General features: G+C 38.3%; 2 protein-coding genes and 1 long non-coding RNA gene across 11 annotated transcripts; 2 read left to right on the top strand and 1 right to left on the bottom strand.

The window, feature by feature from the left end:
* The first annotated feature begins 13,095 nt into the window (after positions 1–13,095).
* si:dkey-178k16.1 (band 4.1-like protein 1) lies at positions 13,096–77,551 on the top strand. 8 transcript variants are annotated; one of them, XM_067446664.1, is made up of 23 exons: positions 13,096–13,386; positions 43,557–43,624; positions 44,224–44,388; positions 53,264–53,368; positions 54,435–54,477; positions 54,566–54,641; positions 57,970–58,188; positions 60,414–60,501; positions 61,050–61,202; positions 62,241–62,338; positions 64,074–64,249; positions 65,973–66,169; positions 66,653–66,691; positions 68,015–68,050; positions 68,664–68,816; positions 69,453–70,697; positions 72,515–72,904; positions 73,319–73,564; positions 73,760–73,819; positions 74,015–74,101; positions 74,183–74,263; positions 74,627–74,743; positions 75,510–77,551. In XM_067446664.1, the coding sequence occupies exons 2-23, from the start codon at positions 43,574–43,576 to the stop codon at positions 75,513–75,515; spliced, it is 3,831 nt and encodes a 1,276-aa protein (XP_067302765.1). In that variant the 5' UTR covers positions 13,096–13,386; positions 43,557–43,573; the 3' UTR covers positions 75,516–77,551. The 8 variants fall into 8 exon arrangements, with proteins under 8 accessions (XP_067302765.1, XP_067302764.1, XP_067302763.1 ...); XM_067446663.1 differs by having other exon boundaries at positions 61,050–61,214; positions 68,667–68,816; XM_067446662.1 differs by having other exon boundaries at positions 61,050–61,214.
* A 1,212-nt stretch (positions 77,552–78,763) lies between these two features.
* Positions 78,764–197,968, bottom strand: cntn3a.1 (contactin 3a, tandem duplicate 1). 2 transcript variants are annotated; one of them, XM_067446672.1, is made up of 23 exons: positions 197,461–197,968; positions 181,918–182,057; positions 158,197–158,329; positions 148,759–148,934; positions 134,755–134,850; positions 131,745–131,948; positions 131,552–131,654; positions 128,297–128,481; positions 126,561–126,700; positions 119,625–119,754; positions 114,020–114,167; positions 109,228–109,355; positions 105,350–105,525; positions 105,087–105,204; positions 101,946–102,104; positions 99,247–99,396; positions 91,816–91,886; positions 91,194–91,428; positions 86,807–86,922; positions 86,350–86,536; positions 80,423–80,535; positions 80,109–80,277; positions 78,764–79,772 (listed from the first exon to the last, which is right to left on the bottom strand). In XM_067446672.1, exons 2-23 carry the CDS (start codon positions 181,970–181,972, stop codon positions 79,684–79,686), a joined length of 3,081 nt encoding a protein of 1,026 aa, XP_067302773.1. In that variant the 5' UTR covers positions 181,973–182,057; positions 197,461–197,968; the 3' UTR covers positions 78,764–79,683. The 2 variants fall into 2 exon arrangements, with proteins under 2 accessions (XP_067302773.1, XP_067302772.1); XM_067446671.1 differs by having other exon boundaries at positions 114,020–114,170; positions 197,461–197,965.
* Positions 150,869–152,677, top strand: LOC137078886 (uncharacterized). The gene is made up of 2 exons (XR_010905364.1): positions 150,869–151,570; positions 151,688–152,677. It is a non-coding gene; the product is annotated as an uncharacterized lncRNA (long non-coding RNA).
* Positions 197,969–203,910: the final 5,942 nt, after the last annotated feature.

Raw genomic sequence — 203,910 nt, 5'->3', positions numbered from 1 at the left:
TAATGATTGTAATTACTCGAAAGATCGCCCTCACCCCCCGACAATGGTTTTCCCACATATTCTGTGCAAATGGGAGTAGTGTATTTCACATCAGTCCACTGTGTACAAAACACAAAGCCTGTGAATGAACCATTACACTGTCAGAAAAAAATAATGCTGCCATCCTCTGGTTGAAATATTAATAGCAATAGTTCCAGCTGTACCATTTATTATGTAGACATTAATTGTTTATCATTGCACTTCAGTGATTGTTTAGCATATATACATGTGAGGTACAAAAGCCTGAGAGCAAATGTGCTCTGTAGTGGGAGGGCATTTGTAATTACAGCACAAAAAATGAGTGTGCACGCTGAGAAAATTACAGTGTACAAATGACAGTCCTTATATACACAAGAGTGTGTACAGGCATGTATGAAGCAAATATATATATATATATATATGCTTGACATCTGTGTATATGTATTTACACAGATGTCAGTGTATTTGTATTTTGACATAAATTCATCTGGCATTTTATAGAAGCCATAGCCAAACGAGGCAAATGCCAATATGGCCAGGTTGCGTGACATTCCCTCACCCTCTCAAGTTATGAACAAAAGTATGCCAAGCAGTACAATGTGACTAACCAGAATAATCAAGGTTTTTTGTATATTTTTTTATTGCTACATGGCAAACAAGTTACCAGTAGGTTCAGTAGATTCTCAGAAAACAAATGAGACCCAGCATTCATGATATGCACGCTCTTAAGGCTGTGCAATTGGGCAATTAGTTGAATTAGTTGAAAGGGGTGTGTTCAAAAAAATAGCAGTGTGGCATTCAATCACTGAGGTCATCAATTTTGTGAAGAAACAGGTGTGAATCAGGTGGCCCCTATTTAAGGATGAAGCCAACACTTGTTGAACATGCATTTGAAAGCTGAGGAAAATGGGTCGTTCAAGACATTGTTCAGAAGAACAGCGTACTTTGATTAAAAAGTTGATTAGAGAGGGGAAAAGCTATAAAGAGGTGCAAAAAAATGATAGGCTGTTCAGCTAAAATGATCTCCAATGCCTTAAAATGGAAAGCAAAACCAGAGAGATGTGGAAGAAAACGGAAGACAACCATCAAAATGGATAGAAGAATAACCAGAATGGCAAAGGCTCAGCCAATGATCACCTCCAGGATGATCAAAGACAGTCTGGAGTTACCTGTAAGTACTGTGACAGTTAGAAGATGTCTGTGTGAAGCTAATCTATTTTCAAGAATCCCCCGCAAAGTCCCTCTGTTAAAAAAAAGGCATGTGCAGAAGAGGTTACAATTTGCCAAAGAACACATCAACTGGCCTAAAGAGAAATGGAGGAACATTTTGTGGACTGATGAGAGTAAAATTGTTCTTTTTGGGTCCAAGGGCCACAGGCAGTTTGTGAGACGACCCCCAAACTCTGAATTCAAGCCACAGTACACAGTGAAGACAGTGAAGCATGGACGTGCAAGCATCATGATATGGGCATGTTTCTCCTACTATGGTGTTGGGCCTATTTATCGCATACCAGGGATCATGGATCAGTTTGCATATGTTAAAATACTTGAAGAGGTCATATTGCCCTATGCTGAAGAGGACATGCCCTTGAAACGGTTGTTTCAACAAGACAATGACCCAAAACACACTAGTAAACGGGCAAAGTCTTGGTTCCAAACCAACAAAATTAATGTTATGGAGTGGCCAGCCCAATCTCCAGACCTTAATCCAATTGAGAACTTGTGGGGTGATATCAAAAATGCTGTTTCTGAAGCAAAACCAAGAAATGTGAATGAATTGTGGAATGTTGTTAAAGAATCATGGAGTGGAATAACAGCTGAGAGGTGCCACAAGTTGGTTGACTCCATGCCACACAGATGTCAAGCAGTTTTAAAAAACTGTGCTCATACAACTAAATATTAGTTTAGTGATTCACAGGATTGCTTCACAGGAATCCCAGAAAAAAAAAATGTTTGTACAAAATAGTTTTGAGTTTGTACAGTCAAAGGTAGACACTGCTATTTTTTTGAGCACACCCCTTTCAACTAATTGCCCAATTGCACAGCCTTAAGAGCGTGCATATCATGAATGCTGGGTCTTGTTTGTTTTCTGACAATCTACTGAACCTACTGGTAACTTGTTTGCCACGTAGCAATAAAAAATATACTAAAAACCTTGATTATTCTGGTTAGTCACATTGTACTGCTATTATTTTGAACAAGACTGTATATATATATATATATATATATATAAATGTCACGCCCTCACAATCATCCGTCACTGCCACGCCACCATCACCAGTCACCACTATATCAACCCGGCTCGCCTTCACTCTCATTGTCTGGTCTTGCACCGATCCAACCATTGACTACCTGTCCTTCCAAGAAGCCCTCATCTGTACCCATCTTCGTCTTCATCTTCATCGTCATCATCTTCACCACCATCATCGTCTTCAGTGTCACCCACCTTCTAAGTATCACCTGTGTTCGAAACCTCTGTTAATAAACCTTGCACTTGCACTTGCACTAATCCCACTGTGTCCTCGTCTGTGTCTGACACACACACACACACACACACACACACACACACACACACACACACACACACACACACACACACACACACACACACACATATATATATATATATATATATATATATATATATATATATATATATATATATATATGTATAGATTAGTATATATATATATATATATATATATATATATATATATATATATATATATATATATATATGTATAGATTAGTATATATATATATATATATATATATATATATATATATATATATATATATATGTTTAAGATTTTGTTATATTTATATATAATATATATCATTTACAAATATTTTTTAAATATATACATGTATGTATGCGTATTCAAATATTCATAATAAACAGTACACAAACACAGAATTTTTAAAGGTTTTGGAATGCTTTAGTAAACAGAAACCTAGAATTATTTTAATATATATATATTTTTTATTTTATTCTTTTATACTGTGTTGGTCCCCTTTAAGCAGCCAAAACAGTCCTGACCCATTGACTACTAGACCCCTGAAGGTGTGCCGTGGTGTCTGGCACCAAGATGTTAGCAGCAGATCCGTTAAGTCCTGTAAGTTGTGAGGTGGGGCCTCCATGGATCTGACTTGTTTGTTCAGCACATCCCACAGATGCTCAACTGGATTGACATTGGGAATTTGGCGGCCAAGTCAACACCTTAAATTCTTGTTGTGCTCCTCAAACCATTCCTGCGCAATTTTTGCTTTGTGGCAGGCAAATTATCCTGCTGAAAGAGTCCGGAGCCACCAAACAATACCGTTTCCATGAAAGGGTGTTCATGGTCTGCAACAATGCTTAGGTAGGTGGGACGTGTCAAAGTACATGTATGGCAGGACCCGAGGTTTCCCAGCAGAACATTGCCCAAAGCATCAAACTGCATCCAACTGCTGGTCTTCTTCCCATAGTGCCATGTGTTCCCCGGTGAAGTGACGCTCCATGGTCCAGTTCTGATGCACATGGGCCCACTATTGATGCTTTGGTGGTGGACAGGGGTCAGCATGGGAACCCTAACTGGTATATGGCTATGCAGCCCCAAACACAACAAACTGTGATGCACTGTGCATTCTCCTTTCTATCAGAACCAGCATTAACTTCTTGAGCAGTCTGAGCTACTTGTCTGTTTGATTGGACCACACAGGCCAGCCTTTGCTCCACACATGCATCAGTGAGTCTTGGCTGCCCATGACCCTGTCACCAATTCACCACTGTTCCTTCCTTGGACCACTGTTGACAGATTGGCAGACCGGGCACACCCCACAAGAGCTGCAGTTTTGGAGATGCTCTAACCCAGTCGTCTAGCATCACATTTTGGCCCTTGTCAAATCCTTACACTTGCCCATCCTGCTTTTAACAGACATTTTATGTTTGTTTTGCTTGCGTTAAAATAAATGTTTTATTAGGATTTGACGCACCTGGTCTCCTTCTTTGTGGCAGCCTGAGAGCCGGCTGTAACAGTTGGAAATGTATCTTAAATTAAGTTTAAATTAAGTTTTTAATACTCTAATCAACATGGGTATGGACACATATACATGATTTATTTTAAATGTACATTTTTATTAGTGAAACCATACTAAGGCTATTCAATAATAATTCATAATACAACATGAAGACTAGACATGTATCAAAGGTCATAGATGTTTATCAAAGAACTAGTTCATGTCTCTTATGCCTATAAGCTTAAAAATTCGGAATTAACAGTTCTCTCATTTTAAGAATATAAATAAAGGGAGTTTTTAAACTGGTAGTTTAATTCAGAACGGGGCACAGTTTGTATAAAAAATTGGTAATGTGAAAGCTGTCATGCGGACCTGTGAGCGCACCAGTACCACACAATACCTGGAGGAGGTCCATATTCCACCAGTAGGAATATAGTGTGTCTCCTTTAAGAGATGCGCGTTCCCTGTTGAACTGCCGGTATTTTTGTATGTGGGTCTATAGCCCCTTTCACACTGCCCGTCGGACCCAAAATATTCCCGGAACATTGCTGGGTCGCCTTCTGTGTGAAAGCAACCACGTCCCGGAATTACCGAATTGAACCCGGGTCGGGGACCTAGTAACATTGTGGGGTTCGATCCGGGACGAACGCTGTGTGAACAAAAGCCAAAACTAATGCCGCAATATGTACGCAGTTATCGTGTGACTCCAAGAGCTTGTTTTTTCAATAATACAACCCTGCAGTGCCAGAAGAGCTAGTCAGTGTTTTAAACGCAGAGAGTGTTCACATACAAAAGAAACTAAAATTAAACAAGCAGAAATGTGCGCAAACTGGACACAAGTCGAGACCACAGAGTTTCTTACTATCCGCGCTGAAGCTGAGATCGCTCGCCATTATACGTCACATCCCGATGTCACGTGTCAACTCGATCCGGTACCGTTGCGGGTTGTGTGTGAAAGCTCACATATTACGGTATTTCGCTGGCACAGTGTGAATGGGCCAAATCTAGCAAAACAAATGCCGGGTCACATTATCTGTGTATTTGCCTGAATCGCAGTGTGAAAGGGGCTTATGGTGTGTTTTTTTTTTTTTTTTTTTTTACAGTCTTTGTGTGTGCCAAACGATTCACATGAACATTGTGAGAAAGATGGACTTGGGAGCACTCTTGTTCAGAAAAGTAACATGCATATTAGTTTTAGCCGATTGTAATGGATTAGTTCTATTAAATACATGCACTATAAGTGGTGATGGTGAACATTAATGATTTACCTGAGCGACAGTGAGCTTGGAGTGCATCGTGCTCAGACTGCAGAGAATGTGCTCAGTGAAAAACACAATTTTCTCTCGCCCTGGAGGCAATAACTGCACTTTTGGTTTAAAATATTAATATTAATGTTAAAGGTGCCCTAGAATAAGTTGAAACAATATGTTAAATTCTCTGATATCTACATAGATGGTATGTGGTTTAATTAAGGGCAAAAATTGTCCAGATACATTTTACAGGTCCAATTACAACCCTATAAATTGTCCCTAGGATGTAATGCTCTGTTTTTTGCCTTATTTGGAATGGGCATGAATATTAATGTTGAGCTCTGCTCTGATTGGCTTATTTCAGCCAATCACAGCTCACAGCACAGCAGTCCTGACCATCCTGTCAGAACACAGACCAACTGAATGAAACTTTAAGCAGAACATCTCAAATGGAGATTGCTAAAATACAGCCTACTGGTTTATTGGTGTTTTCAGACCATCTGTGCGTGAAAAAGAGCGTTCGTGCTTGCGGTTGCCAGATTTCAGTCATTTAAATCCCCCAAACAGAGCTTTTCTGAGAAAAGAACATGCATACCTAAACATGTCCAATCTGGCAACCATATGCACACAAGCTCTCTCTCGCGCGTGGATGATTTGACAACACCAATAAACAAGTAAGCAGCATTTGATCAATCTTCATTTGAGATGTTCTGCTTATAGTGTCATTCAATCTACATTTTAGACTTTTTTTTAGTCAACGATACTGCATGTTTATATAACATTAGTCACAATGTAGGCTACGCAGTGACTGTGATGTACTCTGAACAATCATGCAAAAACATCATAGGCCTACTTCAGTCCTCAAAATTATAAATATATAACTTATATTTTTACAAAATGAATAGCCTTGTCATATGACTGTGGTTCAACGTTGTAATCAAAGTATCTACGGTTGTATTTTGTAATACAAAATAATATTACCCTTTGTCATTAGACACACTATTTATTTTTGTATGGTACTTGGAGTTTCCTGTTGTAACTGTACTATCATGCGTCATCTAGACAATGCTGTCTCTCTAAGAAACTTTCAATTTAATTAGAAATTGTTTAAACAGCTAGTCAATAACTGGATAAATCACTACTAACTGCTTGCAGGAATATAGTTGCCCCTTTTCTTCAGGTTAAGAAATGGGCTAAACAAACGGACAATTTTGAATTAAATTAATGAATTGTTGTGGTATCCGATTATAATAAACCTCAAACATGACTGTTGACATATGAAAAGTCCTCACGTCCCCTGGACAGCCTGGAACATGACGTCTCCACGAGCTGCTGTTTTCCTATCTTCAAGTGTTGTTTGTTTACCTGCACCTTTAACCCTTTTCTTTCTCTATTAATGTTTGCTGCTGCATCCTTTACGTCTATATGTCTTATCTCAATTTCTCCACTACGGGCTACGCCATGGATCAAACAGAAAATTTGCGCTGCATTAATAGTGTGTTAATACATTTATTGCCCTTAAAATTAATTTGCGTTAACGCGTTGATTTTGACAGCCCTAATATATACATATATACACTCACCTAAAGGATTATTAGGAACACCATACTAATACTGTGTTTGACCCCCTTTCTCCTTCAGAACTGCCTTAATTCTACGTGACATTGATTCAACAAGGTGCTGAAAGCATTCTTTAGAAATGTTGGCCCATATTGATAGGACAGCATCTTGCAGTTGATGGAGATTTGTGGGATGCACATCCAGGGCACGAAGCTCCCGTTCCACCACATCCCAAAGATGCTCTATTGGGTTGAGATCTGGTGACTGTGGGGCCATTTTAGTACAGTGAACTCATTGTCATGTTCAAGAAACCAATTTGAAATGATTCAAGCTTTGTGACATGGTGCATTATCCTGCTGGAAGTATAGCCATCAGAGGATGGGTACATGGTGGTCATAAAGGGATGGACATGGTCAGAAACAATGCTCAGGCAGGCCGTGGCATTTAAACGATGCCCAATTGGCACTAAGGGGCCTAAAGTGTGCCAAGAAAAAATCCCCCACACCATTACACCACCACCACCAGCCTGTACAGTGGCATAACAAGGCATGATGGGTCCATGTTCTCATTCGGTTTATGTCAAATTCTGACTCTACCATCTGAATGTCTCAACAGAAATCGAGACTCATCAGACCAGGCAACATTTTCCAGTCATGAAATGTGCAAATATGGTGAGCTCATGAAAATTGTAGCCTCTTTTTCCTATTTGTAGTGGAGATGAGTGGTACCCGGTGGGGTCTTCTGTTGTTGTAGCCCATCCACCTCTAGTTTTTGTGTGTTGCGGCTTCACAAATGCTTTGCTGCATACCTCAGTTGTAATGAGTGGTTATTTCAGTCAAAGTTGCTCTTCTATCAGATTGAATCAGACGGCCCATTCTCCTCTGACCTCTAGCATCAACAAGGCATTTTCGCCCACAGGACTGCCGCATACTGGATGTTTTTCCCTTTTCACACCATTCTTTGTAAACCCTAGAAATGGTTGTGTGTGAAAATCCCAGTAACTGAGCAGATCGTGAAATACTCTGGCTGGTCCATCTGGCACCAACAACCATTCCACTCTCAAAATTGCTTAAATCACCTTTCTTTCCCATTCTGACATTCAGTTTGGAGTTCAGGAGATTTTCTTGACCAGGACCACACCCTTAAATCCTTACGAAAGGAAAATATATTTACCAATATATAACTTGAAATATATTATAATATATTGTAAATACATGGAATAATATATTGATGGTATTATACAATATATTATATATTCCTGTAATATATTGCAAAATATACAAATGATTGCCGCTTTCATATATTGCAATATATTGGAGAATATAAATATTAAATCCCATATATGTGAATATATTGCCTAATGTATTACATGATATTTTCCAATACACTGCAATATATTTTTGTTTCGTTAGGGAATGCATTGAAGCAACTGCCATGTGATTGGTTGATTAGATTATTGCATTAATGAGAATTTGAACAGGTGTATATATATATATATATATATATATATATATATATATATATATATATATATATATATATATATATATATATATATATATATTAGGGGTTGCACCGACTAATCGACTAGTCGACCTTAATGCTCTGTCACGACGCTTTAAGCTTGACGTCGACTAGTCGCTAGCCTATAGAGGGCGCAACAGGATAAACAATTCCTGACAGTTAAAAATGACAAATAAATGCATACTCCGATGTTGTGAAGCTTCCCGTTATTTCTGCGTTCAAATCGGTTCAAATGCAGCGCTGCCTTCCCGGAATGCTGTGCTGAAGCGTTGAAGTCGCTTGATGTCACCCATAGGAATAAAGTGGAGCGCGGCACGTCATAAGTGTTCACGGACGACTGGATCTGCAGTTGAGAGTGGGCGTGCATTTCCTCTCTCGCTCTAGTCACGCGCGCGCACCCTACCGGGAGAAGAGCCCGTATGGCCCATACAAGGACCTTCCACTCTATTAACGTCAAGCCAAACCCATTCTCGGAAAAAACTCTCAGAAACTTGTGAGAAACCGGAAGAAGTATTTTTGACACAGAAATACTCCATCAAACGTCCAACATTAGTTTTTGAAACTTTGACTATGTTTAGGATGGGAATCCAAGTCTTTAACAGTGTAAAAAGTTCAGTGTGCATGAAATAGCATTTCACCCCCCCTTTAAAAAATTTAAAGTCGTTCAACCCCTAATATATATATTTGCTAAGGAAATATCTAAACTTTCCCCAGAATAATTGCTTCATACATGCCTGTACACACACTTGTGTATATAAGGACTGTCATTTGTACACTCCGCTGTAATTTTCTCAGCATGCACACTCATTTTCTGTGCTGTGATTACGAATGCCCTCCCACTACAGAGCACATTTCCTATCAGACTATTGTACCTTCCTGTTTAATTGAGCTGAATGTGCAACAATACTCCAGAAATTTGTGCAAATATTCGTATATCCTTTTAAAATGTATTTGTTTTCGGCAATACATTTAGAACTCATCATAACCACATTAATGTTTGTTAAAATAAATAAAAATAAGAATTCAGACAGCAGGCCTTTCACATAAATGTATTGCTTTCAGTTTCATCAGCAATGCATTTGATTGCCTTAATTAAGATGTGAAGGATTTCAAGAGGTAGAATGGCTTTCAGTACACCTGTTGGACACACATGTTTTTTGTTTTAATGTTTGCTTGGGGTTAGGATTCTTTCTACATTTGGACTTTTAGGAGGATATGGAGTCAATGTGTTTAAGCATGCTGAATTAAGTTTTAAATGGTCTTCTTTCTCATAATTGCTACTTATCATAATTGCTACTTATACTTATGCTGAATTGTGTATATTGAGTAATTAATTCTTAGGTTTATTGCAGTATTAGTTTAAGAATAACTACGAAAGATGTGCCTGTCTTCATAAGAATAACCAATGTAATTTTTCAGTTGGCCGAATTGAATTTCTGTGAATTAAATTGCATCAATGCATCAAAAATTTTCAATGGGAGCAATTTTTTTGACAGTGTTGCTGGCAATAAATGCAAGACCTTATTACATTTTATATATATAAAAAATGTAGGTAGGGAGACAGTTGAAAATGTTACTTACTTTCAATACAAATATTTAAAGGTGTCATGAACTGGCTTTAAAAAAAATGTATACTGTTGTCTGAGGTCAACTAATGATGTTCGTTTGGTTTTAACATTCAAAAACATCATAACTATAGGCTATTTTCTACACTGGTTTTGAGGCTCTCTCCAAAGCGCTGGGTTTTGGTGGGCGTGCCGCACTGGAGACTTAGGCTAGTACGGCTAGGATTGGATAAGATTTGCATATTTAATGAGCTTACGCTCCCCTGTCAGTTCAGGGAGAGGAGAGAATGAGGGAGAAATGGCAACCGGAATGATTATATTGATCACAGGGCTCATAAACGTTTTTATCAAACAAACACAATGTTTTATTTCTCATCGACCCACGATTGATTGGACTATTATTTTTATTTTACCTATAGCCCACAAGATCGGAGATATAAGCGTGAACCGTGCACACACATACACATTCAGATGTTAACTTGAGAGAGACTGAGAGAGAATAGCAGAACAAGAACGGAATATAATGAGATTGATTTGGGCTTTGCGAGCCCTGGCCCATGAGTCCAGGGTGCTAAAGGTATGCTCTGTTGCTGTAAAGTTAGCCCTGTTCTTATATTACCATGACCTTTTATATATCAAAAGCTCAAGGGAAAGTTGATTCCTCAATTCATCACCCCTCTAAAGGGGTTATTTAGATTTCAGAAACCCTTATTATTAGCGAGACTGGTGGCCGTTAAGTTAACTGCAGCCAGCCATTTATAGCTTGTGCAGTGAGTCTGCTCACACGCCACAGTAACGGGATTTTCCCAGAAAAACATCCCAAATCCTTCACAAATGTCGTAGAATAAAATGCGAAAGCTTGTCGAAAGCTCAGCTGTTCACCACAGACCTTATTTCAGCTATTTAACCAAAACCCTGTCAAAAACAAAACAAAAAAACAAACAAATCATAATTGTGGATTATTCCCTTAAAATTGTAATTGCGTTTATTTATTAGGATTATTACAATTTACATTTAATGATGCTTTAAATAGCTTTATACCTTGGTCTGAAGCAACTGCATGCTATATTTTTATATGAAAAAAGCTAAAAACATTCTTCCTGAAAAACTTGTATTGCTTTACTGTAAAACCTCATATGTCAGCTATATACATAGGTTTAATTTATCTTTTTAAAGAAAATAAAAATATCCATGGCATTACTAAAAAACAAAATAATACTATAATACTATAAAACTAAAACCAGAACAATGGGAAAAACCCTTAACCTGTAGAAAGAAAGGGGGGGAAATGCACATCTTAAGCATGCAGAATAACCTAAATGGACTTTTTTCTTGTAATTGGGCCTTTAAACGATTACATAATTGTGCAGCCCCAGCGAAAATGCTAACTCAATTTTGCGTTTTGGTCTACAATGTGATGTCATATACCTGCACCACTCTGTTGGGACATCGGCCACTTCACTTTTCTACAATGGAAGAGAGTGAACGTGTCGTCCATCTTTTTTCACGGTGTATAGCATATACTCTCCATTTAAATTGTGCATAGTTGCACATGCTGTCTGTAAGCATAGCCTACAAAACTTACACCCTTAATTATTTTATAACAATAATCATTTTTTTCTAAAATATGTTTAGTAATGAGATTTCCTATGAGACCCCTAAGTGTAGGATACAACGGTGCTAAAGGGGGACCTTTTACTCCACACATGGTGTAAATAAAGGCTCACCAAAAGGTGTACATTATTGATACAAAGTATATCGCTATATAATATATTTTTTTTAATAATGTCTTAGTTAGGCTAATACTTGTTAAAAAAAACACTTTAGCAAAGTTTGAACTATTTTCTGTTAATTTTGATAAATAAAATAATTATTTTTTTCTCAATAAGTCATTATTGTCATTAAAATGTGTTAATATGTTAATATATACAAAATATAGACATTTAACAATTTTAAAAAGTAAAGATTCAAGCATTGAATGAGATCATATAATAATTTAATATAGATTTACAGTAGCAACAATACATTATATTGTATTATATGATATGATTAATATCACATTTTTAAATCTGATGGTTTCATTATAAATATGATGATTATCTCTAAAATGGACACCCAACTTAATACTTACCATCTGAATCACTTTTTTGCATTTAATGATGTTCATCTTAATTTAAACACCTTTATCAGAAACGCTTTCCTTTAAGCAGGGTGAACAAGTGTCACAGCAGCCGCGGAGCGAACGCACAGAGTAACGCCATAACAGAGCTGTGCTACCTCATGACCGGAAAAGCGGAAATGGTGCCGGCGACTGTGCCCTGTCATTAAAAGTGCGCTGCTTGCAAGCTGTGTGTTGCGTAACAATCGCTTCAGCGGCCTTGCTTAGCTCCTCAACACTTAGTCCTGCTCTGCTTCATACTAACGTTGAACTTGATGAAGGTGAAGGTGAAGACCACATGTCCCAAGATTCTGAGCTCAAACTTGCCGTCATTCAACTAGCCTACGCCTTTGTTTTGAATAGGCGACGGAAGTTGACGGAAAAGTTACATAGTGTAGTTTTAATTGCCTAAACAATAATTATTAGGAAGACCATAGTCTCAAAATATATTCAATAATTTTTAAGAATTGCTGCTCTTGTGCATCCTTCAAATTCATGCATCCTTTCGTTACCCTTGTGGCTGAAAACACTAAATTAAACTGCTATAATAATGTAACAGCTATATATATATATATATATATATATATATATATATATATATATATATTTGCTAAGGAAATATCTAAACTTTCCCCAGAATATCTCATAAAAAATAGATAATGAAAATGAATCAACCTCACTCCTGATAAATAAAAAAAAAAATCTGTATTTTAACTCTTTAATTGCCAATTTCATAAATGATGTCATTGATTTTGGGGGAAAACCACACAAAATGACTGATTTTCAATATAAAATGTAATTGTGGACTTTTAGAAAATATCTTTATTGGAGCAAAAAAGTATTAAATTATATTCTGCTGTGTTATGCCCTCTCACAATATATAATTACATACATTTACTTGCTTGTTTCTTAAGAATTACAGGAATGCGGTAGTGAAGGCTATATGGAATCATAAAGCGAATCGATGCTCACAGCGCATCCGTGATGATGAAATCGGCGCGTGTTCAGCTCGGCGCTTCTCTCTCAGCTGTGAGGAAGGACTTGTATTCCAGCGCGCATACGCCCCCTACGCTCCTCTCCTCCTCCTCCTCCTCCTCCTCCTCCTCTTCTCCTCTCCTCTTCTCTTCTCTCTTCTCCTCTCATCCATCCACCCGAAACCCGCTCTCCCCCCTCTGTCAGCTGCTCCGCTCATTCATCCTCTCGGACAGTCTCCATCCTTTGACGGAGAATAGAAGCAGCAGGGCGGCGGCATTCGCAAGCCCTCAATGGTCGGCATTTGGACGGAAATCCGCGCGTCAAACCTGGAGAGACAGGTAGGGCTCTTTGTTGCGATGTCATCCGGTGTATGCTCACTATCAGTGGAGTGTGCACTATAAACAGGTTGAAACAGGCTCGGTCCATATGTCCTCTTGACGAGGCTTACATTTTTTATTACAATACGGCATTCAACATTGTATGCAGCAGGCCGATGGCTTAACAAGGGATTGCTACTGCTCTCGGTCATGTGGTCATTTTATCAACATAAAAAAATTAGAGAAGATAGTGAAAAGACGCTGAACAATACGTGTACATGAGCGGCGCGGGCATGTCAGCTAGTGCACCGGATAGTGCTGATACCCTTATGTATTGTGTGCATAAAGCTTAATAAATATTAGGCTTTTTCAGGTGCTGTGCTTCTTCCACGTTGGCCTGAGCCATTGAGTAGTTGGCCAACCCCCAAATGTTATTGTATCACGCGCAGAATAACATTTATCGCGGTCTGAATGCGGAAGGGCAGCTTCACTTTAATTTAAAATGTGGCTTATTGGTGACTCAGATGTAACTGAGGTGTCAAGGCTGTTTAATGAAAGGAGGGTGTGGCACCGGGGGCAGCCGCGCGCGCGTCGTGTGGCTCGAGAAGCCAATTAACTGAAAGCTGTTGAGACTTATGGAGAGCGCGCGAGTACATACGCTCCAGTGCTCACCGCGTTAGTTTGCCGAAGAAGCACGCTGGGAGGAAAATTAACATTTGCCAAAGTATTTCAGAAAATAACTGTACCTGTTATGCATTTGTTGGGCTATTGTGTTTTGTTAAATACACAGCAGTAACAGCTCGGTTCAAATCAAGCCAGACTGTTTTGCTTTGTTTTGTTTAAAGAGGCTCAGCTGAGTATACAAAGGTCTTCATCAGTTGGATGACAAAGTCTAGTTGGGTTTCAAGCTTGGGGATTTTGGAGCATTTAGAAATAGTGGTGGACATGTGACGGAAATGAGTAAACTCTTTATGCCACCCAGAGATGTCTAAATCAGATGTTAAAAAGACACACGGAGATGTTCTTAATTTAGCAAGTGAATATTTGTTAAATATGCTATTAGATTTTGTACACAATAATGAGATGTCTTGCAGATGTTCAGAGCTTTTGGAGATGTACTATGCTTACTGGGAAGTCACAGAAATGACTATAATCACTGCACATTCTCTCTAGGTTGTGGGAAAAGCAAACCTGCTTAGGAATTTCTCATTTGAATGTCTCAGCATTTGTAATGTATCACAACTATTCAATGTTTTCCTATACACACTATACATATTTTAGGTTTCAGACATTTATTATAGGGTAAACATACATATTAAGCTCAAGTAGGCTACCCATTAAGCGCACTTACTATCTTTGAGCTCAGATTTTTAAAAATAAATGCTTGTATCATCCTACTCGATGTCTTAACCAATTGATGGGTTTGTTGCTATACACCTCATGTAATTTCAAGCTAATCAGACCATTGCATGCTGAGATATGGATAGCCATGTGTTTTCACTGTCTGGTGGCCATTTTGAAAGCTGTCTGAAAACTTTCACAAGAGGAAGAGCGCCTTAAATGTGCTTTTTTTATGCTTTTAATTACAGTTAGTTCCAAAAGATAGCTCTTGCAACACATGCTACAGAACATTGTTAGCTTATAGCTGCATTCTTCTACCAGTTACTTTCATGCCTTTCAGGAAAAGTGGATGGATTTATCTGTTGTTGTTTACTGATATTGTGTTATCAATGTCCACTGCCTGTTTTAACTGACAGATCATCTAACATGATCATTATAAAGGTGTTTATAGAGAAAATATATTCGTTTACATCTATTTGGGGATACATAACAAGATACATCGGTCATGCAGATCTATTCTAAGACATCCCTGAAGCGTTGGCGTTGAAATAATAAGGCACTGCCTACATTCTAAAATAATGGCCAGGTAAAAAAACTCACACTGGGTGCTCAGCTAGAATATTTTAAACGTGTGAAAGGGTAAAAATGTTAATTGCACACCTCTCTTCAACAAGCCTCATGATTTGATGTCATTCTTGTGCAGAAACTGTGCTGGATGAGTAATGTGCCAAAGTATACTTTAGAGGTTTGTTTAGTTCCTTGTTTTTTTTTTTTTTTTATACAAAAAACAAAACCTAAGTATGAGCAATAATAAACAGCAGGCACTACTATTTAGCCAAAAAACAAATTATGTCAAGGCTGTAGCAATACAAAGTGGCAAAAATTCTGCAAGCTATTCCAGTACCGCGTTGTTTGGACTAATTGAACTCAGCGTGCTATTAATGACAAACTGCAACCATCCCATCCTACACACGCCTCCAACATGCTCTCAGCATTCCTATGTAATGTTAGTTTCCCCTGATGAAAATATGCTGACATGTATTGCACTGTGCTGCATTTGTTTCAAAACATTTGGTAGGAATGCAGCTAAGGCCACAATTACACCAAGCAAGAGCTTTCCCTATCCAATTTCTTCCCCCTCGTTCTAAAAAAATTGCGTAAACCTGCCGTCACGTACAAACGAAACAACTGAAACTGACTCAAAACTATGTAGTATACATGCCAGACCAGTATGTGGCACTGTAATTCTGTCACAGAGAAGACTTGCACACTTTATGCACTTGCGGTCTTGTGAAACGAGGCTGTAAGGTGTCCCATTTTGTCATTTTAGGTTTCAGAAGGGTGCTCGTGAGCGTCTCTTTGGGGTCGAGGCCACACTAGTGCGGGTTCCGCAGCAGACTTCTTCCCGACAGTCAAAGTGGCGTTATGTCATGAAAGTGCAAACTTGTAGGTAGACCACGAGGGTTTAGGGTGCCATTTGGGACAGGGCCTTTGACTAGGGTTGACACCATAGACTTTAAAAAAATATGGACGTAGTGTTCATGTAGCTGTTCCGATAAGCCGTTCTGAAGCTTAAAGTAGAGACGAGCTGGGTGTTGCCATCTTGCGAGCGAGTCATCCCATGTCACTCCCGGATAACAGAAAATGGGCAAAAAGGCGGGATGTGGGCGGAGCTTAGGTGACGCAATGCATATAGAGGGCGGATAAATGGCTATCCACCTGTCACTCAAAGTAACCACGCCCTTAATTATGCAGAACTTTAAGGCTTTATATAATGAAAACGGATGAGTTATACAAAAATTCACCCCCCTCACAGTTGTCATGAAGGTCAAAATTAGCCTTATAGACCAAAACCACAATTTGTACCAGGCTGTAAACATGTTTTTTTCTGCTGTAAAGTTGGGAATTTTAACATGGGGCTCAATGAGATTCTGCTCTCTTCTGGAGCCTGTCCCTAGTGGCCAGTCGAGGAATTGCAGTTTACATTACTTCCGTATTGGCTTCAAAAGAAACTGCGGGAGGTTGCCGCTTGGTTGACACGTGTGGTGATGACATCATCGTTTCACAAAATATACGGATTGGCTGTACACACGAAAATCAAAGTTGTTGTTTTCAGATTAATCCAGTCTGTGACCCAGTTAAAAAAAAAAGCGGTTTCAGGCTCCCAAACCGCCCGATCCATCTGGACCAAGTGGCCCCCTCCCCCAGTTTCTGTTGAAGCCAATACATAATATCTTAAACTGCAATTCCTTGACTGGCCACTAGAGACGTTCCCTTGGGCATCAAGCGCCGTGATCGCGAATAAAAACGTTCAAGAGTATAAATAACCAGCTATAATGCATGTAGGTGATTTTGAATTGATATTTCATGTCAATATACAATGGTTACATACTTAAAACTGATTGTAGTGTTTATATTTTTGTAAGACTGGCCAATCTATAGAGCAATGGCAAGGGAAACTAACTTTATTGCGCTCCGAGAGCCCCCTTGTGGTCGGGAGCAGTTCCGTTGTGTTGTGCCTTGTTTCCGTTGTGTTGTGGCGATTTTGTTGTGTTGGTGTTTAATTTAGTACGGCTGCACTACTGGGCCACCGTAGTACAATTCTCAAAAACTTGCACTTTGAAACCGTTTTCAAAAGCTTGCATTTTCAGGCCGCCAAAACGCAGCTGTAAATGAACAGCCAAAATGCATAAAACGTTTTTAGTTAAAAGCGATGTCGTGTAACTGGCCCCTTAGGCTAAGTCTGAAACGAAAGGTACAATAGCAACATAGATAGTCAATGGGCCTGTCTCAAATGCCACCCAAAGCCCTTGCGGTCCATTAGCCACCACATGTTGGCCACGTAATGCTGCACAAACTGTCAGGTATATCAGTCCGCCGTAGAGCCTGCATCTGCTTGGACCCGGCAAAAAGATGCTTCAGTGTGCTCGTGGAAACAGTTCAGAATCATAAAATGACAAATGGGACACACTATTGTCTCATAGACTTCACAGATGGTCCTTTGCAAGACCACAATTGCACATTTCGAACGGGCCTAAAGCACTTTTAAAAAAAAAGAAAATGTTGCATAACATAAATATGATCTAGAACAAATTCAATTGTTTCACTAAGTGAACTGCAATACTTAGAAATGTAATCATAGAATCATAAAAAATAACAAATACTTAAAATTGTGATATTTTAGATAATTTTTTAAAAAAAAAATCCGCCTATGAGCTTTTCATGTTTATTGTAAGTAATGAAAGTGTTTGTATGATTTTAGTTTAACTTTCATTTAACTATAATAACCCTGACTGTACATTGTGGCGATCCAGCTATGCTGCCCTAAAAAACAAATCGCCCCGACTGAGGCATCTAAATGGACAGGATGTTGCACTATGACACAAGTGCTCATCTTTAAGCCTCTTTTTGTGGCCTTTTTTCCTCCCTATATCCTGGCAAGATCCGTCCTCTCTGTTCTGCGTGCTCTTACGGCCTCCAGGGCTGACAAACTGAAGAAAATGTTTAACAGTGCCCCGATTGCCTTGTGTGCCCAAGAGAAGAGTGCCTGTGCCTTTGTGTAAGGTTTGGGAAGGTTTTGATGTTCACAGGAGGAGGGCAGCCTCCCACGGGAGCTTATTTGCCTGTATATGAGTCAGTGGTATGTATGAAGTTCTGCCCTGATCTTACAGTAGAATGTAAATTATTCAGAAGGCAGTTAAGCTTTGTGGTCTTGTGGGTGACAGCATGACTCTGCCTGATTGCCGTGAGTCAGCGCAATTTTCTCATGCCGCTTCATCAGACACCCTTTCACATTCATTGGGTTCACTGACATCTTTTAAATGGACACTATGTGGAAAATGAAGGGGTAGGTGTGGATGTCTTCCAGGAGGCACTGATACTTTTGAGCTAAAAGCAGTTTTACTTCTCTCAATATCGAATCTGGCTTTGCCTTCGTGTCTTGCTTAAAGACCTTTATATGTTTTCCATCATGATGATTTACCATGGAAATCTAAAGTCACAGACCTTTCAGATTAACATCACTGCTATTGTTGTATCACTACTCTCCTCTTCTCCAACTATAATAAGCGGTACACTGTCAGAAAAAAAGTTACAGTGCTGTCACTGGGGCGGTACCCTAAGGTACAAAACTGAAAAGGTACTACTATGTACCTTTAAGGTACTAATACACACTCTTAAAGTACTGATATGTATCTTTTAAGGTACTAATACACACTCTTAAAGTACTGATATGTACCTTTTAAGGTACTAATACACACTCTTAAAGTACTGATATGTACCTTTTAAGGTACTAATATGTAACATTTAGGGGTTAGTGAGGTACAAAGATGTACCTTTATACCTTTGTACCTCAGGGTACCACCCCAGTGACAGCACTGCACCTTTTTTTCTGAGAGTGTACTTTTTAAGGCAATCAATTGCTACTTTGCCCGTATAACCGCAAGTATTAAACTTTGGGGTGTAATTACACGTTTGTGCTACAAACATGATCTCTGAACTATTGCTTGATTAAGAGTGGTGTACAATTGCGACTTTAATTTTTGTAATTGTGACTGTATGCAATAGTGTGACTTTATATCTTAACTCTTTCCCTACCACTGACAAGTTTTTGCACCAATCCATTACTGTGCTTGAAATTGCCCCCTACACCGTCATTCACTATTCCCTACATTAGTCCATCTGAAGGAGTGAATGAAAACAAGTGAGTGGATTCGGACACTGAGTGCGCCGGAAGGGTTTCAGATTTTGTATTGTTTGTGCTTTCTGTTTAATAATCATTTGAAACGTATTAAACTGGCAGCTCCAGTTTTTGTGCGCAAAAAAACGAAAAAAGGACTTGTATAGCAAAGTTTCGAAACGTTATGAATCAACGTATTGATTCATGATTCGGATTATGTGCCAAACTGCTGAAATCATGTGACATTGGTGATCCGAATCATGAATTGCTAAACTGATTCATAACCGTTTGAATCTTTGTTTGGAAATCTGCCCATCACTATAGTCTGCCCAAGTCATTATTTAGTTGTTGCTGTTTTTGCGCACAAAAACTATTCTCATCGCTTCATAAAATTATTGTAGAATCACTCTTGACAGATCATTAGGTCTTTGTGCCTTTTATGGGTCTTGAGAGAGGAAATGACATTGGTGTCAAAGAAGTCCTTTCTGAGCCAACGGATTTCAACAAAAATATCTTCATTAGTGTTCCGAAGAGGAACGGCGGTCTTACGGGTGTCGAACGACATGAGAGTGAGTAATTATTGACAGAATTTTCATTTTTGGGTGAACTAAACCTTTAATAAAACACTTTAATAAAACATGTATTACGTTGAAAAAGCACAGTTTGGAAAATGGATGGATGATTCAGCTGAAGGCGCAATCTTCTGATGAGACGTGGGAGTTCATTCAGTGACTCTCACAGTGCATTATGGGTATTCTTAGCCGTTGAGCATACATCAGCTGTACACTCGTTATTGTGGTGCACAGTGGGACTAAATGAGTGCACTCAATATAACGTCCACTATGGTTTCAGGCACCACTACAAGTGGCTGTCCCCTCAAACAGTGCCCTATTTAAGGGTATACTATTACACGGTGGAAAAGGCGCTGCTATGGATCTTCTGAAATGGTACAGCATCCAAATACAAGTAAGGAAGAAGATCTACAAAGACCAGAAGAAGCTGAGAGAAGGCGTTTACACACAGATTAGAGAACATGATCATCACACATTTAACAGCATATAAATCAAAACTGCATAACGTAACAGAATGAAATGTCGAACCTATGAAGAGTTATAGGACTTTTGGTGTTGAATTGATCTACTTGATCTATTTGATTATCATTCTGAATCTGATCCAGCCGAAGGCTAGGTCTTAAATCACCCCCTACACCGTTAAATAAGGCACCAGATTATTTGTAGTTGTCGTAGGGTTTTGCTTTTTGACAAAATTGCGATTTCATCAGCTAATTGTTAAAAATGTAAGTAAAGTGTTAAAGTTTCTGCACTGTGAGCTTATTTGAACAAACAATGAACAGCTATTTTTTTTTTTTTTTGCTAACTAACAATAATAAACGCTTTAAAACATATTTTTATGTTGTAACAGCTAGTTTACATTTACAGAAGATCAGAAACTAAACGATTATTACCATGACTGAACTTCAGCTCTGTCCACAGGCTTCTTAAAGCTTTGCAATTGTACACACTGTAAAGACAGTAAAAATGATGTCCATTTTACCATATCAATCTGATCGCATGTCCGATGATGAAACATTGGAAGAACTATTTATTCGATCCGAATCTCCATTGAAAGGATGACTTGAGCAGGACATTTCTCAGTGATACACTACTCATTTTGAGGTACATATGACATGTTTCAACTGTAATTCCACACCATCAGCATTAACATGAGTGTGTCCATCAACAAACCCATGTGTATATTTCTAATTTATTGCAGTGCACATGCGGGAACTGGATCAATAACAGCACATATGTTAGCTGAGCACTAACGTTAATGACTGATGTAAGATTAAAGTTAGCAAAACATATCTAGCTCCATCCTTTATCTTTACTCAATGCATTAATAGACACCGTTTTAGCTAATAGTTGCTTAGCAGTCTTTCAATGAATATATATATATATATATATATATATAATTAAAGAGTACTGACCCATCTTTATGAGCAAGGGTCTTGTGAATCCTGCGTTGAACTGTGAGATTTGAGAAGCAGTCGTAGGTGGGCATAATGCAGATATCTTTTCTAGTGATGTAGGACTGTCACGCAGCGAGATTCGAAACACAAATGACTCATTTAGGCAGTTCAGAGTCAAATCTTTCTTTTAGGAGACAATATCTTTATTTTTCGTAGACTTTCGACTTTACAACTTTGCAGAACGTTTACATTCACAAACAGCTTTATTACACACTGCATGAAAGGGAATATTCAAAAAACCATAATGGGGCACTTTAAACATTTATCAGACGCTTTTATCCAAAGCGACTTACAAATGAGGAGAACAATAGAAGCAATCAAATCAGGAATAGGGCTACAATATGCAAGTGCTGTGAGAAGTCCCAGTTAGTGCGGTAAGCGCTAATGCATTTACTAATGTTAACAAATGGGAACTTATTGTAAAGTGTTACCATAATAATACATAAATATTACTACAACAACATTGCTTGATAGTGGGCTCTTTTGACTGCAGTCAGTAAGCGACCGCCTAACCACATGAACATGTTAGCATCCACGCATAAATGGCCTGACTGTGAGTTTTGCTCAGGCGAGTATTGTAAGCACCTCACATTTTGTTCAGAAAAAAATAGGAGCATTAGTAAATTTGAGCTAAAGCGTTTTAGTGTAATATTATCGCGGTTAAAGAATCAAACTGATCAAGACTTACGCGGCTTATTCAGAGAGAGATGGAAAATCTGTCTCTCAATGTGTCACTGTCAGCGTGGACAGGTGTTTTCTGAAAGCAAAAAAATTAATTTGCATACCCCTAATGAGTCTGTCTGACTATATGCTCATTACAAAGTCCATTTGATCTCACAGTCTAGCAATACATCTCAGCCATTGCTGAGACTGTTGAGTCGGTGAGGTAAGTGGGAAGGACGTATTGATAAGTGAATGAGGCTGGCCAAAAGAAAGACTCAATCATTTGAGTTGAATTGAGTTGGCTACTTTGACTGCCATTCTAAAAAATTAGTTTAATCAGTAAATGAGCATTTCGTTACTCCAGGCTTTCTGCCATTGCGCCTTGCTGTGCCTGACAAGGACTAATCTATGTACAATTCGGTCTAAGATGCAGACATCCTCAGATGCGGCTTATTTACCTCAAACCATCATACTTTCGAAATCATAGGCTTATATGTAGATTTCCAGCGTTAGCTATAGTAAGTACTTTGAAATTCATCCCTGTGTTACTATTTTAGGTTTCTTGGCATGATAAATTTACATCTTCTGTGGTAAAAAGCTGCAATGCTGCACAGTTGTTTAGGTCCTTATGTTCACATTGCTTATAAGATTCCCTTAATGAGCTCATTAAGTCACAAGCAATTCTAATATCTGAAGCTTGGTTTACTTTATTGCGAGAATTAAAAAAGAAGGAGACCCAACGGATTAACCTTTAATGTCAGTTGTCAGGAGGATACTTACTTGCTAAATTTGTATTTTTTTATTCAATGGCCACTTTCTCAGTTCGTGTTTGTGTCACCATGGCAACAGAACTTTAGAAGAAGCACCCTTCTTTGTAGAAAATCTCTTTACCTCAACGTTGTATAGCTTTTTGCTGTCAGTTCCCTGTCTTTAGAGATGGGTTCATAAAACAGGCCTCAATCAGTGTGTCAGACTGAGAGTCTGTCATTGTGTCAACGGGAAGGTTTTTAAAGGAGCTTTGTGACAGTGACAATTGTGGAGGGTTAGTAAACACATTTTGGTTGCTGTAACACGGTTTGACTACATCGGAATGATGAAAATGTGCAAGGAGTAATTGACTCAACAGCCCTCTTGTAAGTTAAATAAATCATCCTATAGCCCAGAAATACTCAATTTCAGAAGCAAAAACAGTCACATTTAACCCACAACACTTACAAGTGGCACAATAATATAATATAATATTGATATAATTCAGAAGTAGGTTACTGAGTACCAACTCATTGCTTTCAATTTGTGAAATGATCCCAATCGTGTTCACCCAAATATTAAAATTACCCCAAGATTTACTCTCTAAGCCATTCTAGGTGTATATGACATTCTTCTTTCAGACGAATACAATCTGATTTATGTCAAAACATATCCTGGCTCTTCCAAACTTTATAATGGCAGTGAATGACAATGACGTTGTATGTAGCATAAGCATTTTGAACTGCAAGGTTCATAAGTTCATAAGAATACGGAAATTGGTCTGCCGGAAGCTAGATATTTTACTGTATTTTTTTTACTGTAGATTTGTAATGTAAAGATTTTCTTACAAAACCCATCAAACCCATCGCTTCACTTTAGAAGGCCTTTATTAACCCCAATGGAGCCGTGTGGATTACATTCATAATGGATGGATGCACTTTTTTGGTCTTTAAATTTTGGGCTGCCATTCACTACCATTATTAAGCTTAGATTAGCCAGGACACTTTTAATATAAGTCTGTTTGTATTTTTCTCTGAACAAATAATGCCATATACACTTAAGATGGCTTGAGGGTGAGTACATTTTTATTTTTGGGTGAACTACCCCTGGAAGTCTGAAAAACACTACATGACTTTTGTCCCAATTTACAGTCTGGATAAGTCTCTGCTAGTTCACAAAAATCAGAGCTATTCTGCAGATTTTGGGCAGTCGAAGTTGACAGATTTAGCAGAAAGCCACGCAGTGTATCATTGGCACAGTCAGATTTTTGTTTTTAGCTTTAAACCATGATTCATCCAGTCAGAGGATATCAAAATCGTTTGATGTTTTGAGCCGATTTTAGAGCACATCCTTGCAAGTAGGTGCATGTTTCTGTGAGTTTGTTGCATTCGGGGAGCGGTCTGGAAAAGTGTGGGAACCTCAGTGAATGAATCACAGTTTTCTCTGGAACCATTTACAATGCCAGAAAGTGTATGCTAGTGTTCTAAAATCTGTTCAGTCTCAAGTCATATGTAGTGTATTCCTTTAGTCAGAATCTGCTCACTGCTGCTCAAAATGCTGGAGTTCATCAGAGGTGGACTTCTTTACTTGAGTAAAAGTAAAAGTAATACTGGTCAAATACTACTCTGTTACAAGAGAAAGTTGTAAAAACTGATTTTTAAAAAAGTAAGTAAGTAAAAGTATTTGTTTTCAAAGTACTTAAGTTTCAAAAGTAAATTTCCTTTTTTATGTCAACGACGCATTATTTTATTATTGTTAATGCACACTATGCCATTATGGTTTAAACCAGTCAGTGATGCTCCATCTGACATAATAGCATATGACTAACTTAAACTAATTGAAATACTTGTATACAAGTTACAAAGCCCTTTACAAAGCTACTGTCACTTTAAGGCCGAACGTAAAAATCATATACACTGATACACATCTGATATTCTCCCAACTGTTTACGTTCACTTAAGCCATGTGAATATTATAATGAACATTTACATAATGAACATAAATACATAATGAACATTTTGACATCTGTCTTCTTCCATTTTGCTATAAACTATAAATCAGTGTTCAAAAAATGCTGGGAAATCATAGCCTAGATATCTAGACGCACCCTAGCGGCAGAAAATCTAATCTGCCGCGAGTGTCATCTAGCAAATCTCAATACAATTCTGAGCTGTAAAAACCAACTCTGGTCAGGCCAATCACATCGTCTTTTAGAGTCGGTGGGCGGGGCTTAACATAATGATGGCAGAGTTGTGCTTGCGTGCTTCTAGTAAACACAGAAGCTGGAGAATGGCGGTTTTCCAAATCAGCTTTGACCGCGAACTCTGGAAGACTTGGAGCTTTTTTCTGAGAAAAGAACAAGGAACGGCACTGAAGTAATTCTTAAAAAGGGAAGATGAGTTTTGCCGACCGGATACGGCGAATGTTTAAACTATCAACTAGCTCCGCTTCACGTTGCTCTGGTTGGTGTAGCGCTATCCAATTGCGTGCAGAGGGAGTTTGAAAGACAACCGTTTATCCCGCCCCTCGGATTGAGCCCTGTCAATGGTGAGTTTCCAGACCAAACATCTTGATGTGGGTCTGGCTTGGCAGGCTAGGCAAATCATTGAACTTCACGTGACCCAACAAGAGTGATTCCTTATAGGCTTTCTGCAAAAACCCAAACATCTTTTAAAGAAGAAAAAAATCATCCACTGACTTTAAAAGCTGCTACAGAAACAACTTTTGACTTTGTAGAGAAATGTAGTGGAATAGAAAAGTATGATATTTGTCTTCCAAATGTACTGCACTTAAAGGCATACGTTTCCAGATAAAATAATACTCAAGTAAAGTACAGATACTCAAAAAGTGAACTTAAGTACGGTACTCGAGTAAATGGGACCCACTTTATATTAGGTGGCCTTAACTACTATGTACTAACATTGTAATTAATCATTTGATACAATGTACTTATTGTGTATATACATGTTTTTACATTGTACTTACATTTTCAAAAATACCTGCATGTAAATCATCTGTAATACATTTCTGTAGTTACATGTGTAATTACACAGTTGGCACTTCCCTTACACCTAACCCTACCCTTAAATTTACCCACATCACCACACCTGTCCCTAACTCTACCCGTATCCACCTCAATATCAGCAAAAGTGTTTTGCAATACAATTTCAACACAGTAAGTACATTGTACTTATTTTTGATGTAAGTACATAGTAGTTAAGGCCACCTAATATAAAGTGGCCGTAAATGTACTTAGTTCCTGTCCACCTATCTGCATGCTCATAAACCCTCTCATTGTGCCGTGTATACAGCTTCATGGATTAAAACAGGAATTTTATCAAGAACTAGAGCTTAGATCAGGTTAAAAATCAAGCCCGACCCTACCTCAGCCTGTGCAGGTTGTGTCCGAGCCCAGCCGGCCCGACACATTAAATGTAATTATGAGCCCAATCCCGATTTAAACCCGACCATTTTTACGTGGGCGTTCTGACGGGACGAGAATGAGCCAAGCGCAGCGCAGTGGACTCATGTTAAAACCAACATTAATAAACTGCAATAAGTTAATAACATTGCTGTTTTCTCCAGAGTGACTGTAGAGCTGAATCAAATTTTGTTGCAATATTTTCCTGTTTAACACTGTCAAGCTGCTTTGAAACAATTGTCATTGTAAAAGTGTTATATAAATAAAGTTGACTTGACTTGACTCGGCTCAATAATCCGCAGGCACGCGCTCATGAACCGCTCACCGGTAAAATGATGTTCGATCAAATCCAGCTCAGACATTTATCTGTAGCTTACTTTGTTGTATGCCATTAAACAGTGTTTTTTTTTCTTCATATTTATGTTTAAATATTATAATATTATTTATATATTTCATTATGTTTATGATAAGTGCAAAGATGCGAGTGGGTCAGAAATTATTTTGGTGGTTATGTTTAGTTTAATGTTAGTTTAAGTTTTGTTTTGTTGAAAGCATTTCTTTCATTTTGTTTAAATTGTATCTTAATTTTCTTGTATCTTAAGGTTTCTTCGGTCAATTGCCTGGATATAATAAATAAGAAGCAAATAGCAGACTATAATCGTGATGAGTGATGGGACTGATCGAGCGAGTGATCGCTTTCATTGCTCATGAACTGGAGCGCTCTCATGAATAAACTGAAACTCAGCAGGCTACTTGCCTCACAGAAATGAGAAATATGCGTATAGAACGCTTGAAATGTCCACTTTTTAAACTAAACAATTCGAAATGAAAATATTTAATTAAGCAAAGTGCCGTGTTCACGCGAGCAGCTCATGACTTGGAGCGTTTTTGTTCAGAATACTGCTTCATCACTTCACGAGCTGTGAGTTTAACGAACATTTTTACACTAATCCTGACTTGTGCAACTTGGTAGCCTACACGTTTGTTTCTTAGTTGTAATATTAGTTCTTACTTTGCTAAAAATATATATTATTTCTGATTATAGCATAGGTTTTGCCACTCAATTAGACTAATAAAGTAATGATTAAAAAAAAAACCCACTAGGGCTGCACGATATTGGAAAAAAATTACATTGCAATATTTTTTCCCCAACGATATATATTGCGATATTGAGAGCCATCAATCCAGGATAAAGTCATTAATTACCATTTCGTGATATTAAGAAATGCTGGAAAGTATGCGCAAACATGAAACTAAACCTCCAGTAGGTGGCAGCAGGTGACAGTCTTAATGAGTGAGTCACTGAGTTGTTCATTCAAACGATTCATTCAAACGATTCATTCAAATGCTGAATCGTTCACACTTGTTGCTATGAGTGAGACGTGTTACGGGTCTGCTGTGAACGATTTTCACTGCTGAAATAGAACAACAACACAAAATGTTGCATCTAAAATTTAAGTGACTAAGTGAATATGAAATCAGTCATATGAAATCAGTGTCATTTACAGTCGTGATGGTATTCAGGAAAACGCTCTAGTGTTGTGATTTCTCCTCGAGAGGCTGCACGAGCGTGAACAGCGCGACCTTATTATCATCAGTTCATTATATATTATTATCCACAATCAATCGCCACTTACACTAAATTAATGCACAATCATTCTTGCATTTTGGTGATTCGCTAGTTATTTTTTGTTTTAATCAGGCTCTTGTCCGTCAGTCAAGTAAAATTCTCTTTAACTTGTCCTTCAAAACACCCACATGTCCCGGACAAGCGTTTATGTCGAGCCCTGCTTTGTATTCGCCGTAAAGATCTTTGTGGTGCCGTTTTAAGTGATCAGACAAATTGGTGGGGTTTTCTTGTTTTGTGGCCACAAGACACTCCATGCAGTACCTCTTTTTGGTCAACATCATCCTTTATGTAGCCGAAATAGTCCCAAGAATATGATTTCTGGTACAAACCTTTTTTTTTCTTTCTCTTCGGATCCTCTTCGTCGTGCATTTTAGCAGTGAATGTTTGGCCGTGAGCGGTGAGCAGCGGCTCAGTGAACCAATCACTGTGCAGGCACGTGGAACATTCATGTCACTCCAGCAACAAACTCGTGTTTACTGTGTGCTACTGTTCTCTTAATACACCATGGGCTACTACCCTTCACATCGCATGTTCCGGCGATGTGACTATCGCACACGCACATCGCGATGTCGATGTTAAAACAGAATATCGTTCAGCCCTAACCCCCCCTAACGCTTGATCAAGTGCCCGGCCCGGTTCGGGTCAGGTTCGGGCTCGGGGTAGGGCAGATAATCTAAACTCTAGCAAGAACTAAACATCGCACTGAACTGGAGCGATTGACAGCTTCAGTGATTATAAAACGAGTGCTCATTGGTCGCTTTTCGTATGGAACCCGTTCATGATTTTAATGACTTTTTGTTTTCCATGCAAAAGGCGTTCACAGTGGTGTTCACTGTGCGAATTCGGACACTCGTGAGGTTGTGCAATATTGTACACTCTATGAGGCACTTAACTTGATAATCGCATAAAAAGCAGCTGGTACACGGCACGACTGTATCGCACGGCGAGCCGGTGGCAATCACACAGGCTTTTGCGCTAAACACAGAGACAGGAGCTTTCAATGTTGCTACTTTAGCTTCAGATAGAGAAAAAAAATTGTTTTTTGGTCCACTTTTGGGTGCAAATTGTAATACATATATGTTCATATTTAGCATGATGCAGGCAACAAAATGATTGCTGACAGTTATTTTGTGATACAGCTAAATTATATGACAAAATTCTTACCTTCTAATTATTTGTCTTTATCGGTTTGTGAGTGCCATAGAGAGACACATTTCATTACGAATTTATGGCGTGTCATTGAAAGAGAATCTATGCCTAATTCAATATGCAGTTATCTGCATGCCCTTGAACTGCTCAGTGAAGCGAGATGGCACGTTCTTAAAGGATGATGTCTGCATCTGTGGATTCTCACTTTTTCCCTGCGGAATTCTCCAATAGGAAATGTCCACGGTCCTTCTTCAGTTAATGTATTTATCAACGGTGTGGATAAAGGCAGAAGTTGTAACACAACAAAGGCTGTTTCACAGCATTTTTTTCAGGGATGGCCTTTCCCTAACTTGGTGCGATGCCCCTTTGGCTAGTGATGTTTGTTCGCGCTTTCACCGGACTGGGTTTTTATCGCAGGCGAGCAATAAAAGGCCTCTCTGGTTCGAGGTTTTACACTCTCACTGAGAACCCTACATGCTTGGCAGCCTTTCAATTTAACTCCTGTTGCTTCATAGGATGCCTTTGAAAAAAATCGGCCAACATCCCCCCAGTCAGTTTGAATGTGTTTTAGCTTTAAACCGTGGACAGAACCGTCTCATTCTTGGGACAAGGACGTTTCCGTGCTGCACGCCGCTCCATTGCATCAGCCAAATTTCGGTCAGGACAGATTGATGGATTGGAGGTAAACAGCATTAATATGAATGCTCCAATTAATTTGAGAGGGGCCGTGTATGATGTGCATGCTAACTAGGGGCCCTGAAGAAATCCTGCTTTCCTTTCTTTTTCCACTCTCCTCCCCTCTGCCTGCACGCCGCTCTCAGAGACTGATTGCACCGGTGACGTCATCACTTTCTTCTGTATGCCACCATTTGAGGACTCATGGGCTTGGGGCTACAAATATATCTGAGGTTGATATGTGTTTTTTTTTTTTTGCACATGAGCGCTTGTGTTATTCTATTAGTTTATTTGAAGGTTGTTCTATGCTTTATGATATTATGGCATTGCTATGAACAGATTTGTTCCAAGATGGTAAGTAGATTTTGCAAAACCGAGCTGTCAGATTTTTCATAAACCTCGCTCAGTTGATATAAGACTAGGCTGTTGTTTGGTTGTTTTTCTTTTTTACAGTGGAGCGCTTTTTTTGTGTTGAACAAGGAGGGTTTTGTGCCTTCTGAAAGAGCACCACAGCACCCCCAGAAAGAAGAGCCATCACTGTAGCTCTGCTCCAAAATTTAGTGAGCTACCTCTGTAGGCTACATTTTAAAGCATTATATAAATATGAATTCAAGGCTGACTTATATTTGTCCTTTGTGGTTTTAATGCAATATAATATGTAAGCTCAGTGAAAAAAATAAATCTGAGATGGAGGACGATTTAAGATAAATGTTGATTATAAACATAACTGAAACCCAATACTTAAAATTGTCAGGAATAATAAAAATACTATGAATATTTATTTATCCTTATTAACTCTTTCCCTACCCGCGTTTTTGATCATTTTCACAAAAATGTCATGGCCCCCATATTGTCTTGTATAACTATACCTGAACATGCAATAGAAAAAAGAACAGACCCTCTGCTTTAAAACAACAACAACAAAAAAAGCTTGATGCATTCTTTTTTTCATCAACGTGTGGGTAAGTTTCATAAAAAAGCAAAGAGCTGAGAAAATAGCATTTTTTTTTCACAGACTACATCCAGATCGTATTCAGAACGTTAATCAAAATGCAAATGGTGTATATTCTGTACGATTTAAAAGATGTGTCATAACGCCCCCCTACCTTATAACAGTGAAAACACAGAAAGCCAGAAAATTCCCTTAATGACTGGGAAGCGTTTTCTCATAAAATACGTAAATGTCTGTTAATGGCAGGGAAAGAGTTGAAATTGTTTAAAATGTTTTATGATTTTATTTTTTTGTGTGCAAAATAAATTATTATCTATAAATAAAAGTGGATGGGAACTATAGGGGCCGTTGCGGTCACCATTCACATTCTTTATAAGAGTAGCTTTGACATTCTGTAAGAAAGAAAGTCACACAAGTTTACAATGACATGTGGGTCCGTAAATAATGACTAATAATGAATAATAATTTTTGACTGAACTATCCATTTAACACATATTGTCATATTGTTACGGTACGCACATTTCTACACTGTAAAAAAAAATCAGGTCTCCAATTCAAAACTTTCTAGTGACTGATCACATCTACATTTTTCAGTTGGCCAAACAGAATTTCTGTGAATTAAATTGCATCAATTCACAGAAATTCATTTTGGCCAACTGAAAAATTTAGATGCGATCAGTCACTAGGAAATTTTCAAATGGGACATTACTATTTATTTATTTTTATAGTGTAAGGCCTCCAAATTATCAGCATGATCAAAACTTTGCTGAAAAACCAGATGCACAATCTATTTGATATATTATATTATCTAATCTATCTAGTTACCTTAATTAAATCGCTCACTGTTGAACATATCCGATTCCAAATCTTGAATCTTCTGGAATCACAAAACGAATGTAGTAAATGCATTTAATTGAGTATATCTCTTCTGTTAATACAAGCCTTGTTGTAATAAACATCATAAATACAAGAGAAACATATTTCACACTGTCTTGCTTGAGAAAATACGGAGAGACTTTCTCTCATTACTTCTTCCACATGCACATTTTGTCACTTCCATAAAATCGCTTTGTGCAAACTGTTGACATGTTTGTCTTGAGTTAGCGGTGCCTGTGCCCTGTGCCTTTCTTCTACTAGCATGCGTTATGCCATAAATGATGGATTTCTATAGCAGATTGCACTACAGATGAGTGATTGTGCTAGGAGCTACGGAGAACTGGTCGCCAAGTGTAGATCTATTTTCCAACAGCGAGGCTGCAGGGAGAGAATGAAGGGGAAGATCCTCGATGACAAATGGTGTAGTACAGCCGTCATTTTGCAGGAAATTATTCCCCATCATTTCACTGGCTTTGGGGGCATTTATCTAAGCAGGCCACACTCCAAAACAGCTGCCATAAAAGGGTTTAAACATTAGGTTTTTAGCGAATGTGCTGTACATGAATAGTGTCTTAAAAATAATAATTTTCCATTTTAGTTTTAATTATACTTTTAAAAGTCAGCATAGAGAGAGAGATCAACTGGGTGATTATGAAATGGCAAGTAACTGGATAAAAATAAAGCACAGTGAGCTGTGGTAGAATGTGGTACTCTAGATCATGACATATAAGGAGAGGACTCAGATTTGGACTTACAGAAAACCATAATTGGAGGAAAAAGATCATTATCCATTTAGCTTGGCATTTGCAATCATTTTGTGAACATTTTGACATTTTAAATGTTTTGGACTCAACATTTGGATTCCCTGCAAACACTAGAATTATTGCAAAAAATGACCTGCCCCAATTTCAACCTTATGATAAAATGCCATTCTATTGAAGAGATGTAGCTGTGTTTACTTAATCATCAATAAAACCATTTTTTTGAATTTTAATAAGAAAGTGAGTGGTGCTTGGTATAGTGAGTGGTTGCCAAGTGCATTGCTATATGGTTGCTAGGAAGTTTTAGTTAGAGGTTTCGGTTGCAAAGTTTGGGGTAATTGTTTTCCTTTTGTTAAATGTATTTTTAGGGCTGACAAAGCTACCATGTTCACTTGCGATATTAATAAAATATGTTTAAGAGACTATTAAACAAAACTACTCAAAATAGTTAATGTATTATGGACATCAGAGCTTGCGGTGATGTAGATTTGAGTATTATGCGCATAGCAGTAATACCCAAGGCCACACTTCCTGTGGAAGTGGAAACATACAGTGAGGAAAATAAGTACTTGAACACCCTGCTATTTTGCAAGTTCTTCCACTTAGAAATCATGGAGGGGTCTGAAATTGTCATCGTAGGTGCATGTCCATGGTGAGAGACATGTATTTGTGTGATACAGCTGCAAATAAGTAGTCGAACATCAATCTATCAGAATTCTGACCCTCAAAGGTCTGAAAAATTTTGACCCCCTTAGTCTGTCGTTAAAATGTCCACCTCCACTCCATTTATTATCCTAAATTAGATGCACCTGTTTGAGGTCGTTAGCTGCATAAAGACAGCTGTCCACCCCATACAATCAGTAAGAATCCAACTACTAACTATGGCCAAGACCAAAGAGCTGTCCAAAGACACTAGAGACAAAATTGTACACCTCCACAAGGCTAGAAAGGGCTACGGGGGAAATGGCCAAGCAGCTTGATGAAAAAAGGTCCACTGTTGGAGCAATCATTAGAAAATGGAAGAAGCTTAACATAACTGTCAATCTCCCTCGGACTGTGGCTCAATGCAAGATCTCACCTCATGGGGTCTCAATGATCCTAAAAAAGGTGAGAAAACAGCCCAGAACTAAACAGGAGGGGCTGGTCAATGACCTGAAAAGAGCTGGGACTACCGTTTCCAAGGTTGCTGTTGGTAATACACTGAAACGTCATTTGAAATCATGCATGCCACGGAAGGTTCCCCTGCTTAAACCAGCACATGTCCAGGCCCGTCTTAAGTTTGCCAATGACCATTTGGGTGATCCAGAGGAACAACCTCCTTCCCTCAGTTAGAGCACTGAAGATGGGTCGAGGCTGGCTCTTCCAACATGACAAGGACCCGAAGCTCACAACCAGGATAACCAAGGAGTGGCTCTGTAAGAAGCAAATCAAGGTTATATATAGGCTAAATATCAACAATGATTTTCTCAGGTGTTCAAATACTTATTTGCAGCTGTATCATACAAACAAATAGTAAAAAAAAAAATCATACATTGTGACTTCAGGATTTTTTTTTTTTTTAGATTATGTCTCTCACAGTGGACATGCACCTACGATGACCATTTCAGACCCCTCCATGATTTCTAAGTGGGAGAACTTGCAAAATAGCAGGGTGTTCAAATACTTATTTTGTTGGGCCCAACACTAAACCCTGAGGAACCCTGTTGAACAGGCATGTATCGTACACTAACAATGTAAAATATATTCTTACTTTTACTTTATAAAAATCATTAAACATTTCAGAGAAAAAAAAAACTATGAACTGAAGTATAATTTTACAATTATACTAAAAGGCCATTTACTTGCTAAAAAGTATATCAGATGACAGAAGGCATCTAGTAGATTGCTTTAAAAATGTATACAATGGTTTGATTATATTGATAATTTAGAGGACTTGTGTACACAATATGATACATTAGGGTTTATAGAGTTAAACAATATTCAACATTTCCCCCTCAAATCGGCACAGAAAATGCAACAAAAGTTACTATTCTACATATTCCTTTTTCTCTCTGATTGGTTTGTTATGCTTCAGCAGATGAAGGTTACTGCTCTGATCGCATCATGCTACTGAAAAAAGTGTTTGGCTTGTCACTGGTTACATCAGGTTCACTTCACCATATGTCCATATGGCCTGAGGCAGTGCCAGCTCACTACTGCGCTCCCAATGTGCATTATGGCAGAACTGGGAAATTTAGCAAATCAGAAGAGGCAGTTTCGTTCCATAATGTCTGATTATCTCATGAACATTGCAGATATTTTGCAGCGTTTGTTGGTGAACTAAATCTAAACAAACACACATTCACAAACATACACTCCAATTAACAGCTGTTATAGGAGACCAAGTCATCTTCTACAGCATCAGTGATCCATTTGGATTAACCATGATCAAACCTGATCTCTGACTTAATAATAAACAACAAAGGCATGGTTACATGTACAAACAACATTATAGTTGCTGATCAGTGTTAATTCTCAGTGCAACACATTAAGGCTGCTTGATCTCTGTTTGGGCATTTTAATTATCCATCATCATCTATGTCAAATGCATTTTTGATCATGGTGGGAGCTTTAGTTGAAGGAAACACTTCAGATAAAAGAGCAGACCTTTCCTCTGCTGCCTCACTATGAAAGCTACTACACAAAGGTCAATGTTTGCATCTAATCACTGCTGTTCATTAAGAGCTTAAGGGATTTAATTATTTAACTTTTAATTTCAGAATTGCTATTTTCACAAAACCACCTCTAATAAAGGGCTGGTTCACCCCAAACAGTGAAAAACATGACCCTAATGTCTTTCAATCCTGTATAACCTATATACTTCTGTGGATCATAAAAGGAGATGTTTAGAATTAGTGTTCAAGCTGCTCTTTTCCATGCTGTGAAAATGAAAATGTAGGGTGCCAAGTATCATAAAAGAAGTCTATATGACCCATGATATCCTGAAGGCGTGTGTGAGGAATAGACTGAAATGTAGGTACTTTTTATGCCTTTAAGTCTTCCCCTTCACTAAAACTCTCAAATCTTATTTGGATTCATGCGTAGATTAAAATATTAGCAAGTGAATACATGGTTTGTACAGATCGCAGTGGCCCGTTTGAAAATATAAAAGTCCTATTGAGTCTCTACTATCTCTACTATGTTTCAAAGTGATTCACTGAAGGTCAATGTAGTATTGGCTAAATAACTGAATGGAATCGAATGGTGCACATTTTACGTACAAATTAAAGGTGTCATGAACTGGCTTTTTAAAAAAAAATGTATACTGTGATCTGAGGTCAACTAATGATGTTCGTGTGGATTTAAAATTCAAAAACATCATAACTAATAAATAATAGGCTATTTTCTACACTGTTTTTGAGGCTCTCTCCAAAACGCTGGGTTTTGATGGGCGTGCCGCACTGGAGACTTGGAAGTAAACGCCCACGGCTAGGATTGGATAAAATTTGCATATTTAATGAGCTCAAGCTCCCTTCAGTCCCCTGTCAGTTCAGTTCACGAGGGAGAGGAGAGAGTGAGGGAGAAGCGGCAACCAGAATGATTTTCCTTATCACAGGGCTCGTAAACGTCTTTATCGAACAAACACGGTTGATTGGACTATTATTTTTATATTACACATAGCCCACAAGATCGGAGGATATAAGCGTGAACCACGCGCGCACACACATACATATACGGCGCACGTGCCGCCCTTCAGATGTCATCTTGAGAGAGACTGAGAGAGAATAGCAGAACAAGAACGGAATATAATGAGATTCATCGGCCTGCCGGGCTTTGCGAGCCCTGGCCCATACGTGTCTGAGTCCAGCGTGCTAAAGGTATGCTCTGTTAGACACGTACACAAGCAAAACGACCAATAACAATGCAATACTATCACATTAAAACACGTTTTACTCACATCGGTGTGTTGCACCATTCCTGTCGGATCCAAATCCAGCATCGACCAGAGATTTGTTTACAAACGATTCCGCACTAAACTGAAGTGAACATCCCCACGTCAGCTGGAACTTCATTAAAAAGTAAAATTCAACCACTCATTCCTAATATTAGGATCAGAAAGAAGCTTATGCAGCGACTGTGTTCTTCCACAACCAGGAATAGCGCAATGTCTTAATCTTCCTCGGCATATATATTGTTGTTGACCAGCTAGCACGAGCCGATCAGCTCCAAGAGGCGGTGGGCGAGGCTACTGGATTAGACGCGTGGTAGAGGCCGTGTTTCGTCGCGCACTGATGTCAGTAGAAGCACAGGACCGTTTGCTGAACCTGGGGTCTATAAAAGCTTTACTTTGACTAATAACCGTTCATAGAGAATTTTAGACTTTAGGCTTTTTAGGTCGGGTATAACCTGCGATCTCTGGCTCAGCTTTTTTGCGGGCTTCCATGGCAGCTTTGCTTTTTGACAACTGGCAACTTGTAGATTGATAATACTATTGGGTAATTTGGCAACGTTATCGCACGGACCAAAACATGCACACAATCCGACACGGAACGTACAATTTAAAGTAAAATCCCTGGCTGTAGCATTGATTGTCAGAGACACAAGTATGTGAAATCAGCATGTTTCCTAAATATCTTCCTAATATATTATGGTATTTTTATGATTAAGTGCAGTCAAAAAGCTTGCATAGAGCACCTTTAACAATGACATCTGCAAGCAAATAAAAAAATCCTTTAGGTGAAACATTCTGACAGAGGATAAGAAAAAATGAAAAGAAAGGAGAGAGGCAGAGGCAGAACCTTCCCATGTTGGATTCCTTATTATCTCCCCCAGCCAGCTGATTAGGTGTGTATTGACCAGAGCAGTCATTCATGTATAACGATCAGGGGGTGAAACAGATGACATTAGAGAAACGAATCTCATGCATGTTATTTCATTAAACAGGAGGCCCCATCTCTGACAATGCAATACATTTTATCTTGCCTTGTAATCCTTCACTCAATATTCTTCAATGAAAAGCCATTGTATTTCAACGTTGCATTTGCTTACCCATGTTTACAAGATTATGAGTGAAGGATTTGCCATAAACCTATGATGACTTGGGCCTGTTTTTATGGGTCTTTGTTGGTAGGTTTTTGTCTGCATTGTATTTAAGGTAGTCCATTCACTTATTAGGTCGCTGTACATTCTGATTACACATTCAACACATTTCTGCTAATGTAGTCTTTGTACAGATGGTTATGTATGTACAGTGCTGTGCAATTATTTTAATGAGATCTTCCACACTGGTCTATTTATGTGGCAATGCACTATTTTAGAAGAGGTCCTAAACGGCGCAATAAAAACAAAACAAACAATTTTTTTTGCTCCTCATCTCAGTCAGACAGAGAGTATTCTTGTCTAATGCTGCATTCCAGGCCAGGAAGGTTTTTGAGCCCGAAATTTACGACTTTAAACCACGACTCACAATTTTGCCTGAGCGGTAGATCTGAACATAGCATGGTGGATCGTATGGGGCTAATGCTCATTTACAATTTTTATCGCCAAAGATGCTTACTCCTTGTTTATTTGAGGAAAACGGAGGAGAAAAAATGGCGCATTGTTTCGCGGGCTATGTGACGTCAGAACTCGTAACTGGGAGTACATCGATCTAGTACGAGTTCACGGGTGGGAAGTCACAGGTTTGACTGCCGTTCCAGTGTACTTTCACAGGTTGAAGGTCGGAAAAACACGGGTTAAGGGTTGCCAAAATAGGCTACACCTGAAAGAGATGATAGTCTGAAGTCTGCCTACTCAAAATAGCTTTAGGCCTTAAGGTTAAAAGGATAGTTAACTCTAATTTGAAAAAGTTCTCATTAGTTACTCCCCTCACGTTGTCCCAAACGCGTACAACTTACTTTCTTCTGTACTTTGAATGTCGCAAATGTTTTTGTCCAAAGAATCAGTCAGGGCAAAATGGGACCTCATTGACTTTCATTGGTTTGGCAAAATCATGACAGAATTTACATTTTGGAGTGCACTATCATTTCAAGACTTGGATAACTCTCTTTTTAACCATTATCAATTATGTATTTTTCTTTTTTAGGGAAAGGAACATGTTCTCCTTGGGAAATGGCAGCCTTTTTTGTCGAACCTCACTGATCTCACCGGCTGAGTTTCGTACATTTGCCTTAGCAATCAAAAATATTCCCTAGCAATCACACTAAAATATATCCCTTTTATTCATCTCAGAATAATGGTAGTCCAATCAGTATAATATGCTTAACACCCCGTCATCAAAAAGGCTGCATATCACAAATGTATTACATTCTCTGAACTGAAGTATTTAAAGCTGTGCTTTTTACAGGGAGTCGATTTTTCCTGGAACTGTCCCAGGTGTTTAAACTTAAACGAGACCTATTACAGTCGAGATGTGTTTGCGTTTGTGTAGCATTTGAGCCGAGGTGGTTCTGTAGCTTACTAAATGTTAGGAACAAAGGACGGTGGGCCAGATGTTCTGCAATTCATCTTGTGCTCTTTCAAAGAGCTGCAGTTTCCTTAATATTTCTCTGTGGGAGTTTTAGAGCCCAAATGGATCCACACACACTGTCGTCTTCTGAAGTGCTTGGTTATTGGTCTTTTTAATCTCCCCTGTTTCTTGTTGTGCAAATTGCCATGTGTGTGGTTCAAAACTCGACAGCATTAAATCCCAATATAAGCATCTGGATGTAGAATGTTAATCTTGGCTTTTCAACACCCTGGTTCCTAATTCCACATTATCCGTCATCTGTTTACAAGGAAGATATAATTATACAGAGGAATTAAAGTCTCACTTATTAGGTAGCAGTAATTTGGTTGGCATTTTTAAAGAAGTGTTCTCTCTTTGTCTCTCTGAACTGCACCCCTGTCTCCCCTCCACCTGTCTTAGTATTTCTTCAGAAGCTTCCCATATGTTTAAAGAAGAATACATTATCTTTTTCTTATTAATGAATGCATAATCAGAATCAGAGTCATTTTATGAGATGGAACCCCAGGTGACTAGAACAAATCTTCTTGCCATCTTTTGGCATGTGCTTTTATATGTGCCTAAATTAAAGGTTTAGTTCACCCAAAAATGCAAATTCTGTCATTAATTACTCTCCCGCATGTCGTTCCAAACCTGTAAGACCTTCATTCATCTTCAGAACACAAATTGAGATATTTTTGATGAAATCCGAGAGCTTTCTGACCCCACATAGACAGCAACACAATGATCACTTTAAAGGCACAGGAAGGTTGTTGTAACAACATTGTTAAAACAGTCCTTGTGACTCCAGAGGTTCAACCTTAATGTTATGAAGCGACAAGAATAATTTTTGTGTGCGAAAAACCAACAAAAATAACAACTTTGGTCTATGGATTTACATGATTTGCACAATTTAGGGTTAAAATCTGTGGAATTAATTTAAACATTATAAAAAAAAAAAAAAAAAAAAAAAATATATATATATATATATATATATATATAGATATATATATATATTTTTTTTACTTTTGTGAAACTAAAAATAATATTTCAATAACATGCCAGTCTGCTGATCTATCTAAGATTTGAAAATGCTAATAGGCTAATGCTTATTAGTATTCATATGTTATTTTAGGCGCTTCAAATATGACAATTTTAGTGACTCCCATCATGGGAATTGTATGAATTTAAGACATAAGTCCTTATATAGAAAGTTTTTGGCATAAAGGGTTCTCCCTATGGGTTCTATATAGAAACCCACTTAACCATTAGTGTAGTGTGTCTCAATATTTCTGGAACGCAAATGAAATCAATGCGTTGTAACATTTAGACTATACAGCTGTAGTAATAAAGGCTCACATTTCATTACATTAGCGCTCTGTGAATTGTGTTATTTAATTATGTGGGTCTCCTCTTCATTTAGTTGCGTTCTGTATTATGTTATTTCATTTATTCCCAGTTGTTTTCTTCAGGCTGTTGTGCTATGGCCACGTTAAAGTGTTTTCTTTTTCTTTTTCTGAGCTCAAGCAGGGTTGACTTAAATCTCAGCAGAGATTGTTCTTTTAAGCCATTAGCTTATGAGCCTTCAGTGTGTGTCTAAGGTTCAAACTCTGTGTTGAGCCCTGGGGAAGTTTACACTCACATCAAATAGTGGTCAACATTTTTATATTTATTTTGTTATGTGCCATGATTTATTTTTTATAGTATAATTATTATAATTTTAGTCAAACCTTTTTATTCAATTTTTATTTAATTTTTTTTTTTTTTTTAAATATTGATTTGTGGCTGATGGAGGCACATAAATTACTTTCTAGACTATAAACTGACCTTCTTAGCCCAGTAAAAGGCCTCATCAATATATTGATCTGAAGACACATTAACTGAAAGAGAAGGAGCTTGGAGAGCAACTGTTACTATTCTGGTTGTTCAAACATTTCTGTAGCTTCCATTTCATTTGGCTCATCTCATTTTTAGTAGATGACGTGTTTTTAACACTGATTTTGAAAAGCTTTTTTCATCACACTAGTGTTAAGGGCCCATTTTAAAATGGCTTGACGAGTGCAGTTTTTTTATTTTGAATCAATGCATTTACTGTTGAAATAGGAAGTGTGGGTTCGGCATTAAATGATTTGACACTTTACTAGTTGGTAGCAAATGTTTTTTTGCATTTCTTTTTGGGTGGGGTGGGGGGTGTTTTCCAGTTCTAGAAAGCATTTGATTGGACACAATTCGTGTCGAGCTGTGCAGGATAAATCATCAATATTTTAGCCCCTTTTTTCAGAAGAGAAAGTCTGTAATTTTTTTAACTAACTATTACCTACGACCTTTGCCTCAGTAAACCCCAAAATTACTGCTTATTAGTTAGTAAGGTAGTTATTCAGTTTAGGTAGAATTGAGGGATGAAGAATATGTTCATGAAGAAAACAGCATTAATATGTGCCAACATAAAAGTAAAAAAACATAGTAATATGCATGCTAATAAGCAACTAGTTAATAGTGAGCATTGGACCCTGTTAGCAAATTTTTATTGGAGTATCGCAGTATTTATTATAAGTTGTTTACCCGTGCACATATTTTCTTTGTTTTAAAGTCATACGGCCTTGTGCGACCTTTACGGACACTTGTTTTTTAAATAATTTTGCCCGTGTTAATGGCAACTGCATAAATATTGGCACAGGTGTGTTTTTTATTGGCATTTTACTATCCCCCCCCCCATAAGAAAATAAAAATAAATCTATTTTGTACTAGGCCTACATACACCACCTTTTGGACAGAAATGTCCCCACTGAAACACATTAAAACTACAATTTTTATTCCCAGGGTCATTTAACTATAACATTACACAATCTATCTTAATGGACATCCATTCTGTTGGCAAGGCTTCAAAATGTAAATGTTTACTATTTTTTACCAGATGGTACCATTTTTTCAGGTTTGGCCTAAAAAGCAAACACTCACTTTATTCCTGTTTTCTGCTTACGCATATTATAGAGCCAGCTGGATAAATTATGCAGCTATAATTGTGTGGGTGTGGTGGTATGGATGTCAGAGAAATTGTGTGTGGATGTTCGTGTGTGTGAGAAAAATTACTGCAAATCACAAAACCCAACTGTGTGCACCAGTGGAGCTTTGCTGGCATAGGGGAACATTTCAAATTTAGAACGTTTAGTTGTTTAAATTTGGCTTTGTTTTAGAGTTCATAAAATATTATTCATTAATAATTTTCATAAACTTAAACCTCTAACTTCAACAATAATCTGCCATGGGTCTTCTTTAAAATGAGACCAAACTTAAGTCTGTGTTTCCGAGATTCAAGTTTTTTGACTTGGACATGTTTGTCCTCTATAGACCTATGTGTCACTTTTTTTGACGCACAAGGGTTAATCTAAAGATTTTTACTATTTATTTTTCGCCTTTACATTTCTTGATACGTTATGTTATTTTATTAGCCAACATATTAGTCTTACGTGGACAGTTAAAATCTGTTTCTTGATGTTTCCCGATCTTGATTTTCTCATCATTCCCATAATTTCTTGTCCTCTGTTCTATGAATAAAAGCATCACGAAAGCTCAAACCCTCAAGGTTGTAACAGTTCAGCTAAAATAATTAAAGCATTAAGTCCTCCATTAAGGCAAACTGCAGAGTTTCAGTTAAAACCAGTTAATTGTTAAAAGAGATAAGTCAGCAAGTTAAATGTATAGATTAGCCCTTTAATGGACTGGCTGTTTGTCTTCTGACTGAATCATGGGCAAATTTGGATGGAAAGTACTTAAAAGAGCGAGCGATGAAAATTAGCATGGCCATATGAGGAGGTTTGTTTGTTGTAACTGCAATGCTTTTATTGAGTGATATTTGGAGATTTTCTATGGGGGAGATGTTTGGGGCTTTTAGTAGCACAGCGTGGTGCAAGTGAATGAGATGGAAATGAAGGCGATTAGCATATTCACAGTGGTATCAAACTGTCAAGCTGCAACTCCTCAACACCATTAAACACTGAGAAGTTTATTTGCTAAAAAAAGATTGTACATTCAGTCAGGTAAAGTATTTGTAGGCGTTTTTGCCTTTTTAGATTCAGCTTCTACATCCATCTGTCTTATTTTACCAAGATTTCTATTCTAGAGAAATAAAAACAGCATAGCCATTAAATGAAACGCTTATATTTTAGACCTTTCATTGAATGCTTCATTTCAGCATGGTAAATCTGTTTACACAAACTGTGTTTAACGGCTTGTTAATTTATGAAAATGAGATCATCGCTAGCTAATTATGAAGACATAATGTTTGACACATAATGAAGATGCGTAATATTTGTTTTGGATGAATGTATGTCAATGAACACATTCCCTGCATGCGTTATAAGTCACCAGATGTCTTCTCTTACAGGCATTGATTCAGTGTAGCTTAAAGAGACTGTACTGGTCATTTGGCGAATTGCTATAAACATTCGCTCTGCAGCACAAATGAACATTTTGCTGCATGGCTCATTAGATAAACCAACCGATGCGTTTGTTCTTCTTCTATCGAATCATATTAAAGGGATAGTTCACCTAAAAATGAAAATTCTGACAGTTAATCTATATTTTCAAGTTGTTCCAAACCTATGCCTTTGTTCATCTTGTGGAATGCAATTGTGGAATACTCTTCAATATACTGAAAGTGATACAAGAGACATGAAAGTAGCACCAGTATGTTCATTATAGTATGTTCATTAGCATGTTAGGCCTATAAAGAAGTTAATATGAATTGAATATGTTGAATGGGAGGAAAGTTTGATGAGTTTGTCTTGTTTTTTTTTATTACTTTAGGACTGCAAGTGATTGCTATGTCAGAAAGAAGTTCAACCACAAAGAATACAGCAGACGGAGGCTATATGGTAAGCCTAAGATGTATAATTTATTAAAGCGTTAGTTCACCCAAAAATGAAAATTCTGTCATTAATTACTTACCCTCATGTTGTTCCAAACCCATAAGACTTTCATTCATCTTCATAACAGAAATTAAGATTTTTTTTTATTATTAAATATGAGAGCTTCGTTTCCCTCCCTAGACTGCTATGCAACTGACACTTTGAAGCTTTAGAAAGTTCATAAAGAGATCGTAAAACTAATTCTTATTGAGCTTCAGCACAAACCAGTGAGGTTCATTCTCGTGTCTCTATGGAGGGAGAGAGAGTTATAAAATGTTGTACCTTATGATATGTTCGACAATGTCATGCAATTTTCTATTATTTAAAATTAATTCATAAAACATCCTTTCATGCATTGCTTTTGAGCACTACACTGCAAAAAATTATATGTTCAATAAGTTATGACAACATATGTTTTTACATTGTTTTAACTCATCAAAATAAGTTAAGACATTTTAAACTTTTAACTTTTATAAGCTATACAAGATGTAACTCATTGTTTAAAGTCAGTTCAACAAGCAAAGCTGATTTTTTTTCTAAACTTTACTCTGATCACTTATATTCAGGATCACGATTCAAAGATGTCAGATGAGCACAGAGACACGGACGATTCGTCGGAGAAAACGCCAAGTAGGATGTCCAGATCCCCGCAGAAATCCTCCAAAAGGCCAAAGACAGTATCTGTGAAAGTCACACTGCTAGATGGATCTGCCTATGAGACCGGAGTGGAGGTACAGCAGTTGCTTGTGTTCGCTAAAACTAATTTGTGTTTTTTTATGAAGAAACATGGTGCCAGACCTCTAGGGCTTTCAGCTATTTCACATAATGTTGTGCGCTCTAGTGCTGTATTCCTTTGTCAAGTCAACCTCACCCCTGCAGGCTGCTTAACCAGCTTGATTAGTGGAGATTTTTCTAGTCGAGCTGAGGAGTGTAGCCCAGAAAACTACATCTTGATCTGCTCAAGTTAAGAGTATAGATTGTAAGGTTGAGAGCGATAACGCTTTAAAACGCATGCAGATGATAATATTTCATGATGATGAAGAACTGCAATGTCAAATGATCATGTCTGTGATAGAGATGATCATCAAAAACAAACCGATGTTTCGTGTTTCAGTTTTCATTGGAGTGTTCAGGAGCTGTCAAGGCTCCGCCCTCTGGGGCCTGGAGTAGCAACTCATTTGCATTTAAAGGAGACACACAGAAAGCAGCTCATTTTTCCCAACCCCAAAATTTGGCATTTTCAAAATGGTATATTAAACCTCTGGACCCGAAAAACTTACAATGACGCAACTCACTGCTGAAATATCATAGTACGTTGCATTGTTGAAGAACTCAACTAGCCAGTTGTTGCAAATCCGTCGTTCAACCACGTTGGTTAATGATGATGTTTTGCAGGTGCTTTTAAAAGGGGGGGTGTTTCATTCAATCTCATGTCAATCTTGAGTACCTATAGAGTAGTATAGCATCCTTCATATCTCCGAAAAGTCTTTAGTTTTATTATATTCATAAAAGAAAGATAGGCTGTACCGAGTCTTTCCGGAAAAAACAGAGTACCTGGAGGCGTATCGTGTGGGCGGAGCTAAATAATGATGAGCGTGCAGCTACAGCACGAGAACGTCTGAAAGCTGACATCCTCAAGCGTGGAGAAGAAAACGTTACTCTAATAAATGGCTATCAATCAGATTCAACTAATACATATATGATCCAGAATCAGATCCGGAGGCTGAAATAAATTGAACAGGAGAAACAGCAACAGCAGGACGTCCGTCTCTGTGGTATGTACTGTATTTAGTGGCCTGTCAATTGTGTGTGTTTACTCGCAGTTTATGAGGACATGATACAGTTTATGGACTATTGTATGCGACTAAACCTTAGCAGTAGCAAGCAAAGCGGTTTTGCACGTCAGATAGTGTATAAAAAAACAATGGAGTAACGTTAGCGCATTTGAATGAAGAAGCACACTTTGTGAGAACGTCCCCTAGCCTAGCTTTATGTTTGAGTGGTTTTGCAATAAACAAACTGACAAATTAGTCAGCTAAACAAATGTATTTAAACACAGACCATAGATCGCATGCTCCATTGATAAATTAACTAACGTTATACACGATCGTGTTGTTTACTGATGTTTACTTAGGCGACGATAGCCAACAACAGACATTTGAAGCAGTTTTACTCACCGGCTGCTTCCAAAGCACAACCGTGAACCTTTATCGCTGGGACCGCTCTATCAAAAACACACTTCTTGTTGATTTGGTGAAGTCCTGTGACAGCAGTGACCGTGGAGATCCACTATTGCGACACGACCAAAGCGTGATGTGACGCTTCTCGTCATTTTTGCGTTCAAATCGGTTCAAATGCAGCGCTGCCTTCCCGGAATGCTGTGCGAGCGCATTAAAGTCGCTTGACGTCACCCATACGAATAAAGTGGAGCGCGGCTCGACATAAGTGTTGCACGGACGAGTGAATCTGCACCTTAAGAACAGTGTTTATGGGCGTGCATTTCCTCTCTAGTCACGCGCGCGCGTGCACCCTACCGGGAGAAGAGCCCGTACGGCCCATACAAGGACCTTCCTCTCTATCGACGTCAAGCCGAGCCATACTCGAAAAAAACTCTCCGAAACTTGTGAGAAACCGGAAAGAGTAATTTGACACAGAAATACTCCATCAAACATTAGTTTTTGAAACTTTGTCTATGTTTAGGATGGTACTCCAAGTATTTAACAGTGTAAAAAGCTCAGTATGCATGAAACAGCATTTCACCTTCTCCTTAGAGCGTGTCCGCACATGTGCACTCTTCAAAAACGATGCTTTGAATCTCTTGACAAACTCAAAGACATAAATGACATTTGTATATTTTCAAAATAAAAGATATAGATTGTAATAAATGCCAGCTTGCTTATTTTGCTCAAGATAAGGATTTATTAACTCCATGTCATGCAAACTATAAACTATGCTTCTAACCACAGGTTGAGAGCTGTTGTTGCAACCACACAACTTTTTGATGCTGTTTTGCGGATGTTTGTTGGAACTATGGTTTCGGGAAACACAGACTGGTTGAACTTTGTTGATGACGACGGAACTTGCGACCATAGTTGGCTAACAGAGCTTTTGGAAAACGCACCCCTGGCTGTGTGCATTCACGTGTTTTGAGGAAGGCTTAGCTTTGGAGTGGCTCTGAAGGAAGGGTGGGATGGAATATTATGCTTTTAAAACTGGCTTGCTATTGCTAGCCACTCCGAAAGTTGCCTACTCTAGCTTTAAATTAGAGGTGCTATGATATGATATCACCTGTCAATTGAAAACTTGACAAGAAAAAAAAAAACGGGCAATTTGAATCGCTGCAATATTTTAATTTTCAATTTAATTAAAAATGTAATTATGAGTGAAACTTAAAATTCAGTTTAATTTGATATCTCCTTCAAAAAAGTTGCAAATATTGCATGTAGTTTATATACTATTTGAGCCATACTAACCACTAGCTTTGATAATGTGAATATGTATAGATATATTACAATAAAAAAAAATCCCAATGATGATCCCTGGGCTACAGATTTTAACGCTGAATTTCACAGCCCAGAACTACAGCTTCATGTTGCCTACTGCAGTGCTCCGGGGAGTTACAGCACATGAGATATAAATGCTAGTGTGGGCTGATGGGACGGGGGTGTTCATTGATAGGTAAAAAGCCCTCTCACACTTTAGCTCTCCAGGGACTGGCACATACTGCTCTGAGAGCAGTGCCATGTCTGCCTGCGTTTCCCAGGGGTCTGCTGGCTGATGGATTCCCGGGGTGTATTCAGATGTAGCTCTCTGGTAGTGTGTCCCATCCGTTCGCCATTACCGATGCTGCAACACCTACTGAGAGAGACAGACTGTCCAATCTAAAGGTCAAATGCTGCCTATACTTCCAGTCTTGTACGCTTCGCTGAGGAGGGAGGAGGATGGGAAATCTATAACTGTGATGTTAGCGCTCCCATGGAGTAAATAATACTCCAGCTTTTCTGAGGAGGGTATACCAGGCTTGTGCATTTGTCACCCTTGGCTAAAGTTCAGCCTGATTAAAAAAATGTGTCACCATTTACTCACCATCAGCTTTTTACAAACCTGTTTGACTTTCTTTCTTCAGTAGACCAAATGAATACAATGTCCAAATTCTCTTTTCCATATAAAAAAGGGTCAGCTTTGGCTGCTTTCACAAGTGGCTGCTTTCAAAAGCTCACAAGCGTGTTTGTTGGCTTGCTTTGTGAATCATTATGCCACTGTCCATTTGGTATCATTGAGATACTATTATAGTTTTATTAATATTTATATTTAATAATTGTTTTTGACTTATATCTTCCACTTTATTTTTCCACAATTAAACTTTTAATTAATTTAATTAAAATTTGTAAATACATTTTTATTTTTATTTCAATTTCAGTTTTAGTTATTTTTGTACATAAATTTAAATAAATTAGAAATGTTGCCCTGGCAAGTAGCTGAAAAAAAAAAATACAAGTTTTTTGGTATGGTTTTAGTTTTAATTATAATAATAATATGTTAATATAAGATAACCACTCATTGATTTGGATGGATCGGTTTACTTTAATAAACCATATCAACAGAAATTAAACAAAACATTTTAAAACCATTTTACATTTTTTAAATCAAATATCATGTTTCAATCAAGTAAAATGTTAGATAGTACGGAACCAAACCAACTAGTTGTTAATGACGTACGTCGAGAGATATTAAAGATGACAGACGGGAGATACACCTCTGATGCATGTTAAAATACATTTATGTATCTCTCGTCTGTATGTGTGGTGCAAAAATATTTCAGGAAAAGCGCTGTGAGCCTGACTCATGTTGCCAGATCTCGCAAGCCCATAAAAATTCAATACATGGAAATTAATATGCAGTAATACCGAAATATCCCGACTTGCACCAGCTCATTTGAATAACTCCATAAACTTTATGAGCCAAGATATTAGACATATTAAACAACAACAACAACCCCAAAAACACTTATAATAAGTGCACATGGCAACAATGCAAGAGTGCTCACTGTGAAGAAGCCTTTCCAAGCATCAGCAAAATATGACGCCTCCGTCGACTGCTTTAGGTAATTTTGTAATATTACTCTGTTAATAGTGGATACCAAACACCAAAAGCATCGCTATGGTTTCGGGAGTGAGTCGTTTTCCACACACACATGGAACAACCATTTAGTTGACCTACTTCCTTGTTTAAATGTGGTTGTCACTCCTGAAACTTTACAGTTTTTACGTTTGCGTACTATTTGTACTTAATTTTAAAACACAGTAATTGTGAATTGTTGCTTGAAAAAACCTAAAGCATGTTTAATTTAATTTAGAAATACTTGAAGGCTACATGTTATAGAGTACTGTATATGTGGTTAAAAAGATAGTTTACCCAAAAGTTATCATTCACCCACCCTCACGTCGTTCCAAACCTGTATGAACTGCAAAAAATGCTTTTCTTACTTAGTATTTTAGTCTTGTTTCCAGTCCAAACATCTAATAATTCTTAAAACTAGAAGAATTTACACAAGCAAAAGTTATTGTCTTGTCTTGTTTTCCCCCTAAAACAAGACGATAACTTGCTTGTCTACTAAATGCTTCTTAATGTAAGATTTTTTTGATATCTGGACTGGAAACAGGACAAAAATACTAATAAAAAAAAAAAAAAAAACATTTTTCTCCTCTGGAACATAAAATAAAATGTTAATATATTAATACATTTCTGTGACAGATGTGAAGTTTGTTTACTACAATCAACATTTTTTGTCCCAGTTTACTTCAATTGTATTGAAAAAGCAGCCTGATAATATAGCAAGACACAGCTGAAGGAATGAGTTAAGAAAATATGTGTGTACTGTCCCTTTAAATATCTGATGACTCCACTGAAACAATGGCTTATCCTTGATAGCTGATTACAGAGAGAAGCACAATCTCTAGAGTCTTATAAATCTAAAGTAATAAAGCATGTTTAATAAACATTTCATTTATTATTTCGGTCTCATCATCAATAAAAAAATATTTGCACTATACTGTAGATAAAAAACAATAGAGCAGTCAAAATCTGTGACACTGCAATACCACCTGAAATCACCAATGGCAACAAATACAGCACAGATGTAAGTCAGAACTCTGAGTCCATTTCTGCAACCAGGGATCAATTAAGATTGAGTCCTCCAAGTGCATTTATGTTGAAGTAAAAACTATGAAATTGCCTTTACATACTAAATTAATGTGCTGCTGTAATTGAGGGGCTCCCTGGCTAACTTAAGAAGCCTTTTTATGGTAGCACACCCACTCTCTTCTTTCTCTCTCCCTCTTAAAAAAACCTTGTGCTTCAGCCACGAGAGGCCAGGGAGGCGACTCACGCACACACATGCACAGACTCACACACACAAAACCTCACCACTTCTGTTGCCATGGAAACAGCTGCGCTGTATCTCTGTCGCCGCGGGAAACGGGCTCCCTGGGCGGCGAGTGCTCAGTGTTTCTTTAGAAAGGCAAAGCCAGAGCCGGTGTCTCAAGCGTGTTGAATATGCCACTCTTTTGTGCAGAATGACAGGGTGTGGTCAGAAAGGCACACAGATGCTCAGCTATGTCTGAAGAGAAATGTTAAGGTTTATTTAACTGTAAGCTTATATATATATTATTGCCTATGTATAAGTTAGATATCTAAGGGAGTGCATAAAAGTGTAATGCACACTTAGCTATGGATTATCTTGCTTATCATGGTCATTTTAAATTAAACGACAAGATAAATTAGTCCGGTAAAATTACACTTTTTTGCTAGTTTGAGCCCGACACAGTTATCATTTTCATGTCTAGCACCATGTTGTTTAAAGGTGCCATAGAATCCATTGATAAACTATTTTAAACTGTTCTCTGATATCTATATGAAAGGTATGTGACTAAAAGGAAGGGCAAAAATTGTCCAGATATGGTTTTACATGTCCAGTTACAACTGCTCCCTAGAATGAAATGGTCTGTTTTTGCCTTATTTGGAAGGGTCATGAATGAAGGCTTCAACATACTCCGCAAGAACAGAAAAAAGTTCTCGCTTCCAGGGCTGCGAGAACAAAATGACGTCAGTTTGTTCTCTCAGCCCTGGTTTGGGAGTTCTCACAGCTTGTTCTTGACACAGCTCCTGAGCAGAACTTTTTTCTTGCGGTGTCCGAGAACTATTGTGTGATTGGTCATACATTTAAAGTGGGCATGGTCAATGCGGAGAAACGCAGATGATCGGCACCTGCTTTTCTCGTGAAGTATGGAATGTACTGGCCAGAACGAACTTTGTTCTTGTTCTTGCCACCTCCAGAAAACGAAAAAATGTCTTCGTTCTTGCAGAGTATGTTCCAAGCTTAATAATTGTTAAAGATCCCGTTCTTCGCGATTCCATCTTTCAAACTTTAGTTAGTGTGTAATGTTGCTGTTGGAGCATAAATAATACCTGTAAAATTATAAAGCTCAAAGTTCAATGCCAAGCGAGATATTTTATTTAACAGAAGTTCCCTTTCAAAGCCTACAGTGAACGGCCGGTTTGGACTACAGCAGGAAGTGCAGGGATGTAATGACGTCACTAGAACCGTTCGTTGACTAACCCTCCGCCCACAAGAACACGCAAAATAGGGGGTGTGGTCTTGTTGCTCTCCCACGTGGAGAAGAACGCGCATTTAGCGCTTGCATCTCCCCATTAAGGTAAGAGGCGGGACCTTTCCGGGCAAAGAGTGCTAAGCTGCTGTACAATCATAACACGAGAAGCGCTGGCCCAATCAGAACTCGTTACGTGTTTCTGAAGGAGGGACTTCATAGAACAAGGAAATCATCAGCCGTTTTTAGGACAGAGAAAACAGCGCTGTACAGATAAGTAAAATGTGTGAAAAATACTGTGTTTTTTTACACGCGAAACATGAACTCATGTTATATTGCACACTGTAAACATAATCAAAGCTTCGAAAACACGCGAAGAACGGGACCTTTAATCTCTTTTCATTTCTCATTTCAGTAGCTCACAGCCTCACACGACTAACTTACTGTGCTAAACAAGCTAACAATTATTAATAGTACACAATTAATCTGTCCTTATAACACAGGACATATGCAATTACTGACTGTATTGTCAAACAGAGGTTGCGTAAGTACAGTTATTCAGCAAACACAATCGCAAATAGTCAAGTGATCCATGCTTGAATATATTACAGTTCATCACTTAGAAGTGAGTCGTAACAGTACACAGACTGACTGAATGACACTTTAGTTTAAGCAGAAAATATTAAAAGAGATTGCTGAAATGCAGCTTACTTGTTTATTGGTGTATTCTGATCATATGAGAGAGAGAGAGAGAGAGAGAGAGAGAGAGAGAGAGAGAGAGAGAGAGAGAGAGAGAGAGAGGAAGCTCACAGGCACATGGTTGCAAAGTTTAAGTAAGACACCAGATAAAATATGTGTTTTTTTTCAAAGAAAAGCTCTGCTTGGGGGATTTGAATTACTCAAATCTGGCAACCGCATCAATGAATGCTGAAACGCTCTTCTTCTTTTTCCTGACAAAACCAAAGTATACTTTTGGTCAGGTTTTTATTTTGTAAACTACATTAGTCTCGTCTTTAACACAGAACAGGTTGCATGGCATTATTAGCAGCTTCATTAGCCGCTTCGCTATCTGTGTACAAAATGTGCTGGGGTATATATATATATATATTTTAGGAGACCATGATGGACTGGGGCAAATGTACAATTTTGGCCAGGATGCCGGAGTTTTGGGGATTTTTATGTCAATGACCAGAGAGAGTCAGGACCTCGGTTTAACGTCTCATCTGAAGGACATTAACAGAGAGAAATAGCACCGGTATTTGGTAAAATATTCGGTAAAATGTTCTTCTGGAAGAGTGCAAAAGTTACATAGTCTACCTTTAATATAGAACAGCTATCAAACTGACCGGAACTACCTGTGCATTAAACAGTTTGAACGCACACCTTCCAGCCAATCAGAACTGATTATTCAGACAGACCATTGTATAAATAAGTATATTCAACATCACTGTCTGTATGTGTGCATTACACTGACATAAAGCAATATATTCTATATAGCAAATCTCAACTGCTTGATTGCTTGTAATTGTAAACTTTATTATCACCTACTCTGCTTAAATGCTCTGCAAATGCTCGAATCTGCTTAAATGCGGCTCATGAAGGCGTGAAGGTTTTAAGATTAAATATAATATTAAATATTAACATCATGATTTCCATAACAATGTGTTTTGTGAACAATGCTATACAAGTAAATGTACCTTGATTTGATTGACATTCATATTTGGTGACTTTCTGCCTCTTATTAAAAACATTGTGGTTAACCAGCGTTTCACTGGTTAATATGAGCATGGCTGGATAATATGATGTTGACTTTGTGTCCTCAAAATCTGAAAATCACCTTTAGATTACATGACAGAAACCCAGGTACTATCATTTACTCAAGGAAAGGTTAATGTGCCCCAGTAAAGAAGGGGGCATTTTCTACATTGACACACTAAATCAATCTTTATTTTCCCCCTTGTGCTCTTTTTTTTTGTCTCTTCTTCATCTCTGTGTACAGAAGCTCTGCAAAGGACAAGTGTTACTGGATGCAGTATGTGAACATCTCAACCTCTTGGAGAAGGACTACTTCGGCCTAACCTTCAGTGACACGGAGAGCCAAAAGGTCAGAGTTACATCCTCCCATTGTGCTAATATAAAGTTTGGTCATGAAATTCTAGAGGCTGTAGGCTGAAAGGCCCTTAACCCAATCTTATGTTTTCCCTCATTTGTAACTAGATATCAGGGTATGTTGACCAATATGCATGGTCATGTTTTTAACAAGAGCATCCATATATTTTCCTTCCATTCCCACTGCCATGACCTCCTTATTAAAATTTGTTGTGCACATAAATGAGTTGAGGTAATGTGGTTATTTTGTGGCTCTGAGAGTCCTTGTGACTGGGAATGTTAGGGGCAGGATTGACTGAAATGCTCAGTTTCATTTCTGAGGAACTCCCCGGTCTTAGTTTAGCCATAAGTACCCTACCTGCACCGCCACTTCTGTCCCAGTCTAGTTTCACTTAGCTCTTTTTCCCAGCTGAGACTCTTGTGCCTGCTGCTGTGATCAGCAGGGATTGTTCCCAGGCCAACAAATATGATCACACTGCAGTTTGAATGATTTCCGTTTGAAAACCACATGTATCAAGCATGGGAAGCAAGACCTGCGGAGAGTGCAAGATTTGTCAGAGACACTTCAGAAACAGATCCAGGAAGAGAAATTGGCCATTTTTCACATGTAATGGAGAAGATTTATGTTACAGTATGAAGACATTTGCCGGCCGGGTGGGCAGATAAAAATAACCAGGCTTTTCGTGAAAATATCTTTAGGTAGTTCCTGAGACAAATTCTCTGTCGGTTTTATATTTTACATGTATCAGTGGTCATTTATGAACGTTGGTACTGTGGGATGCGGATGAGGCAGTTCTTTTCATCTGCTCTGGACCGAGATGAGCTGGCATTAAATGTTTTCGTGTGTCACCAGGCTTTGGGTGACCTTACTGGAGTGCAGTGTGCCGGAGATGACATTTATCTACTCTTTTAGTGCTCCTGTGGCTGTAGAATATTAATGCACTGACCATTTTACAGAATATGTATGAGGTGATTGCTCCTGCCGTGGAGGAGGCCGTGCTGAAACTGCGGCATTTGCTTATCAGTGTGCTCTGCTTGATAGAAGATTTTTTCTCTTTCAGAACTGGCTAGATCCTTCAAAAGAAATCAAGAAACAAATCCGTGGTAAGTGTACGAAAAAAAACCGCATTGGCTTTGTAACCTTGGTTTGCTCAAATCTGATGAATGTGAGTTTGTGTCTGATTGTTTTTAGTGGGTCCCTGGCATTTCTCCTTTGCTGTCAAATTTTATCCTCCCGATCCGTCTCAGCTGATTGAAGACATCACACGGTGAGTGTAAACATGTTAAAGCTGAAATGTGTAATTTCAGTGGCACTAGCAACATCAAACATAAGTGCAGAATAAAGACTGTCTTTAAATATGTTTGCTGAACAATGCCACTGTCTGGTATTGGTCAGCAAACAGATAATCCCACCTCAAATTCACGTCATTGGTTAAGCCAGTGTTGCTGTGCTGGTTGGGATGTTTTGATAGCGCCACTACTTGAGGAAATGGACTGACATTAACTTGAGAATAGAGAAATTATTAAATAAAAATGTATATAATATAGGAGTGACCCCGAATAGTCGAAGATTCGATGCATCGATATGCGGTGCTGAATTCGACCACTGATCTCACGGTCGAATCTTCGCAGGTGTTAAGCAGGCGCGGCGCAGAGCTTCATGTACGGTGTGCGACCCCTTTAAGGGCACTGGGCCGCGCCTTTAAAATTCAAACACTTTCAATGAGTGTAGACACACACACCGGTGGCGGCATTCGGTGCCTGTCCGAGGCGACTCAGGAAGTTGTTTAAAATCCGGCCGCGCCACAGAGCGCCATTTCAAGGTTTTATATAAAATGTATATTTCCCTTAAATCGTCAATGTATACTGATTTCACCCTGTGCTACAAGATCGTGCAGCTCTTCTGTCAGAAGTTGTATATAATGTGCGCGTTTGGTGTGAGATCCTCACACATGGCGCTGATCTTCGTGTGCGGTGTGCCTTTAGGCACAATCAGCTTAGGAACATGCATGTAAACGCATTCAAAGTTCTCTCTTCCTCTCTAGGTAGGTCATTTTTTTTTAGGTTTATTAGGTTAAGTTTATTAGTAGACTAGTATCGTGCCCCTCCCAACCTATTCACACACAGATAGATGATTCGACTATCGGTCGACCATAGAAAGATTCGACAATTCTGATTCAAAGGTGTAAATCCTTAGTCAAGGACACCCCTAATAATCATTATTCTTATTATTTGATTATGATCCATGTGATACTATATTGCCAAAAGTATAAAGTTTTGGGATGCCTGCCTTTACATGCAAATTAACTTTAAAGACATCCCAATCTTAATCTGTAGTGTTTAATATGGAGTTGGCTCACCCTTTGCAGCTTCAACACTTTTTGGAAGGCTTTCCACAAGGTTTAGGGGTGAGTTTATGGGAATTTTTGACCCTTCTTCTTGAAGCAGATTTGTGATGTTGGACGAGAAGGCCTGGCTCACAGTCTCTGCACTAATTCATCCCAAAGGTGTTCTATCCGGTTGAGGTCAGGACTCTATGCAGGCCAGTCAAGTTCCTCCACACCAAACTCGCTCATCCATGTCTTTGTGGAACCTGCTTTGTGGAACAGAAAGGGGCTATCCCCAAACTGTTCCCACAAAGTTGGGAGCATGAAATTGTCCAAAATGTCTTGGTATGCTGAAGCATTAAGAGGAACTTTCACTGGAACTAAAGGCACAAGCCCAACCCCTGAAAAACAACCCTACACCATAACCCCTCCTCCACCAAACTTTACACTGTACAATGCAGTCAGGCAAGTAACACTCTACTGGCAACCGCCAAACCCAGACTCGTACATTGGATTGCCAGACAGAGAAACGTGATTTGTCACTCCAGAGATCGCGCTCCACTGCTCTAGAGTCCAGTGGCGGTGTGCTTTACACCACTGCATCTGACACTTTGCATTGTACTTAGTTATGTAAGGCTTGGATGCAGCTGCTTGGCCATTAAAACCCATTCAATGAAGCTCTCTATGCACTGTTCTTGAGCTATAAGGTCAAGGTCTGAAAACCACATGACGTTTGGAGGTCTGTACTCTGTAGCTATTGACTCTGCAGAAAGTTGGCGGCTTCTGCGCACTGTGCACCTCAGCATGCGCTGACCCCGCTCTGTGAATTTATGGGGTCTACCCCTTTTTGAGTCCCAATCGCTTCTACTTTGTTATAAGTCCACTATCAGTTGAGTGTGGAATATTTAGGACTGAGGAAATTTCATGAATTTTGCACAGATGGCAACCTATCACAGTACCATGCTTGAATTCACTGAGCTCCTGAGAGTGACCCATTCTTTCACAAATGTTTGTAGAAGCAGTCTGCATGCATTGTGCTTGATTTTATACACCTGTGGCCATGAAAGTGATTGGAACACCTGAATTCAATGATTTGGAGGGGTGTCTTAACGCCGCATTCACACGGGGCGTAGGCGTTAACGCTTGACGGAGGGCGTGGCTGAAGCTGGGTGCTGACGCGATCGTCATAGTGACAACAGCCAATCACATTAACTTGCCAAAACACGACACAAAAAAGCACCTTTTTATGACAGCTAGTCTGTGAGACGAAATGGATGCCGATTTGGTGTTATGTGTGATTGCGATTGTGATTGCGATTGCCCGTGTAGTTGTTGTCAGTGCACTGCACAGGTGCTCAAAGCTGTTGGCTAGCGTCTGCTGTAGGATATTTGCATACGGCGATCTGATTGGATGACGCCTGCGCTGGCACTTGAAAAGTTGAGAAATCTTCAACTTCTGCCACTTGGAACGCGAGTGAAGCGCTGCGACGGAACCCACAATTCAGTTCGGCAACGGATGATGTCACCCATTCAAAGTAAATGGGAAGCGTTAACGCCTACCCCCCGTGTGAATGCGGCGTAATACTTTTGGCAATACAGTGTATCTTTAATATTATTATGTTCTTAAGAATATATATTATTACGATTATAGTGGATATTTATACCTATCAGTGGACATTTATACCTATCAGTGAAATACTAATATACTATAATGAACTATTAATATTTAGATTTTTTTTTTATTTGTATCTTTTCCCTTTTCAACATAACTGGAAAAAAATCTACGCAGTTTTTTTTAATTTTATTTCTAGTTTTAGTTCTTTTAGTATATCAAGTTAACCTAAATGAAAATGAGGAATGTTGCCTTAGTAACTAGACAAAATAAATTGAATTAGGAAAAAAGTTAATATTTTTCAGTCACTGTTTATTTTATTTCAAGTAACAAAAAGTAACGTTTTTGTAACTATAAACACCTATATGTATTATGTATTAGACTTCCAAGACTAATACACTTTTAGCGCTTTTGTTATATACAAAATATAACACTGTTAGATCAAGCTAAATGCACAGCCATGTTACGCATATCACTCCGTTGTGTTTTTTTTAAACATATCTTTTACATATAGACAATTATCTATGTGTATATTCTTATATAATTGATGTATGGCATAAATACAATAAATAAAGGCTAATTATGTCCCCTAATGTAATTGAAATGGATTTAAAAACTTGGTTTGTGATTTGATGGTTGCGTGTGTTTGTATGGACAGGTATTATCTGTGTCTGCAGCTGAGGGAGGACATACTGTCAGGTCGTTTGCCCTGCTCGTTTGTCACTCATGCTCTGCTGGGCTCGTACGCCGTTCAGGCTGAGCTGGGCGACTATGACCCAGAGGAACACGGGCCAGACTACATCAGCGAGTTCCGCTTCGCCCCCAATCAGACCCGTGAGCTGGAGGAGAGGGTTGTAGAGCTGCACCGCACCTACAGGTGAGAAGAGCTGACCTGCATAGGGAGTAGTGATTACCAGAGCTGTCAATTAATTAGGAATTTGAGTCATATTAATTACATATGCTGATTAATTAGTCGGATTAATCCCAATTAATCACATTTATCAGTGTTTGCTGAGCAAGTCTCCTAAATGAAGATTACATTATTATGGTAGACGATTAAAACATTAAATAGACTTTATAACCTTAAAGGTGGGGTATGTTAGCCTGACGTGGTCATACTCAATTCTAGTCAGAATATGAGTCTGAAACTGCTCCATTGGGCTGTGAGGCGTGTTTTAACCGAACCAGGGAAGACATCAATTGGATAGACCTACAACCAATCAGAGCAACGGAGAGACGCATTGTCAAATGTCAACATAGTTCAACTGCACTGTGTTGCCAAGTCCGCGTTTTTTCCCCAGCGGGTTCTTTTCTATGTCCGCGGGTTTAAGCGACTATTATGTGATATATAGACCCATGAGTGCGAATTTTAGCAGGCAACCTTGCCAAAATAACACACATTTTACCCCCAAACGCCATTTTTCCCCTGGAGAACCCCCTGAGAAGCTATTGTTTAGGGCTAGTAGTTGGCGGATTTTGTTGTAACTTGGCAACCCTGTCTGCACGTGCGCTGAAATCAGGCTGGAATACACGATCTTTGTCAGTGATGTAAAATAATTTAATGATACACAGAGTACTTACTCAACATGATCATCATTTCTGAGAGAAATTGAGATGGTGAATGCATATACAAACAAGCTCTCCATTTAGGATTCAAACAAATATAATCCAAGCCCCTTTGATGACGTGCATGATTATGTTACTGTTTATCATCTGTCCGTCATTGTCTAAAGCCTGCCCTGATGATTTCATTGGTCCGAACAGTTTCTGTTCGGAGATAATTACTTCTCATGAAGCAAGGCCAGACCGAATTGCCCGACCAAAAAATTTTGTGGGCGGGGCTGAATTCGGCTGGAATCCAGGCTAGGGGTATGTGCTTTCTGGTAACCGTTGTTGATATTTCAGGTCACCAAAACAAACACGCCCCTACCCCCAAAAGGGTCTTGCCCTCATTTTGATAGCTCCGCCCCACACATACGTAACCCAGGCAACAACTATGGCAGAATCCCAGGCAACGACTATGGCAGTGTGTAACTAATCCAGGTCGAATATTCAATGAAAAAGTCACTCCCCTTCCATCACAAAAACAAAAACCGTTCTCATGAACAACTCGATAGTACACGAGCCGACAGTCCAACTAACGAAAATATTACAATTATGACCAGATTAGAATTATAGCGATCACAAAAACACAAAGCATTCTCATGAACAACTCGATAGTCCAGCTAACGACATATTACAATTATGACCGGATTAGGGTTATATTATTACATTATTATTTCATGAAAAGAGGAAACAAAGTTTAGTATCTTACTTTTCGCACACATTTTGTAAGTTGATGCTTGAAAGAGACACTGAGGGGTTTTAAATACTCCATACGGTGTGGAAATGAACGGGTCTTTATCATCGCTGAAGTGAGCCACAATACAATCGCAAATGAACAAACAAGCAAACATGACACACAAGTATATTCAAGCAAAAGCCAGCACATGTTAGTTCTCAGCTAATATCCATCATGTGCCGCGTTTTGAATAACTTGCACTGAGCGCTCTCTTTTCACCATCCTTATTAGACACGCCCCTCACCTGCTGATTGGCTACAAGTTTGTTATTGGACTCGGCCCGAGTGTTGTAAAACAGTTTTGAAATAACACTTACCCCACCTTTAGAATATTTATATATTGTTGTATATAATGTTTCCTGACCCAGTCCACAGCATGCAATTTTTGCCATCATGTTTGTTCAAGATAGGTCTGGGCTCACAACATATTAAAATCTAAATTTTAATTGCTCCAATAATTTCCTGGCACAATATTATACAGTCTTTGTCAGATGTTACATGCAATTACTGTATTAATAATAAATAATAATCTTATAGTAAGTCAAATTATTATTATTATTACTACTTAGTACTATAATTACACTGTAACACTGACACCTTAAAATAAAGTTATTATACACTAAATAATAAATTGACAGCTCTAGTAATAACAGATACAAATAGCCAGCAGTGCAATCAATTAAATAACACAAATATTCAGCAATATGTAAGCAACACGTTTCTATAATTACGATATTCTAAAAAATGATGACCTGTGTTCAGGGGCATGAGTCCTGCAGAGGCTGAGATCAACTTCCTTGAGAACGCCAAGAAACTCTCGATGTATGGCGTTGATCTCCATCATGCTAAGGTATGAGGCTGTGATTCATAAAATTATACTACTTGAATAGAATGGTACATGGTACATTACAAACGGTATATTTGGTGCATAGGTGATTCTAGTTCCTGTTCAGGAAGGCTGAAAAGAACAACAAGAAAAGAAAGTGATTTACCAGCCTAACTCATGAAACACACACTGGGCCAGAAATTGTAATTAAATTAATTCTATTACCAAATGACAAATGAATTTGCATTAAAATACTTTTGAAGAATTTTTTATAATTTGATTAGAAAAAAAAGTGTTTTCTCCTGCCGTTTGAAAGTAGATAAACCTATTTATTTTGCTATCCCAAATCTGCATGATTATGTGGTTATGTGTATCTTATTATCTGGATTATCTGGTTTTCCCCTGGGGTCCATGACCCTATAAGAACAGACCTGTGATCCAATTTTGCAGTTTTACAGGCTTAGATCTCATAGGATTAAATCCTGCAATCATTCCTTGGTGTGCCTGAAACAGGAATGTGACGGAAAACCTAAGCATCTAGATCTGTTTATGTGTGTTTATGTGTTTTAAAGGACTCTGAAGGCATTGACATCATGCTGGGAGTGTGTGCCAGTGGCCTTTTGATCTACAGAGACCGGCTGCGTATCAACCGATTCGCCTGGCCTAAGATCCTCAAAATATCCTACAAGAGAAGCAACTTTTACATCAAAATCCGACCTGGAGAGGTAGAGAAAAAGGTCTTTTGAGATTTTCCAGGTTTTCTTGTTAGATTTCGCTTGTAGATGCATGCTCAAGCTTTAGCTAGATAAGGATGCGGTACTAAGAGTAATGCTGTGGGCGAGAACATGGGCGGATAATCTGCATGATGTGGTTTTATTAGAAAACAATAGGACGTTTTTAGAGTATTTGAAACACTATTCAGGCTTTCAAATTACCCAGTGCTCTGAAGACTGATGTGGGTGTTCTTCCACCGCTTCGCACAAAAGAAATAAAATATTTCTTAAATGCATTTCTAATTACGCTACTTAAAAAATGTCTTTAACTATGTCTCAACAAACACTACTTATTTTGTTTGGGGTTCTGCTCTTTAAGGTTTGCTAGCTTGCTGAGTGCGGGAAGGATGGGGTTTTAAAACATTAGGCTGAGCTGTGAAATTTTTTTGCCTAGTGGGCACAGAGACAGAGAGAGAAGCAGAAAATGAGTAGAGATGGGGGTAGGAGAGAATTCAATCCAGGGAGAGGGAAGAAAGAAGGCAAAATAAGTTGCAGAGGTCTTTTTTTTAAGTGTTGAAGATTCTGCAGTGTGCATTTACAATGTTATTTTCTTTGATTTTCCTCTCACAATGGGATTCTCCGGCTCTGTCTAGCACAAAAGCATGGCATTTCTTTGACTCTGCTCGTTATGTGGGAGGGTCAGAAATGAATGCTCGACAATATCTCCATTTCTTTATTCAAGATTCTTCACTGTTCAGCATCTTATCGGTATAACAGACTCAATTGCGTGGACCTTGAGCTTTTAGATATTAACATTTGCTCTCATTCGTATGCAGTTTCTTTGCAGCATTCTTTAGAAATTCTAGATACGTAGTGTTTGGGTAAATAAAGGCATGCAGAATTGCACCCTGTCGGTTGATTTGAGCTTCAGCGGCACACAGATTTTATACCTCGTCAAATCTCCTGTCAAGTAACACGTTACCACTCTGCTTTCCCTTCACACCCCCCACTTCCTCCCTATCACATGCCCACACTCCCCTGCACCCCCAGTACGAGCAGTTTGAGAGCACCATTGGCTTTAAGCTGCCCAACCACCGTGCCTCTAAGCGCTTGTGGAAAGTCTGCATTGAACATCACACATTTTTCAGGTAGGCGCTCACTGTCCTTTAACCATTGCCACAACACTGGGCACAGTTTATTTTTTTAAGGGATCACTCCACTTGTTTTGAAAATAGGCTTATTTGCCCTTAGAGTTATACAGTTGAGTTTTACCGTTTTTGAATCCATTCAGCCGATCTCTGTATCTGGCGGTAACACTTTTAGCATAGCTTAGCATACATCATTAAATCGTATTAGACCATAAAAATAAAAGAAAAATGACCAAAGACTTTATTTTTTCAAAGATAATATTTTTCCTATTTATAACTTGACTCTTCTGTAGTTACATCGTGTACTAAGACCAACAGAAAATGAAAAGATTTAATTTTTAAACTGATATAGATAGGAACTATTCACTCGTACTTGCGTAAGCATCAGGGAATTTTCCTGCCATACCACGGGTGAAGCGCCACATTGATATTACGCAGAAAATAGTTCCTAGCTATATCGGTCTAAAAAATGTGCAAATTTTCATTTTCCGTTGGTCTTAGTGCACGATGTAACTACAGAAGTGTCAAGCTTTAAATAGGAAAATATTGAAAGTCTTTGGTGTTTTTTTGAGCGCAATGCTAATGGTCTAATCCAATTTAATGATGCTAAGCTATGCTAAAAGTGCTAGCGCCAGATACAGAGATCGGCGGAATGGATTCAAAAACGGCAAAACTGTTTAACTCTACGCTACCTGGAAAATAAGCCTATTTTCAAAAAAAGTGGAGTGTTTCTTTAAGTGTGAGAATGCAGGTGTCGGGGCTTGTTTTGTTTCTTTGTACCTTCATTGACAGAGTTGGAGTCTCCACTTAAACATGACCTTGGCCTAAAGGCCATGACGCATCAAACTGACACCAAGGAAGTAGCTGTAACGAAAGCCTGGGTCAAAAAAGTTGGGATTGAACACTCAGTGGTCAGCTAGCATAAACATTCTGTTCCTGCTTAAGAGAAAATAACTGCCATATATACCAGCAGGGGTCTGTAGTCTATATTCATCATTCAAAAAGAGAAACCGAATCTAGGACTGTGGATATAACAACTGTAAACAAAGCGGGGTTGTTTGAACCTTCTGATCACTCTGATCTGATCACTTCATTCCAGACGGCCATGTCATTATGAAAATATTTGTGCACTGGAATGCTGTGGAATAATGACATAAAAAGGAAAGATTGACGCTTTTGTTTGCTATGAAGTTGAGCAGCCAATCACTGACAACACAGACGCCGACTGATTCAACATGATTAATCGGCCAAAAATCCACAGACGGGGTCCGATGTGGCGGAGCACAAAAGAGCCTCATTACCTGGCGCCATGGTCTAGGTTTATAAACAGTTTTGTTCTGGATCTAGGGTTTGGTTTATGGTCTTAGACAAGACCACAGTCTTTTACACTTTTTAATGATTTTTTTTGGTTTAATTATAATTATTTTAGTTGATTTCCGTTTTATTTGGAATGTGGACTTTTCTTTTTTCCCCTTTTTAATGGTAACTGTTTATAACTAAATAAAGAAAGTACGTTTTTAAGAATTAAGACCTTAATTCTTAGACCAACGAATCTTAGTCTGGATCTGGGGATGTGCTATTGGTCTTGTAGTGTTTGGTCTTGACTCCAACTCTGTTCATTGATGCCATTAAAAAGTTCTGACAGACCTGACTTGGGCATAGACTCTGTTTAATCCACTCTCATTCTGTCACGTTACATTTGGTCACATTCTTTTTTCTGGTGTTTCTCTTATAGGTTGGTCTCTCCTGAGCCTCCCCCGAAAGGTTTTCTTGTGATCGGCTCGAAGTTCCGCTACAGCGGGCGGACCCAAGCCCAGACTCGCCAGGCCAGTGCTTTGATTGACAGGCCAGCTCCTCAATTTGAACGATCAATTAGTAGGAGGTACCTGCTGTCCCGCAGCATAGATGGAGGTAAGTATTTCTCTGGTACCGTGATCATCACAAAATGGAATTTGCACCTCTCTACTAGTTCTGACCTTTCATTTAATCTCCAAATGCTTTACCCATTAGGTGAAAATGATATTCACCAAGTGAAATCTTTCACATTCTCCTGCTAAAAACCTTCTGTTTTTTTATTATTAATGTGTGTGAAGGGAATTTGTTTTTAGATAGAACTACAGTGGGGTCTGAAAGTCTGACACCTTTAGTAAAAGGGCATTTTTATTTGTAGTTTTAAGATTTGATACAGACTTTTCATTACAATTCAGAACATCTGAAAGGTGTCATGAACTGCAGTGTTTTTTAAATTTCATGTATTCTGAGGACCGCTTATATTGTTATTAAGATTTTTACATCAAAAAGCATCCTAATTTAGAAGTAATAGGCTATTTTATTTCTAACCTGTTTTTGACCCTCTCTTTCGAATACGCCGTTTTGATGGGCGTGTCACATTCAAGACTCGGAAGTAAACGCCCACTGCTATGATTGGGTAACAGTTTTGCATATTGTGAAATTGTTTTGAAAACTTCCAATGTTGAAAAATATTACATAGTTAAAATATTTATACGTATTACATATGCTTTAAATCTTGTTTGTGGCAAATAAAGTTTAAGTACTTGGAGTTACCGCAGTTATAACTGACAAAGGATGACTTGCGGTGTTTCGTGTATACAGAATTATAAATGAATGTGCTATCGTTTGTCACACTGTCCTTCTATTCATATTTCATCCTTTTCGAAAAAGTGAAAAAGCGTGTACATTGTAATTTGCAGTGTCGTGCTTTAAATAAAATGAAAAGTGTTGTAATGTCTTACTTAGGACAAAATAGATGTCGCTCTCTGAAGCCTTTATTTTAAAAAAAAAAGCAAATAGGTGCATTTAAAGGGATACTTCACCGCTTTTTCATATTAAACTATGTTATTCTTTTCTAAGCGAATTAAAAAGGAGAACTATAATGTATGGCGGAATAGCACTTCTGAGAGTACTTCGACCCTCATATCTCCCCCTCCCTCTCTCATTTCTGTCAATAGGGGGGAGGGGGAGATGTGAGGGAGGATTTTTCAGCCGGGACTTTTTACTGCGCCGAGTCGAAGCACTCTCAGTGCTATTGCGCCATACATTATAGTTCTCCTTTTTAATACGCTTAGAAAAGTCCCACGTTTTATTTTATGTCACCATACTTGATCATTGAACTATTTGTGTAACTGTATTTAAATAGGGGAAACGTGGAGGTGTTTGGTCACTTCTAACTTGATCTTTGTTTGGTACCTAATGAATGAACTGGGCTTAGTGGGCTAAGCTAAATGCTATCAGATCGTCACCGCGTGCACACACTCAGACGAGAGAGGTATGTATCGACTCATCTTAGTTAAGGGAATAACATAGTTTAATATGAAAAAGCAGTAAAATATTTCTTAAGATGTGGTCACATTAACCTTTGCTCTGTTATATCACTAGGAATTGTCTCGATCTTCAGAAATCTGCTTGGTTTAACACTGACTTTTGTGTGAGCTTCTGTCTGACTTCATTGTGATCACATCTTTTGGACCCCACTGTATATTTGTCAGGTCATCACCTGAGACTTTCCTTTAAAATGTGAAGGGGGCTGTGGAGGAATAGGCTTCTAGAGAGTGATATGACTACCTCTACTTGGGTTTTTTACCCTATATCCTTTATTTCTTTGTATCTCTTTCAGAGTCTGCTTTAGGGGACACTATGGACCGACTCTCCCAGCACACCTGTAGCGAGCCTGTGCCTAGTCTTCCCAGAGATGAGCTGGACCAGGACTACCTGGAGCCCAGTCTGGATCAGGACCTGGACCAAGATCATGAACAAGCTGAAGATCAGCAGCTAGAGAGTGACTCCACTCCCTCGAAGACTGTGGAGCTCAAGGTTCTGTGCACATAACCGTATTTAGTGTCAGCTTCTTCATTTAGTTGTTTTCCCTTTTCTATCAATTTATAAAAGTATTCTATGAGAAAAAAGTAGTTCATATTGTCTTTGGAATATGGGTGGCAATATGTAAATATTCTTCCTAGCAGATTCAAACAAGTAGTTTCAAGAATTCCAGTCACATTTAACTAACATTCCCTTTGCCGTCGCTTTTAATTAAAGTCTTCCTCTCCAAAACCTTTTCCTACCTGTGGCTTTCTTCTCTGCCCCTGACTTAATCTTAAATACTTTTATGCCTGCCTGTTTTGTTAACAATGCTTTTGAATTTAACTTTCCAACCTCTAATCTGCCTACACACTCACCTTCTTCTCCCTGTTTGCTAATTTCCTCAGTCTAATTCAGATTCTGCACTGTTCTCCCTGCTTCTAACCCTTCACTGCTGTCCTCTAACTATCGCTTCTCTCTCCATCTTCTCGCGGACAGAGGGAGGAGTCAGGCTCTCCTGTAGACTCTAAGACGGAGGTATTTTAGTGTGATTTATCTATCTGTGTGTCTAATTGTCTGTCTCTCATTGTCTCAATTGCACTCTAAATCTGCATACACACTGCTAGCATGGCTTTAGAGTGCCTTCAGAAAAATAGCAACGTGATTACTATGTTGTTAGCTACAAGGCAGATCATGTAGTTTTCCAGCCTTCACGGCTTTTCTTGAGAACCAGATGAGATCATTGTTTATAGCTCTTGGTATAATGGGTTCTCTTTAAATATTTAAGGGAGAATTGTTATGGATAATTTACTTTGATTTTCGTTGTCAATATGAAATCACTTCTGATTCTGTATTTCCTTAATACACATTCATGGTCTTTGAGTGCAATTCAACAGGGCACATCATCTAAAAAAATCATTGTAATCTTATGTCACATTTTAATTGCTTCACCTACCTTTGAAATTACTTTCCTTTAGTCACCAGGCAGTTCTAGCAGAGAAAACAATTGTAACTGATCACCAAATAGCAATTTAGGCACTGTTTTAGGCTACTGTTGTACAGAAATACGCCTTTCTAAATTTGTATCAATCATTAATGCAACAATTAAATGCCGGTTAACATTTATAATATAATTAATGCTAATATAATACAGGTTGTAAAGATGGCAAATGAGATGTCCAAAATACAACCACAGTGTAGGCTTACAGTTTGTGTTTTAGAATGGGTCGCTTTCCATTTTGCATGATGATTTTTTTCCCGGGCAAAATTACTAGTGAATGAGCCCCATTTTCCCTGTCTGTTTTCATTAATCGGAGTTTCACAGTATTGTCTAAATTTAAAGTTGGGAGGAGCTCAGAGACATTCTCCAGAAACAGAGCTTACGTTTTGTTATACTGCTAAATTAGTCTAGTCTTCGCACCTACTTTTAGAGTTGACTTAGACTACTTGCAGAACAGTTAATGCTGCAGGTTTTGTAGATAAGGGATGTCATTGGTGTATCGCTTATCCATGCTCATAGATAATTTCCAGTACCTGTCTGCACCTCATAAGACATGTATGAATAATGAAAAGAAAGATCTGGAGATTTGTGTCACTGGCTGAACTTGATGCCATTGTTGCTCAATAGTTATATGACTAAGACAACTTCAAAACACTTTATCTGAGGCAGTGGCACAACCTCTTTCACTCTCTGTACTTCCATGGCTAACATCAACGTCTGTATGAGAGTTCCTCTCCCTGTTTGGCTGCCTGCTTTATGAATTCAACCATGCTCTGCCTCTCTGTCTCCACTACCTCACTTTGCCTCCGTTCCTTGGCTTGCACCACCATACCCCTTCCCCCACCACCCCTTTATCCCAGTCGGATCAGGACTTGGCCCCACGTCCTAAACAGGAGGTACTGTTTCTCATCGGTCAACTGCCTGAGCATTCACTCTCTGTGTTGTAGTTTGTCTTTCTGTAATTGTCTTCTAGTGGAAGTGACAGAAAACTGAGCCAAGACGGCAGTCCATCTGACATTTGTTATCTACACCAGCATGTTTCATGTTTCATGTGCTGCTTTTTTGTCTTAAATGTTGAAGAAAAGATGTAGTGATATTTTTTGCCATAACTATTGAGACAGGCATTCAATTCGTCAATCTGTAGGAATCACAATATTAACTGCACTTTTTTAGAGTAAAATGTTTTGTCTAAAATATCCTCTTAAAAAGAGGAATTATGTCCAATCTAAAGCAATCGAACGGATACCTTTATTCATACTTCATGCACTTCAGTGGCATTTCATATTAGAGTTTTCTAATATTTCAATAAGTATTTCTAACTGGGAGGCTAATTCATTTGTTATAATAAAAAGAACTACACAAGATTATATGCCTGGTTATATGCCTGATGTCTGCATTTGCATACTTACTGTTCTTACCTCCGTTAGATCATGCAGGTCTCCAGAAAGCCTTCACTTAAGCAATTGATGCAGGTAAGTGGTTCAACCAATTGACCTGTTTGTTTTATAGCAGTTCCTGGATAAACCAGAGGATGTGTTGCAAAAACATCAAGCCAGCATCAATGAGCTGAAAAGAGCGCTGAGAGAGCCCAACAGCAAACTGGTCCACAGAGAGAAACGTCTCTCTGGAGCGTCATCCGGTAGCACTCCGGAGAAAAAATCTGTGAGTAAATAGAACCTACAAGGGATTGTATTGTGGGGTGACTTTTCAAAATGCAAGAAAACATCCTCAAAAAAAAAAAAGTATTATTTTGGTTCGAAGATTTGGTTTAAGATTCCTGATGAGGATTATACAGATTTATGTCAGTACCGGTCTCGGATTTAGTGCCAAATGCTTGATTTGTTATTCATGCACTCTTTTTTATGTGACTAATCTCTCTTTAAAAGGATGCTGTTGAACCATTTCATGTCATGCCTCTGGTCAAGTGCTAGCAGCAATTTTGAACTTTAATATAATCTGGCTGGAGTGGTTTATTTGAACACAGCATGAATGCATTTTCTTTAATTGGTGCAATAAAGACAATGATATTGCTTGATAATAAAAGCAAATAGCCTTTTAAGTACTTATGTACATAAATGTCTCCCTTTGGTTTAACTTCTAAACATCCTTCCAACATTTAACATATAGTTTGATAACTTGAATTTTATCTCCTCAGATTAAAAATTGTTGTCTTGTCTTAATCTTGAGTCATAAGTTTTTATCTGATTCATATTGCAAAGATATGCGCAATACAAGTTACAGTGGAGGGAGTGTTGGCACTGACAGGCCATTGAAACTGTTCACTCTATTGATATATAGGCCTCAGAGGAGTCCCTATTGATTGAGAAGCAAGATGGTTGTCAAAGAGACCTGCCCCTCAGTAAAAAAGACGAAAAGAGCAGGAGCCCTAGAGTAGCTTCATTAGCCACTGGATTCAACAGAGAGACAGAAGACATAATGAGAGAAAAAAACATCATCACACACAGTGAAACGAGAGAAAAACAGAGTGTAGTAAAAAGGACCTCAACAGAAACCATCCTATCACCAGAGAAGCCCCTGAGAAATCGGGCTAAAAGCCCTGCTTTAAGGTACAACCATTTCCAGGGCGTCGGTTCATTGGAGGAGAAAGCATATGATAATGGGCACCGGCAGGATAGATCTTTGTCAGAGAATGTCATTCATACAAATGGATGCGATGAATATGCAACTGAGAGACTCTGGGGCGATAAAAAGCACATGGGTGTAACCAATAGAGAAGATGAGACCACAAATCAAGACTTAGCAAGGTATGTAGAGAGAAGTTTCGGAGAGGCTTCTCCCAATGCAGCCATAGACAAATATATGAGAGATCGATATAATGAAAGCAGATGGGAGAGACACTCCCGTGAAAAAGAATCAGAGAACACCAGAGCCACCTTCCAGAAGCAAGCATCCAAACCAGATCCTAAAGGAAAAGGCTCATCAATCCAGAGACATGATTCTACTGCAAGCGACACATCACAGTCTGAGGTGAAACGAATCGTTCCGCTGAAGCCTGAGAGGTCGAAGAAGTTGAAAGGCAACAAAGGAGCCAAGCTGCAAGGACAACCACGAGAGAAGAGCCTTTCAGGATCATTTGATGAAAGTGAAGGGACCAAGTCTAAGGAAGAGCAAGTTGGATTCGATAACGCCCTGGATGGCTTGCTGCAGCCCAGAAATTCTGCAGCTTTAGAAGGCACTGGATTTTTTCCCAAGCAAGACTGGATGAGTAATTGTCACAATAGGGAAGTCAGAGAATATAGCCGACAGTCTGTCCAAGACAGGCCCCAATTAAGAGATCTCAAAAACAGTGCTGACCACAGACTTAGTTTCGAACAAGATCAGTTTCTTTTTGAAGACCCATTGTTTATGTTTGACTTTCCCACCAATTCAGCATTTCCAGCCTTTGACCAGATTCCCCCTTTATACCCACCCGTAAAATCCCAGAAGGCAAGAGATACACGTACCAAACCAATCACCAAAAGCGATTCTGGCAACAGTCTTCACAAGAGCTCCACCATGGAATCTTCCAAGTGGAAACCAGTGGTAACAACTGCTTGATAATCTGCTTGTCACTCACAGGAACTAAAGCATCGCATGAAACGGCACATCCATATCTATAGTTTTGCATAATGCACATGCCGGTAAAACATAAGAAACCTGTTTCTGAGGAGAGATGAGTAGAATAGTTAGATTTTTTGTCTAATCTTACTATTGGCTGTAACAGGTACTGTACTTACTTGGTACTGTAACAGCTGTCTGATTGGATGAGAATGTGCCACTTTCTTTCCCTCTCCTTCCTCTGCACAGCTCAACATCTGCTTGCACATTTGAGAAACACTTAGGATCTTCCACATAATCTCCATTGCTTAAGCTTCAGGCTTCCGTTCCACTAACTTCCCACCCGATGTGCGGTCTTTCCTTCCAACATTCTTTCTCTGGTTCCCTCTTACCAGGCATGTAGGGAATGGTTGTTGCAAGGAATCAAAGGCCTGTGCACCATACTGTTATGCTAAAGTGCCATTTTTGCAAACAAAAGGGCTTCTGCAAGAATTTCAAAAATGGCCATGGTACTGTTCATGAGAAGGGCTCTGAAAGTTGATTTAACAAGGAATGGTTTTAGCTGTTGTTTAGAAGATACCCAATTTCATTGTTAGGGATTTTGTTCTTTAACTTGGCTGGGGGGGAAAATGCGTAATTTATTTTGCAACAAACCTTGATTGGTTTTTCTTTTTTATGCAAAATCCCACTGAACTGCAGTTTCCACAGATAACTGTTGTTGTCAAAGCAGATGCTACTTTATTTCACTCAACATTGAAAGTGAAAGAAATTAAATTAAAAGTGCTGAAGAAACATTGTTCTGCAATAAAAAGACTTTGGAAAGAAGAGCCTGCATAACCTTGCAAAACTGCTCTTTGAGTATGATGATGTCTAATATAGATACAATGTTCAGATTGATCAAAAGGCTCTTTAGTGCCACTTAGTGCAAAATTGCACCCAGATGCCATAATATATTTTAACTTTCAATTGTTGTGGTGCAATGTGCTATACGCTGTAGTTCACACTGTTGAGACTTCTCGTTTGTATCTATGTCAGTCAGTGTATCCGATCAGTTATATAAATGTCTGGTTGTTGGTTCAGGGCCTAGTCTGGGCTCCTTCCCTGTTATCTCAAATTTCAGTGCACTAACTTTGCATTGCTCTTCCTATTATTTCATCTCACATTCCAGGAGCCCCTTCCCACTCCAGCAATTCATGCGGAGCCCCAGGAGGAAGCCCAGGTGCCTCATTTTTCCACTCATCCACTGCTACCTCCTTGCTAAAAATCTTTGGCGTTCACATTTTTGTATACATAAGCACTACAATTTGTCTTTTGCTTTCATCATCACAGCATGATTGCATGATCCAAAACATCCTACACAACAGTCCTACACGGAAATATCATTTAATGCATCCACCACATGCATTGATTCATTGGCACTGTTTAGCAAGTCCTAGGCTTGCCACACTTAGCATGAATTAAATATGAAGTCGTAAAAAAAGTCTATAAAAATGTCCTATACAGAGGAAACATATATGAAACACAAATACAGGTATTCTACCCTAGGGTGAGGATTTTCTATCAGCATATTACTGTTTTTCCTCAGAGACATGTAACACTTCTGACATTTCAGTTAGTCTTTTGAGTTGAACTAACTCCTGCATCCCTACTAGACTCGTTAACCATCAGTCACCACAATGTTGTCTCATTCTTGTCATGTGAAGAAGATGTAACATCCATTATATTGCCTTGTTTTACCTGTCAGTCAACAATTGTAGAACAGCTGGTTCCTTGCACCAAGATCTCTTTTTGTGCTTCATCAGAGAGAGCCCTGGGAGAGACGCTTGGGATCAGTATCAGAAGATGACCCTGACCCAGACACTCTATACCTGAAGGAGACTCACCTGGGCATTGAGCGCAAATGCTCGAGTATCACCGTTAGCTCAACGTCCAGCCTGGAGGCTGAGGTGGACTTCACTGTGCTCATGGACTTCCAAACGGGTATTGAGGAATTTTCTAGAGGCATGACTGAGCTGGGGGAGAAAGACTTCTCACCTGAGTTTGGCCTCTCTGACCGTCCCACCCATCCGGCCTTTATACTGGGAGCAGATCCTATCTACCTTCCCGAGGAGAGACATGTAGAAGTTCAGAGGCCTATAGAGAAACCAAAGCCTGTTGTAGAACAGAAGCCACCGGAGGAACGTAAACAGGAGGTAGACAAGCATCCTTTCTCTTTTAGCAAAGCTGCAGGCTCACCCAATCACTGGTCAGAGTATATGTGTAAATGTGCTGATGAATGCAATCACATCCCATTTTTTTCCTCACGTTCTACAGGGCATCAAAGCATGAAATTACATTGGAATTTGAGTTCTTGATTGATGCTAATTCCATTCCATTTGATGCTGCCCTCCATAGTTCAGTCAGTCAGTTCAGGTTTGCTTTCTTTGATTTCAGAATTGTGTTATTTTTCATTGCTTCTTATTCTTTTCTTTTGATCCATGACTCACCATACGTTGCTCAAACATGTTGAATCAAATTTCATTTGATTTGCACTGTTTTTTTGGTTTTTGTTACATTTCCTAATCACTCCCAGGTATCGACTTGATCTGTTTAATTTCTTTCCCAAGCCTTTTGTACCTAAGAAAGCTCCACGCTCAGTGAAAGCTGCCCAAGCCATGAAGAAGGACTCTACAGAACAAGCTAATGCCCAGTCGATGAGAAGGGAGAGCTCTGAATCACCTCCAATCCATCCCCTAAGCAGAGAGAGCAGTGAAATCATTGCCTCCCAAGCTTTAAGGAAGACCGAGGTCAAGATCGAGACGCAGCCCAATGGCTCTGAGGTCACCACGACCATAATGGAGATTGCAGACCCGGTAAAGACCTTTTAGCTCATCATACATTTACTGAAGAAATGTCACTGTATGATAGGTTAGAGGAACATGCTGTGAAGACTGTGATTATGTCAATTATCATCAATTACATAAGTAAGTGTATATAAATTCTCTTATTTCTTACCTGCACTGTGGCGGATCTCATCAGGATTGTAACTTCTCTGTTTGCTCTCATAGGATCACGGTATCAGTGGTATGCGAGAGGCTGCATACTCTATGACAGAGAGAGTCTCTCCTGTAAGCATGTCCATTCTTTCCTTTGGTGAATTTGAGTTTCCAAACCTCTGTCTCTGTCCAAACTTCTGTCTGTTTCCTACTTTAGTTCCAGAGTTTGCTTCATATGACCTGCATTATTTTTGATGTATGAAAATACCTATTTTATTATAGTTTTCATGCTTTGACAAGTGTTTATTTCATTTTATTCTTGTACAGGTGAGCTTGGGGTCATTAGGTAGAGATGGTTCTCCACTAATGGTTACTGAGAACGTAACATCAGCCACTACAACACATGTTACTAAGGTATCTGAACTAAGCTGTTAGTCTCTTGTTTAGAATAGGTCTTCTTGGAGGATTGAAAATGTATGTCTTTTTGTTTTGTAGACGGTGAAAGGAGGCTACTCGGAGACAAGAATTGAAAAGAGGATTATCATTACTGGTGATGATGATGTGGATCAAGATCAGGTAGGTGCAGGATGAACTAGGGCTGGGTATTTTTCAATGCAAAAATGCAGTTGAATATGACAGAAACCATCTTTCGAAACATTATGTGACATTTCTTTTCTAATGACGTGCTCCGGCGTGAGGGCTGGGCAATAATCCCTCTCCTCAAGCATGTCATCTGTCAATGACATGAATGTGTTCTCGTTCGAGAAGCCGTTTCACTCTGATATACTTCACAATAGGAAAGAAAAGACAATTGCAATTTCTGTTCAATGCCGCATTTAAAGTGCAGGTTAATTAGTCAGAAAGCATATTACTATTACATTGGCTGCTTGTTTTCGCTTCTTTTCATTAAACTTGAAAAATAAATGACTTTTTCTCAAGGCGCTCGCCATGGCAATAAAAGAAGCCAAGCAACAGCACCCTGACATGTTGGTAACCAAGGCTGTAGTTGTCAGGGAAACAGAATCTTCCACTCAAGATCCACATGAGGAATTGAAGGTATTTGTCACCGCTAGTCCCTGCATGCACAATTAATCCATCCATTTTAAAAGTGCATATTATGTTTTCACTTCAGTGTTTATCTGTCATATTGAGCCTGCTGGTGTGTAGCAGTTTGACAAGGGTGTAATGACATGTCAAAACCATTTCAGTCAGCGCCTCATGTTAACTCTAGGTGGACAAACACACTCTTTTATTTTACTGCAAACCGTGCAGTTATCAAAAATATCAAGCCTTGTTTTCCATCTTACAGCAGCAATCACTTATTGCCATTGAAGTAGATCTTCTAATAACTCGTTTCCACCGAGCAGTACAGTACCGTATGATTTGGAATGGTAGATAAATCCTGATCCGGCTTGTGTCCCATAATCGACATAGTCCTATAGGCGTTGTGTGGCGATCTGCATCATTCTCGCGCGAAGAAGAAAGCAACACAGTAAACGACAATGGACGACATACAGCAGAACTTGATCTTGGTTCTCGGCATGTGGCTGTTTGTCAAGAAGAAGGCTGCAAGAAAAAAACCATGCAGAGAATGACGCGCAAGTGACGTTTCTCTGTCAGCCATTCAAGCCTCTCCAGTGAGTCTAGCTCCACCCTTTAGTACCGGACGACGGTGGTACCATTCAACAGTTCTGACAATTGGAAATTAAATAATTGCATATCGTACGTACTGTACTGTTCCGCTCTGTGGAAACGAACCATAAATGCACTGTCATAAATGGTTGTATTACATGATCTCTTGATACTTCTTTTCCTCCATTAGTCCTGATCTCCTCAGTTCTCAGGACTTCAAAGAAGCAACTGTTCCTCAATGACTGCCAGTGGGTCGCAAACATCTACAGACCTCTTATGCTAAAGCTTCTTGCTTCCACTTACATAAACAACACTAACATTTACACACGCACACAAACACATGCTGCCTCCCAGACGTCAGAACCAATTCCTTCTCATGTAATTTCTATTTTGTGTCTACATTCGCTGTGGTAACCTGGACATGCTCGATCAAGAGGCGCACAGTCTTCTCTGCTGAGGACCGTTTGGGAAGGACAGACTCAGCATCACACCGATAAGACGATTTAGCCGCCATTGTAGTCTCTTGCTTTTTCTTCACGAATGTGAAAACTAACCAAGCGTACTATCGACAGCCCGATGCTAACATCAAGCATGAGGCACGGGGCTTTTTGATGAACATTGCTGAAGATTTAGTTTAGTGGAGTGCCAGTAGTGTCTATTGAGTAGTTTTTCTAGGGCTCATTGAGATATAACACTTTTTGCAAACACTGAACTGTAGGGAAAAGCCTAGATAGCGTACATACAGTATGTCGTGCTTCACTGATCAGCAAACATTATGTTGCTATTCTGAACCTCATCTGCATGTGGCAAAGCAGGGTTTAAAATGTATACATCCAACTAACTAAAAACTCTGGTTCAGTGTCATATACAAACCAGAGAGGAAATGACTGTATTAATGTATGATTGCCAAACCTTTTGAGTGTCCTCTGAAAAGTATTTATTTCCATATTAGACAAAATATGAAGATAGTGGACTTGCACACCAACCCTCCCGGGAGAAAAAACACACGTTTTTTAATTACTGCTGTATTTGTTTTACAGTTGTCAAGAAAGTTGAGCCCTTAAATATGCTATAGATAAAATTAAACATGCCAATTTTCAGAACAGACTTTTTCAAGGCACCAAAAGTAATCAAACTTTAGATTCAAAATATGCCCAAGTATTACGGTTTTGAAATGCATGATACAAACAATAACATTTGCTTGTTGAATGCTCTATTTCATCTCCTACACTTATTGTGAAACTGTGAAAAAATTCCAAAGAAGCCAAACCTAATTTGAGTACATGCTGACACAATTACATAATTTTTTTATGTGTTATGTGCATGTGCATTTGAAGAAAAATCAGTTTATTAAGACTGCAGTAAACTATTTAGTATTATTTTCCAAGCCGATATTTAACAAACTCCTTACTGCTCTATACGTTTGTGATTTTTAACTGTCCCTTCCCACACAACGCTGTGCCAATGAACTAATCATTTTTAAACACTGTCGAAATGATTCTGATTTGTTAGATATGAGACCTTTTTATGTGTAAATGTCATGAGCCTGTGGTTTTCAGTGAAGCGTGACCCTTGAGCCATGATTCCCTTTACAAACGTTTCCTCTGTGAAAGCAGTAGAAATCCTGGACAGGACGTGTATGTGTTCTAGTATTGAATGAATGAAGGAGCTTTGAATTGTGTGTATTGCCAAATGAAAAACATAGCATACTTTATATTAGGATGAAAGAAGGCCAGGATAGAGTCTTAATAACCTTTGCTAACATGGTCAAGGCTTGTTGTTGTGTAACTAATGCATTTGTTCAGGACTGTGCACTATGTGAAAATGATAACGCTTCACACAACCTGCAGATACCAGAAAGGAAATTTGTACAAGTCACTCTTCCAACTTGTACAGTTACTGATTTTTGAGGACACGAGAGCTGTTCTTGAACATGAAGAAAAGAAGTGCCATGCAAAGGTTGATAGTTGGAATCCAAATCAACCTCAGCTTTCTTTCGCCGGCCCACCTGCTAAACCTACGTCAGAGTTTTGTCTCTTTGTTTATGCTGTACATGTTGCAATGAAGATTTAAATTTTGAGGAAAACAAGTTAAGCTTAGGAAACAACTTTAAGCATTGATTCCCTGAGATTCCACCTGCGGGCACTTCTGTTTACACGGCTATCCTCTCTACTTTCTACTGCTTGGTTTTGTGTGTTTGCTGTACAGTGTTCAAAATAAATAAGAACCATCCATGTGGTCAAGTTTGCTATTTTGTGCATCTGAGTTAAATAAAAAGCAAATACACTGTGAATTCTGTATTATCCTAAACGGTTTGGAAAAATATTTCCCATTTTGTTCAATGTTGCATTGCCTCGATTCCACTGCCCTCTTGTGGTGTACTAAAGACACACACTCCAAACCGTTGAGAATATGATTGCATGTAGGTCTATTAACTTTTATGTGTCAGCTGCTGGTATTATATTATTGACCCGGTAAAACTTGACGAAAGTAAGGTGTAATTATTCTTTGTTTTAATTTAGCCACACACATCATGCATCTAGATTTTAAGAGATTTTTTTTTTCTTTTTCTGAGGGAAGCGTCAGTGTCACTTTAAGGTTAATTCGTCCATACTTTTTTCTTCCCTTTTCCCGCTTTGGTTGAGGGCGCGTGCACAAATGCATGACTCAAACGTTTACAAAGGTAAGACACTTGTTTTTACAATAAATTAGAACTTTTTAAATTGACATAATGTACCAACATTTAGCTAAAGGTTACCAACAGTATAGTGGATGAATACAAACAAAAAAGCTGACTGTTCTGTCCTCACTTATAGTTCAATAATGGTGGCTTTAGGAATATTCAGGTTAAAATACAATGCAAAGTTACAATGCAAATGCCCCCACCCTGCCTGACGAATAATTGTCTTTTTTTTCTTTAAAAAAAAGATTTTTACAAACACCGAAAGCAAACATTTTTCATAAAGTAAAAAATGAAGGGACATGCGAGTATTGAGATGCTCCATATAAAATTAACCCACTTTCCATATGAGTTTTTGCATTGTCAAGGTAGGAATAGTCTTCTCTCATTCAAACACGTGTTTAAGTGTTATAACTTTACTTTTAAGAAATAATTTCCCCCCCAGTGCTAACTGACAGCATACCATAAATGCGTTTATATAATGTTGTATTGAACCTGGAATAATCCCTGCAAGGCTGATAATATTAATGTGTAAATGTGTGACACTTACCTCATTTTGTAGTTAATTAGACAGAGCTTAATGTTTAAATTATTCGAATCATTAAATTGGGCACGTTTAATCTCATTCTCAAAATAATTATAATTAAAAAAAATCCCCCACTAAAACCTATGAATTTGCATCCCTGGAGGTATTAGATTTGCATTCTACAACTATAGAAATGATGAGGATGTACAAATATCTTAAGAACATTACTTGTGTTCCTTCATTTATTAAAAGCAGACAGTCCATTCAAATACTGTATTTCAAGCCACTACAGAGCCAGTTCATGCTAAACAGTTGGAAAATGGAAAGTAAGCGTTATGTCCTAGGTATTTCAATGATCACAGCTGTTACCTATAGAAAGCCCCTTGGCGAAAAATGAAAAGCTGGTCTTTTACAATCAAAATATTATCCGCTATACATCATCATAATGGTATTGTAAATGAACAAACTAAACAAGAAATCAAGACAACTATTTAAGGCTGTTCTGGTCCTGAGGATATTTTACATACTGTTTCTCATTAAAGAGGCACACACACTAGCAAAACGAAGATCTCGAGACAGCCAGTGAGCTCTTTTACTGTATAGGTAAGGCCAGCAGCATTAGCTTCGTCTTTCAAACAGACAGGGGGCATGTCAACACTGGGGGACTGTAAACTCTGTCTGATTTGAGGACAGCTGATTTAATGGGTTGATGTTCTTATAATGAAATCGTCTGTGAGGTATGGCAGAAGGGATTCTCCTCAAATGAGTTCATTAGTCCCAAGGTTCCTATGAAAAAGGCATTTGTGTGGTTCTCCACTGCCGACCGTTTAATGGATGAACATGGATTCATCTTGACCAAACAGATGTCCTTGTAAGTGTAATGCATGTCATTTTATGCCCTTAAATACACAGTTCTCGGTTGAAAACACACCTGGTCTGTTGATACATTTATCCATAAACAATATGATAGCTCTTACTCCACAGTCTCGCTTTGGTGTCAGTGAACGAAACCAGGTTAGCAAACTTCCTCTTTTAAAAAAGCGAGAGGAAAATTTTCCATCTGAAGAGTCTCGTTTGTAAAACATACTGGAAAAAGACAAGTGGATCCACTTGTAGGTGTGTGCACTGTTCTCTCCGCTGTAGAGTTCAGTTCATCTGTCATAAGAAAGTCCTGACAGTACAGTAGAGAACTGCTATGAGAAGTGGTAGTGCTTTCCTCTCTGGGGCACATCCAATCGCATGTGCAACTGCAAAAAAAATAAATTCATAAAAAAAAATGATATAGCTGGATACACTCGCTGTTTGGATTTTACAGAGTGCTTGACTCTAGCTTGTAAGGCTTGCTTGTGTTTCAATTCACAACATGTATTTCCATTAAGAGGTGCATCAACTTGGTCAATATCTTGTGTTGACAATACAAGAGTCCAGCACTCTGTGAAGTCTCCTCCAGCACATCCCTTTCAATGAATTTAAGGTCTGGATTCCCTGGATTTATTATATATCATTTATATAATTACTACAAATAGACTAGAAATGATAAACCACAAGTTCAGCATGCTGAAGAATATTACTTAAGTTCAGACCTGCTATCTTGGGGATGGTAATCTGTTTGCTGCTGCTCCCCTCTCCACCTTCGCTGACTGGTTTAATCTGGATGATGTAATCCTCATCCACAGGCAGAGAGAGCTCAAGAGACGTGCTGTTAGTCTCCACCACGCTGGGCCGGCGCTGTCTGCTTTGCTTGTACATGACCTTCAAAACAAACACAGATGCTTTGAACTCATTAAATATAAGGATATACCAGACCGCTGAATTCAAGATGTGCAGTATTTTGTATGGAGTTGTAATCTGTCAACCAATCAGAATCGAGCATCCAACAGTGTTGTGATATCCCTACCTTATAGCCCATTACTTCAGACTCATTCTCCAGAGCCTTTACGTGATCCCACTTGAGGATGAGTTTGGAGTCTGTTGTATTCCACATGACTTTCACTGGAGACTGGCTCGGCGCTGGAGAAAAGACATTCAAAGAACTGAACGTCACATTTCAGAACAGTTTAAAACTGCTGTACTGTTAAATGCTTCTGTATGATTTTTTTTTTGAAAGCTGCTTACAACATTACAAGGATATTCTGTTATTTACTCACCCTCATGTTCCAAACCCATTCTTCAAAACACAAAGGAGTAATCCATTTAAAAGTAATCCATTTGAATTTACTGCCTTTATAATAATAATTGGTTACATTTATTATAGAGCTTTTCTAGGCACTCAAAGATAGCCTGGATGCCAGCCGAACTTAGCCCCGCCCACAACATTGTTAGGTCTTGCGGATCGGTCTGGCCTTGCTCCATAGAGAAGTACTTATCTCCGATCAGAAACTAGACGATGACGGAGAGATGATCAACAGTAACGTAATCATGCACGTCATCAAAGGGGCTTGGATTATATTTTTTTCAAATCCTGAACGGAGAGCTTGTTTCTATATGCATTCACCTTCACAATTTCTCTCAGAAATGATGATCATGTTGGGTAAGTACTCTGTGTATCATTAAATTATTTTTATTTTTTTTACAAATTGGCAAAGATTGTGTATTCCAGCCGGATACCAGCACACGTGCAGACAGGGTTGCCAAGTTTTACAACAAAACCTGCCAACTACTAGCCCTAAACAATAGCTTCTCGGGGGGTTCTCCGGGGGAAAAATGGTGTTTTGGGGGTAAAATGTGTGTTATTTTGGAAAGGATGCCTGATCAAATTCGCACTCATGGGTCTATTTATCACATAATAGTCGCTTCAACCTACGGACATAGAAAACAACCCGCTGGGTGGGGTGGGGGGGGGGGGGACTTGGCAACACAGTGCAGTTGAACTATGTTGACATTTGATAATGTGTCGCTTCGTTGCTCTGATTGGTTGTAGGTCTATCCAATTAGGGTCTTTCCTGGTTCGGTTGAAACACGCCCCATAATCACAGCCCAATGGAGCAGTTTCAGACTCATATTATGACTAGAATTAAGTATGACCACGTCAGGCTAACTCAAAGTGACATTGGCTAAAATTTGGGATGGGGGGATTCCACAATGAATGTTGTAAGCAGGGGCGTGGGACTGGGGGGATAAAGGGTACTGAGTAACCAGGGCCCGAGGCAGGGGGGGGGCCTTAGAAGTCAGTTTTCTATACATAGACATACATGGTACGGGGGCCCAGCAAGATGGTTTGTACCCAGGGCCCAAAATTTGGTGCTACGCCCCTGGTTGTAAGTAACCGTGCGTGAACCAGACCTTTCTGTATATCCTAATGCTAATAAGCTTAAACGAAAATAAAGAAATAATTGTGTAGTGAAGTATTTTTTGTACACAGTGCCGCGAGTAATCAATTACTCCTTTACGCGTGGATCACATCACCGTCCTCCTCGCGTTGCACGCAGCAACTTGCACTCTCTTCATCATGGACTAAAACAAAATGGGGTCAAAAAGGTTGTATTGTCTTTGTGCATATAGATTAATCAGATACATGTATAGAAACAATACAACTTTAAATTCACAGCTATAGCCTACCTTGGTTGTGGAGGCCTGACGTCAGCACCGCCTACAGTATTTTTTTTAAGAACCTAGAGCAGCTGGCGGGGGCTGGTTGCAGGACACCTCAAGCTCTGCAGACATTTTTATCAGACAATAACTAAAGATTTTGCTTTAGTATAAATTTTGGCACAATTAGGGCCAGATTCAGGATTCAAGACAACAGTGTAGATTTCGGGACATTTGGTCACCCTAGTAGATGGGGATTATCGGGAGACCATTATGGGCAATGGGCAAATTTGGCCACGATGCCAAGTTTACACCCCTCTTTTTCCGAAGGACATCCTGGGATTTTTCTTACTGAGTCAAGACCTCGGTTTAACGTCTAATCCGAAGGATGGTGCTTATTGACAGTATAGTGTCCCCATCACTATACTGGGGCATTAGGTCCCACACAGACCACAGGGTGAGCACCCCCTGCTGGCCTCACTAACACCTCTACCAGCAGCAACCTAGTTCCCTTTATCGAGGGAACTCGCACTGCGTCATCGTAGATGACACATCGGGGAACGCCCTCGGCGTGATGCTGCTGAGTTCATATCAAAAAGGTTCCAATCTTGATTGGTGTTGCGTGATGACGTAACGAGTGACGGCATACCCGGAGGTATAAAGGGACGCCGGCACAAGCAAACACAGCTTCCTGCTTTCAGCGGTCGCGCTCTTAGTTCTGTCTGTCTATTTGGTGTTGTTTGTCCCGTAGGGCTTTCATTATCATTAGAGATTATGGCGAGTGAGCAATTCAGACGGTGTGTGCCTCCCTGTCCGCGTTTTATTTCGGGCACGGACACGCACCAGCTCTGTGTGCAGTGTCTCGGCGTGCAGCGCGCCCGGGCCGCTCTTGAGGGAGCGGCTTGCGGCGAGTGTGATAAGCTGCCGCTGAGAGTGCTGCGCTCGCGGCTGGCCGTCTTTGACGAGGCCGGCCAGCCACTGAGCCTCGCGAACAGTGCCTGTTCTAAGCTACGCTCCAAAAACCCGCCTTTTCCCAGAGAACGCGTCATATGACGCAACGACAGGAAAACATAGGCACTGCAGCCCTGGCTCTCAGCGTGGGTTTACGTAGTCTGAGAGGTGGAAACAGAAAATAGAGATTTTCGTTATCGTAATTATAGTTATAGTAGGTTTGAGTCGTCACAATGGTGAATTCTGTTGTCACAATGGTGAATCAATAAAAGATCGTTGTTACAATGACTGTATTTACATGAACAGCATATTCCCGTCCTAGCCGAAAGACTAACTGCTTTCATACACGTACTCCACAGTACATGTGAGCTCATTTACATTATGTCCGTCGGAAATACTAAGGTGAGTAGTATAACAGCCGACTAAGGTCGGAATTCCAGCTGTCCGGTTATGTTGTTCAGATATACGGCCCAAACGCTTGACATCTGCAGAAGCAGAACATATGGAGCGGACACCGAGGTCTAAAAGCAGTTAATGATTAAACATCAGCTAGCAATTTCTACAAAATTTCACGATAAACTATGTTGTGTAGAAATGCACAGAATGTCTATCCCTATCTGACCGTCACATATGTAAGCTATAGCCTACATCCTACAACATTCATTTAAAATCTGGGATCTAAATTAATTATTTTAAGACACATATTGCTGGCATAGATGGTGACAGTCTACATGGATGCTTGAAAAACAACAAAGTCGACAACAATATTGCTAAATATGATTTATTAAAGATACTGCAATGTGATAAACATGGAGACAACGTTAGCCACAATTAGCTATAACGTTACCCTGTGGTCACTCACCAAAGCCCCTTTCACACTGCACGTCGGACCCGCAATATTCCCGGAACATTGCCAGGTCGCCTTCTGTGTGAAAGCAACCACGTCGCGGAATTAATTACCGAATTGAACCCGGGTCGGAGACCTAGTAACATTGCGTGGTTCGACCCGGGACGAGCGCTGTGTAAACAAAAGCCAAAACTAATGCCGCAACGTGTACGTAGTTATCCCACAACTCTATCTCTCTCTCCTCTGTCCATTTACCCTTCCCCTTAACTCTCCCTGACCCCTCTCTCGCCTAGGCGGTTCGTAATTATACGGCAATGGCCCATCGTAAGAGTTGACATTTATCCCAACTGCACCCTCTTCGCTGTCTGACTCCATTACGAAGAGACGATGTTTACCGGCCTTTGCGTCAGTTCCGATCAGAGCGTTTTTCACAACGGAAGTAATTTTATTCACAATTTCTTTTAAAAACTGTTTTAATGCACATTTATGATTAATTTCTTCAAGCAAGTCAAGTTCCTATACTATTTATCTACACGTTCATTCACAGTGATCTTCAACTTGAAAGATGGGCTTTAAGGTAGCTTTTCTCTTAGCCATCACTTCTCTGAGGAGAGTGGGAGACCTTCAGGCATTGGCAGTCACACCCAATTGCTTGGAGTTTGCCCCAGGCGGAGTGAAAGCTATCTTGCGGCCGATCCCGGGATACATTCCCAAGGTACCATCTAATGCGGTACGGTCGGTGGTTCTCCAGGCTTTTCATCCCCCGCCTCATGTGATGGCAGATGAGGGCAGGCTTCACTTCCTCTGCCCGGTGCGGGCATTGAGGATTTATTTGGAGAGGTCTGCCCAGTGGAGGAAGTTAGATCAGTTGTTAGTGTGCTTTTGCCCCCCTAGGAAAGGGCTGCCTGCGGCAAAACAGACTATTAGTAACTGGATTGTCTAGGCAATAGCCACGGCCTATCAGGTGCGCAACTTGCCTTCACCTATAGCCGTGAGGGCTCATTCTACCAGGGGCATGGCCTCCTCAGTAGCCCTCCTTTCCGGAGCTTCTTTGCAAGAGATTTGCGAGGCGGCTGGGTGGGCCACACCGCATACTTTCGTGAGATATTACAGTCTGCACCTCCCGGCGACGCCAGGCGCTAGGGTGCTCGCCCCCTGATTATGCACTCCGGTCCATATCATGGGGCCCAAGATAGGCGAGGACTAGTGGGTACTCCTTCTCCGATGTGTCATCTACGATGACGCAGTGCGAGTTCCCTCGATAAAGGGAACGTCTCGGGTTATGAATATAACCCATGTTCCCTGAGAGGGAACGAGACACTGCGTCTCGTAGCCCCGCCTATCTACAGAGCATCCCGCTTCATAGCAGTAAGCTGCGTTTGCTTGTGCCGGCGTCCCTTTATACCTCCGGGTATGCCGTCATTCGTTACGTCATCACGCAACACCAATCAAGATTGGACTTTTTTGATATGAACTCAGCAGCGTCACGCCGAGGGCGTTCCCCGATGTGTCATCTACGATGACGCAGTGTCTCGTTCCCTCTCAGGGAACATGGATTATATTCATAACCCGAGACGTTTTCCCAGTTGATCTCCCATCCAGGTACTGATCAGGCTCAGCCCTGTTTAGCTTCAGTGGGAAACCAGTCTTGGGTACAGGGTGATATGGCTACTGAATAAATAGATTTTATTGAAATGAAAGCATTGATTAGCACACCAATATAGCAAATGAAAACTGCTTGCTTGATATGAAAGAACAAACATCATTGGTATGTTTGAGTATCTATTTACCACATTTGAAAATGTTTATGTGTGAATAAAAGTCCCGGCTTGGATTAAACAGCTATATTCATATGGATTAATTTAACAACGAACATTTTGAAGTATGAAAGTTTTGGGGGAATGGACTTTCAATAGAGGGACAGAAATCTCTCAGTGTTCATTAAGATATTTCATTTGTTTTAAAAGAAAGTCTTTTGGTGTTTGAATGACATGAGGGTTGGTAAATGATGACAGCATTTACTAATTACTAATGATAAAATGGAAACAATGCCTGAAATATGCACTGTAAAACAGGCAGCTTTGGTTGCCAGAAAAATTGTAAACATTTAGGCCTACACACTGCTGAATTTAGCAAAGCCACACTGCTACTAAAATCTGTTTTGTACTTTTAACATATACTGACATCCACCATAATAACACTAATGGTAAAGAGAAAACCACATGGTGAATCACAAGTAGCTTTTCCATGAGCTAAGGTAAATACTAGTAGATATTGTGCAGACAGTAAGGGAACTTACTGTAAACACACACACACACACACACACACAAACACACACACACACACACACACACACACACACACACATACACATACACATACACACACACACACACACACACACACACACACACACACACACACACACACACACACACACACACACACACACACACACACACACGTGACCCAATGGCTAGGAGCCATGTCACACTTACGGGGTCTCTTAGTGGTGACATTGACCACAGCACTATCAGGTCCAACACCAGCACTGTTATAGGCTTTGAGTTTGATGTGGTATGTACTAGTGGGGTCCAGACCACGAATGACAGCAGACGTCCTGTTTCCCACAGTCCTCATCACACTAGCTGTGTCCGGTCTGTCCTTTGTACTCCAGTACCTCAGCTGAAATTCACAGTCAACATGCTGTCATGATCAACACAAAGTGCGCTTCATTCAGCTGTGGGGCTCATGGGCAATGTGGGTTGAAGTCGCACATATTTCTAATAATTTTGAAATCTTACCCTAATCCAAAGATCTTACTTATTTTCCACCAAATATGATGTCATCTTTATAGCATTGCTTATAGGTAAGAAATACTGTCAGGGAGTGTACTAACACAACTATGATACAACAAACCCAGGATTCACTTCTTTATTTGCGTTTTGTCCTCACCTCATAGCCCATTATGCGTGTCCTGCTGGTGCTCCATGGTAAAGGCTTCCAGCTGACCTCCACTTCTGAGGCTGACAGACTCTTGGCACGGACGCGACTGGGGGCACGACTCGGCTCTATGGTCAGAATAATCATTACTGTAATGCAACTTTAGGCTCATTATTAGAGCAATGATGCACTAGCAAATGTCCAGCACGTTCAATTCTCCCTAACTAAACACAAAACTACACTGCAGCTATTGTATATAATGCTGTCTTCAGAGTCTGAGCATTTCATAAACCCGTTTATACTTAAAGGTCAATTCTGGTCCACTAGCGCTGTCTGCCATTGTACCAACAATCAAACAAACAAACAAACGTCATTGATTGAGCCAATGTGCTTATTTTCGACTAATAGTGTCTCGGAACACCACAGTGTGTTTATAATTTTTGGGGGATTGAACTTGCAAATGGCCTATTTATACACTACTGGACAAAATGTTGGAAATTATTAAGAATGTTTTATTGTCTCATGATTTTTTTTAAGTCTCATGCTCAGCAAGGGTACATTTATATGGTAATACAATTTAAAATAACAGTTTCTATTTGAATATATTTAAAAATGTATTGAGTTATGTGAGTACATGATCCTTCAGAAATCATTCTAATTTGCTGATTTGATGGGCTATAAACATTTATTATAAATGTTGAAACCCTTTTTGCTCGTTATATCATTTTTGTAATATTATAAAAATGTCTTTACTGTCACTTTTGATCAATTGATCAAAAGTGATCAATTTGATTCAGCCCTTGATGAATCAAAGTATAATATTGTATATGTATATATATATATATATATATATATACAGTCTTGTTCAAAATAATAGCAGTACAATGTGACTAACCAGAATAATCAAGGTTTTTAGTATATTTTTTATTGCTATAATATATAATAAAATATATTTTAATATTTTAAATGAGACCCAGCATTCATGATATGCACGCTCTTAAGGATGTGCAATTGGGCAATTAGTTGAAAGGGGTGTGTTAAAAAAAAATAGCAGTGTCTACCTTTGACTGTACAAACTCAAATCTATTTTGTACAAACATTTTTTTTTCTGGGATTTAGCAATCCTGTGAATCACTAAACTAATATTTAGTTGTATGACCACAGTTTTTTAAAACTGCTTGACATCTGTGTGGCATGGAGTCAACCAACTTGTGGCACCTCTCAGCTGTTATTCCACTCCATGATTCTTTAACAACATTCCACAATTCATTCACATTTCTTGGTTTTGCTTCAGAAACAGCATTTTTGATATCACCCCACAAGTTCTCAATTGGATTAAGGTCTGGAGATTGGGCTGGCCACTCCATAACATTAATTTTGTTGGTTTGGAACCAAGACTTTGCCCGTTTACTAGTGTGTTTTGGGTCATTGTCTTGTTGAAACAACCGTTTCAAGGGCATGTCCTCTTCAGCATAGGGCAACATGACCTCTTCAAGTATTTTAACATATGCAAACTGATCCATGATCCCTGGTATGCGATAAATAGGCCCAACACCATAGTAGGAGAAACATGCCCATATCATGATGCTTGCACCTCCATGCTTCACTGTCTTCACTGTGTACTGTGGCTTGAATTCAGAGTTTGGGGGTCGTCTCACAAACTGCCTGTGGCCCTTGGACCCAAAAAGAACAATTTTACTCTCATCAGTCCACAAAATGTTCCTCCATTTCTCTTTAGGCCAGTTGATGTGTTCTTTGGCAAATTGTAACCTCTTCTGCACATGCCTTTTTTTTAACAGAGGGACTTTGCGGGGGATTCTTGAAAATAGATTAGCTTCACACAGACGTCTTCTAACTGTCACAGTACTTACAGGTAACTCCAGACTGTCTTTGATCATCCTGGAGGTGATCATTGGCTGAGCCTTTGCCATTCTGGTTATTCTTCTTTCCATTTTGATGGTTGTCTTCCGTTTTCTTCCACGTCTCTCTGGTTTTGCTCTCCATTTTAAGGCATTGGAGATCATTTTAGCTGAACAGCCTATCATTTTTTGCACCTCTTTATAGGTTTTCCCCTCTCTAATCAACTTTTTAATCAAAGTACGCTGTTCTTCTGAACAATGTCTTGAACGACCCATTTTCCTCAGCTTTCAAATGCATGTTCAACAAGTGTTGGCTTCATCCTTAAATAGGGGCCACCTGATTCACACCTGTTTCCTCACAAAATTGATGACCTCAGTGATTGAATGCCACACTGCTATTTTTTTGAACACACCCCTTTCAACTAATTGCCCAATTGCACAGCCTTAAGAGTGTGCATATCATGAATGCTGGGTCTCATTTGTTTTCTGAGAATCTACTGAACCTACTGGTAACTTGTTTGCCACGTAGCAATAAAAAAATATACGAAAAACCTTGATTATTCTGGTTAGTCACATTGTACTGCTATTATTTTGAACAAGACTGTATATATATATATATATATATATATATATATATATATATATATATATATATATATATATATATATATATATATTAGGGCCGGGACTTTAACGCGTTAATTAAGATTAATTAATTACGGGACTTTAACGTGTTAATTAATTACGCAAAAAAATAACTAACATAATTTTAACCACACTTATTTTTGCACCGCGGAACGTTTTTCAATGAATGAGTTTCGACGGACCGATTATACTGGAACACCAACTAGCGTTCACGAGTCATGACAACAACAAACCATAGTGAACATGAACGAAGAAGCTGATGAGACCGCTTTTCTTGGCCCCGTGGATGGGAAATTTTGTTTTAAAAAAACATAAGGATGGAAGCGTCGACAAGAGCATGGTTGTGAGCAAGCTATACAACAAGGAATTTGCGTATCACCGCAGCACATCGAGCCTCAAATATCACAAATATTTGCTACACTTAATGGCAAACATTGCGCTGGTCTGCTGGACTGAAATAAATAAACAATATTTTGTTGATTAAGCTTATGTATTCAGTCATTATTCAATGGTATACTAAAAATACATGTGAAAAATTAATTCTCATTGATCCAGATCAAATATTTATATGCAATTAAAATGCGATTAATTTCGATTAATTAATTACAAAGCCTCTAATTAATTCGATTATTTTTTTTAATCGAGTCCCGGCCCTAATATATATATATATATATATATATATATATATATATATATATATATATATATATATATATATATATATATATATATATATATATATATAATATTTTAAAGAAAAGTTTATCATGGGTTTCTTAAAATGAAGTAGCAAAAACTACTTTTGACATTGATAATAATAATAATAAGAAATGTTTATATAGCAGCAAATCAGATTAAAATGATTTCTGAAGGATCATGTGACACTGAAGATTGGATTAATGCTGAACATTATAAATCACATTTTAAAATATATTCAAATAGAAAAAAATGACACTATTTTGTAGCCTAGAAATCTAGACGCACCCTAACGGCAGCAAATCTAATCTGCCGCGGGTATCTAGCCCGCAAGAGTAGCAACTCTCAATACACTTCTAAGCTGTAAAAACCAAACTCTGGTCGGGCCAATAACATCGCGTATAGAGTCGGTGGGCGGGGCTTAACATGGCGAACGGCGGTCTTTCGAATCAGCTTTGACCGCAACTCTGGAAGACTTGGAGTTAAGCTTTTCTCTGAGAAAAGAACAAAGAACGGCACTGAAGTCATTCTTAAAAAGGGAAGATGTGTTCTGAGTTTTGTCGACCGGATACGGTGAAAGTTTAATCTGTCTCCGCTTCGCCTTCTTCGTTGTTCTGGCTGGTTGAAGCGCTATCCAATTGCGTGCAGAGGGAGTTTGAAAGACAACCGTTTATCCCGCCCCTCGGATTGAGCCCTGCCAATGGTGAGTTTCCAGACCAAACATCTTGATGTGGGTCTGGCTTGTCAGGCTAACTATTTTGACAAAATGCATTGAAAAACTACACACTGCATCTCCAATTAAAGGTACAGTGTGTAATATTTATGAGGATATAGAAATCCAATATAATATACATAACTGTTTTCAGTTGTGTATAAAGACCTTACATTACAAACCATTATGTTTTATTACCTTAGAATGAGCCATTTATATTTAAATACACTGTGGGTCCCCTTATAGTTTTGCACTGCCATGTTTCTACAGTAACCCTAAAGTAAACAGACAAACGGCTCTACAGAGCACTAGTCACTCTGCTCTGTCCGACGACGACACCACTGTAGCTTCTCTGTGTGCTTAGAAAGTGAGGGGTGAGCGGCGATTGATTGCAATTCACAACCTCACCGCTAGACGACGCTAAAATTCGCACATTACACCTTTAATGAGTTTTTACCACAAATAGAGTTTGGTAGGTTGGTTTTACCCTCTTCTGCTGAGTAGATCGTGGTCACGGGTCCAAAAGGACCTTCTCCTTTGTTGTTGTAAACTCCCACTTTCACATGAAATGGAGAGAAAGGAGGGATGCTCTCGTTTTTGAAGATGTATCGAGATGCATCAGGAGACGTCACTGCTGCCTGCATCCAGCTTTGACCACCAAGAGGGCGAAAAGCCACCACGTAGCCGAACCCTGGACCGCATTGCAGCTCTTCTTGGACTGGCTAGAGAGCCCCACAAGGACCCAAAAAACGCAACAGGAAAAAGGGTGAGAGAAAGAGCAAGCAAAAGATAGATGGATCATTATATCACTGCGGTGTTATACAAGAGGCTTCATATCGGTATAAACGCAGACTATGGAAAATCCCTTTCACGGTTCTTGAACATATTTTTCGCTGTTCACATTTTGAAACATAATTGCTAAAATCCATAAACATTTTGTCTGCCTCAGTGAAGAGTGTCTGCCTTTTTTTATTTAACAAGGGTTGTTTAAATTACAAACCAACCAAGCTGACAGCATGATGAGTCTGTTTTTGATACAGGCCAGTGGACGGTCCACCATTCACAGCTTTTGTGCACTTAAATGTGCAACCAAGCGCTTGTTTTGTTACCTCCCAAGTGATGACAAGCTCAGAGCGGCTGCCACCTCCTCCGCTGACTCTGGCTGGGGTCGTCCTTGGCACTGTAAGAAAAAAATAATAATTTTAAGGCAGTTGTAGAGGATGGGAAACACCAGAAGTGCAGACAGGGCATTTCCCCCCCTCCATCTGTTTAGCATGATGCCACAGAGACAGTTTCCTGGCTTCTACTTGGTCCTTTTTTTCTCTTTGGTTCAGCTACTTGGTTCAGAGTAAAAAGTTTTAATATATAGTTGGAAGAGTATGTCAGTCTTATCAAATTGTGTAGAAGTGCCTAGTAATATTATACCAAACCTCACGAAGGCCCTGATATTCTCGTAGTTCTTTTTTCTTCACATAGAGGTGAAAAGAAGTTTGATATTCATTTGCATTGGTAAGCAATATTGTTAGTGATCATTCTGTCAACGGCCAAGTTACTGAGAGAGTCATTTAGATGAAAACATAAATATGTACTCTTTGCTTTCATCTCAATAACAAAAACAACAGCAGTTAAGAAAGCATAGTGATCTGGATGTGTTTGCACAAGCTCACTTCAAGTCACATCATGTTTATTCATATGTATAGCACTTTATACAATAGATTGAAATTAAAGGGTTAGTTCATGCAAAAATTTAATTTATGTCATTAATGACTCACCCTAATGTTGTTTCAAATGGTTATGAATCAGCGTACTGATTTATGATTTGGATCGCTTGTCAAACTGCTGAAATCATGTGACATTGGCGATCCGAATCATGAATCAATCCACTGATTCAATAACGTTTGAATCTTTATTTGAGGTTTGAAAACAAACGCAGAAGAGAAGACAATGCTGAATAAAGTCATAGTTCCCTTTCGAAAGGGAACTCGCGCTGCGTCAGCTGACGCTACGGGGAACGCCTTCAGCGTGACAGGTGTCTGAAATCGCTATCAAATCACAATCCTACTGACCGTCGGCAGCTGGTGATGTCATCACCGTGCGACCAGGAAGTATAAAAAGGCACCGTGCCAACATGACAACATCCTTTCGTCTTCAGGGACTGTTTTGTCTGGTTCGCTGGAAAGTCGTAAAATGAAGTGCACACGTAAGGTTAAGGGAGCGTACAGGAAGTGCGCTGATCCGTGTCCCAGGTTTCTTACGCCTGAGGACACACACACCCTTTGTGTGCTCTGCCTGGGGGAAGAGCACGCGCGGGAGGTTCTCGAGGGGGCCTCCTGCGCGAACTGCGAGCGTTTTCCGTTGAGGACGCTCCGCTCTCGCCTGGCCTTCTTCTCGAGGGAAGAAGAGCCAGCATCTGGGAGCGGTCCCGCTCAAGCTGAGGCTGAGCGGCGCCGTCTGTCCTGGGGCTCCCAGATGGACCTGGCTCATCGTCTGGAGAGTACAGTTCTCGCGGATGATCAGGCCATCCTTAAAAATATTCTTGTTTGCCGTAACCCGACCGACCCTGTCAATTTAGGGCCGACTCAATTTTTTATTTTTTTTCCCTTTTAGTCCGACCGACTTGCCGGTTGTAAATTGGCTTTAAGACCGACCAATTTCTTTTTTTACTTTTCAAACAACTAATACAACAGTAATAAAATAATATGAATTATATTTTAGTAAGTATTATAAATGTATAAATTGCCTGGGCCATACAAACGAAGGCTACGTTCTTTCGTTTATAGAAAAACCCGTGACGTCATCTATGTTTACACTATGGTTAACGGATGTCACACTATGGCCAGCACGTGCGTTCGGCTCGGCTCATACTCTCATTCACTGTAACGTTTTAAAGCCCTGTCGGAGATTTCGCCGCATTGTGTGATAGGAGTCAGGAGGACCATGGACACGTTACACACACCAGGCAAGTGCACTGCAGAGGGGCTTTGAGCCCCTGTCCTTTTTGAAAATGAATCAAAAGTGCCCCCTCAACATTTATCATTACTATATTGTGGCGAATAAAATAGATTTTGAATTATAATTAATATAACAACGTGTACAAAACAGTAACAAATGGTGGAAAAGCCGTTTATCTTGTCTCTGTCAGTCTGAAATGTCGTTGTCATAACGCGTTGCTATGGGTCGCGTGTGTTCTGCTCGACCCCAGCGCGTGGTGGGAGCGGCGGGACTGGTTGTAACTTGAAAAATAATGCTTTATGTATGGTTCTGTCGATGGATACACGTACACTACAACAGCGATAATAAAAGAAAACGTGGGCAAAACGGTCTATCTTTGTAAACTGTGTTCAATGCATGCGAGTGCTGCCGTATGACCAGTCATTTTCGCCATCATCACTCAGTATATTCGCCAGAAGACGCGAATGAGAACTCTGCAGTGAGAGAAGATCTGTCTCTGTGCGCAGCGCGCGCACGTCTCACAGCGCGCAAATATTGAGTTCTTTCAAGTCTTGCGTTTGAACGGATAAACTCACACAAAAAGTATGTCAACATGTCGATCTTGATGAGTATCCATCAGACAGTCTGTATATGCCTTAAGAGAACTTTATACAGTTGAGAAAGACGATGCATATCTCTGTATTAGGTCTTAAAGGGGCAGTAGCCTTTACTGCTCTCTGTCAAACAAAAGATAAGGACTCACTCACTGCTCTTGATTAAATAGCTGGTTATAGACTTAATTAATTGAATTCATAAAAACAACTTTTTGCTTTTTAATATTCAAATGCACTAGTCTGTATCACCAGATGCGTTGGTCTGGCAAGAAGTGGAAGCCACTTCAGAGACAGACACAGATAGTTGTGTGTTCACAATCGAGCGTAAAACGACCCCTTTTTACACAATCGAGCGTAAAAATAAGAAACATATCACGGGAAAATACTAAAACGGGAAGACAGCGGGAAAAGAGCTAAAATACGTGAGAAACCTGGAAAAAAAGGGAGGGTTGACAGCTTTGAGTCAATGACAGCTAGCTGGTGGTTGGACACTTTTCTTTAAGAATGCACCGGAAATTTATGCAATAAACATGTTTTTGACAAATATTTCAATTTGTTTGTGGTCTATATAGCCTGCAATTAGCCTACACGCCCGAAGGCACAGCTTGAAGACCCAGTCAGTGATGTCACGATATGCCAATTTGTTTAAATTCATACCTACGTAATCACCATCACCAAAAATGTACTTTTTTTTTTTGTATTAAAATTTGAAAAAAAAAATATAGACCTACCTACCGACCCTTTTTTAAAAAATTTTTACTGTTACTGCAAACCAAAATATTTTTAAGGATGGCCTCAGCCAGGTCGCGAGAGCAGGCTGACGGAGGAGGAGTCGGATGGAGACTCCTCCTCGTCGTCAGCCCATGCTCTTCCGGTCGATCAGAGGATGGCTGTGGATGTGGGGGAAAATGAAGCTGAGGCTGAATCCTCCCAGCCATCCTGCCCCGTGTATGGGGAGCTGTATGATGTAATGGGGCGCGCGGCGCTGAGACTTCAGCTGCCGTGGCAGAGAGCCAGGGGAGAGGCCGCCCGCCCAGACAGATTGGGCGATCGGTTTCTCCCCGACCATAGCCGCCCAGCTCCCGGGAGCCTTCCATTCCTCCCCGACCTTCACGAGCAGGTCGTGGGGGCATGGAAGAAACCCTACTCGGCGCGAATCCATCGGCATCAGCGGTTTAACTTCGCTGATGTCGAGGGATTGGCCGAGGCAGGGTATGTGTCGATGCCGCCCATCGACGAGACGTTCGCGAACTATCTCGCGTCTGGGCGGCCATCGACACTAAGAGCTCCTGCCCTGCCGTCTAAACCATTAAAGACGACCTCGCGTCTTAACGGCAGGGCATACACGTCGGCGGGTCAGGCGGCGGCGGCCTTGCACACAATGGCAGTGTTGCAGGCCTATCAGGCCGATCTGCTGAGGGACCTCGATCAGGGGGAGGGCCTACCCCCTGATGCGATGGCTGAGTTGCGCCGCACCACGGATCTCTCTCTCCGGGCGGCCAAACACACAGCAGTCGCCATCGGACGGTCGATGGCGGCTATGGTCGCCACGGAGAGGCATCTGTGGCTGAACCTGGCGGACATCGGGGGGAAAGAAAAGGCTTTTCTCCTTGGTGCCCCGGTCTCGCCCTCTGAGCTTTTCGGCACCTCCGTCGAGGCGGTGGTGGGAAAGTTCAGAGAGGCGAGGGCGCGCTCAGCGGCATATAGAACGTGTATTCCGCTGAGGTCCGGGGCGGCGCCCAGGCAGGAGGGTGTCCCTGGCCCTTCGAGATCCGAGGATCATCGATTGGGCCAACGCAGCAGCGTAGCCTCTCGGGCGCCCCCTCCGTGGAGGAGTAGGACGCAGAAGAGGCGGGACACCCGCAACAGGAGGAGGGACATCGGGGAGAAGAGCCGCTTCCAGCGCCGGAAGCGGGGTGGTGAGTCTCCGCCCCCGAGGGCGCGGAAGTGATGTGAATATGTCCCCTCCTTTGTTTTTCTGTTGTGTTTCTTTTCTCTCCCCGGGCGCGCTTCACACCAGGCCGCGCGGGCCGATGATGAGCGGATGTGAGACTCTGACGGCCTGCCAGGCCGGTGTGTGCTCTGCCCGCACACAGTGCATCGTCTCTGGGAATAGCGGGATTTCGCGGCCGCCTCCAAAATCGGCCTTGCTTGAGAATGAAGCGCCCCACCCTCAGGTTAGTGCGCCGAAGCATGCATGTTACATGAAGCGATGAGGCACGGAAGACAGCGGGTGAGTCCCCTTTTAGGGCAAACATTCTTCTTTTTAATGCCGTATGTTTGGACTCTATGCGTCCCTGAGGGATATTTTGTCTACAAAAGATGAAGAAAAGGGTAACAGTGGGCCTGTAGTTCCCCGGTAAAGGTGGCTAGAACGATGTTTTGTATAAACACAGTGTGTTTATGTAGGCTGTACGTTTGCTTGTGTAGCAACAGTAGTTTATAAGGCTGTTTCTCTTCTGGATATGTGTAATATGAGCAGTTGAGGCCACCGCACATGCCGCGGGCATGTAGCGGCGATATAAACTGACGTATGTTCTCCTGGCGAACGTTTTTAGCTGTAGCCACCTCTGGGTAGCGTTGGCACCTCGGCTAGTGAAATATCTAGATGAATTTGTGAGGTTAGGCTAGCGCATGAACTACAGTAAGGTCTGTCCCAGCCCTATTTAGGGCCGTTGTGTGTGGGATTATCAGACCGATGCTAGTGCATCAGGTTGGCCTAGGCTGTTGATGGGATGACGGTGGCGTCTCGCGGTGGCTATCGCCCTGGCAGTTGCCCCGGGCTCCTGTCGGTGGTCCCGTAGGAGCTTTATATCCCTACCCGGCCTCCCCGCAGTAGGGTCGTCCGGCCAATGCCCACCCCCCTTCTGCATTTGGGGGTTATTATTAATGCATAAAGGTGTTTAACAGAATGAATCGCGACTCAGCCAGTGGTCGTGGGGACGGGGTAGGCGTCTCTTCGCGGTGCGCAGTTAGACTGGTTTTGCTAGCCCCGCCCCCCAGAGCTAGTGCGGCCGCCACTTCTGGGCGGCCCCCCGGCTTGGTTCAGGAAATGGCCGGTTATGTGTGTGTGTGTTCAATATTGTTCACTTTTTGCTCTGTGTCTTCTGTTTCACCTTTTAGGCTCGGGTCGAGCTGTACTTCGCAACCATCTGAAAGCATCGGTTGGTAGGATGCTCCCCTGGAGTCCAAACACTGTCACGGCTGATGCCCTTGCGCGGACGGCGGACCGCTGGACGACCAGACGGCCGCCCTGGAGGCAGGTGGCGTAAGTTGTACTCCCCTCGCTTTAGAGGGTTCAAGGCGCTTTATGCTGAGTGCACTGCTGTGGGCATTGTGTTTTAGGTCCACGCTGGTAGGCGCTGCCTGAGAGACTGCGCGGTCGCAGAAGGCTGCTATGGGCCGCTGGGGCGGACCGACTATAGAAGGCTGGCTGGCGGGAGACGCCAGCCGAGGCAGTCCGGGCAGTTAACTCTGGGTCAGGTAGTAGGCCTCAGTAGGCCTCCCTGCGGGTGAGTTCCGACGTCGTGGCCCATGTGAGCGGGGAGGGTTCTCCCCAACGATGTCGGTTGCAGTAGAAACCTCGTCATAAGTAGGCCCCTAACGGCCTCCCTGGGGATGAGTCCCCAGGTAGTGACTGGATACCCAGTCCTCATCAGCCAGCAGACAGCCACTGTCAGCCCGACTTTAAGGGCTCGCTGAGTTTCAGCACGCCTCACATGGCGTCCCCTGAGGGGGTGACCTAGGGTTCCGACCATTGGTTGACAGGATCTAGGCCGCTTGAGGCCGCCTGTAGGGTGAGCCCCGGTTCCCAGGTCTTGCAACAGTGTGCGCGGGTGCTAGCCAGGCGGCTAGCATAGTCTGCTATCAGGGACGGGCCGCTTCAGGCCGTCCCATGATCGTTTCCCGGCCCTGCGGGGTTTCCGGTGGGATTTGCCATCGGATAAGCACCGTATGTCACCAATCTAATAGGGAACTGCCATTCGGCAATAGGCCTCTCCGGGCCGCCCTAAAAAAAGACCGGACTGTACTTAGGCATCAAACAGGCCTCCCTGGAGGCGAGCCCCGGGACAGCTCCCAACAGCTCCCAACAGTTTGCACGTTGGCTGACAGGAAGTAGGCCGCTCTAGGCCGCCTGAGGGTGAGCCCCCGAGCTGGGACGCTCGGTAGGCCAGTGTATTATGCTGTCAGGCCTCTTTTGGCCTTTTTGGGAGGGATTCCCGGACCAGGTCTCGGTGACAAGCTAGCTATTAGCATGGGTGGCTTCTGGCGCTATAGCCTCATGAGCCCCCTGAGGAACCAGTAAAGCCACCTGCCTGCAGGCCGCCTGAGGGTGAGCCCCGAGCTGGGACGCTCGTTAGGCCAGTGTATTATGCTGTCAGGCCTCTTTTGGGCCTTTTTGGGAGAGGATTCCCGGACCAAGGTCTCGGTGACACGCTAGCCATTAGCGTGGGTGGCTTCTGGCGTTATAGCCTCATGAGCCCCCTGAGGAACCAGTAAAGCCACCTTCCTGCGGCTTTTAACAGCAAACAGCTAACACTAACGGTGCTGGGGAATTCACGAACGAGATTCGTTTTTGTGAGCAAAAAAACAAATAATGACTTATATAATGATGAGCCGATTTCAAAAAGTTTTGAACCATGACGATGAATAATTAATGTCATTTTTTTTTTTTTTTTTTGCGCACAAAAACGATTCTAGTCACTTCATAAAATGATTGTAGAGCCACTGTAGTGAGATGGACTTTGTAACGACTTTAGTGCCTTTATGGGTCTTGAGAGAGGAAATGACATTGGTGTCAATGAAGGCCTTTCTGAGCCATCGGATTTCAACAAAAAAATCTTCATTTGTGTTCCGAAGATGAACAGAGGTCTTATGGGGGGCGAATGACATTAGAGTAAGTAATTAATGACAGAATTTTCAATTTTGGGTGAACTAACCCTTTAATGTGTGATAAGTGCCTGGGAGTAAACAAGTAACTATGTATATACTTACACGTGTCCTTGGTCCTGATTTTTTGTGAAGGTTTGCTGGGTTCCCCGGCGCCTATGGAATTAGTGGCCAGCACTCTGAACTCATATTCAACCCATGGACTCAACTCAACCACACGGGCTGTCAGCTGTTGCCCTCCCAGAGACTCTGGCACTGAGAAAAGACAAGGTAATATTAAGATATTTCAAGAAATCAAACTAAACTAAATAATCACTTAGTGAGCGAGTGTATAATTACAATTATATTTCAATTTTAAATACATGACATAGTGTATACTCGTTTTCAATACAATTCGATTTTAGTGTATAAATGTCAGTACATTTGGCAGTAAACTTGAACCATATTTTAAAGACAATAGGATTATGAAACTGTATATAAAGATGGATGCCAAATTTGTGGACAGATAATTTAACTCCATTTAGGGTTCATATATCATGGTAATTTTCTCCAAACCACATGAGGGCAGTTTCAGTAGATTGACAGTATTATTTTAACAGTGGCTACTCCAAATATTCATTGCTTGATGACATCATTAATCCAAAATGGCTGACAGTGATAGCCATGTGCCAAATGCCCAAGGCATATCTGTGAAAAACTTTTATACAAGGATGTCAATTAAGCTAAACAAATTTTTAGTATGTACAGTAAAGTATGATGAATATTTTAGTATTTTATAAACTAAAATTTAAAGTAAAACACAGTTTTTATACACCAAAAACGACATGTCTACGTATGTGGACGTCATGCAACAGTGGAGTCAGATTGCATAAAGTCTGATTTCTGTAGCCTAGAAATCTAGACGCACCCTAGCGGCAGCAAATTTAATCTGCCCGCAAGTGTCTTCTAGCAACTCTCAATACCCTTCTGAGCTGTATTCCCCTAACTCTTGCCGGACCAATCACATCGTGCATAGAGTTGGTGGGCGGGGCCATAATGAAGACGGCCGAGTTGCGTTTGCGTGCTTCTAGTAAACACAGAAACTGGCGAACGGCGGTCTTTCGAATCACGTTGACAGCGACTCTGGAAGACTTGGAGTTAAGCTTTTCTCTGAGAAAAGAACAAAGAGCAGCACTGAAGTCATTCTTAAAAAGGGAAGATGTGTTCGTAGTTTAGCCGACCGGATACGGCGAATGTTTAATCTATCAACAGGCTCTACTTCACCTTCGTTGCTCTGGTTGGTGGTAGCGCTACCCTATCGTGTGCAGAGGGAGTTTGAAAGACAACCGTTTATCCCGCCCCTCGGATTGAGCCCTGTCTATGGTGAGTTTCCAGACCAAACATCTTGATGTGGGTCTGGCTTGTCAGGCTTTGACTTCTGTATAACCTGCTAGTATATCTCTTGCAAAGTATATAATATAATATGCAAAGATTTTATGATTGGTCTTACATTGTAATATAAACGACATTTAACACATATATCAACATAAATAACCATTCACAATGACATATTATAGCCATAGACTGTAAAAAATATGGACGTATTGTCCGTGACGTCACCCATAGGATTCCGATAAGCCGTTCTGAAGCTTAAAGTAGGGTCGAGCTGGGCGTTGCCATCTTGTGAGAGAGTCATCGTGTGTCACTCCCGGATAACAGAAAATGGGCAAAAAGATGGGATGTGCGCGGAGCTGAGGTGACGCAATGACTATAGACGGCGGATAAATGGCTATCTACTCGTAACCACGCCCTTAATTATGCAGAACTTTAAGGCTTTATATAACGTAAACGAATGAGTTACAAAAAAATTCACCACCTCACAGTTGTCATGAAGATCAAAATTAGCCTTATAAGCCAAAACCACAATATGTACCAGGCTGTAAACATGTTTTTTTCTGCTGTAAAGTTGGGAATTTTAACATGGGGCTCAATGAGATTCTGCTCCCTTCTGGAGCCTGCCTCTAGTGGCCAGTTAAGGAATTACAGTTTACATTACTTCCGTATTGGCTTCAAGAGAGATCGCGGGAGGTTGCCACTTGATTATAGCATAGAAATGGAAACTTTACACGAGACAAATTTGCATTTTTCCTTCCAAACAGAGACAGCATAGGTCAAGCATTCAGTACAGAATAATAGAGAATATCCCAGAGGACAGTGGAAGTGGCAGTGAAAGCAGTGTTGAAGAGTATGTGCAAGCAAAGCACGGCCTATATTGCTACTAGGTTTCTGCATATACGTATGTAACTACCATCATAGTTTCTACAATATGTGTTTTATTGTAGTATATTGTATTATTAATGTTTTTAATAACTGAGCTGATGTGCCACACAATGTGCCATATTGTCATCTGTGGCTTTATGTCTCATTTTACACCTTTGTTGCATGGTGTCCACATATGTTTTTAAATAAAACAGAATTTTGTCAAAATAAAATAGTTTTCAATTTTAGCATCATATTAAAATAATACAAATAATCTTAAAAAAATCTAGATTCCATAATTTGTGCATGAAATGGTTAAATACTTCAAAATGCAGTCCAAATATCAATTAGCTGCAATACACAATTTAAATAATGCATTTTTGTTAAATTGCAATTAACATGGAATTAATTAACACGAAACATTCATTTCACATGCTAAAGTGCACTTCTTCAATTACACAGTGAAAAAATAATGCTAAGAGGTTGTATAGAAAGCACAGAAGAAATGACTCGCCTGATCATTGTGAAAAAAGGCATTTTAATCCAAACTAACAATTCCCGCACACCTGTTTTGGCTGCCTGCCATCCGAGAGAGAAGGGGCTTCGGATCTGAATGCTGTATTCAAAGACAGGGCTGCGGTTATCAGGGCCCGGACTCCAGGACACAAAGGATGTTGTCTCTGTCACTTCATTAACTTTGATGTCCAGCGGTGGGTCAGGGGGACCTGTGAGGAAATTATTTTGAAACTTCAAAAACGTAACATTTAAATAAACTATTTGATTAATTGACTTATTGTGTACACACAATACATTATGTAGTACAGCTGTAGTTATTTTCTGTAATTACATCTGTAATTACACTGTTCACCCTTAATCCACCTCTAAAACCAGTGTGGGGGTTACTTAATCAGAATACTTATTTAATTACTAAGTGACTAGTAAAGTAATACTTAACTTTTAAATTTGCAACAAAATATATGAGTTACTTTTTAAAAAAAGTAACGCAAGTTATTTTGTTTTCACATTTAAAATGAATAAAACAAGAAAAATGCAAACTCAGATTATTAGACAAACCTTAAATGTTAAATAATAATAAAAATGATGTATGTATTTAATTTCACTTTGCTTGCCAGTGTCTTTGCTACTGACTGTCCATGATGCATTTCAGCCACAGGGATAAAAAAAGACCTTAGATATTGTCAAAGGGTGTTTTTTGGTGTTGGGTTCATGTTTCATGGTTTTAGGTTTTCATGTTCACTGTCATGTTCTGTCATGCACTTCCTGGTTGGCCGTGTGTCTTGGTCTGTTATTGTGAATGTTGTAACCCATGGTTGGTGAGTCTGTTGAAGCCAAGTCTGTGTAAGTCAAGTCTGATCAAGTCTCTAGTTATTGCTTTGGATTTTTGAATAAATACTGCACTTGGGTTTTCTAAACCTTGCCTCCAGTGGATGTTACAGATATAGCCTACTACACTCTTAGAAGAAAAGGTTCTATATAGAACCTTAAAAGGTTTTTAGAGGCCAAAAGGGAACCTTAAAAGGTTCTATTGATGGTACGTATTTGGAACCCCTAAAAGGTTCAATATAGAACCCAAAAGGGTTCTTTCTTGTCATTATAGACCTTTTTAGCATAAAAGGTTCTTTGGAGTTGAGTACACTTTCTAGAACCATAGGGTTCTTTACTCAACTCCAAAGAACCTTTTATGCCAAAAAGGTTCTAATGACAAGAAATAACCCTTTTGGCCCTTAGAACCTTTTAGGGGTTCCAAATACATTGCGCTTTTAAGGTTCTATATAGAACCTTTTCTTCTAAGAGTGTACATCCTGTTTATTTTTTTTTCTCTTATTTTTATAGAGTGGTGCAGAAATGATATCATTTTATAGGCCGAAACGAGTAAGCATTTTAGCACATCTGGTTCCATCATCTCAAAATCAATGGGTTTTTCAAATGCCTATGGAAAAATCCTATTGGATTTTTGTCGAGGGAAGATGCTAACTGCCGATTGGCCTACAAAGTGACATTTTTCCCACCTCTTTCTTGGAAAAATGTCTGGAACGCCGCTCAAAGTCGGACATTTGATCTTTGAACTTGATACATCGATCAGCCCCAACCTCAGCATAATACATGTAATAATTCCTTTGTTTTTGCTTTTCAAAGCAATTTTATGTTGCCATAACTGACACAAAGCGTTATGCTCTCGTTGTGTCGTGGCAACATCATGTGGTCAACGTCTGATACCCTGGGACTCACTGAGGTCTGAAGTTGGACTGATAATTTGGGATATTCCCATGTCTAAGCTTGTCTGGAACGCAGCATACTGTAAGTGTTGAATTTTCTTTTTCTGCGTCCTATTCTTCTAAAATCCAGAGAGGTTTGTTTGAGCTGCACCCTCTACTGTACAGTCACGAATCAGCATTTCCTTCAGACTGAGGTAGAGGGCTGCATTGGGATTGAGACCCGCCGGGTCCCGCGGGACCCAACGCAAATCTCGCGGGAGCAGGCGGTTTGAATTTTGCTGCGGGCGGGAATGGGCGGCTAAAAAAAACACCACGGGATAGGGAGGTTGCCTAGCGCCATGATGGAGAAGCGAAACTAGGTATTTACAGCACAAAAGCTAAGCAAGGAAAGTCTGACATTTGGAGAAGTTTCTCAATTGTTTGTGATAAAGATGGAAAGGAGCTGGACTTTGTTCATTGTGACAAATGTGCAAAAATACTCATCTACAATGGGCACAAATCCGGCACGTCTGGGTTGAGGCGACACACCTGCTCTGTTATCCCCGGTCAAAGTTTTCATGTAGCCTAGTTTATTATATATATATATATATTATATATATATAATTTTTTTTTTTTTTTTTTTTTGCAAAGCAGTCTATTTTTATGTGCAAAGTTTTTGATAAAAACGAAATTATATTTTAATGTATTGTGTGTTTTGTCTTTTTTTTTTTTTTTTTATATGCAGGCCAAACGAAACAAACAACCCCATGAATCTCTTTAATAATATCAATACAAATAGGCCTACGTGTTTTTTTTCCCCCTGCGGGACGGGAGAAGACACAAAATCAATGCATCTCTATTATTGTGCGGGAATAAATTCTGAAGAGTTTTGCGGGTGCAGGCGGGAGTGGACATACATATTGCGGAGGCGGGGGTGGGAGTGTAACACATACGTTGCGGGAGCGGGCGGTAATGGTCAGAAATTCGGCGGCCGCGGGCGGGAGCGGGATGAAGAAAACAGTCCCGTGCAGGGCTCTAGACTGAGGCTTATTCATTTCACTTTTGATGTGAAAGATAAGATTTAAATTAGCCAAAACTAGTAATGTAACTATAACTAATGTTTTGTAATGTAAAGCTTTACCTTCCATAAAAAGTACCTAAAACAGTAATTTTTTTCCCAAGAGTAATGCAATATTGTAACACTACTTTTATAAGTAACTTTCCCCAACACTGCTTAAACCTAACCATACTTCCAAACTTGTCCCTTGACCTCAATATCTGCAAAACTGCTTTGCAATACAACCTGAACATGATAAGTACAATGTGCCTAACAATGATTTTTTTTATAGCCTAGTAGTTAAAGGCACCTAATATAAAGTGGGACCGATTGTAAATGTTTTGCTTGATGGGTTTTAACCTAGAGGGTTTTATACCTTAAAGTCTAATCCTAGTAGGGTTTTGTGTAAGAAACTTTGCTTGGGAAAACTTTACCTCTCACCACAACATCTGTTGCTATCGACGCACTGTCCACTTTAGTGTGCACAGCACATGTGTACCTTCCTGCATGCCTTAGCTGAATGTTACGAATCATAATGTCACCAGCAGATGTCTGTGAGCAAACACACAATGATATACAGTTTTAAGACATTTGATTGTGGTCTCCTCTTAGACTCAATTTTTCATTGTCTTTACACATCATGCAAATAATAACATCACAAAGTAATATTATTTCATGCTAAAAGAATCACACCTACCCCACCAACTTTTTCAAAATATCCCCCATGGCTTCCAAAATTGATCAGCTGCTCGTTGAAAAACCAGGTGAATCTCACGTCCAGGGAGGGGTCACGGGACACCTGGCATGGGATAACAACGCTCTCTCCGACTGTAACATCCAGCTGGGTGGCTTTAGAAGTGATGATGGTCGGCTCTGAAATAACAATGAGATGGTCAACGGCTAATACCTTCATCATGGTACAGAACTGGTTATCAGCAGCTTGGTGAATAAAACAGCAGTTGTTGTATTGAAGTATATTATGACCGCACTCTTAAAAAAGATTTGTTGACCATTACTCGGCCCTGTTCTTTTGAGCTGAAGCAGGCGGTGCCACCACTAGATGTCACTATGCTGTTAGATTTTCATCTTCTGAAAGAAATGATGCCTCATAAGCAATGATTCTTAATGTCCCCTTAAAAAAATCTCCAAACAAGCCACGATATGATATTTCATATCTATCTATCTATCTATCTATCTATCTATCTATCTATCTATCTATCTATCTATCTATCTATCTATCTATCTATCTATCTATCTATCTATCTATCTATCTATCTATCTATCTATCTATCTATCTATCTATCTATCTATCTATCTATCTATCTATCTATCTATCTATCTATCTATCTATACTTCGATTGAATCGTAATTTACTTTGCGTTTTAGTTTCCTGATCCCAATGTTTCAGATATGTGTATTTAGATTGTTTGATCATTTGGTTTATTCTGATGTTTGCGTGAGAAGCTGTGCTAGTCGTAGACTGGTTAGTTAGTTGGGTTAGAAAGTCTCAGAACCAGCTGACTGAGGGGACTTTTTTCGGGCTTCAGTTCATGGTATTGTAATGCTTTAAAATGTAGCGATTCTGCGGGACTTTTTTTGGTGCATCCAGAATTTGAGGGATCTTTTTTGCATATTGATAATCAATGTGAATTGGCCTAATTCTGCCCTATTAGGGCGTTTCTTTTGTCATTTTAGAATCAGTTTGCAGAATTATGTGTGTAGGGCTTCTGTTGATGTCTGTCCCATCTAGTGTAGCTCTGATCACTGAGTGGACCCCAGACCTTACTTCCATACAGCGCTATGGGCCGGATCACACTATCAAAGATTTTATACCAGACTGGAATCGGTAAGTCAATGGTTTGAAATGTTTTCTTGGTGGCCTATAGAGCTCTCCGAGCTTTGTCTTTAAGAGCATTCACTGCCATGCTGAAACTCCCCGATGCAGTGATGACCAGGCCGAGGTAAGTGTACTGCATCGTGTGCTCTAGGGCGGTGCTGCCTAGACTGAACGGGTGTCTGTGTTCCTGACATCTGGGCTTTTTTTGAAAGACCATAATGTTGGCCTTTGGTTTACTGCCAGGGCCCAGTTCTGTCAGTAGTTCTTGAGCAGGTCCAGTTGCAAACAGCAGGAGCTTGATGTTTTTGTCTTCTCGAGTTAGTTGAGGGAACCGTCAGTTCATTAATGCAAATGTTACAGCGTTGGACTCGCTGTAGCGCTGCCACACTCTTTTCTGGGTGAAGAATTCTGTATGTTTGCAAATTTGTAATTTGAATACATTGATTTTATAATGTCATAAACTTAACCCCCTTCACCACTTTTAAAAGTTCGTGATATAATCCATTGTGCCAAATAGAATCAAATGCCTTTCTGGAATCGACAAAGCATCCAAATATGTTTCCGTTTTTGGTCTGTTTTACGTGTTTATTGTTTAGGGTGTGTAGGGTGTAAATGTGGTCAGCAGTTCTGTGATTTGGAAGGAAGCCAGTCTGACTCGGACTCAGGACATTGTGTTTGTTAAGGAAGCTTACACTTCTATTGTGTAGAGGTTTGAAATCTTGAGATATGCAATGGACTAATAACTATCTAACATTATTCCAAGCAGCTATTCCCATTCGCAGTGTCCATTGTCAGCCCAGCAACAAAGTTATAAATCCACTTTAGAAACGTTGTTGAAATAAGAGATGAAAATCTCCGGTTTTATCCCTTGGTTTCAGATTTACAAAAGAGAATGTGAGCTGACTATACACTTATTCTAGTTACTATAATGAAATAAAAGAAGAATTCCTAATAGAGAATTAGCTAAAAGTTAGTTAGCAGGTAAGAAAACTTCCACAGTTCTCAAGATCTGAATCACATGTAGCTGGAATTGACCTGTTCTTAAAGAGGCAGTACACTATTTTAACAATATGTACCAAATCCTAATAAACGCATGAATTTTGTATTGTATAACATTTTAACCACTACATCTTTTTAAACATTAATTCTTATTTACATTACTATGAATTGTACTTTGGCCTCTACATAATGTTTAAAATACTGCTAAATGACTTCCCCAGGTTATTGCTCACACAAATGCCTCTGAACTTATTAGGGTCTAATTTATTTCCACTTTTATGAATTGGGGTTATATTAGTCTTTGGCTCCAGATGTCAGGAAAACAAAGCCTGAACTAAGTGCAGTGTTGAATAGTTTGAGCGCAGCCGTCTGCAGCTCAGGTGTGCCGTGTTTCAGCATTTCAGAATGCTGACAGTACTACACGATTTCTAACTTTTTTTCTCAGCTTTTGTTTGTCAATTCAATGTGTAATTGGGAAGTCAAATGGATTCTGATTATTTTTAATTGTGTCTTCATAACTTTGTAGATTTTGTTCGATCAGATTATAATTGTCATTGAGTTGTTTTGGTGAGATTTCTTAATGCAATTTTTCAAAATGCTTTGTCCATCTTGTATTCTATCTATCTATATATTGTATTCTATATTATCTATCTATCTATCTATCTATCTATCTATCTATCTATCTATCTATCTATCTATCTATCTATCTATCTATCTATCTATCTATCTGTCTATCTGTCTGTCTGTCTGTCTGTCTGTCTGTCTGTCTGTCTGTCTGTCTGTCTGTCTGTCTGTCTGTCTGTCTATCAAAAATACAACAAAATATTTGCTACGTAACCACACTCATCCTCTGATGAGGCTGATTTATTTAAGGGTTGTCAAAGAAAAGGGTCAAGATGACAAAAATGACAATATTGCATATTAATAAAACAGCCGGTTTAGCTTTAATTTAATGGATGGATCATTACTGAATCTCTGAATTCCTCTGTGCTGAATTCTTCATGCTTTATCACGCACTGTGCTGTGAACCTCTTGCAGAGATGTCTTTTTAATACGGCAAACACGTGAATCTTGCTGGAGCATTTTACTTAAACTGTTTTCAAATTAACATGTCAACTGAACATGCATTCAGGATTCAAGCTTTCAAAAGAAAATGAGAACGAGAGAACAAAACCTGAGAGTTTCTATAGAAACCAATTTCAAAAACAAGAGGGTCCACCAAACTGCTATTCTAATAGAATCCTGGTTTTGTTCACATCGTCTTGTTCACAGGTGAAGAATAAAGAAAATTGCAAAAAAGGCGGTTTTAGATGGATCCAAACTCTAATGAAACACAACACAGTTATTCTCTCACATATCATGCATCTCTAATAAATCAATTCCCCGTTAACCATAAGCACAGTTCATCTAGAGAGTGTGGAGATAAGATAAGGGGCTTGTGCTTTACCCGTCTAGTGGCAAAGACTATGACAAAGCTGAATTTTCAGTGTCACGAAATCCTACAAAAATCATTCTAATATGCTGATTTTGTGCTCAATATAGATTTCTTAATATTATCAATGTTGAAAACCGTTATGCTGCTTCATATTTTTTGGGATTTTTTTTCACTATGTTTGATAAACAGAATGTTCAAAAGAACAGCATTTTTTTTTTTAAGAATTATTTTATAACAGTAAAAGTCTTTGCTTTCACCTTTGATAAATGTAATGCATCTTTGCTACTTAAATGTCCCAGCATACCTTTCACCACTAGTGTGCCTGCACTGCTTGCCACTCCAAACTGGTTTCTCGCCACACAAGTGTAAAGACCCGCGTCTAGTTTGGTGATGTTGAATATCCGGAGACTGCCATTATCCAGCACGGAGACTCTAGACAACAAAATAACATGATGAAAGCCTTGCAAGCCCATTTATACATACTGAAAATTCATATAAAAACTGGTTATTATATTACACTGAATATCAATGAACTTTAGTCTGGACACAGAGATAGGCGGTAAGATTTAAGGCTGATATCATAAAAAAAAATACAGAACATATACAGAACAATCTAATTTCATATTGACATGTTAGATATTATTTATAATTTAAATTATAAATTTACATTCAATTATAAAATTATCTGCAGTTAAAATCAGTTTTAACTATATGTACAGTCAACTATCTATCTGTCTGTCTGTCTGTCTGTCTGTCTGTCTGTCTGTCTGTCTGTCTGCCTGTTAACTATATGACCAATATTTCAATATTGCATCTCAGATAAATGGATATTTGGTGTTTTATAATCATGTGAAATTAAACATTTAAAAGCTTAACACATTTACTCTGCTGAAACATCTATGATCTTTTCACTTTCAAGCTCTTTCCTCAAAGTTTTCCTCGGTAGCTTCTTCTGCTGCTTTCACTACTAAGGCATTCCACATAACATAACATTGTTCTGTGGATTCTGTCGCAATTTAATCACCTTCTTGTCATTCCCAACCCATATTATGCTTTCTTTATTCTGTGAAACTAAAATGTGAACTTCTTTTTTGACCGGAACAGTCAAGCTCCAAAATTACAAAAAAAGCACCATAAAAGAATCACAAAATTGAAACACAGACTGATGATACTTTCTATATTTTATCTTCCAAGTGACCAATTTAAGCTTAATAAAATCTACATTTAATTTTCTGCAACAAGTTCAGAAGAAAAAGTGAAAATTAAGTTTTATTCATAGTAGTGCAGGGGCCAAAGCAATGAAAAATAGCGGAGAGACAGAGCACAGGATGCTTCATTTACACTGTGACCTTTTACAATGCAGTGTTCTTCTTCACAGAAAAAATGCACTCCCACCACCACGGCATATAGACCTTTTTATGAACATGCCAAGAGTTTAGTAAGTGTAATTTTTAGAAATGGAAGCATGATGACATGTAAGCTTTCAGTAAGCATGTCATCTCATGTCTTGCAGTATTATCTTTGATGGTTTTACTTTAGCTGAGGCCACAAAATTACTCTTCTATCAAACATTTCTTGCCGCATTTATCCTACAGGTCTTCATGCCCTATTCCAATTTGCTGACTATATCCAATTATCATTATACTTTTTTTTTAAATGGCCAATATCTGCATATTTGATATCTACATTACACCATACTCTTGGCAAATCAACCTAAGGTTGATGTACTGACCCGGAAAAGCTTAGGCCGAAAGGATGTAGCAATGATCGCGTCTGTAATGAACCAAATGCACGTAATCCGATTCATATCAGATTTATTTCCACATATGAATGAGGCCTGGAATCGATTTGAGAATACTGGAATCAATGTGGGTTTTTTTTCTGCTTACACATTCTTGGTCATATCCAATCGTTTGACGATACTTTAATGTTTTCCTCTACAACTTTTACCGCATACACTCACACCCCAAAATTTCTTATCTAGTTATTAAACACATACACTCTCCTAAAATAAAATCAACAGCTTCAACATTTTGGTGTGCAAAATTTACATTGTAGAGCAAAACGTTCAAGTATCGTCAACTTATGTTTACCACACAAAGTAAGCGAGACATTTTGAAATGACATGCCAAATATTGTTTGTATGTATAATACGCCATAAAGTGCGTATCATATGCACACGAAAAACCGCATACCATAAGCACGCCAAAACTCATTTTGGCATATACATTCCATGAGATTGCAAACTCGTACTATTTATACGCATTTTCGTGAGATCCGTCTCCACAATCCACCATACCATTCGCCATTGCCGGCTAAATCTCTATAGGTCTAAAAAGAAGCCATATCTAAACATGATCCAGAAGCGCAGGCGTTTTCTCTGGGCCAAGGCTCATTTAAAATGGACTGTGGCAAAGTGGAATCCTGAATTTGATCCCTGAATTTAAACCCAAAACAGTTTTTGCTAAGTGTTTTTCCAAAGAAAACCATTATAAAGAAATCTGCTCTGTTATGTTGTTATCTTCTCGCCTGTATATAATATGCATCATCAATAAGGTGCATACTGATTTTTCTCTTTTAACATCACTGTTTTAGTACATTAAGGCACTTTAGATGTTTTTCACATTAGGCGTTTTGGAATGTCCCACTGTTTTAATGATTGAAATACTGCAGCAGGTGCTGTTTATAGATCACAAGTACCCAAAACTTGCATTGTGTTCACATATTTTAGTTTTTCTTCTTTTGAGAGGTGATTTAAATATTCAGATGGAAAACTGACAAGCCTGTGCTGCGGTTCTATAAAGATTTTGCCCTCCAGGTCACATGAATGAAAACTATGTTTTATCAGACACAATTTATGTTAGGTGGCCTTAACTACTATGTACTTACATCAAAACATATGAACAATGTACTTATTGTGTTCATATTGTATTGCACAGACTTTTGCTGATATTGAGGTGGGGTACTGTTAAAGTTAGGGACAGGTGTGGTGGTGTGGGTAAGTTTAAGGGTGTAAGGGAACAGTGTAAAATGTAAATGTAACTACAGAAATTAATGACAGATGTTATTACATGCAGGTCATTTAAAAAAAAATGTAAGTATGATGTAAAAACATGCATGTACACAATAAGTGCATTCACTGTAAAAAAAATTGAGATTATTTATCACAACTTAAAATTTCACATTGCAATAAGAAATAATGTGTTGTTTCAACCTAAAAAAGCACATGTTTGTGCTCGACTTAAAATTAACTTTTGTTTATTTGTATTTTTAAGTTATCTCAACAAATTTTAAGTTGTTACAGTAGTTAAGGCCACCTAATATAAAGTGGGTCCATAAACAAACAATAATTAACAATATTTATAGATTAAAGTTAACCTAGATTTAAAACACAGTAAAATTGTTGTTGCATTACCTATTGCATTGACTAATGTTAACTTGTTGAACATACTGTAACAGAAATTTAATCGCAGAACATATTTAAAATCTGTCAGTCAAAGCTACAGGATCCTGATGAAAAGTGGAAAAAATTATAATTATGTATGAATAAATTTGTGCAACTTTTACTTATGCACAAATATGAGAAGCTGGAAACTTTAATAGGCTACAGTCATATTTGCATAGTACAGTCAGCAGATTTCTAACAAGTGCTACATTCTAAAATCCAAATTGGACATAAAGAAATGAAAGCAACATTTTCCCTTCCTGCATGATATTTATAGAAGAAGCCTGAAAAGCTGTTCTTTGGCTCTCTCTTCTTCTCCCGCAAACACACTCCCAGTAGTGAAGCAGTGTTTAATGAGAAGCCCTGTCCCTCTCCTACCCAGAGCTCTAGATTGTGGGTGGATGTTAGCACAAGGCTGATGGACAGTGATGTCTACTAATGATTTTCTTACAGCGGCTCCAGGCTCAAGAGTTCACTGGTACTCTCTCCATGGAGACAGTGCCATACTGCTTTATTCCTCAATGGATTCATCTACAGTGTATGCTAATGAGAATTCTGTGATGCACTGCCTTACATTCAAAACTTGAGTCGTTGATCTAGAGATATTAACAGTGTCTAAGAGGAGGTTCAAAGCTGTTTTCAGGTTCTACCCAGTCGTTTACATGCACATTTTTAACCCAATTATGCCTAATAGGCCGACAATGCATGTGGTCATGTAAACGCCCTAACCCAATTTCCCTTTTTTGTGTGTCTGTGTTCCGTCGGCTTACTGAAATGTGCATGTGTGATATGTGACAGGAACGCAAACCACTGAGACATCTATGTCATTTGTTTTAAATTATATGTAAATTCATAATTCATAAATGCAGTTTATACAAGGATATTTACAGTGTCATTGTTACATATGTTACATGTAGATACTATAATAATGACTATAATTTATGCATTATTACATACAATTAATCCTAAACTCAACCCAACCCTAATCTAACCCTACTTAGTAAATGCATAAAGTTACTTATTACTCAGCTCTTATACAATGTATAATTATTGTAACACCTTAAAGATAACCACAAAATTGGTCGGATAACAACATTTGGGAAAACATTTTTTGTGGTAAAACTTTAGATTATAGCCTGGAAAGTAATGTGTATGTAAAATATATATACAGTGTAACTTAAGGTAATTGTAGTGAAACTATATAGTACGTAAGAGGATTAAGTAATTAACCCGTAATTAAAAAATACTTACAGTATAAATATTTTTTTTTAATTTTCCTGATAGTTACCCATTTATTCCCCAAATATTACATATCCTTTATAGCCACACTTACTTTATTACACTATAATTACCGAAAGTTTCTGGGCTGTAATCTAAAGCGTTACCCAATTTTCTACAAAAAACAACTACAGCTTCAGTAATCAATATTTGGTTGATTGTTCATGCACTCTTGATGCTATTCTGTGACCTGGTTCTTTTTAGAACCAGTAAATGCAAATGCAGCGGCTGTTGTGTTGAGAAATTTTGATGTGAATAATCAAGCCTTTGATCAGTAACAACGTTGAGCCTGACCTGAATCATATTTCTCTGTCTGTATTACTTTAATAAACAGGTTCTTGGCAGACAAAGGGAAATGGGTTGGTTGAAATACCTGTGGCTCTCTCGCAAGGCTTCTTTGCCCTTCCTCCAGGAGATCATCCCATGTGGGGACATGCGAGGCCTGCACTCAATCAAAACATCTCCACCCTGCCGAGCCAATGTCTGTGCCTTTAGCACACTGTTGGAGAAATCTGGTGCCACTGCTGATGTGAACAGAAAAACAAGCATCTTACAAAACTGACGGAAAGAAAGATAGATAGACCAACTCCTAAAAGTCCTTAAAGGGTTAATTCACCCAAAAATGAAATTTATGTCATTAATGACTCCCCCTAATGTTGTTCCACACCTATAAGACATCCGTTCATCTTCAGAACACAGTTTAAGAAATTTTATATTTAGTCCGACAGCATATCTAAGTATATGCACACTATACACACTATACTTTAGCCTTTATACTATGCACACTATATTTTTGTTACCTGCATAAACAGCTTGGATTGATGTCTGCCTCCTTTGATAATTCCTGTGAAATATGCCGATGATTTAACAATCACTGAGCTTCTATTGGGATCTCTTCCTGGGCTAAACCAGAAGGCCTTGGATTCAGTGTCGGAATGGGGACAGGAATTGACATTGGCAATGAATGAAACTAAGACAGTGGACATGGTCATCAGTGCTAGGAATGAGCAAAACATTCCTTGTCCTTCTGCCCGTTATCTCCGGACATGTGATTAGTAGAGTTTTATCCTTTAAACTGCTTGGTCCCCATATCTCTTCCGGACGCCCACATTAAGTACAGGATTATGAAAGTACGTCCTAGAATCTATTATCTTTGTGTTGTTAAAAAAACAGGTCTACCTTGTGATGTTTTAACACAACTATATTTGACTTTTATACGGCCAGTTCTAGAGTACGCAAGCCCAGTATGGGGTGGACAGCCTAAAGGTCTCTGATGAGTTGGAGAGGGTTCAAAAACGTTGCTGTCGGATAATAGGCATTACGACTTCAACACTTCCATCATTGAGTGAGAGACGTGATGAAGCCACGGTACGTACTTTTACTAAATCAATTAAGGACAGTTCATCACCACTGCATTGCTTCCTATCTGTGGCTCCAACATCCAGTTATCAATTGCGGCAGCACAGGAAATTTGTCATGCCCAGAAGTAAAACAAAAAGACATGAACTTTCTTTTATTCCACGTGCTCTTAAATTGTTTTACAAATACTCTTTAGGTGTTTGATTGTATGAAGTCCAGTTCTGGTTTGTGTGTGTGTGTGTGTGTGTGTGTGTGTGTGTGTGTGTGTGTGTGTGTGTGTGTGTGTGTGTGTGTGTGTGTGTGTGTGTGTGTGTGTGTGTGTGTGTTTGTGCTGTACTCTCAGAAGTTAATGATAATATTATGTCAGGATTGTCTGATTTTTGGATTTTTACCTGGTTTTAAACTAGGTATATAATGGTTGTTTCTGAGTATGTTATGTTTGACACATTTCAGGGTTTTGTACTTCAATATCCTGCCTTGTCAAACCTTAAATTAACCTAAACCTAAACCTATGCTGTCCATGTCCAGAAAGGGAATAAAAACATCATCAAAGTATGTGACATCAGTGGGTTAATTAGAATCTCTTGAAGCATCGAAAATATATTTTGGTCCAAAAATAACAAAAACTACGACTTTATTTAGCATTGTCTTCTCTTCCGCGTTTGTTTTCAAACCTCAAATAAAGATTCAAACGGTCATGAATTAGCGTATTGATTCATGATTTGGAAATAGTGTGCATATACTTGGATACGCTCTCTGACTAAATATAAAATATCTTAAACTGTGTTCCGAAGATGCACGGAGGTCTTACGGGTGTGAAACATCATTAGGGTGAGTTCATTTTTAGGTGAACGAACCCTTTAAAAATCATGTAAAATGTCATTGCATTACAAAGAAAAATATTAAAATAGTGAAATTGATTTTAATGTAAAACAGCTCAACAACTGTGACCAAACAAAACATTTAATGATTTTTGCCTTCCCTCAGTTACACTTTATTTTAAGGTAACGTAGTTAAATGTTACATGTACTTGCTATAGAAATAACTATAAATGAATTACAATCCTGATTCCAAAAAAGTTGGGACACTGTAAAATTGTGAATTAAAAAGGAATGCAATTATTTACAATTCTAATAAACTTATATTTTATTCACAATAGCATATAGATAAAATATTAAATGTTGAAAGTGAGACATTTTGAAATGTCATTCCAAATATTCTGGATTGCATGAGAGCTACACATTCCAAACAAGTTGGTACAGTTAAATGTTAATGTTATAAGGAACAGCTGGAGGACCAATTTGCAACTTCTTGGGTCAATTGGCAACATGATTGGGTATAAATGAGCCTCTCACAGTGGCAGTGTCTCTCAGAAGTCAAGGTGGGCAGAGGATCACCACTGTGGCAAAATGGAAAACAGTTCTGTGGTCAGACAAATCAAGTTTTGAAGTTTTATTGGGGAAAATTGGGACGCCATGTCATCCGGACTAAAGAGGACAAGGAAAACCCAAGTTGTTATCAGTGCTCAGTTCAGAAACCTGCATCTCTGATGGTATATTGTCTCATGAGTGTGTGTGGCATGGGCAGCTTACACATCTGGAAATGCCCCATCAATGCTGGAAGGTATATCCAAGTTCTAGAACAACATATGCTCCCATCCAGACGTCTTCTCTTTCAGGGAAGACCTTGCTTTTTCCAACATGACAATGCCAGACCACATACTGCATCAATTACATCATGGGAGAAGAAGTAGAAAAAGGATCCAGGTTCTGAAATGGCCAGCCTTTAGTCCAGATCTTTTACCCATATAAAACATTTGGCGCATCATACAGAGGAAGATTCGACAAAGAAGACCTAAGACAGTTGAGCAACTAGAAGCCTGTATTAGACAAGAATGGGACAACATTCCTATTCCTAAACTTGAGCAACTTGTCTCCTCAGTCCCCAGACGTTTGCAGACTGTTATAAAAAGAAGAGGGGATGCCACACAGTGGTAAACATAGCCTTGACCCAACTTTTTTTTAGATGTTTTAATGCCATGAAATTTAAAATCAACTTATTTTTCCCTTACTCAGTTTAAACTCTAACAAAATACCAGACCACAAAAGAATGGAGATTGCCTTTATAAATGTAACTCTGATAAAAAAAGTTTATTTAAAAAAAAAAAAACAGACATGGAGCAGTACATGGAGGAGCATCGGCCATTGTGCCACCTGCAGCGACATCATGCCGGATGGTGATGCAGAGAGGAAACTAATGCTGGACACTTTGCCTTGTGGGTAGAAGGATCTTCTTTTACAGTGGGCCAGGTAGATTAGGATCCCGCCGCCCCCACCCACACCCACTGTGGAGATGGATTGCAGAGGTAACACTTCGCGGTAACATCCCTGTCCCTTTTACAAGTCTGTCTAAGCACCCAACGTTCCTTGCTTGTTTATTCCACTGGAGCCAGGCATTCCTTCAACCCCGCCTCCGCTGGCTCCCCTCAGCCCTTCGGCTCATCGAATGGCTCCATCATACAGCCAAATCCACCTTGGGACTACGAGTCCACCATGTTTCCCTGGTTCCACCTCGTCCCTCCAAGTCCTCAGCTTCACCTCGTACCATCAACCAATTGGGTTTGCCCTGGCTCCCACGGCTCCACCATGCTCCATCGCCCCACCATCTAAACCTAGGTCAGTCTTCGTCACCCCATCGCTGCCGACTTCTGCAGACTACGGCTCCATTGGACTCGTACATCCTTCAGGCTTTACCAGGCTACTTGGTCCACCAGCCCACAGGCTTCACCTTGGCCACTCATAGCCGGGACTCTACCCTATGTTCATCGATGACGCCAGGTCTCTAAGACTTTGTCTAGAACTCACAGTCTCCCTGTGTCCAATGAGTCAGTCGGGACTCAAGTTTCTACCTTGGCTCCTCCCTCCAACAGTTCTCCTGTGGGTCACCTTCGTCCAAGCTGCCTTCTGCTGTGCTCAGGGCTCTCGCCGGCCATCTGCTCATCCATGGACCAGATTGTGACAGATACATTATTTTCAATAGTCATTGATGAATAGAAAGTAAATTGAGCAGTATTTATATAAAATTGAGATGTTTTATAAAAATAATAATAATAGATGAAATAGACGTCTTTACAGTCAATTTTGATCAACTTTATTCATCCTTGCTGACAAAAAGTAGTAATTTATGTATTTTTTTCTTTCTTTTGAATGAATAATAAACATGACAAAACAATCAGTGTTATGTCACTGGCCCACTTTCTTCCACACAACCTGTCAATGTCTACATCTTTATCTGGTTCCCTTTTAGCTAAATCTCTTTGTCGTCTCACTTTCCAGAGGCAGGCGAGAAGGATGTTTTTAATGCGATATACTCACTTAAGAGCACACTCAAGACCTCACACTATCCCCCACACACCACTAAGTCAAACCGAGTCAAGCCAGCCAGCACAAATCTAAAGGCTCTAAAGTGTGAAGACTGTCTACCTCACATCTCCCCCAGGCAGCAATTTCAGCATACTAGACTTTCCTGCCTGTTTGGCATCCATCTGCACTCAGCACTGACAGCATCAAAGCACCCATTGTGCTGACAAATGACAGGACTAAGGAACAGAGCACTTCTCTCATCTGCTGCATGATGAAATGGCCTTGAACGCCAACTCCTTTAATCTTCACCACATAGATGGGTTTGATCATTGATCCTGTCAAAAGTTATTCTGCTCCTTATAATAGCAGGTCAACTGTTTTTAAATGCAGCCTAAAAGGGTGTAGTAAGACTAATGGGTGGTGGTGTTCCCTGACAATGTGGTTGGAATGAGCTTATGAAGAAACAAAACCCAAGTGTTGCGACACAGCACTGCTGCTCACAACAAAAATAAACTTCATATAGTGCATACACGAATTCAGAAACATATTGTATAATGGCATATGACACATGGAATATTGGCTACATATTTCAGAGCATAAAAACAGTTGAGGGGCTACATTGTTAGGAACCCAAGCTCATTTGAAAAACTTGCCTGTGGCAAAATTTCTGTAAAGTTTCACGCTGTGTAATTTGTATGTTTCGCAACAATTTTAAAGTGATTAAAAACACCATGCCATTTTAGCTGCTACAAGTCTTTGAGCTCTTTTATTGTGAATTGTATATAGGTACACAGTAAAAAAAAAAGGGTTGTTTTTTGTTGGTTTAACTTATAAAAGTAAGTAACCTGGTTGCCTTAAAATTTTGAGTTTATTGGAATAAAAAATTTGAGTTGACACAATGAAGGAAATTTGTTTAATAAATAGAAACTCAAAATATTATTGTACCTGAACCACATAAAAAATGTGATAAACCATGAAAATAGCACAATTTGGCATGTTTCACTGCGTCATCAGAAATAAAACACACAATTACCCAATATGCTTACAAAATCTTTTAATAATATTTGAATAAAGGTTGTCGAATCTCAAAAAATGTTCATTGCATTAACTCAAAATTTGAATTTCAATGAACTCAAAATTTTAAGGCAACCAGGTAACTTATTTTCTAAATAATTTTTTACAGTGTAGAGGTATGTTTTTCCAATGAGCCTGTGTTGACCTTTAATTAATATGAATATGAATTTAGTGATCCCTTACCAATGGCTTTGAGTTCAGCGTTGGAAAACACCCGGCCATGACGATTCTCAGCGATACACTGGTACATCCCAGTATCTGACAGGGTCAGACTGCTGATGGATAATGCCCCGTTCACCACCTGGACTCTGTCCTGGAAACATAACAATCCCACAAAGCAACTTAAAATAAAAAGCTTAATAATTTTTTTTTAACTGCATTGGTATAAAGAGAAGTAACTTGAGTTACATAACTAACCCCAGAATTATTTTACATGTAAATTCTACATATAAATTAATTCTGAGAAATCAGTGAGCTCAGTTTATTAAGGACCCAGTTAGGTTCACCAAATCTTTTTTGGTAGAAGTAAGAGCTAAGCAGTTGACCAGTCCTAAGGAAATGGAGGAAGCTAGGTAGATCCAAAAGAAACTTGGTGATGTGGCAGCTGTGGCAAGAAGTATGGTGATCAGAAATAGGAAACTGACTAGCATTTTCAACTTCAAGTCCAGAGGGAGGTTATATCATCAATTGAGGAAGACTTAATAAAATTCCAAGGGAATGATATGATGCCTCTCTTAATAATAATAATAATAATAATAATAATAATAATAATAATAATAATAATAATAATAATAATAATAATATGTTACATTTATATAGCACTTTCTGGGTACTCAAAGTATTTTACATGGAAGGTTGGATCTCCTCAACCTCCACCTGGATGATGCGATGGCAGCCAAATTGTGCCAGAACGCCCACACACCGGCTGATTGGTGGAGAGGAGACAGAGTGATGAAGCCAATCACTATATGGGGATTATCAGGAGACCATGATGGACAGAGAACAATGGACAATTGTGGCCAGGATGCCAGGGTTACACAACTACTCTTTTTCCGAAGGACATCCTGGGATTTTTAATGACCACAATGTGTCTCGGTTTAACGTCTAATCCAAAGGATGGTGCTTATCTACAGTAAAGTGTCCCATCAGCATACTGGGGTGTTAGGACCAAACAGACCATAGGGTGAGCGTCACTAACACCTCTAACAGCAGCATCCTAGTTTTCCCAGGAGGTCTCCCATCCAGGTACTGACCAGGCTGAGCCCTGCTTAGCTTAAATAGCTACAGGGCTACAGGGTGATAATGACAGAAGCAGCATATTCAGGACAGACAGACAGGTGGAAGAATGGCTGAGAAAGATAGTGTTTAGGCTGACTGAATTTAATTCTAGCTGTGGATTGCTGCTGATGGGTGGTCTATAATTTTTTTATCCTGGCCAAACACTTACTCGTAAAGCCCCTGCTTAGCTGACATTGTGCCCACTTGAGTGCAAAAAAAAAAACGAAAATGTTGAATGGTGCATTCCGGTTGAATGAACATAGATTTAAAGGGCTCAGATATCTGCACTAACGCTGTGCATGTCGGGCACTTCAGAGCCTGATGGCATTTGCTTTATGCCACTTGAATTTCATTGTAACAGTTCAGCTAGGAAAATGGAAAATGTAACTCTTTTCCCATATGATCTGCTACAACATGGAGCACCACAATCTAACCGATATGATAAACAAAATGCTTCATATGTGTGGTGTTGACTGGGGTAAACTAGAGAAGATACGTACAGCCTCCAGCAGCAAAGACAAATGGTGGCATAAATCAGCTTTATGGGGGTAATTAATTAGGGGTGACATTCCACTGAAATCAGCACTTTCCCCCTCAACGGGAGAGCAGCATTTGAGTGGGCTCTGCTGCACCAGACTGATTAAGTTGCCCACCTGAATAGACATCACAAAGATTACCCCAACATTATGGGTATTGGCTTGGCATGCGAAATATTGTTGCTGAGGTAAACGTTTACACAAGCACAGTGTGATTTTCTGTGTTCAAATATGTCTCTCTGAACATTCTTGCAAACGTTAAGGAAACATTCCAGTTTGTCATTCTTCAAACATTATAGAAACATTATTTTTAAATGTTCTCTGATGATTCTGAACAAGATGTCTGAACAAAGTACCTAACCCCCCCAATTACTGCCCTGGGCGCCACAGCAAAACGGCTGCACACTGCTCCAGGCGTGTGTGTCCTCAGTTTGCAGTGTGTGTCTGTTCACTACTCACTATCCCTAATGTGTGTGCACTAACTTGGATGAGTTAAATGCAGAAAAATAATTCCGAAAATGGGTTACTATTTACTTGGCCTTCACATGTCACATTCACTTTCACTATATTGTGTATAAATTGTCTCTTCAGCCTGCGGATTCATGCCCACTGGCAAAGTTTAGTACAGCCAAAGTGCCTTTAAGGCAAGTTATTTACTTGACGGCCCTCTTGGTAACGCCTAGGGCAGCTATTTTCTATATAGGCATCTTGTTCATTTCAAAATTTTGTATTACAAAAAAAATAATAATAATTCAAAATTCAAAAATTTTAATTCAAAAATCCTTTAAAAGAGACTTAGGGTTGGTCTTATTTTAAAGACGACACTCTGCAGATTACTGGTGAAGTGAAAGCAAAAAAATAAAAGTATGAAAGTTACGGAATTTTAAATTTACTGTAAATGAATCACACTGTAGTAAATTATTTTTAATATAAAATATATATTTTACACACACACACACACACACACACACACACACACACACACACACACACACACACACACACACACACACACACACACACACACACACACACACACACACACACACACACACACACACACACACACACACACACACATACACACACACACACACACACACACTGAGACTCAGACCATGGCCGTCACTAGGACCATTTTAGGGGGTCAAAATTCTGCTCAGCACCTCTACAGCCCCCCTAAAAAATGTGATTAACTCCCCTTTAAAACATATGAAGTGGCGGCAGGCTTCTGCTTCATCCCGTCTTTTAGTCTGTCTACCTCATTGGTCTCCTGACACAACATCAAAATAATTGAGAAAACAAATTAAATCAGAGTAGGCAGACTTTATGTTCACGTTTAAGTGTAAGATATGCAAGTAGCTAAACTTAACATTTCATATTTGACAGCTGCTTCGTTAAAATGTTAAACAAATGACAAAAATATTCAGGCAAAATAATAAACTTTTGTCTAATTCCGGCAGTTTGAATTGGAAATAGGCATATGTAGGCTAATTAGCGAACAAGAAATATTAACTAAGCAGTAAATTAATATAATTCCATTTATAGCCTTTAGTAAATTAAAATAGCTCAGATTTTTTCAGCCTGTATTAGGCATACGATTAGTAATTAATGCATGCATACTGTGAAATAATTTAATAAACTTAATCTAGTTACCTAGCCCTCCTGAAGACATTTACATAAATTAAAATGTCTACGAAAATGATTCATAAAAAACATAATATATCAGTTAACCATCTTTCTTCACTGACGAAAATGAAAAAAAAAAAATATATATATATCAGTCAAAGCTCAGCTTTAGGAGGGGAAGATAAAAAAAAAGAGAAAAAGATATGTGGAGATAAGAAGAACGACAAATATCTACTGTCCACTGACATGGTTTTCAAGCTATTGCTATTTATTTGTTCCCCCCCCCCCCCCTTTGGCCTTAACATCTTAAAATGCACATATGTAGATCAGATAAATCCAAAGTTTCTCATGTCCACATTTGGGATCTCAGGGATTATAAAACCCTGCCTACATTCCTGGGTACAATTAAGGGATGCTCAATATGGTCATGCAGAATAAGCATTAATATGTGCTTTATAAGTAATAATAAGCAGCCAATATCCTAGTAATATGCATGCTAATAAGCAATGATTTAATAGTGAGAATTGGACACTAAACCCCCCAAAATGAAAATCCTAGAATCGCCCCTGACTCAGACCTTTCCTACGATATGTTTTGTCAAGATTAGAAAAGGTTTTGATTATAAAGTAGTTAAAATAAAATTTGTAATATGAAACCTGACACCGCCTACTAGGGGAGGAGCCAGCTAGAAGTATTTGGAGGACCGTTTCCATGGTTACACAAGGTCCGATTTCAAAAGGGTTTTCACAGGATTCATTTTGAGTTTTGATACTTTATTAAAAGGTGATCAACAAAAGAGCCTCGTTAATATAAGGGTTACCCATAATTCTACTGTACAGTTACTACTTACTACTTCTACGTATGTGCTCTGAATACTGTATTTGGGTGATGGTGGCTGTTAAGGGAATGCAGGGCCTCTGTCTATTCATTGTAATCATCAAATAAAAAACAACCCTTTTCTTCTCTTCCTCCAACTGATGACCTTTGGTCTGGAGATTGATCAAATGCTGAGGTAGACGATGGTGACATTTACAAAATGGTAACACCTCAGCTCATTAAGAGTGCAGGCTCACATACCGAGATCGTGTTCGCTATCTCTCAGAGTGATGAAACAAGCTCTTGTACATGACACTATAATACAGCACAGGACTACTGTGAACCTTATATCAACTAAAGCTAAGAGGAACCTAAACCAGATCTCTGGAAATATGCAGAATCATAAAAATAAACAACTATGAGCAAGGCAAGACTACATGACATTCACTGTATGTGTATAGCCTTCATCATTGATTTTAGGATGGAAGCTGCCTTAAAGGTGGGATAGGTAGGACTGATCCAAAACACTTTTGTCCAAATTTGTTTAAACTTTCTTTATAAGTCAATACATAATTAAAATGTAAGTACTCTGAAAAGGAGAGAATTAAAATCGAGTGACTCTAGACTTTTTAATCTGCAATAAACACCGCTCATTATCTTCGTTCGGGCCGAAACAAATGATTGGCTTGGGCGACTGTCACTCTCTCTCTCGCTACCATGGCAACCACCGCTTTCGCTACAGGATCTGCCCACATGTGCGCACTCGTTTGATTTGAGCAGTTCAAGAGGCAAGAAACCTAGGCAAAATAATGGCAGAGAAAGAGCATTCAGAATTCACAGTGTAGGGTTTTACAGTCAGCGAAGGCAAACAATGCAAAAAAGGAAGACAGTACGAGAAAAGGCAATGCACAGAAAGTCTTTGGATAAACTAAGAAATCAAACGCGAGTAAATATCTGCGTGGCTTTTCAACGATGGTGAGAACTGAGGGACCTGAAAAACGGCTCATTGCTGGCTGTTTTTCTGCTGGACAGGTAATCTTTCATTTTTATTATACATTTTTTTGGTTTATGTTTTCATGAAGCACATCAAGAGCACATGAAGCTGCCTAATATAGCTAACATAACATTACTTAGCATAAAGTTACAATATTATACACTTAGCCATTAGTAGAGATGATAAATACTCAATATGTTTAGCTCAAGTTGATCGCTGTTGTGTTGAATTTCGCAAAATTTAACTTTAGATAACAAAAGGCATGTGTAAAAGCTAGTACACCGCATCCAGGAACTTTTTTTTTTTTTAGAGCTAAGTTAGCTTTAGCTACTGCGAATCAACAATGCTTTCATCATGGAAACTCTTACATGCAAAACACGGTATATGTTATGAATCTTACACGAAATTCATCTTCATTACATGCTATTGGAAAAACATGATGCTACCCGTTTTCTTTGCCTTATAAATATAACTAGCTCGTTACCGAATCAAACAAAAATATATTTTAAACTTTACCAGTGCCGGTATTCTAGCTTGATAGTGAGTACTAAAAGACATCTTATTTGTTTATATTCATACTGATAAAGTTCGATGTTTTATTACATGTGATTCTGACATGATGTCACTACATGCACACCGCTCGTCTGAGGTCAATAATACGTCTTCCAGCTGATTGGTCGGTGAGGCGCATTCATTTATTTTGGGGGCGTGGCTTTGGAAAGAGCCCAGCGTGGAGAAGGTGGAGTGAATGGAAATAATGAGCTGTCTTTAAAACAGTCGTGAGAGGTCTACAGACACTCAAATTGTATACTTTTTCAGAGTACTTACATTTTAATTATGTATTGATATATAAAGAAAGTTTAAACACATTTGGAAAAAACGTTTTTTAACCAATTCCTACCTATCCTACCTTTAAATTAATCATTATTAAAATAAATACTTTTTTTTTTTTATCAAATAGAAAATGTAGAAAATACCAGGATATATACCATCATCAACAGAGATATGATTTTTTTTTTTTTTTTGGCACAGCCCTACAGCAGGTGTTGTTGTTTTTTTTGTTTGTTTGTTTGTTTTGTGCTAGTTTCAGTCTGACACAGTTATCATTTTCATATCCAGCTTGTTGTTTAAATAGCAATGCACTTGCATCCATCTGTTCGCCCATGGGCGTGCTGGTCTAAAAAAAAGGTGTGTTCAGGTGCACTGTTGGCCCTTTGCTATTTTGAGGCATCAAACAATGGTTCCGATGACAAACAAAAACCCTGTCTAAAGTCAATGGCGCAGTATTTTTCTAAATGGGTTTGGTGCACACAGGGATAAAAAAAAGTACCCCATGCCCACGGTTAAATATACGGCTGTATCTCTAAGGTTGTGAGCCTATTTTTCTTCCAGAGATCCTGGACATCTTTTTCAGATACATGACATTATCGATTTTATTAAATACCAACTGATAAGAAATAAAACCTGACTGTTTAGAAATCATATAATGGGCCAAGTTTGGATCTTCCAACAGGACAATGATCCAAAAGAAACACCAAAATCAAAAGAAAAACTAGTCAATGAGCACAAAATGAAGCTTCTACCATGGCCATCCCAGTTCCCTGACCTGAACCATAGAAAAATAATGGGGTAAACTGAAGAGGAGAAGCACCAACGTGGATCTGGGTATCTGAAGGATCTGGACAGATTCTGTATGGAGGAATGCTCTCTGATCTCTTTGTCAGGTGTTCTCCAAACTCATCAGGCATTAAGGGTATGAATCATTTTGAGCACATGTTGTATGTTGAAATTTCCTTCCAAACTTCCTGAATCTGCTAACTTGGTCTTTTAGGTGCAACAAAAGTTACAACAGACAGCATCACTCACCTCAAAAGACTCGATCGGCTCTCCGTTCTTCAGCCACCTGTAAGAGGGTTTGGGTTTGGCGCTCGCCTTACACTCCCACAGCAGAGATTCATCAATGGCTTTCTGCACATCCTGAGGCTTCTCCACCAGATGGGGGGGTGCTGAGATCCATCAATAAACACACAACACACAGCAAGATATCAACATCTCACCAAGTGCTGCTGATAAAACAGAATTTTCAACAGCTCCCTGGATCCCAGACTTACTTAGAGCTGGATATCGATTAGCCCATAGTAAACCTACCAAGCAGTTTATGAGCCAATTAATGAACAAATCCAGTTATTAATCAATCAACATGGCATTAAAATTAGGAAAAAAGCATACTGCTTTATGAATAATTTACAAGGACATTTAGTATACCACATTCATTGAGCTGAAGAGATTACAGCATTCAGTGCTCACTAAATGTGGGTCAAGTTTTATGGATCTTTAGGCAGGCTTTGACAAACAACACGCACCCTCTACAAACACGCACACATAACAGAAATAACAAAATAGGTACTAAAAATAAGAACCAATGTTTCAGTTTTAACCTTGTTTACATATTTATACTTAAAGTTTAGACGATTTCTTATAAATACCTTGAAAAAATCTGAAATTTACATTGATTATTGTGGTTATGGTGAAAGTCAATGTGACTCGCAAAAGCTGAACTTTTCTCAGCTGAACAAGATGAGAGAGAAAGGTGAATAAATCACAGCATAGTGCAAGCATGGACAAAGTAGCATTCTTTATAGGTATCAGTCACACTACTGAAGCTCGTAATTTTGACTTCGACCATTATGTTATAAACAACAGTGACCCATATCGATTATTCCATAACACCAACAGCGGTGATAGATGGACAGAGTACAGTCTATGGGAGATTATGGATTTTCACCTGCCAAATAATTGCAATGACAAATAATTACAACATACAGGGATACTCATGAAAATCTGACATCCAGGTTATAAAACATCATGTGGTAATACATTAAACCACAAAATATTGATCAGTAATAAATTAAAATTTATAAGCATTCATAAAACCCTAATGGTGAACATTGATTGTGTGTTTGTCCGATTATGGAAAGTGTGCAGAATCTTATTTGAATGTCCAAACTACTCTGTTCTATACAATGAAAGTAGTACAACCAGTAGTGGTCACCACTCCCTAAATATGAGAAATGTTCTAAAATAACCCAAACTAAATAAACTACAATGGTACATCAGTTATAATTACAGTGGCTTGCATATTGTGCTAAATATCTCCTTTTGTCTTCCATGTAAGGCAAAAAAAGTGTAGCCTAAATAAAGCCCTCCCTACTACCCACCCCTTACCCTAAACACTTTAAACACACGTTAGTCATTTATTTCCACTTTTCTAAGATTGTCTTATTTTTTAAATTGAAAATAAGTTATGTCAGATATGGTAGATTTATGTCAAAACTTTCTGCCATGCACCTTACCCCTAGACTATCACTGCAGTTGATAAATCCAGCATAATCCATAATTTTTTCTGGCACAGCCAAATGTCAGTGGGAGGAGTGGGTGTAAATAGCCTTTGCCAACAAGGCAGGCTATTTGCACTTAGTGTAAATAGACACTCCGAAAAAGGAAAGTCATACAGATTTGGATTATTTTCAAATTGAAAATCATGAATTGTTCCTTCGAAAGAAAATTGCATTTATTTCCTCCCTGAAATAATTCTGCCCTACCATAGAAGGAGAGGCGCCCTTTGACTGTGTTTTTGCCTCTGGAATTCTCGGCCATACATTCATACGGCCCTGCGTCCTCCTGTTGGAAATAAGGGATCTCTAGCTCGCCACTGGATTTGCTAACGTCCACTTTTCTGGGAAAAGGAACTCCGTCTGGTCTTCTCCAGCTGATGGCAGGTACTGGACTGAAAGCAAAAGGTACATTTGATTGATAAAATCACCATAAAATCAGAATGGACAGTTTTTATTCCTTTTAATTGTGCCCTCTTAATCATTAACCCAAATAGCTTCCCCTCCCTCTTACAGTGATATCTTTTCTCTTCTCTGATGACATTTATTGGTGCGGAAACCTGTCACTTACATGAGATTGACCAGTGGCAAACCACAACCATCCAATCAATCCCAACAGACGAAAACAAGCCCCGCTCTACATTTTTTTCTCATGTTTTTAAACTCACCTAAAGGATTATTAGGAACATCATACTAATACTGTGTTTGACCCCCTTTTGCCTTCAGAACTGCCTTAATTCTAGATGGCATTGATTCAACAAGGTGCTGAAAGCATTCTTTAGAAATGTCGGCCCATATTGATAGGACAGCATCTTGCAGTTGATGGAGATTTGTGGGATGCACATCCAGGGCACGAAGCTCCCGTTCCACCACATCCCAAAGATGCTCTATTGGGTTGAGATCTGGTGACTGTGGGGCCATTTTAGTACAGTGAACTCATTGTCATGTTCAAGAAACCAATTTGAAATGATTCAAGCTTTGTGATATGGTGCATTACCCTGCTGGAAGTAGCCATCAGAGGATGGGTACATGGTGGTCATAAAGGGATGGACATGGTCAGAAACAATGCTCAGGTAGTCTGTGGTATTTAAACGATGCCCAATTGGCACTAAGGGGCCTAAAGTGTGTCAAGAAAACATCCCCCACACCATTACACCACCATCATCCTGTACAGTGGTAACAAGGCATGATGGGTCCTTGTTCTCATTTGATTTATGTCAAATTCTGACTCTACCATCTGAATGTCTCAACAGGAATCGAGACTCATCAGACCGGGCAACATTTTTCCTGTCTTCAACTGTCCAATTTTGGTGAGCTTATGCAAATTGTAGCCTCTTTTTCCTATTTGTAGTGAAGATGACCCGGTGGGGTCTTCTGCTGTTCTGCCCTACAAAGGCAAAAGACCTTAACTCACTGGAGTGTGGAACTGAGAAAAATGACTTTAAAGATTTTTTGTTGTCCAGCCAAATTAGTTATAGGTAGGACACTGGAAATCTGGCATTTAGATGTTTTAGTAATGACAATTATCTACATACACTTTTTTTTTACTCAAACTTGACTTTTGACCCCTATTTTGAAGTTACGGCACTCTGCCTTTGTATTGTCTGCAAAAAATGTGGAGTCATGCCAAGGCAAAAGGCAGTAACTTCCATATTATCAATATTTGGTTGCTGATCACCATTTGCAAAATCAATATAGTAACACCTTTATAAAATCTAATGATCATGGCATTTATTTTGGATGATTTACAATTAATTATAGCCATCTTATTATTATTAAGGACACAATACCTCTAGTAAAGAGAATCTTCATTGGTGTGCAGCAAAACTTACAGGTTGATAGGTGACACTGAATTATATGAACAAGATAAGATTATTTCTAATGAGTAAACATTTGCATATATAATGCAAAGATATAAAAAAATAGAACAAATAAAAAATCTTGTAAAAATGCATGTGATAAATAAGACAAACAGCAAACAGTGCCGCTGGTTAATCAAGGGTTAAGTTTGGCTATCACGCTATTATATTTTGGCTAACAGCGCTGACTGGATCGGATTGCCCATTCATAGGCTAAACAGAGTAATTATTTATTGCAATATGTTTTTAATGTTTTTATCTAGTAAAAAAGATACTATAGGCTACATAGCTTATACTTTTACATCTTTGAATGAAAATCGCCAAGCCTAAAAGGACAACTTTTTGATTGATGTGACAGGAATAATTCTCAGAATGCTTGTGGATTAAACATCTCCGATGACGTTCATTGGCATGGATTTTATCGGGTTTACAAGAAAAGGTAGGATATATGGATATAATTGCGAACTGTTACTAGCCTACTGATTGTATGCGTGGTCGCACGCTGTCACTGCATTCGAGTAGCCTACACACACTCGTGCAGTGGGCAGCCCCAGACTGCCTGACAGCGCGCTGAGAGAATATTCTGCATTATGAAAACATGTATGACAGTACACAGGCTACACCGTAACTCAAACGCGGCAAACTTTAATAGACATTAATACAAAGGCGGGACACCATAACTGCATGTCGGTACCGTAACTTAATTTAGACGCATGGCTAAACAAAGGCAGAGTACCGTAACTCAGTTTGAGTGTTCTAAAACCAAGGCAAAGAGCGGTAACTGCTGTTACGGTGTTCTGCCTTGGTTTCTCCTGGGCTTTTGGAAGTTACTGTTCAGACAATCCATAATTTTCTCGAAAAAACAACATAATTGACTAACGATATTTATCCACATGATAAAGGAGGTCTTGAAAGTCCCAAAAATGTCAATAACTCATTTTCGACCAAAAACGAAGTTACGGCCTTTTGCCTTTGCACGGCAGTGTTGTAGCCCATCCGCCTCAAGGTTGTGCGTGTTGTGGCTTCACAAATGCTTTGTTGCTTACCTCGGTTGTAACGAGTGGTTATTTCAGTCAAAGTTGCTCTTCTATCAGCTTGAATTAGTCTGCCCATTTTCCTCTGACCACTAGCATCAACAAGGCATTTTCGCCCACAAGACTGACGCGTACTGGATGTTTTTCCCTTTTCACACCATTCTTTGTAAACCCTAGAAATGGTTGTGCGTGAAAATCCCAGTAACTGAGCAAATCGTGAAATACTCAGACCGGCCCATCTGGTACCAACAACCATGCCACGCTCAAAATTGCTTAAATCACCTTTCTTTCCCATTCTGACATTCAGTTTGGAGTTCAGGAGATTGTCTTGAGCAGGACCACACCCCTAAATGCATTGAAACAACTGCCAAATGATTGGTTGATTAGATAATTGCATTAATGAGATATTGAACAGGTATAATCCTTTAGGTGAGTGTACACCACAATAGGGAAGAAAATATCACATTTTTACTTTTTTATATAAACAATATTTAAAAGGTAAACTGGGGAAACCGCCATTGCTCTTTGCATGTGATATTATGTAAGTATAGAGTATCAACTGTAATATTTACTTTCCCAAGGCGAAGCACTCCAATTTGACCGTCAACCCCTTGGCAGCTGCCAAGACTTCAGGAAATTGGACCTCAATTTTTGGCTCATATTCTCCCATAATGCCTGAAACATAGAAAAGGAGTGATCATATTGGTTTAAAATCACAAACCAAGTCATTTTATATAACCTGAATACATATGGTAAGACCATCACCGTCGCTGCGGAGTATAAGTGGCGTGGGAGGTCCCTGCACTCTGCTTTGGGTCACAGTGTTAGTCACGACACAAGTGTAGTTTCCCACGTCTGACGGCTCCACTTTAGCAATGTACAGGTTGCCTGTTTTCTGTGACACAAAGCGCCGCGTGTCTTGCTTCACAAATGAGGGATATTCATTGAAGATCCAAGAAAAGGTCAAATCTGTAGGAAAGACAAGAGGTTAAACTAGCAGCAGGCTACTGCACCACATTGCTTGGTTTTAAAAATGTTTATTGAATTGAATATGAATCCATTTCAGAAACCCAGTGGTGTGAGTAGACTCACACATTCCTGATCTTGCTGATAACACTATGTAAAATGCAGTGCTTGGTCGTTTGGCAACACTATTGAGCGATAACTGGAATCAAAATAAAGTCATTGAAATGAACCATCCATACAAACCGATTTACTAAAATAAATCAGACTCAGACGCAATGCTACTTAAGAGAGAGAGAGATGAAAATCTTGAAGAGCATATTTGATCATTGCCTCCATCCATGCCTCCATTATTCCATCCATCCATCCATCCATCCATCCATCCATCCATCCATCCATCCATCCATCCATCCATCCATCCATCCATCCATCCATCCATCCATCCATCCATCCATCCATCCATCCATCCATCCATCCATCCATCCATCCAGAAACAATAAACACGTATTAAAAAAAAATTAAAAACCTATTTACATTACAATTTACAGTATGAAGACTCAAGCATCTTTCCTTTTATCAATCTTTTAAAATAAAAAAATAAAATGAGAAAGATTAAAATAAAAAAAGTATATCAGTACAAGTTCCAGAGCTTTGTCAAAAAGAACTTGGGTAATATGCTGTTTCCCCCCCTTACGGATCCACATAAAAAGAAGTGATGTCAGCCTTTAAGTTCTAAAAGGTCTGTCTCCATTAAAGCAATAAGGTCTGAAGTGTTCAGCCCAACACTAAACATAGCAATCAAGACAGCAGGGGACAGACGAATGCAGCACAGCTGTGCTAACTGCTTTTCATCTCAGGCAAAGCTTTTTGTTGAGAAGTGAGTAGCTGCAGATAGACCACTTAAAAATCCAAAACATGTCGGTTTTTATTATGTTGGAAATATTACCTTACATTTGACAGCTTAAAGGCATTTTACTTATAGGCCTGCTAATAATCTGTCTCAATTTTCAGCAAATAAACATTATTGACCTCATTTTACATACCAGTCATTGCTGTTGGTCATGCGAGGTTCAACATGCTTAAAGGGATAGTACACCCAAAAATTAAAATTTGATGTCTGAAATCTGCTTACCCCCAGTGCATCCAACATGTAGGTATGTTTGTTTCTCCAGTAAAACACTTTTTTTTTTTTACTTCAACCATTGCAATCTGCCAGTCATAATGCATGCGAATGGGTAACAATTCTATGAATTGTCTATGTATTTTTGTTATTTTTTTAAAACCTCATATCCAGACGAATCTCATCTAGTGTTCCCTTCTGCTGTTACTTCTGACTGTTAAGATCAAACTGGCGTGATCACAGAATATATACATATAGATCCTCATTTGTGCCTGTGTGGATTGGCCGAATGAAGAATCTACATTATATATATATATATATATATATATTATCTATGATCCCGCCAATTTGACCTTACCAGACGGAAGTAATAGCAAATGAGAACACCAGATGAGATTCGTCTGGATATGAGGTAAAAAAAAACGGTTCGTGTCTTAAGACATCAATGTGTCGTCATGAGCAGCATGGTTTTTTTGCATGTTGTTTAAGCATGTTTTTTTTGTTTACTCTCATAGAGTTGTTACCCATTCACATGCATTATGACAGGCAGACTGCAACGGTTAGAATTAAAAAAAAATCTCAATTTGTGTTCTACTGAAGAAACAAACACACCTACATTTTGGATACACTGGTGGTAAGCAGATAAACATCACATTTTCATTTTTGAGTGAACTATCCCTTTAAAAATGTCAACAACCTGAATGATGACGGAATAAGAAAAGGTTGAGTAATCAGTCTATTTTGATGTTTTGTTCTATTTTGGTTTTGTAAGTGTGGCCGCTCACTGAGTTAATGGCAAAGAGCAAAAAGTTTGCCTTGTGTAACATTTAACTTGTGCTCTGTAGTGTGCCACTTAAGAGCACTAAATCAAGTGCAGAAAAAAGGAGGTAATATGTGTTTACGCTTTTTTATATGCCCTCTATATAGGGCAGTGGGGGCTAAAAAGCCTTTGCTGTGAGATAATTACAATGGACTCTAATTGCTAGTTGGGGTGGGGGATGGGTGCAGTTAATAGGGACAAACAGTAGAAACTGCATAGTGCAAAGTCCCTCTGATCACACTTTGCTAACTGGTAACTCTGCACATAGGATATATCTGAATGTATGAGAACATTATTAAACATACAATCTGCATTCATCTGTTTTTCTTTATTTTTCATTCTATATTGGCAGGCATTTAGTATTACTGGCATAAGTCAAAGTTTGTCTCATTTTCTATCTTCAACCCGAATTATATAATGCATGTACAATCAGTCAGTGATTGTCACAAAATAAACACAGGCCTCGTGAAACAATGAAAGGTTTTATTTAGCAATAATGACTGGCTGGACGTTCACAATCCAGCTATTGCACTGCTTTTTAGAAAATCAAAAAAATAAATAGACTTGAAATATTAATGTGTGTGGAAATGATTTTTTTTATATGAGAAGGAAAAGACCACAGATTGATTCATGGGACATGCAAATTGTATAACAGTATCACACCTATGTAGAAAATTGGTTGCCAGTTTATTGGTCATTCATGGAAAATATTAGGCTTAAGAATCCTGCAACTCACTGATCAGAATCCCGTATTCCAGAGAGGCATGTAATACATTTTGTCATTACATTGACCATGTCTATCCTGTTTTCTCAATATCCACTGATAAAACTCAAATCCGTCAGCCAATAATAGACAATAAAACACATCTCACCTCCCATATGTGCTGGCGGCCCACAGAGAAGAACCACACCTTGCCCCTCTCTGACACTCACTGGACTTCTCCTCTGGGTTTTAAACTCATCCAGATCTATTAGACAAACAAAGGTCAGACAGACTAGATAAGCAACAATGGTAATATATATTGAATAGTCACAATTTAAACTCCATAAAACAATGGCTTGTTTGATAGCCTGAGTAGTCTTTATATCCTTTATAATAATTATATTGACTGTTGGCTCTACGTCATATTCTCGCGCATACGTTGTGGTGCTTCACGTTGTGGAGTTCACGTCAGAGGCAAAGTATAGACAAGAATAAAGTTGAATTAAGTCACCACCCCATTACCACTTACGGGTGTTGGGGTGGTAATGACAGAATTTTAATTTTTTGGTGAACTAACCCTTTAAAGGGGTCGTTGATTATGATTTCACTTTTTTAACTTTAGTTAGTGTGTAATGTTGCTGTTGAGCATAAACAACATCTACAAAGTTATGATGCTCATAGTTCAAAGCAAAGGAAGCTATTTTATTTTACAGAAATAATGAAAGGACTACAACAAACGGCTGGGAGGGACTACAACGAGCTTCTTCACAGGTTAGTGACAACATTAACCCTAAATGTTACATCCACCCTCTTCCTAAATGGGGGCTGGGAGCAGCAGCTCATTTGCATTTAAAGGAATACACACATAAACGGCCTGTTTTTGCTCACCCTCAAAAAGAGACACTTTTAACACGATATGAAAAATGATCTGTGGGATATTTTGAGCTAAAACCTCACATACAAACTGGAGACAACAGAGACTTATTTTACATCTTGTGAAAATGGGCATTTAGCACCCCTTTAAAATAAAGTGTTACTTTCTATGGACCATTGAGTCCATGGTCACATTATTCAATTTCACTGTTTGACAAAGAGCAGCAAGAACATTGTGCCTAAATGATCCGTTTGTGTTTAACAGAATAAAGAGCATCGTATAGGCTTAGAATGAGTGCGAATGATCAGAGAATTTTTCATTTTTGTGTAAATTATTCAATTGAGACAACGCTTTTTTCCTTGATTGCTTTTAAAACTCACGAGGATATAAAAAATAATGACAAAAAACCCCAACAAATAAAATAATAGACTACACACCTTCATTTGTGACTATTACGATTTTTACTGTGAAGGGAACAAACAGAATTCATCCAGAACTTGATGGAGGTTGCGTGTGCCTCACCTGCACTGAATTCAGTGAGGGGGTTGTGTCTAGAGAATGGCAAATTCAAAGGGAATATGCATGAACAACACATCCACTCAAAACACAACATTCCCCACACGCCTCCGTGACACCAACTATTTCGACACCATCTGCAAAAGTAGGGTTTGATCAGGCCTTAAAGCACATCTCTGGTAAGAGAGGGTACTTTTTGTGCTTCGCACTCAAGTTCCACTGAACTACTCACATCGAGAAAACTTTTCTTCCAGACCGTGCAGTCGACAAATTTTTCAGTTCACATAATATCTCATTACAGAGTCCTTACAAGACATTTCTATGAGGCCAAAATAAATAAACCGACAGCTCTCTGCTATACATACGCAATAAAATCATCTGCTCTTTCAGATACTGTACATATAAAGCATTCATCAAGAGAAAGACACACTCCACTGCCTCTAATTGGCTTCTCGGTTATCAACTATATGTTGTGTTCTATTCATTGCTTTCAGCAAAGTAAACACCGTAAGCCCTTGTGAAGCTGCAGAGATTGAAAACAGTATTGTATTGAAAGTAATGGATTTGTGACCTGTGCAAGACAGGGTGAAGGAAAGTGCTTTTTCAAGCATCTGCATAATAATACGGCAATGGATTTGCAAAAACCAAGAAGTTAAATGTATCATAATATTTCTTCAACACTTTAATTATTCTAAATGTACAACAAATTAGCACTAATTAAAAACAAAAACAAAAAAAACATTTAGTGCAAAATTATGTAATTAAATCTAAACAATACTTTGCATACAGGCCAATGCTGCTGATGGGATATTTCTGTTGCAGTTATGTGTATAGGAAAGTGATTTTTGGAAATTATCTAATAAATGTGTATGTGATATGAGTAAGCTTTTTTAATTAGGATAGTATCTGAAGTTTGAACTGCAAAGAAAAAAAAATCTACTTATACTGCAATAAAATAAGTACATTTGGTAACAGATTTTCGTCCACTGGAGGACATTTTTTGGTTTTTACATTCATTGTAATTTATAAGAGCCATAATCTGCAGAAGCACTGCCTTAGGCAGACTGAATGTACAGCAGTAAAAGTATTTCTTTTTTTGATTATTATTCAGGCACCCTGCACTATTGTTTAAAAAAAGCCTAATCTTTACTGTAAACAGACTATGACTAAATCAGTTTCAAAGTAGAGGATAAGATTTAACATGAACTCAAAACACATTCAACTGCAATGTCTCATCGGTGAAACATTGAACTGAACTGAAAGGTGATGTACTTTCAACATGACTGAGATGTAATATGAGATGAAATATATACTAGCAATTTCTGAGTGAAAAAGTAAATCATACAGCATTTTTTTTTAAAGTGTTTCTTGTCAAAATTTCACTCAAATTGACACAATTTCCGAATTAAATGTAGCTTTGTTTTTGGAGCCATTCTGAAGGATAGGCTTGGAAACAATATTTAAAAGATCCAGAATTTCTATCTGTACTCACAATAAGCTTTAGTCCTTCATATTGTCCTCGCTATGTCTCTAGACATCAAACATATATAGGGCTGATAACATGAGTGGATCACACAGGAGATTCTTTATATAAATCTGTAAATACAAAAAATCTGTAAAATACAGGTTTGTGTACATTTATTTTATCTATAAATTATTGTTTAATTTGATGCAAAATACAGTGGCGCAACACGATTCACCTTAATGAGTGTCACGTCAGTCTTTTCTGATGGAAACGCCTAATGCTTTGCGACTGCTGGTCGATTACATTCAAATTACTTCTAAATGTCTCATTTTTAGTTCTAACGTTTGTTAAACTATTTCAAACGTATTAAAAACGATATAAAATACACTGTAAAAAAATAATGTCTCCAATTGAACATTTTCTAGTGACTGATCACATCAATTTTTCAGTTGGCCGAATAGAAATTCTATGAATTGATACATTTTTTAGTTGGCCGAATTGAAATTCGATGAATTGATGCAATTTAATTCACAGAAATTAAATTCAGCCAGCAGGAAAAATGTAGATGTGATCAGTCACTACAAATTTTTTACAGTGTATGCAATGCTGTAAAATATCATGCAAACAGTGGTTGTGGTGAGTATTTTAAAAAGGTTTTGATTTAAGTTAATCAGTAGACTTTAATTTACGTATGAAGTAAAAAAAAAATAAAATAAAAATAAAAAAAGCTTGTATCATAGTAAAAATGTATCAAACCATAATGCTGGGTTAAATCAACCCAATATGTGTTCTGTCCTATATTTGCCCAGTCCAGTGTTATTTTTTAGTGTAGGATAGCTGTGGAAATAATGTGCAGCTTTATTATTTAGCATATTTAACATTTTAATGCTTTAAATTCATCTGTCCAAAATGTTCTATTCTTCATGTAAACATCTACCTTTAACATTCAGAGCAGTTATCGGCTAATGTAGAAAGAATGAGCAATTCTGGCTTAACCGCAGTAGCCTTGCCTTTCCACCATAAACTCAAAATGATTTAAAAAAGGGATCTACCATACGATAAAATCTTCCTCTTTTGCCTTGAGTTTTTTTTACAAGCCATTCTCAGGTTGTAAGCAAATCATCATGACAGAATGTATTATTAAAACAGTATACCGTAATAAAATATGCAGATACACACATGCATGTCTCATATTATTGAGCACATTCACCAGGGAATCACTGGCTTGTGAACAATTTTACCTACTGCAGATTGCTATCAACCATAGATACAGATTAGATACAGATGTCAAACCAAATGAAGCAGAAAAGCACAAAGGATCACCACGATTAAGCAAAAGAAGAATAAATGGCTACGATGCACCAATTGACTGAGAGTGCTAAAATAACTAATCAAGCTAGCATTAATGGCTAGTAGAACATACTGGGCTAGCATGGATTTTTGTAGCATAGGCAAAGTAATCCTGCAAAAAGAGACCAAAAATGTACCTCGCAATTTTACACATATTTGAAATTTGTGTATATACTATATAGTGTGATTTAGCTAACTTTAAATGCAACCATGCAACATCTATCTGGTATTTTATTGTTCTAATCTAGCCTGACAAGCCCGACCCACATCAAGATGTTTGGTCTGGAAACTCACCATTGACAGGGCTCAATCCGAGGGTACTGAGGGGATCTGCACGCAATTGGATAGCGCAACAACCAGCCAGAGCAACGTGAAGCGGAGCTAGTTGATAGATAACAATGACTTCAGTGCCGTTCTTTATTCTTTTCTCAGAAAAAAGCTTAACTCCAATTCTTCCAGAGTCGCAGTCAAAGCTGATTTGAAAGACCGCCGTTCTCCAGTTTCTGTGTTTACTAGAAGCACGCAAACGCAACTCGGCCGTCATTATGTTAAGCCCCGCCCACTGACTCTCTAAACAATGTGATTGGCCCGACCAGAGTTTGGTTTTTACAGCTCAGATGTGTATTGAGAGTTGCTAGACTATACTCGCGGCAGATTAGATTTGCTGCCACTAGGGTGCATCTAGATTTCTAGGCTATAGTTCAAATCACTTTCATGGGCCAATGTGTATAAAATCAAGCACTAGGCATGCAAACACTTCTACAAACATTTGTAAAAGAATGGGTCGCTTTCAGGAGCTCTGTGAATTAAAGTGTGGTACCGTGATAGGTTGCCACCTGTGCAATAAATCCATTTGGGAAATTTCCTCACTACTAAATATTCCACAGTCAACTGATAGTGTATTATAACAAAGTGGATGCAATTGGGAACAACAGCAACTTGCTGGGGTGCATAGTGTGCAGAAGTTGCCAACTTTCTGTAGAGTCAATAGCTACAGACCTCCAGACTTCATGTGGCCTTCAGATTAGCTCAAGAACAGTGTGCAGAGAGCTTCATGGAATGGGGGTTTCCATGGCAGAGCAACTGCATCTAAACCATACATCACTAAGAGCAATGCAAAGTGTGGGATGCAGTGGTGTAAAGCACGCCGCCACTGGACTCTAGAGCAGTGGAGACATGTTCTCTGGAGTGACAAATCACGCTTCTCTGTCTGGCAATCCGATGTACAAGTCTGGGTTTGGCGGTTGCCAGAAGAACGTGCCTTACTGCATTGTGCAAGTGTAAGGGGTGATTATGGTGTGGGGTTGTTTTTCAGGGGTTGGTCTTGGCCCCTTATTTCCAAAGAAATTAACTCTTAATGCTTCAGCATACAAAGACATTTTGGACAATTCCATGCTACCAAATTTGTGGGAAGAGTTTAGGGATGGCCCCTTTCTGTCCCAACATGACTGTGCACCAGTTCCCAAAGCAATAAATACATGGGTGAGAGAGTTTGGTGTGGAGGAACTTGACTAGCCCACACAGAGTCCTGACTTCAAACCGATAGAACACCTTTGGGATGAATTATAGCTGAGGCTGTGAGCCAGTGCTTCTAGACTAAGATGGCATTCTACTTTTGGCAATATAGTGAGTATATACACACACGCACGCACGCACGTGTGTGTGCGCGTGTGTATATATACTCACTATATTGCCAAAAGTAGGCATGCACACACACACACACACACACACACACAAACTATGCATGTTGCAGACATGGTTCTACATAATATATATCTCAAATTATATTATATCTGATTACCTGTATTTTTATTTTTTTATTTTTTAGAGATGGCACAATGCCGTTCTGGCCCAATTTAACCCTTGGCAACAGCCATGCTATAAAGTCACTCTTTGGCAAAGTATCTACTAGCCTACTACTACTGTTAGCCTACCAATTTTGAGGACTGATAGAATATTAAAGGATTAGTTCACCAAAAAATGAAAATTCTGTCATTAATTACTTACCCTAATGTCGTTCGACACCCGTAAGACCTCCGTTCATCTTCGGAACACAAATGAAGATATTTTTGTTGAAATCCGATGGCTCAGAAAGGCCTTCATTGACACCAATGTCATTTCCTCTCTCAAGACCCATAAAAGGCACTAAAGACTTCGTTACAAAGTCCATCTCACTACAGCGGCTCTACAATAATTTTATGAAGCGACGAGAATAGTTTTTGTGTACAAAAAAACCCTAAATCACGACTTATATAGTGATGGGCCGATTTCAAAACAAAGTTTTAAATGTTATGAAACAGTTTATCGATTCAGGATGGAGATCTCCAATGTCACGTGATTTCAGCAGTTTGACATGTGATCCGAATCATGAATCAATACGCTGATTTATAACCATTCTAAACTTTGTTTTCAAATCTGCCCATCACTATATAAGTCGTTATTTAGTTTTTTTGTGCCCAAAAACTTTTCATAAAATTATTGTAAACCCAAACGTCTTTGTGCCTTTTATGGGTCTTGAGAGAGGAAATGACATTGGTGTCAATGAAGGCCTTTCTGAGCCAACGGGAAATATCTTCATTTGCGTATCGAAGATGAACGGCCTTACAGGTGTCAAACGACATTAGGGTAAGTAATTAATGACAGAATTACAATTTTTGGATAAACTAACCCTTTAAACAGAATGTGTATTTTGTGTGTTCTTTTTTGAACACAATACATATCATATCTCATTTTGTCATGGACAAAATCCTTTTGTGACAAGCTGGGTTCAGGAAAGGTGTTTTCTTTTGTACACAAAATTACATTCCCTAACGTGCATGAAATTGAAGTAACTTGCCAGTTTTTTTTTTGTTTTGTTTTTTGGTACAATTCTGGCAACCACACATGCAGATTATTATTATTATTTTTCATAAATTTATCAGGATATTTTTTATAGTTTTCATATTTGGTTAACTATTTTTGTATTCAATATAAATAATAATATAATACAATGTAACTAATTCTTATAAACTAACTAATAAATTCAATCTCTCAAACGTACACCATTGGTTATTTTATACTAAGAGACACAGAAGAAGGTCTCAGATCAACCTCCCCTGCTGCTTTACAGGCCCTGGACAATAAGAGAGCGATCAGTTTGGAAGTCACAGGAGGTTAGGTCCAGACAATTGAGAGAAAACATTGATGACACATAAAGCTTGAGCTCCTGCATGCATTTCACCTTCACTCCACATATAATATCACAGAAGCCAGAGATGTTTTAAAGATCACACTGGGTTTGACAGCAGGAAACTGTTCCTAAGTTCAGTCTCACATTCATCACGGGGCATCATTGCTACAGATGAGCCAGCTGTAGATATGAAAAAGAGAAGCACCAAGTTCACCTTGCCATCAAAGATCTAGCAGACATCACAAAGAGAAAACAGGTAAACAAGGACAATGAAACACACACACACACACACACACACACACACACACACACACACACACACACACACACACACACACACACACACACACACACACACACACACACACACACACACACACACACACACACACGTGTGTTGGCCAATTTGATAGGATAGCGTCTTGCAGTTGATGGAGATTTGTGGGATGCACATCCAGGGCACGAAGCTCCCGTTCCACCACATCCCAAAGATGCTCTATTGGGTTGACTATGGGGGCCATTTTAGTGCAGTGAACTCCTTGTCATGTTCAAGAAACCAATTTGAAATGATTAGAGCTTTGTGACATGGTGCATTATCCTGCTGGAAGTAGCCATCGGAGGATGGGTACATGGTGGTCATAAAGGGATGGACATGGTCAGAAACAATGCTCAGGTAGGCCGTGGCAATTGGCACTAAGGGGCCTAAAGTGTGCCAAGAAAAAATCCCCCACACCATTACACCACCACCACCAGCCTGCACAGTGGTAACAAGGCATGATGGATCCATGTTCTCATTCTGTTTACGCCAAATTCTGACTCTACCATTTGAACGTCTCAACAGGAATCGAGACTCATCAGACCAGGCAACATTTTTCCAGTCTTAAACTGTCCAATGTTGGTGAGCTTGTGCAAATTGTAGCCTCTTTTTCCTATTTGTAGTGGAGATGAGTGGTACCCGGTGGGGTCTTCTGCTGTTGTAGCCCATCCGCCTCAAGGGTGTGCGTGTTGTGGCTTCACAAATGCTTTGCTGCATACCTCGGTTGTACCGAGTGGTTATTTCAGTCAATTTCACACCACTTTTCACACCATTCTTTGTAAACCCTAGAAATGGTTGTGCATGAAAATCCCAGTAACTGAGCAGAGTGTGAAATACTCAGACGGTCCCGTTTGGCACCAACAACCATGCCACACTCCTTTCCATCATGCTTACAAATCCCTCCCCCGTCCACCTCTCGGCAAACCAGATCACTCACCTGTTCTGCTCCTGCCTGCTGACAGGCAGAAGCTGAAAAGGGAATCCCCCGCCCTCACAATAGTCCAGCTTAGGTCGGAGAAATCAGATTCTTTGTTACAGGACTGTTTTGATTACACTGACTGGGGCATGTTCCGGGCTGCAGCTGATGATGACATCGATGTATACACAGACACTGTCACTTGTTTTATAAAGAAGTGTATAGATTATGTTGTTTCGACCAAAGGAATTTAAATATATATTCTTAAAACATGAGCAAACCAACAAGCAGGTGTTTTCACCGAAATGTTCAATCTCTCCCTCTCATTGTCTGCTGTCCCTAAATCTTATAAATTGTCCATTATTGTACTAATACAAAAGACATCCAATGTTACTTGCTTGAATGACTGGCACCCTGCTGTTTTAACCTCCATCATCAGCAAGTGCTTTGAGAAGTTAATTAGAGATTTCATCCGCTCTGTACTACTACTATCACCCCACTGATGATGCAGTGGCCTTCACTTTGCAACACTGTCCTGTCCTATCTGGACAAGAAGAACACATATGTGGAGAATGCTGTTTGTTATTTACAGTTCAGCTTTTACTACCACAGTGCCTCCTAAGCTTGTGGTGAAGCTTTGGACCTTGGGTCTGAACAGTTCCCTGTGCAGCTGGATTCTGGACTTCTTGTCAGGCTGACAGCAGGTGGTCAGAGCTGGTAGAAACATCTCCTCCCCACTGACCCTTAACATTGGAGCTCAACAGGGTTGTCTTCTCAGTCTACTCCTATACTTCTTGTACATGCATGAATGTGTGACTACATACAGCTCCAATGTCATTGTCAAATTTGCAGATGACACAATGGTGGTAGGCCTGATCACCGACAACAGCCTACAGAGAAGAGGTGCACACATTGACATACTGGTGCCATGACAAAAACCTCTCTCTGAACATCAGTAAGACCAAGGAGCTTGTGTTGGACTTCAGGAAAAAGAACAGTGATCAGCCCTCCATCATCATTGACGGGACGTCGGTGCAGTAGGTCAACAGTTTTAAGTTCCTTAGTGTTCCTATCACCAAGAACATCCCCTGTTCGGTTCATACGGAATCAGTCATGATGAAAGCCCATCACTGTCTTTTTGCTCCTCAGGTGACTGAAGAAATTTGGTATGAGCCCAAAAATTGCAGCAGAACTGTGGAAAGCGTCCTTACTGATTGTATCGCCTGGTGTGAAAATTGCATCGCTCTCAACCGCAAAGCCCTGCAGAGAGTGGCTTGGACGGCTCAGGAAATTGTTGGAGGTGAGTTTCCCTCCCTCCAGGATATTTACACAGCGATGTGTGAGGAAAGCACAGAAGATCATTGGAGACTCTAGCCATCCGAGCCATGATCTGCTTTCACTGCTACCGTCTGGTAGACGGTACTGCAGTTTTAGGACTAGTACCAGTAGACTACGAGACAATTTTTCCGCACAGGCCATTAGACTGCTGAACTGTAGCAATACATTATACACTGTAAAAAAATATTGTTGTTTTTTGTTGGTTTAACTTAAAAAAGTAAGTAACCTGGTTGCCTTAAAATTGTGTGTTGTGTTTTTTGTGCAAGTTTGTCATTTTTGAAGTGTTGTCATTTTCTTTAAACCAGAGCTACAAATACTGCAAGTGACACCTATGGAGAAACGTCTGTGGTTTAGCAGTCTAATAGTGTAGTGTCTCTTTAAGAGAGGAGTGTGCTGTGAGTGCATGTGACCAGTGGTTACTACGTGAAAAGCAAGCGTGAGATTCATTTAATTAGTGAATGACTTTCAACCTGGTGTGCAGCCACTTGGTAAGCTCTCTTAATTTCAAATGTTTCTTGTTTGCTTATAATGTAAGCTTCATGTTGTCTGCTGTTGCCATGTTATGTTGTTGTACAGTGGTTAGGTCCACTGCACGTTTATGTTGTGCTCCTAGATCTAAGCAGTTTAGAACTATAAATATAACGCTATGCTCCGGTAGATCTGAGCAGTTCGGGTAACATGTATGAAATTAACATTTAGAATTATACCACTGCTGTAAAATATGTGTCCATTTGTGTACTTTCTTTAGCTTTATAAATGTTTGATTAAGTATGAATCGCAGACCGGTATCTAACATAACGCTGTACTTCCTGGTTTGCTGCGGGGCATTCTGGGAGCTGTAGTTTCCAGCTGTGGTTTCCTGCTTGCAGAAAAGACTGCATGCATCTTGCACAGGCGTTTGGTAGGACTTGAATATGGTGAAAATGTTTTAAGTATGAAGCATGTACATAAATTATGATATGATGTTTATCACTATAATATATTAGTAATATTATATATTTGTATTTTGATTAATGTTATTTATTGTTGTTTGTTGTCATTGTCTGTAGTATGCACATGAAATTGAAATATTGTATTTCTTATTATTTCAGGTTTATTACCTGGTCACCATTTATGAAAAAATAAACAAATTAATGTGGAAGACCGAGTAGTATCCTTTGCACGCTGGGTTACCCTTTCCGTGGGGAGAACACGGAACATTGTGAGTTCATTGAAATAAAAAAAAATGAGTTGACACAATGAAGGAAATTTGTTTAATAAATAGAAACTCAAAATATTTTTGTATCTGAACCACATAAAAAATTTGATAAATCATAAAAATAGCACTATTTGGCATGTTTCACTGCGTCATCAGAAATAAAACACAATTACCCAATATGCTTACAAAATCTTTTAATAATATTTTAATAAAGGTTGTCGAATCTCAAAAAATGTTCATTGTATTAACTCAAAATTTTAATTTCAGTAAACTCAAAATTTTAAGGCAACCAGGTAAGTTTTTTTCTAAATAATTTTTTACAGTGTAGCACATTTCACTTAACCTTGCACTGAACTTTATTAAATATGTTTATTGATATGTAATAGAGACATGCACCTAAGCATTTCACTGCCAGTACAATTGTGTATATGATAAGTGACAATAAAAGAGAATTGAGAATTGAATTAAGTGGTCTACACCTACACTGTAAACATTTTTTGTTGTTTTTTGTTGGTTTAACTTAAAAAAGTAAGTAACCTGGTTGCCTTAAAATTTTAAGTTAATTGAAATAAAAAAAATTAGTTGATACAATGAAGGAAATTTGTTTAATAAATAGAAAATCAAAATATTTTTGTAACTGAACCACATTAAAAAAAAAATGTCACTGCGTCATCAGAAATAACACACACACAATTACCCAATATGCTTACAAAATGTTTTACTAATATTTTAATAAAGGTTGTTGAATCTTAAAAAAAAATTAATTGTATTAATTTCAATGATTTTTTTCTAAATAATTTTTTTACAGTATAGTGTTTCAGATGTATCTTCTGTGACACAGACTACTGGTTTCAAAAATGCTTTAAAAATTGTGACCCATGGTCGCAATGAGCAAATGTTCAAAAATGAGTCACTGAGTTATTTTCAAAATCTCTATTAAATCTATTCAATATGTTTTAGGTTTGTTTGAATCGGACAAAATATGAGCTGTAGATGTTTGAAGTCGAAAGTCAGCAAAGTAAATTTTGAGAAAAATCAGGTTAAAGTGTTCTAATTCAGACAGCCTACATATTAAAGGGGTCATAAACTGGCTTTTGTTAAATTTTCTATACTGTTGTCTGAGGTCAAGTTGACATTTGCATGGTTTTTACATTCAAAAACATCATACTGAATAAAGCTCTATTCTACCCTTGTTTCGAACCAAGCTCTTGAAAGCCTCTGTGCCGCATTGAAGACTTGGAAGTAAACACCCACTGCTATGGCTGGATAATATAATAATGAGTTTCGACTCCCCCATCAGTTAACGTTTACATTTATACATTTTGGCAGATGCTTTTATCTAAAGAAACTTACAGTGCACTTATTACAGGGACAATCCCCCTGGAGCATCATGGAGTAAAGTACCTCGCTCAAGGACACGCTGGAATGTTATTTTTTATTACTTGGCCCTTCTGATCAGTGTATATAACTCTCATATAACACACCTAACGCACGTACGCACGCACATACACACAAACACACAAATACACAAGCCAAGTAAAAATCAGCAAAACGTCACTGCAGTAAAATCAGTAAAAACTTCCACAATTGTATTTTCCTTCAAATAACTAGTCAAGAGAGTGAACAAAACATCAGGAAAGGAATTTTTTTCACTATTTAAGATAGAAGAGGTTCTGATATATTTTAGTAGCCCAACTGGAAAAATCACTAGCCCCGGGACATCGGGATCCCAAATCACAGGACAATGACCTAACAAAACCTCAAATACCCCCCCAAAAAAACACTGTCAGTCTGCAAGTGAAATCGTTTTCATGGACAAATGTGGACACTCATCTCTGAAAACGTATAAATAAAGATACTTTTAGATTTTTAACTGCTATTTGGAGCATTGGGATCGCTAGACGAGGGCTTAATGAACACATTTTTGTGAAAACCTCAAAATTGACCATCATTTTTCACTTGATTTGCCTGTAGTAGTTCAAAATGATCTAATTCAGAGGTGGACAGTAACTTAGTAAATTGACTTGTACTTTGAGTATCTGTACATTGAGTATCTATACTTTACTTGAGTATTATTGTTTTTTAAGGAAACTTTTGACTTTAACTTCCTTACATTTGAAAGACAAATATCATACTTTTCTACTTCACTACATTTCTATCAATGCCCTCAAAGTCAAAAGTATTATCTGTAGCTTTGAAAGTCAGTAGATTGATTTTTTTCTTCTTTAAAACTTTATTTTTTATATTTTTTTTCAGCCTATCAAATCTCTCTTGTAGGGTCATGTGAAGTTTCCCAACATTTTTTGAACACTAAGTTTATAGCAAAATGTAAGATGGTTGCTCTGTGCAGTGTATGCACCCATGGTCATACTTAGAAAGTATGTTTCAGTTTTCTGAAAAGATTAAAGCTAGTTTAGTTGGCATCGACTAGAAGCATGTCTCATAAAATCTTTAAAAATGTACTCGTCTGGGAGAAAGAGAAGAACAGAAATATGGATGAATCTGATAAAACACGATGGCACGAGAGAGAGAGCTCAGTTCAGTCCAGTTTTATGCGCGCATAGAGAGTTGCCTTACAGCAGAATGCATTAGGGTGTATTAACATTTGACTCCAATGTGGTTACATGCATTTTTGACTACCTCTGAACGTGGTTTGATTGATCTGTACACAAAATGTTTAGAAAGTGTTGAGAAAGTTAGAACAATATGTTCAGCATTCATAATCTCAGAAGGGCAATTTTTACCCTAAGCTGCAGAGAAAATGCTTTGTAATTCCAGAAATACAAATCTGAGTCATCATTAACAAGCCGGTTTTATGCGATATGGATCATTTCTCCGCAGTGCTGCACACAATATTAACTCTGACTACATCCAGAGCTTATGCGGTATTTACTGTACCCACTTCAAGGTACAATATGTCTGCAGTTCGCAAAGGTGTAACGAAAATCCACTAAAAACCACCTCAAATGATGTGGAAAAGACTAAGCAAGCATCATAGGTGCTTGAGTTTTTAGGAAGAGAAATGACTTACAAGCAATGTGAAGACTAGCTTCTCTGCTGAGGATGGTCCCGAAAGAGTTGGAAGCCAGACATTGGTAAATACCAGCATCCTCTTCCTTATTGAGCTGGCTGATTCGAAGGTTTCCTCCTGAGATGCTGTATCGAGAGCCAGGCTGAGGGGAAATGAAGCTGTCGTTCATTTTCCACCTACAAAATACATGGGGAAGTTAGAGCGTGAATAGAGAGTTTGGAGTACTTGAAGACATTTTCCTCCTTATTTGAAGTAAAACACGGTGAAATATATTTGTTTGATCTTCGTAATATATATGGTACTTTACAAAAACAGAATACAAATTAGAGCCTTGACCTTTAAAAACAGTTCTGTGAAGGTAATATTGACTGTCCACCTCAAGCAGTGTTGTTATTGTTATCTAAAAACTAATAAAATCAGTATTGTAAATTGAAACAATTCTAAAATAAAATAGTAGATGAATAAGTTGAGAACTAACTGAAATAAAATAAATGTAATTTGAAAGACATGTAAAACCAAAAACGAATAAAAATGACATAACATAATATTCTCTCTCTCCCCCCATAATCAACAAAAAAAGAAAGAAAAGTAACTAATTTTGATCTATCTAAAAAAAAGTGTTCAGCATTCACGGACACGAAAAACACTAACAACAGCGGAGGCTGTTAAGCAGAAAGACATGACTTTTTCAACAGATCGATGGTCCAGTCCAGTGACCCCGAAGACATCAGAAACCACAAAACCCGAGAGAGTTCAGGTCCACTGCTACAAAAGCCTCATCTTTACGTCATCACACAATTAATCAATACAATCAGGTAACGTAATCACTGCCTTTCCTCATTATTAAATCGGAATCACTGAAAAAACCAGACCTCTTTGTCAATGTAACATACAAATGAGAACAAATGAGTCTGCAGTGTGTATGCCACAGCAAATAAGGCACTTTTTAATTGACGAACAGGAGAAAACAGAGAAGGGCACTTTAGTGGCCATCTGGATTTAATGTGGACAAAGACATTATCCATGTCAATTAACCGTCTGAGTATATGTACAAACAAAATCAATATAACACACACACAAAAATTAAAGATCGCATGCGGTCACATTTCCCTCCCACACACTAAAGGCCACGTCTACGACCTTTCCTGATAGAAATCTGTACCGCGCTACACAAGTGAATGCATGGGACTTGGGAGATATATTTGCAAGAACAGCTCACTGTTTGCTCTGCCTGTCACTCAAATTCAATGACGCACTTTAAGAGAAAAAAAAATAAAGAAATAAATTGGTTCAGCAGAACGGAATTCTTTCAGGGAATATATGCTCTAGACATATTATATTCTGAACACATCGTGTATATTTTACAGACTACTGAAGAAGGTGAATGCCCAAATAGTGCAGTTAGAAATATTTCACTCTTTTCAGCTTTATCTGAGCGCTGCAAAAATATTCAAATGTATAATTTATCAGCTGAACAGAAGTACAAAAATCCAAGGGCAGAGTGTTTCAAAGTGTCTAGCATTTAAACACATTATTTTTTCTCTTTCACTCATTGTAGACAGATGTCAGAACCTTAAAGTGGCGTATTTCCTTTAAAAACTTTTTTTAACAACTTAGCTTGAATGAATGCTTGTGATTTGATCAGAAAATAATGTAGGTTGTATATTTTTATGTAGATTTCTATATTTAATTGTTTATTTTTTATTATATTATATTATATTATATTATATGTTCATCAAGACTGTACTTATTTTAACAACAATACAGTAAAACCTTGTGGAATGCTATTGCATATACTCACCTAAAGGGTTATTAGGAACACCTGTTCAATTTTTCATTAATGCAATTATCTAATTATCTCAACCTTATAGCCACCATGTACCCATCCTCCGTTGGCTACTTCCAGCAGGATAATGCACCATGTCACAAAGCTCAAATCATTTCAAATTGGTTTCTTGAACATGACAAGGAGTTCACTGCACTAAAATGGCCCCACAGTCACCAGATCTCAACCCAATAGAGCATCTTTGGGATGTGGTGGAACGGGAGCTTCGTGCCCTGGATGTGCATCCCACAAATCTCCTGGACTTCACTGGGATCAACAGGTTAACGATCCAAACTGCAGTGTCAGTGCAGCTTCAAATGGCTCCCAGACAAGGAATAAGGGTCTTATCTAATAAAACAATCTGTCTTTTAAAAAAAATTGCGATGTTTTACCCTCTTTTTTTAGGTGACAGGGGATTTGACTTAGTCTTTGCACTACCGTTTCGCAAACACTGGATCGGTACTTCCACCTATGTCACGCATGACCTTTACAGCGCTATAACATAATGTGAGAAAACACAGAGCTAGTGCAAAACAAGCATTTGTGGTTAAAACGTATATCGATGGTTTGGCTCAATTAGACCTTTATTCCCCGTCAAGGATCGTGTAGAGCTCTTTGAAGCTGCACTGAAACTGCAATTTTGACCTTTAACCCATTGGTAACCATTGAAGTCCACAATATCGAGAAAAATCCTGGAATGTTTTCCTCAAAAACCTTAATTTCTTTTCGACAAAAAAAAAAAAAAGACATGAACATCTTGGGGTGACTAAATTATCAGGAAATTGAATTCTGAAGTGAACTAAATATTTTTTTAATATTTTATTTATTTTAATAAAATAATGACTTTATTCAACAGTTTCTTTTCTTCTTTGCAGTCTCCTATGCTGTTCATGTAGTAAACTCAGCACAGAGCTTCCGGATTCCATGTCAGAACGCCGGCTCATCCTTTTCCTGGGGGGAAATCAAGACCTTATCAAGGAATACCTTGTGAGTTGAAAGGCCACATTCTATTTTGATTTATTTTTCAGAAAATTTTACATTTGTGGTAGCAAATTTTTTTTTTTTTAATGTTTTTTTAATTTATTTTTATGTGCACTACTTTAGGATAACCTACGAGATGATTGCGAGGGTGAGCTGGGTGAGCTTGTATTCACGGCATTCCAGAAAGTGCTCTTACAGCTTCATTAGCAAAAGATATCAAGTAATCTTTTCAGTAGACTACAGTGAACTTGAAGTAATGTTTGAATGTGCTTAAGTCTAGTCTGTGTTTGAAAGAATGTCTCTAGTTTAGTTTAATTTGTTTTCTTATGTTTGTAAGATTATCCATTTGTTTCATATGTTTGTCTAGTATCTAGTTGTATGTTTGAATCTGTAGTTGATTGGTGAAAGGGTAATCACCCATTGCTGTTAAACATTTTCCATGATCTGTTTATTTTTTAATTAGATTTTTTAACATGGTTTAGAGCATTGCCCGTAAGCTATTCTAAAGCACTTATCACAATACACTCGGTAGAAATGGTTCCATGGAATATATTAAAGGGATATAGTTCATCCAAAAATGGTTCATGTTGTTCCAAACATGTATGAGTTTCTTTCTTCTGCTGAACACAAAAGATGTGTTTAAGAATGTTGGTAACCAGACAGTTGACGGTACCCATTGACTTCCAGAGTATTTTTTTTTCCTGCTATGGAGGTCAATGGGTACCGTCAACTGTCTGGTTACCAACATTCTTCAACACATCATCCTATGTGTTCAGCAGAAGGAAGAAACAAATACAGGTTTGGAACAACTTGAACCATTTTTTGGTGAACTATCCCTTTTGTGAAGTATCCCTTTTTATTTATGTGGCTAATTTATTCGCATAACCACTGTTTATATTTATTTTTTTAGATAGATTAGTGGCTCAGTTTTTAGCATAATCCTGAAAGGCAATGACAACTTTTCAAAAAGACTGTTAATGAAATGGATGTTAAGTGTGTCAGGAAGTTTCATTTGCACAACAAATATGAACAGTTTGTAATGATTTCTCAAAGTTTGTTAAAAGGGAAATTAAATTTAATAAAATGAATTGTTAATAAATATTTCTAAAGCTATTTGAGTCTTGTGTGATTGAAATTAAGTTGATAGAATGTAGTTATTTAAGTTGAGAAAACTTACTTTTTTTAAGGGTTACCAATTGAAGTATTTTTTTTAAGTTGATCCAACTGTAGGAAAAACTAAAACATTTAAGTTGGAATGGAATGAAATTAAATTAGACTAATGTAAATAATAGGGTTGAATAAACTCAATTAATATAAGTGGGATTGATAAAATGTAACAATTTAAGTTGAGAGAACTTAACATGTTTAGGTGTTACCAATTGGAGTAATTTTTTAAAGTTTATCCAACTGTAGGAAAAACTAAAACATTTAAGTTGGAATGGAATGAAATTCAGTTAGACTAATGTAAATGATAGGGTTGAATGAACTCAATTAATATAAGTGTGATTGATAAAATGGGATAATTTAAATTGAGAGAACTTAACATGTTTAGGTGTTACCACTTGAAGTATTTTTTTTAAGTTAATCCAACTGTAGGAAAAACTAAAACATTTAAGTTGGAATGGAATGAAATTAAGTTAGACTAATGTAAATGATAGGGTTGAATGAACTCAATTAATATAAGTGTGATTGATAAAATGTAATAATTTAAGTTGAGAGAACTTAACATATTTAGGTGTTACCAATTGAAGTAATTTTTTAAAGTTTATCCAACTGTAGGAAAAACTAAAACATTTAAGTTGGAATGGAATGAAATAAAGTTAGACTAATGTAAATAATAGGGTTGAATGAACTCAATTAATATAAGTGTGATTGATAAAATGTAATAATTTAAGTTGAGATAACTTAACATGTTTAGGTGTTACCAATTGGAGTAATTTTTTAAAGTTTATCCAACTGTAGGAAAAACTAAAACATTTAAGTTGGAATGGAATGAAATTCAGTTAGACTAATGTAAATGTTAGGGTTGAATTAACTCAATTAATATAAGTGTGATTGATAAAATGGGATAATTTAAGTTGAGAGAACTTAACAGGTTTAGGTGTTACCACTTGAAGTATTTTTTTTAAGTTAATCCAACTGTAGGAAAAACTAAAACATTTAAGTTGGAATGGAATGAAATTAAGTTAGACTAATGTAAATGATAGGGTTGAATGAACTCAATTAATATAAGTGTGATTGATAAAATGTAGTAATTTAAGTTGAGAGAACTTAACATATTTAGGTGTTACCAATTGAAGTAATTTTTTTAAGTTTATCCAACTGTAGGAAAAACTAAAACATTTAATTTGGAATGGAATGAAATTCAGTTAGACTAATGTAAACAATAGGGTTGAATGAACTCAATATAAGTGATTGATAAAATGGGATAATTTAAGTTGAGAGAACTTAACGTGTTTAGGTGTTACCAATTGAAGTAATTTTTTTAAGTTGATCCAACTGTGGGAAAAACTAATACATTTAAGTAGGAATGAAATGAAATTAAGTTGAATGAACTCATTTTTCTCAATTAACTCAATTAACTCAATTAATATAAGTGTGATTGACCCATTGAAAGTAAGTTGACAAAACGTAATTATTTAAGTTGAGAGAACTTAACATGTTTAGGTGTTACCAATTGAAATAATTTTTTTAAGTTGATCCAACTGTTCACTTTTTACAGTGTAGGTGAGTGTAGATAATATTGGTTTAATATTATCATAAGTGTTTTCTATTTGAATAAAAAATGGCTTTATTCCTGAATTTTCAGCATCATTACTCCAGTCTTCTAGCCTGGATGCCAGCCGAACTTAGCCCCGCCCACAATTTTTTTAGATCGGGCACTTCGGTCTGGCCTTGCTCCATAGAGGAGTAATTATCTCCGATCAGAAACTGTTCGGACCAATGAAATCATCAGGGCGGGCTTTAGACGATGACAGACAGATGATCAACAGCAACGTAATCATGCACGTCATCAAAGGGGCTTGGATTATATTTGTTTGAATCCTAAATGGAGAGCTTGTTTGTATCTGCATTCACCTTCACAATTTCTCTCAGAAATGATGATCATGTTGGGTATGTACTCTGTGTATCATTAAATTATTTAATTTTTTTTACAACACTGGCAAAGATTGTGTATTCCAGCCTGATTTCAGCACACGTGCAGACAGGGTTGCCAAGTTTTTACAACAAAACCAGCCAACTACTAGCCCTAAACAATAGCTTGGGGGGGCCTGGAAACCTTTCAGGTTTCCGAAACCTGGAAAATGCTAGCTTCACTTCCTGAGATACCTTCATCTGATTGATTTTTGAAGGCAGCATAAACGTATCCTTCGCCACCTTTGATATCCCACAATCCTGTGTGTTCTGTTCTGTGACAGTTGAGCTGGAAACAAAGATGGCATCCCGAAAGTTGTGTTTGCTGGTCAGTTTGTGTGTAAATGTAAATTTTTGACCAACATTTTCCACTTGTGATGTTATTTCTAGCGAGAAATGACTAGTGAAGTAATTAAATATGTGTTTAGTTCTCACCAAAGCTCGCTCTGTTTTGCTGTAGATCATTAAACTGTTACACTGCCTCAGAAGTCTGTCCGAAATTAGTTTCATGAGGTGTCTTCATGCACAAAACACTGCCTTACAAGTCATTGTCTGATAAGGCAGCGAGGCAACGAGTCAGCTGCCTAGGTTTTCGGGCGCAGCCATCGTCTGAAGTAGACGAATTCTGTGGGCGCGGTCTCAACTGGGCGAGCTCATGAATAGTAATGAGCTCAGGCAACGCCACGTCAGACTGACCAGCTTTTGTAAATTGCCTGATTTCTTTTCAGTGGCTAGTGCTGACAGAGGAGGTAGCAATTCATTTTCACATTCGGGTCATTCCTAGCATTCGGTGCCATTTGAGTCCCCATGACATAATATGGTAGATTTTGAGTAAAAATTGGCTAATAATTGTATTTAAAGGGTCATCTTACACAGTTAATCCCCCTTTACCATAGAACACAATTATATGTACCCAGGATTAATTAATTAAAAATAATTACTTTGATTTTAGTGCAAGTATGCTAAACTGCCATGTCCCCAAGTAAGTTTGCCTAACTTCAGCCACAAATATAAGTAATAAAAATCAAACAAATTCCAAATTTTTCATATTCTTATTTATAATATTCCTCACCAATATATATTTTTTGTTATTAAAACATATTTAATGCTTAAAGTCTTTAAAATATGTTGTGTCCCTGAACTGAATGTCCCCCCTGTTACTCTGATGGAAAATCCATCTGAACACACCCCTAAACTTCCTCTAATCACATGCCTCTCAGGAAGTAAAATAACTTTTGGCAGCAAACTATCCACAAGAATCAAAGCAAGTCTCTCTCCTTAATTTACTCTTTTTGTTCAACGTATTAGAACGATTTATTGATGTGGTAAAGCATAACATGTCCACCCTGTTATGCTTATTTATAGTGGAAACTCATAATTGATTGTAATTTTGAAAATATGGTTAATAAACATGTTAAAAATCTTCACAGTGATCACTGCGCACTAGCTTGTTGTTCATCACGTAAGTAGCAGTGGCTAACTTTAGAATAAAATGTCCCTCCTGTTACTGTCCACCCTGTTACTGTTTTGCACAGTAACAGGATGGACATATTGTAACAGAGTGGACATAATACCTAGATAAATAAGTGTTTATAGCATTTATTTGTAATTATAATCAATTTATATGGAATTTATTTGTTAAGAGGTCCGTCCAGCTTGAGAAGACAGGGTGGAATTACCTAGAACAACACATGGGATGCTGGTCTGTTCAGTAGTATGTTGCAGTAAGTACACCCTTAAAAATAAAGGTGCCAGGAAGAACCAAACATGGGCTTTCACAGTGATGCCATAGGAGAACTATTTTTGGTTCCCCCAAAGACCCGTTTTGTGAAAGGTTCTTTAAAGAACCATCTTTTTCTTACCATTTTATAGTCTAAAGAACCTTTTTGCTCTACAAAGAACCTTTAGCGCAAAGGAAAGGTTCTTTGGAATTTAAAGGTTCTTCATAGAACCATACACCCTGCCAAAGAACCATTTAAGAACCTTTATTTTTAAGAGTGTAGTAACAGTAAGATGCTGTTACGTTAACTGTTATTTTTACTGTGTTCTTTTAGATATGACAATTTTGAATGGTTGATGTTGTTCATGTTTCTTTCTTCTTCAGGAGATGGCAGGGTTAATTAGTTGATTTGTGGTGTGATGTCCTGTTGTTCCCTTTCAGTCGGTCACGTTCGACGTACGTCAGAACTGAACCGACGAATGGGATCTTACTTTAGAGACCAATCCTACTCCGACAAAATTCTGGACAAAATTCCAATGAAATTTATTTTTATTCTAAAAGAAATATGTTGAAATTACCATTGTGCCTTAAAAAAAAAAAACTATTTTCTCAAGATAATGCTTGTTTATGAACATTTTGTTAAAACATTTGCAGGGTACAGGGAGGGACATTTTAGCTTTTAGAATATATAAATATTACAATAATTATGCATTTAAAACACATATTAATTGAGATGAGAATGTCCGGTAACAGGGTGGACATTTGGCCTTTGCATGTGTGAAGAATCAATAATATCCTGAGCTGGACCAATATATTTTTATTGTAGTGTAACAAGCCAATTTTCAGATAAAAGTATAAAATCATGGAAATTTAAACATTTTTTAATAGAAAGTTACCAAGCTGAAATGGCACCGAATAGTAAGAATGACCCATTCACGACATTACACAAACACATACGGACCTAATATGTTCAAATGGTTTTGTGTGGCAAAGCACCTAAAAAATATATATATAAAAAAGCTTTTTGGTAAATATAATTTTGGGAGCTGCAATTTCAGTGTGAGGACATAATTTTTTCTTTGTTAATTTAGGTTACTATTATGGCCATTGAGGAAAAAACTAAATATAAGCTGTCTGACTGGAGAATGTGTAAATGTGCCTTTGAGATTGAATACAATTAAGTAAATTGACTCTGAGCCCTTGTACCGAAATAATGTTTGATACGCACACAGTAATTAAAATAATAGAAATAATTCAAAACGAAACAAAAGTGATCAGGAATCAAGCGCGAGACCAAGAGGGAGTCAAAGAAAGAGGGCAGCCATGGGAAAGTGGCTGAAGAAAATAGCTTTTCAAAGCAACATTAAATCCAATTAAACTCAGTGTGGGTCTTCCACAAAATAAAAAAATAAAACAGACAGGCCAAACCAGCTGCGACTAGTTCGGATTGGTTTTGACTCAAGATGAGTCCAATAAAGGACTGCAGTGACAATATAAATGGTTCTCGCTAACAACGGCAATGGAAAGCTCCACTCTGATAAATTAATGTGCCCTTGGCAGTCTGAAAAAGAGTTCCCTTCATGTTAGAAATACCCAACATGGGCTCAAGCTTTCAGGAAAACTTCCAAGGTCCCTACACTCAAACTCAAGCCTAGACTGAACAGGATAATCAAGGATTATGGATTGTCTGTTTGTCTTTGGCACTGACAAAAAATGGTCAGATAAAGCTTGTCTTGGCTTTTTTATACCAAAATTTATCAGCATGCTGGGATCTCACCTGTAGGACGGGGGTGGATGTCCCTGGGCTTCACAGCTGAAGGTGACCTCCCGGCTGGGCTCATTAAGATGGAGAGGGAATACAATGCTTCCCGGCTGTTTGGTGAATACTGGCCTCAGAGGACCGCTGCCTTCTAAAGGTGAGGAGGAAAAGATCACAATTACACTGCTAGTCAATGCTAAGTTTAGCTTAGCACACTTTGTAGAGCAAAGCTGTTCTGAAAGGTATCCATCTGTCCACTGGACGAAAGCCTAGCTGTCATTCAGTAGCTGTCAAATGGGCAGCATAATTTTGGCACGTTCAAAGCAATCTTCAAAACACTCAAGATTACTGTTGGCAGGACGTTACCATACACATTGAAGATGCTAATATCACAAACCCCGAATGACCAAAACATATGTTAAAATACTGAACTTTTGAGGCAGTACATTTCGTTACATACTGTATAATGCTAATCCACCACCTATGTTTACTATTCATAAATTTAGCCCCAGAAAAAAAAAAAAAAAAAAACAAGAGCTTATTCAATTTGTATGAAACACATGGTGAGCCACTATGCTTTCTAATGCGATTTCCTCATACCAAAGACGCTAACTTGCAGGAAAGTAGCTTAATTGTGTGTATCGTGTAAACACTTAAAAGTCTAGAAATTTTGTGGTTTATTATTCTCCGTAATTACATGTTGATGGTTAGCGCAAACCACTTATCCTGTCTTATTAAGCACAAATGGCCTCCAGGAAGATGAGACATCCACTCAACAATGAGCAGGACGGAGAGTTTTTATGCGAGGCTGAATGCAATTTGCATAATCTAAAACTCATTTTATGCCGATTAACACAACATAGAGCCTAATGTTGACGCATTGTGTCCAAAACGTTTCCATGTTTTGTCTCAAAAAATTTGATAAACAGTTTTTTTGAGTATTAAAATGGCATCTGCACTGAAACTATTCAACTTGTTTTGTTGTATCTGGCATCTTTCATGACCTTTCAAACATGTTATCCAGAGAAATTAACGGCTCATTTTTTTCTTCATGCTACTAAAATAACCAATGTGAAGTCTTGATTTCCTATAAGCAATAAACTAATTTATAAATGGTTCTCAGCCTGCTTTGCCTGTGCAGCCAGAATATTATGTAATTTCCACAAACACAAATGTTATCCATTTTATTAATTTACATTAATAATAATTATATCAAGAGTAATAATTGCCCATTTTTTTCATACAGCCAGATGCTTATGGAAGCTTGTTTTCGCAACAGAATAAAAAATTAAAAAGGTAATTGCGAAAATTAAAGTCAGAATTGTGATATAAAGTCAGAATTGTGAGATATAAAGTCAGAATTGCATGATATAAAGTTTATATCTCACAATTCTGACTTTATAACTCACGATTCTGACTTTATATCTCGCAATTCTGACTTTATATCTCGCAATTCTGACTTTATATCTCGCAATTCTGACCTTATTACTCCCAATTCTGACTTTATTACTCACAATTCTGACTTTATATCTCACAATTCTGACTTTATATCTCACAATTCTGACTTTATTACTCACAATTCTGACCTTATTACTCACAATTCTGACTTTATTACTCACAATTCTGACTTTATATCTCACAATTCTGACTTTATATCTCACAATTCTGACTTTATTACTCACAATTCTGACTTTATATCTCACAATTCTGACCTTATTACTCACAATTCTGACTTTATATCTCACAATTCTGACTTTATATCTCACAATTCTGACTTTATATCACAATTCTGACTTTATATCACAATTCTGACTTTATATCTCACAATTCTGACTTTATTACTCACAATTCTGACTTTATTACTCACAATTCTGACTTTATTACTCACAATTCTGACTTTATATCACAATTCTGACTTTATATCACAATCCTGACTTTATAACTCACAATTCTGACTTTATATCACAATCCTGACTTTATAACTCACAATTCTGACTTTATATCACAATTCTGACCTTATTACTCACAATTCTGACTTTATATCACAATCCTGACTTTATATCTCACAATTCTGACTTTATATCTCACAATTCTGACTTTATATCTCGCAATTCTGACTTTATATCACACAATTCTGACTTTATATCTCACAATTCTGACTTTATATCTCACAATTCTGACTTTATATCACACAATTCTGACTTTATATCACAATTCTGACTTTATATCTCACAATTCTGACTTTATTACTCACAATTCTGACTTTATATCTCACAATTCTGACTTTATATCACACAATTCTGACTTTATATCTCACAATTCTGACTTTATTACTCACAATTCTGACTTTATATCTCACAATTCTGACTTTATTACTCACAATTCTGACTTTATATCTCACAATTCTGACTTTATTACTCACAATTCTGACTTTATATCTCACAATTCTGACTTTATAACTCACAATTCTGACTTTATATCTCACAATTCTGACTTTATATCTCACAATTCTGACTTTATATCTCACAATTCTGACTTTATTACTCACAATTCTGACTTTATATCTCACAATTCTGACTTTATAACTCACGATTCTGACTTTATATCTCGCAATTCTGACTTTATATCTCGCAATTCTGACCTTATTACTCCCAATTCTGACTTTATTACTCACAATTCTGACTTTATATCTCACAATTCTGACTTTATATCACAATTCTGACTTTATTACTCACAATTCTGACTTTATATCTCACAATTCTGACTTTATTACTCACAATTCTGACTTTATTACTCACAATTCTGACCTTATTACTCACAATTCTGACTTTATTACTCACAATTCTGACTTTATATCTCACAATTCTGACTTTATATCACAATTCTGACTTTATTACTCACAATTCTGACTTTATATCTCACAATTCTGACTTTATATCTCACAATTCTGACTTTATTACTCACAATTCTGACTTTATATCTCACAATTCTGACCTTATTACTCACAATTCTGACTTTATATCTCACAATTCTGACTTTATATCTCACAATTCTGACTTTATATCACAATTCTGACTTTATATCACAATTCTGACTTTATATCTCACAATTCTGACTTTATTACTCACAATTCTGACTTTATTACTCACAATTCTGACTTTATTACTCACAATTCTGACTTTATATCACAATTCTGACTTTATATCACAATTCTGACTTTATATCACAATCCTGACTTTATAACTCACAATTCTGACTTTATATCACAATCCTGACTTTATAACTCACAATTCTGACTTTATATCACAATTCTGACCTTATTACTCACAATTCTGACTTTATATCACAATCCTGACTTTATAACTCACAATTCTGACTTTATTACTCACAATTCTGACTTTATTACTCACAATTCTGACTTTATATCTCACAATTCTGACTTTATATCTCGCAATTCTGACTTTATATCACACAATTCTGACTTTATATCTCACAATTCTGACTTTATATCTCACAATTCTGACTTTATATCACACAATTCTGACTTTATATCACAATTCTGACTTTATATCTCACAATTCTGACTTTATTACTCACAATTCTGACTTTATATCTCACAATTCTGACTTTATTACTCACAATTCTGACTTTATATCTCACAATTCTGACTTTATATCACACAATTCTGACTTTATATCTCACAATTCTGACTTTATTACTCACAATTCTGACTTTATATCTCACAATTCTGACTTTATTACTCACAATTCTGACTTTATATCTCACAATTCTGACTTTATTACTCACAATTCTGACTTTATATCTCACAATTCTGACTTTATATCTCACAATTCTGACTTTATTACTCACAATTCTGACTTTATATCTCACAATTCTGACTTTATATCTCACAATTCTGACTTTATTACTCACAATTCTGACTTTATATCTCACAATTCTGACTTTATTACTCACAATTCTGACTTTATATCTCACAATTCTGACTTTATATCACACAATTCTGACTTTATATCTCACAATTCTGACTTTATTACTCACAATTCTGACTTTATATCTCACAATTCTGACTTTATTACTCACAATTCTGACTTTATATCTCACAATTCTGACTTTATTACTCACAATTCTGACTTTATATCTCACAATTCTGACTTTATATCACACAATTCTGACTTTATATCACAATTCTGACTTTATATCTCACAATTCTGACCTTATTACTCACAATTCTGACTTTATATCACAATCCTGACTTTATATCTCACAATTCTGACTTTATATCTCACAATTCTGACTTTATATCTCGCAATTCTGACTTTATATCACACAATTCTGACTTTATATCTCACAATTCTGACTTTATATCTCACAATTCTGACTTTATATCACACAATTCTGACTTTATATCACAATTCTGACTTTATATCTCACAATTCTGACTTTATTACTCACAATTCTGACTTTATATCTCACAATTCTGACTTTATTACTCACAATTTTGACTTTATATCTCACAATTCTGACTTTATATCACACAATTCTGACTTTATATCTCACAATTCTGACTTTATTACTCACAATTCTGACTTTATATCTCACAATTCTGACTTTATTACTCACAATTCTGACTTTATATCTCACAATTCTGACTTTATTACTCACAATTCTGACTTTATATCTCACAATTCTGACTTTATAACTCACAATTCTGACTTTATATCTCACAATTCTGACTTTATATCTCACAATTCTGACTTTATTACTCACAATTCTGACTTTATATCTCACAATTCTGACTTTATAACTCACAATTCTGACTTTATATCTCACAATTCTGACCTTATTACTCACAATTCTGACTTTATATCTCACAATTCTGACTTTATATCTCACAATTCTGACTTTATATCTCACAATTCTGACTTTATATCACAATTCTGACTTTATATCACAATTCTGACTTTATATCTCACAATTCTGACTTTATTACTCACAATTCTGACTTTATTACTCACAATTCTGACTTTATTACTCACAATTCTGACTTTATATCACAATTCTGACTTTATATCACAATTCTGACTTTATATCACAATCCTGACTTTATAACTCACAATTCTGACTTTATATCACAATCCTGACTTTATAACTCACAATTCTGACTTTATATCACAATCCTGACTTTATAACTCACAATTCTGACTTTATTACTCACAATTCTGACTTTATTACTCACAATTCTGACTTTATATCACAATTCTGACTTTATATCACAATTCTGACTTTATATCACAATCCTGACTTTATAACTCACAATTCTGACTTTATTACTCACAATTCTGACTTTATATCACAATTCTGACTTTATATCACAATTCTGACTTTATATCACAATCCTGACTTTATAACTCACAATTCTGACATTATATCACAATTCTGACCTTATTACTCACAATTCTGACTTTATATCACAATCCTGACTTTATAACTCACAATTCTGACTTTATTACTCACAATTCTGACTTTATTACTCACAATTCTGACTTTATATCTCACAATTCTGACTTTATATCTCGCAATTCTGACTTTATATCACACAATTCTGACTTTATATCTCACAATTCTGACTTTATATCTCACAATTCTGACTTTATATCACACAATTCTGACTTTATATCACAATTCTGACTTTATATCTCACAATTCTGACTTTATTACTCACAATTCTGACTTTATATCTCACAATTCTGACTTTATTACTCACAATTCTGACTTTATATCTCACAATTCTGACTTTATATCACACAATTCTGACTTTATATCTCACAATTCTGACTTTATTACTCACAATTCTGACTTTATATCTCACAATTCTGACTTTATTACTCACAATTCTGACTTTATATCTCACAATTCTGACTTTATTACTCACAATTCTGACTTTATATCTCATAATTCTGACTTTATATCTCACAATTCTGACTTTATTACTCACAATTCTGACTTTATATCTCACAATTCTGACTTTATATCTCACAATTCTGACTTTATTACTCACAATTCTGACTTTATATCTCACAATTCTGACTTTATTACTCACAATTCTGACTTTATATCTCACAATTCTGACTTTATATCACACAATTCTGACTTTATATCTCACAATTCTGACTTTATTACTCACAATTCTGACTTTATATCTCACAATTCTGACTTTATTACTCACAATACTGACTTTATATCTCACAATTCTGACTTTATTACTCACAATTCTGACTTTATATCTCACAATTCTGACTTTATATCACACAATTCTGACTTTATATCACAATTCTGACTTTATATCTCACAATTCTGACCTTATTACTCACAATTCTGACTTTATATCACAATTCTGACTTTATATCTCACAATTCTGACTTTATATCTCGCAATTCTGACTTTATATCACACAATTCTGACTTTATATCTCACAATTCTGACTTTATATCTCACAATTCTGACTTTATATCACACAATTCTGACTTTATATCTCACAATTCTGACTTTATATCTCACAATTCTGACTTTATTACTCACAATTCTGACTTTATATCTCACAATTCTGACTTTATTACTCACAATTCTGACTTTATCTCACAATTCTGACTTTATATCACACAATTCTGACTTTATATCTCACAATTCTGACTTTATTACTCACAATTCTGACTTTATATCTCACAATTCTGACTTTATTACTCACAATTCTGACTTTATATCTCACAATTCTGACTTTATTACTCACAATTCTGACTTTATATCTCACAATTCTGACTTTATAACTCACAATTCTGACCTTATTACTCACAATTCTGACTTTATATCACAATCCTGACTTTATATCTCACAATTCTGACTTTATATCTCACAATTCTGACTTTATATCTCGCAATTCTGACTTTATATCACACAATTCTGACTTTATATCTCACAATTCTGACTTTATATCTCACAATTCTGACTTTATATCACACAATTCTGACTTTATATCACAATTCTGACTTTATATCTCACAATTCTGACTTTATTACTCACAATTCTGACTTTATTACTCACAATTCTGACTTTATATCTCACAATTCTGACTTTATAACTCACGATTCTGACTTTATATCTCGCAATTCTGACTTTATATCTCGCAATTCTGACCTTATTACTCCCAATTCTGACTTTATTACTCACAATTCTGACTTTATATCTCACAATTCTGACTTTATATCACAATTCTGACTTTATTACTCACAATTCTGACTTTATATCTCACAATTCTGACTTTATTACTCACAATTCTGACTTTATATCTCACAATTCTGACTTTATTACTCACAATTCTGACTTTATTACTCACAATTCTGACCTTATTACTCACAATTCTGACTTTATTACTCACAATTCTGACTTTATATCTCACAATTCTGACTTTATATCACAATTCTGACTTTATTACTCACAATTCTGACTTTATATCTCACAATTCTGACTTTATATCTCACAATTCTGACTTTATTACTCACAATTCTGACTTTATATCTCACAATTCTGACCTTATTACTCACAATTCTGACTTTATATCTCACAATTCTGACTTTATATCTCACAATTCTGACTTTATATCACAATTCTGACTTTATATCACAATTCTGACTTTATATCTCACAATTCTGACTTTATTACTCACAATTCTGACTTTATTACTCACAATTCTGACTTTATATCACAATTCTGACTTTATATCACAATTCTGACTTTATATCACAATCCTGACTTTATAACTCACAATTCTGACTTTATATCACAATCCTGACTTTATAACTCACAATTCTGACTTTATATCACAATTCTGACCTTATTACTCACAATTCTGACTTTATATCACAATCCTGACTTTATAACTCACAATTCTGACTTTATTACTCACAATTCTGACTTTATTACTCACAATTCTGACTTTATATCTCACAATTCTGACTTTATATCTCGCAATTCTGACTTTATATCACACAATTCTGACTTTATATCTCACAATTCTGACTTTATATCTCACAATTCTGACTTTATATCACACAATTCTGACTTTATATCACAATTCTGACTTTATATCTCACAATTCTGACTTTATTACTCACAATTCTGACTTTATATCTCACAATTCTGACTTTATTACTCACAATTCTGACTTTATATCTCACAATTCTGACTTTATATCACACAATTCTGACTTTATATCTCACAATTCTGACTTTATTACTCACAATTCTGACTTTATATCTCACAATTCTGACTTTATTACTCACAATTCTGACTTTATATCTCACAATTCTGACTTTATTACTCACAATTCTGACTTTATATCTCACAATTCTGACTTTATATCTCACAATTCTGACTTTATTACTCACAATTCTGACTTTATATCTCACAATTCTGACTTTATATCTCACAATTCTGACTTTATTACTCACAATTCTGACTTTATATCTCACAATTCTGACTTTATTACTCACAATTCTGACTTTATATCTCACAATTCTGACTTTATATCACACAATTCTGACTTTATATCTCACAATTCTGACTTTATTACTCACAATTCTGACTTTATATCTCACAATTCTGACTTTATTACTCACAATTCTGACTTTATATCTCACAATTCTGACTTTATTACTCACAATTCTGACTTTATATCTCACAATTCTGACTTTATATCACACAATTCTGACTTTATATCACAATTCTGACTTTATATCTCACAATTCTGACTTTATATCTCACAATTCTGACTTTATTACTCACAATTCTGACTTTATATCACAATTCTGACTTTATATCTCACAATTCTGACTTTATATCACAATTCTGACTTTATATCTCACAATTCTGACTTTATATCACACAAATTTCTTACTTTATATCACAATTCTGACTTTATATCTCACAATTCTGACTTTATATCTCACAATTCTGACTTTATATCTCACAATTCTGACTTTAACTCACATTTCTGACTTTATTTCACACAATTCTGACTTTATATCTCACAACTCTGACTTTTTATCTCACAATTCTGACTTTATATCTCACAATTCTGACTTTATATCTCGCAATTCTGACTTTATATCTCACAATTCTGACTTTATATCTCATTATTCTGGCTTTATTACTCACAATTCTGAATTTATGTCTCACAACACTGTATGTAAACTCACAATTGTGAGATAAAAAGTTACAATTATCTTGTAAAATGTTTTATTTTGAGGTGGAAACAACCTTCTATAGGTGCTGCTTCTGTTCCACCTTTGTAAAGATGTTTTTTATTGATGTTGCTAAATATATATATATTGGTACAGCATTCTTATAGATTGAAGTAATTGGTTCATTTTAAGTAAATGACAGCACACATACATTTAAAATTCTATTTATAAAAAGAAAAGCCTAAATAAAGATTAAAAAACAACCCTGGCAATTAAAGGGTCATGAAACCCCCCTGCTGTAGCAGTGTTTTTTCACACCTTCGATTTGAAAAGGCTTGTTAAAAGGGGAGTGGTCGGCTGTGAAAAGGTGGGATGGTATTGTGTGGAAAGAGGGAATGGTTTGCATAAAGAGGGGAGTGTCATTATCTGCATTAAGATTAGCGATACCAACAGCAGCAGTTGCAGCGGTTCTGATACATGTTCTTGGTTCACGTTGGCATTGTTTACCACAGTGAGATTAAATGAGGGATGAGTACAGCGAATGAGAGAGCTATGAGTGGCCTGCAGCAGAGATCGCAAATCATTCAGCTCTTCAAACCAGCATAATTCAGTGAGAAATGAAAATAAATGTTACTCTGCATGACGAAATATTTTGCAAACGTGAAAAAATTATATTTGTCCAAATATGCACGCTGTTTGGCAAGATGAACAACGCACCTACGTGATAAGAGAACGTGAACCACCCAACATGCGATGTAATAGAGATGTGTAATTCTAGATCGGGGTAAAAGCGATGGGGTTTGAGGCTTCATAGTCTCGACCGCGCATCTGAAGCACAGAGCGAGGCGTGCTGGGTTGCCGTGACGATCCGCGCGGTCACTCGGCAGCTAAATCTATATTTGTCCAAATATGCACACTGTTTCACTAAGAGCCCGAACACATGGGGTTTAGTGCATGGCTGTGACCACAAATAAAATGGAGAGGACGTGACTTTTGTTCATTATCCTACAGATTACAGATTGGTTATTTTGCACTCCTGACAAAAATTAGGCAATGCTTGCAGGTTCGGCGTGCGATTGCTAATTCAGTTAATTTTACTTTACCGAGCCTTTGTAGCAAAGGCTTCCAGAGACGGCGCCGGTTACAGCTCGCTCGGCACCCTTTACGTTATTTCGTATCAGCATAACGCCTAGCTTTCCTCCGTGACTTTTCCGCACGCTGCTTCCAAAACTTCCCCACCATATCTCTACAATAATGATGGAAGACGAGCCTGACAGAAGTGACTGTCTCATGCATATTAACTAAATTATCTTGTATGCATACTACAGCGCAGGGATTGGACTGAATGAGCTTCATGTCATGAATATATATCGAGAATCGCTCGGAGCGGTCGACGTCAGCATGTGCCCAGCAGCCCATACTTGGGCCGAAAAGCCCGCGCTGACGTCAGCATTTGTGACGTTGCTCCGACTAAGCTTTTTAAACCGGAAGACAGAAATCGCTCTGAAAAATGCAAAAATAACTATTTTCACATATGAATACCATTAATGAGTACCCTTAGTGTTTTCAATGATGTGCAGCCTATACATATCTGTTTACATCTCAAAAAAAGTGTTTTGGGGTTTCATGACCCTTTAAGCCCAAATGACAAATATTGCCCCTAAATGGAAAAGTTCATTTTTGACTTTTATGTGTTCCAGTGCAACCACTTTAGAAAATCTTTCTTCAATTGAGTCTGAGGACACAGACATGAATTCACTGCTCAACACTACTTTCTTAACCTACATTTAGGGAACTAATTTCAGAGGAAACCATCCTCTTGAGAAATTACTTCATGTTAAGCACATACTGTTTATTTATTTACCTTTTGCCATTCCAGAGGGGTGCAAACTGAATTAATGCAACTAAAAATTCGGAACTGACAATTTTTCCAACGCTGAAAAGCTAAATTGGTCTACCTAGTGTTCAATTAGCATCTCACTAATGCAGGAGAGGTGGAGTTTATTGTGATTCTGGGTGATAATAGAGCACAGAAGAGCTCTCAGTGGAGGTGTTTGAAATCTATTGAATGGGGAATACACTGCACCAGGGCTAATTTCAATCTCACTGCCAACAAGGGCTTTAAATGCAACAGGAAACACGAGAAGATAAAAAGACGTGAGTGAGAGCAAATGATAAAGTGATACTCACAACCATAATATTGACTCAGATTTCCCATTAGCTTCCACAGTGCTTTCCACTGTTTAGTTGATTCATATTTCCAACAGGCCGGCCTCCTCCCATTGCATCCCCTCTTATGATTTTATTTTCATACTAAAATGTGAAGTCTGTTAATACTTCTACAAATGACTGTGCAGCTACACAAAACATCTGCAGCATGCAGTACTAACAAACTACTAGAATACATATGCAGCAATATTCATCATAATTTATACAGTCATAAACTCAACCCCATGCTCATGCTCAAAGGATTAAATATAGGTGACATTTGCGTGTTTCGCATGGCTGATTTGACTTGAATGATATGGGGACATTCTGAATTACATTTCCGTTTTGACTTAATGACTGCTCAACCTGGGGCTGGATTCGTGAAACATTCTTAAGAATAAAAGTATTTTTAGAAACTAATTTTCTTGTAATTAAGAAAAATAAGACTCGGAGCTGTCGTTTTAACATGTTAATTTAATTAATTAGTTATGGGGGTGATGTGTTCAAATTATTAATGCATTTCATGCATCCATCAAAATCCAGACCTATGTAGGTCTTCTAACATTTCATACATTTGATTGTTGATGAACATGAAGAAGGGCAACTACACGCTGTGGGATGGAGCCTAAATGATGCAGTTAGAATTACCTTAAAATTCTAGATTTTTGTATCATATTCATATCATGATATAGTAAAGAATATCACAAGAGTAACAAGCCCAATATAATTTAGTCCCAAATAGCATTTATGATATGTGAGTGCAAATTTTGATACTAATTTTAAACAACAGTTCAATAAATAAGTTAATATTGTTTTATATTTTAGGCACAATATTGTCTGCTTTTGCAAAATTTTGCCTAAGAAAATTTTTCTACACAGCCATGCTGTTGTAATTGATGCAGTATGTGGTCTGGCATTGTCTTGTTGGAAAATGCAAGGTCTTCCCTGATAGAGACGACATCTGGATGGGAGCATATGTTGTTCTAGAACTTGGATATACCTTTCAGCATTGATGGGGCCTTTCCAGATGTGTAAGCTGCCACACACACTCATGAGACTATATACCATCAGAGATGCAGGTTTCTGAACTGAGCACTGATAACAACTTAGGTTGTCCTTGTCCTCTTTAGTCCGGATGACATGGCGTCCCAATTTTCCAAAAGAATTTAAAATTGTGATTCGTCTGACCACAGAACAGTTTTCCACTTTTGCCATTTCACTTTGCCACAGTCCATTTTAAATGAGCCTTGGCCCAGAGAAAATGCCTGCACTCAGGGCTGGACTGGTAATCTGGCATACCGGGCATTTGCCCGGTGGGCCGACGCACTTTTGGGGGCCGGTATAGTGTTTAAAATTTAAAAAAAAAAAAAAAAAAGGTGTTTTTTTTTTATTTATTTTTACCACTGACAACATGCAGCGACAGCAGCCCATTGGTTTGTTTTCTGAATTGACAAGCCGAAGCGAGAGAGACCTCCCCTCCATATTAGGCGCTTTTTTCTATTTATTTATTTATTATTTGAGCACATGGAACTGCAAAAGGCGAATATCCACACAGCACAGCCGCTGACGAACGTACGCTGCGTTTAAATACTGCTCTATGAACGGCACTTTGACTTATTTTGTTTTATACAATCGTGTGATATGGAAACATTACAGTTCTGTGGTGAATTAGCTGAAAACAGCCGCGAGCATACGTAGCCTATTCATGACGAGGTAAAGTGGAAAACGGCAATAAACACAAACGTTTCACTTCAGCACAACCACAACTTACTCTGCAGCTACTAACAGCGAATAAATATGGTGTTTAGGAAGAAACATTTATTAAAAATGTTGCTATATTACATAAATTAATATTGCAGAATATAAATCACTTTTATAGAGGCTGTTTTCGTATTTTCTACAGGTGTTTACATTTTTTTTTACTTACAAATAAGTTTATTATATATGTTTTATATAGTTTTGGAAACAATATAGCCATATAATGAGGAGCACGGTTTGTACAGTATGTTTTTTACCCTGTGACTACCATGATCTTACATTTAAATGAAACTGGCCTACAGTTAAACTATTCTATAAAACAGCTTTAAGTTTAGATCCCATAAATAAAGGACAAAGCTTTTTTTTCCTCTTTAAAAGTTTTATTAACTTGTTTTAATAGATTTAATGAAATGTAATAGCCTCATGAAAGATAGATATCAGTGTCTTACTTAAAGGGGTACTTCAGCGCTGGGAAGATGAATCTGTATTTAAACTGGGTCATCAATGTAGTAGAAATGTGAAATTATTTTTGAATTTGGTGTCTTCTAGACTGAGAAAAGACAGAAAATGCATTTTTGTCCCATGGGGATGAAAGACTACAATTCCCAGAATGCTTTGCTGCCCTGTGAGGCCATTCCCAAAGCCACCAACTTGATTACTGTGACTGAGTTGGAGAAGACACTACAATTAAAAACTGAACGTGTCTCTTCAATATAATGAGTGAGTCTCCGCGCGAGTATCACAGCACTGAGCACTAACTGCACGAGTGATGAGAGCTGAGGTAATTGCGATTACACTCGCGGCATACATTCACAACGCGAGTTCAGTCTGGCGCTTTTCAGTTCATGCCTTTACAAGCTTAACTTTCATAGAAATTAATTTGAGAAGTTAAAAGACTTACATTGCACACCATAGCTCCGTTTAAATGAGTGCCTGTAGCTGAGCTGAGCTCTGAGTGTGATCTCCATCCCCCATGCGCGGATTCAAAACATGCGGAAATGGCTCCCTCTGCTGGCTGTAGTCTTTAGCCTTTGGACAAACATTCCTCCTATGATGCAAAAATCGTCAATTTGCATCATAGGAGGAGTTTTTCCAGAAATAAAATGCATAAATCTCTTGTCTCAGGGAAATATGAGGGGGGAAAGCACAATAATTTGAATATACTCCAGGTTTTCTACTGATACAAAGCCATATGCTAATCGCTGAAGTAACCCTTTAAATGATGTGTTAACTCTTGAAAAATATGATTGTTAAACCCAAAAATGTGATCATTTACTCACCCTAATGTCATTCCAAACCTAAATGAATTTATTTCTGTGTAGCATAAAATAAAATAATTTGAGTCTGTTTTTTTGTTCATACAATATTCAAATGGTAGCCTATAACCAAAATGGCTTGGTTGCCAACATTCTTCAAAACATCTTATTTTGTGTTTTCACAGAAGTCATACAGGTTTTAAATGACACGAGAGTCAGTAAATGATGACAGCATTTAAAAGCAGTAAATGTACTTTACTGCATCCTAGCTCAAAATCATCAGTGCTTTACTGCTAAGTGCATTTCTGTGTGACCAAAAAAGCAATATTAAGTTTATCTGCATTTGCAGCAAATTCGATAATATCTATCGTTATTTGTCCTAGTTTTATTTATATACGCCAATTTAAGACCCCAACCCCAGCAAAAACATTCACGGGGAACTCATGGGCCGGATGTGCTGGGTATGCCAGAGCCGAATTTTAGCCCCAGTTCAGCCCTGCCTGCACTTCTGGATCATCTTTAGATATGGCCTTCTTTTTTTTTTTTTACCTATTGAGTTTTAACCAACAACAGCAAATGGCATGGTCGCAGTGCCGTCTAAGGGCCCGAAGATCACTGGCATCCAGTATGGTTTAAGGGCCTTGCCCCGTACACAGATTGTTCCAGATTCTCAGAATATTTGGATGATATTATGCACTGTAGATAATGATAACTTCAAACTCTTTGCAATTTTTTTCTGAGAAACTCCTTTTGATATTGCTCCACTATTTTTTGCCACAGCATTGGGGGAATTGGTGATCCTCTGCCCATCTTGACTTCTGAGAGACACTGCCACTGTGAGAGGCTCTTTTATACCCAATCATGTTTCCAATTGACCTAATAAGTTGCAAATTGGTCCTCCAGCTGTTCCTTATATGTACATTTAACTTTTCCGGCCTCTTAATGCTAACTCTCCGAACTTTTTTGGAAAAGAAAATCATGAAATCCAAAATGAGCCAATATTTCACATGACATTTCAAAACGTATCACTTTAAACATTTGATATGTTATCTATATTTTATTGTGAATAAAATATAAGTTTATGAGATTTGTAAATAATTGCATTCCTTTTTTTATTCACAATTTATACAGTGTCCCAACGTATTTTGAATCTGTTTTGTACTTTATTCCTGAAATAATCAACCATTTGAACAAATCAAATGAATGAATAAATGAAATACTCAATGGACCCTATCATACACCCAGTGCAATGCGACTCCATGTGCGACGCAATTGTTTTTTGCTAGTTTCAGCTTGACACAGTTATCATTTTCATGTCCGGGGCCATTGTTTAAATACCAAATGCTCTCACACCCATCTGATCAGTCATGGGCGTGCTGGTCTGAAGACGAGGTGTGTTCAGATGCATTGTTGGCGAGTTGCTATTTTGCGACAACTGAAAACGACTGTGCCATTGACCAACAATAGTCAATAGAGCAGTATTTTTTGTGTTTTTTAAAGGGCACGCTAGAAATATGCACCTATAAGCGGGTGCACAACACACACAAACATTTGTAAAAAAATAAAATAAAATAAAATAAATATATATATATATATATATATATATATATATATATATATATATATATATATATATATATATATATATATATATATATATATATATATATATATATATATTGTATAGCGCCTTTAAAAGCAGGTTTCTCAAAGCACTTTACAGACAGCATAAAAAAAGCATAACAGCAAATGAATAAACACAATGTAAGTACAAGAAAAGAAGAAGAAATATATATATATATATATATATATATATATATATATATATATATATATATATATATATGTAAAAAATATATGTATATATAAAAAATATATATATATCAAATGGTTGATATATATATTCTCGTCACTTCATAAAATGATTGTAGAGCCACTGTAGTGAGATGGGTTTTTTATGATGTTTTCAGTGCCTTTTATGGGTCTTGAGAGAGGAAATGACATTGTTGCCATATAGAAGTCTTTCTGAGTCATCGGATTTCAACAAAAATATCTTCATTTGTGTTCTGAAGATGAACGGAGGTCTAACGGGTTTCAAACGACACGAGGATAAGTAATTAATGACAGAATTTTTGGGGGAGAACGAACCCTTTAAGAATGCTCTTAACTCTATTCTAAAAGACAAAACATAATTTTTTGTAAAGATTGTTTTAAAAAAATCTTTGTAAATATCGTCTTTACGTTAGAAGAGTCACCAAGTCGATAACTGTCAATGGAGAGCTCCACTCTGATAAATAAATGTGTCCTTGGCAGTCTGAAATAGAGATATACCCAACATGTGTTCAGGAAAACTTCCAAGGTCCCTACACTCAAACTCAAACCTAGACTGAACAGGATAATCAATGATTATGGAGAGTCTGTTTTCCTTTGCCACTGACAAAAAAAAAGATCAAATAAAGCTTGTCTTGGCTTTTTATGCCAAAATATAACCTGCAAGTCTCACCTTATAATAAAGTGTTACTTTATCAGTTAGTGTCTGAATAATCCAGAAATAATCAGCATGAATTCCATGTCGGTCTAGGCTGGTTTATGATGGATAAACCCAATCTCAGTTGTTTTACAAGATGACGATTTCATTTGAATTCATCAGATGTGAATCATGCAAAAACGTGTGATAATAATAAAAAAAAAACTCCACCGCTAAACATACCCATCATGAGGGTGTAAGCAGATCATATGAAACATTTAATGAAATCATACAATTAAGCCACCAATTTGCCAAAACGTAAAATAGTTATGAATTGCCATGAGATTGTTTTGATGGATATGCTGGTATAGTGCTGGTGCATAGTCATGCTGTTCTCAAGCAAAACTATAGTGTTCCCACGCTGGGGATTATGCAAAACACCCCTTATACTGGTGACCAGTAATGCTTTTTCTTATCAAAACATTTGAAATCAATTTGTGCATAACATAATTTTCATGCTCTAAGCGTCTGCCATCTCGTTACGTCAAAACCTCCCACCGCCCCCTCTATTTTTTAAACTAAAATCTCCCCCATGGGATTTGTTGATATGCTGTGTTCCACATGTACCCCGCCAAAAACCTCTTATGCAATCTTATGATGCACATGGACATGAAAGTCAATCCGCTGAGATGTTATCAAAAACTAAAACACACATTAATTATCAAATGAATCATCCACGCTAAACAAAGACGGGTCTCATAATCAGGGCTCTGGAACACGTCAATTGGGGGCGTCAGTATTGACTGCACTAAAGCATCTGTCGGTATCTGATCAAGCTGTTTAAAATCAGCATGAGCAATTTTCCACGAAACAGCTAAATGAGATATGATACCAAAATCTGGTACCTAAAGACATGAGGCATATGTAAATAAAGATAAGGGCGACAGACATTTCAAAACTTCAGGTTGAATTGGGTGCTGATGCAAACCTGAGAAAGGTATCAGCGAGTGAAGTTTTCTCATACAAGGAGTTAATGCTGCAATTAAGGTTCTTATTTGCCAGAGGACAAGAGGACGGAACTGTCTTTCAGAAAAAAACATGTAATTACAAGCTTTGGTGATGCTGCAAATTTTACAAGATGTTATTAAAATATTGATGGGGAGTAATCTGTAACCATGTCGCCGCCTGCGGGTTTGACGTTACGTTGTGAGAATTCGGCTAAGGGCTTTACTGGTGCTGGGATTTCTGTCAACAGACCACAGCTGTCCAAAGAGACACACTGTCACTGAAAAATTATCTATTTCTTTTCAGCACAGAATACTAACAAGAGGTTTACAACACAAAGCCCATCTTGGTGGAAAGGGAGGTCATTATTGAGGAAGTCGGAGAAAGCAGGTCTCTCTCTCTCTCTCTCTCTCTCTCTCTCTCTCTCTCTCTCTCTCTCTCTCTCTCTCTCTCTCTCTCTCTCTCTCTCTCTCTCTCTCTCTCTCTCTCTCTCTCCCTGAGGGGAGAAGTTATATGGCAGTGCAGCCCCCCCGGAGCAGCACCGGAGCTGGAGGGAAAAGCCAAGGAGCAATTTGGAGGCCCAAATAAAAACTAATCTCAAATTCAATACCATCTGACAAGCCGATGAATTCGGCCAGCTTACCTCAGCATGAATATCCAGCCACAGACAGGGCGCACAGGGTGAGGGAGGGAGAGGGTTTAGACGTTTGTGTGCCCTCCAATCCGTTTGATTCTGATTCAAGGGTTTTATTCATCAAATGAAAAAGCCAATCTTGGTAAGTTAAAATACACACCTGCACACACCCACGCAAACAAATATGCACACACATACACACACACACAACGGGCCCTGAACCTGAAGCTCTGAGCATCGAGAATAATCAGTTTGAGGAATTAAGTGCGGCGTATATTCAGGCTGACTCATTTGTTAACTGTAACAAACTTGCAGAAGGAAATGAAATACATCATTTATGACAATTATTAAGTTTATTTATGAATTTGAACTTTTTTTTAAATTGACATTCCTGCTCAATCTTGTTCATGAAAGAGAAATAATGAATCAATTATATGTAAATAAAGGTCAAAATATAATCTAATAATAAATATACATCATAATTGTTTTAAGATGTGTCTAGCCTTGTGAAAAAAGTGTGTTTAATTGTACTGAATGTATATATATATATATATATATATATATATATATATATATATATATATATATATATATATATATATATATATATATATATATATATATCTTGAACTCTCGGTTAATTAACCCAAACATTGCTTACAGATGCTAAGAAAGAGCGCACCGTTCCACTTCCGCTTTTTCTTTTGATCAAAGGCAATTTACATAACATACTTACTGCACATCGCCACCTATTGTGTGGTTGTGCAATTATTTTGTCAGTGTTTTCTTTTAATAAGTAATCTTTATTTACTGAGAATAAGGATAATACTTTTAGCTTGAGGACAAGCTTGTGAGATGACAATAAAATAAATAATAAATATATTTGAATTTGAATTATTTTTCATTCTAATTCTTTATAATTCATATAATATTGTATATTACATAACTGAAACAAATTTGGTTATATTAACAACTACTATATACCAAAAATTGAGGTTATCCGTTAACTTACTCTAAAACATACCCGAGTATGTCACATAACCTGCTTTCTGGAATACCCCCCGGAACAACAGCGTTCGTTCTATCAATACTGTCTGTTTATTTTACTAACTAATCTCTTCAGATGATTCAGTGAGAGAGCAGTCCAAACTAACTCAAGTGGATCCAGGCCGTTTTACAAACGCTTTTGACCCATTCATAATTTAACATAATTTAAACACTAAATGTGCCCACTGCGAAGTTTAGTTACACAGTTTAACTTCTTGAACCTAATGCTGTTAAACAGAATATACACATTTTTAAATATCCTTATTTTTTAAATATCCACATAAACAACAAATTGTTTGTCGCTATAGCAACAGTAGCCCCCCCGTTAATACCCCTGGGCCTCGCACATCACGTTCGCACAGGCCCTCACACCCCGTTGTGACGGGCCTGTTTCTAGATACAATTAATACAGTTATACAACTTAACAGTCAAGATTAAGTTCAGATATTTCATTTTGTTTTGTTTTTCCCAAAATGTTATAAAGCATCTAATTCAATTTGGCACAAATTGTGAGAAACACAACTGAATTAATCAGGACTACGAATATGTAAGTGTTTTTCTCTGATTGTCCCCTGTGTTTTGCGACTCTACTTCTCAATCAAAACACATTTAATCAACCACAATTACATCCTCATGTCCATTGTGTTCTACTGCAGTTAAAATTACCTGCCGCCATATGCTCAAAAGACAGAAGTTAAAGCAAACTGTTTTACTGGTGTAATTATTTACAGGTTTTCCAATCAACTTTACAAGAGACGAAGCAAACCAATGTGGTTAGTGGCCATTAGCATGTCTTTTTTCACATCTAAAGGTGATATTTTTCATTCAGGAGTGTATTGAGTGCTGGCAATTAAATCACAAAGGTATCCAATAATCATCAAGTGGGTTTGTTGTTAATGTAATTAGCATTTGGTTAGAGTGGATGAATATAATGATAATTTCACAATGCATCTGTTTTAGCAGTATCAGTTACTTGTTATTAATTAACAAATGACTATTGATATTGCTATTTAAAAATATGAACACCACTGGCAGAATCTAAAAGGTTGCATAATTTGCATACATGTATGTTTCGGGGCTAGATATTATGTGTGTGTTTATTTTATACGTATTGCCAAAAGTATTGGGACACCCATCCAAATCACAGAATTCAGGTGTTCCGATCACTTCCATGGCCAGTGTGTATAAAATCAAGCACTAGGCATGCAGACGCTTCAAAAAACATTTGTGAAAGAATGGGTCGCTCTCAGGAGCTCAGTGAATTCAAGCGTGGTACCGTAATAGATTACCACCTGTACAATAAGTCCATTCATGACATTTTCTCACTAGTTCCTCGTCTGTTAATGGTATTATAATGTTAGTGGAAGCAATTGGGAACAACAGCAACTCAGCCACAAAGTGGTAGGCTGTATAAAATTACAGAGTAGGGTCAGTGCATGCTGAGGCGCACAGTATGCCGAAAGTGTCAACTTTCTGCAAATTCAAAAGCTACAGACCTCCAAACTTCATGTGGCCTTCAGATTAGCTCAAGAACAGTGTGCAGAGAGCTTCATGGAATGGGTTTCCATGGCCGAGCAGCTACATCCAAGCATCCCCAAGTGCAATGCAGTGTGCAGTGGTGTAAAGCACTCCAGTACAGACGTGTTTTCTGGGGTTACCAATCATGCTTCTCTGTCTGGCAATCCGATAGACGAGTCTGGGTTTGGTGGTTTATAGGCGAATGGTACTTGCCTGACTGCATTGTGTCAAGTGTAAAGTTTGGTGGAGGGGTGATTATGGAGTTTGTTTTTCAGGGGTTGGGCTTGGCCCCATAGTTCCAGTGAAAGGAACTCATAATGTTTCAGCATACCAAGACATTTTGGACAATTTCCTGCTCCCAACTGGGAACAGTTTGGGGATGGGCCCTTCCTTTTCCAACATGACTGCTAGCATTGCACAAATCAAGGTCCATAAAGACATGTTTGGTGTGGACGAACTTGACTGGCCTGCAGTCCTGACCTCAACCAGATAGAACACCTTTGAGATGAATTAGAGCGATAAGACTGTGAGCCAGGCCTTCTCGTCCAACATCAGTGCCTGACCTCACAAATGTGCTGCTAAAGAAAATTCCCATAAACACTCTTTTAAACCTTGTGGAAAGCCTTCCCAGAAGAGTTTAATTTGTTATAGCTGCAAAAGTTTGGGTCAACTCCATATTAAACCCTATGGATTAAGAATGGGATGCAATTAAAGTTTATTTCTAAGCATTTTAAATAACCAGCTAATATGCATTAATATTCCTTAAAAATACAGAAAAAAACCTTTATATTACTGTAATTATCTAAATTGGCAATATGTGGGTAAAATATTGTTTTAAATATATTCTTCAAGCACATGTCAACACATCAAACACTATTCTTTTTTTTTGTGCAGTAAATTTCTACATTTATCATATTCATTCATGGAGATAACTTGGGAATTGTGCCCTGCTTTAGTGGAGGATTTCTGTCTGGGAAAACAACTTTTAACACTAAAATAATATATAACCAGTACTATTACTACTAAAACCAGTACATGGCAACAGAGGATCACCCATTTGCCATTTATACCCTTTTAAAGTTATTTTTGCTCGTCTTGCTTTTGTATTTATTATCAAATGAATATTATAACAACATGTTTGTATTTTATTGGACTGTAGTATGAAGTATAGCCAGTTTTTCATACACAAAAAATGTCATTAAAATAAATAAACATGCCCAGATTTTACAATGGATGGGAAACCGTCTTGAATTGCTTCAGCATCATTTATGTAAACTGCATTTATGACACAAAACTACACAGATGCAGATATCATAGCCATCTATAAATGTGCACAGTTTGTCCTCTGCCTCTGACGCTTCCACTGCTGCGTATTGAAGAACATGTTGAATAATGTAGACTAATACAGGGATCAGCCGAAGCCTGTCGCAGGTTTCAAATGAGTTGTTAATCACAAATTGTTAAGAGGGGCTAGATGGAAATGTAGGGGGGCTAAAGCCCTCTTAAAATGATCCTAGTGACACCACTGGTTTAAAATATACATAAGTTTTTTTCTGGTTTTTTTTTTCTGATTGATAATCAGTTTTAATTTAGCTGAAAAACCAATAACGCAGGTTTCCTTTGTGACGTCTTACTTAATATAGTGAGAGATAATAGTTCCACAATATAACAACTGTTAGCAGAGAAAAGAGTGCTTTCAGAAAACACACACTGATGGAGGTCCTGAACATCATGTAAAAGAGCAAACAGCCCTTTTTAAACAAAGCGAGATGATTAAGTCTGACCCTTCTGGTGACTGAAAGACAATGTAACTGCTTCATCAAAAAGAGATCAATAAAGGGGCTTTTGTGCTTCCACTTGGCTAAATGAGAACATAAATTGTGCTCTCCAATAAAATAATGGCTGGTAGATTCATTTGCACATTAACCTTTTCATGTCTCTCAAAGGGCTTGTTAAATTACATATTATCACATCTTTTCTCCAACTTTGACACAAAGTAAGGTGGTCTTTAAATCATGAAGTCTGCCGCCATGGTATAGCACCCACAGCGTAGGAGGCCTATGTAATAGGGCTGAGTTCAGTGACAATAGATATATGTCAATGGTATATTCCACAAGATGGGTGAGTATAAAGCTTCAACGTCAAATCACGTAATTTAAGATGGGAATAAAGTGTTGCCAAGGAGAACATAATGGCACCTTCTCACTGCTGCCATAAAGGCAACAACTACAGTCTCTTACCTGAACACAAACAATGGCATTGGTGACCCGCACTACAAGTAAAACTGCCCCACTATCAATTCAACACCCTGTCTCCTTGACCACTTTATATTCATGTGGATTTAAAGTTTATTATTTCATATGAATCAGCTATCTCACACATTGCGTCTTTGCCCACCTCACCACTGTGCCCATCTGGGAGAGTTCGATGGCTTTAGCGTTCACAAACAAAGTGGAAACTTTAATTGGTTCTAGAATATAAAAGACATCCATGAATGAGAGGTCTGCCCTTAATAGTAAATGACAAGGACAAGTGTATGCCACAGAAACAGACAGGAAAGTCTATAGAGCAGGTTATTAGGATGCCTACCTGAAAGGCATCCCATGAATAATTGCAGCACCAGCAGTTTCCATGACAACCCCATTTTAAATATTAGAGGTCAGCGAGAGCTCACATTCAATTGAGGGTAAATAGAATGCCGCCTTTGTCCAGACTTGAACCTCTGTGCCCTGAAATCAAAAGAAAAAACGAGAAGAGTTAGAAAGAGTTAGCCAGACATATTCAGAAACATTTCAAAATAAGAAAGAAAACAAAGATGACATCAGAGGAATACACCTGTACCAATAGTTATTTTTACAATTGTTATAGTTTAAACTATAACTATAGTTTAGACTATAAACTATATAGGGGGGGGGGGGGGATTCCCCTTTATAAGACTTGGATTCCCATCCGAAACATGGACAAAGTTTTACAAATTAAGATGGACGTTTGATGGAGTAATTCTGTGTCAAAATACCGGTTTCTCATAAGTTTCGGCAAGTTTTTTTTCTAGCATGGGTTTGTGTGACGTCAAATGGGGGGGGGGATTTGGGGGGAATTTGGAATTTGGAAAACCACAGCGAGAGAGCAAATGCACGCCCATAAACAGGCTTTGCTCGTCCCTCGGAAGGTCAGCTGCTGCACTACACTACATTCACAGGACTTCACTAACTCAACAATTGACCCTTCGCTAAGCCATGCCCGAATACCACCACAGGCCAATCGTGGCTTAGCAACCGTAACTAGGCACGGAAGGTCTGTCAAGCTTTCGAGCGAGGGAAACATGCCGATGCAAATCTGTGCGTATGGATTGTGCAAATCTGATGCCTATCCTAAAAGTTTGGACAGATGGTGTATTTTTTTTTCCTTCCCCAAAACGTAAAACTGAAGGTAAGAAATACCAGCCTTGAATCAAACAGTGTGTGTGAGACCCCATTCACAACGTTAAATGTCGTCAGGATTAACAAAAACACCTACGTTTGCTTCAACAAACTGAAAATACATGAGGTTTTGGCTGATGCAAGTTATTACATATGATGCCGTATATAGACTATAAAAAGAACTGTCTTAGCTTTATTTATTAGTTTTGTATTGTAGTTTTGTTTAGACAAAATGTGTGCAAATTAAGACCTTCATCATAAGGATTGTTAAGGTGGCTGTGTTTATAATATTAATAAAACCCATCATGTTTGAGAGAGTGGCTTTCTGTTATAAGGTTTCAGTAAATGTGTGGTTTTTGATGAATGGCTCAGGCCAGAATCTCAGGCTAGTGCCAGGTCCAAGGACTAGATTATAGACAGACGACATGTGAGCAGTAGCCCGGCGCGCTAAATATAACGTTAAGCCGGAGAATCATTGCAAAGTTTTCAGGCTAATGTCTTGTGTTTATTCCACAAGATTTATTGATAAGTTGTTTGATTTATAATTATTCGATTATTTTCTCATTTTACTTACCCTGTTGTGCATGAACATACATATGAGGCTGCTGCTGATTGCGCTGAGACCATAGGCTTTAGCTTCAATTTTATTGAAATTATTCTGTAATCGGTTGCATAATATGTCGCGGATATATCCCGCAAATACATACTGCAGTCCCTTTTTTCTTACTCTCTCAGATATTTCCCCTGTTCGCCAGAAATGACTAATTATCTCCTCGGAAATGTCTGACACCGGCGCATACTGTAATAGACGTGCCAGGCGCAAAAGCTTGACAGGCGTAGCAACAGTAACTACGGGGGGCGGGGCTTAGCGAAGGGTCAATTTCACCAAATACGTGTGTTTATAAGGGAGAAAGAATGGAATTAGAAATACAGCGTGGAAAAATCTATTTGACATTAGGAAATTTGTTGGGAAAAACGATGTCTGGGGAAATTTACAGTGTCCTAATGAAATGAAAATACTGGGATAATTGAAAGAATTTAATAATAATATATAGTTTTCTTCCTCTCTCATCTTTCTCTCAGAATACTCCAGTCCAGTGGCGTTAATGCACCTTTAAGTTGGTTTGCCAGTCGCCAATAAAATCAAAAGAAGAAGAAAAAGAAGAAGAAGTGTGTTTTTGATGGAACGGTCCCAACGATAAAGGTTCACGGTCGTGCTTTGGAAGCAGGCGGTGAGTAAAACTGCTTCAAATGTCTGTATGTTTACGGATATCGTGGCGTAAGTAAACATCAGTAAACAACACGATTGTGTATAGTTCATTTATCAATGGAGCATGTCATGTATGGTGTGTGTTTAAATACATTTGTTTAGCTGACCACTATAGGTGTCAGTTTGTTTATTGTAAAACCACCCCGAACATATTAAACCTTCCTCATTCAAATGCGCTACTATTCATTGTAAACACTAGTCTGACGTGCAAAACCATTCTGCTCGCTACTGCTAACGTTTAGTCGCATACAATAGTCCATAAACCAAATCATGTCCTCATAAACCATGAGTAAACACACAAAAATGTTGACAAGCCACTAAGCAAATACAGTTAACTTACAGTAAATAAACGTTACCACATAGAGACGTCCTGCTGTTGCTGCTGCTCCTGCTTAATTTCAACCTCCGGATCAGATTCTGGATCATATATGTATAGTTGAATCTGACTGATAGAAAAAAAGACTGAAAAAAAAAATTATCCTAAATAGACCATCTATTTAGGGTATTTTTTTTCAGTCTTTTTTTAGTCTTTTCCACGCTTGAGGATGTCATTGCTTTTAGATGCTATCAACGCAGTAGATGCGTGCGCTCATGGCTCTTTAGCTCCACCTCCAGCCGCGCATTTATTCCCCCGAAAAGACTCTAAAAAAGCGTATCTTTCTTTTATAAATATATTAAAACTAAAGACTTTTCGGATATATGAAGGATACGATACGACTCAATCAAGCCTGCAGTATTCCTCTCAGAACCTGAGGCCTCCGCGCCTCGATCGCCCCCAGGTGGCCGGTCCCAGTATAGAGGGAATGCATCAACGTCACTTTCCCGCTGGAACACGCCCCCTCAGCCGGGGCTAGGTGGCGGAAGAGCTGCTGTGTGACTGGAGTTACTAAGCGAAAACGCAAGTTCAGTAAACGATTATCAGTTTAAACTAAAGGTTGGGCTTGATTATAGTGATGCTTACAACTTCCCACAGATTCAGTGATCCATGGATGATGACATGCAGCCAGGAATCGTGTTTTCCTGACATTTTTATGAGTCTGATTTCGACATGATTATTTATAACTGATCAGTCATCACATTTTTCGAGTGAATCCCGCTTGTATATGTAGATGGGTCAGTGTATTGAAGCATGTATGTGGCCGCTTGTCACGAATGGAAAACAAAAGTTTTATTCAAATCCTGAATATATTCTAGACCTATTCATAAAAAAATAAATAATAATTATATTGTCCAGACAGCGCGCAAAGAGTGCTCCCTTTATAATCACTAAAAGCTGTCACTCAATAAACACAATCTCACAGATTTCCACAATGAAGCTGGTGTACAATGAATCTCTTATTTTCACAATGTCTGCACTTATAGAGACGCGCTTGTTAACTGAACTCAGTGCCTGGACAAACACTTGAGCGTTAAGTGGATTCCAGGTTCAACACCTGTGATTGGCCAATTCCGTTGTAGAAATCTACAAACATGTCAGTGATTGGCTACATTACTCACCGAAGTGAAAACACGTTGGAAATGAAATCATTTGACGAGTGCAAATACCATACACAAGAAAAGAAATCGACACAGCAACCCCATAGACTTCAATGGTGAATTGTGAAGTCAATTAGAAGCACTCACTTCCTTATGGCTGAGCATACTGCGCAGACTCAGACTGAGCTTGACGACGTAGATGTGACGTAAGCAACCTGTCTGACAGCTGTAAGTCTTCTAGTAGTTGTGGAAAGTTAAATCTGAATTACGTTGTTGAAATATTTTCTCCCGTTGCTTTTGGCTCACTATCGGCTTCTCCCCATTCTTCTCCCTTGACTTTATCAGACTTTATGTCTCCATGTCCCCCCGACTGTCTGATAGACAGTAAAAGATTGCCTGTGAGCGTCTCCTCCTGTCTATACGGTAATTTCTCAACTGTGCAACAGTCGTGTTGGTTATGACACAATCGTTAGCCTATTTTGACAACAACAGCTTCTACGGGGCGATAGTGTAAGATACAAGGTTATGGAGCCTTTTATGCATTGTTGTGTTTCTTTAAAAATAAACAATGGACAAATGGAGTCTTTAAACGCCTCAGATGTAAAGTTATTCACTGTCAAAGTGACTCAAAAATGAATGGGAGTCAATGGGATGCTAACAGCAGGTGATGGCTTGGTTAGCAATGGCCGCCCCTATGGGTGGAACGCTTTCCGAGCGCTAAATTACTACCCTTGGCAAATACAGATACATACTGGATCATTTGCAAGCTCCTTTTCGCTAATAATATGCTATTATTCTTATGGAGGATTACATATCCTAAACAGCAGTTATGGGCAGTATTTCCCTCTAAAAGCAGAACCAGCAGCAGGTTGGCTGTGGTTTGAGTGAGTTGAATGCTGCCTCTCAGTCTTTGCCACTCAGCGGAGCGTAATCGCAGTCAGTCTAGCTGACAGTGACGTCACGTGCATTCCCTTTATAAAAACGGGGGGTGTGACCTCATGATTGACAGCTGAGAACGACGTCTTCTCTGAGTGAAGTTGTCACTGAGGCATGTTACTTTTGATATTGCAGCTGTACTTCCTGCTCTACTTCCTGCTCTCTACTGCGCAACTCCAGTCCTGAAATGTCTACTGCGCAGACTCCGGTCCCAAGATGTCAGTCCATTTTTTTTTTTTTTTTTACGCCCTATGTACTCAATAGGTGCTCAAGACTGATATGAGATTGATTGAAACTGAGTGTTCCACCCCCCCCCCATTTTGTAAAATAGTGTTTTGTATGTACACTGACAATGCTCAAGGATATAATTAGAGCCTTTATTTAAATATACCTTTTGTGCCAACATCACACAAGGTTCTTAGGAGGGTTAAGAACTTGGCCCAAAGTACCAATCCCCTTATGCCATTCTCTGGCCTCTAAAGCTCTGATCATCTGGAGGGCAGACTTCAGCCAGCTGGCTCTCACACATCTGCTCTAACACAAGATTACTCAAGTGATGCGGTACACACACTCAAGTCATTCCTCCTTTCTCTCTGTTATTTTCAGTTAAATCTATCTATCTATCTATCTATCTATCTATCTATCTATCTATCTATCTATCTATCTATCTATCTATCTATCTATCTATCTATCTATCTATCTATCTATCTATCTATCTATCTATCTATCTATCTATCTATCTATCTATCTATCTGTCTGTCTGTCTATCTATCGTGAGATCATGTGACTATGGTTAATGCGTCACTATCGGTTAAGATGTGGCCAATCAATTATTGCCCCATTGGCATATATACACTTGTTGTCCATGCCTCCTGGAGTGCATCATGGTCAACTCTGCCCCTTTTGTGTTGTTGTCACGGACTATGGAGGTATGTGGTTTTGGCTTTGCAGTTTACCTGTTTGAGTCTAGTGCTTTCCAGTGACATTTATGCTATTTTCATTTGTTTAGGGTGATGAGTAATTGTAAGTTTGAGTGTGTGCGACGTGCTGCTTACTTCCAGGTAAGTTTAAAGCCGTGTTTGGGACGTTGTTGAAAGTCTGGCTTCATTGACTTCAGTTATAGCCATTTGTTTCAGTGCGGTGTGCCTTCAGGGCTCCCATTGGTATTGCATTGCCACTTAACGCAACCCAGATTGGAGTGCCAGCTGTTGCTGTTTAACAAGGATATTGAGTGACTTTTGTAGATGCCATCAAAGTATTACTTCACTGGATCATTGAGTAGGTGAACTGCTGGATAAATTCATTGCTTCATGGGATTGGTAAACCAATGCATGATCTTTTAATTGTTTGTAACTTTTCTGTTTTATGTGTCCAAGGTCTGTTTTTTTTTGGACGTTGTGCAGGTTTCTTGATGCTTCCTCTCAACAATCTTTTTCTTCACCACTTGCTCTTCAAGCCGCGCCGCTGATTTTGGCGCCCGGGTACATCTGTGTCAAGCATACTTAACATTAAAGGGTCTGGATGTTTTTATGTTTACTAGTAATATTCTTTGTTTTCTTTGTAGACTTATTTGTATGAGTTCTTCTGAGTTTAACTGCAACGGTTTGGTACATGCAGTTTTTTTTTTTTGTACATTTACGTGCAGTTGTAGTTCTTTCTTTAATGTGAGTTGTCAGTATTTATACTTGGTTTATTCTGAGTGTATTGTAAATCGTTGCTTTCTTTCTTTTGGTTATATTTGATTTTGTAAATTGATTGTTTTCTTTACACTTGTTTAATTTATTAATTTTACTTTCGTATCTTCTTTAGGAGCTGTGGGCTTCCTGGAGCAGGCAGGTTCTTTACAGCATTACAGGCTTTACATCACCAAAGTTTTGTCACTACTTTTGTGTCTTTACAGTGAACTTGGTGGGTGTGATTCTGATTCCCGTGGTTTCCATTGTATGCCTGTTGCGGTTACACTAGCCTGCTCTCCAGAGGAAGCCTCAGCCCGTAAAGATTTATTGTGACTTAATTTCTTCTGTTTCCTTGCTTTCAGTCGATGACCCTTGTCCCTCTGGTTTGAAATAATTGTTGGAAACAAAAAAATTATATTTTGTACAGAACCCATGCCCCTTGCCTCTCTTGGTGGAACGCACTTGCATGCTTTATTTCGAAGGTTTTCCCCATTAATACGGAGTGGCGTAGTCATTACAATCGAGCCACATGCTACATATCCATCTATCCAGTTTGTCTCTCTGTAGTGTAGTCTGTAACCCTCTAACTGTAAAGCCATGTTGGCCAATCAGAAGCATGGAAAAAGGTTATTGCCTGTTCCAGTTTTGACGTAGCAAGCCAAATTCTCAAAAGTTTCACTGTCCACAAGACAACACTGCAACCGGAGATTCTAACAATGCTATCCCTGGCATGAGTTTTCAAAAAAACTATGCAGGACTGTGGCTCTCCAGGACTGACGTTCGCCACCTCTGCTATACACTAATAACATCAGAATTATAATTGAATGCCTGTTTTTTTTTGTTTTTTTTTTTTGGTCAAAATTGTAAAGGGTCACTAATGACCCGAGGTGTGTAAGTATTTTATTGCACTATAATAAATTAATCTATATTGACCAAATAGGTGCAATTCACCTTTATTCCACAAGGTGGCAATGTCTGATACACTGATGAAGTGACGTTTCACTCATAGTTACCTCTGACAGAAAATAAAACAACAATAATAATTATAATCTGCAAAACTTGAAATGGCTCAGTAATTTATAGCAGAGCAAGTACTGAACACATTTAAATATTAGTGTCACTATCTCTTGGTGATGGATGAATCTGTCAGTGATCAAAATATTGATTTGAAAGACGTTGAAAATGAGTTTGGAGAATATACGTGTGAGATCGCGAATATGAGGCAGATGCTGAATATACTGGTAAACGAGCTCTGACAAGGACATATGACGATGGTATGAAACGTCTGCTCAAACTGAATCCTTCCAAGCTCCAAAAGGGAATGAAATAGGTTTTATTTTATTCTTCTGTAATTGTAACTGTGACATCAGGAGTTTTATATATTATCGCAACAGGTGGAGATCTATCCATATAGATCCGGGTCGCCAACGACCCAAATATGTAAGAATGTTTGCCAAAACAGTTATGCATTTAAGGGTTAAAATCAGTAACAGAAGCTTGGGTTCATGGTGAGAGAAAGTAGTTTTCCACACAAGTTTCCCAAGTCGCTCTGACCAACTAATGTATAAAAGCAATATCACACTCGTAGCCACGATACGGCTCTATATCAGCACAGCTGTGATTACCTATGGCACTCATCCTATTGCTGAATCACAGCTGTGCTGATAGCCATATTTCATGGATACGAGTGTGATATTGCTAATGTAAGTCACATAAACATGGGCTTATTTACAGAACACAGTTATGTATTTGGACTTGTAAGTGGTTGGAACCCATAGGACAAAATGTATGACCACTTTATCATTATTTAGTGTGTGAAGATGTTCCTTTCTCTTCCAATGCCATGGCGATCACTGCTCTGTCATGTTTGAATGAATGCTGTTGTGTCAAGGCATGTAAGTCTGCTCTCTATTCAACCAAATTTGTGCTGTTATTCATTTGAAGAATACATTATTGAACCCACAAACTGGCTAACTTTTATTTACTGTAAGTAATTTTATTTAACATTTTATGCCATTGTATGCTGCTTTTGAAGTCTTAAATACTAAAATGAATAATAATGAATGCACACATATTATAACTGTAATACTGTAATAATATCTTATGTTGGACGCCAGCGAAAATATATGTGTACATGCAGACAGTAGTAAAAGACAGAGGGTGGTAAAAATATATCGATAATTTAATGTTAGTCATTTATGTTTGCTTGGTCAGTGTCTTTGTGGGTTTCGGTTCTTTTGCTGTTGTAGTCTGTAAGGACCTTTGAAATAACTGAAATCATTTGGCAAAGTGAAATGGTGCTGCAATGCGGATGACAGACCTGGAACTTCTCCATATCTGTGCATTTACTGGAAAATAACTGCACACCTTAGAACATTCATCAACCAATCAGAATCAAGCATTCAGCAGACCCATTGTATAATCAAATGTTAACCTACATTTTGGAGACTACATTGCTGGTTACGTTGTATTTATTTCTTTTTTGTTCTGCCAAATGTCCGAAACCGCTCCTTATACCCACATTTAGTGCTCTATTGAGGAAACCATTTGTAGTGGTGATCTGAAACCATAATTGACATAACGTGCACTCATTTAATCTGAATTCTGTCACTGTCCAAATTCATGAATTTATTCAGTGGACTATATTAGTAAAGTAATGTAGTGAATAGTGAATGAGGGTATAAGAACATTTCAGCTACAGCCATAAATGTTTGAGTGATACATTTTGGTCCAAAAATAAGCAAAAAAACACTTTATTCAGCATTGTCTTCTCTTCCGTGTTCCTCAAATAAAGAATCAAACGGTCATGATTCAAGATTCAGATCCGCGTGTCAAACTGGCAAACTGCTGAAATCATGTGACAATGGTGATATCAATCATGACTCAATCTGCTGATTCGTAACTGTAATGAAGTTCGTAGATGGGAAGGAAGGAGGCGGGAACCGGCGAACGTTTCAAACACATTTATTCAAAATAAATAAACAAAATGAAAGTAAAACCGCGGACAGCCCCTCACGGACGACTGCCCACAAACACACACCAAAATAAAACGTGGGCAGCCCCTCACGGACGACTGCCCACAAACACATAAACAAAACTAAACATAAACTCCAGGCCTGGTCCTCTCTCGTCTTCCGCTGTCCTTGCTCCTCCTTATATGCTCCCGTCACATGGCCGCGAGACAAGACCGGTGTGCCACGCAGCTGGCACTCGTGAACATTAATCACCGGCCCGCTCTCGCGGTCCCTCGCCCCGCTGCTTGCCACACCACATACCCCCATCGCCCCTCGCAGGCCGGGGGGCACTCCCGAGACGGCGCTCTACTCCCCCTCCCCCCCTCTCCCGGGGGGGCCGATCACGGCGGCCGCGGCACCTGGGGGTAAGGACAGAGAGGCGAGAGAAATGTAGACGGGAGCACGAGGAGCCCGCGGACGAGAGAGAGGAGAGAGGGAAAAAAGAGAGAAAAAAAAAAAAAATTCTGGTCCGGTTCCCCGACACACTGCCGCTCGGTCCTCACCAGCCGAGAGGCTCTTCCTCGCGGTGCTATGCGATGGTGCTGGACGCCCGGTGGACGGCCCGATCCTCCTCCGCCCCCTGGCGGCCGGCGGTGGCTCCTCCTATTGAGGGCAGTCGGCAGCGAGCTCCGCGTTCCCTGCTCCTCCCCGTTCCGGCGGATGGCAGCAGGCTCCGGCCCACGGCGAACGCCGGCAACTCCTCCGCTCCCTCCAGGACGGCCGCCACCCCACCTCGACCCAGGGGCACGGCAGCGAGCTCTCCGTCCCACCGGTCTTCACTCGCTCCAGCACCACCGCCTCGGGCAGTCACTCGCGGTCTTTCTTCATCCGCGCTGCCCGAACTCCTCAGCACCGCGATCCCCCTCAGCAGCGAGGGCTCTCCGACAGCGCGTCCCTCCTTCTTCCCGGGTTTCGGTACCAATGTAATGAAGTTCGTAGATGGGAAGGAAGGAGGCGGGAACCGGCGAACGTTACAAACATTTATTAACTCAAAATAAATAAACAAAACGAAAGTAAAACCGCGGACAGCCCCTCACGGACGACTGCCCGCAAACACACACAACAAAACATAACATAAAATTCCAGGCCTGGTCCTCTCTCGTCTTCCGCTGTCCTTGCTCCTCCTTATATGCTCCCGCCACATGGCCGCGAGACGAGACCGGTGTGCCACGCAGCTGGCACTCGTGAACGTTAATCACCGGCCCGCTCTCGCGGTCCCTCGCCCCGCTGCTTGCCACACCACAGTAACCTTTAAATCTTTATTTGAGGTTTGAAATCAAACGCAGTAGAGAAGACAATAAATAAAAATTTTGCTGAATAAATTCTTTTTTTTTTTTCTTTTTTTTTTTGGACCAAAATGTATTGTCGACGTTTCAAAAGAGTCTAACTAACCAACTGATGTCACATATGGACTACTTTGATGATGTTTTCATTACCTTCTGGACGTGGACAGCAAGTGGGCATACACTTACATTCAAAGGACAGAAAGGCCTCGGACTAAATCTAAAATATCTTAAACTGTGTTTCGAGGATGAACAGAGGTTTTACAGGTGTGGAACGACATTGGGGTGAGTCATTAATGAAAGAAGTTTAATTTTTGGGTGAACTAACCCTTTAAGGCCACCTAATATAAAGTGGGGCTAAGTCATTTAAATGTGTCCGCTGCAGCTCGGTGTACGCAACAACTGAAGATATTAGAAGATATGTTTGTCTTTTCATCCTGAAATGCAAAGGCAAACGTTGGATCACATAATTAGAAACCCCAGTTTACACAAATCCCTTCCCTCTTTTATCCTGGACAGCAAGGGCAGCGACTGTAACATCGAGCGTGTTTTTCAGTATTAAATGTTATTATAAAGATTTCATCAGGCTGTGAAAATTATTCAAAAAGAACACAAAGAATGGCCTTCTGAGCTGCCATAGTTGCAACTCCTGCGTCATCAGAACAGGATGTTCAGCGCACCACCGTTTCCGATTTAAAAATGTTTTGCTACGTTTTGTCGTGGCTGAACTCAGCAATGCTCTCCCTGAGCTTATCAAATTCAATGAACACAGCTTGGGTGTATTCTGGTAATCCTTTGATCAATGTTTTGCAAGCTGCTCTAATTTTATGTGATAGTTTTATATGCTCTGGTACCCATGTTATCATTTTTAAAAGGATATTCTTGATTAGCTTCGTTATGATTTGGCAAAATTACTATACATTTATTTTACTAAAAGACTTGTGCAAGTGGTAAGGTCTGAAATGACCATGTTTAATGGGGCTTTAACTTATAATGGTCATCCAGTAAGCAGGTGCTTCACGTAGCACAACAAATTTGAATTTATTCATTACCCATGCAATAATCAAATGCACAAATGCTCACCAGTGGCAGACATATTAGCAGGAGATGAACTGAAGGGCAAATTAGCACAGTCCAACTAACAACCCACATCTTTACCTAACCTATTGGGAGGACACAAACTAGACATTCTCCACATACAGTGAAGTTAAAATTATTGGAGAGTAGTTTCCATTAGCATTGCCCTTCATCTCAGACAGTTTCTTTCCCAATTATATACTGCTACATTTTTATTTTGCTTGAACGCTTGGCTACTTTTTACAATAGCTGTCAATGAGAGATGCATTAAGGCTATAACTAAGGCTGTGTGCATGCCTAATATCAGGGGTAAATTAGTCACGTTATGTATACACTTGGAAAGTGGCAGCATAACTATCACATCTCTGTAAAAACATGTCTTTACCATTAGGATCCATGTATGCCATTGGGGCTTTGAATGTTTGCTTTGTTTGTGTGATGGCCTGTGGAATGGATGCATTTCAAAACTCTGCACATGACATATATATGTCTCGCTGTAATGCGAACTCGGCGCTCACAGACAACAATCTGAGCTGAAAACGAGACCACAGAGAATTTCTTTGTCCTTTAAATTCCGCTTGATGCTACATATAACTCAGCTTGATGCCATAATAAAAGCCAAAATATGGCATGTTTTATTCTTTAAAAAGGGGATCTGGCTGGAATGTTTGCAGACATTCAGGTTTGCACTGCAGTGGGACAAAGGGGAGCATAAATACAGCACGGAACTAAGACAAAAACACATCTAAGAGCAAGACTCTGGAAAGCACGCAGTATCTGGCTTTAAAAGAAGCAGCGACAGTGAGCTTGACCTTGGCACTACCTCTGTCTAGAAATCCATCAATTTTTCAATGAAGTCTGTATTAATAGAACCTCCACTCTGCTGTGCATGGGATTCACATGAAGTGTATGTGTGCTCTCTACTTTTTAAACATAAATGAGACAGACACCCACTCTTTCCAGTTCTGGCACGATCTCGGGAAGAAAGTAACACCCTAAATCTTTTATTTGGTTCGATTGACTTCACTTGATCCAAACACCATCTCGGAGTTTCTTTGTAAACCCAAGCATGGTTTCACCCATAGGCAGCCACCAGTTTCTTTAGAGTGCAAAATGTGGTGTTGGTAATATCTCAGCTGACATGAACATTTGTGAGTAGCGGTTGACAACACGGTCGCGGAGTGTACAAATTCTCCAGCTGGTATAGTGCACTCTGACTGAACTCCAATTTAGAGGGTGCAAATGAAAAATTTATGTTCAGCATCCAAAAGAGCCAAGAAATGACATTAGATGATTTATCTAGCTGGATACGACTGAATTTTAAATGAAGCACCAATAGAAATCTTCATCTAAATCTTTTGCATTCACTCTTATATTCATCCCATTTGTATAATTTCAATTATATTTTAAGTATTCTTTATGTATGAAGTATACTGTTGTAGTAGTAGTACTATGGCAATACTAGTTGTGACTAAATTGACCCACTTTTATTTCTTTATACTTTTTAAGTATACTTTAAGTGTAATAGTAGTAAACTTTGAGTACACAGCTTGTTTACAACTAAACTTTTCGTTTGTACAGCAACTGTACTACAAGTGAACTTGTAAATATACTGATAGTTTACTAGTTAAATACTAGCACATTTTTAGTTTATGATGTGTATGCTCTGTAAACGACTAAATTAGAAGTTTTATACTGCAAGAATACTTGTTTTAAGTGAATTTACAATCATACTTCTAGTTTACTATTTATATTATTTTTGCACTTTATTTTTACTATATGTTCCTATTTAAGTGTACATTTTAATACTTGAAATATACTTTTAACTTTCAATTTTAAAACCATTTTATTCTAGTTAATGCTTATAAAAGTTATTTTTTAACACTTTAATGTTTGTAAATTTCACAAAAAAATAAAATAAAAAAGTAACATTGATTAAAAAAAAACTAACAACTTTATATGCTGTTTAATGCTTGATGATCGCATTCTTTTACATTCGTGTAAGCTATCACTTGTTTCTGCTTCTTCATGTGTTTTGATCCGGAGATTCTGTACTAGAACGGAGGGGAAAGACTAAAGTAGATATGAAGTAAATTCCCATGAACACTACCAGTTGACTACCCTACACAAAAAAAATCTGATATGCTCAGAATTAGGAACAAAACATTTAAACAATATAAGTTTATAAATCAGTTGCTTATGTAAAACTATGTGGAAAAAGTATTTAACAGGCTATTCGATCAAAAGAGTAAACATAACTACAAGCTTAGCCAAGTATACTTAGAATACTTAAGTATACTTTTAGATATATCTCAACCAAAAGACTACAAAGAGTACAACAGGCCAAATATACTTTTTCGTCAGTATAAGTCAAGAATACTTAAGTGCAGGTTTAATATTTCTGAGAAGTTCATACACTTCTGAGAAGCATAAAAGTAGACTGGATGTATACTTTCTTATTTTTAGTTTAAAAGAAGTATACTAATAGCACATTTGAATAAACTTTAACTTTTTTAAGGGATATTATACCACTGCCTCATAAACTTACAATGGAAGTCTACTTCTTGTAAAAAAAATTCTGTAATATTCACTAGCATCTGTGGCCGGGAATCCCAAATATTCCATTATTCCCTCTCTTTAATGACTGAGATGTGACATTCAGACTGAAACTATTCATGGTTTGCAACAAAAAACTGTATTATTTATTTGGCTGTAAAATTGATGGTGCAGAAATCTGAAGCATGCACCAGCAGGTACGGCACATCTCACACCTCAGCCTCGACCTTCTGCATATAAACATCGGCTCTCTATGAGTCAACAAGCAATGCCGGGAGAAGGGGAAAATGTAATATGTCACAGAAGACAAGCCTTCCTCCTTGTCTCTTCCCCATTGACTTGCATCAACACAGAGGTGTGTGCAAACAATCCGGCTTCCCTAATGATGCCTTGAAATCAGCCAGTGTTTTTTTCATACTCTGACAAGCCAGCAGAGTGCAGCAAAAACTGCCTCTGCCTCTAATGCAAATGATTGCTATGCATACACCAGTACTCATTTTTATTCTGTAATCATTCTTTTTGCAAAACACTGCATAACATAAACACAGACTGTGTTATATTTTGCATCAAGTCTTGATAAAATGAAACAAAACATGATTATTTCAGATATATCAGATATATATATATTTATTTACTCATAAAAATGCAGTGTTATTTGAGTGTTTTAATAGTTAGATAGACTAGATGTCCACTATTTCATATTTCATTCTCATATGGTTAACTGAGAGAGGCATGGCAGTGTCTGAACAGATGTTGATGTTGCTGAGGTTCACTGACAAAAAAAAATGGTTGGAAAAAAATGAAAAGTTTCAATCTAATGTGGGCTAATTATGCAATATCAATGACATGAAAACAGAGACGGCACTTAATCTTAATGACAAAGTTTGCAATGGCAAAAATAAAGGTTCCTCAATGGTTCATGAGTTGGTTATACAGTTACATGGAGATTAAAATATCTCTTTAAAACAATTTTGTAATATTGTTCATATATTTTTCTAAAGAACTAGAAATACTTTGTGGAGCTTGAAATTGTTTTCATACATGGCATCAGACGGTAAAACCCTTTATTTAAAAAATAAAAAAAAAATTGATCCATTTATAAAAACAGTTTTTATGATGTGACAACGTTCTCATCATGAACTGGAAAGACTGTTTTGATAATCTGCTTCTGTCAAAATCTTAGAACTTGTGTGTGTGTGTGTGTATATATATATATATATATATATATATATATATATATATATATATATATATATATATATATATATATATATATATATATATATATATATATATATATATATAAAATAATAATAAAAACAAGCTACATAATAATATCTCACATACAAAGCATAATCTAGAGCTACTTCTTCTTCTTTTAGAACAATCCTAAAACTATTCGTGTTTCTGTCTCCACTCGTTTACCTGTTTAACTTCTCACAGTCTTCAGCCTCTTCGCGTCTGCCACTGTAACAGCAGCATCTCTCCAGCCATTCCACAATGCCAGAGACAGACGAGCGCGCTTCACAAGTGCACAGAGGAATTCTTTCTCCTATTTTCGCCTCAGGAAATCCAAGATAGTCCTTGAGAAACGGTAAGACGCGTTGATGATACCCCACTGGATTATTGTTCTGCAAATGAGAAGTCAAGCAAACGCGTTACGCGTGAAGTATCCTCAGTTCATCCTCACAGACAGAGGTGAGTGCGCGGATCCACTCCACACTGCGCCACGCGTCAACGTGTTTGGAGCCGCTCGCGCTCACTCACATCCCCGCTGTGACGCAACGCAAACTTCACATCACTTGATCTACTGTCAGTTCATCACATGAAATAAAACACCGCATCCAGTGGAAGGAGAGTGGGAGGGATATAAAAAGACTTGAATCATAAAAAAGTGTTAGAAGATCCATCAATAATGGATAAAAACCATGATATCGGGTTTAAAATTTCCTCAGTGTTTGAGACCTGTGCTATTTGCCTACTTTTTAGGCACATCCTTATTGGGTGAAAGCTGGGGCAAGTGCCTGCCCAACTAAGCTGTGTCATTCTCCTCTAAGATAAAACACATTTGAATCTATTCATTTTAAAGTACCTCATGCATTAACGAGGAAATAAAACGTATCCCTTGGGGTTGGGCAAAATCCACAATTGAAGAACTGTCTTCTTTTCAATTCATGAGTGAGTTTGAATTGCCGATGTCCCACAGGATAATTAAATTGTAATGTCAGGAAGATGATTTTATTTAAGGCTATGCAACAGGAAATCATACTGTTAATTATGCCTATTTATGATAGCCTACCTTTTTATCTTCAAATGATTAGCTGTATTTAAATAAGCTCAATACATCACATATATATTTAGCTGGATATGATTGAATTTTGAATTTAGAAGCACTGCATAGACATCTGCTGGATTTAATTCATGCTTCTATTCATATATGCTCTCATAGTTATTGAGCCTTATTCAATCCGTTTTTTTTTTTATAGGTACTTATCAATTAAAATATTATAAACAATAAGGCATTCAAGGCTATGCTGTATTGTGAAAGTCAGGGTAAACACTTATAGAAGTTATATGAATTTCTTTGAATCACATTTAATTTGGCGTTTCTTAACCTAAAAAAAATACAGTTCTGCATTCTTTGTGCAATGCATTTTCACTTCAATTTCAGGAATACAATGTTTTTTAACATGCCATCCAAGATAATCAGCTGTATCAGCCTTTCAGCAGCTGTTCCTCGACTTTATGCCTTTCCATTTTTATTTAGGCTTGTATAATCAGTGTGTCATGTTTCATTAAAGAGAAGTGAAATGTCTAATTTTTGTTCAAGTTCCATCAAACATTCCAGGATGGCTCTTTTGAGATAAACAAATGTTGAAGGGACATAAAAAAATAATAAAATAATAATAAAAATAAATAAATAAATAAATACATTATATATATATATATATATATATATATATATATATATATATATATATATATATATATAGTTTTATTTATTTAATTTTATTTATAATATATATATATATATATATATATATATATATATATATATATATATATATATATATATATATATATATATATATATATATACAGTCTTGTTCAAAATAATCGCAGTACAAAGTGACTAACCAGAATAATCAAGGTTTTTAGTATATTTTTTATTGCTACGTGGCAAACAAGTTACCAGTAGGTTCAGCAGATTGTCAGAAAACAAACAAGACCCAGCATTCATGATATGCACGCTCTTAAGGCTGTGCAATTGGGCAATTAGTTGAAAGGGGTGTGTTCAAAAAAATAGCAGTGTCTACCTTTGACTGTACAAACTCAAAACTATTTTGTACAAACTTTTTTTTTTCTGGGATTTAGCAATCCTGTGAATCACTAAACTAATATTTAGTTGTATGACCACAGTTTTTTAAAACTGCTTGACATCTGTGTGGCATGGAGTCAATCAACTTGTGGCACCTCTCAGCTGTTATTCCACTCCATGATTCTTTAACAACATTCCACAATTCATTCACATTTCTTGGTTTTGCTTCAGAAACAGCATTTTTGATATCACCCCACAAGTTCTCAATTGGATTAAGGTCTGGAGATTGGGCTGGCCACTCCATAACATTAATTTTGTTGGTTTGGAACCAAGACTTTGCCCATTTACTAGTGTGTTTTGGGTCATTGTCTTGTTGAAACAACCGTTTCAAGGGCATGTCCTCTTCAGCATTGGGCAACATGACCTCTTCAAGTATTTTAACATATGCAAACTGATCCATGATCCCTGGTATGCGATAAATAGGCCCAACACCATAGTAGGAGAAACATGCCCATATCATGATGCTTGCACCTCCATGCTTCACTGTCTTCACTGTGTACTGTGGCTTGAATTCAGAGTTTGGGGGTCGTCTCACAAACTGCCTGTGGCCCTTGGACCCAAAAAGAACAATTTTACTCTCATCAGTCCACAAAATGTTCCTCCATTTCTCTTTAGGCCAGTTGATGTGTTCTTTGGCAAATTGTAACCTCTTCTGCACATGCCTTTTTTTTAACAGAGGGACTTTGCGGGGGATTCTTGAAAATAGATTAGCTTCACACAGACGTCTTCAAACTGTCACAGTACTTACAGGTAACTCCAGACTGTCTTTGATCATCCTGGAGGTGATCATTGGCTGAGCCTTTGCCATTCTGGTTATTCTTCTATCCATTTTGATGGTTTTCTTTCATTCTCTTTCACGTCTCTCTGGTTTTGCTCTCCATTTTAAGGCATTGGAGATCATTTTAGCTGAACAGCCTATCATTTTTTGCACCTCTTTATAGGTTTTCCCCTCTCTAATCAACTTTTTAATCAAAGTACGCTGTTCTTCTGAACAATGTCTTGAACGACCCATTTTCCTCAGCTTTCAAATGCATGTTCAACAAGTGTTGGCTTCATCCTTAAATAGGGGCCACCTGATACACACCTGTTTCTTCACAAAATTGATGACCTCAGTGATTGAATGCCACACTGCTATTTTTTTGAACACACCCCTTTCAACTAATTGCCCAATTGCACAGCCTTAAGAGCGTGCATATCATGAATGCTGGTTCTTGTTTGTTTTCTGACAATCTGCTGAACCTACTGGTAACTTGTTTGCCACGTAGCAATAAAAAATATACTAAAAACCTTGATTATTCTGGTTAGTCACATTGTACTGCTATTATTTTGAACAAGACTGTATATCATATGTGACTTCTCTTTGAGAGTGACGAGGATGAATCAGGAGTGAGTACATCAGAGGGACAGCACATGTGAGATGTTTTGGAGACAAAGAGAGGCCAGGTTGAAATGGTTTGGACATGTTCAGAGAAGGGAGAGTGAATATATGGGTAAAAGGATGCTGAGGTTAGAGCTGCCAGGCAGGAGGTCAAGAGGAAGTCCCCCTCGGTAAAGATCGCGTTCCGGGGGCACTGTGGTGCAATCTGGGGCACTTTCGCTTTCACTTTCAAAGGGGCAGGGGCTCACTGTGCACGCCACTATAATGTATAGCCAATGACAAATAGAGGCCTGTTGTGTTGCAAGCCTTCTGTCCTCCTACTTTCATGACATCGGACCAGGAAAAGCAGAATCTCATTTGTTCAGTTAGAGCATGTCCACAGAGCTGCCCTGTGGAGGAAATCAGATCAGCTGTTTGTCTGTTTTGGATTGCCCAAAAGGGGTTTCCTGCAACCAGGGCCAGCTCTAGCTCTTTGGTTGCCCTAGGCGAGATGGAGTTTTGCGCCACCAATCAATCGTTACTCCAGTAAAAATAAAAAAATAAAAATAAAAACCGAGAGGCCCCACTTGTTATTTGCTTCCGACGCCGATGTAGAGAGCATTGTGCTTTTCATAACTAACATGCATACGTTATCCATATTTATAACAAACTGGACTTTTGATATTTAGATGACATCCATGTAGGTTATTGTAGATTATTGTCAGTGAAGTTATGTCTGCAATACGTAATAATACGTAGAAAACTAGCAAGTGATAGCTTAGTGACAATATTAATAATATTTATAAAATAAATATTAGTTGATAATATTGATAATACTAAGTAATTTTATTTTGTTTGACAACACTTATTGGCTGAGATAAAAAGACTAACCTCTAGGCTTTCTTTCTATTTTCTTACTTTCTTTCTTTCTCTTTCTATTTTTCCGTCCCTGTGCATCCACGGGGTTTAGACGCCTCATTTTTAATGAATGCGCAAGATGAGCACTTGCCTGACCTAACGCCTGAACTAATAATCAATAATCACCATCAATTCAATCTCATAATCAGGTTGATAAGTAATTAAACGTGTGGCTGAGGGTGCGACCTATATGATGATCATGTTTAATAAACATTATGTTGTATTTCGCTTGTTCCGATTCTATGCTTAATGGGATTGGGAAGTAATGGGCGGCACTAGAGCGCGCTCGCGCCCCTAACAAAATTGTCGCCCTAGGCAAACGCCTAGCTCGCCTCTAGCAAACGCCGGCCCTGCCTGCAACAAAAGGAATCCGGTTGTTCTGGATGTGTTTTTATGCTTTCCTGGTAATGACGTCACCCACCGTGACGTTCTCTCTCGCCATTGGACTAGTTGACATAATGTGATTCAGACGCAATCACTCAGGGGGTGTTCCCAAAGTATAATTGATGCAGCGTCTCATTCCCTTCTCAGGGAACTATGGTTACAGTCATAACCTGAGGCAATATTGCATTATTCATGCCAAAATTCTAGAAGCTTCCATTTCTCTATAAATAACAGCATCAGCAATTTTCTTAATGTTTATCAGTTAGTTTAAACAGCAGATCAAAACATATCTTCAACATCTTATTTGAAGAAGTAATAAAAGAACTTGGGGATGACACAGCAGACTGTATAGATAATGTTAGGCACAAGGTTGAAGCTCTTCAAACATTCTTATACTGCTTTAATGCATTCATTATATTGAATGCCTCCTGCAAGGTTGAGCAATGCAATTGAAGGAATTTTATTTTTTGAATAAAAAATGGGTGAATAATTAATTTTCTAACAAAACTTGCTCATAATTCAACAGCATTTTTTCATCAAGTTTGTCTCAATTCTCAAATGATAAAAAAAAATCAAAACATTAAGTTCATATCTCTGAACAATTAGCTTCTTTTTCACATAAGATTTACATTTATTATTTATTTAAGCAATGTGCAGGTTTTTTTTTTTTTCGTACAATTTGCACAATTACTAATATACATGGCTTGTTGGTCAAAACTAATACTGAACAGTTCATTCTCAGTGAATTTGTCAAACTCTTCACGATTCATGCAAAATTACGTCACATGCAAAATTTTAATGAAAAATGAATAAGCACCTGTGAATTTTCAGTTTACAATGTAAAATATTTCATTAAAAATGTACTGCATAAACACAAATGTTCATTTTCTTTTTGTGTAATACAGTATTTTTTCCTGGTTCTTCTAAAAGCTCAGTGTAATATACAAGAGCATTCACAAATCTGATATTCTTGTATAGTGTAGAAAACAGACAGTGAAAACACATGATATTTGTATATAGCAAATATTTCCATGGTGAACAAACATCTAAACATTTTGACCAGTGTGGCTCACACAATGACAAAAACCCTTTTTATTTTGGTGGCATTGGCCAATTTACTGGCACAATAAATACGTTTTGAACAAGCGGCAACCTCCCGCGATCTCTCTTGAAGCCAATACGGAAGTAATGTAAACTGCAATTCCTCAACTGGCCACTAGGGACAGGCTCCAGAAGGGAGCAAAATCTCATTGAGCGCCATGTTAAAATTCTGAACTTTAAAGCAGAAAAAACATGTTTACAGCCTGGTACAAATTGTGGTTTTGGCTTATAAGGCTAATGTTGATCTTCATGACAACTCTGAGGGGGGTGAATTTTTTTATAACTCATTCGTTTACGTTATATAAAGCCTTAAGGTTCTGCATAATTAAGGGCGTGGTTACAAGTGGATAGCCATTTATCCGCCGTCTATAGTTATTGCGTCACCTCAGCTCCGCGCACATCCCGCCTTTTTGCCCATTTTCTGTTATCCGGGAGTGACACGCGATGACTCGCTCACAAGATGGCAACGCCCAGCTCGGCCATACTTTAAGCTTCAGAACGGCTTATCAGAATCCTATGGGTGACGTCACGGACACTACGTCCATATTTTTTTACAGTCTATGGTTTTGAAGCATGAATGAAATGTTTTGGGTGAGTATTTTGTCGACATGCAATAGAGTTCAAATGTTTGAGCAAACAGTTGTGACAATTGACCCCGCAACCCTTAGCTACGGTTGCTAACTGAAAATATGGATATTTTTCGTACAGAAACTGAGCTGCGTGGAGTACATTTATT

The sequence above is a fragment of the Pseudorasbora parva genome, chromosome 6 (genome assembly GCF_024679245.1).
Source record: "Pseudorasbora parva isolate DD20220531a chromosome 6, ASM2467924v1, whole genome shotgun sequence".
Taxonomy (NCBI): domain Eukaryota; kingdom Metazoa; phylum Chordata; class Actinopteri; order Cypriniformes; family Gobionidae; genus Pseudorasbora; species Pseudorasbora parva.
This window is presented reverse-complemented; position numbering and strand designations above follow the sequence as displayed.

Excerpts from the sequence above, each read along its gene's own strand:
- si:dkey-178k16.1 (XM_067446662.1), top strand. The coding sequence starts at position 43,574 with ATGTCAGAAAGAAGTTCAACCACAAAGAATACAGCAGACGGAGGCTAT. Across the intron at positions 70,698-72,514 it reads CTTCCAAGTGGAAACCAGTG|AGAGAGCCCTGGGAGAGACG; the intron begins GTAACAACTGCT and ends GTGCTTCATCAG. Across the intron at positions 73,565-73,759 it reads TAATGGAGATTGCAGACCCG|GATCACGGTATCAGTGGTAT; the intron begins GTAAAGACCTTT and ends TTGCTCTCATAG.
- cntn3a.1 (XM_067446671.1), bottom strand. The coding sequence starts at position 181,972 with ATGGGGTTGTCATGGAAACTGCTGGTGCTGCAATTATTCATGGGATGC. Across the intron at positions 131,949-134,754 it reads GCCGCCAGCACATATGGGAG|ATTTGACCTTTTCTTGGATC; the intron begins GTGAGATGTGTT and ends TCTTTCCTACAG. Across the intron at positions 131,655-131,744 it reads ACTTATACTCCGCAGCGACG|GCATTATGGGAGAATATGAG; the intron begins GTGATGGTCTTA and ends TCTATGTTTCAG.